At 37.6% G+C, this 253,263-nt stretch overlaps 12 protein-coding genes, 1 long non-coding RNA gene and 2 pseudogenes across 15 annotated transcripts; 6 read left to right on the forward strand and 9 right to left on the reverse strand.

Moving 5' to 3' along the window:
* The first annotated feature begins 1,294 nt into the window (after positions 1 to 1,294).
* On the forward strand, positions 1,295 to 34,697 carry LOC133859495 (transportin MOS14). Of its 2 annotated transcripts, XM_062294911.1 has the most exons (24): positions 1,296 to 1,628; positions 1,745 to 1,843; positions 1,933 to 2,157; positions 2,254 to 2,373; positions 2,664 to 2,747; positions 2,840 to 2,899; positions 6,480 to 6,608; positions 7,042 to 7,103; positions 7,518 to 7,574; positions 11,501 to 11,624; positions 14,070 to 14,204; positions 17,597 to 17,677; positions 23,102 to 23,215; positions 23,380 to 23,459; positions 23,819 to 23,954; positions 24,487 to 24,636; positions 24,784 to 24,869; positions 26,728 to 26,915; positions 27,014 to 27,106; positions 29,750 to 29,937; positions 30,113 to 30,224; positions 31,550 to 31,707; positions 32,746 to 32,862; positions 34,034 to 34,697. In XM_062294911.1, exons 1-24 carry the CDS (start codon positions 1,416 to 1,418, stop codon positions 34,256 to 34,258), a joined length of 3,036 nt encoding a protein of 1,011 aa, XP_062150895.1. In that variant the 5' UTR covers positions 1,296 to 1,415; the 3' UTR covers positions 34,259 to 34,697. The 2 variants fall into 2 exon arrangements, with proteins under 2 accessions (XP_062150894.1, XP_062150895.1); XM_062294910.1 differs by having other exon boundaries at positions 1,295 to 1,628; positions 1,933 to 2,373.
* Positions 34,698 to 35,608: 911 nt separating this feature from the next.
* Positions 35,609 to 43,017, reverse strand: LOC133859490 (uncharacterized). Of its 2 annotated transcripts, XM_062294905.1 has the most exons (10): positions 42,872 to 43,017; positions 42,607 to 42,727; positions 40,298 to 40,879; positions 38,871 to 40,187; positions 38,457 to 38,781; positions 38,095 to 38,350; positions 37,777 to 37,993; positions 37,298 to 37,662; positions 37,071 to 37,211; positions 35,609 to 35,832 (listed from the first exon to the last, which is right to left on the reverse strand). In XM_062294905.1, exons 2-10 carry the CDS (start codon positions 42,706 to 42,708, stop codon positions 35,748 to 35,750), a joined length of 3,390 nt encoding a protein of 1,129 aa, XP_062150889.1. In that variant the 5' UTR covers positions 42,709 to 42,727; positions 42,872 to 43,017; the 3' UTR covers positions 35,609 to 35,747. The 2 variants fall into 2 exon arrangements, with proteins under 2 accessions (XP_062150889.1, XP_062150888.1); XM_062294904.1 differs by lacking the exon at positions 42,872 to 43,017 and having other exon boundaries at positions 42,607 to 42,783.
* Positions 43,018 to 69,192: 26,175 nt separating this feature from the next.
* Positions 69,193 to 71,877, reverse strand: LOC133860509 (receptor-like protein kinase FERONIA). Its single transcript, XM_062296098.1, has one exon. It carries the CDS (start codon positions 71,875 to 71,877, stop codon positions 69,193 to 69,195), a length of 2,685 nt encoding a protein of 894 aa, XP_062152082.1.
* Positions 71,878 to 96,874: 24,997 nt separating this feature from the next.
* Positions 96,875 to 99,579, reverse strand: LOC133860510 (receptor-like protein kinase FERONIA; annotated as a pseudogene).
* Positions 99,580 to 121,411: 21,832 nt separating this feature from the next.
* On the forward strand, positions 121,412 to 127,591 carry LOC133859496 (uncharacterized). Its single transcript, XM_062294912.1, has 5 exons — positions 121,412 to 121,557; positions 121,732 to 121,843; positions 123,171 to 123,328; positions 124,359 to 124,475; positions 126,998 to 127,591. The coding sequence occupies exons 1-5, from the start codon at positions 121,462 to 121,464 to the stop codon at positions 127,220 to 127,222; spliced, it is 708 nt and encodes a 235-aa protein (XP_062150896.1). The 5' UTR covers positions 121,412 to 121,461; the 3' UTR covers positions 127,223 to 127,591.
* A 2,479-nt stretch (positions 127,592 to 130,070) lies between these two features.
* On the reverse strand, positions 130,071 to 135,911 carry LOC133860511 (uncharacterized). Its single transcript, XM_062296100.1, has 9 exons — positions 135,801 to 135,911; positions 133,350 to 133,937; positions 132,659 to 133,227; positions 131,845 to 132,460; positions 131,432 to 131,756; positions 131,090 to 131,345; positions 130,777 to 130,993; positions 130,298 to 130,662; positions 130,071 to 130,215 (listed from the first exon to the last, which is right to left on the reverse strand). Exons 1-9 carry the CDS (start codon positions 135,909 to 135,911, stop codon positions 130,071 to 130,073), a joined length of 3,192 nt encoding a protein of 1,063 aa, XP_062152084.1.
* A 6,931-nt stretch (positions 135,912 to 142,842) lies between these two features.
* Positions 142,843 to 148,621, reverse strand: LOC133861549 (helicase SEN1-like). Its single transcript, XM_062297334.1, has 10 exons — positions 148,466 to 148,621; positions 146,684 to 147,259; positions 145,456 to 146,565; positions 145,043 to 145,367; positions 144,668 to 144,923; positions 144,351 to 144,567; positions 143,808 to 144,172; positions 143,481 to 143,615; positions 143,187 to 143,276; positions 142,843 to 143,059 (listed from the first exon to the last, which is right to left on the reverse strand). The coding sequence occupies exons 1-9, from the start codon at positions 148,577 to 148,579 to the stop codon at positions 143,204 to 143,206; spliced, it is 3,171 nt and encodes a 1,056-aa protein (XP_062153318.1). The 5' UTR covers positions 148,580 to 148,621; the 3' UTR covers positions 142,843 to 143,059; positions 143,187 to 143,203.
* Positions 148,622 to 151,308: 2,687 nt separating this feature from the next.
* On the forward strand, positions 151,309 to 152,313 carry LOC133861434 (uncharacterized). The gene is made up of 2 exons (XR_009899013.1): positions 151,309 to 151,651; positions 152,053 to 152,313. It is a non-coding gene; the product is annotated as an uncharacterized LOC133861434 (long non-coding RNA).
* A 5,635-nt stretch (positions 152,314 to 157,948) lies between these two features.
* On the forward strand, positions 157,949 to 159,052 carry LOC133860512 (uncharacterized). Its single transcript, XM_062296101.1, has 2 exons — positions 157,949 to 158,440; positions 158,615 to 159,052. Exons 1-2 carry the CDS (start codon positions 157,949 to 157,951, stop codon positions 159,050 to 159,052), a joined length of 930 nt encoding a protein of 309 aa, XP_062152085.1.
* Positions 159,053 to 164,284: 5,232 nt separating this feature from the next.
* On the reverse strand, positions 164,285 to 172,124 carry LOC133859944 (uncharacterized; annotated as a pseudogene).
* A 5,283-nt stretch (positions 172,125 to 177,407) lies between these two features.
* LOC133860513 (uncharacterized) lies at positions 177,408 to 182,540 on the forward strand. Its single transcript, XM_062296102.1, has 3 exons — positions 177,408 to 178,545; positions 178,929 to 179,335; positions 182,172 to 182,540. Exons 1-3 carry the CDS (start codon positions 177,408 to 177,410, stop codon positions 182,538 to 182,540), a joined length of 1,914 nt encoding a protein of 637 aa, XP_062152086.1.
* A 1,774-nt stretch (positions 182,541 to 184,314) lies between these two features.
* LOC133860514 (helicase SEN1-like) lies at positions 184,315 to 189,612 on the reverse strand. The gene is made up of 8 exons (XM_062296103.1): positions 189,499 to 189,612; positions 187,656 to 188,231; positions 186,426 to 187,538; positions 186,013 to 186,337; positions 185,639 to 185,894; positions 185,325 to 185,541; positions 184,708 to 185,072; positions 184,315 to 184,477 (listed from the first exon to the last, which is right to left on the reverse strand). Exons 1-8 carry the CDS (start codon positions 189,610 to 189,612, stop codon positions 184,315 to 184,317), a joined length of 3,129 nt encoding a protein of 1,042 aa, XP_062152087.1.
* Positions 189,613 to 197,882: 8,270 nt separating this feature from the next.
* On the reverse strand, positions 197,883 to 212,447 carry LOC133860515 (uncharacterized ATP-dependent helicase C29A10.10c-like). Its single transcript, XM_062296104.1, has 9 exons — positions 212,346 to 212,447; positions 203,226 to 203,807; positions 201,927 to 203,105; positions 201,513 to 201,837; positions 201,140 to 201,395; positions 200,821 to 201,037; positions 200,220 to 200,584; positions 199,874 to 200,008; positions 197,883 to 198,070 (listed from the first exon to the last, which is right to left on the reverse strand). Exons 1-9 carry the CDS (start codon positions 212,445 to 212,447, stop codon positions 198,004 to 198,006), a joined length of 3,228 nt encoding a protein of 1,075 aa, XP_062152088.1. The 3' UTR covers positions 197,883 to 198,003.
* Positions 212,448 to 219,295: 6,848 nt separating this feature from the next.
* On the forward strand, positions 219,296 to 228,590 carry LOC133859212 (uncharacterized). Its single transcript, XM_062294540.1, has 2 exons — positions 219,296 to 219,509; positions 227,518 to 228,590. Exons 1-2 carry the CDS (start codon positions 219,402 to 219,404, stop codon positions 227,740 to 227,742), a joined length of 333 nt encoding a protein of 110 aa, XP_062150524.1. The 5' UTR covers positions 219,296 to 219,401; the 3' UTR covers positions 227,743 to 228,590.
* A 13,902-nt stretch (positions 228,591 to 242,492) lies between these two features.
* On the reverse strand, positions 242,493 to 246,557 carry LOC133860516 (uncharacterized). Its single transcript, XM_062296105.1, has 8 exons — positions 245,922 to 246,557; positions 244,511 to 245,803; positions 244,098 to 244,422; positions 243,756 to 244,011; positions 243,438 to 243,654; positions 242,959 to 243,323; positions 242,748 to 242,888; positions 242,493 to 242,637 (listed from the first exon to the last, which is right to left on the reverse strand). The coding sequence occupies exons 1-8, from the start codon at positions 246,555 to 246,557 to the stop codon at positions 242,592 to 242,594; spliced, it is 3,279 nt and encodes a 1,092-aa protein (XP_062152089.1). The 3' UTR covers positions 242,493 to 242,591.
* Between the last annotated feature and the right edge of the window lie 6,706 nt (positions 246,558 to 253,263).

Consider the following 253,263-nt stretch of genomic DNA (forward strand, 5'->3'; position numbering starts at 1 on the left):
TTGCATATAGGGGTGAACAAACGAAGCGGTTATAACTACTTTAAAGCTGTTAACCACTTATAACTGATAACCGCATAACCGCTTTCAAAAGCGGTTATAAATAATCGATAACCGGCTAGGCGGGGGGCTGTTAACGGTTATAGAGTTTGGGAAAAGCGGTTAATAACCGCTAACCATATATATATAATTAATTAATTAAAAACTTGGGAGAGGGGTGTCGTTTTGGGCATTGTTGAATCCCAAAACGACGCCGGTTTTAGGGTTTCATTTTTCTATGTATATGAGCTCCAACTGAGTGGGTGTTAGTTTTTTTATAGAAATTTTGAATTGATTTTAAGTTGCGTGATCTGTACTGTGGCTACTGATATATAATGTTCTCTGTTTACTGGATGTTGGAAGTATATTATTTATTCACACTTATGACCATGATCATTCAAGAATCAGTGATGAATGTATTTTTGTTATGTTTTGGATTTGTATTTCTATTTGGTATATATATATATATATATTTTATTTATTGTTTTGGATTTTGGATTTAAAACCTGCACTTAAACTGGCATAAAAGTGGCAAAAATAGCCCAAACAGGCTAAAAACGGGCCAAAATCGACCCAAAACATAAATTGAAAAGTGTTTATACAACTGCCGGTTATCTACTTAATAATCGCTAATCGGCGGTTATAAAAATAACTGCTTCCGCCTAAGCGGTTAACAGTTGCGGTTGGTAAAATGCAATAACCGTCTAGGCAGTTAGTGGTTTTAGCTTATAATCGCTGGTTATAACCGTTTGTACACCCCTACTTCGGTTTAGGGGTGGCCGGGCGGTTGGTAGCCACCCCTTTGTTTTTTTGTTTTTTAAAAATTATTTTAATTTTTTTTATTAATATGGACACGTCGCCATCTTATTGGCGCTTATGTGACTTTTAATGAAATTTATCAAAAATTTTAACGGGATTTGACTTCAGGGATTGATTTGTAAATTAAGCCAACCACAAGAATTTCTGAATTCATGTTGATATCACATGGAGTGATTTGTAATTTAGGTCAACAACATGGACCAATAGTGTAATTATCCCTTTAAAAATTTTGTATTTAAGTTAATATTGTTATTTTGGGGAAAAAAAAAACTTACAAAACAATTTTAACAAACGGAACCTGAGGATTCGCGGGCCATACTTCAACAAGCTAATGTGTTGGACCGACGACCGTGGGCTTTGTTAAGGGGACGAAGTTCTTTCTTTTATTTTTGGTGAAAATTATGCATTTGTTAGATAAATGAGAAATTTAGGATCGATTTAAGGATTCGTCTTGGAAATTAGAGAAATTGAAATTATTCATAAAACCTGAAATAAAACTCTCTCTCTCTCTCTCTCTCTCTGACACCTCTGATTCCCCCTCACGGCCACGCAGAGAGAAGATGGAGTTGCAAATGAAGGTGGCGGAGGCGGTGCACGTGCTGAACCACGACAGCCAGTCGTGCAACCGCGTTGCCGCCAATCAATGGCTGGTGCAGTTCCAGCAGACCGACGCTGCTTGGGAGGTGGCCACCTCCATCCTCACCTCCCCCTCTCCCTCCCCTTCCCTCTCCTTCGAGGTCGAGTTCTTCTCCGCCCAGATTCTCAAACGAAAGGTGCTACAATAGTTTTTACCTATTGAACAATCGTGTTGTTCGCATAATCGCAAAAACAATTGTTTGTAATTTCGTCAAAGCTTCTTCATTTTTTCAAGTTTTCCTTGGCATTGCAGATCCAAAATGAAGGCCATTATTTGCAATTCGGAGCTAAGGACGCTTTGCTGAATGCTCTTCTTCTGGCCGCCAAGAGATTCAGTTCGGGCCCTCCTCAGGTGCGTCTTACTCACTTTTTAGAGGGTTTAGGATCTGGGTTTGTTCTATTTGTTTAATTTTTGATGGGTTTGTGTTGTTTTCACGGCAGCTGCTAACGCAAATCTGTCTTGCGCTCTCTGCCCTTATGCTTCGTGCTGTTGAGAATGGGAAACCTATAGAGCAGCTCTTTTACAGTCTCCAGAGTTTGCAGAGCCAGGACGATGGAAATATTGCAGTGTTGGAGATGCTCACAGTTCTGCCAGAAGAAGTTTTCGATAACCAAAATGCTGATAGCAAAATAAGTTCAGCCTGCAGAACCCAGTACTGCCAAGAGGTGAGCTTTACAGACTCTCTTTTTATCTTATTGTTTTTCCTTCTTATTTCTTTTTGGTGGTTCCCTTTGCTTGGCCTTAATTTCTCTTTTGCACAGCTTCTCTCGCGTACCCCGACGGTTCTTGAGTTCCTGCTGCAGCTATCCGAGAAAAGGTTTGATGGAGGTGCACAACTACATGAACCGAACAGAAAGATTCTGCGTTGCTTACTGAGTTGGGTATGAAAATTGTTCAAGTTCTGCTAATGGCTTATTCTGGTTAAACCCCAAATGTATGTTTTTACAGCAATCAAATAATGAGTTGATTGCTGAATCGAACACTGGCTTGTGCTTCATTAGTTTTTACTTAAGTTATGACATAATTTCGTTCTTAGTTTTGGAGTGGTGTTTCCTTTTTTTTTTTTTAAAAAAAAATTTATTTTTTATTCTAACAACAATATGCAAATGCCTCATATTGAGGTTTTCTGTCACCTTTGGTTTACCTATCATAACAACCCTCTTGCTCTCAGGTTCGAGCTGGGTGCTTCTCGGAGATTCCTCAGGGTTCATTGCCAGCACATCCACTTCTAAATTTTGTATTCAGTTCTCTGCAGGTAAGCCTTCTTGACTGTACTGACTGTTGAAATGGAGCGTTAATGTTTATGGCTGTCATGTATGTAACTAATAGCTGCATTGTTGGTTATAGGTTTTATCTTCATTTGATTTAGCCATTGAAGTTCTCACTGAACTTGTTAGTCGACATGAGGTATGTCGTACCCTTTCTCATGAACACTATGCAATCACTTTCAATATGTAGGCAAGTGGACCCACTCATGGGCTCTGCTGGGTCAGCACCATGTGTTTAAGTGAAAACTGCTGTCCTGACTGGATCTCAGGCCTGATTTTGGCAGGCCAAGCATGGCCAGAGAAAGCTGCAGGTGGGCTTTGTTCAAAGCCAGCCCGACATGTTTAATTCTTTTAACATGTAATTTTTTTTTTTTATACCATTAAAATTTTGTAGCCCAAACGGTTAAAGGTTGAATCATAGATAGATATATATTTTTTGATAAGTGATAAAATTTAATAAAAAGCGCAGAGGGGGGCAACCCTAATATACATGAAATATACAAAAGTGCCAATAATTAGAGGAAACAAAAGAACATGAATGTAAAAACTCAGCAAACATAATATGACTCGGCCTATGCGTCGAGACCCAAACATACAACATATTAAGCACATTTCGATACAAGTCCATAACTGGTAATTCTACATCTTCAAATAGCCTTGTATTCTGCTCACGCCAAAGACCTCACATTACACACGAGGGAGCCTGCTTCCAAAGACGCGTAACAGGACCATGACCCAGCAAGGTACCCTAACCACTCAACAAATCTAGCACGCTTCTTAGCATGACCCACTCCACCCCGAACAACCTATAGAAAGAGCACCAAACAACCTGTGCCATGTCACAATGAAGAAGGAGGTGATCAATAGATAGATATTTAAGGTCAGGGGTCCAAATCACATAAAAAGGCAATATTATGACAAAATAGCATTAGAATTAAACATTGGACTAGACCAGCCATTGATTGTCAAACCCAAGCTAGGGCTGAAATCTTATTGGGCCAAGCAAAATCGACCCAGCGTAGTCTTGCGGTTATGGCCTAGGGTTTGAGAATTTGGGTGGGGCTGGCCAAGCAGATTGGGCCATGTTCACATCTAATAGTATATGTTTATGCCGGATGTGATCTACTTTTCCCCTATTGTATGCTATGCATGCCTGGTTTCAAGTTATTCAATACCAAGGGTTGATTGATTCATAAGATGCTCCAATTAACTCAATTTAACTAAGTGTTATCCCAATTTTTTGAGATCAAGTTCATGAATCTTTTCTTAGATCAGAAAATAAAAAAAAGTTAATGAATTTGTTTTTTGAGAAGCAAATCAACCTAAAAAAAGCACAAAGGAGCTTAACTCAAGTACACAAGGAGTATATGAAAATGACCCCAATTAGGGAAAAAAATAAGAACACAAGTCCAAAAATTTCATAAAGCTATAGAAGCAAGGACAATTGTACACTACCATCCAAGCATAAAGTGATTTAAACATAACAACTTTTAACTCTAACACCGATCTCTCACAATCTTCAAAACTCCTCTTATTTCGTTATCTCCAAATGTACCACATTAAGCATAGAGGAGCCTTCCTCCAAGCTTCTAAAATGTAACGATTTTTCAATTGACCTGTAACGACTAAGGTAGAGTGCTAGCTACATTTGTGCTATCAATCCAAAATGACTAGTTAATTTAGAGTTTCTCTAGAATCACTTATAAAACACAATTTCACTTAGTAATTAAGCAATGCGGGATGTAACACCTATGAGTGTCTTTATAAATCACCCATTCTATGTGTGGTACTCATCTTCCCAATATGGGACTAAAGTGTTACAATCTCCCTCCTTTAAACCTCTGGCGTTCTTGTTAGGGCCATGTCACGCAGTGCTCCATTATCACATGACGTTATTAGGGCGCTCTGAGACCATTTATAACGACCTAGGGAAAATGCTAGCCACATGTGTGCTATCAGCTCAAAATGACTAATCAATTTAGAGCTTTCTAGAATCTATCAGCCCAAAATGACTAATCAATTTAAAGCTTTTCTAGAATCTATCAGCCCAAAATGACTAATCAATTTAGAGCTTTTCTAGAATCACTTATAAAGTCCAATTTCACTTAGTAAGTAATGTGTGTCTTTATAAACCACCCATTCTATGTGTGTTATTCATCTTCCCATTATGAGACCAGAGTGTTACATGACCTCTTCAGCTAGCCAACAACTCCACTACCCTTCTTAGCATGACCCACTCAATACTAAAAAGAGGAAGATCGAAACCCACAATTCTCTAGCCACTTCGCAGTTGAGAAGAAGGTGATATGTTTTCCTTACTCCTCTTCCACATGCAACACAAGTCAACCACTATATTGTGTATCTTTCTCAAGTTATCCAAAGTCAATTTTTTTTCCTAATGTTGCCATCCACACAGAACGCGACTCTTGAAAGAGCCTTAATTCTCCATATGCTCTTTCAAAAATGGGGGTCCAACGGGAGTGCAAAGCGCATGATAGAAAGACCAAACCTCAAACTTTCGCCTTTTTGAAGGGATCTAACATATTTTATCTTTGCCACCTTGTCTCAACCTGAGAGAGTACATAAGATCAAAGATCAGAGAACGAAGTGACCAAGTCCACCTCCCAATCATGCACTGGTCTGGTACAAGAACTATTCCACTGAAGATTGCTTTAAAGAACTATACATGATCTGCCACCAGAGCCTCCTTATAGTGGGCAATGCTAAACAATTCCGGAAAAGATGCTTTTAGGGGATGATCACCACACTACAAATCATGCCAAAACCTTATCTTAGACATGTCTCCCACCTCATATTTGACAAATCTAGAAACCCCCCCACCCACTCCTAATGTTTTTCCACAACCCCACCTCGAAAGGTTTGGCAACCTCTTTAGAACACCATCCTCCCCTCATGCTATCATATTTGGTTTCTACCACGGATTTTTACAAAGCCTTTCTATCCGTGGCAATTTCTCCAATAGAGCTCGATTAAACTGAATAAGATTTCTAACCCCCAAACCATTATAGCAAAATAGAGAACAAATCTTTAGACCAACCGGCTAGTTCATGAATCTGTTTTCAACTAAGTCAGAAAATTCTTTGAAGCTCTTTATATAATTTTCAATGAAGATAATTTGGCATGCATGATATCTAACTAATGTAACATTTGGCATGCATGATATAGGTTAGATGTGATGGTATCTAACTAATGCAACATTGGGCATGCATGATATACATGGCAAGTGCATTTAATCTCTTAATCGTCTTGGCATTGCATTGGTCCCACATAAAGATTGGACGTAGTATAAGAATAAATTTTTTTAAACTTCTAAATCAGTTGAAGTCTCATCCCCCAGTAAATTTCTCTCGCGTGTGTGTTAGAGCCTATGCTTAATGCTATCTTCACTCCACGGATGCCACAATGGTTCTCTAATACCATGCTGTGAAAATCGATGACGTTCTAATGATTATATATAAAACTATGACTATGTTACCTATTTCATTTATTAAGAAATACTGACTTAACCCTTGGTTATTTAGATTCCATAACTAATCATTTGCAACCCGAATTGAGCTACATGCCCTTAACCTAATGTCTGTCAAGCAAAATTGAAATAAACTCTGGGGTTGTCATTCTAAGGTTAAAACACTTTGCAATGCCTGTGCTGCCTTTGATTTGAATATCTTATCTACTCTGAGTTGTGTTTTCTTTTGTAGGGGCTACCCCAAGTTTTGTTATGCAGAGTACATTTTCTTAAAGAAGTGCTTCTTCTACCAGCTCTTAGTAAGGGAGATGAGAAAGTTATTGGTGGTCTTGCATGCTTGTTGTCAGAAATTGGGCAGGCTGTACGTGTTACTACTCCCTCCGTTTCAAAATAAATGAATTTTTCCTTTTTGGATTATCTCAAAATATATGAAACTTTCCAAAAGTGGAACTTCTTACTTATTTGATATTCAATATTATTTTCACATTTTTTCAAGAAGCAATCAAGATTCTTATTAAAAGTTGTGTCCCTTCTAATATTAAAGGACATTTCAAGATCACTATATTTGTACATTTTCATTAATAATTTTGCTATTTTGAATCACATCATCAATTGTGAGATAGAGATAGTATTTTATGTTGTTCTTTGTAATTGCGCAACCTAAAATCATTTTTAATGGTTTTTGAATTTAACACGTGTGAACAGTTCTCTCTAAATTGTTTACGTTGTTACTGTTATGACAATTACACAATGACGTAAAAACATTTGATACCAACTTGTTTGATGTACACTAGGCACCATCTCTGATTGTAGAAGCGAGTGCTGAAGCACTTGCTCTGGCGGATGCACTCTTGAGGTGATATCTCAATCTTATAATTTTTAATATATTGGTTTTTGTTCTTTAATGTTTTGGCAGGCAAGGACCTATGAATTTTTAGGTTGAATTGATAAACAATGTGTCATTCAGAAACATATACTCATTCGGTGCTCCTGGGTGTCTCTAATGTGCTGACAGCTCCTTGCATGGGGCTTATTATTTATAAGTTAATCTTGTGGAAATTAAGATTGCTCAGTAATTAAGCATGAAAAAAAGCCTTTACAGAGGATAATACATTAGGGCATGTGATATAGGAAACTTGCATAAGCATGTTTAAGATAAAACTTCATCATGGATTAGCGATTGTGTTCCTCCTTGAAGGTGTTTGTTTAGATCATATATCCATCAAATATTTGTTTTGTGATATGTCTAACCTGCTCAACATACTTGCAGCTGTGTGGCATTTCCAAGTGAAGATTGGGAGATTGCAGACTCAACTTTGCAATTCTGGTACTACTGTCATTGACTTAATTTTTTTTATGGTTAGGGGCGCCTTTCGCTGTTTTCTTAATAAAATTGAAATTACTTATCAAAAAAAAAAAAAAAAAAAAAAAAAAATTTTTTTTGGTGTATTTGTTTTCCATGAAAAAGTTGAACTTCAAATCGTATTGAAGACCTTGATGCATTTATCTTTTTAAATTGATTAAGCTTGTTTACTTTATTTTGTTTTGTTTTATTCATCTTATGTTGTTTTTGAAATTATTAGAAAGATGTTACTGCTGATGTATTCCGAAGTTTGGAGGCTTCTCCATTATGGACTTTCATAAAGAGCATAGCTGTTTCCTGTCAGAGTTTGAATTTGGTTTTTTATTTTTCAGTCACCTTGTACATTTTTGCATGGATTTATTACATCATAAGCCTTCCCTGACTTGCAACCTGCTAGTTGGATTTGGAGGCTTATATGATGCAAGTTAATTTATTACTGAATTGCACTAGAAGTGAGCTCCAAAAAATGATGATACAGTATATGCAAACATTTTGAATCATATGTCTGACGCGTTCCCAACTCTTAGGAAATCAAAATGAAATTTGATGGTAATTTATTACCCTTTTTTTGGGATCAAAGTACTATAAGAAGTTCTTAAATTCACGCATCTTTTAACCATCTCTTTGAACTTATGTACTGGCTAAATTCAATTATTATATTTGCTCATTATGCTTTTCCTGTAAGATATCATATGGATGTATAATTTGTTAATTGACTGCTGTATGTGATGTGATCGTGCTATTGATGCAGCCATGGAATAAGGGACTAAGGGTCATGTTGCTGCCTTTAGAGTAATTTTCAGTTTTGTAAACTTAGAAATTTTCATGTATAGCACCAACATTTGAAGTCCAATTGAAGCAAGAGTCATATTGTTTTAAAAGGTCTGGTAAAATATTCTAGGTTGAAAATGGTTTTATTTCATAAGTTATGATCAATTTTGTAATGTGTGCAGATCTGTAATTTTTTACAACTCTTATGAATTGAGGGTATTTTGGTAATTGAGTGGAGTCTATTATTGAAGAAGTTTCTAGTATGTTGATTTTGTTTTCTTTGGGACCAAGTTAGTCTTTTATTGAATTCTCTTTAGTCTTTTGATTACTAATCAAATTAGGACTCCTAGTCCTAATACGTGTAAGAGTTAGTTATTCTATATAAATATATTTTTCATATATAAAGAATTCAAACTTGATTGAGGAAATATCGAGTGATGAGTTTTTCAATCTCTTGGTCTAGAATTGATGGAGAAGTAATATGGCCATATGATCATAAGTATTATCATTAGAATTTAGATCATGTGTTTTTATGATCATATGATCTAACATTGATCTAACTGTTTTTTTTTTTTGATAAGTAAGAAAATTTTATTAATAAAAGCGTAAGGCGCCCCAAAGTATATAGGGAGTAGACATAGGAACAACCAAAGCTAACCTGCAAAACCCAACAAAACCCGCAAAACCTAAACCCTAGAAACCGGATAAACACCCAAGAGCAAACTATAAAAGGGCCCAACTTAGATTATAGGATCATATGATTGTTAGATTATATAATCATATGGCCATATGATCATAAGTATTATCATTGAATGTACATTATATGATTTAACATTGATCTAAGTATAATACTTAGATTATAGGATCATATGATTATCAGATTATATATATTCATTTGATCATATATGATTATATGGTCATATAATCTGAATCATAGGATCATATGATCATATAATCATTAGATCATATGATCTAAGTATTACCACTAGATACTTAGAAATTAGATCTAAAATCATATAATAATAGTGAGATCATATGATCAAAGTATTATCATTAGATACTTAGGATTGATATAATTCATAATTATCATATGATTCATAATTCATAAATATACATAATTACAAATTAAGTGATAAATATAAATTATAATCACATAATGTTATATAAGTATACAAATTCATACTTATACAATGATTAAATATCTAGATACTTAGACACAATGATTAAGTACGATCTAAGTATCTGACAATTCATAATCATACTTAGATACAATGATTGAGTATATAATTATATAAGTAAAGTATCGTAGTATTTAGATTATGATAAAGTATCTAAGTATCTAGATTATGAATTATTGATTCATAAGTCATAAATAAGTATAATTAAAATTAAGCGATAAGTTTGAGTTCACATAATTACAAATTAAGTTATAAGTAATTATCATATTTATAATATTTTGAACAACAAGGAGTATAGCATATTGTAGTGCAAGGAACTTCGTCAATCAGAAAAACTTAAATGTATAAAGTGGTAAAAAGTAAAATAAAAACCAATTACCTGATTAATAAGTTAAAAGTAAGGCCTTATGTGGGATTTGCTTTTGACAATTGACAATAGCAATAATATTTCATTTCTTTTTCAAAGAGAATTTTGATGTGTGGGCTTTCACAAAGACATGGACAATTGTGTTGCAAGACAAATGGGGCTCATACTAAATATAAATACACAATTTTTAATGTACCACCCACCGTAAAAGTGAAAACACAAAACTAAGGCGAACAGAAGAACAAAACTCCACAAATTGAGAGAAGTTAGAAAAAGAAGAAATATTAAAAGCCATAGCTTGCCACACTCTCATCTTCTTTGCGCTCTACTCTATCCTCATCTTGGCCGTCCATGTCCACATCTACGTGGGCTAAACTGATTGTCTCCTTGGGGGGTGCCAGCCGCTTCTAATACTCGATCTAAGCCGAGTACTAGATAAAGCATTTGGCTTGGCTAATGGGCGAGCTTGAGCTTGGACAAGGTTTTCCCCTTGGTGAGCCGAGCCGAGCTCTGCTTTTGATACTCGTCACGAGCTCGTGGTCGTGAAGACTGTAAACAAGCTGAGCTAGTACATGCACTACTCGCCCAAGCTCAGCTCGTTTACAACCCTATTTGTGATGATCATGATGCCACAAGATTTTTAATATTGCTTCACCTGAGTGAAATTTAGCGATTGAACTCTTGGTGATTTCAGGTGGGCTGGCTGCCATGTGAGTGATGTTTAAAGAGCGTATTTCTGGCAATCCAGGGGACATCTACCTACCCAAAATGCCCGATGTCCCCTGGATTTCCAGAAATACACTCTTCGGCTCTTTCAAAAAGAAAAAAAAGAACTTATATAGATGATTTCATTCTTTATTGTATCTTTTGTGATTACTTTAGTTTCTTTTCTGCACTGAATGTTCGGGTGTGTTCTCTCTATGATTGGACACCGGCTACGAGTTGTTTCTCCTACCCAAATTTCAGAGTTTAACCTTTTTTTTTTCCTTTCATTTATTTATTTTAATTTTAGATGTTAGCTTTTTCCTTTCGGGTGTTTCTCTTGTATACTTCCTGTTACTATGATTGTGGCTCTTTTTATGCTTTTATTTTATGAGTTACTTAGCTATTAAAAAATGTATTTTATTTTCTCCACCCCCCCCCCCCCCCCCCCCCCCCCCCCCCCCCCCCCCCCCCCCCCCCCCCCCCCCCCCCCCCCCCCCCCCCCCCGGGGCTCTTCAACCCACTTAAAAAAAAGAAAAAAAGAAAACAAAGAAAAGCTTATTTATTCTTCTACAGAAGAGCAAGGTGATGATTGGTTTTACGTCAAGCTCTTGTGCCCTTATGTTTGCAAAATGGTATTGTTAACTCCTGTTGGCCGGGCTGTAGGAGAAATGTATTGTAATGCAGTTTTTAATAGTTGCTTCCTGTGTTGTGTACTGAAGTTGTTCCCTTCTCTATTGTTTTGTTTCTAATAAAACTATTAATTTTTTTTTGAAAAAAGTAGTTCTTATGTGCATTTAATTTGAAGCTTCTGTTATGTCTTGCTGCAAATTTAAAGCATGATAATTGTGAGCATAATTTATCTTTCCCAGGTCTAGTTTTGCAAGCTATATTCTTGGCCTTGATGAGGATGGTCCACAAAGTAGAAAACATGTGGAAGACATGTTTTTTTCCGTATTCTCAGCTTTGCTTGATGCGCTTTTATTGCGTGCACAGGTTTATCCTTGTCTATTTCCCTTGGTATATTGTAATTGTAAATTAATGATTTTGTGTTGGTTTGATTGAAATGTCTTCTTTTTTGGTCGGTGATCAATGGATGGTGCTTTTTGTTGTTTTGTGTGTTTAGATTATGTAGAAGTCAAGTACATCCGGTTAATTTCAGGCATTTTCATCACATGTTGCTGCTTTGGCCTTTTGTTCTTAAAGTTTACATTTTTGAACTCTTTTTTTTAAGTAATAATGTAGCATGTTTGATTGTATATTGAGCAGATGCTACATCTGTGGTTCCTTTAAAGATTGATCGTTAGTTTTGTGGCATTCAAATTAAAACATTTGGAAGAAATTGATTTATGTGAATGGATATGTTACATCCTGAAGTAGAAAATGTTATTTGTTATATTTTAGTGAAGAATTTGAATCTCATTGGTATTTTATCTGCCAATCATATTATCTTGCAATTTCTAATTACAATTTTTTTTTTGTTATCTTCATGAATACTGAAAATTGAATTTCATGAATGGGATTTTGTAATTATTTTCTGACATATTCTTAAAAAAAAATTTATTTTTGGACATGCAAAGGTGGTAACTTAGATTGTTGATGTCTTATTTGAAAGTAACATAAATGTGTGTCTTCTCTCTCTCCCTTCCTCTCCCTCTCAGTGGCGCGTGTAGGCACGTCTTGCTAGCTCTTTGGTGCTAGTGTTTGGTATTTCTCTGTTTGTTTAGTTCTTTGTGTTTGGTTTGGTTGGATGTCTCGGGAGGATGCTGTAGTACATGGTTGGCGTGGTTGAAGAGTGGTTTCGTTGCCAGAATAAGTCGGTGTGACGAAGGCCAGCGTGGGGAGGTTTTTCTTCGTTGAATCAAAATTTTTTCAGTTCATTATCGAGCCAGAGGGTAACTCATTCAGGTTGCAAATGGTAGAAAGGGGGAAGGGTTACATTTGGTCAATTTCTTTAGGAAGAGATGGTGTTTTCTGGTTGCTCTTGACGGTTGATGATGTGGCAAAAATAGGAAACAATGTGGGCTTCATTCATAAGCTAAGGGATTCTTAGTGCATTCTCTTGGGTCAGAGATGCAGCAATCATCATGGGTGCTAGATGGCTATTGAACAATTTAGTGGAAGTAGGCGGAGGGGTTTTATTCTCATCCCCGAAGGCAAGAAGAAATGGGGATGGTGTGGGTTTGTGGAGGTGATGTGGTACGTGCTGGCTCCGTATTTCCTGTGTCTCAAGCATCTCCGACAACCATCCTAAAGAAGCCATCTGGAAAGTTATCTTAGTTTTCTGAATGTGGGGCATTTGGAAAGAATGGAATCAGCGTCTCTTTGAGGATTACGAGTCCAACGTGCTATGTTTAAAATTCTCTTTTTTGTTATCTCTCTTGGATTCGGCTATAGTTTATGTTCCTAACTTCTTTTGTTTGAATCTTTTAGATCTTGTTAATTTTTTAGATTGTTGGTGCCGTTAAGGGTATTTGTCTCTCATTTATTTATTTGTGTACGAGGGCTTTGCCATTTTCTTTCAATAAAGAGAAATGCTTGACATCCCAACACTTTTTTTCTAGAATTTGGTTCCAACCTGATGTGTCACAATCCTATGAGATTGTGGCACATTTCTCAAAATGATAGATCTTATGGGATTGTGACACATCAGGTTAGACCCAACTTCTGAAAAACAGTGTTTGGATGTCTAGCATTCCTCTATTGTTTACACTTATGAGGCATGTGCTCCTTAGCTACTTTTGATGTTGCTATATTTTGGTTTAATTATGTTAAGAGTTAGTTTGTGTAAGCTTGATACATTCTTGGCCTACTTCCTGAGAACTTAAGTTTTTGGTACTAATGGTAACTAACATAGAATCAAAGCCCGGTTGTCTGTGAGGTCCTTAGGTCAGTCTTGGTGACGCACATTCTGTTGTTTCAGTGTCTGTTTTGGTGTTTGTTTGCATTTTTTGTTTCCACGTGCAAGACGTGTATTTGGTTCAATGCTATTGTTTAAGCCTGCATGTTGGGGGAGTGTTAGAGCTTGTTTTAATGAGCTTAATATACATTGTTGGCTAACTTACTGAGAGGTTAAGCTTTTGGAACTAATAATAATTACCATTTGATACTCAGAATTGAAGTACTTTAGGGTATGCCAAGGACTAGTTCTTCTGCTTTCTTAGTGTATTATTGCAAGCTTTTGAATACTGGTTGATTTCATGTGTTTCAATGTGTTAGAAGTTTGAACTGGTTGTCAAATAGATTTTTTTTTTTTTTTTTTTTTTTTTAAAAAAAATTAAAAATAAATTCTCGTGTTCACAGAGTTTTTGTTTGCCAAATTTTAAGGTCTGTTTGTGTATCGTAATTGTTGTTTTGTTGTTAGAGTAATTTAGTTATTATTTTTTTCCAAACAGAACTTTTTACAGATAAATGACATGAAGAACATCTTGACTTTCGCAGGTGGATGAATCTACGTTCAATGACGAGAGAGGAAATCCTGAACTGCCTGATGGCCTTGTCAATTTTAGGATGAATCTTGTTGAACTTTTGGTTGATATTTGTCAACTTTTAAGATCAGCTACATTTATACAAAAGGTGCTTGTTTTAGAGTATGATTTACTCCATATATATCTGAAATGGTGCAAAGTTTCATTGTATTATATAACCTATTTTGTTGCTATAGTATAGATGTAGTGAATGATACTGCACTTGACACTAGGGATGAGGAAAAAACTGACCGACCCACCCAATCTGCCTGATCTGTGCTGAACCATGCTGTTTCATCAGTATATTTGGTGTTGGTCAGTTCCATAAAAGCCATAACCCGACTAGTTGGTTTGGCATTTGGTTTTCCCTCTTGCAAACCGATTATACCCTAATTGTGTGTGTGTATGTATATACGCACGTGCGCGCGTGCACACACACATGTTTCATATACTTATTTATTCTTGTAAATGGAACCCCAGCCGGTTTTTTCCATAGTGCTCGTGGGTTGCGACAAGGAGATCCTCTTTCTCCTCTGTTGTTTGTGGTAGTTATGGAAGCATTGAGTCGGATGCTGACTGCTGCATTGGATCAAGGTAATTTGACAGGTTTCTCAGTGGGGTCAAGGGATTCTGAGGCTTTAGTTGTGAATCACCTGCTGTTTGCGGATGACACTCTGATCTTTTGTGGAGCTCAAGAAGAACAGATTCGACATCTGAGATGTATTTTCTTAGGTTTTGAGGCAGCCTCTGGCTTGAGAATCAATTTAGGAAAATCTGAAATTGTTCCTATTGGTGGAGTAGAGAATGTCGGAAGGTTGGCGAATCTTATTGGATGTCGGGTTGCTTCTTTGCCTATGTCTTACTTGGGCTTGCCGTTGGGTGCTTCTTATAAGTCCACCGCTATTTGGAATGTAGTTATTGAGAAAATGGAAAGGAGATTAGCGGGTTGGAAACGGATGTATCTGTCAAAGGGTGCCCGGTTGACTCTTATCAATAGTACACTCTCCAATATTCCCACTTATTACCTATCTTTGTTTCCTATTCCAGTGAGGGTGGCTAATCGTCTTGATATAATTAGGAAGAATTTTCTTTGGGGTGGCATGGGTGAAGAGGCCAAATTTCATCTAGTAAATTGGAACAAAATTTGTTCACCCTTGAATGCTGGTGGGTTGGGAGTTCACAATTTCATTCAATTCAATCGAGCTCTATTGGGTAAGTGGTTATGGAGGTATGGTAGGGAGAGAGAGGCTTTATGGCGGTCGGTGATTCATGCCAAATTTCATAGTCTAAAAGGGGGGTGGTGTTCAAAAGAGGCTTTGGGGTCTTTTGGAGTAGGTGTTTGGAAGCACATTAGGAAGGGGTGGGAGGATTTTCGAAATTTTATTCGATTTGAAGTGGGGAATGGTTCTCACATTAGTTTTTGGCAAGATTTGTGGTGTGGGGATAGATCCTTGAAGCAATGCTTTCCTTCTCTCTTTAGAATTGCAAGGTATAAAGACACGATGGTGGAAGATAACTTGGTGGTTCATAATGGTGTTATCCAGTGGAATGTTCTTTTCACTCGACAAAATCAGGATTGGGAGTTGGATATGGTCTTTTCCTTCTTCGATCGTCTATACTCCACTTCGAATCGACATGGGGAGGATGACAGGTTAGTGTGGAATCCCTCTAAAAAAGGTGTATTTGAGGTGAGATCCTTATACAAAGAGTTAATTAGGAAGGATCGCCCATTGGTTCCGTGCTTCCCTTGGAAGAATATTTGGCGTGTGAAGGCTCCAACAAGGGTGGCCTTCTTCGTTTGGTCAGCTGCATTGGGCAAAATTCTGACACATGATAACTTGCGTAAGAGGAAGGTGATAGTAATTGAGTGGTGTTGTTTATGCCAGAAGAGCGGGGAGTCTATTGATCACCTATTGCTCCACTGTGAGTTCGCCCGGGCTCTATGGAGCTATGTCTTTATGCTTTTTGGGGTTGAGTGGGTTATGCCTCGTACGGTGTTGGAGTTGCTGAATAGTTGGGGGGGGGGGGGGGGGATGATTGAGGTTGGTCATGCTGTAAAGGCTTGGCGGTTAGCTCCTGTGTGCATGCTGTGGTGTATTTGGAAGGAACGGAACGCTCGACTGTTTGAAGATGTGGAGACATCCATGGTAGAGCTACGGAAGCGGTGGCTCTATACTTTATTTTATTGGATAGCGCCCCATTATAGTTCGAGTTCTTTTACTTTTGTAGAATTTTTAAATTTAATTTCTGTTCGTCCTTTTTAGGGGTTCTCTTGTATACTTCCCGTGTATAAGGGTTGCGCCCCTCTGCGCTTTTTATATTTATAAAATTACAATTACTTATCAAAAAAAAAAAAATACTTATTTAAGCAGATGTGGCAATTTTTGACTGACAGGTTCATGTTTATATCCTTAACCTGCACTCACCAGATTGATGCATCAATTAAACCTAATCTGCTACATCCCACTCCCATTTGATGATCAATCTCTCTCTGATCAGTCCTTGTAGCTACTGAGTAATACCCCCTCACCTTCTCACTACAGCACCACTACTGTTGGTTATGCTTTCATTTTCGATTACTCTCTCTCTCTCTCTCTCTCTCTCACACACACACACACGCACATGTTTTAGATCTTAGATCTTCAATACCTTACCTTATCCCCACATTCTTGTTTTGCCCTTCGTTTTATATTCCCGCGTACTAATCTCCCTTTTTTGTCTCCTACATTTATAAGAAATAACAATAATCTTCTGTTTGTTTGTTTTTTATGGATTTAACTTCCTTGGGATTTTAATTGGTTTGCAGCTTGATTTTCCATTTTGTTTTAAAATTCACTAGAGCTCCCCCTCCTGCTTCCTGTCACCTCTCTTCCAAACCACCAGCCATGCCACTTGACCAACCTGACTGATTTAACACGACCCATGTGAAGTTATGGATGCTTCAGTTTGGCGTCAGTTAGGGATTTTGTCAACCTGACAAATTTAGGCTGGTGTAAAGATTCTCCCTAAAACCGACTAACCCGACTTGGAGGCAGTGTTAGTTGAGTGCTTTCTGATTCACTGATGTTTATCTATGTTTCATTATTCTTGTCTGAAGCTATTGATAATTTTTACTGTTTTAACACAATATTGTACTTTTTTGTTTGACTGGTGGTATTGTTGCAGTAATCACTAATTCCGGGAACATCCTGAATCTCTGTTTGTTCCATGTGGATTGTGATCCTATTAATGAAAATTAAATTCTTAGATACATTTTTTTTTCTTTCTTAAATTCTCAATATAAGATATCATGAATATTAAATTCTTAACGTTTGTGGTGCCTTCCCTTTAATCCTTCGCATTTACTTGTGATGTATATTCATTTTACTTTGATATGTTGTTTGGTGCCCAAATCCATATCTTGAACCATTTGAATAACCCTTATGAACCCTAATTGTACTTATGTCTGCTCTTTGGTCTATAATTCTTCGTATTAACTAGTAATATTTAATGTCATTGTAGCTTTTCATTGGCGGTTGGGCCTCAGCAAATGTTCCAATTCCTTGGACGGAGGTGGAGAGCAAGTTATTTGCTCTTAATGTGGTGAGGACAACTTACTATGTCTAACCTTAGTTGATTTTATTTTTAGATGCTGTTAGTTGTTGCATTCACATTATGTTTAATCTGTAGCTAGGTTATTACTGTTAAAGTATTAATTAAATGATTAAATTCACAATTTTCTATCATCTTAAGTTTATTGAATGATTGGTAATTTAATATGGTATCATAGTCACTTTTCTGTGGCCTTTAATAACTCTTGACGTCTCTTTGGAAGAGTGTCAAATTAGAACGTTGGTTGGTATTTTCTTAGCTCACACAACACTCCAACCACCTCCTTGATACTCGTCTTGCCTGCTTTGCCGATCAAAGTTTCTTTGCAAACGCATGCGTCACCAAGCCCCTCCTCCCACCGCTGCCAATTCTTCCCAAGCCTTCACTGAAGCTAATTTTAGTAAAACTAACCAAAATCAGGAAGGCCATGTGCAAGGAGTGCAACAGTGTGGAAAATGATGCCTAGTTGCCTTTTTTGGACTATTTGGAGGGAGAAGAATAATAGGGGCTTTGAGGATTTGGAGAGATCCTTGGAGGATATTATTGCTTCTTTCTTCCATACTTTGAACCTTTGGACTATGGCTTTCGTGTCCCCTTTGACGATTAGTTATAATGATTTCTGGGGAGTTGAGCAAAGCCTTGGCTTTTTTTGGTGCCAAGGTAGGGTCTCCGTCTGCAGGTGGTCCTCCGACGACCTTTAAGATGAGCAAGGAGTCAGGATTTCCGTCGTTTGCGGAAGTGGTTCGCTCGGCAGCTACTGGTGCTTCGGTTTTGGGTTGCCGACCGATGGGTTAGACCCTGGATCCTCGTGGGGGGTCTCACCACGAGGAACCGGATTGTCCGGTTCTGGAGAAACAGGCGCTTGATCCACTGGGTAAGGTCCTCCAGACCGCTGAACGTTCCAGTTCCCGAGATTTCGGCAGTAGGACGGCTTGCGTGTCTAGGGAAGATGTCGTTGAGGCTGATGTTTCTCTGCGGTGGGATAGCACACGTGACGTGTTGAATCAGATCTTGGTACTCCTACGACGCTTCACCAAGTCTACTTCTCGGGTTAATTCAAAAAAGTCTCTCTCTCGGGCTTGTGGGTCTTCAAAGGGTTTGGGCTCTAAGCCCTCTGTTGGGCTTTTTCGAAGGGCTGGTTTTCTGGCGGGCCTAAGACTTAAAAGGTGTAAATTTACTTCAAGACGGGTTGGGGCAAACTCGCGTAAGCCCATAGCTGAGGGGGCTATTGTGAGGTCAAGGCCCGTGCGGTCGCTGGTTCCTTGTGAGGCTTTGAGGCGGGTTTCGAATTTGGGTTCGAGCATGAGGTTGGGTAATGTTCACAACCCTCTCTTTCTTCTGGAGTCGTCGTTTTCAGCGGCCTCGGCGGCGTCTGCTCTTGCATGGTCTCGACACAATGGGAGTCGGCCGAAGCTTACCTTGCTTTCTTCTCAGGCAATGGCGATGGGTTCTCTCTCTCTGTCGCTTGAGCTTTTGCTCTCCTATCAACGCAAGGTTAAGTTCTTTCCTTTCGCTGGGAACTGTTCTGCTCCTTCGCCAGTGGCTTCTCATTTGGTGGCTCCGGTCGCTAAGGAAAAGGTGGTTCTGTGCGGTGGGCTTGCTCCGGAGTTGGCGGTGGGCACTGCCCAGGATTCGGGTCCGGGTCCGGGTTCGTGTTTTAGCGTGGGTCGTGGTCAGGGCCCTCTATTCCTGAATTCGTCGCAGAAGGACTTTTTTGGTGGGTATAATTGGGCTGTGTCTCCTCCAAGACCGTTCTCCTCGGTGGTTGAGTGTTCTCCCTAGTTTCTACTTGGGATGTCTTGGAGGGATCAGCAGTGCAATTTGGGTGAGAATTTGTCGGGGGATGGCCTGGAGGGTGGGGTTGTTCACACCAAGGCAGTGAAAGATGCTAAGTTGTGTCTTAGCATGATGGGGATTTCTTATATGGGGTCTGAGGAGGGTTTTCTAGATTTCTTGACATTAGTGGATGAGGGGCAGAACTCGGTATCTACTCCTAAGAAAAAAATGAATAGAGAGGTCAAGAATTTAGAATGCTCGATCAATTTCGATGCTAGGGGTGTGGGATCTAGCAGGTTTAGAGACAAGAGAATGGGGATTTAGAGTAATTTTTCTTGGGTTTTTCGGGTTTCATTCTTTGCTCTCTTTTTTCTTTTGTTTTGGTGTCCTTTTTGTATACTCCGTGTATGCTATTTCGTTATTTACCTATAAAAAAAGAAGTTATAATGATTTTCTTGTTCACTTTTCTCTTTTTAGTTAGGTGTCTCATCTTGTATACTCCTGATGTATTTAGGAGCGCCTTACGAGTTTATTATTTATAAAACAAAACTTCTCAAAATCAGGGTCTATCGATCTGTAAAAACTTTGACAACGAAGGTCTCCTCGCGCCATCACGCGCCACTATGAGTGCTTGTCAGTGCCTCTAGAGCTATTTCTGGCGAAAGGAAATACTGATTAGTTTGCTAGCCACAAATCGATGGATCTTGGAAGTTCCTCTTTGATGCAGTCACCACACATGCCTCCATGTGTTGTCTAAAGACGATGATATTTTCTTCACGCATTGGCATGTGTTGGCGATTTCGCCTACTAGTCTTTTTCATGTGCTCCCACACCTCACTCACTATCACGTGCTACACATGTTCATTGGACTCAGTTTATCCAATCTAATCCTATGACCTCGTCCACAATTAAAACTGCGGTTTTCAGGCCAATCCAAGCCTAGTCATCGGCCCAAGTCAGCCTAGTTCAGTGGCCCAAGTTGACCTGGTTTACGACCCATCGTGGCCTAGGCTCCAGCCACCCTCAGCCTTTGCTAGTGCTGTCCATCGTCTGGCCGGTCACCGTCGGCCGCTGGCCTCGCTAGCTGCCATCTTCTGACCTAGGCAATGCTTAGTGCCCTTGTCACTGTTGGCCAGCTCGCCCTTGGCATTCGTCTGACCCAGCCATCCTTCATTTGTTATCCATCGCCATCCTCTGTGTCTCATCCATTACTGTTCTCCGGCAACAGTCACTGGCACCTTCTCTAGCGGTGGTACCAGGCCAATCTTCAGCCACCATTTCATGCCAGTAGTTGCGTTCAAGCTGACGTTTGGGTTTTCACTCCTACCACACAGAATCCTAATTTGATTCATCAAGATATCTAAGACTTGAGCTCACGCTCAGATTTCTGTCATTGCCCACCAGATTCGCGTTAGCCCAAGAAAAAATGCCAATTATTTGTGGGTGTTGTTAGGGTGTTCTGCTGTTTTTGGGCTTGTTCTTGGGTTTTGGGTTTGTGAGTGCTCCTTGTATACTCCCTGTGTACTGGGACGCTTTTCGCTTTTTTTTAATAAAATTGCTTACTTATCAAAAAAAAAAATATTTTTCTTTCCAAACTCGAGCTTCCCCAGCTTGAGTTTGAGGGAGGATGTTAGAGTATATGATATTCTCTATATTTGTGTTGATTTCCTTTTTATGTATTTACCATATCTGTCTGTAATTCAATCTCAAGGATTTGATTACTTTTATTAGCTCACTTCATCTACCCTATTTTCCCCTTACATAGAGTCATTCGCAACACAAATAAATCAAGTCAATAAGATCAAGGTAGGCCTTTGGGTCCAAACCACCTCAAAATTCTTGTGTTCTCTTTCTCCCTCTGCTCCCTCTATTCTCCTCTTGTTTTAATTTTTAATTTTAACATGGATCAGAGCAGGGGTTTTGAGTTCGAACGTTGACTCCACAATTTTTTTTTCCATTTCAGTTAAATATTTTACATGTTGAGCCTTACTTGTTGAGGGGTAGTTGAGCCCACATAAAGGAGAGTGTTAAATTATTAATTAAATGATTAAGTTCACCATTTTCTATTAGCTTAAGTTTTTGAGATAATTAGTGATTTGACAATACTTGCATTAGGGTAGTTTTCTTCTAAATACTTGTAGATCAACCTGGCTAAGTTAGAATTGGCCCCTATTGGCAGTGTTTGTAATGTAGAAGGGTTGGCATGCATTTTGGGCTACAGGGTTTCATCCTTGCCTACGAAGTATCTAGGTATTCCGTTGGGAGTTGCTTTTAAGGCCAAATCTATTTGAGATGGCATTGTTGAAAAGATAGAGCGTCGTGGTTGGAAAATGTTGTATTTGTCAAAGGGTGGTAGGATTACTTTGATTAAGAGCACCTTGTCTAATATGCTTACCTATTTCTTGTCTCTCTTTTTTCCATCACTGCTGGCGTTGCTTACCACATTGAGAAGTTGTAGCGGGATTTTTTTTTGGGTGGTATTGGCTAGGAGTTCAAATATTACTTGGTGAGTTGGTCCAAGGTTTGTTCTCCGATTGCTGAGGGAGGGTTGGGGGTGAGAAATTTACTTCTTTTTAACCGAGCTCTCTTGGAAGAATGGTTATGGTGCTATGCTTTTGAGAGAGAGGCTTTATGGAGAGTGGTCGTGGATTGTAAATATGGCAGTTTGTGGAGTGGATGGCCTTTTGGTGAGGTTAATGGGTTGCATGGGGTTGGTTTATGGAAATTTATTGGAGAAGGTTGGGGGGAGTTCTCTAGGCACACTAGTCTTGAAGTGGGGGATGGCTCCAAAGCTAGATTTTAGCATGGTGTGGTGTGGGCAGCAGCCCCTTAATGTAGTGCTTTCGAAGTTATATTTTTAGCTCGTTCCAAAGATGTTGCTGTGGCAAATCATTTACAGCTTACTAGTGATTCTCTTCAATAGAATATTGATTTTTCCAGAGCGGCATAGGACTGGGTGGTGGATTTCTTCACCATGTTTTTTAATATGTTGTATTCCATTAGGCTAAGACGGGATAACGAAGATAAGTTATATTGAGCGCCTTCCAAGAGAGGGTTAATTGATGTCAAATCATTTATAATGTCCTTACTCCCCATGACATTGACTTTTTCCCTTGGAAGAATATTTGGTGGAGAAGTTTCCCTCGAGAGTCGCGTTTTTTGCTTAGTCGGTCACTTTAGGGAAGATCATCACAACAGATAATTTAAGGAAACATCTCATTGTGGTAGATTGGTGTTGTATATGCAAGAAGAGCGGGGAATCTGTAGATGGAATCAAGAGAAGAGAAAGATGGAATACTGCCTACAGCTGACATCTACTCGTACACTAACCTCAAGAAATAAGACTAATGGAAGAGAATGTTCTACACCATAAGCGTGGTTCCTTCTGTCCAACTTGACCACATAAGGCAATGTCGAATAGCATTCCATATTTTACCACTTCTATTATGACCAAAGTTTCTTTTCCAAGAAGCAAGCAATTCAAGCTGTATCTCTCTGCTAGCTACTTAAATGGGTCAACCTGGGTCTGAACTTTTCCAACCATTCAGATCCAACTATAGATTTGAGCTTCACTGAAGTCAGACCATGTCAATTCACACATATTGCCATTGTTATTTATATTTTAATTTTACATTTCAGGTTTCTGAAGTAGTCCTACAGGAGGGCCAAACCTTTGATTTCACTGTGATTATGCAGCTGGTGATAATGTTGTCTGTTAGGCCTACTGATGAGCTCAAGGGCTTCATGTGCATTGTATGTCAGACATTCCCCCTCCCCCTCTTCTTTTTTATATCCAGATTAGTTTCTAAAAGGAGTTTATATTACCAGTGAAAAAATAGTAGGCCTTAAATCTAGGAGAATCCATTTTTGATGTGGTTCATTCTTCTATCTATCTAAGATGCTTATTTCTGTTCTAGGTGTACAGATCTCTGGCTGATGTTGTTGGTTCCTATTCCAAGTGGATAACTGGTTTTCAAACAAATTCTAGACCCTTACTGTACGTACTCTCTTCTTCTATTCATCAGTTCATATGATTTAGATCCATCTATAATGTTCAAACAGTGTCTCTCCGTTTTACTTGGTATTATACATTTTAGGCATCATCTGCCAAGATGTCTTAGGGCTGAATGGAGAATAAGGATTTCTGTACCCACCCCCATATTGTTGGAATGTGGGCTTAGTAGAGTTGAGTATCTACCAATTGATCATATTAATGAATTTATTCTTGATGCATGCTTTCAGCTTCTTTATTTTCTTTTTCCTAGACCTTAAAAACAAATTATCTGTATTAATCGTCTAGCATCACTAGATCTGGCATTGACATTTTCCTTTTTGGTACTAATTTGCTATTTTCAGATTATTTCTTGCTACAGGGATCTCAGAACCTGTGTCCTCAAATGCTTGTGCCTCAGCCCTGCGTAAAGTTTGTGAAGATGCTTCTGCAGTTATTTGTGAATCTGCAAACTTGGAAATTTTGATGTGGATAGGAGAGGTGAACTAGTTTCTGTAACTATAGTTTTTGTTACCTATAAAAAAGAACCGTAGTTTGTGTTGAATTAATGTTTGACGCAGTTGTTTTTCTCAATTGTTTTATGTCTAAGTGATTTCAGCACAATCAACTTTATCATGTCTGCCAGCCAATTCTGTTGACATCAGAATCCTACTTGATTTGCTTGAGAAAGTTGTTGCATTACTGTTTGAGAACTTTTGTGTGTCCTAGCTTTCTGATTAGTATATGTATGCTTCAAGCAAGTGTTTGATCCAAGTCAATGGATCTTTGACTGTTTTTGTTACTTATGCATGACTGAACATACCCAAAAATGGGGCGGTTCTCATACTGATGATACATAATGGTTTGCAATCTTTTGACTGCCAAATCTCATATAACTTTCATAATACTTGCCTTACCATTTAACAATTGTTAATTCATATATGTTCATTCTCTTGGTCTTCTCGTCAAATATTTGATGGAAATACATATTCTGCTGTGATCCTTGCCTTATAAGTAGTGTTTGGTTTCCTAGGCTTTGGAGAAAAGGCATTTACCTTTGGAATACGAGGAAGAAGTTGTCAGTGCGATAAGTCTGATACTTGGTTCTGTTCCCAACAAAGAACTAAAGAGCAACTTGTTGGCTAGATTGCTTTCTTCTAGCTACGAAGCTATTGGAAAACTTGTAAGTCTCTGTTTCATATGTTCGTTCTTGTTATTTATGATGCCTATTTGTTGTTATGGGGTCCTACTTGAGTTAGTGTAACAAAAAAATAGTAACCAAATCAATTTTGGAGTGCAATTAAGATCTGTGAGCTTAATGTTCTTTTAGGTTGATGAAGACAACAAACATTCTCTGAGACAGGACCCGGCTACTTATACACAAATTTTGAACTCTGCGGCAAGAGGGTTGTACAGGTACTGTTATTAAGATTAATGAGTTGGATATCTTAGGTGGAATCTGCAATTTAATTCTTGCGCTATCTTTTTTTGTATTGGAGGGTAGGATTTCAGATGTTATCAGTAAGATTTGAGTCTTGTTAGAAGAACACAAATTATATAATTCATTCTTTCCGTCAATTTAGGTTTTTGGGCACGTAGTAATTTATTAGGGTGTCAGTTACTATCATTTATAAGTTAAAAATATCATGTTTTTGGGAGTATGGAATCTATGTATGAAGGAGTTTTATAACAATATAAATTATTGAGTTCACCCTGTCACATCAATTCGACTTTCAAAATAAGTAGTAATTTATCATGGTATTAGACCAGATGGTTCTGAGTTCGAATTATGTCTCAATTTTATGTCTCCTATTTGAGATAAAAATTGCATGTGTCTGGGAGTCTAGGTCCTTGATGGGATTTGGACGCATTTCTCGACACATGATAGACTTGCTGAATTAGAAAACTTTGCATTTCAATTTGCAATGGTGTTAGAATTCTGCATTTTCTAGTTAAATGTTAGACATCTTTTTTTTTGATAAGTAAAATATATTGAAAAGGCGCAAAGGGGCGCAACCCAAAGTACACATGATGTATACAAGGAACCCCTAATGTAAAGAACATAGAGAACATCTATCTAAAAAATCAAAATAGGAACATTCATGCAATAACTTAATTCTATCTCTCCACATAAACAACATTTGTAGCATCTTTCTCTTCAGATTCGGCAAACCAGTCTCGCAATCTTCAAAACAGCGAGCATTCCGTTCCCTCCAAACGCACCACATCAAACACAACGGGGCCATGCGCCAAATCTGAATCGAAGTCCGATTACCCTTCTGGCCCCTCCAACTCCCCAACATATCTTTCACCGACCTCGGCATTACCCACTCCACCCCAAACAACTGCAGAATCGTCCTCCACAATTTTGTAGCCACCATACAGTGCAGAAACAAATGGTCAATGGATTCTCCAGCGGTCTTACACATAGAGCACCAGTCCATCACGATAATGTTTCTCTTTCGTAAGTTATCCAAAGTTAAAGTTTTCCCTAAAGATACCGTCCAAACAAAGAAAGCCACTCTCGGGGGAACATTAACTTTCCAAATACTTTTTCACGGAAATGAAGACTGAATAGGACTAGACAAAATCTTATAGTAAGACTTTACCTCAAAAGATTTCTTTCGCGCTGGCACCCAACACAACTTATCCTCTCCCTCGCTACTAACTTTGAAGGTGTACAACATCCCAAAAAACCTACTAACCGCTTCGACCTCCCAATCATGAATTGCACGAGAAAACATAATATTCCATAAAATGGTGCCATTTTGTCTCTGCATAATTTCCTCCACCCAAGCATCCTTTCTTCTAGCAATAAGGAACAATTCTGTAAAGAGGTTTTTCAAAGGAATTTCCCCACACCATACATCATGCCAAAACAGAACTTTCGAGCCATTCCCGATCTCATATCTCACATGAGCAGCAAAAGCATCCCATCCCCGCCTAATACTTTTCCACACGCCAAACCCATAAGAACCCCCAACCTCCTTAGAGCACCAACCACCCCTCAAACTACCATATTTGACATCCACCACCTTTCTCCAAAAAGCATCTCTCTCCATAGCATATCTCCATAATCATTTACTACTCTTATGGGAGAGTAGTACTAAAATGATATTTTGATATAGGGTTGATTCTTTTTCCCCCCTTATAGCGCATGCTTATTTGTTCTCAACTGATATGGGGCTCTCTCATGGTTGTATATTTATTACCTTCTCATGAAAGTTATACATGCTCCCTCCTCTGGCTCTCATGTCTGATTGTGTCATTTCAGAATGGGAACTGTATTCAGTCATCTTCCAATGTCTTTGTTGAATGGGCCTTCTGCAGATGATCCTATACTTGCACTTCTGACAATTTTTTGGCCCATGCTGGAGAAACTTTTTATGTCTGGACACATGGAGAATGGTAATTTATCCACTGCAGCTTGCCGGGCTCTTTCACAAGCAATTCAATCTTCAGGTATGACAAAAGATCTGTAATTTTGGTTTTCTCGACAGGTTATGGGATCTTCTCTCCACAGAGTATATATACAGTAACTGATTTTGTTTGACGTGCAGGCCAGCACTTTATGACAGTACTGCCCAGAGTACTTCATTGCCTTTCAACAAATTTTTTGTCATTCCAAAGTCATGAATGCTACATCAGAACAGGTAGGGTATTTGTGATGATCTGCAAGTGATGCAATTCAGTCTTATGGTTTCTTCGGTTTTATAAAATAGATCATCTTTCATAATACTTGCGCATTGCATATTCTAAATGATACATCAGATATAGGTTTATTGTTATCACATATGAATAATGTTGCTGGAAAGGACGAATTTAACTGCTGCCAGATTTTATTGAACTATTTCATTTCATTATCATCTCTCACTATGTTATGAACCTCAACTGTGTCTGAGCAATGAAGCCTTTTCTAGTTATAATGTCGTTTGGCAATTTTATAAATCCCATAGTGTTTGTTCTAATTTTATTTCAAATTGAGGGAATTTTGGGATTTTAGAGCTAGATAGATCGTGGCACCATGACTTTCAATTTATTTATTTATTTTTTTTAAAGTGAAACAAATTTATTAAAAGACGCAAGGGGTGCTACTGAAGTACACAGAAAGTATACAAGAGAAAACACTCAGCAACATCAAGAACAAGGAAAAAGAGCACAAAAATTTACAAAGCTAGAAACATTGAGAAGGGTGTTAACAAAGATCCACTCGAAGATGGATTTAAGGAAACCAAGCTATAGATCCGAGCTTGTCTTTTCACAATCATCAAAACTTCAAACATTTCTTTCTCATTAAATGCACCACATTAAACAAGAAGGGATTGCGTTCCAAACATAATTAAAGTCATTCCGACTAAACCTTCTTTTCCAATACGCCAATAGCTCCACTACCCGTCTAGGTTAACCCGGTCTACTCTAAACATCTTTAAAACCAGATTCCATATCTCTTGTGAAGGAGGCGATCAGGAGTTTCCCTATTCTTTTTGCACATACAACATTAATATATCACTATGATGTGACGCTTATGGAGATTATCGATAGTTAGAATTTTCCCTAAGGATGCTGTCCACGTGTAGAATGCCACCCTTAAAGGAGCCTTAGACCTCCATATGCTCTTTCAAGGGAATAAGTGGTCAACGTTGGGGAGAAGATTGACCTCAAAAGATCGTCTTTTAGAAGGAACCAACAAAACTTATCTTCATTGCCCCCTCATCGTCACAGAGTATAGAACATTGAAAAAGGAAGAAACAAAATCCGCCTCCCAATCATGCACCAATCATATAAGGTTCATGTCCCAATGTACCTCTTCATTGTGAGCAAACATATGGTTAGCCATTAGAGCATCCTTATCCCTTGCAATGCCGAATAAATCCAGAAAGGAATCCTTTAAAGGATGATCCCCACATCAAATGTCACATCGAAACCTGGTCCGAGAGCCATCACCCACCTCGATATTAATGAAACTAGAAAAGTTGTCCCAGCCCCTTCTAATTTGTTTCCTTAAACTCACCCCATAAGCCCCACTGACAGCTTTAGAGCACCACCCAGCCGGCAAACTACCATGTTTTTTATCCACAAGCTGTCGCCAAAAAGTCTCTTTTTGTAGCATACCTCCATAGCCACTTTCCCAATAGTGCCTGATTGAAAGTGAGCAAACTTCTGATCCTATTGACAGAATTAGATGGCTCTCTACCTACCTAAGAGAACAGAGTTGAGGAAGCAGATTCCTGATGATTGTTGGTAGCAGGTGGCAGACTACATGTTTGTGTGTGCAATGCTAGTTGGAAAATATTCTCATATGTGAGGCTATAGGAAGCAGATGCATGTTAAATTTGTATGTGTGTGTATTTTATAAGCGGACTCTTAAATAGGATTAGGTGCTTAAAAATTAGAAATTGAAGCTTATGGCATTCCAAAATATTATTACTATAATTTAAGTATTTTGCCTTTTCAGTATGAGCCACGTTGAGATGCACTCCTCTGTTGGAGTCAAATATCTGACCATAACCGACAGTTTATAATCCAGACAACAAGAAGAACCCAGGTTTAGACTTAAATCCTTACAAATTCCTTTAGGTTTTGCTTGAGAACCATACAAAAAGAAAAAGAAAAAGAGAGACTAGAGTTCCACATTTCCCAGACATCAGTCTAGAGAACCATGATTCCCTAAGCACCCTAACTCCTATTAGAAGCTACTTATAACTATGAACCTTCTAGGCCCCTCCAGTTTTTTTTTGGACTCTAATTAAACCCATAAATAAAACAAGCCCAAGTCTACTTACAAAACCTAAAATCCCTGAAGGCTTCCTGTTCCAGAATTTACTAATTCCCTGATACAATTTACTAAAGATAGAACTCAGAATTATAAATTCCAAAATCAGACTAATAAAGTTTCGTCCCTTTATTGTCCTGCATCAACAGCAGCTAAACATTTTGAATTTGTCCTTATACTTGCCTAGTTGCTTACTTGAAGACCGAATAAATTCTTGTGGTGCTTGAATGAATTTTGATTTATTAGAATTCATTGTCAGTTGGCATATCAAGACTGGAGATTCTCCTTTATAACAATAGGACTTTTTATGTATCATAGAAATTTTGACAAGTAATGATTTTCATAAAGGCAACATATTAAAACATGCAACGTCAGAAGAAACTATTATGATTCCCATATTCATATCCTATTCTATGTCAAAAAAGAATTTGGAACCTAGATCATGTCATGTCAGCCAAGATTGAGGTTTTCTAAGACAGATTATTACTTATTTTTCTTTCTTTTTGGGATACATCATTTTCAGCTTCTGTTGTTGTTGAAGAATTTGGTCATAGAGAGGACTATGGAACTTTATTTGTCACCACTTTTGAAAGATTTACGTATGCACCATCAGTAATGGCTCTTAATTCTTCGTATATATGTGACCAAGAACCTGATCTAGTGGAGGCCTACACAAATTTTGCATCCATGTTCGTTCGGGGCTCTTCTAAGGTTTCATATGCCTTTCTTTCTTTTATTTTCGTTTTTTTATAAATAAATTCAATCTTATTTTCGTTTTTCAAGGGGGAAAAAAAAGTTTTCATTTTTCCACAGAAGTTTAGAAATTGAAAGGATTGTGTTTATGCAATCATTTCATTGAAATTTTCAGTTATTTGATGTGTTGCAGGAAGTACTTACTGCATGTGGTTCCCTTCTTGAAGTGTCCTTCCAAAAGGCAGCTATATGTTCCACTGCTATGCATCGTGGGGCAGCACTAGCAGCCATGTCATATTTGTCTTGTAAGTATAACACATGGCTTTTTTTTTTTTCTTTTCTTTCTTTTTATTATTATTATTATTTCCACCCGCTGATTATCGTATCTGAGAAAAGTCGTTGACATATTAATTGCATTGTAGCTCAACCATGTATTTCCAGCAAACAAAACACACTTTTACATTTTAGCATTTTTAAGGTCTTATCTTCAGTTAAGGCATGACATATGTCAATTTTCTTCACAGCTAATTATGTGTGTCCTCTTGATTTTCTCTTCACTTTCTCACTTCTAGCACTGGCTCAAATTATATGAAACATTAGTTATGTAAGATCCACATGCTTAGGCATTGAAACTGATGGATCCACATTTTCCAAAAGTAACATTTTATTTAATTTTCGGTAAGATTCAAGCTTAAGACCTACCCTGAGTTCACACACTCTTTTACCTCTTTGGCCAAGGCCTCGGGCCAAGACTAATAAACTGCTTGTCAGTTCAATCTGTAAAACTCCTTTAGAAACACATCCAAGTTTCTTAACGGGTGGGTGCTACACTTGCTTGTTGGTTAATCTTAACCCTCAGCATGCTTATCATGCCAGCCATTGTGTAGATTGTAGATCCCTATCTTCTGCTTTGTTTTACAAGCAGGTTTTCTACTTATGTGCCTTAAATACTTCAGCATAATTTTCTTTAGGTGCTTTCTATGGTGTATGTATTTGCTTAAAACCGAGCAGTTTAAAGCACGGAGGAGGTTCATAATCATAGTGTCGACTAATTATGATGGTAGGGGTTTTAGTTCTAGACAGGGCAAAGGCAAACGTGCCCTTGCTGTGATGTAAAGGTCTCTGGGTTTTGTGGGCTGTTCCTGTTGGGGTGTTTGGGTTTCCTTCTGTTTTTGGGTTTTGCGGGTGTTTTTTCTTTTTTATTTCTTTTTCCTATTTTGGTGTCCTTTTTGTATGCTTAGGGACGCCTTTAACACTTTTTATAATTTCTCTACTTACCTATAAAAAAAAAGTATCAACAACTGCTGCGTTTCGTTATGTATCTGTTTAAAATTCTAAGCAATCCACTAAATTAGCAAAACATAGTGTACATTGCAGTTGATTTCTTTTATTCTCCAAGAAGTTAGTGCTCCCAATGCTTATGCAGTTGACCTTTTGTAGACATTAAAAATTTATGTTTCTGTTACCTATTATAAAAACTGTGTAAGCTGTGTTACAAAAGTATGGTCGACAAGTTTCTTGAATAGGTTTGTATCTGTTGAATTTTGAATTTTTATCTTTTTGGATTGCTGGGGTAATTTTAATTTTGTCAAGATGAGGTGTTTCAGATCTAATGTTGTTGAGCCTTTAGGTTTCTTGGATGCGGGCCTGGCCTCTTTGTTGGGGTGCGCAACTTGTATTCCTGAAGGATCATTCAGTGCCATGGCAATTCAGGTCATATCTCATAGTGGCGAGGGACTTGTATCGAATGTGGTGTATGCTTTACTTGGCGTTTCAGCAATGTCACGGGTAAATAAAATGTTCTTAATGTCAGTACATACACATGCACAGAGTAAGTAATATTTATGTGTATGTGTCTATAGCCTAGCTTTATGAAAAACTTTGCATAGTAGGGAGTTCAATCAAAGAAGTAAAATAGCAGACAAAACGAATTAGTGTGGGTAAAGATTGAAGTTCCATTTTTTCATTATCTTCAAGCTAGGGAATTTTTTTTCTTGAACCTTTTTGTTTTATTTGGGCTCTAGTCCATAGTTATCAAAACCTGGATCTCTATATGGTTAGTGTTCTGCATTTGATTGTTTAGAGACCAAAACCTGGATTAACCCTTATGAACTAAACAGTTTACAGTTGAACCGTGGCAATTGGACTTGTTAGAAACCTGTACCAGATTGTGTTAGTTGAAAAATAGATAAGAATTTTTTTTTTTTTTTTTTTTTTTGGGAGGGGGGGTTTGGGACTTAAACCAAGAATCCAGAGGTCCAAGTATACTGCCATTACTATGATTCACCAGAAGGCTGTCAAGCTTGTAATAGGCTAATATTTATACACCTTTTAGCTGTACCTTTACTAATGTGTAAACCCATGATTCTGCTGTTGACCTAGTGACCTGACCTCTTGATTGGATTGATGTTGGGTCAGTTCGCAGTTCTGAAATTTTGTTAGCCACCAACATATTATTACACTGTTTATCATTTTTTTGTTCTTATTTTGAAGCGTTTGTCCTTGTTAACATGTGGTTTGATCTTTCTTGTATTATGAATAATTATGCTGTAATGTGGATACTTTTGTTCCTGGTTTGCTGGAATACCTTCATGTAAATTTCAACTCAATAACATAGCCGTTCATCTCTCGGGCATATTTAGCAAACGATTTGACCAATTTAATGGCGCTCATTAGTATGCATTCCATCCAATTCCTATACAAAATAGAATGGAGTAATTCACTCTAAAGGGGACACCCATTTGCCTTATTGACAATTGATTTGTTAATGCGATTACGTCCATATGGAATACAGCTAAGAAGTTATTTGCTGCTCCCTCTTTATAGGTTCACAAGTGTGCGACAATCTTGCAACAATTGGCAGCAATTTGCAGTATAAGTGAGAGAACAACCTGGAACGCTAATCTTTGTTGGGAATCTTTGCGTGGATGGCTACACTCAGCGGTCTCTTTCTCTCTCTTGCACTATGTGTTTGTGTGTGCGTGTATTCCTGAGCTAGAAAATAGGAAACTTGGCCTATGCATTGCAAATGAGTTGGGGTTGTGTCTTCTGCCAAATTGGAAGGCCTATGCATTGCAAACTAGTTAGGGTTGTGTCTTCTGCCAAATTGGTGGTCTTTGAGTAACTTAAATCCAGCTAAGTTAAATCGGACAGGTTCAGTTTGGAATTCATGCCACTGTACCTAATAGTCCAAAATCACTTTGACTAGTACTTTTAAACTATTGTTTAAATTAATTTTTATGTTTTGAGCAACTTATTTTGCACATATCTTTAACTGTCTTAAGATTTATTTTCCGGAGGTATTGTTTGGGTTTGTTCTACTATATGTTACGCAGTTACAGGTTCATGTTCAGGATAGACTATTTTGAACCCATCCTGCCATGTTATGCATCCAAGTGGCAAGTGGTGTGCCCTACTGGTCCCTCTTTGGAGGTCATGTTTCATGTTAGTGCTTCCTGATGGAAAACGTAAGCAGGCAAACATATTACATGTGGCTAGATGATACAAACCTGTATATCCAAATGAATTTGGAGTATGCCCAATTGGGGCTGCATCTGCAAGCTTAGTGTCAAGAAATTGATGATATATGAAGAATGTATGACAAACCAACCTCCTGAAATTGGAAGTTCAAATTTGTCAAGTTTGATGGGATCTTTGGTTCTCTCAATGATCGAGAACATTCATATATGTAGCATAAATGATACTCAAAAAACCTTCTTAGGCTAAAGAATCTTCCATTGATCTATTTCCTTTAGAAAATGAAAGTGTTCCATATGAATGAAAAAGGTGTAAGGGCATGCTCTCTGTAATAAAAGTTTGTATAACCCAAAACCCATAGGCAACGTACTCACACTTGCACACTAGTGTTTTCAGTTCTGTATATATATAGTCAATCTCATCGCTACATTTGAATATCGTGAAATCTTTAAACTCTGGAGCTTTAATTGTTTGTTAGAGTACAATGCTGCAATTGAAGATGTTTTCAACATGATATTTTTTCTTGTCTGCCAAAACAGAGACCTTTCATGAGTTACTTGTAACCAGCCATCTGCTTACTTTACTTTTGTAAATAGTCCCTTGCATTTCAGATTATTTTACTGCTTGAGTTATACAGGTGCATGGACTTCCAGTTGAATATCTAAACCATGGGGAAGCAGAATCTCTAGTGCCAGTTTGGTTGAAAGCTCTTGCTGGTGCAGCCTCAGACTATCTTGAGAGCAAAAGCTGTGATGGGGGAAGAAGTAGTTATGGGCATATGCAAGGGAAAGGGGGAAGAGTTCTAAAGCGTCTAGTCCGCGAGTTTGCTGATTGTCACCGTAATGTCCCAAATTTGACTTGACTGCAGCAAAACAATTCTGCTATGTTGTATAGAGCTGATCCAGTCAGCTTCAAGAGCTAACCGAGCCTTCTTCCAGTGGCTGACAGCACCTGTAACATTTGTAAATTGATGGCTTGCTCTAAAGGTTGGTCAGTTAATCTTGGGGCCTATTATTTGAGCGATGTCCCCACATATATATATTCTGATTATTCTTCTGTAGTCTTGTACAGTATCATGTCCCCAATTTTGTCATATCCCCGGAGGAGAATAGAATTTATTCTGTTCCATTTTATTTTATTTAATTAATTATTTATTTTCAGCACGGATCAGATCCCTATGTCAAAAGATGAGGATACAGACGGTTGAAAAGTGATGATATTTATTGTTCTAGTTCTGCATTAATGTTACCTAGAAGGCCAGCAAAACGATGATTTTCGCTTGCTGATTTAGCTGTTGAATATATTTCATAAAAAGGCTACTTTTCGTCAACGTTTCTCGGTAAATAATCCTTTCTGAAATTGGAGGTGATGCACTCCTCCCTTTCTTTGCGTGCTAGAATGCATGCGGGAGCTTACTCAACTTATTTACCAATACCATCCGGTATACTTTTGGCATCCTCATACGGATAGGGATCCACTGGAATTAGCTGTTCAAATTGCTAGGGCATCTATTGCTAAGAGTGCCCGTGTGGGCATCAGTTGTCCAATAAATTTTGGACTGTCTGGCCACTTATACGAATAGTTAGGTTTTACGTAAGTTTTCTCACAATAGTTATCCAAATGCACAAATTGCAAACAATTTAGATAGCTAATTGATGTGCATCCCAATCTAGTTATGCGGGCATCTCACCAAAGTGTTTGATAATATATTTGTTAGATATTGATTAATGATTAAATTCATCATTTCTTATAGAGAGAATGATTTTAAACTTTAATTTTAGATCATTTCTCTCATTTAAGTTAAATATTTCACATCTTTGTTCAAATTTATCTAGAAGAAAGAGAGTTTTAAAATATTAATTAAAAGATTAAATTCATTGTTTTCAATAGACTTAAACTCTTGCTATAAATAGTAATTTAAATATATTCAAAGTACATATTTACACACATGGTTGGTTGCTCATTTCACAGATGATTCTAATATTTTTTATTGGAGAAATGATTTTTGAACATAACTTGTACATTTTTTGTACATTACTTTTTTAAATCAACTATTAGATTTATAGGACCCACATGTGAATCCTTGTGGGTTTTATAAATCCAATAGTTGATTTAGAAGAGTGATGTACAAAAGATGTACTAGTGATGTGTATGTAACATGTCTCCTAACGTAATGGGCTACACGAGCTAAGGCTTCCAAGCAGCTCAAAAGTAACTCCAAGCCAACTTAAGTTGATACCAAAATAAGTTACAATAACTCCAAGCCAATTTACATTAAAACCTCGGTCATTCTGCCACTTCTGCCTTTTCAAGTCCAGAATACCAAAAAGAAGGCAATCTTACCTCAATAGTCATTCTGCCGCGCGCCTTTGCCACTTTTGCTTCAAGCCAACATCTTCCGATTCATTCCTAATTCTATACTTTCTGGAATGGTTTCTGATATTCATTTATAAATATTCGTTAGTCTTTCAAACAACCCAGTGTCAAAGGTTTCATACAAGTCAAGGAACAATAAATCGATCATATATAACATCAATCTGGTTGTAACACAAATTCATAGATGTAAGATATATATAGCCTCTGTAGGGTTCTTGTCCACTTTGGACATATGCCCTGAAAGGTTGAACCACCTAAATTCCTTATGTCCCTTATATTTTGTATTTTATCACTGCATAAGTAATTACCTCTAACGTTCCTATTTGACTACAAGCCAAAACAATTCTTTGGTTTTTATTTAAAGTGATTATGCAGAAGAGAAATACCCATGTGTTTATGATACTGGAAGTACGTAGCTAGCTTAGACGCCCGAGTATCTTCTGTTCTCATTGACGGGATTGGGCATGGTCTCCTGCTCGGTCAGATCTCCACAGAGTAGGTTGTTTGCTATTGATATTCCGGTTTAGAAGTCAAAAAAAGGGGGTCTATTCTTGCTCTGAAACTTGGAACTGCCTTAGGACCAAGTTCCCGGAGGTATCTTGGTGTCATGTTGTTTGGTTTCTCTTGGCTATCCCATGACATGCTTTTATCCTGTGGCTTATTTTCAGGGTCACTCTTGTTACAAAGGATCGGATGTGCTGGTGGGGATTTGAGGGTAATACTCTTTGTAGGTTCTGTTATGGGGGACAAGAATTTATAGCCCATCTTTTCTTCCATTACAGTTTTTGTAGGAGAATATGGAGACACTTGATGTCCTTGTTTTTGGTTCAGAAGCCGTGTATCGAATGGGATGATATTGTGCGATGGTCATGTACACTCAAAGGTCATGGTTTGCAGGTTCTACTCTATAAAATTTGTTTGGCGGCTGCTGTTTATCATTTGTGAAGATTCAAAAAATGATTTATATCATGGGAACACTCCACGAACTGAAGAAGCTTTTGTTGCTCAAATTCAGTGGGAAGTTAGGAGTAGACTCATGTTTAGGAGGAAGATTGAGCGGTCGGCTATGTCTGTTCGTCTTGTTCAGATTTGGAAGTTGTAACCTTGCTTGTGCTTTGATGTTCTCTGTTTTAGCCGGGTGTTATTTTCTATTGTAGGTTATGGCTTTCTTGTGTAGTGTTTGTGTTGTTCCCTATTGTCGGGAGTGAATTGTAATTAGAGTGTTTGGTTATAAAAAAAAGAAATACCCATGTGTAAGAATTGACAAAAATTGAAGAGTGTAGAAGTGTTTCACTCACCTAGAAGTTTCAGCTGATGTTTCTGGCTTATCCCTTAAACTTAATGAGGATAGCGGTTTCGAGAGGAACCACACACTGTCACCTTCAGGACACCTAGTGGAGGTGGAGTCCAATGGCCATCTCATCGGGACAATTAAACTCCTGTACCAAAGTCAAATTGATGAGCGGTGGGATCACATATCAGTTAAATGCATTATATTTAAAAACAATTCCAGATAAGCTCATACCCCTCTACACATCTGTGTTCACAGCGATGCATCTTATCCACTGTGTAGTTCCCAAATACCATGTCAAGATCCTTTGCTAGTTTTTTAATATCGGATAATGGCGCAACATCCCAAACCTTCATAACCTGAATGTGACATGAATTCTCCTTTAGAATATCTACTGTCCAAACCAGATTTAGCCGCCCATCGACCTTGCACATCTCTAAAAGTTGAGAAGAAGTGCCATCATGGACAATGAGGTTTCTCTTCTCATGAGGCTGGCGCCAACCACTTGAAAGCTTTGCCAACAGAAAAAGCACTTCACGACGAATCTCTGCTTTGTGAATTCTAGCGATAGATTTCTGGAAGTTGTTGCTGAAGTAAACCTGTATTTAATTAAGGTAATAGTTATCTGATTTTTGTTTTAGGAACTAGTAAATTCATGCCAGTTCAAATCCACTACAAAATCAAAATTCCACCAAAACATTGCATACACCTGCCTTCCATCTAGCCTCTCTGAAAAGTGCAGAGTCATTACTGAGTAAAACGTCAAGCTTTTCAAACTCCACCAATGCAGCAGTAATTGCCCGAGCCAAGCTCTTGTCCTCATTGGCATCATAGAAACACCCACGGTCCTTGGCATCAAGGACTAGTTTCTTCCAAACAGAGTCACTCTTTTGTAGAGTCACCCCATCCCCCAAAATCCAAAGGCAATACCTAAAGAATGAAACAGTGACCAAATTTTAATTTGCAAAACCGACAGTAATTGAAACATTTTTCATGTGAATGCAGCACGATCTGATATATACAAGTAATACCTTGCTCGAGTCAGTGCCACATTTGCTCTTTGTCGGTTGGAAAGGAAACCTACTCTTCCACTCCCATTACATCTTACAGTAGAGATAATTATTACATCATCCTCACCTCCTTGGAACCCATCAACAGAGCGAACATTCACAATGAAGCCACTTCTAGACTCGCTGTATTTTCTGACCCTCTCTTCAATAACAGAAACTTGAGCCTTATACGGTGATATAACTCCTATGCTAACCGTCTTCTTTGTGTCAAGGAATTCTGTCACAAAAACAGGAAATGATGTAAGGAATTCATATCATTTATCTATTCTGAAAGCATTTTTTTTCTTCTGGATAATAATACTCTATTAAACATTTAAACATACGTTTAAAAAGATTCCCAACTATCTCAGAGACTACAGCAGCCTCAACCATATTCTTCCGACTGTACCCGAGACCAAATTCCTCCTTTCCATGAACTACGCTTATAAAAGAGTAGGAGCTGTACATGTTGCCCTGAAGGAAACGCTTCTCATAGTCTCTTCCTTTAACATTTAGAGCATCTGAAATCTGTTTATCATAGAACTCTGTGTTTGGAAATAAGCTGATGGATGGATGCATCCTGTACTGGACATCAAGAAGGTGTTTCTGTCGCCCCAACATGACCAGTCTTTCGAACAAACTTCTTCCAAATTTAGCCGTCTTGGATATCTAAGAAGTGCACATTCAAAAGTTGTTAAACAAAGTGGGAGGTGTTCATAAGTCGTAAAGATAAAAAAAACCCAGGATAAAACTCTAACCTCGCTTATAACCATTGCAGGGAGCTGCTTCTCATCCCCTACGAGAATAACATGGCGGACACCAGATAGCTGTAAAGGAATAGCTGATTCACATTCTTTAAGCTGAGCAGCTTCATCGATAACCAAATATTCCAATGGTATCTTTTTTGTAATACGGTGTAATTTAGCAGAGCTCGAAGCTGTACAGAACAATAGGCTTGCATTTGCCAAGCAAAAGTTTTTTATTAAATCAGGATCAATGAATTTTGGAACAAAGGATGTCAGAGATAATGTCAGATATCTCAGTATCTGAAGGCACTCTTCTCTCATACTCAACTTTGCAAGGCAACCCACTCTGCTTCCAATGTCTTCAAAATTATTGAGCCCTTGTAATAACCCTTCATTTTCAAGAGATTTAAGCAAAGTAAGAGCTCTTCTCATCTTTTTCACTACCTCTAACGGTATTAGAGAAGTTGGTAAGTGCGTATACAAATTAACCATACAAAACTTCAGTTTCTCATGAATTGAACAAAATGTCTTTTTTAAAAACTCCTCAAACGTCAAAAGATCATCATCGTCCTTTTTGAGTTCATCATCCCCCTCATTGTTTTCCTCCTTCCTTTTATATTCCTTTCTTTTTTCCTCCTTCCTTTTATATACCGTTCTTTTTTCCTCTTTCATTTTATATTCCTTCCTTTTTTCCTCCTTTCTTCTTTCCGCCTTTCTTTTTTCCTCCTCCTTTTTTTCTTCTTCTTTTTTTTCCAAGTATATTTCGTACTGCGATTTAGGGTCATCAAGCAAAGATATCATTGATTCTAAGCCATTTCTCCAGCCAGATTTAGGAGCAAAGCACTTCACAAGCACATCAACACGATAGTCGAGAAATACATCAAGAAGATCTTTACGATAAGCAAACTTCTTTCTTTTTTTAGGATGATTGAAACGATCATAAATCTTCATTCGCTTACCATTCCCGAATAAAACTATATCTCCAAGCCCGTATGGATCATACTCTAGCGACTCCCTAACCAACCTCAGTAGCCGTGTTGTAACTTCCAAAACCGCATTGTTAGTTGGAGCACATGTTAATGTTCCGCTCTTCAATTTCAGGAGGGCATGTAATAGGACACCAACGGTCTTCGTTTTCCCGGTTCCTGGAGGGCCCCATATCAGTTTGACAGGATTTTGATGATTGCAGTCTCTCATACCAATGCAGCTTAAAACAGCAGCTTCTTGAGAGCCATTTAGATTATAAGAGCTAATCATGTATTCCAGTAGATCAGAAGGGGCAGGATTGCTTTCTCCTTTAGAAAAGCAAGTCATACAATTTTCATCAACCTGTTTGGAATAAATACATAATGCATCAGGAATGTAAGTCTTAAAAGAGAAGCTAATATGGCCAAAATACTCGAGAATATATAAAGAAGAAAATGTGATAAAATTCTTACTGGTGAATTGGCTTGCAGTACTGTTTTAATGATGTTTGTGTTTCCCCCTTTCGGTGGGTTCAGTGCACACCATATACGAACATTTGTAATCAAATTCATAAGATAAACTGCAAAAAGTGTTTGTTTCTTGTTCACAATAAGTGTTTCATTCTCGTACTCGTGCACGTCTTGATCAATCCAAATGGGTTTTGATGCCAGTATCGGGATCTTACCAGTCAACATGTTTCTTGGCCCACGAACATAAGCTATAAGATAGAATCTTTTGGGCCTGTTCAAATCAGCAATGCATTTTGGTCTAACATCAGTCAAGGCAATAAGATCACCTTTCTCAGGTTCAGTTTTTTCTTCATCGCTCTCCGAGCCACCATCTTCATCTCCCTCCAATGTAATTTCATAAAACAAGTCTTTGGGCGGTTCAAAATTTCTAGATTTCTCAACAGAGTCTATTTCCCAAGTAGGTGCTTGAGACAGTACTGCTGTTATGTTGGAAAACAAATCAGCATATGTTTCCTCAATTAATGAAGGAACGAATGACTTCTTGTAATCTGTCTCTGAAGAGAATGTCTCTGGGATCTTTTTAACCTGCCAGTAAATGATGTCAAGTTATTCATGCATGGAAATTCCATGACTCATATGAGAGAAGATCTACACATATATGCATGTGGGAACAAAATATACATCATTGAATGAAAAATGAAAGTTCACATGTCAAATCTCAAGAATGCAGAGGGAGATAAAATAAATCAATTCTAGTAAAACAGGAAAGAACTTGAACCAAATTCCAATGAATTTATCAATTTAAATATATATACATACATACATACATACATATAGATACCTAAATATTTTCATTATTAGGTATGCGACCTTACATGGCACACATCCTTACCATATTGTTTGGATTATAGTTCACCTTCCCTATCCTATGTGCTTTACACATATGCCTTCTAATTGTAATAAAACATTCTCATGTTATTTTTTTCCTAATTGAATAAGGAAATGGGTTACAAAGGAGGATCTGTCCCACTTCTGATTTGAACAGAAGAGAAAGTGGGTAATCCTAATAATGAAAAAGGGGTGGGCTCTCCAACATTAGACCCAAACCAAACTAAAACAGCGCAGATATATAAACAATAGGTAGAAAATGGGACAAATAAATGACCTAGTCCTTTCAAGGAGCAGGCGGTAAAAAAAGTGAGAGGAAAACAGATCAGGACAAGTCCAACTGCATCCCCACATGAGACTTGCAACGACCACCAAAAGATGACTAGAACAGTAACAATGCTATTAAAGTCCAGAAGTAAGACTGCAGTAAAGAGAGTAACCATTACAAATTCAAACATAGAAGTTTCCCATAAAGAGAAACAAAAACCCAAGTAACTTAAAAAAAAAAAAAAGCAGATAATAAAACAACAGAAAACCGGATGATAGAGGGGATTGGGAGCCACTGGCGCATGGAAACCACTCCTTTTTAAAAATTTTAAGGTATGATTGCAAAAATAATAAAAGATAATTAGGAGTTGTAAGTGCAGTTTTCCCTATATAGTACTATATAAGCATAAATATAAATATATTAAACATTTAAATGAAACAGGATTTCTTTAGTATCCTGATATTAATAGGCAAAGTCTGATTAATGTCTAAACCGAATTGGGAAACAAGTAAGTACGAATTAAATTAAATTGAGGTATCATATATTTATTTGAAAAGAACTATAACAACAATTCACGAAATTCTAAGGCGTGGAATCAAAAGCTCTAATGACGCTCACCTTTAACACGTTTTTTTTTTTTTTTTGAGGATCCTCTCTTGTTCAAGTGAAATGAAAATGAGCTTTATAATATTACCAAAGATGGAATTTCCTATTTCTAAACATAAAATTTAATGAGGAGTATTCTTGGAAACTGGTAAAAAGAAAAAGAAAAAGAGATTCTTGGAATTACCTATTTTACACGTTTTCTCTAATATATATATATATATATATAAAGAAAATAGCAGAAATATGGATTTTTTTTTTTAAAAAAAATATATATGTAGGGGTACAGGAGTTCAATAGCAAGGTGATAAGGACTATTCTTTATGCTTAAGAAATAATAATGATCTTCATAGCGCTTTCAAGCAATGCATTTTATGGCTGTTTTTTTTTTTTTTGTTTTTTTTGTTTAATTAGTGTTGGGGTTTAATTTGATCCATCGATCTAACATACTATCACTATAGGGCAGAACTCAATAAATTATGATGATAAATCCGCACATATATAGCGCTGGTTAATTATACGCTAGTTTAGATAAAAAGAAAAACACACCAACCTGATTTTTGTAAAGATCTTTATTGAGAACATCCCGGAGAGACCAAGAGAACACCAAGTCTATTAAGCTTCTACCATCAAGTTTTTTCTTGTTCTTCTCCATTATTTCTTCTCGGTAATTTCTGCATAACCGGTCCATTTGCTAAAACCCAGAAGTTCATAACGCACGCATGCAATATTTAAAGGAGAGACACTGAGAGAGAGAGAGAGAGAGAACTTTAATTTCCACTGAAGAAAATAGGCTAGAAAAAAAAAATAAAATTTACCAATCTTATGGCTATGGCTAGCTAGTACATGTACATGGCCAGGCCCATACATAAAGATAGCTAATTGAACACCCATTATCATGGTGGATGCTTATCTTTCAAAAATCACATGTATCGCGCGATAATAATGATCGATCATCAAAAGCAGAATGACCTACAACACAAATGCCCAGATCGAGTGAGAAAAAGGTCTAAAGAAGACGACGACGTACTACCAATCAAATTATAGTAATTGTTAGTGCATGAAAAAGTTATGCATGTCTACGTAGGTATGGACCAATATATATTCGACACCCGCCCTGTTCCATCCGTATGACTATATTGCAATGCTAATAAGATGCATGGATGCTTATGATTCGTACTTCAGGATGATGAACATTGTAATTAAATAAAAACAAGTGAAAGTAAAAGAAACGCAAAGACAGAAACAGAGAATATATAGCAAGAAGAAAAGGAAGAGGATCGAAGAGATTCTTGATAAAAAGTTGATCGAATAACATTGTATGTGTATGGTTCGAATAAAAAGTTGAATAAAGTAGGATAATATTCTACTTATTTTATTTTTTAAATAAATTATATTTTATTTAATTTATTTAATTTTCTTTTTAAAATTTTATCTTACAAAGTCAAACATCGTAATTCACACAGTGAATTAGAATAATATTCGGATTCAATACCCACAATAGCTTTCTAACCATTTTCTTTAAATATAGGGAACAAAACTATTTTCTACTTCCCTATCAAAAAACACCCCACAACAGCTTTCTTTCATTTACTTCCCTATCAACTATTTTTTTACTTTTACTTTAATTAAAAGTAGGAAAAAAAAGATAAAGTAGGAGATAAATAATATATTTTTACCTTTATTTTAATTAAAAGTATGAAAGAGAAATAAAATATAATATATTTTGTGAATAAATAATTGAATGGAAAGTTGAGAAGCACTATTCACTTTTCAGGAAAACGAAAATTTTAAAACAGTTACCGTAAAGAATTTTTTATAACTTTCTTAAAATTTTCTCTAAAACTTAAAATGAGAACCTTCTAAAAAAAAAGAGAGAGAGAAAAAGAAAGAAAGAAAGAAAGAAGCTGCTATAAATGCTTTTTAAAACTCGTATAACTTTCTGATAACCTCAGGAACCCAAATTCCTAGATGCCATGAAAATGAAATCATTTCTTGTTACTTTTCGTCGGATCCGGCTTGTGTAAAAATTCTCTGTAAAAATAAGCAACAGTCCAGATGAAATTAAATTATTTAACGGTGTAGATCTAACAAAAGAAAATTTGTTTTTTCTGAAGCCTCACCAATGCAAACGACTCGGTCTTCCTTCGCCGGAGACCATAATCTCCGGCAAAAATCTGGCAGGCGGGGAGGGGTTACATGCAAAACAAAAATTACGACTGTCAGACCACTTTATTTCTTTCTTTCTATTCGCTTTCCCCCACACTCTTCTTCTTCTTCTTCTTATCATTTTCTTGCCGTTAGTTTTTCATATTATGAATGATTTTTTCCTTCTGGGTTCAGAAAAGACAGCCATGGGGATGGGGTTCTTTGTTTTGGACCTATCAGATTCTTTAAGCTCCATCAAGGGTGTTGGAATTTCTAGTCCCAATAAATGCCAAATAAACAAGGATCCAAAATACACAGGAGTTCCATGCTAATGAATTTTTTTTTTCAAACGATTGTCACACAAGATTGGATTAAAAACGATTCTTTAAGCTCCATCACACAAGATTGGGCATCACCATCGCAGATCTGGGCTCGTCGTTGCCCAGATCTGTGCATCCTGAAATCTTGGCCGTGCCAAGACGCGCCACCTCCCATCCCCGGCTTGACGGTAGACGTAAAACGGCATATTCCGGCAGGGAAGAGGGACTTTTTTTGGGTGGTCTGGTTTTTTAGGTCTCTTTTCTTTTTCTTCTTTTTCCTGTTCCGTGCTGGATCCCTTGAGAGCTGCGTTGAGAACAATGTGAAGAAGACAAGATCTGCACTTGTCACTCAAAAGACGTCCCCTATTCTTCTTCTTCTTCGGAGACTCCCCTTGTTCTTGTTTGATCTGGGTGCCAGATCCTCCGCCAGCGACGCATCGAGCGAGTCTATTGAGATCTCGATCAGTTCCGGCTTAGGCTTCAGCTTGGTGATGGGCGCGGAGTCAGGGAGGGGTTCGCCGGAGAGGCCTCCGGCCAGATTTTAGCTGGAGATTCTGGTATCCGACGAGGGAAGACCGAGCTGTTTGCATGACCTCTTCAGCTAGCCAACAACTCCACTACCCTTCTTAGTATGACCCACTCTATACTAAAAAGCGGAAGATCGAAACCCACAATTCTCTAGCCACTTAGCAGTTGAGAAGAAGGTGATAAGTGTTTTTCTTGCTTCTCTTCCACATGCAACACAAGTCAACCATTATATTGTGTATCTTTCTCAAGTTATCCAAAGTCAATTTTTTTTCCTAATGTTGCCATCCACACAGAACGCTACTCTTGAAAGAGCCTTAATTCTCCAAAAAATGGGGAGCCAACGGGAGTGCAAAGCGCATGATAGAAAGACCAAACCTCAAACTTTCGCCTTTTTGAAGGGATCTAACCGATTTTATCTTTGCCACCTTGTCTCAACCTGAGAGAGTATAGAAGATCAAAGATCAGAGAACGAACTGATCCACCTCCCAATCATGCACTGGTCTGGTAAAAGAACTATTCCATTGAAGATTGCTTTAAAGAACTATACATGATCTGCCACCAGAGCCTCCTTATAGTGGGCAATGCTAAACAATTCCGGAAAAGATGCTTTTAGGGGATGATCACTACATTACGAATCATGCCAAAACCTTATCTTAGACATGTCTCCCACCTCATATTTGACAAATCTAGAAACCCCCCCACCCACTCCTAATGTTTTTCCACAACCCCACCTCGAAAGGTTTGGCAACCTCTTTAGAACACCATCCTCCCCTCATGCTATCATATTTGGTTTCTACCGCGGATTTTTACAAAGCCTTTCTATCCGTGGCAATTTCTCCAATAGAGCTCGATTAAACTGAATCAGATTTCTAACCCCCAAACCATTATAGCAAAATAGAGAACAAATCTTTAGACCAACCGGCTAGTTCATGAATCTGTTTTCAACTAAGTCAGAAAATTCTTCGAAGCTCTTTATATAATTTTCAACGAAGAAAATTTGGCATGCATGATATCTAACTAATGTAGCATTTGGCATGCATGATATAGATTAGATGTGATGGTATCTAACTAATGCAACATTGGGCATGCATGATATATTTGGCAAGTGCATTTAATCTCTTAATCGTCTTGGCATTGCATTGGTCCCACATAAAGATTGGACGTAGTATAAGAATAAATTTTTTAACTTCGAAATCAGTTGAAGTCTCATCCCCCAATAAATTTCTCTCGCGTGTGTGTTCGTTAGAGCCTATGCTTAATGCTATCTTCACTCCACGGATGCCACAATGGTTCTCTAATACCATGCTGTGAAAATTGATGACGTTCTAATGATTATATATAAAACTATGACTATGTTACTTTTTTTTTACTATGTTACCTATTTCATTTATTAAGAAATATTGACTTAACCCTTGGTTATTTAGATTCCATAACTAATCATTTGCAACCCGAATTGAGCTACATGCCCTTAACCTAATGTCTGTCAAGCAAAATTGAAATAAACTCTGGGGTTGTCATTCTAAGGTTAAAACACTTTGCAATGCCTGTGCTGCCGTTGATTTGAATATCTTATCTACTCTGAGTTGTGTTTTCTTTTGTAGGGGCTACCCCAAGTTTTGTTATGCAGAGTACATTTTCTTAAAGAAGTGCTTCTTCTACCAGCTCTTAGTAAGGGAGATGAGAAAGTTATTGGTGGTCTTGCATGCTTGTTGTCAGAAATTGGGCAGGCTGTACGTGTTACTACTCCCTCCGTTTCAAAATAAATGAATTTTTCCTTTTTGGATTATCTCAAAATATATGGAACTTTCCAAAAGTGGAACTTCTTACTTATTTGATTTTCTATATTATTTTCACATTTTTTCAAGAAGCAATCAAGATTCTTATTAAAAGTTGTGTCCCTTCTAATATTAAAGGATATTTCAAGATCACTATATCTGTACATTTTCATTAATAATTTTGCTATTTCGAATCACATCATCAATTGTGAGATAGAGATGTTAGAAATAATTAAATAACAATTGTTTCTTTAACCTAACATGCGCAGCGGAAAATTAAATAGAACAGTTTTAGGCTTACCTCCGGCCATTGTTGCTCAAGCACTCCTCTAGAATTTCTAAGAACAAAATTATGAGGTGTCTTCTAACCTATGCCTATTGCTTGATGGCTGTACTGATGGTGTACACAGACACTCTATTTATAGGCTAGGTTAGGGACCCTCAAATGGTAAATACCGTATTGTTTCCTTCCATCAAGGAAACAATATTGTTAATTGATTTTTAAAATCAATTAACCGATTCTATATTTACGGTAATCTAAATTAATAGAAATAATCATAATACCGTATATGTTTATTAAAAAAATAATAAACATAGCAAACACCGTAAATGTGATATAAAGGCCACATAAGGGAATAATATCTTACATTCTCCCACTTGGCCTTTATGACACATGACCTTATGGTATTAGGTTCTTTAGTTTGGCAAATCACTTATGGAATCCTCCCACTCAGATAAGAAATGTTTCACACGAATCATGGCGGTAAAACCATTATAAAATTAGGTCGTCCCTTCCATGTATCACAATGTAAAACACTCCTTACATTAGTACCTTATGGATAATCAAGCTTTATGAATGAACTTCCTATAAGTCATTCGGGTCCAACTTTATTTATCCTCATGGATAAAATAACAAATGTGCACAAAATCTTTATTATCATAACTTTATGTCTATAGACCAAAAAGAGACAAACCAAGTGAAAATGAATTAATGAGTCTCATATATTCCGCATGACTTTATTCTTTCTTTACCGGTAAACTTTAAGTCATGGGATCCGCAATCATTAATTTAGTACTTATATGCTCAATAGACCCTTTATGTCTCTTAATGTTATCTCTCGTACTGAGATACTTGATGTCGATTTACTTCTGCTTCTACTCTTTATTCTTATAAAAGAAGATTATAGTAGAATTACCGCAGAGTATCTTTATGGTCTAACTGTAAAATCGACAATATTGAGACTTTCAACAAAATGTCTCAACTATCATGCATGTGTACTAAATTCATAGCACGCTAGCAACCATAGTCTGCATACTGCATCTTTAAGATATATCTCTCAATAAAAAATATATATACCCTAAATAGACTTTCTACTATCTACACAATCAGCAAAACTCAAATCTGAACAACTAACCACCTTCAAATGGAAAGGTATCCTTAGGTTAAGTTGTACTTTTTGGTTCCTTACATATACCGCAAGACTTTATTTGCAGCACTTTATTGACCCAATATTCTTATTGTCAGTCATATGGTTATGCATAATGCAGACGCTTTAAAAAACTTTTCATCTGCCCTTATTCCAATACCATTTGGGACATTAATCTGTATTTAATTAGTCCCTCTTAATTGCTACTGAAGGTACATAATCCTTCATTCTAAATCTTTCCAAAACTTTTTCAATGTAGGCCTTCCGAGACAATGTTAATATTCTTTATGTCTCTGTGAATCTCTATGTCAAAAGACATAAGAGGTTTCACCCAAATCCTTCATTTCAAAGTTTTGTGAAATAAACCTTATGTAGCAAACCTAAATCACCACTTGCAAAAACAATATCTACATATAGGACTAGAAAGATTACTGTACTCCCACTGACCTTAAGGTATATATACTAATTAACAAGGTTTTCAGTAAACAATAAAACAATTACCTTGTAAAAAATATATCACCAGTGAGAGATCTATCACAGCTCATAAATAGAATTCTTTAATTTGCAAGTATTCTGACTGTTATTTTATAAAACGTTTAGGTTGTGTCATGTAAACCTCATCTTTAAGATCCTCATTCATAAATGTTGTTTTCGCATCAATTTGATGTAGCTCTAGATCAAAATGAGCTACTAATGCCATGATTATCTTGATGAACCATACTTAGACACTGGAGAGAATGTTTCACGATAATCAATGCCTTCCTTATGAGTAAAAACATTGGCTACGAGTTTAGCTTGACTTTTGAGCAATGGATTTATCTCTTACTTCATGGCACTGAATCTCAATGCGGAGTTTTCTCCATTCATAGCATGTGAAAACAAATTTGGATCATCTTTATGTCCAATGTCAACATCAGACTCTGGGAGATATACAACATGATCACTAAGAATTGTTGATCTACTTATTCTATAAGATTTTCTTAATTCTACTTCCTCTGCATTTTGCAATGGGAGAATAGATTTTGAACCTGTTCTGTATGAGTTGGTTGTTCTAGAATTGATTGTGGCTCAGGATAATCAATCTGATTTTTCCTGAATACAATCAATCATCCTCTATGAAGAGGAGATTTGGCCAACTCTAGTGCTTCCTCAAATTCCAATTTATGTGAATGAGCACTCCCACTAGGTTCCGTATCCTCTAGAAATTTTACAATCAACAACTCTAGGCTTATATGAAGGACAATAAAACATTGAAACCCTTTAAAGTTTACTAGATAGCTTATAAAAGATCCGCTGGTTGTCCTTGAATCTAATTTCCTAATGCGAGGATTATAAATCCTCTCTTTAGCAAGGCAACCCCATATGTGTAAATAATTTAAACTAAGCTTCCATCTATTTCATACTTTAAAAGGTGTCTTATAGACAACCTTAGATGGAATACTGTTTAACATATACACAACGGTCTTCAAAGCTTTACTCTATAAGGGTAATAGCAGATTAGAATTACTAATCATTTCCCTTTGTGTGTACTTACCTTAATACTCTATGCCTATATTAGATCTTATGATCTTCAAATTGTTTCTCCTCTTCTTCCTTATAGGTATTAAAAACATTCAATACCCCAGCTTTAATATTTAGAAGATAGAGATACATAAACTTTATATGGTCATCACTAAAAGAGATAAAAATATCTCTGACCATTTAGGCAATGAGTATAGAAAGGTTAACAATTTCAATATACATGATCTCAAGAATTTTAAAAGGCTCTTTTTGGCACCTCTAATGGTCTTGTTGGTATGCTTTCCCTTATGCAGTCCACACAAGTACCAAAGTCAGTAAATTACCGACTTTTATTTTCTGTATAGAGATATATTTCAATCTCCAAAGCATAACAAGAGCATTTTTAAATTTTCAAAGACTCTACTTTACGTCAACATCAGTATGCAGAAACAAACAAATAATTTTGTTTCAAAAATTGGGATGTAGGTCAATTTTAAATAGACTTTAAATAAACCCCAACCAATATTCCACCTAAAATAAGAAAAATTTCAAAAATAAAATTGAAATTTTTAACAAACCAAACTAGAAAATAAATTTCTAAAAGATGATGGAATATAAATCATTTTTTAGGTAAAAAATATAACTGAATCTCAAAATTAACCTATAGATCCCAACAACCTCAAATTATAAACACGTGTTATTCACTTTTAAAAAGACTCTACATTTGTGTTGACAACGTGGATTGTTAAACCATAATCAATCCACAACATATTTGAATGAGTCACTAAAAGAGATTCACGACATACTAGATAAATGAGATTATCTTTATTTTAAGTCATTTCTTATACTTCATGCAATTTTTCTTTATATGCTCTTAATTTTCCTTATTGCATGAGAAATAGGTATCTTGATTGCCATAATACTTTATTGGCACCTTATAATCATGCTTTAAGTGTTGGACATGATTGCATTTATTGGTCCTCTCCTTGACATGAGTAATCATGTGAACACTTTATGAATTCTCTTATATCCTTGAACACACATGGTTAGAAGTTTATTTACTAATCATTTATCTTTACGTGTGTTACAAGATAAAATTCTACACTTAGAAGAGAGAATTCAAAAAATGAAATAGACCAATAATGACTCAAAAAATCTCAATCTTTAGGGACTTAAGCTAAACTACAATATCCTTCATTCCCATAATGAGATTATAAACACTTTAGAAACTGTAAAAGGTTTGTCTTTAAAGCTTTTTTCTATTAGGGTTCTGGCCAAGTTTTGTTTGAGCTTACTAAATGTTCATAAACAACCTTTATAAAACTTTGGCTCTAAAACATTCAGGAATAAATCCCTGATGACTTTAGTGACATGAAATTTCATGAACATCTAACTTAAGTGATTAAATCACTCCCATTGTTCATGCTTAATAATCTCACGTGGCTTACTTAATTCCGCGGGAGAAGGTGGTTTGTCCACACGGAGCACCAAAATTTTTAACACCCCAAATAAAAAAGCATATTAATATTTTTCAGTTAGAAAAAATATTACCTTAAAGTATTGGAATATAAAACTAACAAAAGTAGAGTAATACGAATAGCTGCAATGACCAAGAATATAAAAAATAAAAAATAATTTAATGCTATGAAGTAACTTTATTTTAAATTAGCCGATGCCAATTTAAATAGTAAATTTCAACCTACCTTTGGGCAAAGGTTGCATCACGCATGAAATTTACTCTTTATTGATAAGACTAATAAATTTAAATATTAATAAATAAAATTTTTCGTACCTTTGGGCAACCGAAAGAAATTTTACTTTTAATACTAAATTTGTTATCTCATTCTAATTAAGTCATAAAAATAAAAACTTCCCTTTAGGGATAGGTAATTAAATTTATGAGTTAATTACAATACGATGTTAATTTTTCTATATGAAGTTCATGTGTATGATCCTTATGCAATTATTACAAAATTAGGATGCTTTGGCTCTCCCAAAATCATAATAATCACGCTGTAATTCATGAACATCTAATAAATCTTTATGAGGTTCATGTGTGTGATCTTGATGTAATTATCATACAAAAATGGGATGCTTTGGCTCTCCCATAATTATTATGATAATTACGTGTGTGTAATCTTGATGCAATTGTCATTCAAAATTGGGATGTTGTGGCTCTCCCAAAACTATCATGATAATTGCTACTTCATTAACATCTAACAACTTTATAGATGCCCCCTTAATAGCCCTAGGAATATAACAAACCAATACTTAAATGGGGCAAACAACATTTTCCAAGGTGCAAGCAGATGAGCTCCCAGGAAAGTGAGGGGGGTCACACCGGACACACTTAAATCCCAAGACTTTCCTTGCCAGAACTTTCCCTGACATTGCATTCTTAGATATTACTGTAAACACACCAGTATATATGGTATTGTTAATTATTCTTAGGTCTAGGCATCAAGCAATTTATATTTAAACAATATAAATTCAACAATTAAAAATATATTCTACAATTCATGTATTAAATAAACAATAATTTTAATACACAGTACTGTAAATAATAAAGGGAATAAAACCTTAATGTGAAAGCATAAAACCAGGCTTAGCTCAATGGTTTGAAGCTTGTCACTTTATGGACATGAAGGTCCCAAGTTCGAACCCCATATGAGCTAAATTTTTTATTTTATTTAAATGCTACTGTAATAGGCTACTATATTGAGTTGGGCTTCTGGGTCACAAGACTCCAAATGGGCTACTGTTTGGCAATTAGGTCAACCCACTTAATCGGGTCAGGCCTCTGGGTCTATGTATAGTGCTGGCCCAAACTAGGTCAGCCCACTTAAATGGCCCAAAACTGTATGGGTTTTAAAAAACCCTACCCGAAAAAATATATCCAACTCAAAAACTTTAATGGGTCGAAACCCTACCCAGTCACCAACCAACCCGACCCGTAATGTTCCAGATGGGTTGAAAACCCTAAAAATGGAACCCTAGCCGCCACCCCTTTATGAAAATACCCATATCAAGATTACAACAACTCAAAATTAGGCAGTATATCACAATACACAGAATAGTGATAAAACAAAAAATAGTTATATCAAATTTATGGGTTTTCACAAACAGTACGTGAACAACAAATATTTACAAAATAATCGCTAATGCGTTTCTATCATGTCACAAAAGACGAAATATTGCTCAAACAATATTGACAAACAGAAGTGAACAATACCAAATAGAATATACTTGATTCAATATTGATAACCAATAAAAAATACTTGATTCAATATTGATAACGCATAGTAAAATTATACGCTAAGCAAAATAGCACAGAGGATGGCTCTGATACCACATGTTAGAAATAATTAAATAAAAATTATTTCTTTAACCTAACATGCGCATGCAGCGGAAAATTAAATAGAACAGTTTTAGGCATACCTCCGGCCATTGTTGCTCAAGCACTCCTCCAGAACTTCTAAGAACAAATTATGAGGTGTCTTCTAACCTATGCCTATTGCTTGATGGCTGTACTGATGGTGTACACAGACACTCTATTTATAGGCTAGGTTAGGGACCCTCAAATGGTAAACACCGTATTGTTTCCTTCCATCAAGGAAACAATATTGTTAATTGATTTTTAAAATCAATTAACCGATTCCATATTTACGGCAATCTAAATTAATAAAAATAACCATAATACCGATTTTATATTTACGGTAATCTAAATTAATAGAAATAATCATAATACCGTATATGTTTATTAAAAAAATAATAAACATAGCAAACACCGTAAATGTGATATAAAGGCCACATAAGGGAATAATATCTTACAAGAGATAGTATTTTATGTTGTTCTTTGTAATTGCGCAACCTAAAATCATTTTTAATGGTTTTTGAATTTAACATGTGTGAACAGTTCTCTCTAAATTGTTTACGTTGTTAATGTTATGGCAATTACACAATTACGCAACAACATTTGATGCCAACTTGTTTGATGTACACTAGGCACCATCTCTGATTGTAGAAGCGAGTGCTGAACCACTTGCTCTAGCGGATGCACTCTTAAGGTGATATCTCAATCTTATAATTTTTAATATATTGGTTTTTGTTCTTTAATGTTTTGTCAGGCAAGGACCTATGAATTTATAGGTTGAATTGATAAACAATGTGTCATTCAGAAACATATACTCATTTGGTGCTCCTGGGTGTCTCTAATGTGCTGACAGCTCTTTGCGTGGGGCTTATTATTTATAAGTTAATCTTGTGGAAATTAAGATTGCTTGGTAATTAAGCATGAAAAAAGCCTTTACAGAGGATAATAAATTAGGGCATGTGATATAGGAAACTTGCATAAGCATATTTAAGATAAAACTTCATCATGGATTAGCGATTGTGTTCCTCCATGAAGGTGTTTGTTTAGATCATATATCCATCAGATATTTGTTTTGTGATATGTCTAACCTGCTCAACATACTTGCAGCTGTGTGGCATTTCCAAGTGAAGATTGGGAGATTGCAGACTCAACTTTGCAATTTTGGTACTACTGTCATTGACTTAATATTTTTTTTTTTGGTGTATTTGTTTTCCATGAAAAAGTTGAACTTCAAATCGTATTGAAGACCTTGATGCATTTATCTTTTTAAATTGATTAAGCTTGTTTACTTCATTTTGTTTTGTTTTATTCATCTTATGTTGTTTTTTGAAATTACTAGAAAGATGTTACTGCTGATGTATTCCGAAGTTTGGAGGCTTCTCCATTATGGACTTTCGTAAAGAGCATAGCTGTTTCCTGTCAGAGTTTGAATTTGGTTTTTTATTTTTCAGTCACCTTGTACATTTTTGCATGGATTTATTACATCATAAGCCTTCCCTGACTTGCAACCTGCTAGTTGGATTTGGAGGCTTATATGATACAAGTTAATTTATTACTGAATTGCACTAGAAGTGAGCTCCAAAAAATGATGATACAGTATATGCAAACATTTTGAATCATATGTCTAATGCGTTCCCAACTCTTAGGAAATCAAAATGAAATTTGATGGTAATTTATTACCCTTCTTTTGGGATCAAAGTACTAGAAAAAAAATAAATTCGAGAAAAGTATACTCATCTTTTAACCATCTTTTTGAACTTATGTATTGGCTAAATTCAAGTATTATATTTACTCATTATGCTTTTCCTGTAAGATATCATATGGATGTATAATTTGTTAATTGACTGCTATATGTGATGTGATCGTGCTATTGATGCAGCCATGGAATAAGGGGCTAAAGGTCTTGTTGCTGCCTTTAGAGTAATTTTCAGTTTTGTAAACTTAGAAATTTTCATGTATAGCACCAACATTTGAAGTCCAATTGAAGCAAGAGTAATATTGTTTTAAAAGGTCTGGTCAAATATTCTAGGTTGAAAATGGTTTTATTTCATAAGTTATGATCAATTTTGTAATGGGTGCAGATCTGTAATTTTTTACAACTCTTATGAATTGAGGGTATTTTGGTAATTGACTGAGTATATTATTGAAGAAGTTTCTAGTATGTTGATTTTGTTTTCTTTGGGACCAAGTTAGTCTTTTATTGAATTCTCTTTAGTCTTTTGATTACTAATCAAATTAGGACTCCTAGTCCTAATACGTGTAAGAGTTAGTGATTCTATATAAATATATTTTATCATATACAAAGAATTCAAACTTGATTGAGGAAATATCAAGTGATATGAGTTTCTCAATCTCTAGGTACAGAATTGATGGAGAAGTAATATGGCCATATGATCATAAGTATTATCATTAGAATTTTGATCATGTGTTTATATAATCATATGATCTAACATTGATCTAACTATTTTTTTTTTTTTAGATAAGTAAGAAAATTTTATTAATAAAAGCTTAAGGCGCCCCAAAGTATATAGGAAGTATACATAGGAACAGCCAAAGCTAACCTGTAAAACCCAACAAAACCCACAAAACCGAAACCATAGAAACCGAATAAACACCCAAGAGCAAACTACAAAAGGGCCCAACTTAGATTATAGGATCATATGATTGTTAGATTATATAATCATATGGCCATATGATCATAAGTATTATCATTAGAATGTAGATCATATTATTTAACATTGATCTAACGATAATACTTAGATTATAGGATCATATGATTATTAGATTATATATATTCATTTGATCATATATGATTATATGATCATATTATTTGAATCATAGGATCATATGATCATATGATCATATAATCATTAAATCATATGATCTAAGTATTACTACTAGATACTTAGAAATTAGATCTAAAATCATATAATAATAGTGAGTTCATATGATCGTATGATCATATATCATATGATCTAAGTATTATCATTAGATACTTAGGATTGATATAATTCATAATTATCATATGATTCATAATTCATAAATATACATAATTACAAATTAAGTTATAAATATAAATTATAATCAGATAATGTTATATAAGTATACAAATTCATACTTATATAATGATTAAATATCTAGATACTTAGATACAATGATTAGGTATGATCTAAGTATCTGACAATTCATAATCATACTTAGTTACAATGATTAAGTATATAGTTATATAAGTAAAGTATCGAAGTATTTAGATTATGATCAAGTATCTAAGTATCTAGATTATGAATTATTGATTCATAATTCATAAATAAGTATAATTAAAATTTTCTTACTTATAAAAAAAAAGTATAATTAAAATTAAGCGATAAGTTTGAGTTCACATAATTACAAATTAAGTTATAAGTAATTATCATATTTATAATATTTTGAACAACAAGAACTATAGCATATTGTAGTGCAAGGAACTTCGTTAATGAGAAAAACTTAATGTATAAAGTGGTAAAAAGTAAAACAAAAACCAATTACCTGATTAATAAGTTAAAAGTAAGGCCTTATGTGGGATTTGCTTTTGACAATTGACAATAGCAATAATATTTCAATTCTTTTTCAAAGAGAATTTTGATGCTATGTAGTGTTGCAAGTCTTGGTTTGAAACTCTATCATACGTGGGCTTTCACAAAGACATGGACAATTGTGTTGCCAGACAAATGGGGCTCATACTAAATATAAATACACAGTTTTTAATGTACCACCCACCGTAAAAGTGAAAACACAAAACTAAGATGAACAGAAGAACAAAATTCCACAAATTGAGAGAAGTTAGAAACAGAAGAAATATTAAAAGCCATAGCTTGCCACACTCTCATCTTCTTTGCGCTCTACTCTATCCTCATCTTGGCCGTCCATGTCCACATCTACGTGGGCTAAACTGATTGTCTCATTGGGGGGTGCCAGCCGCTTCTAATACTTGAGCTAAGCCGAGTGCTAGATATAGCATTTGGCTTGGCTAATGGGCGAGCTTTAGCTTGGACAAGGTTTTCCCCTTGGTGAGCCGAGCCGAGCTCTGCTTTTGATACTCGTCACGAGCTCGAGCTCGTGAAGACTGTAAACGAGCTGAGCTAGTACATGCACTATTCGCCCAAGCTCAGCTCGTTTACAACCCTATTTGTGACGATCATGATGCCACAAGATTTTTGATATTGCTTCATCAATGAAATTTAGCGATTGAACTCCTGGTGATTTCAGGTGGGCTGGCTGCCATGTGAGTGATGTTTAAAGAGCGTATTTCTGGCAATCCAGGAGGCGTCTGTCTACCCAAAATGCCCGATGTCCCCTGGATTGCCAGAAATACACTCTTCGACTCTTTCAAAAAGAAAAAAAAAAGAACTTATAGATGATTCCATTCTTTATTGTATCTTTTGTGATTACTTTAGTTTATTTTCTTCACTGAAGGTTCAGTTGTGTTCTCTCTATGATTGGACACTGGCTACGAGTTGTTTCTCCTACCCAAATTTCGGAGTTTAATCTTTTTTTTTTTTTTTTTTTCCCTTTTATTTATTTATTTAAATTTTAGATGTTGGTTTTTCTCTTGTATACTTCCTGTTACTATGAGTGTGGCTCTTTTTATGCTTTTATTTAATGAATTACTTAGCTATTAAAAAATGTATTTTATTTTCTCCACCACCCCCCCCCTCTCAACTCACTTAAAAAAAAGAAAAAAGAAAAACTTATTTATTCTTCTACAGAAGAGCAAGGTGATGATTGGATTTACGTCAAGCTCTTGTACCCTTATGTTTGCAAAATGGTATTGTTAGCTTCTGTTGGCCGGGCTGTAGGAGAAATGTATTGTAATGCCGTTTTTAATAGTTGCTTCCTGTGTTGTGTACTGAAGTTGTTCCCTTCTCTATAGTTTTGTTTCTAATAAAACTATTATTTTTTTTGAAAAAAGTAGTTCTTATGTGCATTTAATTTAAAGCTTCTGTTATGTCTTGCTGCAAATTTAAAGCATGATAATTGTGAGCATAATTTATCTTTCTCAGGTCTAGTTTTGCAAGCTATATTCTTGGCCTTGATGAGGATGGTCCAAAAAGTAGAAAACATGTGGAAGACATGTTTTTTTCCGTATTCTCAGCTTTGCTTGATGCACTTTTATTGCGTGCACAGGTTTATCCTTGTCTATTTCCCTTGTTATATTGTTATTGTATATTGATGATTTTGTGTTGGTTTGATTGAAATATGTCTTCTTTTTTGGTCGGTGATCAATGGATGGTGCTTTTTGTTGTTTTATGTGTTTAGATTATGTAGAAGTCAAGTACATCCGGTTAATTTCAGGCATTTTCATCACATGTTGCCACTTTGGCCTTTTGTTCTTAAAGTTTACATTTTTGAACTCTTTTTTTTAAGTAATAATGTAGCATGTTTGATTGTATATTGAGCAGATGCTACATCTGTGGTTCCTTTAAAGATTGATCGTTAGTTTTGTGGCATTCAAATTAAAACATTTGGAAGAAATTGATTTATGTGAATGGATATGTTACATCCTGAAGTAGAAAATGTTATTTGTTATATTTTAGTGAAGAATTTGAATCTCATTGGTATTTTATCTGCCAATCGTATTATCTTGCAATTTCTAATTACATTTTTTTTTTTGTTATCTTCATGAATACTGAAAATTGAATTTCATGAATGAGATTTTGTAATTATTTTCTGACATATTCTTCAAAAAAAATTTATTTTTGGACAGGCATAGGTGGAAACTTAGATTGTTGATGTCTTATTTGAAAGTAACATAAATGTGTGTCTTCTCTCTCTCCCTTCCTCTCCCTCTCAATGGCGCGTGTAGGCACGTCCTGCTAGCTCTTTTGTGCTAGTGTTTGGTATTTCTCTGTTTGTTTAGTTCTTTGTGTTTGGTTTGGTTGGATGTCTCGGGGGGATGCTGTAGTACATGGTTGGCGTGGTTGAAGAGTGGTTTCGTTGCCAGAATATGTCGGTGTGACGAAGGCCAGCATGGGGAGGTTTTTCTTCGTTGAATCAAAATCTTTTTGAGTTCATTATCGAGCTAGAGGGTAACTCATTCAGGTTGCAAATGGTAGAAAGGGCGAAGGGTTACATTCGGTCAATTTCTTTAGGAAGAGATGGTGTTTTCTGATTGCTCTTGACGGTTGATGATGTGGCAAAAATAGGAAACAATGTGGGCTTCATTCATAAGCTAAGGGATTCTTAGTGCATTCTCTTGGGTCAGAGATGCAGCAATCATCATGGGTGCTATATGGCCATCGAACAATTTAGTGGATGCAGGCGGATGGGTATTATTCTCATCCCCGAAGGCAAGAAGAAATGGGGATGGTGTGGGTTTGTGGAGGTGATGCGGTACGTGCTGGCTCCGTATTTCCTGTGTCTCATGCATCTCCGACAGCCATCCTAAAGAGGCCATCTGGAAAGTTATCTTAGTTTTCTGAATGTGGGGCATTTGGAAAGAATGGAATCGGCGTCTCTTTGAGGATTACGAGTCCAACGTGCTATGTTTAAAATTCTCTTTTTTGTTATCTCTCTTTGATTCGGCTATAGTTTATGTTTTTAACTTATATTTGAATCTTTTAGATCTTGTTAACTTTTTAGATTGTTGGTGCCGTTAAGTGTATTTGTCTCTCATGTATTTATTTGTGTACGAGGGCTTTGCCATTTTCTTTCAATAAAGAGAAATGCTTGACATCCCAACATTTTTTTCTAGAATTTGGTTCCAACCTGATGTGTCACAATCCTATGAGATTGTGGCACATTTCCCAAAATGATAGATTACATGAGATTGTGACACATCAGGTTGGAACCAAATTCTGGAAAAAAGTGTTTGGATGTCTAGCATTCCACTTGTTTTTACACTTATGAGGCACGTGCTCCTTAGCTACTTTTGATGTTGCTATATTTTGGTTTAATTATGTTAAGAGTTAGTTTGTGTAAGCTTGATACATTCTTGGCCTACTTCCTGAGAACTTAAGCTTTTGGTACTAATGGTAACTAGCATAGAATCAAAGCCTGGTTGTCTGTGAGGTCCTTAGGTCAGTCTTGGTGATGCACATTCTGTTGTTTCAGTGTCTGTTTGCATTTTTTGTTTCCACGTGCAAGACATGTATTTGGTTCAATGCTATTGTGTAGGCCTGCATGTTGGGGGAGTGTTAGAGCTTCCCCAGCTTGAGTTTGAGGGAGGATGTTAGAGTATATGATATTCTCTATATTTGTGTTGATTTCCTTTTTATGTATTTACCATATCTGTCTGTAATTAAATCTCAAGGATTTGATTACTTTTATTAGCTCACTTCATCTACCCTATTTTCCCTATACATAGAGTCATTCGGAACACAAATAAATCAAGTCAATAAGATCAAGGTAGGCCTCTGAGGCCAAACCACCCCAAAATTCTTGTGTTCTCTTTCTCCCTCTGCTCCCTCTATTCTCCTCTTATTTTAATTTTTAATTTTAACATGGATTAGAGCAGGGGTTTTGAGTTCGAATGTTAACTCCACAATTTTTTTCCATTTCAGTTAAATATTCTACATGTTGAGCCTTACTTGTTGAGGGGTAGTTGAGCCCACATAAAGGAGAGTGTTAAATTATTAATTAAATGATTAAGTTCACAATTTTCTATTAGCTTAAGTTTTTGGGATAATTAGTGATTTAACAATACTTGCATTCAGGCAGTTTTCTTCTAAATACTTGTAGATCAACCTGGCTAAGTCAGAATTGGCCCCTATTGGCAGTGTCGGTAATGTAGAAGGGTTGGCATGCATTTTGGGCTATAGGGTTTCATCCTTGCCTATGAAGTATCTAGGTCTTCCGTTGGGAGTTGCTTTTAAGGCCAAATCTATTTGAGATGGCATTGTTGAAAAGATAGAGCGTCGTTTGGCTGGTTGGAACATGTTGTATTTGTCAAAGGGTGGTAGGGTTACTTTGATTAAGAGCACCTTGTATAATATGCTTACCTATTTCTTGTTTTTTTTTTGCCATCATTGCTGGCGTTGCTTACCACATTGAGAAGTTGTAGCGGGATTTTTTTTTGGGTGGTATTGGCTAGGAGTTCAAATATTACTTGGTGAGTTGGTCCAAGGTTTGTTCTCTGATTGCTGAGGAAGGGTTGGGGGTGAGAAATTTACTTCTTTTTAACCGAGCTCTCTTGGAAAAATGGTTATGGTGCTATGCTTTCGAGAGAGTGGTCGTGGATTGTAAATATGGCAGTTTGTGATGCGCTCAAATAAATTAAAGACACAAAATAAAGATAGGGGCTACTTCGAGAGAGCCTTGATCTCCAAAACAACCAAAAGGTTTAGGGTTCATAATGTTCAGCATGCCTCTTTATTCCTTAGGGTTACATATATATAAAAGACGGCTAGGTCATGTAACCATTAGGTCTAGCCGTCATACATTGTGTAGAAAATAACTAAGAATGGAAATACATTCCTTATTTAGCTAAGACACTTTAGGGAAAGAAAATATGGAGAGATATCCTACTCCTTATTCAACTAGAGGCTGCTAGGGTTGAATATGGCTAGGGATAGGTTCTGCTGTAGTGTGACGGCTAGGGCTGCAACATGCCACGTCAGCCCTAGTAGGCTGTCCACATCAGTTTGTGGAGTGGATGGCCTTCTGGTGAGGTTAATGGGTTGCATGGGGTTGGTTTATCGAAATTTATCGGAGAAGGTTGGGGGGAGTTCTCTAGGCACACTAGTCTTGAAGTGGGGGATAGCTCCAAGGTTAGATTTTAGCATGGTGTGGTGTGGGCAGCAGCCCCTTAATGTAGTGCTTTCGAAGTTATATTTTTAGCTCGTTCCAAAGATGTTGCTGTGGCAAATCATTTACAGCTTACTAGTGATTCTCTTCAATGGAATAGTGATTTTTCCAGAGCGGCATAGGACTGGGTGGTGGATTTCTTCACCACGTTTTTTAATATGTTGTATTCCATTAGGCTAAGACGGGATAACGAAGATAAGTTATGTTGAGCGCCTTCCAAGAGAGGGTTGCTTGATGTCAAATCATTTTATAATGTCCTTACTCCCCATGACATTGACTTTTTCCCTTGGAAGAGTATTTGGTGGAGTAAGGTTCCCTCAAGAGTCGCGTTTTTTGCTTGGTCGGTCACTTTAGGGAAGATCGTCACAATGGATAATTTAAGGAAACATCTCATAGTGGTAGATTGGTGTTGTATATGCAAGAAGAGCGGGGAATTTGTAGATGGAATCAAGAGAAGAGAAAGATCAAGAGAAGAGAAAGATGGAATACTGCCTACAGCCGACATCCACTCGTACACTAACCTCAAGAAATAAGACTAATGGAAGAGAATGTTCTACACCACAAGTGTGGTTCCTTCTCTCCAAATTGACCACATAAGGCAATGTCGAATGGCATTCCATATTTTACCACTTCTATGATGACCAAAGTTTCTTTTCCAAGAAGCAAGCAATTCAAGCTGTATCTCTCTGCTAGCTACTTAAATGGGTCAACCTGGGTCTGAACTTTTCCAACCATTCAGATCCAACTATAGATTTGAGCTTCACTGAAGTCAGACCATGTCGATTCACATATATTGCCATTGTTATTTATATTTTAATTTTACATTTCAGGTTTCTGAAGTAGTCCTACAGGAGGGCCAAACCTTTGATTTCACTGTGATTATGCAGTTGGTGATAATGTTGTCTGTTAGGCCTACTGATGAGCTCAAGGGCTTCATGTGCATTGTATGTCAGACATTCCCCCTCCCCCTCTTCTTTTTTACATGCAGATTAGTTTCTAAAAGGAGTTTATATTACCAGTGAAAAAAATAGTAGGACTTAAATCTAGGAGAATCCATTTTTGATGTGGTTCATTCTTCTATCTATCTAAGATGCTTATTTCTGTTCTAGGTGTACAGATCTCTGGCTGATGTTGTTGGTTCCTATTCCAAGTGGATAACTGGTTTTCAAACAAATTCTAGGCCCTTACTGTACGTACTCTCTTCTTCTATTCATCAGTTCATATGATTTAGATCCATCTATAATGTTCAAACAGTGTCTCTCCGTTTTACTTGGTATTATACATTTTAGGCATCATCTGCCAAGATGTCTTAGGGCTGAATGGAGAATAAGGATTTTTCTGTACCCAACCCTCTTATTGTTGGAATGTGGGCTTAGTAGAGTTGAGTATCTACCAATTGATCATATTAATGAATTTATTCTTGATGCATGCTTTCAGCTTCTTTATTTTCTTTTTCCTAGACCTTAAAAAAAATTATCTGTATTAATCGTCTAGCATCACTAGATCTGGCATTAACATTTTCCTTTTTGGTACTAATTTGCTATTTTCAGATTATTTCTTGCTACAGGGATCTCAGAACCTGTGTCCTCAAATGCTTGTGCCTCAGCCCTGCGTAAAGTTTGTGAAGATGCTTCTGCAGTTATTTGTGAATCTGCAAACTTGGAAATTTTGATGTGGATAGGAGAGGTGAACTAGTTTCTGTAACTATAGTTTTTGTTACCTATAAAAAAGAACTGTAGTTTGTGTTGAATTAATGTTTCACGCAGTTGTTTATCTCAAATGTTTTATGTCTAAGTGATTTCAGCACAATCAACATGTATGCCAGCCAATTCTGTTGACATCAGAATCCTACTTGATTTGCTTGAGAAAGTTGTTGCATTACTGTTTGAGAACTTTTGTGTGTCCTAGCTTTCTGATTAGTATATGTATGCTTCAAGCAAGTGCTTGATCCAAGTCAATGGATCTTTGACTGTTTTAGTTACTTATGCATGACTGAACATACCCAAAAATGGGGCGGTTCTCATACTGATGATAAATAATGGTTTGCAATCTTTTGACTGCCAAATCTCATATAACTTTCATAATACTTGCCTTACCATTTAACAGTTGTTAATTCATATATGTTCATTCTCTTGGTCTTCTCGTCAAATATTTGATGGAAATACATATTCTGCTGTGATCCTTGCCTTCTAAGTAGTGTTTGGTTTCATACGAGGAAGAAGTTGTCAGTGCGATAAGTCTGATACTTGGTTCTGTTCCCAACAAAGAACTAAAGAGCAACTTGTTGGCTAGATTGCTTTCTTCTAGCTACGAAGCTATTGGAAAACTTGTAAGTCTCTGTTTCATATGTTCGTTCTTGTTATTTATGATGTCTATTTGTTGTTATGGGGTCCTACTATGAGTTACTGTAACAAAAAAATAATAACCAATCAATTTTGGAGTGCCATTAAGATCTGTGAACTTAATGTTCTTTTAGGTTGATGAATACAACAAACATTCTCTGAGACAGGACCCGGCTACTTATACACAAATTTTGAACTCTGCGGCAAGAGGGTTGTACAGGTACTGTTATTAAGATTAATGAGTTGGATATCTTAGGTGGAATCTGCAATTTAATTCTTGCGCTATTTTTTTTTGTCTTGGAGGGTAGGATTTCAGACGTTATCAGTAAGATTTGAGTCTTGTTAGAAGAACACAAATTATATAATTCATTCTTTCCGTCAATTTAGGTTTTTGGGCATGTAGTAATTTATTAGGGTGTCAGTTACTATCATTTATAAGTTAAAAATATCATGTTTTTGGGAGTATGGAACCTTGTATGAAGGAGTTTTATAACAATATAAATTATTGAGTTCACCCTGTCACATCAATTCGACTTTCAGAATAAGTAGTAATTTATCATGGTATTAGACCAGATGGTTCTCCATTTTATGTCTCCCATTTGAGATAAAAATTGCATGTGTCTGGGAGTCTAGGTCCTTGATGGGAAGTGTTAAAATAATATAATTGATTTTCGCTATTTCCCATTACTTTAGACTTTTGGGATATGTAACTTATCATTACCGATTTGGACGCATTTCTCGACACATGATAGACTTGCTGAATTAGAAAACTTTGCATTTCAATTTGCAATGGTGCTAGAATTCTGCATTTTCTAGTTAAATGTTAGATATCTTATGGGAGAGTAGTACTAAAATGATATTTTGATATAGGGTTGATTCTTTTTCCCTCCTTGTAGCGCATGCTTATTTGTTCTCAACTGATATGGGGCTCTCTCATGGTTGTATATTTATTACCTTCTCATGAAAGTTATACATGTTCCCTCCTCTGGCTCTCATGTCTGATTGTGTCATTTCAGAATGGGAACTGTATTCAGTCATCTTCCAATGTCTTTGTCGACTGGGCCTTCTGCAGATGATCCTATACTTGCACTTCTGACAATTTTTTGGCCCATGCTGGAGAAACTTTTTATGTCTGGACACATGGAGAATGGTAATTTATCCACTGCAGCTTGCCGGGCTCTTTCACAAGCAATTCAATCTTCAGGTATGACAAAAGATCTGTAATTTTGGTTTTCTTGACAGGTTATGAGATCTTCTCTCCACAGAGTATATATACAGTACCTGATTTTGTTTGACGTGCAGGCCAGCACTTTATAGTACTGCCCAGAGTACTTCATTGCCTTTCAACAAATTTTTTGTCATTCCAAAGTCATGATTGCTACATCAGAACAGGTAGGGTATTTGTGATGATCTACAAGTGATGCAATTCAGTCTTATGGTTTCTTCGGTTTTATAAAAAAGATCATCTTTCATAATACTTGCGCATTGCATATTCTAAATGATACATCAGATATAGGTTTATTGTTATCACATACGAATAATGTTGCTGGAAAGGACGAATTTAACTGCTGCCAGATTTTATTGAACTATTGGACATTCTTTTGTTTTATCCCCAACAATAGAGTTTTTAGGACTCTTCTCTCTTACGTCTGACTACAAAATAAATAATATAAACAAGGGTATTTCTAGGTCAGGTGTAACACTCCATCCAATAAATGCGTTATTTTAATTTGCATTATCCATACGACGCTATATATTACTATTGCTTTATGCATTAACCTAGTGAAAACTCTCTCACACACACACACACACACACACACACACACACACACACACACACACACATATATATATATATATATATATATATATAATAGAAAAAAAAAATACAAACGCATATTATAAACACCGGAGCACTAACTAAAAGAAGACGGGTAATGCTTGGGTGAAGCAAAACTTCCGGAATTCATCCGGAAGTTTTGCTTCACCATGGCATAATTGTAAATATTAATAATTACAATGAGTAATGCTACACATCATCCCCTTGTCCTCCTTTTGTCCTCCCAAATTTGATGTGGCTCTTAAAATCACCATTGAATTTATGATAGATCATTATTGAATTTTGATCCAATGGTGATTTTAAGAGCCACATCAATTTTGAGAGGATAAAAGGTGGACAAAAGGATGATGTGTAGCATTACTCAATTACAATTATGCCATGGTGAAGCAAAACTTCCGGAAGAATTCCGGAAGCTTTGCTTCATCGTAGCACTGTTTCCCTACAATATACATCATCAAATTAAAGTTTTTATACACACACTGGGCTGACACTACAAAAAAACTTGATATTTAGCTACATGGGTCCCGCGTGATTAATCCAGTGTTGCTAAATGTCACTTAGCAACGTGGTATTTTTATACATGTAGTTACTTAGCCACATGACTTTTAGTCACGTGTAACTCATATGTAGCTAAATGCATTTTTTTTTTATTATTTAAAAAAAGAAAATAAGAAAAAAGAAAAATAGACACTTTTAGCCACATGGAACTAACCTACGTCGCTAACCACTTCATTTTATTTTTATTTTTTCTCACCGGTATTTTCTTTCTAGCCCTCTCCAGAAACTTTTTTTTTTCCCCTTGCCGAAAACTTCTTCAAGGCCGGCGAAATCTTCCCCTTCATTCCCCCATGAAATCCAATTCTCCAAATATCCTCCGTTGACCACATTACCAAAAAATCACCAACAAAACACCAAAAAATCAACAAAAATCACCAACAATCACCAAAAATCACCAACAAAAACCAAGAATCACCACGTCGTCGTTCCTGTTTTACCGGTGGAGATGCATGTTTACCGGAGATGTAGCGAAATGAAACTAAAAAAAAAAAAAAAATCCCAAAAAACGCCGGAAAAACAACCCCTTGGCTTCACCGGCGTTGGGCCGTGACCCTTCGGACTCCGGCAACGTCGTCGACCACGGCTCTCTCTCAGAATCGCTCCAGTTCTCTCTCTCTCGAACTCTCTCAGTCTCCCTCTTCCATCTCCATCTCTATGTGAGGAAAAAAAAAAAAAAAGAAGTTAGGAGAGGGAAAGGCCTGTATGGGAAAAAGGGGAAGAAGAAAGAAAAAATAAGAGGAAAATGAAAAGAAAAGTTAAAGGGGGAGAGGGAAATGAAAAAAAAAAAAAAGGGGAGAAATTAGAAAAAGTAAGAATGAGAGAGATAATTAAAGAGGTGGGAAATTAGAAATGGATTGGAGGGAAGTAATTACTCACATAGTTTATGTGCCACGTGGCCAATAAATCATGTGGCTAAAATTTTAAATTCAAAAAAAAAAAAAATTAAAATAATTTTAATAAATTAAACACGTGGTTTATGTGCCACATGGCTAATTGGCAACGTGGCCAATAAACCACGGGGCTAAAATTTTAAATCTTAAAATAAATTAAAATAATTTTAATAAATTAGCCTCGTGGTTTATGTGCCACATAGCCAATTGGTGACATGGCCAATAAACCACGTGGCTAAAATTTTAAATCTTAAAATAAATCAAAATAATTTTAATAAATTAGTCACGTGGTTTATGTGCCACATGGCCAATTGGCGCGTGGCCAATAAAGCACGTGGCTAAAATTTCAAACCGAAAAAAAATAATAATAATAAAAAAATAAAAAAAATTCAATTTCTATAAAAATTGAAAAAAAAAAAAAAAAAGAATATTTTAACTACGTGGCTTATTTACCACGTGGCTAATTGGCAACGTGACAATAATTCACATGGCTAATTAGCCCTCTAGAGTTATATCTATAAAATTAAACAATTTTACAGGTAAAAATGGTGAATGTACATTAAGCAAAAACATGAAACTATTGTTTATGTAAAATGAACCCCTCCTTACTTTAAAATTTCTATCTCTTTTGTTTATTAGAGTCATTGAACGAATTCGATTCTCATACTATACATTCTTTGAAAACCCCTCTTTAAATCATTTTTCTTTAAAACTTTTCTCCCCTAGCTAGCCGGAGGCGGGTTTTAAATGGGAGGGAGTTTGACGGAATATGAGCCTACTACAACTATCTACAGTATCTTGTTACAGCAATTTACTTATCAGTTGCCAGTACGTTGCCAACGATTATGCAGAGTACATGTACGTAGAAGAAGTCAAGTGAAGAAGGAGTTCCATTCCAACAGAAGAATTTCATCTGTAGGAGGAATCTAGTCCCAGAAGCAGTCTAGCAGTACTTGTCGTTGTCTATCGAGTAGTATAGCAGCAATTAGTTTGCAATTGTAACTATATATTAATTCTTATGTTCTTTATTTTTCTATCTTAGTGAATAAGTGGCTAGTCTATGTTAATATCGATGGACTCCAATTGGCGATTTTTATGAGAATTTGTTCTAAGTAATTAAAATCCTTGAGTTGACACAACTCTGTTCTCTGGTGAGACGCCAACCGTTTGTATGTTTGTTTTGCTTTTTTGCTTGAAGAATTACTTTGTGTTTGTTTTTTTTCTAATTAAACAGCTAATCACTTTTCTTTGATATATATGCAAATATAGCTTCACCACACAGCTGCGGTGAAGCTCGGAGGGATTCTAGCCCTTTCCTGGAGGATTGGATTCCCCCTCTCATTGCTCACTGTCTTGGCCATCAACAAAGGTTATTTGTTCAATGACTAGTTGTGTACTCTAATTATTTTCGATATCCATATCCGCAGCTTCCTTTTTTTTCAAAATGGACTGCTTTCAATATTTTAAGATATGTGTGGCAATATTTTAAGGAATCCCATAATTTATTTTATGCCTTTAGAGTGATTCAATCAGATACGTGCACTACCACTATCATCTTTCTCCACTCCAGAAATAGAATGACTTGCTTACAAACCTTGTCCTGGTCCGCAATATGACTCCCAATAAGACATCATAAAAATTCAGCTACCATCTTCTTTCACCGACTACTAGTGCTAGGGTCCATAATCTCAGAGAACTCTGTCCCAGAGAATATCAGTTTGCCCGAATCATGACTGGTACTTGCAAAACTTTGTTCTCTGTTGCTCATTATGGTCACCCTGCTGTTACTATAATTACTACTTGACACCTGTCCACTGCTGCTACTAGACATGCCATCACTATCATCAAGTGTGGACTTGGGGAAGAGAGCTTTCTCATCACCCAATATTACCTCAACTTGAGCCACATCAAGCCCTACATCTTCGTCTGCACTCTCTTGCAATTGCAATACGAATTCGAGGCCTCCCACCACATCATTCATTGATGGCCGTTCGATTCCGTTGTCAAGCAAACAATTCATCGCGATCTCAACAAATTTCTTCAAGCACCGGGTCCTTATTTCACCCTTCATTGATGGATCAACCATCTCCTCTACCTTTCCATTGCGATAGCTTTCCCGGGCCCACCTTGCTAGGCCCACTGCTGTCTCTGCATTACGCAGTATAGGCGGCCTTCCACACACTACTTCACACAAAACCACACCAAACGAGTACACGTCAGACTTCTCAGTCAACTGTTGACGTCTGCAATACTCCGGGTCCAAATACCTAAAACTACCCTTGACCATAGTGCTGACGTGGGGTTTGGACATGCTAATGGGGCCTACTTTGGATAATCCAAAATCGGACACCTTGGCCACCCATTTCTCATCCAATAAGATATTTGTTGTCTTCACGTCACGATGAATGATCGTTTGCTTCGCGCCCGTATGAAGGTAGTTCAACGCATGCGCAGCACCAATACAAATCTCGAGCCGTTGCTTCCATGGCAGACGAGGATTATCGGTATTGTATAGATGATCACGGAGGGTCCCACGGGCCATATAATCATAGACAAGAATCATCTCATTGCCATCGTTACAATATCCGATCAGAGACACGAGATGGAGGTGGCGAAGCTGGGAGAGCATCTCTATCTCGGTCCAGAATTCGTGGGCCCCTTGATGAGAGCCAGGTGTCAACCGCTTGATCGCTACTGGGTTGACCCCACCGTCAATGTACCCTTTGTACACGTTACCGAACCCCCCAACACCAACAATGAGAACATCGTCAAAGTCGTTAGTGGCTGCTCTAATCTCAGCCAATGAGAAGTAACAACACAAATCGGATGGTAGAGATGAGTTGCGGGTCTCTGTTGAGTCCTTGACATTCTTGCGCCGCCGGAAAATCAAGTAGCCGAGAATTGACAGCACAACAAAGCCGGAAACTCCACCACCAACGAAGGCAAGTATATTTGTTATGTAATTCTTCGACTTCGTCGGTGGTGTTGGTGGCACAACTGTTCGATGGGCAAACGGAAGTGGATCTGGATTGGGTCCGGCGAGACTACCATTAGAGGTGTTTACTTTAAAGATTTCAACACCGTTCAAGATTGCATTATTGTAAGAAGTCTCCCAGTTTTGCCGGTTTGCTTGTAATGCGATAGAGAGGTTCATTTTCTTCACGCCTTCTTTGCCGAACAGCGCAACTGCGTAGTCTCTATATACCGGAACACCATTTCCACCACTCCATACTATCACGTCGGCTGCTTCCTCTGCGGTTTGATTTGCTATGAAAATCAGGAACACTCTGTCGTGTGGCTGAATGATCTCAGGTTGAAACTCGCAAAAGTGTAGCCTAACAAGGTAATAAAACCCAGAGTCTACGGGAAATTCCCAGGTGAGATTGTAGCTCTTGTTGATAGTTTTGTTTGCCCCCATAGTCCGGGCAGTCTGATAGACTTCTTCTGGTGCAGTGTACGCAGGTATCTTGGTAAACTTCAGTTGAATAGTATAGTTAAAAGGTAGAAAAAGTTCTGTATATGGTGTGAAGTAATTGTCGTCTTGACTCCAGCCCCGGAACATGCCAGTGTCTTCACTGGGTGAGATGGAGCGGCCTCCAACATTTACTCTGTATACCATCTCCAGAGTAGTGTCGTTATCGATGTGGTACAGATTCTGCTGGCCAATAAAACAAAGCCCTTCATTGTCAGACGGAGGGTAGTAGAGATTTGGAGGCATCGACAAGATTTCAATTCCGTTGATGAAAACATATGCATTAGCAACGCTCGGGGTGAAGATTATGCTCAACCTCTGATCTTCCTCGATGTTGACACAGTATTCTCTGAATATGGCATCCCCGGGATCACCATCGGCATCTGCTGTGAGTGAAGCGTTAAAGTTACTGAGAAGAGTAAAGCGACCAGCTTTGACAGAGAAGAGGGCTTTAGAGCGATCAAAATTTGGGTACGAAGCCGGGTAGAAGTATAGTCGAATGAATATTTGGCCGGCAGTAACCGGGAACATGTAGGTGAATGCGGAGAGAGAGAGCCGGGCAGTGGCATAGGGTACTTGGACGGCAGAGGGGGATTGTTGAACTGCGCTGGCCGTTAAAGATGCCTGGTTTTGTGACTGTTCAAGGGGGGAGAACTTTGAATGCACGTCTCCAACCCAGGTCCGACCGTCTAAAGCAGTTGAATTTCCGGAGGAGCCACAGTTGAGGAGAATATTATCAACCGCGGTGTAAGGAGACGGCGAGCCACCGGAGACGGTGCTGGTCAGGTGGTACAGAAAGAAGGCTAGGTAGAGTGGTGTAAAACGTGGCAAGTGGGTGGTCCAAAGACGTGTTTTGCTTCGGTTCCACATTTGTAGCAGAGAGAGAGAGAGAGAGAGGGAGAGAGAGGTACTAAATTTAAGAGGAGAATCTGCTTAACCTAACATTGCTCTTGTTTTAAATATCAAAAGTTCACTTTTAGGTCTCCTCAAAAAGTGTGCAATATTCTTAAAAAAAAATTAAAAAAGAAAAGAAAAAAAAAGAAAAAAGAAATAATAAAAAAAAAGAGTGTGTAATAGTGCCAAGACCGTGATTACTCCCGGAGGCATCAAGGGTGGTCGATTTAGACCATTGGAGTTGGTGGGGTTGTTGGACAATGTCCTTGGGGGTAGTAGACCACAACTTTTCAAGGAAGTGTCCAACCATCCATTTACTTTGTTTTTTTTTTTTCAATTTTCTTTTTCATTTTTTTTAAAAGCTTACGTGACAATGTCAAACAGTTTGTTTCAAATAAATGGTCTAAATCTTAAGATTTATAGACACCTTCAAAAGTGGAGACAACCTCCATCAGGTATGCTTACTCACAATTCACACTAAATCAGGCATTCACCTGAATTTCTCCTCTGTTTTCGTGAATAATTGAAATGATTTTTGAAGCTCTCCATTCTGTTACATCCGTGCATGCTATAGCTTGTTATGTTAGAATTATATAATTTAAATGTTTAAAATCAACGTAACTTAATAATCATTTCTCAAATTATATCAAAACATTTGGCATTTTTGCCAGGAAAAAAAATAGAGAGCATTTTTCTTTTTATCTTTTGCCTATTTTTTAGCTGGAGGTCAGGCTCAAATGTTTATTATTTTCCTAGGAAACTCATGCAAGCTTTGTCTCTTTTAATCACTTTTGTTGGTACAGTTTCCGGTATAGTGACGTGTTGCCTGGTGATTCGCTGCTGATCCTGATCTACAACTTCGATCCTGCAAATAGAACAAAGACTCGTCGGGAGTGCCGACTACGCCCACTCTGATGCCTAAGTCAGTTCAAATCAATTTTCTGAAGAGTGTTTTTCAATCTCAAGAGCTCAGAGAATTCGTTATTTCATACCTGGTGTGACGGTCTTATTTATAGGCCGGACTTGCGGTCTTACCAGAATTCTTGACGCCTAGTTGGATTAGGAGTTTGAATCATAGCTTGGTTGAATTTTAACCTTATCTTCAGGGAATTCGAATGAGATTGTAGAGTCCGAAGTTGATTGCGTTTGTACCTCTTTAAACTTGATTCCGTATCAATAACTACCTTATCCCATTAATTATGGAATTGTGGTTTATCCCTGATCTTCTGGGATTCTATCCTTATCGCATTCTAAGACAACTGCGGCATACTTCAGCCAACCTCCGAGGTGATGATATCCGAGATATGTTCGCTCCGACTTGGAGATCTCGGGATATCGCCGCACCATAACGGGGTTGTGTAAGGCCGAGATGTTATTACTCCGAGACATCGTCACACCGACTTGATATCACCCCGAGGCGATATCGCACAGACTCGATATCACCCCGAGGCGTTATTACTCCGAGGCACAAATGTCCGAAATATGTTCGCTCCGATCAAATTAGGAGATCTCGGGATATTTGATACCGTTACCTGGGATGTTAAGACCGAGACGTCTTTATACCTAGATGATCTTTTCTTTGCTGGGTCGGAACGAGTGTCCGAGATGTTTCAGAATCCACGTGTCTCTAGGGTTAATCTTATCCCTAACAGTTACCCCCCTAATTCTCTGATTTCAAAAATAAATGGAAATAAGAGAATTACTTTCCGCCTGCCAACCTGTACCTGCTACTGTGGAGGGCGCGTCTTTTCAACAGTTCAAACATTTAAACCTTGCCGCTTCTTTTTCCAATGACGACGTCAGCTCTGAACCGCCATCCTTTGTCATCATGAAACTGTACTATTGAGGTAGCGCATTTAATTCTTGAATACGGAACGCGCGCCTTTTCAATTTTCGGAGATCTTGAAATGATGGCGCCCTTTGATATTTTGGACACATAGGGGAGGGGGTATTTAAAGTTTTGAACACTTTCACTGTTCATTCTTTGACATTTACTTGTTCTCTCTCTCGATCCTCCATTGTCGCCTTCTTCCTAAACTCTTTTCTTTCTCTGTATCCTCTATTTCTTCTCTTCTTCTTTTTTAATGACTCCTAAGAAGGCTGCTTCAACTGTTCCTGTTACGTCTCGGGCTCGGACAAAGAGGTCCGACGGCTTCGTGGATCTCTCTCCCCTGGAGAGTAGGGTGGAAAACCGCCCTTTTTGCGAAGCATGAGGGTGTGCTTCGCCTGAACTACGACATTCCTCCAACAGTGAGGATGTTTTACCAAGCACCTGAGTCTCGGCTTATCAACGGCGGCGACATTACCTTGTTTGAAAGGATGTTTCTTGCTGGGATGCGGTTACCATTTCCGGAGATTGCTCGGGATTTCGTCCTTTTTCTGATGGTTGCACCCAGTCAGATCATACCTAATGCTTGGAGGTATTTGTTCGCTTCGTACATCCTTTGGAGGCTCGTGCTGAAGAAGGAGATAAAGATCCTGCAATTTTTCAACATCTACAGACCGAGGCAAACTTCAGAGGGGATGATTGAACTGTGTGTTCGTCACCCGCCTGTCTTTATCAAGCTCAAGAGTGGGTTAACAAACAACAAATTTTGGGAAATGCAATTTTTTAGAGTTTCTGGGGAGTGGGAATGCCCTGAGGGTACTCTTCTGCCTGAGAACTGTAAGATGCCTCGGACCTGGCAATTGCTACGACCTGACCGAAGCGACCCCCCTTCACTCAGCGTATCCGACCAGGAGGATGTCAAGAAGATAAGTGGGTGGTCCGCAGTTAGGGTCAAGGCTGAAAAATTTGAGGAAGTTGACTTTGACAATCTTGTCACCGAGGAGAACTTAAGGCAGTTTCTCGGATACGACATCCCGAGAGACAAACAGCTTGTTACCAAGAGAGGGGCTATTAAGAAGAGGAATAATGCCCCTCCATCTCCGAGGCCTGTCACTAAGAAGAGGCCATTTAAAAGTGCCGAAGTTCCCGAGGATGTTCCTTTGCGAAAGAAGCAGAACGTTCCTCTGGCTGCCTTGGGTGCAAGGAGAACTCCCCCTTCGGTACCGTCACCTGGAGTAAACGTTGAAGAGGGATCTGCAAGTTTTCGGGGTTTTGTTCCAGAAGTTTCCCCTACACCAGAAGTTGGTGCTGCTCCTTCCTTTGTTTTAAGGGATGAGTCCGGCTCCGAGGCATCATACCAGGGTGAACAGGGTACATAAACTTCTTTTGAGGAACCTCCTCTCGGAGCTTCTGCAGTGACTGCCCCGGAACCAGAGAGATCTGGAGAAGAAGATGAAGTGGTTCCTGAGGCCCGAGACATACAAGTCACGCGCAGGGTAAAACATCCGGCCAGAAAGCGGAAGTTCATAGCCCAGGACCGAATTGCTGAAAAGATCTCGGAGGCCGAGCGGATGTGGGGCAAGGCGGTTATAAGACCTTCTGATGCCGAGGAGGTGCGTCAAGAGCCAGCTCCTTCAGGTGATGAGTCTCTTGGAGAGAGGGATGAAGATGCTGGCTCCCCCCGAGATGAGCCTTTTATCGAAGAGTTTGAGGCCGAAGGCACTCCTCGGACTCTTTCCTTAGAACGCCCAGGAACTCCACCACCTCTCGAGGACGACTGTGAAATGGGGCATGCCACCCCCCAAGCACCATGTTCTCCACCTGTACAATCTGAAACTCATACTGGAACACCTGAGGTGGAAAAAATTGAAGAGCCTAGAACTTCTCGGGAAGCGGTTGGTCAGGATATGCCGGGCGCCGCTTTTGAAGTACAGGGTGCAAATCAACCCGAAATAACTCCCCATCTCGGAGTGCCTGAAGGGTCTCGGATCGACTCCGAGAACATCATTCCTGAGGCAGGTGTGCTTCCCAAGTCTTCTACTAGGAGCGGGTCTCGTGTTGAGGCTAGCCCTTCTAGATTAAGATCTGATGAGTCCGATGCGGCTCCAAATACAGGGGCTGTACCTCCTGTGGGTCCCAGCTCTTCCTCTAGGGTCTCAGCCGGTTTTGAAGTTTTGGGCAGAGGCCTTCTGGTTCATCCAATGGAGGCCATAAAGAACCTAATTCCCGAGGGGTATCTGGGAAATGCAGGGGCGTCTTCTCCCGAGAAGATTGCTCAAGGCATTCTTATCTCTCATTATCAGGTAAGTTTCTGAAACCAGGATTTTTCATTCTATCCAATTTTTGGTTCTTGACTCTGAATTTGCTTACTTTTCTCTTTATAGCTTCTTGTGAAGATGACAGCTCTTTGGCAGAAGTACGAAAATCGTCCGGCGCCCCCTCCTGTTCCTGGCCCCGAAGTGCAAGCTTGCATCTCAGGCTTGGAGAACGAAGTTGCGGCACTGAAGGCCCTTCTTCAATCTAAGGATGAGGAACTCGCATCTCGGGACTCAACTATATCCGAGATGCGTTCTGCCAATGCTTTTTTGAAGAAAGAAGTACTGGAGGCCAATGAGCGGTACACACGTTCAGTTGTCCCTTCGTTTGTCGGCCGTGCAGAACGAATGCTCCGAAGCGTGCAAAAATGCCATGAATACCGAAGCCGAAAAGGACAAACTGAAAGCTGAAGTTGAAAGACTTGAGGCCGAGAGAAATAAAGCTGTTAAGGTGCAGGACCACTCGGAGAACCTCTTAATTAGGCTCAGGGCCAGATATGACACGGATCGGGCAAAGCTCAAACGTTATCTGAAACAATTGAGCTATGTACCATTCCTTCGGGACCAGAGTTGGGCTCGGGGGTGCAATTGGGGTTTCGAAAATTTTTGAACTCTGGTAACGAATCCCCAATATAAATTCGACCCCAAGACGGTTGGGCCGCTGCTTGTTGGTTTTCCTGAAGAAGCCATCTTAGAGATGGAAGAGTTCGGTAAGGACTTTATGCCCGATGTTCCGAGTTGGGGTGATGACGCGCCAAATCCTCGAGAGGATCCTCTTGACGATGCCGCAAGCTAAAAGCTTCTCGGGCCTGAATTTTTCTTTTCCTTTTTTTTTTTTTAACCTGTAAAGGACTTCAAATATGAAATGAAATCTTTTGAATGAAACTCTTACCTTTTGATTCTCTCTTCTTTGATCTTGAATAATCATAGTATTCGGAGGAGCTTTTTACTTTGATATTCTTTTTGTAGTCTCTTCAAGTCATCTGAGGAAGAGACTATCTTGTATGCTCTTGTCCTTTAGATCTTTCAACTTTGTCGTGGTATCCTTTCCATAACCATTTCGGGTCGTCTGAGGAAAGGATTTGAACGAGTTCTTAATCTTATCCATTCGGAAACCCTCAACCGAGGGGTTTCTTCCCATTGAATCCTTTCCATGACCCTTTCGGGTTGTTCGAGGAAAGGATTCGGGCGAATTCTAATCGGGATATCCATCATCTTATCCTTCGGAAACCTCTAATCGGGAGGTTTCAACCCTTTGTATCCTTTCCCTGACCCTTCCGGGTTGTTCGAGGAAAGGATCCAGGTGGATTCTTCTTTGGATATCCTTAGCCTTATCCTCCGGAAACCCCCAACCGAGGGGTTTCAACCCTTTGTATCCTTTCCATGACCCTTGCAGGTTGTTCGAGGAAAGGAATCGGGCAGATCCTAGTCCTCATCCTTCGGAAACCCCCAACCGAGGGGTTTCAACCCTTTGTATCCTTTCCATGACCCTTTCGGGTTGTTCGAGGAAAGGATTCGGGTGGATTTCTTTCCCGAACATCCCCTCCATAACTCTTTCGAGTCGTTCGAGGTGGGGAGTCAGATGGACGCTGATGTAGCTTGATCATCTTTGGAGAGGAGAAGTGCTTCCAACCTGGCTCTGATACTAGACTCTCTGTTCTTTCCTGTTCTCGGTGTTGGACTAACCGAGAAGCTTCGGACATTCTCGGTCTTTCCATAACCCTTAATCGAGGGATTTCTTTCTACTGCATCCTTTCCATGACCCTCTCGGGTTGTTCGAGGAAAGGATGCAAGTGAATTCTTTTTTAAGTATAACTCAGATTAATTCTCGGATTTCTGCAATTGTTAATATGCGCTGGAAATAAACATTCTTTATTGAATATGAAATTGTTTGGAAAAAGCAAAAAATTACATAAAATATTTCTTCACGTGCTCGGCATTCCATGATCTCGGGAATATCTTCCCTGTCTCGGTCATTAAGCGATAAGCTCCCTTCTGGTGGCATCCTACTACCTTATAGGGACCTTCCCATTCGGGTCCCATTTTGCCTTCCGCTGGATCTTTCGTCATCAAGCTCACCTTCCTAAGTACCCAATCTCCGAGCTGGAACTTTCTGGGTACCACATGTTTGTTAAAGTACCGAGCCGTTCGATTCTGATATGCTGCCCATGTGACTTGAGCGTCGTCTCTTTTCTCCTGCAAAAGATCCAGATGTACCTTAGCTTTTTCGTCGTTGAGTCCTGGATTGTAGTGAGCTACACGGAAGCTTGGAGATCCTACTTCGATTGGTATCACCGCCTCGGTTCCATACGTAAGTGAAAATGGTGTTTCGCCTGTTGGAGTTCTTCTTGTGGTTTGGTACAACCACAACACCTCTGGAACATATTCAACCCATGCTCCTTTCTTTTTATCAAGCTTTTTCTTCAGAGTCTTCACCAGGGTCTTATTCGTCGCCTCTACTTGATCGTTTGCCTTTGGGTATAGTACCGAAGCATATTAGTTTCGGATACGGAGCTCCGAACACCACTTCCGAAATGGTTCATAGTCAAACTGCTTCCCATTATCCGTGACGAAAGCATGAGGAATCCCAAACCGGCACACCACCGACTTCCAGAGGAAAGTTATAATATTCGCTGTGGTTATAGCTGCTAATGCTTCTGCTTCCGCCCATTTAGTAAAATAGTCTACAGCTACAACCAAGAACTTCCGTCCACCTTTCCCTACCGGCATTGGGCCAACTATATCCACCCCACATTTCTCAAATGGCCATGGAGAAGTGAGGGGGGTGAGCTTCTCGGGACTTGCTTTCATAATTCTTGAGAACCTCTGGCACTTGTCACAGGTTTTGACGAGAAGAGCCGAATCTTTTTTGATCGTAGGCCAATAGTAGCCTGCTCGGATGGTTTTTTGCGCCAGCATCCTTCCTCCTGAGTGGTCTCCGCACACACCTTCGTGGATTTCCCTAAGAACATAATTCGACTCGGCCTTGGAGAGGCATTTGAGCAGGGGTTCGGAATATCCTCTTTTGTACAGTATTTCTCCGAGAAGGCAAAACTGTGCCGCTTGCATCTTCACCTTCCGAGCTGCGACCTTGTCTTCGGGTAGCAACCCTCGTCTGAGGAACTAAATTATCTCCCTTGCCCACTCTGGTTCTTCGGGTGTTGAATCTGCTTCCATAACCTTGGTCCTCGGGGCTATAGACGGCTCGGTCAGAACAATAATTTGCCTCCTGGATGCTTCAATCTCCTCTTCTGTTCCCGATGCAATCTTCGAGAACTCATCGGGTCGGATGTTTTCTTCCCGAGGTATCTTTGTGATGACAAACCTTTCGAAATAGGATTGGAATCGCCGTACCTCTTCCAAATACCTGGCCATTCGGTCTTCTTGTGCTTCGAATTGTCCTTGGACTTGGCCTACGACCACCTGAGAGTCACTCCGGATTTCGACATTAGTTGCTCCCATCTCTCGGGATAAAGCCAAACCCGCTATCACCGCTTCGTACTCAGCTTCATTGTTCGTTGTAACGAAGTCCAGTTTTATAGCAAAACCGAACTCTTGTCCTTCGGGATTCCTGAGGAGGACTCCTACTCCGCTTCTGCCCTGTGTGGAAGAGCCATCTACAAAAACAACCCAGGTTGTCTCCTTAGGAAGTTCTTCTGCTTCAGGAATGTTGCAGAATTCTACCAGGAAATCTGCCAGAATCTGTCATTTGATAGCCGTCCGAGGATGAAACTCTATATCAAATTATCCGAGTTCCATCGCCCAGTTGACTAATCTTCCCGAGAGGTCAGGTTTTTGCAAAACCTTTTTCATCGGATACTCGGTTAGAACTCTGATAGCGTGAGCCTGAAAGTATGGCCTCAATCTTCTGGCAGAAATAATCAAAGCAAATGCCAACTTCTCGATCCGAGGATACCTTTCTTCCGTGCCATGCAATGCTTTACTTGTAAAGTAAACTGGTTTCTGAACTCCTGAATCTTCTTGGACTAGCGCCGAGCTTACCGCTGAGGGAGATACTGCCAGATAGAGATAAAGTATCTCCCCTTCGGTTGGGCGGCTCAACAGTGGTGGGTTGGCTAGGTATTCCTTCAACTTCCCGAAAGCCTCTTCACACTCCTCACTCCACATAAATGCTTTTCGCAAAATCTTAAAGAAAGGAAGGCACTTATCTGTTGACCTTGATATGAACCGATTCAGAGCCGCAATCCTTCCTGTCAGCCGTTGGAGTTGCTTTGTTGTTCTTGGGGCTTCCATTTCAAGGACGGCCCTGACCTTCTCTGGATTAGCTTCAATGCCCCTCTGTGACACCATGAACCCCAAAAACTTGCCTGAAGAAACTCCGAAGGCACACTTCGTGGGGTTGAGCTTCATGTTGTATTCTCTTAGAGTCCGAAAAGTCTCTCGGAGGTCTTCTATGTGTCTGTTTGCCCGGATACTTTTAACCAGCAGGTCATCTACGTATACTTCAACGTTTCGGCCAATTTGATTTTGAAACATTCGGTTCACAAGTCGCTGATACGTGGCTCCCGCATTCTTCAGACCGAAGGGCATTATCTTATAACAGTAAAGTCCTCGGTCTGTGATGAAAGCAGTTTTTTCTTGGTCTGCTTCTTCCATGTGGATCTGATTGTATCCCGAGAAGGCATCCATAAAGCTTAAGAGCTCGTGTCCGGCCGTCGAATCAACCAATAAATCTATCCGAGGCAGAGGAAAGCTATCCTTCAGACATGCTTTATTCAAGTTAGTGAAATCTACGCACATCCTCCACTTTCCATTAGACTTCTTTACCAGCACCATATTGGCCAGCCACTCGGGATAATCCACCTCTTGGATGAATCCAGCTTTCAACAACTTCTCTACCTCTTCCGCAACATCCATGTTTCGTTCGGCGGCAAAAGCCCTCCTTCTCTGTTTCACAAGGCGATGATTTGGGTCCACATTTAGCTTATGGACAATAACCGAGGGATCAATCCCCGGCATATCTTCATGGCTCCAGGCAAATACATCATTGTTGCGCCTCAAGAACGCCACCAGATCTTCCTTCATAGGTTGAGGGAGTTGTGAGCCTATATGAACTTTCTTTCCTGAGTCACCTATTTCGAACTCCCTCCAAGGCTTCCACAGGCTCCCCCAATGGTGATTGCTATTTTCCATCTTCCTTAGTTTTCTCCCCCAGACTGTGCTGCCTCGGGGTGTCTTTTAAGGACAGATTGTAGCATCGCCTAGCTTCCCTCTGGTCTCCCTTCACCTCTCCAACTCCTTCTTCTGTTGGAAACTTCATGCTGAGATGCGGTGTTGAAGTCACAGCTTTGAAGTCGTTGAGAGCTGTCCGTCCTATGATGGCATTGTAGGCCGAGACTTTGTCAACTATCAGGAACTTTACCATAATGACTTTTTGCCTCGGATAAGTCCCTGCCGTCACAGGCAGATCAATAGAACCGAGAGGCAGCACTTTTTTTTTCTAGCAAAACCCTGTAACTGGCATGAGATTGGGACCAGCTTTTCTCGTGGGACACCCATGTAATCGAAAGCCGATTTAAACAGAATATCAGCTGAGCTCCCTGTGTCAACGAGGATCCGCCGAGTCTGATAATTCGCTATGGTCAAGGTGACCACAAGGGCGTCTGTGTGCGGAAGCGAGACCCCAGCATAATCATCATCAGAAAACCCTATAACCAGAGGGTTATATTTCTGAGACTTTGGGGGCTTCTGGACCGAATATACTTCAAAATCGTCCAGCTGCCTGGCATACGCCTTCCGAGCCGAGTTGGACTCGCCTCCTCCTTCAAATCCTCCCGAGATAGTGTGGATGATAGGGAGATTACCTTGCTGCGCCACCCGAGGTCTGCTCCTACTTCTCTCCCTTCCTTCATCCCTCCGAGGTCGAGGTGCTGGCTCTCGGCTTCTTCCTCTTCTTCCTTCTTGTCTATGTTGATAATCCCTCCTTTCATTCCGATCCTCCTCCCTCCCTCCTTGGCCGCGGATAATGGTCTCGCTCCTGATGATTCCTCTCATTGACGAGAAATCGGACTAGTTTCCCATTCTCGATGAATTTCTCGATCAATTGCCTCAATGATACACACTGCTCGGTCAGATGACCATATGAATCATGGAAGGCACAGTATTTGTGAGCCAAGCGCAAAGGCGGATCTCCTGGAATGAGTCTCGGTCTCTGGTAATTCGGATCTTTTTTGAGTTCCATAAGCACCTCGGTGAGAGAGGCGTTCAATGGTGTCCACTTGTAATCTCCGAAATTCTTTTTCGCCTTCTTGTATTCTCCGGGACCGACGTCCTGTATGGGTTCAGGATTCTTCTTTTTCTTGGGCTTCTCGGTGGATGGCTGTTGCTGTTGCTGGGAGTTATCGAGAAGGGCTCGGAGCGCTTCTTCCTGATTGATGTACCTGTCCATCTTTACCATAAAGGTATGAAGATCTTTCGGTGGTATCAACACCAGTTCTGCCATCAGAGTTCCATCTTTCTTCAAGCCTTGGAAGATTGCTCCGTAGATGAAATCATCTGGTGCACTCTCTGTGTCTAGCTTTTCTTGGTTGAATCTCCATAGATAGTCTTTTAGAGACTCGTTTGGCCCCTGCCGTACAAAGAGTAGGTACCCTCGGGGTTTTCTTCTAGCTCTCCCGGACACGAATTGGGCCAGGAATTTCCTTCCAAGGGCGTCGAAACAATCAATCGACCTCGGTGGGAGATTCCTGAGCCAGTCTCGGGCCTTTCCTGACAAGGTGAGAGGAAAAGCTCGGCATGCCACAGCATCTGGTGTCTTGTGCAGGGAGACATGGGATCGGAAATTGTCCAAGTGCTCCACCGGATCTTCACTGCCTGAAAAAACAGGGATGTCAGGTACCTTGAATCTTCTGGGTAGATCGAAGTTGGATACTTCTTCGGTGAATATCGACTCCTTGTGCTGAAAGAGGTTGTCAACGAGAGACTCCTTCCCATCACGCTTCTGATCAATTGTTTTCGACAGTGCATCATATTTTGCTCCCATGTCCTGGACCATCTTCTGCAACCTCCTTTCGGGGTCTGTAGGTGGAACCGGATTTACGGGCACCTCCTGGTCCTCGTTCTGCGGCCCAGCTTTCTCTCCTGACCCTTCGGGGTTTCCCTCAGAGTTTGTCCCATCGACTGTATCATGATTGAATGGCGGCGGAGTCTGAGCGGCTAGGAGCACAACATTCTGAGCCAGCAAATCCTCCACATTCTTTTGTGCCTGGGCCAACTGTTGACTTAGTTGGGTTATTCTGGCCTCTGGTCCAGCAGATTCTACCTCTCCACGAACATCGTCTTGATTGGTAGGTCGCTCCTCTTCTCGAGTTTCGTTTTGAACCGGGTTGGAACGTCTCGTAGTCACCATCACGGATTAGTTTTTCGTAAGAACAACTTATCGTTCCCACAGACGGCGCCAAACTCTTGGTACAATTTCCGGTATGGTGACGTGTCGCCTGGTGATTCGCTGCTGATCCTAATCTACAACTTCGATCCTGCAAAAAGAATAAAGACTCGTCGGGGGTGCCGACTACGCCCACTCCGATGCCTAAGTCAGTTCAAATCAATTTTCTGAAGAGTGTTTTTCAATCTCAAGAGCTCAGAGAATTCGTTATTTCATACCTGGTGCGACGGTCTTATTTATAGGCCGGACTTGCGGTCTTATCAGACTTGCAATCTTACCAGAATTCTTGACGCCTAGTTGGATTAGGAGTTTGAATCCTAGCTTGGTTGAACTTTAACCTTATCTTCAGGGAATTCGAATGAGATTGTAGAGTCCGAAGTTGATTGCGTTTGTACCTCTTTAAACTTGATTCCGTATCAATAACTTCCTTATCCCATTAATTATGGAATTGTGGTTTATCCCTGATCTTCTGGGATTCTATCCTTATCGCATTCTAAGACAACCGCGGCATACTTCAGCCAACCTCCGAGGTGATGATATCCGAGATATGTTCACTCCGACTTGGAGATCTCGGGATATCGCCGCACCATAACGGGGTTGTGTAAGGCCGAGATGTTATTACTCCGAGACATCGTCACACCGACTTGATATCACCCCGAGGCGATATCGCACTGACTCGATATCACCCCGAGGCGTTATTACTCCGAGGCACAAATGTCCGAAATATGTTCGCTCCGATCAAATTAGGAGATCTCGGGATATTTGATACCGTTACCTGGGATGTTAAGACCGAGACGTCTTTATACCTAGATGATCTTTTCTTTGCTGGGTCGGAACGAGTGTCCGAGACGTAACTCCGAGATGTTTCAGAATCCACGTGTCTCTAGGGTTAATCTTATCCCTAACAACTTTTCACCGGCCAGAATAGGTGCAGGGAAGCATTTTCCACCAAAAGTTGTGGTTATATCATTATATGTCTGGTCCTATTGGCACAAAAAAGTGGTGTGAATCAAATAATTTATGTTTTGATGGGTGGAGATGAGTAAGAAATGAGAGGGAAAAGGGTAGGGGTAACTGGGGTTTATTGAATTTCCTCTATTCTTGGTCGGCTTCAACTAAGTTTAGTACAAAATTAAGTTGAGGGGCACCTCGGAAAAACCCGAGCCTCAGCACTTTTCCACTTAGCTTCGACTAAGCTAAGTATAAAAGTTGAGGGGCACCTCGAAAAAACCTGAGCCTCAGCACTTTCCCACTTAGCTTCGACTAAGCTAAGTACAAAAGTCAATTAATAGTCTTTCGGGTCTTACTTAGACGAATTAGCAGGAAATTTGAAGGTTACATGCAGTAAAGGCTCAGAAACAGAAAAGGAATCTTTATTGCATGAAATTTGAAGGTTACAATTAAGGCTCAGAAACAGCCTGTTACAATTAAGGCCCGAAACAACCGAGTACAGAATTAAAGACCTAGAAGCTACTTCACCCTCAGAGGGTAGGAGTTTGTATTGATTCCTACGTCGCTTGTTTATGACCTCTGCAACAAATGAAATGGAATCTCAAACACAAGCGCTGCAGAAAACATTACACTTTTGAAGGACCTCAAAAAGATAAAAGTATATATAGATGAGAAAACATTAATGCAGTGTCGATTCACGGAACAATTAATATGCCCACACGTCACACCTACCCAAGAACTGAAGCGACATCCATCAATGCTCTAGAAATCACGCGCGTTCAAATGTGGAATAAGATCATTAAAGCGATGCCTCGAATCCAACGGCCCAAGAATCGAAGCGTCGCCTTGAATCTAACAGCTCGAGAGTAGTCCTTCCAGGTTCGGAATCCCAACCTCAATAAAGTTAAATACTTAATTCTCTTATTAGTCAAGATTCATGATGAGTGTCAAATATTGTATATTTGGACCCCTTAATTTGTATTTGTTAAACCTTTAGTTTTGTTATTTTCTAATATTTTTAGTTAGTTTTGATGTTTTAGTATTTTTGCAAGTTGTTATTGATAGAAAATGGTGATATTATTGTGGAATTGCAATAAAATAAAAAGAAAAGAGACACGTTCTTAGGATTGACAGCGCCATATAGAATTTGTTGTCCAATTGAAAAGAGCAAGTCGTGCGGTTTTTTTTTTCCCTTAAGAGAACTGAAGCATCGAAGAAGCAATACGTACCACGTGGAGCGCCATGCACAAAAGCAAGACACGTTTTATTTTCCAAAAGAAGGGCTGCACCCAAGAGCTGGCAGTGCAGTAAAACAAGGAAAGAATGGAAGGAACACCAGACCTACAACACCGAATTTATGTGTTTTTCTCTCTAGAATTGGAAAGAACCGAGACACATGCAAAGCTGGCAGCGCATCACGGTATTTTGCATGTCTGGGCACTCAAACGCATGATCTCTTTCCATAATGGGCAACAAGTCAGCAACAAAGACAAGTTTTCTTTCTTTAGCTTTTAAGAGGCGCCGAAACTAGGGCCGGAGACATTTCAAACTCTAACATTCTTTTCTCTTATTGGATTTTAAGGGTTAAAGGCACCATTTTGTAAAATTTGGGTTTTAACCTAATTTTCTGCTATAAATACCCCATGCTAGGCACCACTTGGACAATCAACTTTCTTCAGAGCATTGTTTTAGCTCTCGTCTTGTTCTTTCTTTGTAAGTTTAAATTTCTTTTATATTTCCTTTAATTTATTTAAAGTTATTTTGTCTCTTTATGTTCTTTATTTTTTAGTGATTTTACTTTATTTCTTTATGTTTTCATTTCAAGATTGTTCGGTGTTTTTAGTCATGAGAGGCTAAAAATCCTCAACTAAGGTTGATGATGAAACCTCATCAATGATAACACCTACACTCTTGTCATGATGGTCGTAGATTCGATATTTTTATCATTTTATATTCGAGTTCTATTTCAATTTTTTGATTTATTTCTTTAGATTGAGAATGTTATCTTTTAAGTGGATATTTGTTGTGTTTCAACCGATGGATACATCGATTGATTTCTTTGAAATTGAGATATCTTTTGTGATTTTTCTGACAAACAGATATAATGGGTGATTTTTACTTTAAGGGATTATTGTTGTGATTTGTTTTTGAGTTTGATTTATCAAATGGTTCCACGTTTTGTTTAAGAACTTGAATATCAAGCTCCTTTGAATCGAATTTATGAATAGAATGCAAGAGTATGTTGTTTGATTTGGTTTGGTGGATTTCGATACCTTAGTGTTTTTCTTCTTTGTCTTTGTTTTCTCATTTTTATTTCTTTTTTCTAAAAAAAGAATCCAAAATGCGGCTCTAGGTTAAAATAGAATTAATCTAAATAGCTAGAAATTGATTTTTTTTTTTGTTTGCACACATTTTCCTGTGGATACAATCTCCCACTTGCATGCACTATTCTTCATACAACTCGTGCCCTTGTGAGTAAAATTTGCACATCAATTCAAATAAGAGATTTGGGGGGTAACTGTTGGGGAATTATCATCCCTAAAGTCCAAACGGGCCCACTACAGAAGTTTGGGCCCTGCCGTTTTGCCCGGCCTGAATGAACTTGGTTCCACAAGCTTGGAATTCAGGAAACCCCTATCAAAAGGGAAGTGGGCATGAAAGTCTAACTAAGGCCTACCCCTAATCCAAAAAGAAGGCCCGTTGGCCGAGTCCAATGCAGGGCTCAACCAACTGCTTAAGAGGGTGAAGTTATTGGCGGTGATGAAGGAGAAAGGCTGGGATTTATCGAGTCTGGAGTAGGTGGCCGGGAAGAAGTAGAGACGGACGAACTTTAGGCCAGGCAAGATGGGGAAGGAGTAGGTGAACTTGTGGTGAAAGATACATGCAGTCATGTAGGGGACTTGGGTAACATAAGGGTCGTGTTGGGAGGGGTTAGATGCAATTGATATGGTTTGTATATTTGGGGGTGAGAACTTTGAGTTGAAATCGTCATCCCAGTTACGGCCATCCAGCGAGGTTGACTTGGAGGACAAGCCACAATTGAGGAGAAGCCACTTCCCTTTCTCTCTCTCACTAAAGGACTTAGCTAGTTGTCCGAGTTGGATTTCTAGCTTTGCTATAGACTGAGAATGGGAATTCAGAATTTGAGTCTGAGACTCAAATTTACTGAGACTAGTCAACACCTTTTCCTCAAATGCAAAATTTCTAGGAGGTGGAAGGGCTGATTGCTATTGTGGGTTGGGAGGACGACTATTAGGTGGCGGCTGGTAAAATTGATTGTCGGACTGCTGATAAGCTTGGTTTTGCAGTCCATTATATTGTGGAATGTTAGGCCGCCACACACTACTACTGTTTCTCAAGACCGGGTTATAAGAATTACTAAAATGATCACTAACCGGTCTAGAGTAAACTGCGTTCATCTGCTCAAAAGGAGGCTCAGAAGACTGTCCAACAATAGGACAATTTCCGGCCTGATGTGATGGATCGGAACAAAATGAACATGCATCATGTGGTGTGTGTATATGAGATGCAGTCGCAGGAACAAAACCAGATGCAAGTAATTGATCTAACTTTCTAGATAAGGCATCCACTTTGGTATTCAAGTCCAAAGGTTGGGAGACCTCATAAAGAGTTTGGCTCCTAGTGTTTGTCCTACGACCGGATGATGAATGGTGTAAAGAATTTTCAGATAAATTTTCAAAAAGTGTCCATGCAGCATCCTCACTCTTTAACATAAACGTACCCCCACATGAGGCATCTACCATCTGTCTATGTGGCTCAGTCAAGCCATCATAGAAGCACTGTACAAGTTGCCACTTGGGAACAGCATGATGTGGACACTTTCGTAAAAGGTCCTTCATCCTCTCCCAAGTTTCATGAAATGGTTCTCCCTCTATTTGCGAAAAACCAATTATGGCCTTTCGTATTTGATTGGTCTTCCCTATGGTAAAGTACTTCTGAAGGAACTCGTGTTGCATCTGAGCCCAAGAAGTAATGGAGTTAGTCTCTAAGGAAGTCAACCAATACTTAGCTTTTTCTTTTAAGGAGAACGGAAATAAACGCATCCTTAAAGCATCCTCTGTAAAATTCTGCAACTTTATGGTGGAGCAGATTTCTATGAATTCATCTAAATGCTTATAAGGATCCTCAGTACTAAGTCCGTAAAATAAAGGAAGCATTTGAATAAATCCGGACTTAATTTCAAAATGAGCTGCCGTAATGTCCGGCAACTGAAGGCTTGATGTAGGTGTGTATGTTGAGGGAACATAGTGATCCCTTAACAACACAGGCCTTGGTTGTTCAGCCATTGGTGAATTAGATTGGGCTCTTAGACATGAGTTCCGTTTGGATCTACTTCGTCTAGAAATCCGCTCTAAGTTTGGGTCGTATGGAAAAATAGGCAATGACAATGAACGACGACCAAACATACACCAATGTAATGTAATCTATATATACAATGTACAGAAAAGAAATAAAAAGAAAAGAGAAGAAAAACTAACCGATTCCGCAGTGCAGTGGCAGCTGAAGTGCTACTGCCAGAAAATGTCGATCGATCGAATAGTATGTCGATCGATCGAAAGTTAGATCGATCACTTTTTATGTCGATCGATCGATTCTCTGCAGAAGAGAAAAATATAAGAAAAATACAGAAAATAAAATCTAAAACAAAATTAAAGTATAAATATGCACAGAACAATAATAAATTAAGTAGAAATTCGGTCCAGAGACAGCAGAAAAGCAGTGCTGCTCAAAACAAAAGTCGATCGATCCAATGTTATGTCGATCGATCGAAAAGTCGATCGATCGAAATTACAGGTCCAAAAAGTCGATCGAGCGATTTTTATGCAGAAACAGAATTTTGCAGAAAACAGACAGAACCGAATTAAAACATCAAAAACACTAAAAACAGTTTTATACAGAACCAAAAACAGCTTATGGACAAAATTTACAATATGTACTAAATCAAACTAAATACAATCCTAAATATCCCATAAACAACCGTTAATCCCCGGCAACGGTGCCAAAAATTGGTAGCGATCCAACCGATGATTTAAAAATAGGAATTTGGTTTTACACTTAATCGGTTTTCACAACTACGTGGATTTTATTATTTATAAGTTTACCACTCGCAATAGTACGTATCGATTGTACTATAGTAAGGGTGATCGAACCACAGAGATTATTGGATGTTTTGCGTAATGGAATTTCTAAAGAGCGTATCTAACTTAATTTATCAACAAAAGTAAAAACAAAAGTTGTAGAATTGAAGCTACAACGATAAAGTGAAGGAAATGAAAACGGAAATGAAATTAACTTAAAAGAAAACTTAGGGTGTTGATCATATCCAATCCTCAACCTATGCAATGCTTAAAGTCTATATGGATCTTCCTAACATGCTTGATATGAGCGCGTAATGGGCGTCAACCATTACGACGACCTCGACATGAAAATACTTTCGTTAAGACGTAATCATAAAGCACCTAGATTTACGTTAATCAACTCCACGTAAAGATTAAACTATAATTGAAAACATTTTACTCTACCAAAGGTGTGGAGTGATTAACGTGCCCTAGCTTACTACTCTATAACACATCCTAATAAGTATACACAATACACGAAAAACCCTATTTAGGCCACAATGATAAGATATCTAGTTTCACACCAAATCATTCCACATAAAATTAAACTACAATTGAAAGACAATTAGACTACCAAAGGGATGAAATGATTGGTGTTCCCTAGCATACCCTATAAGGTAACTTTAATGAGAAATCATACATCATGTCAAATAGCACCATTGAAAAAGACATCGTTCTTGTTTCCAAGAACGTTGGTTTTACTCAAGACTTCAAGGAAAACTCATAGACAAGTTAAACTCTTTTTCATGAATAAATTTGATTGGAATCTTGATACCAAAACCTTTTAGCATGGGTTTTGATATCCTCTAGCCCTCAACAATCATCAAATATCTAAAGAAAATCCTAAGAACATCAAGAACACTACATGATTTTGGATAGGACTTGGATCAAACCCTAAGGACTAAATTAGCTAGACATGAATTGAATCTAAGTTAAGCATAAATTTAAAGGAAAGCAGTAAAGAAACAAGAAAGAAACGAATTAAAAACAACTATATTAAACTTAAAGAAATTTGGATTACAAGAAAGGAAGAAAATAAAGAACAAGCTAAACTAGAACTTGAAATTAAGGAAAGGGGACAAGCTCTCTGGAACTAAGCCCAGGAAACGTGCACTAAAGGAAACTAAAAACGCAAAGAATTGAAGTGATACATCTGAGCAAATCCGAAATCTCAAAAGATGCATGATCTAACCTACAACCCTAATCTCATATATATAGAGAATTGGATTTACAAAAGATCATAAAGAGTGAATCCTAGCCGCACAAACAGAGCTGGTCGGCATCCATTTCTGTCCACAAAATCCAACTTTAAATTTGGATCGCACAAAGAATACAAAGATCTGAAAATATCTGAACTTTCTGGAAGACACGAATTCGCTCGATCGAAATTATGTCGATCGATCGAATAGTCGATCGATCGAATTATTGCTGTACAAATAATCGATCGATCGAAATGCCTTGGACAATTTTCCATATTCTCAGGATCAGTTTCGAACTCTGGAAATGACTAAAATACCCTTGATGTATTTTCAGGTCTAATTCAAGTATTTTGAATTAGATTTCAACTAAGACCTGAAAATAAGAGAAAACACTAAAACATAACAAAACGTTATATATACAATACGAACTAGGTATAACAAATGCAAATTAAGGGGTCTTGAATTGAATAATTCAAGACTTATCACCATGGCATCTAAAAGATTGTCCAAAGTAAAGCAAGTATATATGGGAAAAGTATCTAAAACTTATTGAATATTAACATGTTATGCTTTCAACTATTTCTCAAGAATCAAATGAAAAATAATGAGATATGATATCTTTACAACTTCTATATAATTTTCGTACAATTTTAATATTTTTTTTTCAAATTAAAAAATAAAAAATAAAAGTTTTTGGAATTGTACAAAAATTATATAGAAATTGTAAACGTATCATATCTCAAAAACAATAGAATTAATAAAAAGGAAAACATACCATCATTTGTGGGCAAAGGAGTGGGAGATTTGACAAGATGAGCCACCTTACTGCAAATAGTTTCTTTCTTTCGTGAAAATGTTGACGTACGTAATCAAATCTTTAATTTGATTTATTTTTCCATTTGCTATATATTAAGTAATAAATTATCTATCTAGGCCATTATATCTAGATTACTTATTTAGATTAATGTATTTATAAATATGTCGATTTTTTTTAATAAATTTTAGGGTCCGTTTGGCCGGGTTTGTGATTTTAAAAAGTTTGATTTAAAATAACGATTTTAAAATGTGTAATTTGAAAAAGTGATTTTTAAAAATGCAGTTAAGCGTTTGGCAAAATCGCAGATTAATCTCTAAAATTTTGAGTTTGTAAAAAAGCACCCTCTTACCTACGATTTGAAAAAACAGATTTTCTATGTTTTCAAATCGTAATTTTTTAAAAGCGCAATTCTCAAACGTTTTATGTTCTACGATTTAATTTAGAATCGCACTTATTGTCTACGAAATCACAATCCCAAACACACCTTTAATTGTATGAAAGCAGAGATATATTTTCGTAGTTGCATATGATTATAGAGAATAATGTTTTGGGCCCATGTGTCAAGTTGGCTAAGTGTAGTGCACTAGTTTAAACTCATTTAGTGAATTATGTGTCTTAATTGGTTAACCTAGTTAGCTAGGAAGAGGTCCAAATATGCCATCTCTGCTTCAAGCCCCTCATAAAATTAATTTTGAGAATTTTGGATGAAAAATGATTTTTTTTTTTTTAAAAGTGAAACTGTATTTGGTTACGTTTCTTATGTCAAGAAAAATATAGTATTTTGAATCTGAAGGCAGTCCTAGGTAATTTGAATCAAACTTCAAGTAGGGTTTATTATTGTAAGGCAGCTAGTAATGAGCAATATTTTCTAGAACAAAAGGAAAACTAAACTGACCCATCTAAAGTACTACCTTTTGTCCACGTTGAATCAAGTAGATCTCAAAAGAGCCTAATGTAACTCAAGAAGTGCTACAAGAAAGATTGAAAGAAAATACATTAGAAGGGAAAGTGAACCTTATTTTGGGACCAAGGCCTAAAAAAAATGTTGAATTTTTGATATTGGCTCATTTCATTGATCAAAACAAAGGTTGTAAATTTTTAAACACCTCAGTGTACATTTGGTGTAAAAATTTACACTTTGAAAATTTGAAGTTTTTACGTTAGAGAGATCGAAGACAATGAGATAGGACCGATAGATAGAAGTCCTGACCTTGCTTGTAAAAAGTGAATTCCAGAACCTATTGTAGACTAAGCCTGTTGTACACTGTGAGAAAGCATTGTCAGTAAGGTTTTTTTTTTTTTTTTTTTTTTTTTTAACAAATAGCATGTGCTATTATATATTTCTAAAAAAAGCCCTAGGGCAAGGACAAATACATAGAAAAAAAGGTACAAGATCCCTACACCCTAAGTCAAAAAAATTTGACTTGAACAGTAACCTAAACGTACAATACAAAAATGTTAAAGAGACAACAATGAGCTGCTCTTTATATTTCAGCACAATCAACAAATAATAGAAGGCAGATCTAGCACCTAAGCCAACAAATAGTCCAGTAACATTTAAGTATCACATAGGCAGACTGTGGAAAGAAAAACAAAAACCTTAAATAGAAAATCAAAATTGGACCGGTGCTGGGAAGCGTTGTCATTGCATCAGAAAACCACTGAAAGACCCCAAAACCACCAAAAAGCCACCCTTCGCACCCTAGGAGACAAGACGTGGCCCACACACGCTGGGCCAAGGAGTGACCTCCTTGGCGCGTGCAGGCCATGCGCCAAGCGTGGAGAGTCGGCGCGGCCGTGGCTGGAAGCTGCTGGACCGGAAGAAGCCGGTGACCCCCGTGGAGAAGCGCGTGCCTTGAAAAAACACGCCAAAGTGAGCATATTTGACTCTAAAGAGAAAACCCAAAACAAGTAAAACCATGTTAGAAAACTCCGCTGGAGACACCAAAAAAGTTGCTCCCCAACCCAAACCTGTGAAGTCTTCTGGCAGGGAACAACAATCACAATTGGATCTAACCCAGGGAAACAAAATTCCACAGCCCTAATGGCTGGAAGACACCTAAGCTCTATTGGATCTAACCAGGGAGGAACAAAAAAACCTCCCCCACCCTAGAAGGGCAAGGAGGAAAGCACCACCAAGGGAGGGAGGCGTAGAACCTCCCTCCCCCCCCTTGGGAAAAAAACACAGCAAAGATTAGACTGTCTCTCTCTAGAAGCTCTCGGGACCCTCTCTCTCTAAAGCAGTCGTCTTCAACAGCATGGTGTTCTAACGCCGTTCGTTTTCCTGCATAATGTAGAGTCGATTTTTGCATGAAAATTGTAGGGTTTTCCATCCTTTGTCTTTATAAGGATGTTGATTGTCTATTGTAGACTAAGGGTGCGTTTAGGATTGCGATTTCGTAGACAATAAGTGCGATTTTAAACCAAATCGCAGAACATGGATCGCTTGGGAACTGCGTTTTTAAAAATTGCGATTTGAAAACGCAGAAAATATGCCTTTTCAAATTGCAGATAAGATGGTACTTTTTTGAAAACGCATAATTTTAACGGTAAATTCGCGATTTTAAAGGCTAAACTACGATTTTGCCAAACGCTTAACTGCGTTTTTAAAAATCACTTTTTTCAAATTGCACATTTTAAAATCGTTATTTTAAATCGCACTTTTTGAAATCGCAAACCTAAACGGACCCTAAGCCTAAGCCTCCATAAAGTTTCAATACGCGTGTTGCTTAGCTTCACTTAGCTTTGTTGTGTTCCAAGAGAGCCTCGTGTTAAAGAGCTTCCTTTGTGAGATCTCTCTTAGAGTGTTTCTACAAACCACAAACTACAAACCTTAACCATATATAGTTTCAACCCCTTCCAGTCTATCAGTGGGTCAAAAAAGAAATTATATAAAGAAAATTAGCTAGTGAAGAGCTAGAACTATTGTGGGCAGGGAGGTAAGATCGAGAGGAGTTTGTCTGCGTATAGATGGTCTTAGTATTTTACAAGGAGGTTTGTATGCATGTTTACCATGCATGTACTCTAAATCTTTTTTAGTTGTTGATTTTCTAGATTTGACGGTCCCAAAGTGGTTTTAGCTTTGAAACTTTCGAAGGATTTCCACTTCGTCACAAAAAATCAATGTGTTGATTGCATGTGATGAATTTTCTTTGGGGTTGAATTGTCTATTAACTGCTGCAAAAATAAAAAAAAATGGGTATTTTTGAAATTTTAACAGGATTTAACGAAAAATTCTAACAGAGTGTTGAAATTGAAAAAAATTGATAGAATGATACTCTAAATTATAAGTGAAGTTCTCTCTATTATTTATATTTGAAGAGGGAAGGGGAAAGGGAGTAAGCCAACACTTTCATTCTAACTATTTAGATGTAGTGTTGAGCTCTTAAAACAATTCTCAACAAAAATAAATTAGATGTTTTGTTATATATACTATGTGCATATGATTAAATAACTTGTCCTTTAAGCAGGAGAAAAATCCTAAAGCTTAAGGAGATAGCTAAGAATTTCATCCACTTCAGTATAGGGTGATGGTTCCCGGACTTTCTGGCATCCTAGGGCGTTACAAAAAGTTAATTTCGATCATCAAGTGCAGCTTCTGGATCCCAGTGCTTAAGACACATGCAAAGCGTGACCCTTGATATTTCACGGGATTATGGAGAGGATGCGGTCTTGTTCTTGAGGGCTGGGTGTCCCTAATTGCACTGAAAAGACGCTCCTACGTACCAAAAGTGTGACTAGCTACAAGTCTTCGGCTGAACCTAAAAGTCTTTTCCCATATAATAGAAATGGACCTCCGGCCTCGTTGTCATTTTCAGAAGTCCTAGTCAGGTTGTCGTTTTCCTAAGAAAAGTCGTAAAGTGAACAAGTGATGTCTTATAAATTTCCAGATAAAAATAATAATAATAATCACAAGTGATGTCTTGTATATGCCTATTTATATTGTTTGTTAATTTCTCTATAGAAAAATATTCCTCGACGCTGAATGTTATAAAAGATCTATGTACGTACGTATATGTGACCAGTTTCATTTGATTGCTTATTTATCTTTCATTTATTGTCTCTTTCTCTATGAAAAATTATTCCCCGGAAATGATTGCTCAACTTATAAAAGATATGTACTTTGGACTTGTTCATCAGCCTTGTATTTGGGGTTATTATTCAATTTATTTGTCTGACCCTGGCTGCACGCTCCTCACCAAATTGGCGAGGCCAATGGAGTCATTAAAAATTTGACAAACAAAAATTTGTAAATTGGGTGCATATATAGTATTAATTAAGTTAAATGATCAGAGAAGTATAATTTACCGGCCATTAAAGAATATATAGTAGTACTCTAAATTACCCTCTGGACGAAAGCTAGTCCACAAACAGCTAATTAATTATCTAGCTAGCTAGCTAGAATCTGATTTCCTAAATCTTAATACTATTAATATTAACATTTAATTTTTTTTTATAAGCGATAATATATTGAAAAAGGTTATATACGTACAAAAATGCCTATATATATATATATATATATATATATATATATATATATATCCTTTTGTGCGTGTAATAATATCCTACGTGAGACTCTTCCACAAAGAAAAACAAGTCAAGAAAAGGACGTATGAAAGGCAAGTCGCCCTATAGTATTACGCTACAAAATAAAGCTACAACTTTATGCCAAAGACATTAGAATCTTAGACTATTCTGCTTAAGAAATTTCAAGTTCAGCCGAAGACCTTTACAAGTCATCTATGGCCCATTTCTCAGGCGTCCACTGCACAACCAAAAGAGCACAAGAACCATGCACCCATCAACCATGACCCATGTCAACACCGGCCACCAACAAAAGAAAAGCAGCAAATTACATATAATTTCTTCTCTAAAGTTATCCCATTTGAAATTACCTGGAAAACTAAACCTACCATATAATCTTCAAGAAAACATTCAAAGGCATTTATTTAAGAGACTTTAACTTGAAATTACCAATACGTTTTGTTTTGTTTTAACTACGTACGTACCATTGTAAACAATCCATATTTGTTTCAATTTATCTAAGAAGAGTCAATTGCATAGAAAATAAAAATAAAAATCTAAGAAGCCTTAATTTCAACTCATAAGAGCATAACAACTTGATATATATACAACGTACGATTTGCAAGTGGACATGCAGCTTCCCCATGCCACTAATAAAAGTCTATAAGTAATTTATTTATTTTGTTGCTAGCAATTTTCTTTTCTGAGGTTATTTTTACTAGCAATTACAGAAACCTAAAAGTAGTGTTATTTATTTGTTTACTTATTTTTGCTAGCAATTACAACATTTTTAATTTCATCGCCCTCTCGCATCCTTCTGTTCAGAGAACACGGTCCCTGCACTACTACATACATGTAAACACGTCGATACGCCTTCACTACTACATGTAAACACGTTGTCACTGTCACCTTTCGCACTCTCCTGCATTTGTAATGCCAGCTCAAGGCCCCACGCTACCTCGTTCATGGATGGCCGTTTGATTCCATCATCAAGCAAACAATACACCGTCATCTCACCAAATTTATTTAGACACTCCGGCGTGATCTCACCCTTCAAAAACGGATCAACAATCTGATCAAGCATTTTGTTGCGATAGTTCTCCGGGACCCACTGTGCCAGGCTCACTTGGTTCTTCTCAACTGTACGAAGCAACGGTGGTCTTGCGCACACAATACTTCACACAACACTACACCGAAAGAGTACACGTCTGACTTTTCAGTTAGCTGTTGAAGCTGATAATATTTCGGGGCCATATACCCGATGCTACCTTTGACCACTGTGCTTTCGTGAGTCTTGGACAAGCTGTTCGGCCTGATTTTAGACAGACCAAAATCTGAAACCTTGGCCATCCATTTTTCATCCAAAAGAATTTTCGTCGTCTTCATGTCACAGTGAATGATCATGTGCTTCACATCAGTGTGCAGGTATTGCAACCCACGGGTCGCACCGATGCAAACCTCGAGCCGTTGCTTCCACGATAGAGGAGGATTATCGGTGTCATATAGATGATCACATAGGCTCCCACGGGACATGTAATCGTATACAAGTATCATCTTGCGGTCATCATTGCAATAACCAATCAAAGACACAAGATGGCGGTGTCGTAGCTGGGAGAGCATCGCAACCTCGGTGTTGAACTCGTGAGCCCCTTGTTGTGACCTAGATTTCAGCCATTTGATTGCAACTGGGGTGGTCCCCTCATCAATGTACACTTTATACACGTTGCCAAACTCTCCAGACCCTATGATTAAAGCATTATTGAAAGGGAAATGATAGAAAAACTCTCGATGCATAACATGTGCACTCCCACAAGACACATTGGGGTGGGGCCCAGTGTGTAGGCTCCACCCCAATGTGTCTTGTGGGAGTGCCCATGTTGTGCAAAGAGAGTGCAAGAATCACTCCCCTTATCGAAATCGTTCGTGGCAGCTTTGATTTCAGCAAACGAAAAGTTACGACATAATTCAGACGGTAGAGACGAGCCCTGCGTCTTTGTTGACTTGGTATTAGTGAAAGCAAATAGACCCCACCCTGAAGCTACACCGGTGGAGTCCAAGTCCTTGGTTCTCTTACTCAGCCGGAAAGTCACTAAACCAAGAATAGAGAGTAGAGTAACGCCAGAAATTGCACCACCGATGATAATGGCTATCAATGGCAACGACCTCTTTGCCCTCTCCGTTTGTTTTGTTTTGGGTGTCAGGGGTGTGGAAACTAGAACCGGGTCCGAGTTTAGGCCAGCAAGACAAACCGTCTGATCGGTTCAACTTAAATATTTCCACACCATTCAAGATGGCACTGGCGAATGAGAGAGGTGGTGACATATCAAAGTCAAGGTGTAGAGCGAGCCATAAATCTTGTTTGCCACTGTTTCCACTGGGGACCAACACAACATACTCTCTGTATACAGGAATTTCGGTACAGCCACTCCATTCAATCACATCATCTCCTACCTCTGCCGTCTGATTATTGATGAATATGTAAAAAACCCGTTGGTTCGTTTCCACTACCTCCTCCTGAGTCTCACAGAAGTGAAGCTTAAAAAGATAGATAATCCCGCCATCAACCTTGAAGATCCCCGTGAGGTTTGAATTCAAGTTAACCGTAGGATTCAGATCCATTGTACGAGAAGTTTTATACACAATGTTTGGCGTTGTGTAGGCCGGTGTGTCCGTCGTATACTCTATCATGGCTTTAGAATGGTAAGCCATCTGCCTAATCATCTGGCCAAACAAATACTACGAGTCCTGACTACAAGTCCGGAACATCCCAGTATCCTTTACACGTGAGACATCCTTGCCCCCCACGTTTAGTCTATACATAGTCTCAAGAGCAGTGGTGTCGTCGAAATAGAAGGGTCGACTGTCGTGATCTACGGTATCTACCACGGTGGTTACATAATCCCTATTGTGCATATAGAGATTATTTGGATGCCAAATAATCTCTATTCCATTAATGAAGGCGTAAGAGGTCGGAGATGGAATAAAGGTTATGTTGAGACACTGAGTGTGCAACACTGGGATTATTCATTCTTTGATAAAGGAGGTTACGGGAGGTTCTAACGAAGAGACAGTAAGGAAGGCACTGAAGTTGCTTAAGAGGGTGAAGTTATTGGCAGTGACGAAAGAGAAAGACTTGGATTGGTCGAGTTCGGAGTAGGCGGCCGGGAAGAAGTAGAGACGGACAAACTTCAGGCCAGGCGAGACGGGGAAGGAATAGGTGAACTTGTGGTGAAAGATGCATGCAGTCATGTACGGGACTTGGGTAACAGAAGGGTCGTGTTGGGAGTGGGTAGATGCAATTGATTTGGTTTCTATATTTGAGGGTGAGAACTTTGAGTTGAAATCGCCGTCCTAATTATGGCCATCGAGCGAGGTTGACTTGGAGGACGAGCCACAATCGAGGAGTAAATAGTCGGTGGCAGCATAGGGTGGCGGAGTTTCTGTGATAGCTTGGGTGAGGAGGAGATGGAGGAAGGATAGGTAGAGGGCACGCGAGTGCATGGTATCGAAGACGAATTCTCTTAGGGCTGCGTGCTATATATACATAGGAAATTATTGGCCAATTTAAGTAGGTTTGACTCTTTGGCAATTATATTATTCCCTAGTTGCTTTATTTTTTAAGAGTAACATACACCAAATTATTGAACTTTCTTAGAATCAATAAATGATTGAGTTATTCAAGTAACATCGTACAGCAAAATAACTCCAAAAGCTTTTTCTATGTCTTGCAAAGGGTGGGAGCAGTTCTGTATCTCCAAAGGCCTTTTCCCCATGTTTTTCCACGATAGCTAACAATGGGAGGGAGCAATTGACCAGGTTGCTATTCCTGGGCTGAATATTAGAAAGGTTGTGGTCCGGTGGTCTCTATATATACTGAGTGATTGGCCAAAACTAAAGCAATATCTAGAAAAGATGAAAATGAAAGGGAATAAAGGAGAACTGGAGAAGTGAAAAGCGAAACGACATGAAAGATAACAAAGTGATAAAGCAAAAGTATTATTGAGAGGACAGAAGAAAAGATGTCATCACTTGGCTTGGCCCTCGCCTACCACTTTGCTTTACGTGATTATCACGAGAGTAATAGTATGAAGGCATCAAAGACGACAAAGGTGAATTATTGTACGTCTTGGCCACCTCCCAAATAAGTTATTGGGGAAACTTCACAAAAGGTTATCAAACTAACGCGCTTTTTCAATTAAGGGTACTAATGTTGCAAAACGTTCAATTGAGTATATGAATTTATCAAAACTGTTCAATGTAGGGTATTCCGTCACCCTCCATTCTAAATCGATGACGGAACCCAAAACACGTGCATTTCACGTGATTTACTTAAGCATTTCTTCCCTTTATGCCCCTCAGAGGTCTCAAAAAAATTAACTAAAAACAAAGACCATGCCACCTTCAAAACGCCTCGTTTAAATAAAAAATCACACTCTACGTCGTCGTCGTCTTCTTCCCGCGTTTTCTCACATAGTCAGCCCAGTTAAAGATCAAGGCCATTGTGGATCTTGTTGGACATTCAACACCACTAGAGCTATTGAGGCAGCCTACTCTCAGGCATTTGGGAAGGGAATCTCTCTCTCAGAGCAGCAGCTTGTGAACTGTGCGATGGAAGGAGTGCTTAGCTGAATCAGTTGCCTGGGATTCCCTTTCGTGGTTTACTACCCTCATTGCAATGGCTGGGTATCTCAACAAATATGGTCTTTGTTTTTTTTTTTTTTTTTTTTTTTTTTTTTTTTTTTTAAAAAAAAAAAAGGTTAGTGATACTAGCCTAGCTACCACACGTATCACCAAGGCAATTCCCAAAGAACATGCAGCCTCTCAACCTGACATATATGCTGCATATCATGCACACTCAGCCAAAGACACCTATGCAATCACCACAAATTGTGATGTATAATCCAGTGCCACTAATGCTCAGATCATCACAGAAATGCTTCATCGTTGTGGACTCTGTCACTGCCTTTCAGTATGAAGTTCATGAAAACAAGATCTTAAACCACGACATTCATTGTTATATCTCTTCTTCATTCACACAAAAAGTCTTTCACTCTCTTTCATGTACAAAAAAAAAAAATTCATACCGTCATCACATCTCTCTTTAAGATGAACTCCTCTAGTACCAGCCAGCAAAAAACCAGTCTCACATTTCCTTCTCCAAATCGACAGCGTCTGTTCCCCCATCACCCCTGTCCTCATCCTCGTCTTCACCACCACTCAGCCTCTTCATCTCTGCCTCCAACTCCTCACACGTGGGCCCAACAACGGCACTCCCGGGCCAGTACGGCAACAGGCCCGTCGTCATATGCTTATGATTCTTCTTTGTTAGTATTTTGGCCTTATTCTGTATTTGGACAAAATCACTTGTGTAAAGATGCTGTAAAAACAGGGATTCCACTTTTCAGAGTGATGTCAAGTTAGAAGAAATTCAAGTTCCCTATCAGCCGTCCGGACGATGTGTCTCCCATCCGGACACCCATCTGTCTACTGTTCCATCTGTCCGGACGACGTGTCATCCTGTCCGGACTCTAGACAGACAAGCTCCATCCGTCCGGACGACGTGCTCCTTCCGTCCGGACCTCTTCACTGTATCGAGAAGCTTCTGTTCCAGCTTGCATTCGTCCGAAGGTTTCAGCAGCACGTCCGGACGCTTATTAGTTCTCGAACTATTCACTGATTCTTTCCAAGTTCCAAGAAAGGGAAGATCAATCAACCGTTCGAACGATGTGGTATCCCGTCCGGACACGGGTATCCGTAAGGTAAGAATCGCAGTTCAAAATTGACCGTCCGGACGTCTGACAGCTGTGGTCCGGACGCTGGTGCATCGTATATGGTAACTGTCGATTTGACTTCAACCGTCCGGACATTTGCCCCTCATGGTCCGGACGCACGCGCATCAAATATGGAAATTGCGTGTTGAAGTTTAGCCGTCCGGACGCTCCTGCATCATGGTCCGGACGCGCGAAGCCTGTTATGGAAATTACTTGCAGCGGACGTGCAACCGTCAGGACGATGAGCCATCCCGTCCGGACAATGTTCTTATACAGGAAAGATTTCTCGGCAGAAATTTTGAAAAATCCTGTCGCACAGTTGTCCGTCCAGACGGCCATGGTTCACCGTCCGGACGGCTCCTAGGCATATTTTGCCTGACGACCATTCTGACCCCCAGCCTATAAATAGGGGCCCCTGGGCACTTAGAGCTGCATGAATTCGGTATTGAATTCCTCAACTGCTCAGAGGCGTGATATTTCCTCTGAAGCCCTCTCCAAAGTGTGTTGTTGATGTGCTACAACTGAAGCCTATCTTAGAGGTCGGCTCTAAAGTAAGGAGTTCCATTGAAGACCCCTTCAAGTAGGTGAACCTGGTTGGGAAGAATTCGTGTTGGGTTACACGTCAGAGATCAAGGTACGACCACTGCATTAGTACATGTGAGTGTTACTGTCTTGTATCTAGCTATGTCTTCTGAATAGTGGAATTCCTGGGTTTGGCTGCCCCGGTGTGGTTTTTCTCTTAATTGAGTTTCCACTTCGTCAACAAAAATTTTGTGTCATTTATTTTCCGTTGTGCTTTAATTTTTGTTGACACTTGTTGCACACACTTTATCTTTGAAGTCAAATTTCAATTTTCATTCTTCTTGATCAAACAATGACGTTTTCTCTATTTCCAAGCCTTTCTGCACAGGCCTGTCGGGACCTTGTAGACGGCCAGGATGAGGAGGTTCATGACGCTGCACGGACAACACCAGCATACCGCAGCGCACTTCGTCGCCATCCCTCCGGCCATCTCCCCCAGCTGCCTCCTATCATTCCCCATCTCCGCCTGTGCTGGCTGCTACCTATTCGCCGACGTAGATCGCAGCAGAACCTCCAGGCTCATTCCAATTTCCAACACACGAAAAATATTATATCTTAGTCAATGAAAAGATTTTTGATAATTTGTCGAGTAATGATTGGACGGCCGACGAAACTAAAGGGAAAGAAGTGCTAGTATTTTGGCCTCATTCTGTGTTTCGACAAAATCACTTATGTGTAAAGATGCTGTAAACAGGGATTCCACTTGTCAGAGCATTTTCAGAAGACTCTGTACTGCGAAAAAGATAAAAGATTTCAGATTCCCTGTCAGCTGTCCGGACGAAGTGTTATCCCGTCCGGACGCCCATCTGTCCACTGTTCCATCCATCTTTACGATGTGTCATCCCGTCTGGACGCCAGATAGACCAGCATCATCTGTCCGGACGATGTATTCTTTTCGTCCGGACCCTACACTGTATTGAGAAGCTTCTGTCCAGCTTGCATCAGTCCAGACATCTCAGCAGCCCGTCCAGACGTCCATCAGTGATCGACTAGCTTCAGATTCTTTCCAAGTTCAGAATATGGGAAGATTGATACACTGTCCGGACAATGTGGTTTCCCGTCCAGACGTGCTCATAAATAAGGCAAGAATCGCAATTCAAATATCACCGTTTGGACGTCAGGCAGCATTGGTTTGGACGCGCGTTCATCAGTTAAGGAAATTGTCGATTCGACTTCAACCGTCCGGACGTCTGCCTCTCATGGTCCTGACGCACGCATAGCAGATATGGAAATTGCGTGTTGAAGAATTGCCGTTCGGACGTTCAACTCCCTTTGGTTCGGACGGGCGAAGCCTTATATGGAAATTACTTATAGTGGAGGTGCGACCGTCCGGACGTCAGTGTCTCACCGTCCGGACGCGGCTCTTAAACAGGAAAGATTTTTAGCGAAATTTTTGGAAAATTCTATCGCACAGTTGTTCGTCCGGACGGCGTCCGTACATATTACAGCAGTCACCCATTCTGCACCTCGGCCTATAAATTGAGGCCCCTGGGCATTGAGAACTGTAAGAATTCGGTATTGAATTCCACAAGAGCTCAGAGAAGTTCAAGATCCCTCTAAACCCGTTACAAGTGTGCTGCACTATATCTAAAGTCTATTTTAGAGGTCGAATCTAAGGTAAAGGATTCCATTGAAGACCCCTTCAGGTAGGAGACCTGGTTGGGAAGCGTTCGTGTTGGGTTACACGTCAGAGAGCAAGGTACGACCACTGTATCGGGTTAATGTGAGTGTTACTATCTTGTATCTAGCTTTGTCTTTTGAATAGTGGAATTCCTGGGTTTGGTTGGCCCGGAGTGGTTTTTCTCTTAATTGAGTTTCCACTTCGTCAACAAAAATCTGTGTGTCTTTTATTTTCCGCTGTGCTTAATTTTTGTTAACACTTGTGCACACACTTTATTTTTAGAAGTCAATTTCAATTTTCAATTGGTATCAGAGCCTGGTACACTCTGAGAAGATTAAATTCTTAAGTGTCATTTATTTTTTACTTCTATTTGCTACTATGTCTCAAACTCTTAATTCTGTTCCTACCTTCGATGGTACGAACTATGGCTTTTGGAAAACTCCGATGCGGTTCTTTTTAAAATCTATTGACTGCTAGAATATTGTTGAAACTGGTTGGACTAAACCAGAGGATACAACCCTCGAGACAGTCCCTCTGAAAAACGCCGACTTTCCAATGATAAAGCCCTCCATGCTCTATGCCAAGCACTTTCTCCTTCTGAATTCGCCAAAATTTGAAACTGCGAATCAGAGAAAGAAGCATGGGAAATCTTGGAAACAACATATGAAGGCACGAAACTTGTTAAATTTGCCAAACTTCAAATGTTGATTTCAAGATTTGAAGAAATTAAGATGTTGGAAGAAGAGACCTTTGGAGAGTTTTACTCCAAGATGAGTGACCTGAGGATCTCCATGGTGAGTCTTGGGAAACCTATCTCGGATGTAAAACTCATCCGAAAGATTCTAAGATCTTTGCCTGAGCGTTTCAGAATCAAGGTGACCACCATTGAAGAAAGCAAGGATCTTGAATAGATGAAGATTGAAGAGCTGATGGGATCTCTTCAAACATATGAGCTCTCTCTGCCCCCGGTCAAGAAGTTGAAGACCATTGCTCTAAAGGCTTCCAAGAAGAAGGTAGAAGCATCATTTGAAGATGACTTTGAGGATGAAAAGGTTGTGGCTTGGCCAAAAATTTCAGAAGACTGATGAAAGATGATCGGTTCAAGAAGAAGTTTTCTGAAAGAGTAAAGAAATCTCCCAGAGAAGCTGAACTTGAGGAAGAAGATAAGAAAGATCCCAGAGGACCCCGATGTTTTGAATGCTCAGGCTTTGGGCATATCCAGGCCGATTGCGGGAATCTTAAAAAGGGCAAGGGGAAAGCATACAATGTGACTCTTAGTGATGAGTCAGAAGAAGAAGCTCCAGAGTCTGAAAAATTTCTGGCCTTTGTAGCCCCACATGTTGAAGAAGAAAACTCGTATTATTCGGAGCATAGCGATAATGAGGAAGAGCTCAAGGAGGCCTACAAGACACTCTACATAGAGTATGAGAAGCTGAAGGAAGGCCGAAAATAGCACCTTAATGATCTGAACAGTTTGCAGACCGAGAAGAGTTCATTGCTGCTCAAAGTACAAGAACTCGAGGAAAAGCTACTAGAGACGCAGCTCCAGCTAGAAAGAGTTACCGATGAAAAGCTGACTCGTATGCTATCCATCCAGAAGAGCCCAACTGACAAGACTAGTCTCGGGTATGAAGCTCCCTCTTCTGATGCTCCCTCATCCTCAAAGATTGTGTTTGTGAAGCCTACAGTCTCAGAGCCTCCTCTCACTGCTGAAGACAAAGGGAAGGCCAAGGTCAATGATGATGTCCCAGGCACTCAGAAGCCTCATTCCATTAGAAGACCTACTATATGCCATCACTGCGGTCTAAGTGGGCATGTTCGACCCTAGTGCTTTCTCTTGAAAGCACAGAAAGCCAAAGCCAAGAAAGAAGTGCCCAGACAAGCTCATTATGGCACTAGACCTGCGGCTCAGCATCAGAATCCATGGCATTAGGCACCTCACCAAGCACCAAGGTATCAGTATCAAGCCCCTTGGCTCATCAGCGGCCTCAGCAGCGGTTTGTACCAGCCCATCACAGTGGCACCTACAAGAACAAACCCAAGCAGTTTAGAAGGCCTCAAGAGGAGCAATACTATAGTGAGCCTCCCATCTAGATGTAAAACATGATGGAGTGGATGATGGAGTCCTGCTAGCAACCACCCAATGGAAGGCAGGCTTGGGTCGAGAAGGACAGTTACCCCATGAGGGGGAACAGGAGCACCTAGAAGATTCGGGTGTTCATGCCTAGGATTCAGTTCCTAATCCTATGGCATCAAGTTTGATTGCTCATTTTACTTGACATATTGTTATATGCAATCTAGGAACCAGTTGTGTTTGCCCCCTATTTTTCTTGAGAGAACTATGCAGGTACTTTTTGGGGAAGACAGAAAAAGCAGGTCGAGCAACTGTTTTTCTGTAGTGGTATAATTGAGCGTACACAGGTTTGATCTTGCCTTTGCATATGATGTCATTTCCATATTGCTTGTTGTTTTTGTTTTTTAAAAAAAAAATGGGGAGAATTTGCCGGATATTTTTTTCTCTTGGCTTATTAGATATTGCATGTATTTTTGCCTGATATCTCAAATCTGTAAGCATTAATCTACTCTGCTTAGATATAATTGAGAGTTTATGACTATATTGGCCAAGTGTTTTTCCTGTTTATGCAAAAGTAGGATAGCTTCTTTCCTCACGCGATGAAAAAGTGCATTATCCCAGGCTCCCCTAAAGGTACATCTTTCCTTCTCTGACCTTTTGCTTTTAGAAATTTTGGATAAGAGAAGAAGTCCTTGATAAGATGACCAAATTGACCTCATGCTAGTTGAACCTAGAGCCTAAAAACTCTGGCTCTCCCTACAGTTTGCAGCACCATAAGAAACACGCAGTTAATCGTATGAAATCTATGCTTTAAAGTATATATTCACTGCTTATGTGCTACATTTGCTTTATGCCTTGCCCTCTATGTGCAAGTAAAACATTTACGTTGTCCTTCATGGTACAAGTAAATGACATAGGTGCTGCATCTCAGGGGGAGTGTATCAGATGAGGGTGGCTAGGCCCTAGCAAGTTATAAGGTTTAACTTTTGGCTAATCTGTCACTGATTTTATCTCCTGTCTAGAAAATCTAGTTGCTCTATGTCATGTCATCCAAAGCCATAACTTGTGGGAAAAGAGTCTTCACACACACACACATGCATTGAGTGAGTTGAGTTGTCTATTTGAATTTTCTATGACCAGGAAAAATATTTGTGCTAATTGAAATCTCAACTCTATTTTATATCTCTGTTTAGTTTTGAGATGCTCTCTGATTGTGTTATCCGTTGATTATACAAGCATGTTTAGACACTGACTTGAGAAAATTTGATCTCTGTAAAATTTTCCTCAGTTTTTCTGGTGTTTCACTGTGTAGCGTCCGGACGGTCTCTCTTGGCGTCCAGACGGGTGGAGTTCAGTAGTTCGAACGGTTCCCCTTTTGGAGTCCAAACGGACGGCGTTTTGTTGTCCGGCATTCTGGCAGATGGGTAATTTAATTCGTCCGGACGCGCGTAACCGTTTTACTCATTTCTGAGGCAGCGCGCGTTCGGACTTCATCAAAACAACATCCGAACGGGTACCCCACAGAGGCTATAAATAGCCCAGATCACCGCTCTCACTCCTCCATACCCCACACAATCCCTTCTTTTGACACTTTGTGAGTAATTTCATGAGTTTTTGGAGTTATCTCCAAGTGTCTTCTTGTGCATTCTCATTCCATTCCAGGTATTTTTTTCTAGTCTCTTTCTTTTTTAGTTCATTTATTTCAAACTGTTAGAGAGTTAATTTTGGACTGAGGTTGAACTTATGTGATGCATATTGGGATTATTTGTGATGATGTTTTTAGGACTAAAATTGTGATAAATTCTGTCTTTATTTTTACGAAAGTCCTTTTTACTGCTGTTATTCTGCCAAATTTTTGTTACCCTAACAAGAATATTTTTTTGTGGATTATTTTTTAAAAAAATAAAAAATAAAAAATTCTTGTTGGTTCTTTTGCAGAATCATGTCTGCCATCAGCTCCCAGCGCCGGATCCGCCAGAGTACAGAGGAAGAGCAGAGTGCTTTCCAAGCAAAAATCATGGACCGCAATGTCCTCGCTGAGCGGAACGTGGTCCGTGCCGACATCATGGTGCCTCCATTGGATAGCATTTATGAGACTATCCAGACATATCATTGGGGGTATCTCTACTCATGTGCCTGCATCGTCCTCACCAGGCTAGTCAGGCTCTTCTATGCCAACCTTGAGGTGGCCCAGGATGATGAGCGTGGGATTGTACTGCAGTCCACTGTTGACGGACACATCATCACTGTCGATCCCCAAATCATCAGTCGATTCCTTGGAGTACCAATCCTTGATATGCCTGCTAGTCCTTACAATGAGGTGGTACTTCCTCCATCTATGGACAATCTCCGAGAGTTCTTCCATGCAGTTCCACAGGGTGAGGGGCGTCCGACTAACATTAGGATTGGTGCACTAGCTCCGGCTCATCATATGTTGGCCAAAATTGTTCAGCACAATCTCTAGCCAGTTGCCAGGTGCAATGATCTGATACTGAAGAGAGCACAGTTTGTTTATGCTGTTCATTTTCGCTTGCCTTTCTGTCTTTGCAAGCATATTCTGGGAGTCGTGCTCGAGACTCGTGATGAGAGCAATACCGGTCTCCCCTTCGGCTGCCTAATCACTCAGATCATCCTTCAGTCTGGTATCAATGTTAATGGAGAGCCTAGGATGAAGATCCAGCAGCCCCTCAGCAAACAGACATTGATGAAGTCGAATGCGAGGATTCTGATGACGACATGCCTGTTGCTATGCATGTTGCTTTTCCAGACGTGGCTTCATCCTCTCATACCGTCCCGCCATCTGAGCCAGAGGCAAATTATTCTCAGATCATGGAGGCCTTAGCTGCCATTCAGGGAGGCATGACCACCATGCAGCAATCCATCTCCTCCTTGCAGCTCGAAGTGAGGTCTATCAACAAGCGGGTGGAGCAGACCCATTTGGACCTTCAGGAGTGCTTTCAAGTCCATCATCCAGACAACAGTGATGATGAGGATGCTGCAGCTCAGACTGTACACATGCCAGAGGATGTTTGACTTTCCCTCTGTTTTGATTGTCTCTTTTTGTGTTATTTTGAGACTTTTTGTTATTTTCTGTTATTTTGTTAAACACTTAAACTAAGATTACTCTGTTTACCCGGGTCCTTTTGAGACCGTTAGGGGGAGTAATTTCTATGACAACTAGTTTTTATTACTCTGTTTTACCCTTTGTCCCTTTGTGACAAAAAGGGGGAGTAATTTTTATTTCTGGACTGGGAATGTATTTTCAAACCGGTCAAGTGATTTTTTTCCCAGAATGGGCAAAGGAAGAGTTAGTTTTTTGGCCTCATTTTGTGTTTGGACAAAATCATTTATGTGTAAAGATGCTGTAAATAGGGATTCCACTTGTCAGAGCATTTTCAGAAGACTCAGCACTCCGAAAAAGATAGAAGATTTCAGATTCCTTGTCAGCCGTCCGGACAACGTGTTATCCTGTCCGGATGCCCATCTGTCCACTGTTCCATTCGTCCGAACGATGTGTCATCCCGTTCGGACGCCAGACAGACCAGCATCATCTGTCCGGAAGACGTATTTTTTCCGTCCGGACCCTACACTGTATCGAGAAGCTTCTGTCCAGCTTGCATCAGTCCGGACATCTCAGCAGCCCGTCCGGACGTCCATCAGTGATCGACCAGCATCAGATTCTTTCCAAGTTTAGAATATGGGAAGATTGATACACCGTTCGGACGATGTGGTTTCACGTCCGGACGTGCTCATAAATAAGAAAAGAATCGCAATTTAAATATCACCGTCCGGACATCAGTCAGCATTGGTCCGGACACGCGCTCATCAGTTAAGGAAATTGCCGATTTGACTTCAACCGTCCGGACGTCTGCCTCTCATGGTCTGGACGCACGCATAGCAGATATGGAAATTGTGTGTTGAAGAATTGTTGTCCGGACGTTCATCCCCCCTTGGTTCGGACGCGCGAAGCCTTATATGGAAATTACTTGCAGCAATCGTGCAACCGTCCAGACGTCAGTATCTCACCATCCGGACGCGGCTCTTGAACAGGAAAGATTTTCAGTGAAATTTTCAGAAAATCCTGTCGCACAGTTGTCCGTCCGGACGGCCCAGTTTCACCATCCGAACGTACCAGTTTCACCGTCCGGACGGCGTCCGTACATATTACAGCAGTCGCCCATTCTGCACCTCAACCTATAAATTGAGGCCCCTGGGCATTGAGAACTGTAAGAATTCGATATTGAATTCCACAAGAGCTTAGAGAAATTCAAGATCCCTCCGAAGCCGTTACAAGTGTGCTGTGCTATATCTGAAGTCTATCTTAGAGGTTGGCTCTAAGGTAAAGGATTCCATTGAAGACCCCTTCAGGTAGGAGACCTGGTTGGGAAGCGTTCGTGTTGGGTTACACGTCAGAGAGCAAGGTACGACCACTGCATCGGGTTAATGTGAGTGTTACTATCTTGTATCTAGCTTTGTCTTCTGAATAGTGGAATTCCAGGGTTTGGCTACCCCGGAGTGGTTTTTCTCTTAATTGAGTTTCCACTTCGTCAACAAAAATCTGTGTGTCTTTTATTTTTCCCTGTGCTTAATTTTTGTTGACACTTGTGCACACATTTTATTTTTAGAAGTCAATTTCAATTTTTAAGAAGGATCGGATTTTCTCCAGAGAAGAAAGACTGAGAATACGATTGTGATCGTCGGCGAATTATAGTTGGTTCTCAGTCAATGGAACCATATGTTGGTTCTACTTACTTTTAGAATTTTAGTGTCCCTGTAGGAGCTATTGTTGAAATCATGTTTTGTTAGGAAATCCTTATGGCTCTGTTCACCTCTGTTTTAGAACATGAAAACAGAGGTGAACAGAGGAGCTTCTCCTTGGAGGCCTTTTCCTTCACGTTCGTGTTTTAGAACCAAACCGGGAAAGCCATGATGAACACTGCTAATTTTAGAATTTTACTTATGTACGTATATAGTACCATGACACGTGAAGACTGAAGAGAGGAACAAAAAGTTAGGCCTGCATGCGTATTTTGCTTCAACGTGAAGATAGAAGGCCAGTGGAAGAGCTTATGAGAGGGAAGACCATGGATCATGCTGCTGGACAAAATCACTTCTATGTAATGTTGTTGTTTTCTCAGGGATGCTGATTTATCCAAAGTCTACTATTCAGCTAAGTTCTTCGAGAAGATTCTGTGAAGTTTTCAAGGATTTATTTCGGTTCCCTGTCAGCCATCCGAACGACATGGTATTCCGTCCGGACGCTCATCAGTTAGTAACATCCATCCGAACGACTAGATCTTTCCGTCCGGACGCCCATCAGTGTCTAGATGCTTCAAACAGTTCAAGGTTTCATCCGTCCAGAAGTAATGGCAAATCGTCCGGACGCTCTTCAGAGTTTGAGAAGACCCCAGTGTTTCAGCGCATCCGTCCAGACGACGTGGTTATACCGTCTGGATGCCATTCAGTGTTTGACAAGCATTAGGGTTTCTACCTCAAGACAGTTATGGAAAGACGGCTGCTACCGTCCGGACGATGTGTGATCCCGTCCGGACGATGTTCTCTATAAGGCAAGACGTGCATACAAAGTTCATGGTCCGGACGGCAGTCTTCATGGTCCGGATGAAAAGCTTCATATATGAAAATTGCGTGCACCAGTTCAACCGTCCGGACGTCAGCCTTCAAGGTCTAGACGCTCCAAGCCTAATTGTGGTAATTTCGTGCAACCAAAGTGCAACCGTCTTGACGCTAGGGCAAGACCGTCCAGACGCGGCCTTGTTTTGGAAGCTTTCAGTGCTACTTTGGAAAGACGGTTGCAGTTTACCGTCTGGACACTCGGTCAAGCCGTTTGCACTCCCTCCGGTATTTTGATCATAACTTTTTACACAAATATCAGATTGGGACGAAATTGGCGTCGTTGGAAAGCTGAAAAAAAAAATGCTTTCAACTGACTATCTGGATGGCCACTAGAAGCATCCGGACGGACCCTGTACGGATGGAAAGGTTTGCCGTCCGGACGCGCATGCCTCAGAATCCATTTTTGACTCGATTTTGGGTTTCCAAAGCCTATAAATAAAAGGCTTGAGGCATGCTTTCAACACAGAATTCGGTGGTGAATTCTCTACAGCTTAGAGATGGTGTTTAGGGAGATATTAAAGATCTGCTAGCTCTCTAGCTTTGCCAGTGTGTGATTTGATCAACTGTGAAGTCTATCTTAGGGGTTGGCCCTAAGGTAAAGGATTCCATTGAAGACCCCTTCAGGTAGGAGACCTGGTTGGGAGGCGTTCGTGTTGGGTTACACGTTAGAGTTCAAGGTATGACCGCTGTATCAGGGGTATGTGAGTGCTACTACTTTGTAACTAGCTTTGTCTTCTAAATAGTAGATATCCTGGGTTTGGCTTGCCCGGAGTGGTTTTTCTCTTAATTGAGTTTCCACTTTGTCAACAAAATATTTGTCTCCTTTAATTCCTTATTTAATATTTTGTTGCACACTGTTCACACACTGTTAAATTAAAAGTCAATTTTATTGTTCAATTGGTATCAGAGCAGGCACACTTCGTTGAAAGGATTTATTTCCTGAGTGTGATCCTCATCTCTTGTGACTTCTATTTTTTTTTTTTACACCTTTTATCATGGATTTCTCTCAGTTATCTGAAGAAAATCATGATATTGAGCTCTCTAAAGTTTTTGCTAAAATAGATAAAATTGTTTCTCCAAAAGAGCTCAAAAAGGCGAAGCAAGAAAACGAGTTGTTGATTGTTCAGTTATCTGAATCACATGCCTTGATTGACTCTTTAAGATCTGAGAATACCATGCTATTTAACATTATTGATACACTTGAGAATAAATTAAAAGAATCTGAGAATCTCTTGAAAAAATTCTCAAGTGATAATTTGAAAAGGATGCTTTGTATTCATTCAGATATTTCTAACAAGCCTGCTTCAATTGTTGATGATATGAGTACTTCTACTTCACATGCTTCTGGTTCTGAAATAGATTCTATTGATATTAAGCCTGTGATAGTAGATACAGCTTGTTTAGAAAATTCTTGCTTAACTAATCATGTGATGCCAAAATCCAAAGATACAGGTACACAACCTCATGGTAAGTTTGTCCCTACTTGTCATAATTGTGGGAAGATTGGTCATATTAGGCCAAATTATTATTTGTTGAAATCCCACAGGCCTTGGATTAAGCAGGATGCTCTGAGGAAAAGTGAAGTTGAAGATTCTTCCTCAGCAAAATATGTCCCTCCGCATAGGAGACATATAAAAGGTAAAGGCAATGTTATTTGTAAGAATGCTAATCATAATTTTGCAAAGAATACAAAGAAGCATTCAAACAAAAGAAGCTTGCCTACCTGTCATCACTGCGGCATCACCGGTCACATCCGATCCAAATGCCCACAACTCTAGAAGTTGAAGGTTCAGAGGAAGCTTCCAACTAGAGCTACATCAGGCACTCTACCTCCTACGGCGCTTCAGGCTCCACGGCATCAGTAGCAGTTTGTCCCTGCCTATCATAGTGGCAAATCAAAGAAGAACAAATCAAGGCGCTACAAGAGAAAGCCGAAGAAGCCCATTAGCTACCATGACTATGAAGGGTTTCTGAGCCTGATGCAAGGTATGCTAAGGAGAATGGACAACATGGGCAAGACCTGCAAGCTACCGCCACGAGTCAAGCATGTATGGGTCAAGAAGGATGAGACCATTCACCCCTTGAAGGGGAGTGGACTCACCTAGTAAAGGTGAACTCTTCCCATGCCTAGGATTTTGGTTCCTAAATCCTAGTGCATGTCAGGTATGTTTGCATTGCATCGTTTATCATGTCATATCTTATTCATGCCTTGCATTCTATTTAAGGAACCTTTTTATTCTATCGCCATATTTTCTCTGGTTTTCTTGAGAAATATCTGCAGATATTTTTTTTGGGGATGACAGTTAAAGCACGTCGGGCGGCTACTTTTCTGTCTTGGTATTTCTAAACCTCTCTCCATGAGGACAGGTTTGGTTTTACCTTACATGCTGGGATTAGATGTCATTTCCTTTTCCATAAGCATGTCTTTATTGTTTTTTTTTTTTTTTTTTTTTTTTTTTTTTTTTTTTTTCTGTCTCATTTTTCAACAAAAAAAAAAATTGGGGAAAAGATGCGGAACTTTATTTCTTTCTTTTGATAGCTTTTCAGATATTGCATGTGTTTTTTCCTGATATCTCAGTTCATTGTGCATTGATTAAATATGCTTATATATGATTGAGAGTTTATGCATAATATCTGCTAAGTTTTCCTGTTGCATCTTAAAGATAGATAGTTACTTTCCTCATGCGATGAAAATGTGCACTATCTAAGACTCCCCTAAGGTACATCTTTTCCTTCTCTGACTTTTTGCTTCTAGAAATTCTAGATAAGAGAAGAGGTCTTTGATTAAGATGGTCAAATTGACCACATGCTAGTTGAACCTAGAGCCTAAAAATTCTGGCACTCTTTAGGTTGCAGCACCATAAGAATCAAACAGTAAATCATATGCATTATGCGCTTTTAAATTGTATATTCACTGCTTATGTGCTGAATTTGCTATATGCCTTACCCTCTACGTGCAAGTAAAAATTTTTTTTACTTTGTCCTTCATGGTACAAGTAAAACAATTAGGTGCTGCATCTTAGGGGGAGTGTATCAGATGAGGGTGGCTAGGCCCTAGTAAGATAAGGATTGACTTTTGGCTGACCTTTCATTGATTTTCTCTCTTGTTTGGAAAATCTTGTTGTTTTTTTGTCATATCAGTGAATTTCATACCTTATTGAGAAAGTCTTCACACACACACGCATTGCATGAGTTGAGTAATCTATTTAAAATTTCTATTTGCAGGTAAATTTGTGCTTATTCAATACTTAACTCTCATTTATATCTTTGCATATTTTTGCAATGCTATTTGACTGCTTTATCAGTTGATTATACATGCGTGTTCTGAAGCTAACTTTTGGAAAAAATATCTTTTTGCATATTTTTCTCAAGTTTCAGTTTTTCAAGTGTGAAGCTTTCGGACAGACCTATTTTTCGTCCGGACAAGCGCATTCTTACCATATGCTGACCTAGCAGTTGCCATTCGGATGGTTTAGTGACACATCCGGACAGGATCTCTACAGGTTTAACACTTGCGTCTCTTTCTCTGCCATACACACATCTTTGCATTTTTATTGATTTATCATGGCATCTTGTGTGTTTTTCTCGTGGATTTCTCCCGAGATTTTGGCATTTTTTACACATCTCTTTTCATCCCATGATCTTCATTGTGTCTTCAGTTATTCTTTTAAGTCTTTGTGCTTTTAGAATATTGGAATATTTTTTGGGATATTTTCTTGAGATAGTGTGCATGAAAATCTTTCTCTGTCTGTGTGTTGGGCTGATCTTGATATATTTATGCCTTATGAGTAGCTGCATTGCTTATATTTCTCTTTGGCATCCATTTGACAGCCGTCTTAAATACCACATTATTTTTGGAACTAATAGGATCTAATGGTATTTTTGGAAGTATTTCTGGTTGGTTTTGATTCAGGAATATGACATCCAGCGGCTCCCAGCACAATGTTTGACAGATGGATCCTTTGGAAAACTGACTGTTGTTGAAGTTGGATGTTCAAATTCCAAAGATCTCAGGATTAAGATGAGCTTTTTCCCCCAAGCTCATGCAGAGCCTTCCATAGTATTCCCTTAGATCTGCATCAGTTTGAGGTTCAGTGGTGACTCTCCTCAGTTATCTTGCAAACCAGTTGCTTAGAGGATGTCAATCTGCGGATAACCAGTTTCAGGCTTTGCAAAATCAAGAGATTGAAGGATTTTCAGTTCGTGGTTCCCGGCTTCCTGAGCTAGAAGCCGAAGTAGTAAAAATCCAGCTTTTACGGATTTCTCTCCGTTACTTGATTTCAGTGGATCAGCAGGATTTAGTACATGGAGGATTTCTGTTCCTCTCTTTTGAGCCTCTTGCTGACTTTTATCTATTTTCCTATTGTTTTGCTTTTTAGAAATTTTTCTGTTTGTGGATACTATTACTCTGTTTACCCTTATACTTTTGAGACTTTGAGGGGGAGTACTTTTTGTGTGGTTCTTCTCATTACTTTGAGGGCGAGATCTTTCCGTCCGGACGCCCATCAGTGTCTAGATGCTTCAAACAGTTCAAGGTTTCATCCGTCCAGACGTAATGGCAAATCGTCCGGACGCTCTTCACAGTTTGAGAAGACCCCAGTGTTCCAGCGCATCCGTCCAGACGACGTAGTTATACCGTCCGGATGCCATTCAGTGTTTGACAAGCATTAGGGTTTCTACCTCAAGACAGTTATGAAAAGACGGCTGCTAACGTCCGGACGATGTGTGATCCCGTCCGGACGATGTTCTCTATAAGGCAAGACGTGCATACAAAGTTCAACCGTCCGGACGGCAGTCTTCATGGTCCGGACGATCAAGCTTCATATATGGAAATTGGGTGCACCAGTTCAACCGTCAGGACGTTAGCCTGCAAGGTCCGGACGCTCCAAGCCTTATTATGGTAATTTCGTGCAGCCAAAGTGCAACCGTCCGGACACTAGGGCAACACCGTCCGGACGCGGCCTTGTTATGGAAGCTTTCAGTGCTGCTTTGGAAAGGCAGTTGCAGTTTACCGTCCGGACGCTCGGTCAAGCCGTCCGGACTCTCTCCGGTATTTTGATCATAATTTTTTACTCAAATATCGGATTGGGACGAAATCGGCATCGTTGGAAAGCTGACAAAAAATTCTGTCAATGACCGTCTGGATGGCCACTAGAAGCATCCGGACTGAAAGCTTTACCCATCCGGAAGGCCCTGTAGAAAATTCCAGAATACTTTTCGGACAAGAAAAACTTGGCCCTTTCGGACGGCCCAAGGCTCCCGTCCGGACGCGCGTGCCTTAGAATCCATTTTCGACTCGATTTTGGGTTTCCAAAGCCTATAAATAAGAGGCTTGAGGCATGCTTTCAACACAGAATTCGGTGGTGAATTCTCTACAGCTTAGAGAGGGTGTTTAGGGAGATATTAAAGATCTACTAGCTCTCTAGCTTTGCCAGTGTGTGATTTGATCAACTGTGAAGTCTATCTTAGGGGTTGGCCCTAAGGTAAAGGATTCCATTGAAGACCCCTTCAGGTAGGAGACCTGGTTGGGAGGCGTTCGTGTTGGGTTACACGTTAGAGTTCAAGGTACGACCACTGCATCAGGGGTATATGAGTGCTACTACTTTGTAACTAGCTTTGTCTTCTGAATAATGGATATCCTAGGTTTGGCTGCCCCGGAGTGGTTTTTCTCTTAATTGAGTTTCCACTTCGTCAACAAAATATTTGTCTCCTTTAATTCCGCATTTAATATTTTGTTGCATACTGTTCACACACTATTAAATTAGAAGTCCATTTTATTTTTCATGTCTGATGGAGCAGTTTGAGTTTGCAATCAAGAAACATGATAGTTTTCCTATATGCTGTGGTTTGGTTTCGTTGTGAGTCAGGTACATAAACAGAGCAGGAGAGAGAAAATGCAGGAAGAAGACGACGACGACGAAGAGTGTGATTTTTTATTCAAACGGGGCGTTTTCAAGGTGGCATGGTTTTTGTTTTTAGTTAATTTTTTTTTAGAGCTCTGAGAGGCATAAAGGGAAGAAATGCTTAAGTAAATCATGTGAAACGCACGTGTTTTGGGTTCCGTCATCGATTTAGAACGGAGGGTGACGGAATACCCTAAATTGAACAGTTTTGTTAAATTCATACACTCAATTGAACGTTTTGCAACATTAGTACCCTTAATTGAAAAAGCGTGTTAGTTTGATACTCTTTTGTAAAGTTTCCCCTAAGTTCTTCTACTTTCATATTCCCAAAATTATTCTAGTTTTATATGCATTATTATTCTATATCTATTTCACAGAGGATGCATGTTCGCACCGAGAAAAATGTGGAATAATAATAAATAAATAAATAATATATGTTCGTTATTCATGAATTCAAAACAAGTATCGTTAATTTCTAAAAAAATTAGGGTTTTTTTTTTCACAAATTACTTGAGAATCATAGTTTCGAGAAATATCGATCCCAATTGTCATGAGATATAAGAATTGTTTGGTACTGATTCGAGCAGCAAACTCAGATTAGGCAAGAATCTTACTTTCTGGTAGGACAAATTAAGAGGGAATTGGCCCATAAATTGGATAAGGGTTGTTGAAGTTTGTGAGGAATAAGAAAATATGGGAAATTGCGGAATAATAGCTAAAGTAAAAAGAGAGAAATAAACACAAGAATAGCCTCTAGGGCTACGTATATTGTGTAGTTCTGATTCACTTAATTGTTTATAATACATAGATATCTATTTATAGTTGAATGAATGGACTTATACAAGTAAACCTAAATTGACTAATACACGAAAACATAATTAAACCTATATTAAAAAGTATAAATCATTTAAATATTTGAATATATTCATTTCATTATCATCTCTCACTATGTTGAGGAACCTCAACTGTGTCCGAGCAATGAAGCCTTTTCTAGTTATAATGTCGTTTGGCAATTTTATAAATCCCATGGTATTTGTTCTAATTTTATTTCAAATTGAGGGAATTTTGGGATTTTAGAGCTAGATAGATTGTGGCACCAAGATTTTCAATTTATTTATTTTTTTTTTTAAAGTAAAGCAAATTTATTAATAGACGGGGGTGCTACTGAAGTACACAAAAAGTATACAAGAGAAAACACTCAGCAACATCAAGAACAAGGAAAAAGAGCACAAAAATTTACAAAGCTAGAAACATTGAGAAGGTTGTTAACAAAGATCCACCCGAAAGAGGGATTTAAGGAAACCAAGCTATAGATCCGAGCTTGTCTTTTCACAATCATCAAAACTTCGAACATTTCTTTCTCATTAAATGCACCACATTAAACAAGAAGGGATTGCGTTCCAATCATGATTAAAGTCATTCCGACTAAACCTTCTTTTCCAATATGCCAATAGCTCCACCACCCGTCTAGGTTAACCCGGTCTACTCTAAACATCTTTAAAACCAGATTCCATATCTTTCGTGAAGGAGGCGATCAGGAGTTTCCCTACTCTTTTTGCACATACAACATTAATATATCACTATGATGTGACGCTTATGGAGATTATCGATAGTTAGAATTTTCCCTAAGGATGCTGTCCACGTGTAGAATGCCACCCTCAAAGGAGCCTTAGACCTCCATATGCTCTTTCAAGGGAATAAGTGGTCAACGTTGGGGAGAAGATTGACCTCAAAAGATCGTCTTTTAGAAGGAACCAACAAAACTTATCTTCATCGCCCCCTCATCCTCACGGAGTATACAACATTGAAAAAGGAAGAAACCCCAATCATGCACCAATCATATAAGGTTCATGTCCCAATGTACCTCTTCATTGTGAGCAAACATATGGTTAGCCATTAGAGCATCCTTATCCCTTGCAATGCCAAATAAATCCAGAAAGGATGATCCCCGCATCAAATGTCACATCGAAACCTGGTCCGAGAGCCATCACCCACCTCGATATTAACGAAACTAGAAAGGGTGTCCCAGCCCCTCCTAATATGTTTCCTTAAACTCACCCCATGAGGCCCATTGACAACTTTAGAGCACCACCCAGCCGGCAAAATACCATGTTTTTTATCCACAACCTGTCGCCAAAAAGTCTCTTTTTGTAGCATACCTCCATAGCCACTTTCCCAATAGTGCCTGATTGAAAGTGAGCAAACTTCTGATCCTATTGACAGAATTAGATGGCTCTCTACCTACCTAAGAGAACAGAGTTGAGGAAGCAGATTCCTGACGATTGTTGGTAGCAGGTGGCAGACTACATGTTTGTGTGTGCAATGCTAGTTGGAAAATATTCTCATATGTGAGGCTATAGGAAGCAGATGCATGCTAAATTTGTATGTGTGTGTATTTTATAAGCAGACTCTAAAATAGGATTAGGTGCTTAAAAATTAGAAATTGAAGCTTATGGCATTCCAAAATATTATTACTATAATTTAAGTATTTTGCCTTTTCAGTATGAGCCATGTTGAGATGCACTCCTCTGTTGGAGTCAAATATCTGACCATAACCGACAGTTTATAATCCAGACAACAAGAACCCAGGTTTAGACTTAAATCCTTACAAATTCCTTTAGGTTTTGCTTGAGAACCATACAAAAAGAAAAAGAGAGACTAGAGTTCCACATTTCCCAGACATCAGTCTAGAGAACCATGATTCCCTAAGGACCCTAACTCCTATTAGAAGCTACTTATAACTATGAACCTTCTAGGCCCCTCCAGTTTTTTTTTGGACTCTAATTAAACCCATAAATAAAACAAGCCCAAGTCTACTTACAAAACCTAAAATCCCTGAAGGCTTCCTGTTCCAGAATTTACTAATTCCCTGATACAATTTACTAAGGGTTAAATATATTTTAGCCCCCCAAACTACCTTTCTCCGGATGGCCCCCCAAACTACCATTGCTTAGATTCTGGCCCCCCGAATTACCACTTTTTGATTTTTTGGCCCCATCCGTCTATTTATGCCGTTAATTCTAATAGAAATTGACCAAAAACTCGAAAATACCCCTCCTTTAACCGTGGGAATCTCAAAGTGTAAGAGGGGTATTTTCGGATTTATGTTTAAAATTGACGGCATAAATGGATGGATGGGGCCAAAAAATCAGAAAGTGGTAGTTTGGGGGGCCAGAATCTAAGCATTGGTAGTTTGGGGGGGCATCCGGAGAAAGGGTGGTAGTTTGGAGGGCTAAAATATATTTAACCCATTTACTAAAGATAAAAACTCAGAATTATAAATTCCAAAATCAGACTAATAAAGTTTCGTCTCTTTATTGTCCTGCATCAACAGCAGCTAAACATTTTGAATTTGTCCTTATACTTGCCAAGTTGCTTACTTGAAGACCGAATAAATTCTTGTGGTGCTAGAATGAATTTTGATTTATTAGAATTCATTGTCAGTTGGCATATCAAGACTGTGGAGATTCTCCTTTATAACAATAGGACTTTTTATGTATCATAGAAATTTTGACAAGTAATGATTTTCATAATTTCAACATATTTAAACATGCAACGTCAGAAGAAACTATTATGATTCCCATATTCATATCCTATTCTATGTCAAAAAAGAATTTGGAACCTATATCATGTCATGTCAGCCAAGATTGAGGTTTTCTAAGACAGATGATTACTTATTTTTCTTTCTTTTCGGGATGCATCATTTTCAGCTTCTGTTGTTGAAGAATTTGGTCATAGAGAGGACTATGGAACTTTATTTGTCACCACTTTTGAAAGATTTACGATGCACCATCAGTAATGGCTCTTAATTCTTCGTATATATGTGACCAAGAGCCTGATCTAGTGGAGGCCTACACAAATTTTGCATCCATGTTGGTTCGGGGCTCTTCTAAGGTTTCGTATGCCTTTCTTTCTTTTATTTTCGTTTTTTTATAAGTAAATTCAATCTTATTTTCGTTTTTCAAGGGGGAAAAAAAGTTCTCATTTTTCCACAGAAGTTTAGAAATTGAAAGGATTGTGTTTATGCAATCATTTCATTGAAATTTTCAGTTATTTGATGTGTTGCAGGAAGTACTTACTGCATGTGGTTCCCTTCTTGAAGTGTCCTTCCAAAAGGCAGCTATATGTTCCACTGCTATGCATCGTGGGGCAGCACTAGCAGCCATGTCATATTTGTCTTGTAAGTATAACAAATGGCTTTTTTTTTTTTCTTTTTTTATTATTATTATTATTTCCACCCGCTGATTATCGTATCTGAGAAAAGCCATTGACATATTAATTGCATTGTAGCTCAACCATGTATTTCCAGAAAACAAAACACACTTTTACATTTTAGCATTTTTAAAGTCTTATCTTCAGTTAAGGCATGACATATGTCAATTTTCCTCACAGCTAATTATATGTGTCCTCTTGATTTTCTCTTCACTTTCTCACTTCTAGTACTGGCTCAAATTATATGAAACACTAGTTATGTAAGATCCACGTGCTTAGGCGTTGAAACTGATGGATCCACATTTTCCAAAATTAACATTTTATTTAATTTTCGGTAAGATTCAAGCTTAAGACCTACCCTGAGTTCACCCACTCTTTTACCTCTTTGGCCAAGGCCTCCGGCCAAGACTAATAAACTGCTTTTCAGTTCAATCTGTAAAACTCCTTTAGAAACACATGCAAGTTTCTTAACGGGTGGGTGCTACACTTGCTTGTTGGTTAATCTTACCCTCAGCATGCTTATCATGCCAGCCATTGTGTAGATTGTAGATCCCTATCTTCTATCTGCTCTGCTTTACAAGCAGGTTTTCTACTTATGTGCCTTAAATACTTCAGCATAATTTTCTTTAGGTGCTTTCTATGGTGTATGTATATGCTTAAAACCCAGCAGTTTAAAGCACGGAGGAGGTTCATAATCATAGTATCGACTAATTATAATGGTAGGGGTTTTAGTTCTAGATAGGGCAAAGGCAAAAGTGCCCTTGCTGTGATGCAAAGGTCTCTGGGTTTTGTGGGCTGTTCCTGTTGGGGTGTTTGAGTTTCCTTCTGTTTTTGGGTTTTGCGGGTGTTTTTTCTTTTTTATTTCTTTTTCCTATTTTGGTGTCCTTTTTGTATACTTTTTGTATGCTTAGGGGTGCCTTTACACTTTTTATAATTTCTCTACTTATAAAAAAAAAGTATCAACAACTGCTGCGTTTTGTTATGTATCTGTTTAAAATTCTAAGCAATCCACTAAATTAGCAAAACGTAGTGTACATTGCAGTTGATTTCTTTTATTCTCCAAGAAGTTAGTGCTCCCAATGCTTATGCAGTTGACCTTTTGTAGACATTAAAAATTGATGTTTCTGTTACCTATTATAAAAACTGTGTAAGCTGTGTTACAAAAGTATGGTCGACAAGTTTCTTGAATAGGTTTGTATCTGTTGAATTTTGAATTTTTATCTTTTTGGATTGCTGGAGTAATTTTAATTTTGTCAAGAAGAGGTGTTTCAGATCTAATGTTGTTGAGCTTTTAGGTTTCTTGGATGCGGGCCTGGCCTCTTTGTTGGGGCGTGCAACTTGTATTCCTGAAGGATCATTCAGTGCCATGGCAATTCAGGTAATATCTCATAGTGGCGAGGGACTTGTATCGAATGTGGTGTATGCTTTACTTGGCGTTTCAGCAATGTCACAGGTAAATAAAATGTTCTTAATGTCAGTACATTCACATGCACAGAGTAAGTAATATTTATGTGTATGTGTCTATAGCCTAGCTTTATGAAAAACTTTGCATAGTAGGGAGTTCAATCAAAGAAGTAAAATAGCAGACAAAACGAATTAGTGTGGGTAAAGATTGAAGTTCCATTTTTTCATTATCTTCAAGCTAAGGAATTTTTTTTCTTGGACCTTTTTGTTTTATTTGGGCTCTAGTCCGTAGTTATCAGAACCTGGATCTCTATATGGTTAGTGTTCTGCATTTGATTGTTTAGAGACCAAAACCTGGATTAACCCTTATGAACTAAACAGTTTACAGTTGAACCGTGGCAATTGGACTAGTTAGAAACCTGTACCAGTTTGTGTTAATTGAAAAATAGATAAGAATTTTTTTTCTTTTTTGGGAGGTGGGGTTTGGGACTTGAACCAAGAATCCAGAGGTCCAAGTATACTGCCATTACTATGATTCACCAGAAGGCTGTCAAGCTTGTAATAGGCTAATATTTATACACCTTTTAGCTGTACCTTTACTAATGTGTAAACCCATGATTCAGCTGTTGACCGAGTGACCTCACCTCTTGATTGGATTGATGTTGGGTCAGTACGCAGTTCTGAAATTTTGTTAGCCACCAACATATTATTACACTGTTTATCATTTTTTTGTTCTTATTTTGAAGCGTTTGTCCTTGTTAACACGTGGTTTGATCTTTCTTGTATTATGAATAATTATGCTGTAATGTGGATACTTTTGTTCCTGGTTTGCTGGAATACCTTCATGTAAATTTCAACTCAATAACATAGCCGTTCGTCTATCGGGCATATTTGGCAAACGATTTGACCAATTTAATGGCGCTCATTAGTATGCATTCCATCCAATTCCTATACAAAATAGAATGGAGTAATTCACTCTAAAGGGGACACCCATTTGCCTTATTGACAATTGATTTGTTAATGCGATTACATCCATATGGAATACAGCTAAGAAGTTATTTGCTGCTCCCTCTTTATAGGTTCACAAATGTACGACAATCTTGCAACAATTGGCAGCAATTTGCAGTATAAGTGAGAGAATAACCTGGAACGCTAATCTTTGTTGGGAATCTTTGCGTGGATGGCTACACTCAGCGGTCTCTTTCTCTCTCTTGCACTATGTGTTTGTGTGTGTGTGTGTATTCCTGAGCTAGAAAATAGGAAACTTGGCCTATGCATTGCAAATGAGTTGGGGTTGTGTCTTCTGCCAAATTGGAAGGCCTATGCATTGCAAACTAGTTAGGGTTGTGTCTTCTGCCAAATTGGTGGTCTTTGAGTAACTTAAATCCAGCTAAGTTAAATCGGGCAGGTTCAGTTTGGAATTCATGCCACTGTACCTAATAGTCCAAAATCACTTTGACTAGTACTTTTATACTATAGTTTAAATTAATTTTTATGTTTTTAGCAACTTATTTTGCACATATCTTTAACTGTTTTAAGATTTAGGGATAACTTCACAAAAGGGTACCCAACTATAGCACTTTTTCACTTAAGTGTACCAATGTAGCAAAACGTTCGATCGAGTGTATGAATTTATCAAAACCGTTCAATGTAGGGTATTCCGTCACCCTCCGTTCTAAATCGATGACGGAGCCCAAAACACGTGCATTTCACGTGATATTTTAACCTCAAACTACCACTTTTGCCCCTCATCTAAACGATCAAATGGGCATAAGCAAATATGGTACCAAATTTTGTAGCATCTTTGGCCACATTTTGAATATTATTTCCAAATCATTTTCAATTTTCAAATATCCAAGATAATTAAGCTGGAGCTCATGAAGCTTAATCTCTCACCTGTAGAGATGAGAAGGTCAACGGTCTTGTCATCAGGATTTTCACCGGTGACTGTAAAGTACCTCCGGCCGTTGTACGGTTTCCCGGTACTGTGAGAAAATCTGCTGCCTCAGGCCATTGAAGCTGTCCATGGAGTCCTTGAGCTTCTTCCGGAGCTCGTTCACGACGGAGGTCCGAGTCCGGTCCGACGAAGAACCGGGTCCGCAGCCGGGGAGGCTCCGGTTGGCGGCGTTGGAGCGGTCGAAGGCCTCGAGCTTGACCCTGACGACCCTGACGAGCTTGGCCTTCTTGAGGGTGAGGGCGACGTCGGCGTCCATGCGGGAGCGGAGGTCCTTGACGGCCTTGGCGTTGTGTTGGGTGAGGCTCTGCCCGTGGGAGCTCTGGAGGGCCTCGTAGAGGCTGTCCATCTCCTTGAGCTTGTCCTTGACGGCCTCCACGTCCTCGAAGAACTCGTCGAGGTAGACGCCGGTGGAGGACATCTCGATTACATGGTAGTCCCGGGAGGTTTGCTCGCCTCGGAAGCGAGAGAAGCCAGGGTAGGAGCCGGCAGAGAAGAGGTCGTTCATCTTTCTTCTTCTTCTTCTTCTTCTTCGCTGGTACCTGGAAAAAGCGTTGGGAATGGAGGAGTACTGGAACACCTCTTATAATTGTGGAGTCGTGGTCTTCATTGATGGCAGGCCTTGCACTCAAGTCATCGCATTAATATTCTCTCTCTGACATTTCAAAGCTTAATCCACGTGGAGTCGTCGTCTTTTGATCGTTTAGATGAGGGGCAAAAGTGGTAGTTCGAGGCTAAAATATCACGTGAAACGCACGTGTTTTGGGCTCCGTCATCGATTTAGAACGGAGGGTGACGGAATACCCTACATTGAACGGTTTTGATAAATTCATACACTCGATTGAACGTTTTGCTACATTAGTACCCTTAAGTGAAAAAGCGTTATAGTTGGGTACCATTTTGTGAAGTTATCCCTAAGATTTATTATCAGGAGGTATTGTTTGGGTTTGTTCTACTATATGTTACGCAGTTACAGGTTCATGTTCAGGATAGACTGACTATTTTGAACCCATCCTGCCATGTTATGCATCCAAGTGGCAAGTGGTGTGCCCTACTGGTCCCTCTTTGGAGGTCATGTTTCATGTTAGTGCTTCCTGATGGAAAACGTAAGCAGGCAAACATATTACTTGTGGCTAGATGGTACAAACCTGTATATCCAAATGAATTTGGAGTATTCCCAATTGGGGCTGCTGCATCTGCAAGCTTAGTGGCAAGAAATTGATGATATATGAAGAATGTATGACAAACCAACCTTCTGAAATTGGAAGTTCAAATTTGTCAAGTTTGATGGGATCTTTGGTTCTCTCAATGATCGAGAACATTCATATATGTAGCATAAATGATACTCAAAACCTTCTTAGGCTAAAGAATCTTCCATTGATCTATTTCCTTTAGAAAATGAAAGTGTTCCATGTGAATGAAAAAGGTGTAAGGACATGCTCTCTGTAATAAAAGTTTGTATAACCCAAAACCCATAGGCAACGTACTCACACTTACACACTAGTGTTTTCAGTTCTGTATATATATATATATATATAGTCAATCTCATCGCTACATTTGAATATCATGAAATCTTTAAACTCTGGAGCTTTAATTATTTGTTAGTGTACAATGCTGCAATTGAAGATGTTTTCAACATGATATTTTTTCTTGTCTGCCAAAACAGAGACCTTTCATGAGTTACCTGTAACCAGCCATCTGCTTACTTTGCTTTTGTAAATGGTCTCTTGCATTTCAGATTATTTGACTGCTTGAGTTATACAGGTGCATGGACTTCCAGTTGAATATCTAAACCATGGGGAAGCAGAATCTCTAGTGCCGGTTTGGTTGAAAGCTCTTGCTGGTGCAGCCTCAGACTATCTTGAGAGCAAAAGCTGTGATGGGGGAAGAAGTAGTTATGGGCATATGCAAGGGATAGGGGGAAGAGTTCTAAAGCGTCTAGTCCGCGAGTTTGCTGATTGTCACCGTAATGTCCCAAATTTGACTTGACTGCAGCAAAACAATTCTGCTATGTTGTATAGAGCTGATCCAGTCAGCTTCAAGAGCTAACCGAGCCTTCTTCCAGTGGCTGACAGCACCTGTAACATTTGTAAATTGATGGCTTGCTCTAAAGGTTGGTCAGTTAATCTTGGGCCTATTATTTGAGCGATGTCCCCACATATATATATTCTGATGATTCTTCTGTAGTCTTGTACAGTATCATGTCCCCAATTTTGTCATATCCCCGGAGGAGAATAGAATTTATTCTGTTCCATTTTATTTTATTTAATTATTTATTTATTTTCAGCACGGATCAGATCCCTATGTCAAAAGATGAGGATACAGACGGTTGAAAAGTGATGATATTTATTGTTCTAATTCTGCATTAATGTTACGTAGAAGGCCAGCAAAACATGATTTTCGCTTGCTGATTTAGCTGTTGAATATATTTCATAAAAAGGCTACTTTTCGTCAACGTTTCTTGGTAAATAATCCTTTCTGAAATTGGAGGTGATGCAATCCTCCCTTTCTTTGCGTGCTAGAATGCATGCGGGAGCTTACTCAACTTATTTACCAATACCATCCAGTATACTTTCGGCATCCTCATACGGATAGGGATCCACCGGAATTAGTTGTTCAAATTGCTAGGGCATCTATTGCTAAGAGTGCCCGTGTGGGCATCAGTTGTCCAAAAAAATTTGGACTGTCTGGCCACTTATATGAATAGTTAAGTCTTACATAAGTTTTCTCAGAATAGTTATCCAAATGCACCAAATTGCTAACAATTTAGATAGCTAATTGATTTGCATCCCAATCCGGTTATGCGGGCATCTCCCCAAAGTGTTGGATAATATATTTGTTAGATATTAATTAATGATTAAATTCATCATTTCTTATAGAGAGTGATTTTAAACTTTAATTTTAGATCATTTCTCTCATTTAAGTTAAATATTTCACATATTTGTTCAAATTTATCTAGAAGAAAGAGAGTTTTAAAATATTAATTAAAAGATTAAATTCATTATTTTCAATAAACTTAAACTTTTGCTATAAATAGTAATTTAAATATATTCAAAGTACATATTTACACGCATGGTTGGTTGCTCATTTCACAGATGATTCTAATATTTTTTATTGGAGAAATGATTTTTGAACATAACTTAGTACATCTTTCGTACATCACTTTTTTAAATCAACTATTAGATTTATAGGACCCACATGTGAATCCTTGTGGGTCCTATAAATCCAATAGTTGATTTAGAAGAGTGATGTACAAAAGATGTACTAGTGATGTGCATGTAACATGTCTCCTAACGTAATGGGCTACACGAGCTAAGGCTTCCATAAGCATCTCAAAAGTAACTCCAAGCCAACTTAAGTTGATACCAAAATAAGTTACAATAACTCCAAGCCAATTTACATTAAAACCTCGGTCATTCTGCCACTTCTGCTTTTTCAAGTCCAGAATACCAAAAAGAAGGCAATCTTACCTCAACAATCATTCTGCCGCGCGCCTTTGCCACTTTTGCTTCAAGCCAACATCTTCCGATTTATTCTTAATTCTATACTTTCTGGAATGGTTTCTGATATTCATTTATAAATATTCGTTAGTCTTTCAAACAACCCAGTGTCAAAGGTTTCATAACAAGTCAAGGAACAATAAATCGATCATATATAACATCGATCTGGTTGTAACACAAATTCAAAGATGTAAGATATATGTAGCCACTGCATGTAGGGTTTTTGTCCACTTGGACATATGCCCTGAAAGGTTGAACCACCTAAATTCCTTATGTCCCTTCTATTTTATATTATCACTGCATAAGTAATTACCTCTAACGTTCCTATTTGACTACAAGCCAAAACAATTCTTTGGTTTTTATTTAAAGCGATTATGCAAAAGAGAAATACCCATGTGTTTATGATACTGGAAGTAGCTAGCCTAGACCCCCGAGTATCTTCTGTTCTCATTGATGGACATTGGGCATGGCCTCCTGCTTGGTTAGATCTCCTTGTGGAGATCTAGAGTAGCTTGTTTGCTGTTGATATTGGTGATAGGGATACTCCAGTTTGGAAGTCAAAAAAAGGGGGTCTATTCTTGCTTTGAAACTTGGAACTGCCTTAGGACCAAGTTCCCAAAGGTATCTTGCTGTCATGTTGTCTGGTTTCCCTTGGCTATCCCACGACATGCTTTTATCCTGTGGCTTATTTTCAGGGCCGCTCTTGTTACAAAGGATCAGATGTGCTGGTGGGGATTTGAGGGTAATACTCTTTGCAGGTTTTGTTATGGGGAACAAGAAGCTATAGCTCATCTTTTCTTCCACTGCAGTTTTTGTAGGAGAATATGGAGACACTTGATGTACTTGTGTTTGGTTCAGAAGCCGTGTATTGAATGAGATGATATTGTGCGATGGTCATGTACACTCAAAGGTCATGGTTTGCAGGCTCTACTCTGTAAACTTTGTTTGGCGGCTGCTGTTTATCATTTGTGGAGATTGAGAAATGATTTATGTCATAGGAACACTCCACGGACGAAAGAAGCTCTTGTTGCTCAAATTCAGTGGGAAGTTAGGAGTAGACTCATGTTTAGGAGGAAGATTGAGCGGTCGGCTATGTCTGTTCGTCTTGTTCAGATTTGGAAGTTGTAACCTTGTGCTTTGATGTTCTCTGTTTTAGCCGGGTGTTATTTTCTATTGTAGGTTATGGATTTCCTGTGTAGTGTTTGTGTTGTTCCCCGTTGTTGGGAGAGTTTCCAGTTTTGACTGGAATGAATTGTAATTGAAGTGTGTGGTTATAAAAAAAAGAAATACCCATGTGTAAGAATTGTCAAAAATTGAAGAGTTTGGAAGTGTTTCCCTCACCTAGAAGTTGTGGCTGATGTTTCAGGCTTATCCCTTAAACTTAGTGAGGATAGCGATCTCGAGAGGAACTGCACACTATCACCTTTAGGACACCTAGTGGAGGTGGAGTCCAATGGCCATCTCATCGGGACAACTAAACTCCTGTACCAAATTCAAACTAATGAGTGGTGGGATCATAAGTTAAATGTATTATATTTAAAAGCAAATCCAGATAAGCTCATACCCCTCTACGCATCTGTGTTCACAACGATGCATCTTATCCACTGTGTAGTTCCCAAATACCATGTCAAGATCCTTTGCTAGTTTTTTTATATCAGATAATGGTGCAACATCCCAAAACTTCATAACCTGAATGTGACATGAATACTCCTTGAGAATATCTACAGTCCAAACCAGATTCAGCCGCCCATCGACCTTGCATGTCTCTAAAAGTTGAGAAGAAGTACCATCATGGACAATGAGGTTTCTCTTCTCATGAGGCTGGCGCCAACCACTTGAAAGCTTTTCCAACAGAAAAAGTACTTCACTACGAATCTCTACATTGCGAATTCTAGCCATAGATTTCTGGAAATTTATGCCGAAGTAAACCTGTATTTAATTAAGATAATAGTTATCTGATTTTTGTTTTAGGAACTAGTAAATTCATGCGAGTACAAATCCAGTACAAAATCAAAATTCCACCAAAACATTGCATGCACCTACCTTCCATCTAGCCTCTCTGAAGAGTGCAGAGTCATTACTGAGTAAAACGTCAAGCTTTTCAAACTCCACCAATGTAGCAGTAATTGCCCGAGCCAAGCTCTTGTCCTCATTGGCATCATAGAAACACCCACGTTCCTTGGCATTAAGGACTAGATTCTTCCAAACAGAGTCACTCTTGAGTAAAGTGACCTCATTCCCCAAAATCCAAAGGCAATACCTAAAGAATGAAACAGTGATCAAATTTTAATTTGCAAAACCGACAGAAACTGAAACGTTTTTCATGTGCATGCAGCACAAGCACAACAAGTAATACCTTGCTCGAGTCAGTGCCACATTTGCTCTTTGTCGGTTGGAAAGGAAACCGACTCTTCCACTCCCATTACATCTTACAGTAGAGATAATTATCACATCATCCTCACCTCCTTGGAACCCATCAACAGATCGAACATTCAAAGTGAAGCCACTAACAGACTTGTTGTATTTTCTGACCCTCTCTTCAATGGCAGAAACTTGAGCCTTATATGGTGATATGACTCCTATACTAACCTTCTTTTTTGTGACCAAGAATTCTGTCACAAAAACAGGAAATGGTAAGAGGAATTCATATCATTTGTCTATTCTGGATGATAATAAGCAATAAAACATTTAAACATACGTTTAAAAAGATTGTCAACTATCTCAGAGACCACAGCAGCCTCAACCATATTCTTCCGACTGTAACCGAGACCGAATTCCTCCCTTCCATGAACTACACTTATAAAAGAGTAGGAGCTGTACATGTTGCCCTGAAGGAAACGCTTCTCGTAGTCTCTTCCTTTAACATTTAGAGCATCTGAAATCTGTTTGTCATAGAACTCTGTGTTTGGAAATAAGCTGATGGATGGATGCATCCTGTACTGGACATCAAGAAGGTGCTTCTGGCGCCCCAACATGACCAGTCTTTCGAACAAACTTCTTCCAAATTCAGCCGTCTTGGATATCTAAGAAGTGCACATTCAAAAGTTGTTAAACAAAGTGGTAGATGTTCATAATTTGCAAAGATAAAAGAACCAAGGATAAAACTCTAACCTCGCTTTTAACCATTGCAGGGAGCTGCCTCTCATCCCCTATGAGAATAGCATGGCGGACGCCAGATAGCTGTAAAGGAATAGCTGATTCACATTCTTTAAGCTGAGCAGCTTCATCGATAACCAAAAATTCCATGCTTCCTTCAGTACTGTATAATTTAGCAGAGCTTGATGCAGTAGAGAACACTAGGCATGCATTTGCCAAGCAAAAGTTTTTTATCGATTCGTAAGAAGTTAAATCTGGAACTAAGGATTTCAGAGATAAGGTCAAATATCTCAGTATCTGAAGGCACTCTTGTCTCATACTCAACTTTGCAAGGCAACCCAAACTGCTTCCTAAGTCTTCAAAATTATTGAAAACTTGTAATAACCCTTCATTTGCTACACTAACACCTCGCAACAAAGTTTCAAGAGATTTAAGCAATGTCAGAGCTCTTCTCATCTTTTTCACTTCCTCTAACGGTAGTAGAGAAGTTGGTAAGTGCGTATACAAATTAACCATACAAAACTTCAGTTGCTCATGAATTAAACAAAATGTCTTCTTTAAAAACTCCTCAAACGTCAAAGGATCATCATCATCGTCCTTTTTGAGCTCATCATCCCCCTTATTGTTTTCCTCCTTCCTTTTATATTCCTTATTGTTTTCATCCTTCATTTTATATTCCTTTCTTTTTTCCTCCTTTCTTTTGTTCTCCTTCATTTTTTCCTCCTTTCTTTTTTCCTGCTCACTTTTTTCTTCCTTTCTTTTGTCCCCCTTCCTTTTCTCTTCCTTTCTTTTTTCCTCCTTCCTTTTTTCATCTTCTTGTTTTCTTTCCAAGTATTCTTCGTACTGGGATTTTGAGTCATCAAGCAAAGATACCATTGATTCTAAGCCATTTCTCCAGCCAGAGAGAGGAGCAAAGCACTTCACAAGCACATCAACACGATAGTCGAGAAATACATCAAGAAGATCTTTACGTTCACCAAACTTCAATCTTTCATTTGGCTGAAAACGATCATAAATCTTCATTCTCTTACCATTCCCGAATAAAACTATATCTCCAAGCCCGTATGGGTCATACTCTGGTGATTCCCTGACCAACCTCAACAGCCGTGTTGTAACTTCCAAAACCGCAATGTTAGTTGGAGCACATGTTAATGTTCTTCCCTTCATTTGAAGGAGGGCATGTAATAAGACACCAACAGTCTTTGTTTTCCCGGTCCCTGGAGGGCCCCATATCAGTTTGACAGGATTCTGATGATTGCAGTCTCTCATACCAATGCAGCTTAAAACCGCAGCTTCTTGAGAGCCATTTAGATTATAAGAGCCGATCATGTCCTGTAGATTAGAAGGGGTAGGACTGTTTTTTCCTTTAGAAAAGCAAGTCAAACAATTTTCATCATCCTGTTAGGATTAAATATACAATGTATCAGCAATGTCAGTCTTCAAAGAGAAGGTTACTAATACTTGAGAATTAATGTATGATGTGTGTGACATTGAAGAGCAAAATGAGTTAAAATTCTTACAGTTGAATTGGCTTGCAGTACTGTTTTAATAATGTTTCTGTTCCCCCCTTCCGAATCTGGGTGCAGTGCTTTCCATATACGAACATTTGTAGTCATATTCATAAGATGAACTGCAAAAAGTGTTCCTTTCTTGTATTTGTGCATGTATTCCTCATAAGTTAAAATGGGCTTTGATGCCAGTATCGATACCATACTAAACTCATCTGTCTCTAAGTCTCTTGGCCGAAGAACATAAGCTATAAGATAGAATCTTTTGGGCATGTTCAAATCATCAATGCATTTTGGTTTAACATATGTTAAGGCAATAAGATCACCAGACTCGGGTTCATATTTTCCTTCATCTTTCTCAGTATCTTTCGCTTTCTTCAACTCAGAATCTTTTATGTTCTCTAATTTAATTTCATAAAACAAGCCTTTGGGAGGTTTAAATGTTTTAGATGTTTCAACATATTCTATTTCACAAGTGGGTGCTTGAGACAGCGCTGTTATGTTGGAAAACAAATCAGCATGTGTTTCCTCAATTAATGAAGGAACGAATGACTTCTTGTAATCTGTCACTGACGAGAATGTTTCTGGGATCTTTTTAACCTGTCAATAAATGATGTCACAGTTATGAATGGAAATGCCATGACTCATATATATATGAGAGAAGATCTACATGGAGGCTTGTGGGAGCAAAATGTACGTCTTTGAATGAAAAATTACACATAAATTAAGAAATATAAAAAGCAATTAAATTCCCATCAATCTTTTTTGTAAAATCTCAAGAATGCAGAGGGAGATGCAATAAATCAATTCTAATTAAATAGGAAAGCACTCGAACCAAATTCCAATTAATCGATCAATATTTTTAAAAAATAAAAATAAATTGTTAATATAATACATCAATATTTTCAATATTAGGTATGACATTACATGGCACACATCCTTAATTAGCATGGTAGACCACTTAAATCTGTATGTTTTCTCTTTCCCCCTTCTCCGATTTATTCTTCTGTTATTTTATTTTTATTTTTATATTTTATATTGCAATAATTAAATGAGCAATCTTAATTTCTTTAAAAGTACCTATAACCTATTAGATGGAGGGCTTACCATTCCTTGAAGATGATTAAGTTGCAATATATATATAATTTAGATTTAGGAAATATGTGAAGTACGTACAAGTACGATGTTAATTGTTAGAAACCATCACTAGCTACCAATGGATTTTCACCTTGCTTTCCAATTGGTACTGTTAGGAAAAGATTGACACATTCAAAAGTATTTTAATAAGATCGTATTGTAATATATTGGGACACATCTCAATCCAGATCGAAATTTAAGCTTAATTATGAGTTTATGTCTAACTGTGTTATATTAACCATTTACACATGCAACATCTTTTCAATGCGAGACTAAACCTGGCATCCTTCTTGCAGGAGCTCATACTTTAGTTTGAGCCTTAGAAGGAAGCAAGCTCAGGGATTCACTTGATCGGATGGGGCCAGCTATCATTTGTAGTAGTATCAGGATTTGGAAAGGATGATAGGGATTTTCCGACTATCCGAACTTGATGTCTACACTCGCATGTATATACTCAACAATCTTCTCTTGCTCATATATGTTCATCGACATCTAACTAAACTCCCCCTCACTTAAATCATGTGGGAGCTAGATGTCTTTTTATATCAAATCATTCACGTGGGACTAGGAATACATACACTCTACACTCCCCCTCAACCATTTGCCTTTTGTTGGTGAATGTTAAAGCATTTATTAAATTATTAAATTTACTTATTAGCTTAAGTTTTTAGGATAAGTGATAATTTAACATGGTATCAAAGTTAAAGGTCCTAAGTACATTGGAATTTTTCTTCAATCATTCACCTACATTTCAATTATATATATATATAATACACACACACACGTGTCGAGTCTCACTTATTCAAAATAAGTTTGAACCCACACGTTAAATTTATCCCAATTGGACTTCGGTGGAGGACGTACAAGACAAAATTCAGCAACCGCCGCATAAGATTTTTAGCCGGCTTCACACAAAGCTCTCATTCAGCAACCACCACACAAGCAAAATACGTAAATTTTGGTGTTTTATGTAATTAGTAAATCTTATTATGTTCTTTTCTATTTGTTTGTGATCCAAAATTTCAATTTGTCACAAGGTACATGGAAATTGGCGTATATTCCTCATCTAATTGTTTGCCATGCCTAGAACCCCCTTCTTGATGATTATGAATAGACAGACTAGCTATCAACTTTACCTCAACAAATAACAATGCCACACATAAGATTAGAATCGGCATTTAGAAAGACTTGAATTTCCATTGTTGAAATCATTTGAATAGATATGCTAAGATCAATTCATGGCTCTTAATTTAACATGATGAAACTAATTAACTGCGATAACATGATTTATAGGCTAGTTCAGATAAAAAAGAAAAACACACCAACCTGATTTTTGTAAAGATCTTCATTGAGAACATCCCCAAGGGACCAAGAGAACACCAAGTCTATAAAGCTTCTACGAACATGGTCTTCCCTGTTGGCACTAATCTCCTCCATTTCTTCTCAGTGATTTCTGCATAACCGGTCAATTTGCTAAAACCCAGAAGTTCATAATGCACGCAAGCCAATTAAAGGGGAGAGAGAGAACTTTCCACTGAAGAAAATAGGCTACAAAAAATTTACCAATCGTATGGCTATGGCTAGCTAGTACATGGACATGGCCATAAATAAAGATAGCTAATTAAACACCCATTATCATGCTGGACATATGCTTTTCTTCCAAAAATCCCATGTGTCGCTAATAATGATCGATCATCAAAAGCAGAATGACCTACAACACAAATGACCAGAGTGAGAAAAAGGTCTAAAGAAGACGACGACCACAAATCAAATTAAAGTAATTGTTAGTGCATGAAAAAGTTATGCTTGTCTTCATCCAAAAAAAAAAAAGTTATGCATGTCTTCGTAGGTATGCACCATTCAACACCCTGTTCCATCCGTACGACTAACATGCAATGCTAATAAGATGCATGGATTCTTATGTTTCGTACTTTAGGATGATGAACATTGTAATTAAATAAAAACAAGTGTGAAGAAAAGAAAGGAAAAGACAGAAACAGAGAATATATAGTAAGAAGAAAAGGAAGAAGATCGAAGAGATTCTTATACCGGCCTTCGATGCTTTTTTTCTATGTATTGGGTTTTAAGACTCGTATAACGTACTTTCTGATAACCTCAGGGACCAAAATTCCTAGATACCATGAATGAAATCATTTCTTGTTACTTTTCGTCACACTAATGTACGGAACATAGGGAAAGGTAAAGCCCTTTTTTTTTCCCCCACTTTTTCTTTTTTCTATCTTTCTTCCCTCAATCAAAGCAGAAATCCTGCCACTTTACGACACATGACAGTAAGGCTTTTCAGAAGAGCCCACAAAACCGACCTCGTGGAGTCGTGGGTGGAACCCATGATCAACAGATAGAAGAGACCACGTATGATACTTAGCAGTTAACGATGGATTTAGTTAGGAAGACAGTTTTGTAGAAAAATAAAGAAGGGTTGCTTTTCCCAGTGGGATTAAGCAAACTGAATAAGCTAGAGAGTCAAGGGTCACAAGCAACTTTTCTAGTTTTCTTTATTTCTTAAAACATTTAACTAGAATTTCTATAAATTTCTCCACATGAAATTATCTAAAATTTCATGTGCTTGAGATATGAGAAGCTCCTAGCTAGAGAACACAATCTTTAAATAGAATACTGCAAGGCATCCACACACGATAAGTCAGTGTTCAGACACAACTAAAGTTTTGTAACCCTAATTGTCTACTTGTTTGGACATATAGTCGTTTCGTCTAAACATGCCTCAACCAGATATACGCCATCTGTAATTTAGGTGGGTCTTTTTCATATTTAAATATTTATTTTTTTTCCGAACGACTTGTAAAATTCATCTTTGTTAGGAGACATTTAATTTCAACAGATGTCATATTTTGTGTTGAACTACATATAATTCTTTTTAAGTAAAATTTAATTTATTTCATTCTAAAAAATATTTTAATGGACAACTTAGTCTTAATTTTAAGTTTAAGTAAAATTATGAGTTTATAAATTAGTATCTGTTTTAGAAGTATAATTAATGTAACATTCCATCTTTCTTTCTTTTCCTCTTTAATATATATCTTCAAATTCAATTCTTTATATTTATTTTTTACAGTAATTGATGCCTTAATTAAAGGGTGCTGACTAACATTTTTGTCATAATATTATTTTCTATCATAATTGTGGGCTTAATTAAAGAGCATTGACTAACTTTTTTGTCATAATTGGGGCTTTAATTTTTTTGTTTTTTATAAAAGGAAATTTAATTATACTATCACCATTTGGAACCTTATTTAATTGGGGCCTTAGGCTATTGACTAATTTGCCTAGCCTATCAGCTGGCCATAACTTTGCACGGCCGTCTAGAATGAGCTACACGTACGGCCCGTTATACTCAAAACAAAAAATAAAGTTTTGTACACAAAATGAACCAATTTATAAAACCTAACCGTACGTGCTTCTCACTTTAGCATGATGAAACAATAATACTAAACAAAAAGATGAAGTCTGGACGACGATGTTAGTATGATTTATATTTTTAGATAGAAAACTAAACAACAAAGGAAACAGATAGAAAAAAGTTACACAATCGTAAGTCTAACTAGTGCATGTCCCCAACCCCATATATATATAACTAAAGAAAGGTACACACCTATTACTATTAATCTATTATCATGCTCGATGTATGCTTGATAAAGATCATCTAAAGAAGGCCAGGACCTACAAACAGAATTAAGCACAAGCTGACTGCAAATCAAATAAGGAAAGGTAGTCAGACATGTAACTGAAAGACAAACATATAATAAACTTAGGTTGGAAGTAAAAAGAAAAGGAGGAAGAAGAAGAAGAAGAAATTCTTAAACCTTGGGCGTTGCTTTGCAATGCTTGAGGTTTCTGGACTCTTACCACTTTCTATACATACTACTTTGAAACTCCGGCTTTATGTGGGAAATGGGAAGGACAGATACATCATTCATGGAAGATCTTAACTCTTAAGGAAGACCAAAAGACCCGCGCCTATTGGAAGCTCTTGGGAAGAAGAAGAGATTCTTTAAATTAAAGTTTAAAATCTTCCCACTTTTTGTACATACTAGTACTACTTTGAAACTCACACTTTCAATTCTGGGGAATGAAAGAGGACAGACATGGAAGCTCCTAGGTAGTCCAGAAGACGCCTATTAATTGGTTTCCTGGTTCGTGTATTTATTTGTACTCTCCCCCCTCTCTAACATGAAAGAAAACGTAAACCTATAATAAATTAAAAACAAATACGGAATAATAAAATAGATACGAGATTTTACGTAGTTATTACCATCAAATCTGATTTTTAGGTAATTACAATAGATTTCTAAAATCAAATCCCCTAATATTCTCTAACATAACCATGTTTTCTTGATCAATTTGAAATGGATATAATCCATTTATGATAAGGTATATATGATTTTTAAATTATTTAAAATAGAAAAATGTTAAATTTACAACACCAACACAACAACCACACAACAACCCCTCACATGAGGGTAGACCCCACACACTGGGGCCCACACTCATGTGAGAAGTTGTTGTGTGATTGTTGTGATGGTGTTGTGTATGAATCAAATCCCAGATCTATAAGCGCGGGTGTTTTTTCATTGGGATTTCATTCATACACAACACTATCACAACAACCACACAACAACCCCTCACATGACAGTGGGACCCACCCTCATATGAAGAGTTGTTGTGTGGTTGTTGTGATGATGTTGTAAATTTAACATTTTCTTTTTTCATTATATTATTAAGAGAAATGATCCATGAGAAATGATCCCTACACTCATTTCTCACAACAGCTCCACAACAAGCTGACGTGGCTGGTAATATTTTATTATATTTTTACAAAAAGAAAAGCAAACAAAATAAAAATAATAATAAAATATTACTAACCACGTCAGCTTGTTGTGGGGCTGTTGTGAAAAATGAGTGTAGGAATCATTTCTCATGATCCATACACTCATTTCTCACAACAGCCCCACAACAAGCTGACGTGGCTGGTAATATTTTATTATTTTCTTACAAAAAGAAATGAAAACAAAACAAAAAAATAATAAAATATTACCAGCCACGTCAGCTTGTTGTGGACCTGTTGTGAGAAATGAGTGTAGGGATCATTTCTCTATTATTAATATATGAGTAATGTTTTTTGCACAACTCTTACACAATTTTTGCACAATTCTAACAATCTTTTTTTTAAGATCAACCATTGAATATTTATGTTAGAGTTGTGCAAAAATTGTGTAAGAGTTGTGCAAGAATCATTACTATTAATATATTAACATCTAACTTGCTATTTTATATTTGATATTTACACAAAAGCATGTGTAAATAATAATATATAATCCACAAAATAGATAAAAGAATAGGTTGTTCGATCAAAATGCTACATATAATTTACCATAGTTTGTACGCATGATGTTTTTGAACCTAATTGTTTGATTCCAATTAAAAAATTTTAAAAAAAAAAACAAAAAAAAAAAAATCCTCTAAGGGGTAGCTTAATCGGCTGGGGATCACGTCTCATAAAGTAGAGGTCACTAGTTCGAATCCTCCCACCCAATCTTACGTGGACATATCAAAAAAAAAAAAAAAAAAAAAAAAACTTGAACCATTTCAATCAACATTAAGAAATTAATGCTACAAAATAAAGTAAAGAAACTAAATAAAAATTTAAAAAGAATAATGAAAATACCTCGCACGTAGTGCAAATTATTAATTTCCAAATGAAATAAAAGTGAGGAGTGAAAGAATTGAGATTGTTTTAACAACGTATGATAGCAGCAAGTTGATTCCAAAATAATACAGACATGCCTTTATATAAGCAAAGTTTGAGTATTTTTCAAACAGAATACTTGAAAAAAAAAAAAAGAAATAAACAAAAATACAAAACATAACCGTAAACTCGGAAATAGTAAAATTCTTATATAGAAAGTAAAATATGTTATTCTAAAATAATCTTCAAATATTTTGTACGATTCTTTTCATTCTCGGGTTAATCTTATTCAATAAATAATCTTCAAATATTATGCCTGATTTTCTCTTGCATCAAAAAAGCAACCGCATGTATTCAATAATTACAAACATTTGCAAATATTGCATTTTCTATTTTGTTTCTATTAATAATTATGACACTTCAAGTTATGAATTAAAATATTTATCTAACAAGCAAATCTATTGAGAAAATAGTACACTCGCAACGTTAAGAAATTATTGCTACATACAAAACGAAGTAAAGAAACAAAATAAAAATTTAAGAGAAAATACATTTTACCCTCTTGAAAGTTGGACATCTTTTTAAATTTGGACTCAAATGTTTAAAAAGTGGTAATGGTCCAATAGACCCCTCCCCCGCACATAAATTTTTGTCTTTTGTAATGTTGCCCATCTGTTAGTAGTTTCCGTCTTAGACGGAAACTAACCCCACATGCGTCGCATGTAGGGTTTTAGGGGAAAATGTCTCCTAATACACCTAATTTGATAGACATTTATAATTTGATGACACAATTTAAGCATAAACATAATTTTGAAATCATATTTATTAAACAATGATATCGATCACATGCTATCCACAAGCTAGGAGAGGTTCTCCAGGGCTTTCAAAGTTGGAGAATTTGTCATATAAACGTAGAGCAAACAAGGCCGCGCATACTCTGGCTAAAGGAGTTCACTGGACAACAGATCGGATTTTATTTTATTTTTTAGTTTTTGACGAATGAAAACTTTTATAGCTATCCCAAACAACCAAAATTACACCAGTAAAACTGATTCAAATTTCAAACATCACAAAGGGCAAAATGAACTAAAACTCAAAAGCCCTACAAACAAATCAAACAGAGACAAACCTCTGTAAACACCTTACAACCCAATGAACCAAAAACACATGAAACAAACAACAGCAACTATCAAACTAATTGAAGATCTTTAATTTGGTCCTTTTGATGCTTTAGTTTGCATGTAATCAAGTTATGAATGAAATCAGTATCTTTTTTTCAAAAAAAAAATTACCTTATTTTTTTTTTTCGACCTATATATGAACTGCCGCCACGCCCTAGTTAGTAGTGACTAGTCGGCTAGTCCTTGTGAATGGGTGCTGACACACGCATACCGTACCGGTTGACCGGTGAAACGTTTGCTTCCTCTGCGCGTGTGATCAAGAAACGGTTATTCACCGACACAAACCAAATAGTTTTTGCTTGCAGATAATAATGAGTCTATAACCAACACATTTATACAAATTAATGCTTTCAAAACCATTAACGTGAAGTATGCGCCTTAACACCTAACAATAATACGTACGGGATCGGTAACCTATTTTTTGCTCTGTTCTCTCTCTTCAACTTCTCAAAACATCTTTGTGCAAACGGACTTGGGAGGGAAGCCCCGTAACTTCCCACCCCTTTCCTATAACTTTCGCTTCTTATGAGGTAGAGGAATGATCCACACACAATTAATAAAAATGTGCATAATTTGTACACAACCACACACATGAGTGAAATTTATGCATGTGAAACTTACATACAACATGATATTAGAGGGTTTCACAACATGATATTAGAGGGTTAGAGTTTGGAATAAACGGGTCAACCCACTTGACTCACGGCTTGACCCGTTTATGAAATTATATATGTTTTTTTATATAATAAATGCAAGTTAAAACGGGTCTAACGTGTCTTGTTTGGGTTGAAAATGAATATTGTCGAGTTAGGTCAAACGGGTCAACTTGTTTGTGACCCGCCAGTTTAATAAACAGATTAAGCAGGTCGTGTCGAGTCACACTCAAGCCGTATTAGGGTTAAAGCAAGTTGTTTTCAGGTGGACCTTAACGGATTGACGAGTCAAGCGAGTTGACCCGAACCCGCCCTGAATTGCCAAACCTACTTATTTAATTCCTTATGTAGACAATTGCTTGCTTGTTATTCTAATTTTCATATTAAGCTTTATTTATCTTTATAAATAAGATGTAGGTGCGCGCTATGGGCCTATGGCAAATCAACAAATGAAAACATCATTTGCTTTATGCAACAATATATTGAAGGTCGATTTCCTCAAAATAGTCAATTTATCTCATTTTCTTTTTATTTTCTGATTTTTAATCGATAGAAAACCCTTTGATTCCTATGATATAATTCTTATGTTGACTTTTTTTTTAGGAAATTTGTTGAATTGATACTTGTTGTTTGACCTTGTAATAAATAAATTCATGTTGTTTCAAAATAAACTTATAAATCCCCCTATGTAACAAAATAATCTCTCCATTCAAATTCCGACAATTTTTCAAATATAGTCCTTATAAAATTACAAATTTACCTTCAAATAAAGAATTACAAAAAGAAAAAGAGGGATATACCTCAAGTTACAAGGCTAAGATAAACTATATATAGCTCTTATATATCGTCCTATATAAAGAGTGATATACCTCGAGTTACAATGCCATGAGATAAATCATGCTGACAATGTCAAACGAGGACCAAAAGAAGCTCCTGGAATTTATCATGTGCTTCTAGCTAGACTCTTCTCAAAACCGCTCCAAAGATCCCCAAATTAGTAGACTTGCAAAACCCCTCACTGATCATCTGGAGAAGAAAATGATAACAAACATATCTAAAAAATATGGTTACTAGTAATTAAAGATGGCTTGGAAATATATGCAAATCCATTAATTATAATTAAAAATAAATAAATAAATGAAAGCAATCTTACCTCGATCATCAGTCATTCTACCACCTTTCCGACTTTTTCTTCAAGTCAACATCTTCCCATTTATTCTTCATTCTAGACTTGAAAAGATTTCTGACATTCATATGTATGATCTTAAGTCTTTTGAACGACCCAACGTCAAGGGACAGAAAATGGATCATGATATATATACTGCTTGACTAAAGCAAGGAAAAGCAGTTTTTGTTCTTATTTAAAGTGATTCTGCAGAAGAGAAATTCCCTTGCTTGATGATTGTTTAAAATTTAAATTTAAGAGCAGTGGATGTGTTTCACGCACCTAGGAGTTGCAGTTGATGTTTCTGGCTCATCCCTCAGACTGAGTGAGGATAGCGGTTTTGTGAGGTGCCACACACTATCAGGTTCTAAACAACTACTTGAGTCTACCGGCCATGTCATTGGAACAACTAAGTTCCTGTAGCAAACTCAAACAAATGAACAGTAGTATCGTATATACATATTCAGGCCCTTTTCAGTTAATAAGCAAATTTAGATTCCGCCTACTGTTGAACACAACTTGATGACAACTTAACTAGAACAACATATATGCATATTAACTGGAAAAAATTTAAAAAAAAAAAAAAAAATCAGATAATTAAGCTCATACCCCTCATCACATCTGTGTTTGCAGCGATGCATCTTATTCACTGTATAGCTCCCAAATAAGATGTCAAGATGCTTTGCTAGTCTTGGTATATCAGAAAACGGCACAACATCCCAAACCCTCATAACCTGAATGTGATATGAATCCTCCTTGAGAATATCTACAGTCCAGACCAGATTCAGCTGCCCATCGACCTTGTACGTCTCTAAAAGTTGAGAACAAGTCCCATCATGGACAATGATTTTTCTCTCCTCATTGGGCTCACGCCAACCACTTGAAAGCTTTGCCAAAAGAGAAATCACTTCCTTACGAATCTCTACATTGTTAGTCCTCGCTATAGATTTCTGAAAATCAATGTTGAAGAAAACCTGCATTTTAATTAAAGTAATTGTAATGTCATCATGGATAAAAATTCAGATCAGTTCAAACCCATTACAGTTCTACTATCTAAATTACTTTATACTAAATCTTTATATAAAATCAGAGACAAATAGGCAGGCTTATACAATGCTAATAAGCATAGAGCAACCAAAACATTGCATGTACCTTCCATTTAGCCTCTTTGAACAGTAGAGAGTCATTATTGAGTAAAATATCAAGTTGTTCAAGCTCCACCAAGGCATCACTAATTGCCTGAGTCAATCTCTTGTCCTCATTGGCCTCATAGAAACACCCACGTTCCTTGGCATTAAGAACTAGTTTTTTCCAAACAGAGTCACTCTTTTGCAGAGTCACCCCATCCCCCAAAATCCAAAGGCAATACCTGAAGAATGAAATAGTGACCAAATTTTAATTTGCAAAACCGATAGAAATTGAAACTTTTTTAGGTGCATGCAGCACAATCTGGTATATACAAGTAATACCTTGCTCGAGTCAGTGCCACATTTGCTCTTTGTCGGTTGGAAAGGAAACCTACTGATCCATTCCCATTACATCTTACAGTAGAGATAATTATTACATCATCCTCACCTCCTTGGAACCCATCAACAGAGCGAACACTCACACTGAAGCCACTACCAGACTTGCTGTATTTTCTGACCCTCTCTTCAATTACAGAAACTTGAGCCTTATACGGTGATATCACTCCTATACTGACTTTCTTCTTTGTGTCAAGGAATTCTGTCACAAAAAATAGGAAATGGTCAAAGGAATTCATATAATTTGTCTATTACTTTTCTGAAAGCATTTTATTTTTTCTTCAGGATAATAACTTAAGACTAATAAGCAATAAAACATACGTTTAAAAAGATTGTCAACTATCTCAGAGACCACAGCAGCCTCAACCATATTCTTAGGACTGTGCCCGAGACCAAATTCCTCATTTCCATGAACTACGCTTATAAAGGAGTAGGAGCTGTACATGTTTCCCTGAAGGAAACGCTTCTCATAGTCTATTTCTTTAACATTTGGAGCATCTGAAATCTGTTTGTCATAGAACTCTCTGTTTGGAAATAAGCTGATGGATGGATGCATCCTGTACTGGACATCAAGAAGGTGCTTCTTGTGCCCCAACATGACTAATCTTTCGAACAAACTTCTTCCAAATTCAGCCTTCTCGGATATCTAAAAAATGTACATTCCAAGCATGTTAAACAAAGTGGAAGATGTTCATAATTTGCAAAGATAAAAGAACCAAGGATAAAACTCTAACCTCGCTTTTAACCATAGCAGGGAGCTGCCTTTCATCGCCTATGAGAGCAACATGGCGGAGACCAGGTAGTTGTAAAGGAACAGTTGATTCACATTCTTTAAGTTGAGCAGCTTCATCTATAACTAGGAATTCCAATGGCATAATTCCTTCTGCATGTAATTTAGAAGAGCTTGATGCAGTACAAAACACTAGACATGCATTTGCCAAGCAAAAGTTTTTTATTGAATAATTATCCATTAAATTTGGAACATAGGATGTCAAAGATGATGCCAGATGTCTTAGTATATGAAGGCACTCTTCTCTCAAACTCGACTTTGTAAACCAACCCACACCAACACCTTGCAACACAGTTTCAAGAGATTTGAGCAGACCCAAAGCTCTAATCATTTTCTTCACTACCTCTAACTGTATTAGAGAAGTTGGTAAGTGTGTATACAAATTAACCATACAAAACTTCAGTTGCTCATGAATTGAACAGAATGTCTTCTTTAAAAACTCCTCAAACGTCAAAGGATCATCATCATCGTCCTTTTTGAGCTCATCATCCCCTTTATTGTTTTCCTCCTTTCTTTTTTCCAAGTATATTTCGTACTGCAATTTCGGGTCATCAAGCAAAGAAATCATTGATTCTAAGCCATTTCTCCAGCCAGATAGAGGAGCAAAGCACTTCCCAAGCACATGAGTACGATAGTCAAGAAATACATCAAGAAGACCATCACGATGATCAATCTTCATCCGCTCACCATTCCCAAATAAAACTATATCTCCAAGCCCGTATGTGTCATACTCTAGCGACTCCCTGACCAACCTTAGCAACCGTGTTGTTACTTCCAAAACCGCAATGTTAGTTGGAGCACATGTTAATGTTCTGCACTTCACTTTAAGGAGGGCATGTAATAAGACACCAACGGCCTTTGTTTTCCCAGTCCCTGGAGGGCCCCATATCAGTTTGACAGGATTCTGATGATTGCAGTCTCTCATACCAATGCAGCTTAAAACTGCAGCTTCTTGAGAGCCATTTAGATTGTAAGAGCTTATTATGTTCTGTAGATCAGAAGGGGCAGGACTGTCTTTTCCTTTAGAAAAGCAAGTCAAACAATTTTCATCATCCTGTTAGGATTAAATATATAATGCATCAGTAATGTCAATCTTCAAAGAGAAGGTTAATAATACTGGAGAATGTGTGATGCGTGTGACATTGAAGAGCAAAAAGAGTTAAAATTCTTACAGCTGAATTGGCTTGCAGTACTGTTTTAATAATGTTTGTGTTCCCCCGTTCCGGATTTGGGTTCAGCGCTTTCCATATACGAACATTTGTAGTCATATTCATAAGATAAACTGCAAAAAATGTTTCTTTCTTGTCTGCAAAAGGTGTGTCTTTCTTGAACTTGTACATGTCTTGTTCAATCAAAATGTGCTTCGATGCCAGTATCGGGATCTTTTCAGAAGTTTCATTTTTTGCCCCATGAACATAAGCTATAAGATAGAATCTTCTCGGCCTGTTCAAATCATCAATGCATTTTGGTCTAACATTTGTCAAGGCAATAAGATCACCAACCTCAGGTTCATATTTTTCTACATCTTTTCTTGCATCTGCAGTCGGCTTCAATGTAATTTCATAGAACAAGTCTTTGGGTGGTTTAAATTCTTTAGATTTCTCAACAGAATATATCATACAAGTAGGTGCTCGAGACAGTCCTTTCACATTTGAAAGCAAATCAAAATGTGCTTCCGCAATTAAGGGAGGAACGAATGACTTCATGTAATGTGTCATTGAAAAGAATGTCTCTGGAATCTTGTTCACCTGTCAGTGAATGATGCCCCAGTTATGAGTGAAAATGTCATGACTCATGGGAGAAAATTTACACGTGCTTGTCACGATTAATAAGAGCACTAGCAGCAACTTCTCTTAAATTTTTCTTAAATTTAGGGAACCGAGCTACTTTTTGATTTCATATTCACATAAACTTCACAATACCTTCCCCTATCATTTCCCTATACCATTTTAAACATTCTTTCAAATAAATGATAGAAAAAGAAAGAGGAAATAAAGGAAAGATAAAACTTTTTTTTTTTAATAAAATAATTGATAGGCCTAGGGAAGCAAATGTATTACCCCATATTTAAGGCAACACTTTTAGTTTCATTTGGTTTTCCTTATTTGGTAATGAAATTTAGGAAGTCTGTTGCTGATGCAAAGCAACTTGTACATCATTGAATGAAAAATTAAACGTAAGAACTCTGTGACATGTATGAAAAATAAATAAATTGATTAACAAATAATTAAAGCACTAAATTTCCTATAAATCTTATGTCAGATCTAAACAATGACAATGGAGAAATTACAACAAACAAACTCTGTATGTAAGAGGTGTAGAGTAAAACATAAAGCACTTCAACCGAACAAGTATAGATTCTAAAAACATTAGCTAGCAGCAGACACCAAATGATATTCCCTAAATTTAGGGAATCACACAACTTTTTACTTATCTATTCAATTACACCACACAATAGATTTCCATAATATTTTTCTATATCATTAAAATATTATTTTTACTTTTTCTTTTGGTTTTTTATTCATTCATTTATTTTAATTTCTTATCTCTCACTCTCACTCTCTCTCTCCCTCAAACACAACAGCAGTTCATTTGAATTGAATCGATCAAACATTTATTAAAAAACCAATTAAAGGATCACATGAGACTATAGTGATAATTACGTACATAACCACTCTTAATTAATTTCTTTAATCCCACCATTAGATGGACTATGGAGGGCTCACCATCTCGTGATGATGTTCCCACGCGCGGATGGATTTTTACATTGCTTTCCAACAGGTACTTCGTTCAACAATGTACAAGAAAATATGTGTTATCTAATAATTGAAAAAAAAAAAAAAAAAAAAAAAGCAGTCAAGAAGACGTGATCCATCTGTTATATATATAATAAAGCAGTCAAGTATTCTAACAATGTAAAATAGCTGTTCAGATGAAAGAAAGAAACAAAAAACCTGGTTTTTGTGAAGATCTTTATTGAGAACATCCCGGAGAGACCAAGAGAACACCATGTCTATTAAGCTTCTACCATCCAGTTCTTCCTTCTTGCCATTGCTCTTCTGATCCATTCTTCTGGACGGTGATTTAGAGAGAGAGAGAAGTTCACTGTTCACAATCAAAATAGAGATGTATCCTTAAATAATAAAGACCATCAAAAGCATAAAAAAGGACGTACAAACAGAAGCTCAGAGTGAGAAGAAGTTGACTACAAGTCAAGTTATGTGCAGCGTTCAACACCCTGTTCCCTCAGTACGGCTAACATTACCTAGATTTGTAGTAGATATATAATTTACGTACGTAGTTTCCAAATAATCTAAACTTGCCTACTATATAGGATTACAATTACAAACATTGCAATAATTAAACGGAAGGAAGTGTAAAAGAAAGGAAAAGGTACGTAGTCGGGCATGTAACGGAAAGACACAAACAGAGAATAAACTTAGGTAGGAAGTAAGTAAGGAGAAAAGGAAGAAGATCGAAGAAGAAGAGATTCTCAAACCTTGGAGGTTGCTTTGGACTGTTTGAGGTTTTGGGACTCTTTGCCACTTTTTATGCATATAACATATGTTATATACTACGTACTTTGAAACTCACACTTCATGGGAAACGAAAAGGACAGATGCATCTACATGGTCTTAGGGAGACCAAAAGACTTTCGCCTATTGGTTGTTCTACAACCGACATAGTTTCCATTATATTGGTTCATAAGATACCATATATACATATAAATATATGGTGCCCAATAATAAACGTGGCCAAAACAAGATTAATGACTGTTGAAACAAATTTTCAACAGTCAATGACCAAATCTTTACGACATCAAATAGGCATAGAACAACCAAAACATTGCATGTACCTTCCATTTAGCCTCTTAGAAAAGTAGAGAGTCATTATAGAGTAAAATATCAAGCTCTCCAAGCTCCACCAAGACAGTAGTAATTGCCTGAGCTTTAATGTCCAAGAAAAAATTTAATGGGTTAATTAGGATTAAATAAAAATAAGTCTATTTAGTGTGGTAAAATAAAACAAAGTGTTTTATTTTTATCTTATGGACTTGTAAATGGTAGCCATGAAAAAAAAATATAATTAATATTTTTAAAGTCCAAATAAAAGAACAGAAAAGAATATAGGTGAATAAAATGAAATAAGAAATACAAATATAGAAAATAGAAATGCTAGAAAAGATAAATGAAATAATAAGAAACTAAATAAAAGATTGATTAAAAGGAAAAGAGAATATGATAAAATAGAACAAAACTAAGCCAAATGATAGTTGTCGGCCAATGTGGGAAAGAAGGGAAGAGTTAGGTGTAGAATAATCATGCTGAAAGACAAAAGAGAAAAGAAAAGTCAAAGAATAGAAAAGAATAGAAAAGAAATTAGAAAAAAAAAAAAAAAAAAAGAGAATTTAATAGAAAATTAAATTAAAACTAAAATAAGAAAATAAAATAAAGTAATATATATATATATATATATATATATATATATATATATATATATATATATATATATATATATATATATATATATTGGCACATGGGGCGCAGACCTGCGCCCCACGTCCAAAATATCAAGTGAAGGGCATTACCCCTTGAGAAATGCTATTTTGTACACCAGCATCCCACTGCCATCCCACTCAATCTACGTGGATTTTAATTTTAATTTTTAATTTTTTTGTTTCTTTCTTTAGAATCCCAAACGTGCCTCTCCCTCTACTAGGAGTGAGCAAATACCCGCAGAACCTGCACCGCCCTGCAAAGCCTAAAACCCGCACCCATGGTGCGGGTTTAGGGGCATTTTTTGGCCCCCCCCGTGCGGTGCGGGGCCGGGGGGGGGGCCCTTGAAATTTTGCGGGTCCCCGTCCCGCCCCGCAGATTTTGAAAAAAAAAGGAAAAAGGGGGGGGGGGGGGCAGAAAAGGCTAAAGGCCTAAAGCACTGGGCCACTGGCCCTTTCACCTCTCTAACCTAACCCTAACTTCACTTTCTCTAAGTTTCTAACTCCCTAACTCTAAGCGCCGCAGCAGCCAGCAGTCACTCCCTCACCAGCCCGCACGCATGGTCGCCTGTCGTCGTCGCCTCACGCCCTCACCAGCCCGCTTGTCGTCGCCGCCTCACGCCCTCACCAGCCCACCTGTCGTCGCCGCCTCAGTCCGTACATGCTCCCTCCCTCCCTCTCAGAGTTTGTTATTTTTAGAGTTACTGCCAATTTTTGCTTTTTCTATTTTTCTTGATCTTTATATAAATTTATAGTATGTTTGTGCTTTTGGTCGTGATTTGGATCCTAATGTTTTGAAAAGAAGATGCGTTTGAGTACCTTCCAATTCATGGCCGTGAGATTCTTCCTTATGATTCTGTTGATAATAAGACCGATGTGGATAGTTTAATCTCTCACCCAAGGGCCAATGCTATGAATGAGAGTGAACAGTAGCACTGCAACTGCAGTATTGACAAACAGAGCAGAATTTGGTAATGTAGCAAGAGGAATAGGACGAGTTCTCTCTAATTACTCCACCCTAAAAATGCATCTTGTTCTATTATTCTCGTTGCAATTTTTGGTTCTATTTTTTTTTTGTCCAATTTTTTTAGGCATAACCCGCGGGGATCCTCGCATACCCGCAGGGATCCCCGCCCTGCAACCCCGCCCCATCCCCACCCTCCCCGTGCGGGTGCATGGGGAAATTTGCGGGGTGCGAGTTCTCTTTGGGGAACCCGCACCTCTACGGGGCGGGAGCAAAAAACCCCCATCCCCGCCCCCGCCCCCGCCCCATGCTCAGCCCTACCCTCTACCCCCTCTCTCTCTTCTCAGTTCTCTCTCTCTTTGTTTTCTTCATCGGCAAATCTCTCTCTCCGGCGGCCGGCAGTCCTTCTCTCGACGGAATCTCTGCCAGATTTCGCCGGAAAATCTCTCTCTCTCTCTCTCTCCGGAATCCATCTCTAGCCAAAAAATATCTCTGGATGGAATCTCTCTGCCGGATCTCGCCGAAACTTGACGGACACGCTCTCTCTCATAGGATCTCGACGGAAACGCTCTCTCTCGACGGATATTGCCGAAGCTCACCGAAAATCTCTCTCTGGACGAAATCTCTCTATGCCAGATCTCGCCAAAAACAGTTTCTCTCGCCGGATCTATCTCGCCGGAAGTACTTTAAAGTGTTTTGTTCTTTAATTTCTGTATTAAAAAAAAAATGCAAAGCATAAAATCTCTCAGATTTCGTTTCTCTGTCAGTTAGATCGATGCTTGCGTTTGTTTGCATATTTTTATTTCAATGATTCGGGAGAAGTGAACAAAAAAATATTTGTGGGTTGATTTTTTACGTATTTTTTGGGTGTTGATCGTAGCCGATAAGGGGAAAGAAACTGATTTCTAAGTTGTTTTATTTGAAAATTTTCGGGGAAGTTCAAATGGGTGTAGAAAGTATGGAACTTCTTATTGCAGCATTTCAATACTTTGACAAGGTTGAATACGGTTATATGGGTGTAATTTTTTACCTCTGCCAAGTATGTGTATAATTTGTTGTGTGTATTTTTGTTGTTGTTGCAGCTACAAATAGTGAAATGATGGTGATAGAAGAGAATAGCAAGCATGGGAATGGAAGTTGCTCAAGGTGGAGTACAATTGGCGATTGAAAAAGAAAAACAACCGACGGATGAAAAAAAACTATCAGATTACATTAGCGAGTTCGTTGGGTTTTTTTTTACTGTTTCTAGCAATTTTATACTATTAGGATATGGAGGACTTTGATATCTTTATGTTGTAATGATGTATTGGTATGGAAATACATTTTCGCTGTTGTTGGAATCATTGCTATTATTGCAACTTTTGTTACAGCAAGTGGGAATAATTGTTTGGAGTCATGCCACACATAATTGATGTGTTAATTTGTAATATGTTAATCATCATTACCAAGCCAGCTGAAGTGTAAGAGCAAAACACATCCATACATTGCAAATGAAAGAAATATTGGTGCTCTTCTATAATGCAAATTTCACAATAATGGTGCCCTTCTATACAAGGAACTGGTTGCACGATGCTTTGCTGAATTGGTGCCCTTCTATCAAATGGCTCTATCTATTATTCCAACATCATACCCCAGTAGGCACCAAACTCTACTATCATACAATCATTTATATCAGTTGATGCAGCCAAAGGGAAATACAGAATACATAGCACATTAGAAACAAAAAAAAAAAAAAAAACAAAAAAACAAAAAAAAAATTCCTTGATATTATCCTGTACAACCATGAGTAGCATTACATTTTTCATTTCTACAATAACCTAAACAATCACAAAATTACATAACCATGATAGAAGTACAAATATAATAAATTTAAAACTATTTAAAGGTCATGATCATGGAATTGATGACATTGATAAAAAAATGAATATTTGTTAGCTCAACACCAGCTTGTGTGAGCAAGGTACTTTGATGGTTGAGAATGTTATAGACTTGAAATAAGATGGGTTGCACATGCACTGCAATTGCTGGGTCTGTTCGAATTATTGTTTTGGTCACGACAGTCATCAAGAAAGTTTTTGGGATGGGTTGTTATTGATATCACAAGCTAAATGCCACAGAAGGTTGAGCAGTACTCCTTTCCTTGGCTTAGAGGGAGAGGAACTACAGACAATATCCATCCTATATCAACCTGAAAAGAAAGCTTTCGTTGCATTAGTATAATTTTATCTAATTTTAGCATTAAACAAAATTACAAAAACATTTAGATTTAAGAGAAAATGCAGTGTCACAAAATTACAAGAGCATTTTCTCTCTACCCTTGAACTGAATTTCAAAACTAAGCTTAACTGTATCATCAAGTGAACGCATCATCTCTTCCTATGAAAAAAAATAAATAAAACCAAAAAAAATTGAAAAAATAGATTTTCTGAACTGGCCCAGGATAATATATATATATATATATATATATATATATATATAAAACAAACTAGTCCTGCGCCTTCAAAAGTCCAAGGTCCTGCGCTTGAAGCGCTGGACTTTTCCTGCGCCTTGAAGCGCAAGAGTTTTCCTGCGCTGAGCTTCAAGCTCAAAACCAGAGCAACGAAAAAAAAAAAAACCAGAAAAAAAAAAAAAAAAAAAAAAAAAAAAAAACAAAGCAAAACAAAACTTCAGAAAAATCTAACCTTTGTTCCGTCGAATCTAGTTCCATCTCAGTCGCCGGTGGAGATGGCGCCGGTGAAGAACGTCGGACAGCCGGCTGGAGAGATAGAGATAGAGAGAAAGATGAAGATGCAGAACTTTAAAAAAAAACCAGAAAAAAAAAACTAAAGTAAACTTTAGAAAAATCTAACCTTCGTTCCGTCGGATCTAGTTCCGTCTCAGTCGCCGGTGGAGACGACGCCGGTGAAGAACGTCGGACGGCCGGCTGGAGAGAGAAAGAGAAAGAGAAAGATGAAGATGCGTTGGGAGGGGAAATCGTCGGACGGCTGGCTGGAAAGAGAGAAAGAGAAAGATGAAGATGCGTTGGGAGGGGAAATTAAATTTCCCCTCCAAACTCGTTTTTCATTAAAATGACAGAAAAAAAAAATAAAAAATAAAAATGAAAAGCCACGTAGGACAGGTGGGATGGGGGTGGGATAGCAGTGTACAATGTAGCATATCTCTTAGCCCTTCACTCAAATGGCCCCCTGGCCAATTTAATGATGAGGCCGAGTGGCCTCATCAAGAAAAGGCACTGCATTAGTTTCATTTTTAGGAGCCATGGAGAGGCTACTCTTCATTTTTCCTCTTTCGAATTTTTATAGAAAAATTACAATCTACGAAGATCTAATGGTCCAATCTTAGATCTGATTTTGGTAACGTAAACTTTAAAGCCCGATCTACATTTTGACCGAACGATTTCAAGTAAATCGCTAAATTCGCATTTTTGGAGATTTTTATAAATCTTGTAGAAATGAGTTTAACTTGGTGTTTTCTCTAAGTTTTGTGTGGTTTGGAGTTGCTAGGAGCTTCCCGAGCATTTGGTCTTTGCTTGACGAATTTTTGGTAAGTTTTCATAGACATTAGTTTTTGGGTATTTTGTTCAATTGCTATTTATTGTGATTAACCCTAAGTAATGCTTATGGGTTAGCAATATTAGGTTTAATAAAGTGAATAGAAATTTTAGATAAATGTTTAGGAATTTTAGAGTTTTATGGGTAAATTAGCAATGTGACTTTTTGAGTAATTCAAAATGCCACCTAGTGTGATTATTAGTTAGAATGCTAATTAACACAATGTATTGTATTTTTAGCGGCACTTTACGGTTGAGCTTAGAGTCGTTTGGATATTGGGAGTACAAACAATCTGATGTGAGTATTCTACTCACTGAGAAATTATATTTTTATGTATTATGGATTTGTAAAATGTATATTGTTTTATGAATTTGAACCGACCATATGATGAATTATATGTTTAAACTATATCAATGATGTTTAAGAAATGGTGTAAGAGTGAAATGTGTTGAATTGATTTGAAGTGTTCGAATATATTCTGCAGTTGAGATTTAAATTATGTCAATTGTTTGAGAGCATGTCATGTTGAAACAGTTTATGTTTTATGAAGAAACTATGATTTTAATGATTTCAAAGTGTTTGATAAAATATTGGATTAATTAGTTTTAAGGGAACATGACTTAGTAACAGCATGATTTTATAGCATGATACAGTAGTGAAATATATACTGGTCAGACACAGAGCATAGAGCATGTAGTATAGAGCATACATCAACAGCAGTACAACAGTAAAGCAGCAGTATACACAGTTAAACAGCAGTTATCAACATCGTGGGGGACCGAAGTCCCAGTAGACTCAGTTTCATGCATATCATGTATAACATTATTTTATGAGTGATGTTTTTATGTTATTAGTAGCTTTTACTAGATGTGTTGATATTTGTAAGTGTCTTAAATGAAAAGCGCTTATGTATATTCCTATCGGATGGTTGCATGTGTTAAGATGTCATTCATTGAACTTGAATGTTCATGGATACATGACTGCCCAGGTGCGAGTAATGGCATGTCTAAGAGTAAGGAGGTTAACTGTTATTGTTCTTCAGGAAAGACGTGTTAGCATGATTGAGTTTAACTCTAGTGCTCTCATGATCTACTGACGTTCAAGGCACGAAACTGAAATACGATTAGAGATGGTGTTGCAAGTGTTTTGTTGAAGGATGTTATCCTAGTATGGAAGAGTAAGATGCCATGTTTCTTGCTTAAGACCTATGTGTATGCGTGATATATGTGATGGAGTGATCGTGTACACATATGTCTGAGCCACCGTTGAAAAGTATTATTATAGAGGGGTCTATATGTAGAAACTTCCAAATAGGGATGGCTGAAACTTCTACATATTTTCACAGTTATATAGTATGTTTTAAATGTTTTATGGATAGTCGGTGTTTGCTGCATTAGCTATTGGTAAATTGTGGCTAATATAGTGCCCGAGTGACTAAAAATAAAAGAAAGGTTGGTTCTATATGAAAACTCAGTTAGTTTTATATCACTGCGGTCTTAGTATGAGGTATATTGAGGCGATGAACTCATTCTTTCACCTACGCGGATGTGGATACCACCACAACCATGTAGATGAGGTTTCTTGGTTGCAGGTACCGCGGATGGAGATGATGACCAGTTTGCTTAGCGTATGGGATGCTATGATTGGAGCATATCACAACAGTAATATGCCGAACTCATGGGTAGTTCGCATTTTTGGGTATTTTTTTATGACTCGTGTCCTATGGGGCATGTATTTGCAGAGCCTGTATTTTTGGGTATGTAATCATAGTAACATGTTTTATAAGCTTTAACCAGTTAGACATGTAATTGGCTCTTGTTGTAATTAATTGTTATGTATTAGATGTATTTCCACTTATGATATGTGTTCCGCTGTACATTGATTATTATATTCCGCTGTTAGATGTAACTCTGATGATCTGGTGCATGTTATGGGGCATGTGCCATATGTTGGCTGAATGATACGTAGTCGTGCCACTGCGATGACTCGTTTTACGTTTTGTATAAAAAAAAATAAAAAAAAAATAAAAAAAAAAAAAGCCGGGTCATCACATGAGCCAAGCTCTTGTCCTCATTGGCCTCATAGAAACACCCACGTTTCTTGGCATCAAGGACTAGTTTCTTCCAAAAAGAGCCACTCTTTAGTAAAGTCACCCCATCCCCCAAAATCCAAAGGCAATACTTGAAGAATGAAATAGTGACCAAATTTTAATTTGCAAAACCGAAAGAAACAAAAACGTTTATCAGCTAAAGCATAATCTGGTATATACAAGTAATACCTTGCTCGAGTCAGTGCGACATTTGCTCTTTGTCGGTTGGAAAGGAAACCTACTGATCCATTCCCATTACATCTTACAGTAGAGATAATTATTACATCATCCTCACCTCCTTGGAACCCACCAACAGAGCGAACACTCACACTGAAGCCACTACCAGACTTGCTGTATTTTCTAACCCCCACTTCAATTGCAGAAACTTGAGCCTTATATGGTGATATCACTCCTATACTGACTTTCTTCTTTGTGTCAAGAAATTCTGTCACAAAAAACAGGAAATGGTCAAAGGATTCATATAGTTTGTCTATTACTTTTGTTCCTAGTTTGCTGGAATACCTTCTTGTAAATTTCAACTCAATAACATAGCCGTTCGACTCTCGGGCATATTTAGCAAACGATTTGACCAATTTAATGGCGCTCATTTGTATGCATTCTATCCAATTCCTATACAAAATAGAATGGAGTAATTCACTCTAAAGGGGACACCCATTTGCCTTATTGACAATTGATTTGTTAATGCGATTACATCCATGTGGAATACAGCTAAGAAGTTATTTGCTGCTCCCTCTTTATAGGTTCACAAATGTGCGACAATCTTGCAACAATTGGCAGCAATATGCAGTATAAGTGAGAGAACAACCTGGAACGCTAATCTTTGTTGGGAATCTTTGTGTGGATGGCTACACTCAGCGGTCTCTTTCTCTCTCTTGCACTATGTGTTTGTGTGTGTGTGTATTCCTGAGCTAGAAAATAGGAAACTTGGCCTATGCATTGCAAATGAGTTGGGACATGCTCTCTGTAATAAAAGTTTGTATAACCCAAAACCCATAGGAAACGTACTCACACTTGCACACTAGTGTTTTCAGTTCTGTATATATATATATAGTTATTAGAGTTAAAGAAAAGAATTTTTCTTTCCTTTGTATAGTTACTCTGTTTTAGTCTCTGTTAGTTCAGTTATTTTGTTAGTTCAATTATTTTGTTAGTTCAGTTTTTAGGCTTGTATTTTTCAGCCTATATATATATTTGTAAAGGTTGACTCTTGACCACGACTATTCAGATAATAAGAATTCATTTTCTTCATTTCTCTGTTTTCCGCACTCTTTCTCTCTGTTCTTTCTAGAATTTGATGTGGTATCAGAGCAAACATCAATGGCGTCTGAGATTCCGTCTTCATCTTCTCCACTCCCTGATAATCCACCAAACACTGATAATCAACCGTTTCAATTCTCCATTTCTCCTTCCATTTTCACAAATCCGGCAAGTCCGTTTTATCTCCCTCATGGAGAATCTTCGGGAACAATTCTTGTTTCTCAGCCCTTAATCGGCGAAAATTACAACACTTGGAGCCACTCAATGATCATGGCGCTCACCGCCAAAAACAAATTGGCTTTCGTCGATGGTTCCCTTCTTCAACCTGTTGTTGAATCCGGCGTTGAGTATCAAACTTGGATACGCTGCAACAATATGGTCTTGTCATGGATCCTTAATTTCGTGTCCAAAGAAATTGCCGCGAGCGTGATTTACATCGATACATGCCATGGCATGTGGCTCGATTTGAAGGAACGTTTCTCTCAGAAGAATGGACCTAGGGTTTTTCAGTTGCAAAAATCCATTTCGGCACTTACGCAAGATAATTTTTCTGTGAGCTGCTATTTCACTCAGCTCAAATCCCTATGGGATGAGCTGAGCAATTATCGATCTATTCCTTCGTGTTCTTGTGGAGGAATGAAAGTCGTCGTAGCACACTATCCCCAAGAATATGTTTATCAATTTCTCATGGGACTCAATGAGTCTTTCATTGCGATTTGAGGTCAGATACTTCTCATGGAGCCTTTGCCTTCAATCAACAAGGTTTTCTCCATGATCACTCAAGAGGAAAAGCAGCAAGAAATCTCTGTCAAGAATCCTTCTTTCAATCTGGAATCTGCTGCTCTTATGACTGCACCAGTGGCTTGGTTCGTCAAGCAGCCTTATCGGAAAGATAAACCTGTTTGTACTCATTGTAAAGTACCCGGGCATATTGCCGACAAGTGTTATCGGCTTCATGGTTTCCCCCCAGGGTTCAAGTTCACCAAGAACCTTAATAAGCCTTCTTCTTCACATTCTGCAAATAATGTGCAAGAATCTGATTTGGTTTTGGTCACTCAACCTCAGCAGCATGATCCTCCACAAGCTCTTCCTCAACTGACTATTACGCCTATTCAATGTCAACAGCTTCTCTCCCTGTTACAGCAACAATCCCTCGTTCAATAGCCTTTTGCAAACATGGCAGGTAGTATTCCTACTACTCCATCTGCTCCGGCTTCCAGTTCTTCTTCAGTAACAGGTTCTTTTTCTCATTTCTTCTCTATCAATCCTAAATATTCAGTTTTTTCTTCTATTTCTATTCCAAAATTTCCACCTTCTACTTCAAAATCCACTCCCTGGATTATTGATACAGGGGCAACTGATCATATGATCAATTGTCCATCTCTTTTCACTACTATCACTGCAGTAGTTTCCACTTATGTCAAACTTCTAAACGGTTCTGTAGTTCCTGTCACACACATAGGAACTGTTGTTATTTCAGCCAATCTTACATTGACTGAAGTCTTGTGTGTTCCTTCATTCACCTTTAATCTCATTTCGGCTAGCAAGATTATTAAATTTTTGAAAGCATGTCCTATCTTTCTTGCTAGTTTTTGTTTTATACAGAATTTGTGCCCTTGGAGCAAGATTGGAGTGGGTAGGGAAGAAGGTGGCCTATTCTACTTGCTGCAGGATCTGAAGGTTTCTTCCGAATCATCTTCATCATACAATACTTGTTTCAATTCAATAAAAACCTCTTTGAATGATGTATGGTACTATAGGTTAGGCCATCCATCCTTCACCCGAATGCACTTGTTGCATAATAAATTTCCAGAGATATCTTGTAATTCTCATGACATTTGCACTGTTTGTCCCTTAGCTAGACAACATCGACTTCCTTTCCCTGTACATACAAGTGTGAGTTGTATGCCTTTTGAAATAATTCATTGTGACATTTGGGGGCCAATGGCCACTTCTTCAATAAATGGTTCACGTTACTTTCTTACTATTGTTGATGATCATACCCGGTTTACTTGGGTTCACTTGATGAAATCCAAAGCACAAACTCGTTCTTTAATACAATCTTTTTTTAATCTTGTTCAAACACAATTTAACTTCAAAATCAAATGTTTGCGTTCAGATAATGGTTCGGAATTTAAGATGGATGATTTTTTTTCTTCACATGGCACCATTCATCAATTAAGTTGTGTTGAAACTCCACAACAAAATGTTGTTGTGGAGTGCAAACATCAACACTTGTTAAATGTTGCTAGGGCTTTGAGATTTCAATCTCAAGTTCCTCTTTCTTTTTGGGGTGACTGTATTTTAATAGCAGTTCATCTTATTAACCGGATTCCAACTCCTGTTTTGTCAAATAAAACTCCCCATGAATTGCTTTTTTCTACTTCACCGTCTTATTCCCATCTAAAAGTTTTTGGTTGTTTAGCTTATATTTCCACTCTATCTAGGAATAGAATCAAATTTGATTCACGAGCCACTCCTTGTGTTTTTATTGGATACCCTTTTGGCACAAAAGGATACAAATTTTTCAATTTGCATACACAATCTATTGTTGTTTCCCGAGATGCTGTCTTTCATGAACAAATATTTCCTTTTGCCATTAATCTCACACAATCTTCCCGTGATGGTTGTTTTCTTTCTTTTAAATCATCCAATTCGCATATTTCTTTACCTATTTCTATTGATACCTCTTATGAATTTCCTGTTTTCCTACCATCTTATTACTCAAATTTTAAATCTACATCACAACCATCTGCCTCTTATCAACCAGAAACACATGCTTCTCCTCAACCAGAACAAATTCATCAACCAGATTCTTTTTATCCACAAGAATCTCACTCACAATCCCATCCTATAAATATTTTGCCTCAGCAGTCTTTAGACATCTCTCTTCCATCATTATCTCAACCTTCTACTCTTCGACAATCAACAAGAATTAAAACCAAGCCTCGATACCTGCAGAATTATCATTGTCAATTGGCTTCTTCTTTCCCATCTCTAGTTTCCTCCACAGCACAACATTTAGGTATTCCTTACTCTTTATCTCATTATGTTTCTTATGATCGTTTGTCTTCTGCATATAGACATTTCTGTTTTTCAATTTCTGCTCAATCTGAACCTAGTTTTTATCATGAGGCTGTTAAATTTGATCATTGGCGTGATGCTATGTCAGCTGAGACTTCAGCTTTGGAGGCTAATAAAACTTGGGTTGTTTGTGATCTCCCACCTCATAAACACCAATCGGGTGTAAGTGGGTTTATAAAATCAAACATAAGGCCAACGGTAGGATTGAAAGGTATAAGGCTCGGCTATTAGCTAAGGGGTATACTCAATGTGAGGGTTTGGACTATCATGACACTTTTTCCCCTGTAGCAAAAATGACCACTGTTAGGTGTTTTTTAGCCCTAGCTGCTACCAAGAATTGGTTTCTACACCAATTGGATGTTAACAATGCTTTTTTGCATGGTGATTTACATGAGGAGGTTTACATGAAAATGCCTCCGGGATTTGGTGTTAAGGGGGAGACTAAGGTGTGTCGGCTCACCAAGTCTCTCTATGGCTTGAAGCAAGCCTCAAGGCAATGGTTTTCTAAATTTTCTTCAACTCTTATTAATCTTGGTTTTGTCCAATCAAAGGCAGATTACTCCTTGTTCACTCGGGTACAAGGTTCTTCTTTCATTGCTTTACTTATTTATGTTGATGATGTGGCCATTGCAAGCAATGATTCTGTTGCTATTTCTTCCTTCATTACTATGCTGAATGACAAATTTAAACTCAAGGATTTGGGTTCTTTGAAATACTTTCTTGGCCTAGAGATTGCCCGGTCCTCTAGTGGAATTTCTGTTAGCCAAAGGAAGTATGCTTTAGAGATCTTAGAAGATTCAAGCTTGTTGGCATCAAAACCTGCTCAATTCCCTATGGAGCAGAATTTAAAATTGTCTAGAGATGATGGTGTTCTCATTTCGGATCCTACTGTTTTTAGAAGATTGATTGGCCGACTCCTTTATTTGACTATTACTCGGCCTGACCTGGCTTATTCAGTTCAAACTTTAAGTCAGTTTATGGATAAACCGAGACAACCCCATCTTGATGCAGGTCACCGGGTTCTTAGATATATCAAGTCTGCTCCAGCTCAAGGTCTTTTCTGTCTTGCAAAATCAAATATGCATATCAAGGCTTTTTGTGATGCTGATTGGGCAGGGTGTTTGGATACCCGTAAGTCCATCACAGGTTATTGTGTTTTTCTTGGTGACTCTCTCATCTCCTGGAAATCTAAGAAGCAACAAACTGTTTTACGTTCTTCTGCTGAATCTGAATATAGGTCTATGGCCTCAACATGTTGTGAACTTATGTGGCTTCGTTCCTTGCTTAAGGATTTGTTGGTTCCTCATCCACAAGCTGCTTTCTTATATTGTGACAGCCAAGCAGCTCTTCACATTGCTGCAAATCCCGTGTATCATGAACGAACGAAGCATATAGAAATAGACTGTCATCTTATTCGGGAAAAGATTCAGCTTGGCTTCAACAAGACTTTTCATGTCTCCTCTAAACATTAGCTTGCAGATATTCTGATTAAACCACTTGGATGTACTCTTTTTCACCAGTTGATGTCCAAGATGTCTGTCAAGGACATATGTCATCCATCTTGAGGGGGAGTGTTAGAGTTAAAGAAAAGAATTTTTCTTTCCTTTGTATGGTTACTCTGTTTTAGTCTCTGTTAGTTCAGTTATTTTGTTAGTTCAGTTTTTAGGCTTGTATTTTTCAGCCTATATATATATTTGTAAAGGTTGACTCTTGACCACGACTATTCAGATAATAAGAATTTATTTTCTTCATTTATCTGTTTTTCGTACTCTTTCTCTCTGTTCTTTCTAGAATTTGATAATAGTCAATCTCATCGCTACATTTGAATATCATGAAATCTTTAAACTCTGGAGCTTTAATTATTTGTTAGTGTACAATGCTGCAATTGAAGATGTTTTCAACATGATATTTTTTCTTGTCTGCCAAAACAGAGACCTTTCATGAGTTACCTGTAACCAGCCATCTGCTTACTTTACTTCTGTAAATAGTCTCTTGCATTTCAGATTATTTGACTGCTTGAGTTATACAGGTGCATGGACTTCCAATTGAATATCTAAACCATGGGGAAGCAGAATCTCTAGTGCCGGTTTGGTTGAAAGCTCTTGCTGGTGCAGCCTCAGACTATCTTGAGAGCAAAAGCTGTGATGGGGGAAGAAGTAGTTATGGGCATATGCAAGGGATAGGGGGAAGAGTTCTAAAGCGTCTAGTCCCCGAGTTTGCCGATAGTCACCGTAATGTCCCAAATTTGACTTGACTGCAGCAAAACAATTCCGTTATGTTGTATAGAGCTGATCCAGTCAGCTTCAAGAGCTAACCGAGCCTTCTTCCAGTGGCTGACAGCACCTGTAACATTTGTAAATTGATGGCTTGCTCTAAAGGTTGGTCAATTAATCTTGGGGCCTATAATTTGAGCGATGTCCCCACATATATATATATATATTTTGATTATTCTTCTGTAGTCTTGTACAGTATCATGTCCCCAATTTTGTCATATCCCCGGAGGAGATTAGAATTTATTCTGTTTCATTTTATTTTATTTAATTAATTATTTATTTTCAGCACGGATCAGATCGATCCCTATGTCAAAAGATGAGGATACAGACAGTTGAAAAGTGATGATATTTATTGTTATAATTCTGCATTGATGTTACGTAGAAGGCCAGTAAAACATGATTTTCGCTTGCTGATTTAGCTGTTGAATATATTTCATAAAAAGGTTACTTTTCGTCAACGTTTCTTGGTAAATAAACCTTTGTAAAATTAGAGGTGATGCACTCCTCCCCATTTCTTTGCGTGCTAGAATGCATGCAGGAGATTACTCAACTTATTTATTAATACCATCCGGTGTACTTTTGGCATCCTCATACGGATACGGATCCACTGGAATTAGTTGTTCAAATTGCTAGGGCATCTATTGCTAAGAGTGCCCGTGTGGGCATCAGCTGTCCAATAAATTTTGGACAGTCTGGCCACTTAAACGAATTGTTAGGTCTTACATAAGTTTTCTCACTATAGTTATCCAAATGCACAAATTGCTAACAATTTAGATAGCTAATTGATGTGCATTCCAATCCGGTTATGCAGGCATCTCCCCAAAGTGTTGGATAACATATTTGTTAGATAGTAATTAAATGATTAAATTCATCATTTCTTATAGAGATAATGATTTTGAACTTTAATTTTAGATCATTCCTCTCATTTAAGTTAAATATTTCACATCTTTGTTCAAATTTGTCTAGAAGAAAGAGAGTTTTAAAATATTAATTAAAAGATTAAATTCATTATTTTCAATAAACCTAAACTCTTGCTATAAATAGTAATTTAAATATATTCAAAGTACATATTTACACACATGGTTGCCCATTTCACAGATGATTCTAATATTTTTTATTGGAGAAATATCACTTGTACATCTTTTGTACATCACTTTTGTAAATCAACTATTGGATTTGTTGGACCCGCAAGAATTCTTGGATCTATAGGACCTACATGTGAATCTTTGTAGGTTCTACAAATCTAATGGTTGATTTAGAATAGTGATGTACAAAAGATGTACAAGTGATATGCATGTAACATGTCTCCAACGTAATGGGCTACACGAGCTAAGGCTTCCATAAGTGGCTCAAAAGTAACTCCAAGCCAACTTAAGTTGATACCAAAATAAGTTACAATAAGCCAATTTACATTAATCCCCCAAATTTTAAGGCTTGCAAAACCTCGGTCATTTTGCCACTTCTGCTTTTTCCAGTCCAGAATACCAAAAAGAAGGCAATCTTACCTCATCAGTCATTCTGCCGCGCGCCTTTGCCACTTCTGCTTCAAGCCAACATCTTTCGATTTATTCATAATTCTATACTTTTTGGAATGATTTCTGATATTCATTTGTAAATATTCGTTAGTCTTTCAAACAACCCAGTGTCAAAGGTTTCATAACAAGTCAAGGAACAATAAATCGATCATATATAACATCGATCTGGTTGTAACACAAATTCAAAGATGTAAGATATATGTAGCCTTTGTAGGGTTTTTGTCCACTTGGACATATGCCCTGAAAGGTTGAACCACCTAAATTCCTTATGTCCCTTCTATTTTATATTTTATCACTGCATAAGTAATTACGTCTAACGTTCCTATTTGACTGCAAGCCAAAACAATTCTTTGGTTTTTATTTAAAGCGATTATGCAAAAGAGAAATACCCATGTGTTTATGATACTGGAAGTAGCTAGCCTAGACGCCCGAGTATCTTTTGTCCTCATTGACGGGCATTGGGCATGGCCTCCTGCTTGGTCAGATCTCCACAGAGTAGGTTGTTTGCTGTTGATAATATTGGTGATAAGGATACTCCGGTTTGGAAGTCAAAAAAAGGGGGTCTATTCTTGCTCTGAAAACGTGGGACTGCCTTAGGACCAAGTTCCTGGAGGTATCGTGGTGTCATGTTGTCTGGTTTCCCTTGGCTATCCCACAACATGCTTTTATCTTGTGGCTTATTTTCAGGGGCGCTCTTGTTGCAAAGGATCAGATGTGCTGGTGGGGATTTGAGGGTAATACTCTTTGCAGGTTCTGTTATGGGGGACAAGAATGTATAGCTCATCTTTTCTTCCACTGCAGTTTCTGCAAGAGGATATGGAGACACTTGATGTCCTTGTGTTTGGTTCAGAAGTTGTGTATCGAATGGGATGATATTGCGCGATGGTCATGTACACTCAAAGGTCGTGGTTTGCAGGTTCTACTCTGTAAACTTTGTTTGGCGGTTGCTGTTAATCATTTGTGGAGATTGAGAAATGATTTATGTCATGGGAACACTCCATGGATGGAAGAAGCTTTTGTTGCTCAAATTTAATGGGAAGTTAGGAGGAGACTCATATTTAGGAGGAAGATTGAGCGGTCGGCTATGTCTGTTCATCTTGTTCAGTTTTGGAAGTTGTAACCTTGTGCTTTAATTTGATGTTCTTTGTTTTAGCCAGGTGTTATTTTCTATTCTAGGTTATGGCTTTCCTGTGTAGTGTTTGTCTTGTTCCCTGTTATTGGGAGAGTTTTCAGTTTTCATTGGAGTGAATTGTAATTGAAGTGTTTCGTTATAAAATGGTTTAGTTCATCAAAAAGAAAAAAGAAAAAAAGAAATATCCATGTGTAAGAATTGTCAAAAATTGAAGAGTTTGGAAGTGTTTCACTCACCTAGAAGTTGCGGCAGATGTTTCTGGCTTATCCCTTAAACTTAGTGAGGATAGCGATCCCGAAAGGAACCGCATACTATCACCTTTAGGACACCTAGTAGAGGTGGAGTCCAATGGCCATCTCATCGGGACAACTAAACTCCTGTACCAAATTCAAATTGATGAGAGGTGGGATCATCAGTTAAATGTATTATATTTAAACGCAAATCCAGATAATTAGCTTATACCCCTTTACGCATCTGTGTTGACAGCGATGCATCGTATCCACTGTGTAGTTCCCAAATACCATGTCAAGATCCTTTGCTAGTTTTTTTATATCAGATAATGGCGCAACATCCCAAAACTTCATGACCTAAATGTGACATGAATACTCCTTGAGAATATCTACAGTCCAAACCAGAATCAGCCGCCCATCGACCTTGCACGTCTCTAAAAGTTGAGAAGAAGTACCATCATGGACAATGAGGTTTCTCTTCTCATGAGGCTGGCGCCAACCACTTGAAAGCTTTTCCAACAGAAAAAGCACTTCATTACGAATCTCTACATTGTGAATTCTAGCAATAGATTTTTGGAAATTTATGCCGAAGTAAACCTGTATTTAGTTGAGGTAATAGTTACATCGTAAATTCATACAAGCTCAAATCCAATACAAAATCAAAATTCCACCAAAACATATATTGCATGCATCTACGCACCTTCCATCTAGCCTCTCTGAACAGTATAGAGTCATTACTGAGTAAAATGCGAAGCTTTTCAGACTCCACCAATGCAACAGTAATTGCCCGAGCCAAGCTCTTGTCCTCATTGGCATCATAGAAACACCCACGTTCCTTGGCATCAATGACTAGTTTCTTCCAAATAGAGTCACTCTTGAGTAAAGTAACCCCATCCCCCAAAATCCAAAGGCAATACCTAAAGAATGAAACAGTGACCAAATTTTAATTTTGCGAAACCGACAGAAACTGAAACGTCTTTCATGTGAATGCAGCAAATCTGATATATACAAGTAATACCTTGCTCGAGTCAGTGCCACATTTGCTCTTTGTCGGTTGGAAAGGAAACCTACTCTTCCACTCCCATTACATCTTACAGTAGAGATAATTATTACATCATCCTCACCTCCTTGGAACCCATCAACAGAGCGAACATTCACAATGAAGCCACTTCCAGACTTGCTGTATTTTCTGACCCTCTCTTCAATAGTAGAAACTTGAGCCTTATACGGTGATATAACTCCTATGCTAACCTTCTTCTTTGTGTCAAGGAATTCTGTCACAAAAATTCATATCATTTATCTATTCCAAAAGCATTTTTTTTTCTGGATAATAATACTCTATTAAACATTTAAACATACGTTTAAAAAGATTCCCAACTATCTCAGAGACTACAGCAGCCTCAACCATATTCTTCTTACTGTACCCGAGACCAAATTCCTCCTTCCCATGAACTACGCTTATAAAAGAGTAGGAGCTGTACATGTTGCCCTGAAGGAAACGCTTATCGTAGTCTCTTCCTTTAACATTTAGAGCATCTGAAATCTGTTTGTTATAGAACTGTGTGTTTGGAAATAAGCTGATGGATGGATGCATCCTGTACTGGACATCAAGAAGGTGCTTCTGGCGCCCCAACATGACCAGTCTTTCGAACAAACTTCTTCCAAATTCAGCCGTCTTGGATATCTAAGAAGTGCACATTCAAAAGTTGTTAAACAAAGTGGGAGGTGTTCATAATTTGCAAAGATAAAAAAAACCGAGGATAAAACTCTAACCTCGCTTTTAACCATTGCAGGCAGCTGCTTTTCATCCCCTACGAGAATAGCATGGCGGACACCGGATAGCTGTAAAGGAATAGCTGATTCACATTCTTTAAGCTGAGCAGCTTCATCAATAACCAAATATTCCAATGGTTTCTTTTCTTCAATACGGTGTAATTTAGCAGAGCTTGAAGCAGTACAGAACACTAGGCTTGCATTTGCCAAGCAAAAGTTGTTTATTAAATAATGATCAGTTAAATTTGGAACAAAGGATGCCAGAGATAGTGTCAGATATCTCAGTATCTGAAGGCACTCTTCTCTCATACTCAACTTTGCAAGGCAACCCACTCTGCTTCCAATGCCTTCAAAATTATTGAGCACTTGTAATAACACTTCATTTTCAAGAGATTTAAGCAAAGTAAGTGCTCTAAACATCTTTTTCACTACCTCTAACGGTAGTAGAGAAGTTGGTAAGTGCGTATACAAATTAACCATACAAAACTTCAGTTGCTCATGAATTGAACAGAATGTCTTTTTTAAAAACTCCTCAAACGTCAAAAGATCATCATCATCCTTTTTGGGCTCATCATCGTCCTTTTTGAGTTTATCATCCCCCTCATTGTTTTCCTCCTTCCTTTTATATTCCTTTCTTTTTTCCTCCTTCCTTTTATATACCGTTCTTTTTTCCTCCTTTCTTTTTTCCTCCTTCATTTTATATTCCTTCCTTTTTTCCTCCTTTCTTTTTTCCTCCTTTCTTCTTTCCGCCTTTCTTTTTTCCTCCTCCTTTTTTTCTTCTTCTTTTTTTTCCAAGTATATTTCATACTGCGATTTAGGGTCATCAAGCAAAGATACCATTGATTCTAAGCCATTTCTCCAGCCAGATTTAGGAGCAAAGCACTTCACAAGCACATCAACACGATAGTCGAGAAATACATCAAGAAGATCTTTACGATAAGCAAACTTCTTTCTTTTTTTAGGATGATTGAAACGATCATAAATCTTCATTCGCTTACCATTCCCGAATAAAACTATATCTCCAAGCCCGTATGGATCATACTCTAGCGACTCCCTGACCAACCTCAGCAGCCGTGTTGTAACTTCCAAAACCGCAATGTTAGTTGGAGCACATGTTAATGTTCTGCTCTTCATTTTAAGGAGAGCATGTAATAAGACACCAACCGTCTTCGTTTTCCCGGTCCCTGGAGGCCCCCATATCAGCTTGACAGGGTTTTGATGATTGCAGTCTCTCATACCAATGCAGCTTAAAACAGCAGCTTCTTGAGAGCCATTTAGATTATAAGAGCTAATCATTTATTCCAGTAGATCAGAAGGGGCAGGACTGCTTTCTCCTTTAGAAAAGCAAGTCATACAATTTTCATCAACCTGTTTGGAATAAATACATTATGCATCAGGAATTTAAGTCTTAAAAGAGAAACTAATATGGCCAAAATACTTGAGAATGTAAAAGAAGAAAATATGATCAAATTCTTACTGGTGAATTGGCTTGCAGTATTGTTTTAATGATGTTTGTGTTTCCCCCTTCCGGTGGGTTCAGTGCACACCATATACGAACATTTGTTATCAAATTCATAAGATAAACTGCAAAAAGTGTTTGTTTCTTGTTCACAATAAGTGTTTCATTCTCGTACTCGTGCACATCTTGATCAATCCAAATGGGTTTTGATGCCAGTATCGGGATCTTACCAGTCAACATGCTTCTTGGCCCACGAACATAAGCTATAAGATAGAATCTTTTGGGCCTGTTCAAATCAGCAATGCATTTTGGTCTAACATCAGTCAAGGCAATAAGATCACCTTTCTCAGGTTCAGTTTTTTCTTCATCGCTCTCCGAGTCACTATCTTCATCTCTCTCCAATGTAATTTCATAAAACAAGTCTTTAGGAGGTTCAAAATTTCTAGATTTCTCAACAGAGTGTATTTCCCAAGTAGGTGCTTGAGAAAGTACTGTTGTTAAGTTGGAAAACAAATCAGCATATGTTTCCTCAATTAATGAAGGAACAAATGACTTCTTGTAATCTGTCTCTGAGGAGAATGTCTCTGGGATCTTTTTAACCTGCCAGTAAATGATGTCAAGTTATTTATGCATGGAAATGCCATGACTCATATGAGAGAAGATCTACACATATATGCTTGTGGGAGCAAAATATACATCATTGAATGAAAAATGAAAGTTCACATGTCAAATCTCAAGAATGCAGAGGGAGATAAAATAAATCAATTCTAGTAAAACAGGAAAGAACTTGAACCAAATTCCAATGAATTTATCAATTTAACATACATACATATAGATACATAAATATATGGCACACATCCTTACCATATTGTTTGGATTATAGTTCACCTTCCCTATCCTATGTGCTTTACGCGTACGCCTTATAATTGTAACAAAACATTCTCATGTTATTTTTTTCCTAATTGAGTAAGGAAAATGGTTATAAGGGAGGATCCGTCCCACTTCTGATCCGAATAGAAGAGAAAATGGGTAATCCTAATAATGAAAAAGGGGTGGACCTCCAACATTAGACCCAAATCAAACTAAAACAGCGCAGATATATATACAATAGGTAGAAAATTGGACAAATAAATGACCCGATCCTTTCAATGAGTCGCTCAAGGCGGTAAAAAAAGTGAGAGGAAAACAGATCAGGATAAGCCCAACTGCATCCCCACATGAGACCTGCAACAATCACCAAAAGATGGCCAGAACAGTAACAACGCTATTGAAGTCCAGAAATAGGACTGCAGTAAAGAGAGTAACCAACACAAAATCAAACATAGAAGTTTCCCATAAAAAGAAACAAAAACCCAAGTAACTTAAAAAAAAACATAAGATAATAAAACAATAGAAAACCGGATGATAGAGGGGACTGGGAGCCACCGGTGCGTGGAAACCCACCCCTTTTAAAAATTTTAAGGTATGATTGCAAAAATAATAAAAGATTAAGAGTTGTAAGTGCAGTTTTTCCTATATAATATATACGCATAAATATAAATATATTAAACATCTAAATGAAATAGGATTTCTTTAGTATATATCCTCATATTAATAGGCAAAGTCTTATTAATGTCCAAACCGAATTGGGAAACAAATAAATATGAATTAAATTAAATTGAGGTATCATATATTTATTTGAAAAGAACTATAACAACAATTCACGAAATTCTAAGGCATGGAATCAAAGGCTCTAATGACGCTCACCTTTAACACGTTTTTTTTTAGAGGATCCTTTCTTGTTCAAGTGAAGTGGAAATGAGCCGGTTAGTAGAAAAAGGAAGATAAAATTGTCATTTCATTTTATTTTTTTACAATTTTACCCTCCCATTTAGACTAACTGGCTCCTCTCCAATTCAAGTGAACTGGAGAGGATCCAAATTTTATACCCTGTTTATAGATGTTTTTCTTCCATAAATATGTTTGAAGCACAATAATAACTGCGAAAGTTAGAAAAATGAGCGTTATAATATTACCTACGATGGAATTTCCTATTTCTAAATATAAAATTTAATGAGGAATATTCTTGGAAACTGGTAAAAAAGAAAAAGAAAAAGAAAAAGAAGAGATTCTTGGAATTACCTATTTTACACGTATTCTCTAAAAAAAAATATAAAGAAAATAGCAGAAATATGGATTTTTTTTAAAAAAAAATATATATGTAGGGGTACAGGAGTTCATTAGCAAGGTGATAAGGACTATTCTTTATGCTTAAGATAATGATCTTCAAAGCGCGTTCAAGCAATGCATTTTATGGCTGTTTTTTTTTTTTTTTGGTTTAATTAGTGTTGGGTTTTAATTTGATCCATCTAATGTACTATCACTATAGGGCAGAACTCATTAAATTATGATGATAAATCCGCACATAGCGCAGGTTAATTATACGCTAGTTTAGATAAAAAGAAAAACACACCAACCTGATTTTTGTAAAGATCTTTATTGAGAACATCCCGGAGAGACCAAGAGAACACCAAGTCTATTAAGCTTCTACCATCAAGTTCTTCCTTCTTCTTCTCCATTATTTCTGCTCGTTGATTTCTGCATAACCGGTCCATTTGCTAAAATCCAGAAGTTCATAATGCACGCATGCAATCAAAGGAGAGAGAGAGAGAGAACTTTCCACCGAAGAAAATAGGCTAGAAAAAAAAATTACCAATCGTATGGCTATGGCTAGCTAGTACATGTACATGGCCATACATAAAGATAGCTAAACACTCATTATCATGGTGGATGCTTATCTTTCAAGAATCCGATGCATGTATCGCTAATAATGATCATCAAAAGCAGAATGACGTACAACGCAAATACCCAAAGTGGGAAAAAGGACTAAAGAAGATGATGAGTACAAAATAAATTAAAGTAGTTCTTAGTGCATGTAAAAGTTATGCATGTCTACGTAGGTATGCACCATTCAACACTCTGTTCCATCCGTACAACTAACATGCAATGTTAATAAGATGCATGGATGCTTATGTTTTGTACTTTAGGATGATGAACATTGTAATTAAATAAAAACAAGTGAAAATAAAAGAAAGGAAAAGACAGAAACAGATCGAGAATATATAGTAATAAGAAGAGGAAGAAGATCGAAGAGATTTTAAACCTTCGATGTTGTTTTTCTATGTATTGGGTTTTAAGACTCGTATAACTTTCTGATAACCTCAGGAGCCCAAATTCCTAGATACCATGAAAATGAAATCATATCTTTCTTACTTTTCGTCACACATAATGTACGGAGCATAGGGAAAGGTAAGGCCTTTTTTTTCCACTTTCTTTTTTCTATCTTTCTTTCCTCAATCAATGCAGAAATCCTGCCACTTTACGACACATGACAGTAAGGCTTTTCAGAAGAGCCCACAAAACCGACCTCTTGGAGTCGTGGGTGGACCCCATGATCAACAGATAGAGAGAGCACATATGATACTTTAACAGTTTGTTAAGGAACCTCATTATTTTAAGGTAAATAATTTGAAAATAAAGATAGATTTTGACGCTTAAGGGGCTTAAAGGGGTCCAGCCTTCTCCTTCACTCAAACACACGGTCAAAAAAGAAATATTCAAAGATAATATTCTGGATAGATGATCCCAATCAACAGTTGTGCTTAAATACAAATTATCTGGTAGCTCATGACTTGGCTACTGACTTAATAATAAAACACTGATAACTGACCCACTAATATGTGATAACTGATCCACTACTACTTCGTAAGAGCATTTTAAGTAGCTTCATCAAAATAAATTTTTAGTTATTTTAGTGAGCTAATTTGATGAAAACACTAAAAAATCACTCCCAGCAGCCTCACCATTTTAACCAAAGAGTTTTGATGAGTGAATATTACTCAACAATTCACCAAATTTTGTTTCACCTTTCTCTCTTACATGATCAACACACTTTTTTCCTTTTTTTCTTCTCATTTTCTTCTCCCATCTCCCATCTCTCATCTCTCTCACACGATAATGTCTTTATTTCATGAATATGAATGATTCTTTGTAAAAAGATTAAATAGAGAAAAAATAAAGATATATGAAAAAAAAATATTATTTAAATAGAATAATAATAATAAATAGTTAAAATGGTGAAGTTTCTTAGAGAATTTTTAAAAAGTGGCTCATCAGAATAGAGAAAAATAATTTTTAGCTACTTTGGTGAGTAAAATTTGACAAGACTACTAAGAATGCTCTAAATATAGATACAAGGCTCATGACTATAGCCCATGTTCACACACTAACTCCTAAACATCTATAAACAGTTAAGGATGGATTTGGTTTAGAAGACAGTCTTGTAGAGAAATAAAGAAGAGTTGCTTTTCCCAATGGGATTAAGTAGACTGATCAATAAGAGAGTCAAGGGTCACAAGGAACTTTTCTCTATTTCTTAATTATTAAGACATTTCTCTAAAATTTCTCCACATGAAATTTGTCTTAAATTTTGTGTGCTTGAGGTATAAGAAGCCCTGGAGTGAAAATAATCTTTAGATAGAAAATTGCAGTCACGCAGCGAAGGCATATATCCAGACGTGATATGTCAGCGTCCGGGCGCAACTAGGGTTTCGTAATCCTGAGGTTGTTTGTCAAGGAACAATACATTATAGTACTGTTCATGTACTTTTTTTTTTTCATTTTTTTATACTTTTCACTACTAATCAACGTCAAAACATTCCCACTTTTTTCACTTTTTTATTTCACATCAATAATTTTTTATTACTGTTAAAATAAAAAAAATTCACTACAATACAAATTTTTTTTTCACTTTTTTATACAAATTCTTTTTATTTTATATCACATCATCATTTTTTACTAATTTCAAAAACTAACAACTCACTACTCTGTTCTGTTCTGTTCTATAATGTCACTTGCCAAACAAGCCCCCTATATAATTGCTCTACTTGTTCGGACACGTAACCGTTTTGTCCAAACATGCCTCTTCCAAATCTACCATATTTATAATTTTATAGTGCCGGCCAAACATCCCCTTCCAACGGGATGTTTCTGGAACCCATCGGTCCAGATATGCATGTCCCCTGCCCGTCCGCACAATATTAAACCAGAGAAAGTCTTTTTGCACAGCCGTCCAGAACGAGCTACCCCGTTATACCCAACACATAAGATAAAGTTTTGTACACGTACGGAATGAGCCAATTCATATATAGTACTTAATTAACCGTGCTTCTCACTTTAGCATGATGAAACAATAAATATTACTAAACAAAAAGATGTAGTCTGGACGAAGATGTTAGCATGATTTATATGTTTAGATAGAAAACTAAACAACGAAGGAAATAGATAGACACAATCGTAAGTCTAACTAGTGCATGTCCATAACTAAAGAAAGGTACACGCGTATTATCATGCTCGATGTATGCTTGATAAAGATCATCTAAAGCAGGTCCTACAAACAGAAGCACAAGCTGACTGCAAATCAAATAAGGAATTGAAAGGTAGTCAGACATGTAACTGAAAGACAGAAACAGATAATAAACTCATATAGGTTGTAAGTAAAAAGAAAAGGAAGAAGAAGAAGAAGAAATTCTTAAACCTGGGACGTTGCTTTGCAATGCTTGAGGTTTCTGGACTCTCAACGCTTTCTAAACACGCTACTTTGAAACTCCCGCTTTATGTGGGAAATGGAAAGGACAGATACATCATTCATGGAAGGTCTTTAAGGAATTAAGGTAGATCAAAAGACATGCGCTGATAGGATTCGCGAATCCTCCCAAACTTTCTCCTTCGCGTGGTCCTCATGCTTGGCTTGGTCCCCAACCTTCTCCTTGGCGTGGTTCTCACGCTTGGCTTGATCACTACATAATTTCCTTCTAGGAATTATTTTCTTGCGAATTAGGTTTGTGTGATTTCCTGATTTCCTATTTCCATATTTAAGGTGTTTTCTAGCCTATAAAAAGATGTAGATGCGGTATAACTAAATAATGAAAGAAAAATATTACATTTGCTTGAAGCAAATATTGGAAGCCGATCCCCTTGAAGCGATGATATTGGAGGCTAATCCCCTCGAAGCAATTGTTATCTATTCTATTTTTTTTATTTTCTCATCTATTCTCTGATTTCTCTCGATAGAATTCCTGGGATCCTATCATCTGAACCTGGCTCTGATACCAGATGAAACTCACACTTTCAATTCTAAGGAATGAAAAAGGACAGACATGGAAGCTCTTAGGTAGTCCAGAAGGGATCCGGCTTCTATGCGGTAGCGTAATTAGTCTAAATTGTTGATACGTTAGAATAAATTCATGAATTTCTTTATGGAAAAACGTGTGAGAAATATTTTGTTTTGACACGTTAACTTAAAAGCCATAATTCACAAAATCTTGGCTACCAATTTAATCGGAATCACAAAAGGCATTATTGCATAAAATCCCAAGAATTTATATACTTTTCCTTTTTGAATAAGCAGACAAAAATCCCAAAAATATGTTGCAAAAAAAAAAAAAAAAAAGCCCAAAAATATTAGCCTGATTATCCTCTATTTCCTTCTTTGTTTAATCTTTTTTTTTTTTTTTAGTACAATTATGACAAGAAATAGGAACAGTTAACTAGTTTATTTATCTTTTTTGCTTTTTCGTAAACTTGAGAAAAGAGAAAAGTGGACGACATTATTAAGTATTACTGAAAAAAGCAAAATCATACTATTACTGAAAAAAGCAAAATCATATCAGTCGAGGACTTTTTATATTACAAGAAGTGATTTGTAAATTAAACTAATTAATCACATTAACTGATTTTGCTTTTTTCAGTTATATTTAATAATGTTGTCCACTTTATTCTTTTCTCAAGTTTACTAAAAAGCAAAAAAAATTAAATAAACTGGTTAGTTGTTCCTATTTCTTGTCATAATTGTACTAAAAAGCATAAAAAATAATAAAAAATAATAATAATAAAAAATAATAAAAATTAAATTAACAAAGAAGGAAACAGAGGATAATAGGCTAATATTTTTGGGATTTTTTTTCCTGCTTATTCAAAAAGGAAAGTATATAAATTCTTGGGATATTATGCCTTTTGTGATTCTCATTTAATTGGTACGTAGCCAAAATTTTGTGAATTATGGCTTTAAGTTAACGCATCAAAACAAAATATTTCTCATATGTTTTTTAATAAAGAAGATTCATGAATTTCTTCTAACGTATCACCAATTTAGACGAACAACGTCTCTGCGGTAGTTTACACTATTGCATAAAAGTCGGATCCGTCCTGAAGACACGTGCCTATTAATTGGTTTCTTGATTCATTTATTTATTTGTACTCTATCCCTTCTCTAACCATGTTTTCTTGATCAATTTGAAATGAATACAATTCATTTATGATAACGTATGCATGATTTTTAAAATATTTAAAATAATCTATAAGCGCAGGTGTTTTTTTATTATATTATTAATATATTAACATCTAACTTGCTATTTTATATTTGATATTTACACAAAAGCATATGTGTAAATAATAATATATAACCCACAAAGTAGATAAAAGAATAGGTTAAGTTGTTAGATCAAAATGCTACATATAATTTACCAAAGTTCGTACGCATGATGTTTTTGAACCTAAAAAGATAAACTGACTAAAAAGATAAACTGATAGTTGTTTGATTCCAATTAAAAAAAAAAAAAAAAAAAAAAAAAAAAAAAAACTTGAACCATTTCAATCAACATTAAGAAATTAATACTACAAAACAAAGTAAAGAAACTAAATAAAAATTTAAGAAAAATAATGAAAATACCTCCACACGTGTGCAAATTATTAATTTCCAAATGAAGTAAAAGCAAACGTGGGGTGGAGTGGGATTTTTTGGACTCAGTAATGCAACGTATGGGTTTTGCACCAAAATGGAGGGGGTTGATTCGACAATGTATATGCTCAGTTTGGTTCTCCATTCTCATTAACGGACAACAAACTAATCGCTTTCAGTCGAACAGAGGCATTCGACAAGGGGATCCCCTATCTCCGTACCTGTTTTTATCATTTGTGTGGAGGCCCTAAGTACCATGTTATTCCAAGCTGAAGCTTCAGGATGGTTAACAGGGGTCCCGTCCTCCCCGAGGGGACCTCGTCTAAACCATCTCTTTTTTGCGGATGACAGTTTATTGTTTTGCAGGGCTACTTCTAGGGATTGGCAGAGATTGTCCTTATTGTTAGAGCGTTATGAAAAGGCATCGGGACAACAGTTGAATAAAGAAAAAACTTATATTTTCTTTAGTCGCAATTCAAGTCAAGTGGCTAGGGATTGTATCTTGCAGCTGTCGGGAGTTCCTAGTACGCAGAGGTTTGACAAATACTTGGGTTTACCAGCTCTCGTGGGCAAATCCAGGGTTGGTGAATTTAAGTGTATTAAGGATAGGATCTGGAAGAGATTGCAGGATTGGAAGACAAAATTCCTTTCACAAGTTGGGAAGGAAATTATGTTGAAGGCGGTGATACAGGCTATTCCAACATACAGTATGAGTATTTTCCTGTTTCCAGTGGGGCTTAGTTCAGAAATTAATTCACTGATGCAGAATTTCTGGTGGGGGCATAAGGATAACTCTTCGAAGATCCATTGGATGAGTTGGAAGAAGTTGGGGTTTTCTAATAATAATTTTTTGGAGGCTAATCTTGGGCGACGACCTTCTTTTGCTTGGCGAAGTATTATCTCCTCTCAGGCTCTTCTTAAAGAGGGGTTGTGCTGGCGCCTTGGGGATGGGAGATCGGTGCAGATTTGGGGGGATAAGTGGCTTACTTCTCCATCGACTTTCGCGGTCCAATCTCCTTTGAGTATCCTTCCTGGAGATGCCACGGGAAGTGCACTTATTGATCCGGTTTCGAAGAGGTGGAACGTGGCCCTTGTAAATTCTATTTTTTGGAAGGAGGAGGCGGAATGTATTATTGCCATTCCTCTCAACAAATATGGACAGCAGCATTTGAGAATTTGGAGGGGTACTAGTTCAAGTGATTTTTCGGTCCGTAGTGCTTATTACATGGCGAAAGAGATGCATGAGATTCAGCGGGGTGAGAGTTCCAATTATTCAGAAGTTAACAAGTTGTGGAAAATTATTTGGGGTTTGCAAGTCCCTAATCTGGTGAAGATGTTCCTTTGGCGCTCTTGTCATAATATTCTCCCTACAAAAGCTAATTTGCTAAAGAAAGGTATTTCCCTTGATCCCATATGTTTGTTTTGTAAGTCTTCTCAGGAGACTATTCGTCATATTTTATGGGATTGTCCCTCAGCCATGGATGTCTGGGGAACTTGTGATGGTAAAATCCAAAAAAAAGTGTGGTGGCTGGGAATTCATTTGTGGAGGTGATTGAGTATCTGGTGGAACGATGCAATTCTGAGGAGCTAGCCATGCTTTGAGAGATAGCTCGACGAATTTGGTTTAGGAGGAATACCGTTGTTCATGGGGGTGATTTTGTGCACCCGAATGAAGTGATAAGATCAGCCACCAGTTTTATAATCAATTACAGAGAAGCTATGGAGAAAGACCGGTTGGGGGTTGATAGTGATCTAATTTTGAATTCTCATGTTATAGTTCGTTGGAGGCCGCCTCTCCCAGGTTGTCTAAAAATAAATTGGGATGTTGCTAGGGATTCTTTATCGCGTTCGGTGGGGATCGGTTTTATAGTTCGGGACTCAAATGGATTGCCTTATGCGGCGGGGAGTTTCTCTTTGAAGACTCTTTTGGATCCTATCGTCGCAGAAGCTCTTGCTGCCTTACGAGCTTTGGAATTCTGTAGAAGCAGAGGTTATTCGAATATCATGTTGGAAGGTGACTCTTTGGAGGTGGTTAATTCAATTAATGATTCGGGTTTGAATTGGTCCCGGATTGGGCCAATTGTGTCTGATATAAAAGAAGTTCTGAGGTCGTTTCAGGTTTGGCAGATTGGACATACTAAAAGAGGAGGCAATGTTGTTGCTCATAAGCTTGCTAAAATTGGGGTACATCATGGTTTTGATAGAATTTGGTTGGGTTGCCTTCTAGAGTGTATTAGGGAGGTTGTATTCCCAGAGTTTTCTACTCTGTCTATGTAGAGCTTTGATGCTCTTGGTGGTTTTTTATCATTCATGAATGAAATCAGATATATTTTTTCAAAAAAAAAAAAAAAAGCAAACGCGTGATTCAATAATTACAAACACGTGTATTTTTTTTTTCTTCTCAAAAAATAATAATAATAATAATTACAAACATTTGCAAATATTGCATTTTCTATTTTGTTTTTATTAATATTATATGACAAATTCAATTTATGAATTAAATATTTATGTAGCAGGGAAATCTATTGAGAAAATAAGAATGTTATAGCATCTTCTTGTGTTTTTCTAGTATTCTCTTGGAATGGCATAGATGTAATTTTTTTAATTAAAAAATTGCAACTATGCTATCTAAAAGGACATAGATGTAATTTTTTAATTACATTTATGCTATTCCAAGAGAATACGAAAAGAACACTAGAAGATGCTTTATCATTTCTCATTAAGAAAATAGTACACTCACAACATTAAGAAATTATTGCTACATACAAAACGAAGTAAAGAAACAAAATAAAAATTTAGGAGAAAAATACATTTTTACCCTTTTGGAAGTTGGACCTCTTTTTAAATATTGCCTTAAATGTTTAAAAAGTGATAATAATCCCCTCCATGCACCGAAGTTTTAGACTTTTACAATGTTGCTCATCCGTTAACAGTTTTCGTCTAAGACAAAAACTAAAGCACGTTAGGGTTTTAAGAGAAAATGTCTCCATAATACCCTTAATTTGATAAACATTTATAAATTGATGACACAATTAAAGTATAAACATAATTCTGAAATCATATTTATTGAACAATAAGGAGAGAATTCAATTTTTTGTTCATTGGCCATTTTTCCATTTTAAACGGAATATGATTCTCTCCATTTAATTATAAAGTAGAGATGTAATTATCTTTTTACATTCTATAAAATAGAGAGAATTATTTCAATTTAATTATAAAGTAAGAGCATAATTATTTTTTTATATTTTTTATAAAATATAAAAAGACAATTGTATTCTTATTTTATAATTAAATGGAGAGCCTACGATTCATTTTAAACTTGTGTATTATTAATTATCCCTCAATTTTTTTTTTATTAAAAAAAAAAAAATACCTATGAAGTGCCGCCACGCCCTAGTGACTAGTCGGGCTACTCCTTGTGAATGGGTACTGACACACGCATACTGATTGACCGGTGAGACGCTTGCTTTATCGGGCTTTATTTTCAGTCTGTTGACACGCGCACAAACATTTATTCACCGACACAAACCAACGGACATTGTATAAATTAATAGTTTCAAAACAATTAACGTGGAAAAGTAATTAAATAGTAATTAAACTTAATTTTATGGTCCATACTTCACAAATTCACAAGATACTTTATTGTTTACGCCATTCTTCACTAAAACAATTAAATAAATAGCAAATTAATTTTTTTTTTTAAATTATTTTTTAGTGTTTGACTTGTGCGAAAAAATTATTTATTACGAAAAATAACTGGCGACGAGATCTCGGCGACAGATTCGGACTACCAACAAACTCTAATGACCAATGATGACAGATTTCAACAAACGTACGTGTAAGAATGAGAAGTTTAGATTTAAAAAATGATTTACAGTTTTAAAAACTGTAAACTATTTTCAAAAAATTAAATAAATTTTTTCAATCAAATTAAAAATCATCGATCATTTTTTTTGTTACACTAAATACTAAAAAATATAGAAAATAAAAATATTTTACGGCCAAACAAACAAATAAAAGTACATGTTGTCCTATCAAAACTCTTCCCTAAATGGTGAACAACTGAAAAATAGATGTCTAACGGAATCGTCCAAAAAAAAAAAAAAAATTGTGTTCCCTTCTCTCAGCTTCAACTATTTTCTCATATTTTACATTTTATTAAAGCTTTACAAACTTACAAAACCTAAAATCATTACAAGCCTCATGTTCCAGAATTTACTAATTCCCTGAGAATAATAAATTAAAAAATCATACTAATAAAAGCTTCTTCTTTATTTATTTTTCCATGCATCAACAACCCATGTAATATGATAGGATACCCAAAACCCCAAATCTTCCTTATTTTCTTTTGCTTTGGCGACACACTTATTTTTAGGGTCGATAATTTTTGATATGAACCCAACATGACATTAGAAGGTTAGAGTTTAGCATAAACGAATCAACCTACTTGACTCTCGACTTAACTCGTTTATGAAATTATATATATTCTTTATATAATAAATACAAGTTAAAACATGTCTAACATGTCTTGTTTAAGTTGAAAATGGATATTGTCAGATTAGGTCAAACAGGTCAACTTGTTTGTAATCCGTTTAATAAATGAATTAAGCAGGTCGTGTCGTGTCACACTTAGGCCGTATCATGGTTAAAGTGAGTCATATTTAGGGGAACCTTAACGGGTCGGCGAATTGTCATACCTACTTATTTCCTTCTGTAGACAATTGCTTGGTTGTTACGCTAATTTTCATATTAAGCTTTATTTATCTATATAAAAATAAGATGTAGATGCCGTTAGGGTTGGCAATTCGGGTCAGCGGGTCGGGTTCGTGTTGACCCGACTACATATTCGGGTTCAACACGAACCCGACCTGATTATTAATCGGGTTGAATATTCAAACCTGAACACGACCCGGGTAACCCGTTGTGACTTGTGACTTCGTCTTCTTCCTCATCTCAACACTGTTGCTCCTCCTCCTCTGTCTCTGTCCTGTACACGCGCCTCTCTCACGCCCCATCTCAGCCTCACCACCACCACTACTTCAACTCACGAATAGGCGTGGACTCTAACCCCCTCCTCTCCGATGCCCAAGACGACGACGTTTCCACTTCCGAAGACAAAATCGATGAGCTCAACATCATCAAAGTAGATCCACAACAACAAAACGAATCAAAGAAAAGAGATGCAGAAGGCGACCGTTCGGATTGGACTCAGGTTTCGGGCAACTTCTTCAACCATCTCAGCGAGGCCATCAGGAGGGCGTTCCGGTTCAACCAGCGCTCGATCGACGACGACGACGAGTGGGTCGACGATCGCTTAGGGAATCAGGGACCAAGGGTCTGGGGATCGGAGCTTCGGAGGAGGCATGATTATGAAACCAGTGAAAGTTGAAACAGCTGATTCGGACCGAAGGAGAGGAGGCGTGAAACTAAGTGAAAGAAAGTGAAAAGGAAAACCAAAAAGAAAAGATGCGGACCTGCGGCTGCTAGGTTTGTTCTTTGTTTCAGTTTTTTTTTTTTTTTTTTTACAAACGGGTTGTAGTCGTGTCTGGCGGGTCAACCCGCGGGTTGACCCGCCAGACACGAATATAATCATGTCATAATCGGGTTGACCTGATTATGACCCGAACCCGATTACTATAAACCCAAACCCGAAATTTTCGTGTCATGTTTGTACTGAGTTCGCGGGTCGTGTCAAAAATTGCCAACCCTAGATGCCGTATGCCAAATCAATCAATAAAAACATCAATTGCTTTATGCAAAAATTGAAGGTTGATCTCTTCAAAGTGGTCGATTTTTTTTCTCAATTTCTTTTTATTTTCTAATTTTCAGTTGATAGAAAACCCTTTGATTCTTATCATAATTCTTATGTTGTGCCTTTTCTTTTTTAATGGAAAATTTGTTGAATTGATACTTTGGTTTGACCTTGTAATAAATAAATCCTCCTATGTAAGAAAATAATCTCTTTGAACAAATTCTGACCATTTTTCGAATAGAGTCCTTATAAAATTATAAATTTACCCTTAAATAAAGAATTACAAAAAGAAAGAGCGATATACCTCAAGTTACAAGGCCAAGATAAACTATATATAGCTCTTATATACCGTCCTATATAAAGAGTGATATACCTCAAGTTACAATGCCAAGATAAATCATGGCATTTCTCCTTCTCAAAACCGTTCCAAAGATCCCCAAACTAGTAGACTTGCAAAACCTCACAGTCCTCACTGATCATCTGGAGAAGAAAATGTTAACAAACATATCCAAAAATATGGTTACTAGTAAAGATGGCTTGGAAATGCATGCAAATCCATTAATTCTAATTATAAATAAATAAATAAAAGAAAGCAATCTTACCTCATCAGTCATTCTACCACCTTTCCGACTTTTTCTTCAAGTCAACATCCTCCCATTTATTCTTCATTCTAGACTTGAAAAGATTTCTGACATTCATATATATGATGTTAAGTCTTTCGAACGACCCAACGCCAAGGGACAGAAAATGGATCATAAATAATTTTTTATTTTTTTTTGTTGTTGGAGGATAAGTTATTAATTAACCTCAAGATCAAGAGAGGGAAGGGAATTATATTTATTATATGGTAATTTTAATTAATCGTTTAAAATTATCGGTTTCAGTATGACAATTTATAGAATTGCTTTCTTAAGAATATTTATTATGTGGTAATTTTATACTTTTAGATTATTATTTTTGGCTAAAGATTAAATATGCAATTTTAGACCATTAATTAACTTTGCAATATTACACTTAGGAAAAAAAAATTGCAACTTTACTCTAGTTTAGGCTTCCAAATATTCAACCCCTTTCAAACCACTATTTAACGATATTCGAGAAACAATCATTCCTTTACTATTATTATTTTTTTAATTATATCTTCTGAGAACTTGTTTGGTTATTGCCTCCACTCACAAACTCCTAGCTCCACCACAGGTTGTATCTCTTGGGGTAATTTTCACAAATTTCAGTAGTTATTATTATTTCTTTTTTACAAATTTCCTTAGTCAATAAACTTAGTAAGTGGCAGAGACCTTAGACATTTAGGATACAGCTTGAATAAAGGAAAGGAAAAGCAGTTTTTGTTCTTATTTAAAGTGATTCTGCAGAAGAGAAATTCCCTTGCTTGATGATTGTTTAAAATTTAAATTTAAGAGTAGTAGATGTGTTTCATGCACCTAGGAGTTGCAGTTGATGTTTCTGGCTCATCTCTCAGACTGAGTGAGGATAGCGGTTTTGTGAGGTGCAACACACTATCAAGTTCTGGACAACTACTTGAGTCCACTGGCCATCTCATTGGAACAACTAAATTCCTGTAGCAAACTCAAACAGATGAGCAGTCATATATATATATATATATATATATTCAGGCCCTTTTCAGTTAATAAATAAAATCAGATTCCTCCTACTGTTTACTTGCTAACATACTTTTCATTTATCAGATTCAGAGTTTAAGTTTAACTAGAACAACATATATGCATATTAGCTTATACTAGATAATTGTATTGTATTTGAAAGCAAATTCAGATAATTAAGCTCATACCCCTCAACACATCTTTGTTTGTACCGATGCAACTTATCCGCTGTATATCTCCCAAATATGATGTCAAGATGCTTTGCTAATCTTGGTATATCAGAAAACGGCACAACATCCCAAACCCTCATAACCTGAATGTGATATGAATCCTCCTTGAGAATATCTACAGTCCAAACCAGATTCAGCTGCCCATCAACCTTGTATGTCTCTAAAAGTTGAGAACAAGTCCCATCATGGACAATGATTTTTCTCTCCTCATTGGGCTCACGCCAACCACTTGAAAGCTTTGCCAAAAGAGAAATCACTTCCTTACGAATCTCTGCATTGCTAGTCCTCGCTATAGATTTCTGGAAATCAATGTCGAAGAAAACCTGCATTTTAATTAAGGTAATAGTAATGTCATCATGGATAAAAATTCAAATCAGTTCAAACCCATTACAGTTCTACTAGCTATCTAAATCACTTTATACTTAATCTTTATATAAAGTCATATTTCTAGTTTTTGTCTTTGATTCACTTGAATCGATATGAGAATTTCATCTATCAACGATGAAAAAAATATCAGAGACAAATAGGCTTATATAATGCTAAGAAGCATAGAACAACGAAAACATTGCATGTACCTTCCATTTAGCCTTTGTGAAAAGTAGAGAGTCATTATTGATTAAAATATCAAGCTCTCCAAGCTCCACCAAGGCAGCAGTAATTGCCTGAGACAAGCTCTTGTCCTCATTAGCCTCATAGAAACACCCACGTTCCTTGGCATCAAGGACTAGTTTCTTCCAAACAGAGCCACTCTTTTGTAGAGTCATCCCATCCCCCAAAATCCAAAGGCAATACCTAAAGAATGAAACAGTGAACAAATTTTAATTTGCAAAACCGAAAGAAACAAAAACGTTTATCAGCTGCAGCATAATTTGGTATATTCAAGGAATACCTTGCTCGAGTCAGTGCCACATTTGCTCTTTGTCGGTTGGAAAGGAAACCTATTGATCCATTCCCATTACATCTTACAGTAGAGATAATTATTACATCATCCTCACCTCCTTGGAACCCATCAACAGAACGAACACTCACACTGAAGCCACTACCAGACTTGCTGTATTTTCTGACCCTCTCTTCAATTGCAGAAACTTGAGCCTTATACGGTGATATCACTCCTATACTAACTTTCTTCTTTGTGTTAAGGAATTCTGTCACAAGAAACAGGAAATGGTCAAAGGAATTCATATAATTTGTCTATTACTTTTCTGAAAGCATTTTTTTTTTCTTCGGGATAATAGCTTAAGACTAATAAACAATAAAACATACGTTTAAATAGATTGTCAATTATCTCAGAGACCACAGCAGCCTCAACCATATTCTTGGGACTGTGCCCGAGACCAAATTCCTCCTTTCCATGAACTACGCTTATAAAGGAGTAAGAGCTGTACATGTTTCCATGAAGGAAACGCTTCGCATAGTCTCTTTCTTTAACATTTGGAGCATCTGAAATCTGTTTGTCATAGAACTCTGTGTTTGGAAATAAGCTGATAGATGGATGCATCCTGTACTGGACATCAAGAAGGTGTTTCTTGTGCCCCAACATGACTAATCTTTCGAACAAACTTCTTCCAAATTCAGCCTTCTCAGATATCTAAAAATTGCACATTCCAAGCATGTTAAACAAAGTGGAAGATGTTCATAATTTGCAAAGATAAAAGAACCAAGGATAAAACTCTAACCTCGCTTTTAACCATAGCAGGGAGCTGCCTTTCATCGCCTATGAGAATAGCATGGCGGAGACCAGGTAGTTGTAAAGGAACAGTTGATTCACATTCTTTAAGTTGAGCAGCTTCATCTATAACTAGGAATTCCAATGGCATAATTCCTTCTGCATGTAATTTAGCAGAGCTTGATGCAGTACAGAACACTAGGCATGCATTTGCCAAGGAAAAGTTTTTTATTGAATAATTATCCATTAATTTTGGAACAGAGGATTTCAAAGATGATACCAGATGTCTCAGTATATGAAGGCACTCTTCTCTCAAACTCGACTTTGTATACCAACCCACACCGACACCTTGCAACACTGCAGTTTCAAGAGATTTGAGCAGATCCAAAGCTCTAATCATTTTCTTCACTACCTCTAACTGTATTAGAGAAGTTGGTAAGTGTGTATACAAATTAACCATACAAAACTTCAGTTGCTCATGAATTGAACAGAATGACTTCTTTAAAAACTCCTCAAACGTCAAAGGATTATCATCATCGTCCTTTTTGAGCTCATCATCCCCTTTATTGTTTTCCTTCTTTCTTTTTTCCAAGTATATTTCGTACTGCAATTTCGGGTCATCAAGCAAAGATATCATTGATTCTAAGCCATTTCTCCAACCAGATAGAGGAGCAAAGCACTTCCCAAGCACATGAGTACGATAGTCAAGAAATACATCAAGAAGACCATCACGATGATCAATCTTCATCCGCTCACCATTCCCAAATAAAACTATATCTCCAAGCCCGTATGTGTCATACTCTAGCGACTCCCTGACCAACCCCAGCAGCCGTGTTGTAACTTCCAAAACCGCAATGTTAGTTGGAGCACATGTTAATGTTCTACACTTCACTTTAAGGAGGGCATGTAATAAGACACCAACGGTCTTTGTTTTCCCGGTCCCTGGAGGGCCCCATATCAGTTTGACAGGATTCTGATGATTGCAGTCTCTCATACCAATGCAGCTTAAAACTGCAACTTCTTGAGAGCCATTTAGATTATAAGAGTTCATCATGTCCTGTAGATCAGAAGGGGCATGATTGTTTTTTCCTTTAGAAAAGCAAGTCAAACAATTTTCATCATCCTGTTAGGATTAAAAATATAATGCATCAGTAATGTCAGTCTTCAAAAAAAAGGTTACTAATATCGGAGAATGTAGATATGTGTGACATTGAAGAGCAAAATGAGTTAAAATTCTTACAGATGAATTGGCTTGCAATACTGATTTAATAATGTTTGTGTTCCCCCCTTCCGGATCTGGGTGCAGTGCTTTCCATATACGAACATTTGTAGTCATATTCATAAGATAAACTGCAAAAAGTGTTTCTTTCTTGTTTGCAAAAGGTGTGTCTTTCTTGAACTTGTACATGTCTTGTTCAATCAAAATGTGCTTCGATGCCAATATCGAGATCTTTTCAGAAGTTTCATTTTTTGCCCCATGAACATAAGCTATAAGATAGAATCTTTTCGGCCTGTTCAAATCATCAATGCATTTTGGTCTAACATTTGTCAAGGCAATAAGATCACCAACCTCAGGTTCATATTTTTCTACATCTTTTCCTGTATCTGCAGTCGGCTTCAATGTAATTTCATAGAACAAGTCTTTGGGAGGTTTAAATTCTTTAGATTTCTCAACAGAATATATTATACAAGTAGGTGCTCGAGACAGTCCTTTCACATTTGAAAGCAAATCAGAATGTGTTTCCGCAATTAAGGGAGGAATGAATGACTTCATGTAATGTGTGATTGAAAAGGATGTCTCTGGAATCTTGTTCACCTGTCAGTGAATGATGCCCCAGTTATGAGTGAAAAAGTCTTGACTCATGAGAGAAAATGATAAGAGTACTAGCCGCGATTTTCTTTAAATTTTTCTTAAATTTAAGAAATCGAGCTACTTTTTAATTCCATATTTAAATAAACTTCATAATACATTTTCCTATCATTTCCTTAATTTTTATACCAATTTAATATTCTTTCAAATAAATGATAGAAAAAGAAAGAGGAAAGAGAGGAAAGATAAAACTTTTTTTTTTAATAAAATAATTGATATATAGGGAAGCAAATATTTAAGGTAGCATGCACTTTTAGTTTCACTTGCTTTTCCTTATTTGGTAATGAAATTTAGGAAGTCTCTTGCTAGTGCTAAGCAACTTGTACATCACTGACTGAAAAATTAAACATAAGAACTCTGTGACATGTATGAAAAATAAATAAATTGATTAACAAATAATTAAAGCACTAAATTTCCTATAAATCTTATGTTAGATCTAAACAATGACGATGGAGAAATTACAACAAACGAACTCTGTTTGTAAGAGGTGTAGAGTAAAACATAAAGCATTTCAACCGAACAAGTGTAGATTCTAAAAACACTAGCTAGCAGTAGACACCAAAAAATATTCCTTAAATTTAGGAAAATCACAGTACTTTTTACTTCTCTATCCAATTACACCACACAATAGATTTCCTTAATATTTTCCTATATTATTAAAATATTTTTTTTAATATTTTCTTTTGGTTTTTTATTCATTCATTTATTTTAATTTCTTATCTCTCACTCTCCCCCTCAAACACAACAGCAGTTCGATCATTTAAATTGAATCGATCAAATATTTATTAAAAAACAATTAAAGGATCACATGATCAATCTATATATACTGTGATAATTACATAACCACTCTTAATTTCTTTAAGCCCACCATTAGATAATTTAGATGGACTATGGAGAGGCTCACCATTAATTTCGTGATGATCGATGTTCGTATATAAATCTAACGGTTGGAGACTAACAATGCATGTATTCCCACGGATGGATTTTCACATTGCTTTCCAACAGGTACTTCGTTCAACAATGTACAAGACAAACCTATGTGTTATCTAACTGAAAAAAAAAAAAGAAAAAAAAGAAGAAGAAAAAAGTTGTTCGCATTATTTATATGTTTAGATTCTTCTTATGTCATGTACGATGAATGAATGTGTCAGTCAGTAGTAGTCTAACAATGTAAAATAGCTATTCAGATCGATGAAAGAAAGAAACAAAAAACCTGGTTTTTGTGAAGATCTTTATTGAGAACGTCCCGGAGAGACCAAGAGAACACCATGTCTATTAATCTTCTACCATCGAGTTCTTCCTTCTTGCCATTGCTCTTCTGATCCATTCTTCGATCTAGACGGTGATTGAGAGAGAGAGAGAAGTTCACTGTTCACAATCAAAATAGAGATGTATCCTTAAATAATAAAGACCATCAAAAGCAAGAAGGACGTACAAACAGAAGCTCAGAGTGAGAAGAAGTTGACTACAAGTCAAGTTATGTGCAGCGTTCAACACCCTGTTCCCTCAGTACGGCTAACATTACCTAGATTTGTGGTAGATATATAATTTACGTACGGAGTTTCCAAATAATCTAAACTTGCCTACCATATAGGATTACAAACATTGCAATAATTAAACGGAAGGAAGTGTAAAAGAAAGGAAAAGGTAGTCGGGCATGTAACGGAATTGAAAGACACAAACAGAGAATAAACTTAGCTAAGAAGTAAGGAGAAAAGGAAAAAGATCGAAGATTATATCGAAGAAGAAGAGATTCTCAAACCTTGGAGGTTGTTTTCCAATGTTCGAGGTTTTGGGACTCTTTACCACTTTTTATGCATATAACGTACGTATGTTATATACTACTTTGAAACTCGCACTTCATGGGAAACGAAAAGGACAGATACATCTACATGCTCTTAGGGAGACCAAAAGACTTTCGCCTATTGGTTAAGTCTACAACCGACATAATTTCCATTAATTATATTGGTTCATAAGATACCATACATATAAATATATGGTGCCCAATAATAAACATGGCCAAAACAAGATTATATTAATGACTGTCGAAACAAATTTTCAACAGTCAATGACCAAATCTTTACAAGGCCATACTTGACAATTTAACGCGAAGAGAGAGAGAGATTACTATGAATTATTGTTTACTTGCTAAAATGTGCCCCATTTGGAGCCTCATCTCAATCGTCCACATTATCTAAGGGCGAAAATTTTCCCCATCTTTTTCTTTTTCTTTTTCCTTTTCCCTTTATCAATCTTTTTTCTTTCCTATCTCAAACTCAAAGTAGCAAATCTTGCCTCTTTCCAAGACATATATACCGTAACCGAGAAGCTTTTCTCAAAGGTGCCCACAAAACCAATCGACCTCATGGGTGGACCCCATGATCATCAGAGAGACCACATATGATACTTGCACTTGACGATGTATTTAATTTGGTTAATAAGAAGATAATTTTGTAAAAAATACAATAAAGTTTATTTTATGATTAACCATTTGATTTATTTTTTAACATGTGGACTCTAAATATTCAATGATTAATCTTAAAAAAAAAAAAAAAAGTTGTTAGAATTGTGTAAGAGTTGTGCAAGAGTTAAAAATTGTACAAGAAACATTATTTTTTATTATAACCATATTCGTAATTGACTTGTTTACAGGAAAAGTTCTTATTGGGCAATAGTATAGAATTTCTCTTGAAGTATATAATCTTATAGAAAAGGTAAAATGATATTTAATTTCATGATATAAAGAAAAATTCCTCCAGAAAAGCAGTTATTAACAGAATCTGGAGCTTTTTTTTGTTGTTGCGGAAATGAAATAATTATTTTTACATTTTTCTTTTCTGTTAATCAGACAAAGAATATTAGTGTACGAACCATTAAATCCTTGGAACGTAAGAAAGTAAGAATATAGCTAGGCTGGGGGTGGCTCGTGAGCCATGATGCAGTGGCGGTCGGCCACCCCCCTTCCTAAAGGTGGCAGCCATCTTTCTTAAGTCCTAAATTCTTTTTTTCTTTTTCAAAAGAATAATAATAATATTTAAAGTTTTAATTAAATTTTTAATTTTTAATTTTTTTTATTAAGAGTGACACGTGTTGCATTTTTTTTTTTTCGATTGACGTGATAACCAGGGGCGGAGGCACGTACAAGCTTAGGGTCCATGGCCCCCCAAAAAATTTCAAACCCTTTTAAATTTTTTTTTTAGGTTAGGCACCTATGACGGCGGCAAAAATAGAATTCAGCCCCCCCAAAAAATTTAATCTACCCTACTACTATAATATTTTTTTCTTTTCCTAAAAAAAAAAAAAAAAAAAAACCAGACGCAGCAGATAATAAATAAATAAATAATAATCAGTAGCAAATCTTCTTCAACACAGCAACCCAATGTTCAATAAAAAAATCACACTGCACAAGAAAAAAAAGAGACAAAATTTACTTTACAATACCTCTTAAACTTCCCTCAAACCTCAATCTCACATTCAACCCTAAGAAAAAAGAAAAAAAAAAAATGCAGAGCTTGAAAATACTGAGGCAAGAAAACTGAGTCTGAGAGACTGAGATCTGGCTGTGCATCCACCGTCAGCCCTCTGTCCATCGGCTCAAGCACCACCAGTAGCAATAAACACTCATCACAATGAGTTATTTACTCTTATTTTTCTGCATGCTCTAAATCTTTAATATGATTTTCCTTTGAAATTTGGGCTTTTCTAAAAGAAAAATCTGAGTGTTTACTGTGCAGTCTGTTGATTATGTGATTTCTTTGAGATGGGTTGAAGATAAATAGACAATGAAGATTGATGAGAGAATTGAAGCACTGAAAGAGGGAGGGAGGCGTGAGTTTGAAGAGAGAAATAAAAAGATAAGGACAAGAAATAAGGAGGACCACCGAACGGCTTTATTCTTTTAAAAAAAAAAAAAATGAAAAGATGAGAGGGCTAGGGCATAAGGGCGTGGGACCATGGGTGGGAGAAGGAATTGACTCAATAGGCAATAGTTTCAATTGAAGCATTGAGTGGAATCTAGAGGCTTCGAGTAATTGGGTGAGTGGATTTTTTTTTTTTTTTTAATAGATGTAATTGAGTGGATTGTCTCCCATCTTCTCATAAATTCAGAATATCAAGGAGTCAAGACTCTTGACTCTTTCTTGAGATTAGAAGATTGCATATGAAACTGAATGGGGGATGGAGTGGGACTTGGGAGTGGGCAAGAGTGTGGGACCATGGCTGATGAGGGAGAGAAATGAGATTTGAGGGTACTGAAATATGAAAATTGAAATGAAAGACTACCTCAAATATGATTAATAGAATTTTTTATATTTATATTTATTATTTAATTTTTTTCAGTATTTAGTTCAGATAGAATTCTCAAAAAACTTACAAAATAAATACATAAAAAAATGAAACTAGGTATGTCTTTTTCGGTAGAATTACTAATTAAAATGAAACATTTTGATTTTAGATAGAAAAACCTCATCCAAATTAGATTGGACTTCTTTTTTTTTTTTAAAAAAAATTATTCTATTAAATTAATATTTGTCTTTAAAATAAGTAATCAATTTAGAAGACAATTTGGAAGATAACTTTTTTTTTTTTTTTTTTTTTAATTGTGTTCATCGTTACTTCTTCTAATTTATTATTTGTTTTTATTGGTTTGCAGGATTCATCTAGCACATTATTGTCTGTGGTTTGTTTTCAAGAAATTCTTCAAGTTCAAGATAACGTTGATTCATTGAAAGGTACTCATTTTTCATAGTTCCTATTAACTGTGCATAATTTATTTGTTAAGTAGTCTATATTTTTCTATGTTTGCTATTTTTGCTAGATTAAGATTTTTAATAGATATTAACTTACTTTGATTATTGGAATTTTTTTTTTCCTAATTTGATGGGTTTGATTTGGTTAATTATTTGTTGTTTTTTTGCTTGTCAATGTTAATAAAAACTATTATAAGTTTAAGATTTGTTTTCTTTATTTTACAAGCGGACGCACATATAAAGGGACTATATATATATATATATATTATTTAAGTCCGGCCCTCCCTCCAGGAATTTCTTGGCTCCGCCCCTGGTGATAACCTAAAAGACTTTGTACAGTTTGTGGACGAAAAACGATTTTATGGAGTAATTTATAATTTTTGCCTACTATAAAAACTTTACAATTATTTTTTACACCACAAGAAATGATTTGTAACTTAGGCCAACCATAGGAACCAATGGTGCAATTTTCCCCTAGATTAACAATTAGCACATGTGTGGTCCAACTATATTATTTTAACCATTTACAACTATGACATGGTTTCAATGCGAGACTCAACCTTTCTACACTCGCATTTCACTACACTCCCCCTCACCCATTAAGTCATGTGGCAGCTAGATATCTATTTATATCAAGTCATTCACACGGGACTAGGAATACACTCACTACATTCCCTCTCACCCATTTGGCTTCTGATTGTGAATGTTAAAGTATTAATTAAATGATTAAATTTAACTCCTCATATGAACTTGATCTTTTAAGATAGATAAGTGGTAATTTAATATGGTATCAGTCTATCAGAGCTGAAGGTCTTAAGTTCGAATCTTGCCTCAGTCATTCACCCCATTTTAATTAAGAGTAATGATTCATTACCACCTAAATATACAACTTTTCACCACCTTGCCTATGTAGAAAGGTTGTCCCTCACCTTAATTTATTTTTAAAAAATAAAAAAACTCAAAAGATAGTGGGGGACTACATTGTCATATAAGCAAGGTGGTGAAAAGTTGTATATTTGGGTGGCATTGAATCATTACTCTTTAATTAAATATACTGTTAATGTGTTGATTAAATAATAAAATTTACATCTTCTATCAGCTTAATCTTTTGAGATAAATGGTGAATTAACATGATATCAGAGCCAAAGGTTTTGAGTTCGAACATTGACTCCATTATTTAATTACCCTCAATTTCAATTAAATATTCCACATGTTGGGCCTCACCTATTAAAAGCCTAAAATGTAGTTTGAGCATACACATGAGGGGTAGCGTTAAAATGTTGATTAAATGATTAAATTTACATATTCCTATCAACTTAAGTTTTTTAGATAAGTGTTGATTTAACACAAAACACGTGTTGTGCCTCATCTATTAAAGCAGATCGAGTTTGAGCCCACACATAAGGGGAGTATGAAATTATTGGTTAAATAATTAAATTTATTCCCAATTCAGTAACCACCACATAAGCAAACTACGTAAATTTTGGTATTTTATGTAATTAGCTTATTTTATTGAAAAATGATTATTGTACAACTTTTGTACAACTCCAACAATTTTTTTTTTCAAACTAACAATTTGATCTGTTTTCCTCTATGTAGATCCTAAATGAGAAATGATCCCTACACTCATTTCTTACAACAGCCCCACAACAAGCTGACGTGGCTGGTAATATTTTATTAATTTTTTACAAAAAAAATGAAAACAAAACAAAAAAATAATAAAATATTACCAGTCACGTCAGCTTGTTGTGGGGCTGTTGTAAGAAATGAGTGTAAGGATCATTTCTCATCCTAAATATCCAATGGTTTATCTTAAAAAAAGTTGTTAGAGTTGTACAAAAGTTGTGCGAAAATTGTAAACATATCATATTTCTATTTTATTATGTTCTTTTCTACTTTTGTAACACCTTGATCCCACAACGGGTATAAAAAACAGATATTTCTATATATAACATTTACATAAATAGATGCTTTATGTACCCGTGGTGGGATTGGGGTGTTACAAGTTTGGTATCAGAGCTTATGTTATGATTCTGTAGACTCTTCTAGTTAGGAAACGATATTGGTCTTAGCCAGGGCAGTAGGTTTTCAATTTAAGTGTAAATCTTAGCAGATTTCTTTTGTAGTGCTACATTTGTTTGATGTGGTCAACTAACTAGAAATTGTGAAATCTAAGTGTCGACTCCTATAGGGGATTGTATTGGAATGGACTTGGTGCTTATATCTAATGCTATAAATGTAATGTCCAAGAAATTATTTAATAAATTTATTAGGAATTAAATAACATTAAGCTCATTTAGTGTGGTAAAATTTCACTTTAGGATTTAATTAAGAAAAGTGAAGAAACAAAGGTAGAATATTATTAATGGGTTTGTTATTGTTAAGTAAAATATTATGGGTTAGTGTGGTAAGATTATGCAAATGGACCTTATCATTTTACTATGGGCTTGTAAGAATTAGAAATTGGTTGAAGAAATGAGACGAGAATGGCATCTTTGGGCCCAAACCATGAAATTCCACTAAAGCCCACTAATACCCATGTTTTCACTTAAGTTTGGGGGGTATTTTTGAAAATTCTGCATAAACTCCTTATTCTCTCCCCTTGGCTCACGACCACTCACTCTCCCCATTCAGATTTTCTATTCTTTTTCACCTAAAACTCACACAAAAAAACACAGCCCTTGGTTCTCCCTCTCCATTACGCCAATTCCTTTCTATTTTCTCTTTTCTCTTGCAATCTTCTCATGGTTTAAATGTGACTTGGCAAGCTTCAACTATTGAGGGCTTTTCCTACCAACTAAAACCATTTGACTTGGGCTTTGCTTCAAATCAAGTCCTCCATCGTTTTTGAGCTTTGGGTAATGATTTTCGAGTGTAAGGACCCCCAATCTACCGATTATGTTGAGTGGTTCTTCGCAAGAGGTGGTCTAGGAATCTATAGTTGAGCTTGTTATTTACATAGCCAAGGTGAGTATTCTACTCACTGAGAAACTATTATTTTTATGTATTATGGAGGTGCAAAATATATGTTGTTTTATAAATATGAACTAATTGTATGTTGAATATATCTGTTTTGAATGATTTGAGTATATTGAAATTATAATGATATTTTGAAGTATGTATATGATATGTGGAGTTGAAGTAAATGGTGTGACTGTAGGATATAGTTGGGGGATTTTTGTAGACTAAGGTTGCATTGTAAATAATTGAGATATTTAGTGTGAGTTATAAAATTGGGAACATGATGCTTATGAAATTGACGCATGAATGAAAAAGTGTTTGAATTGATTTAAGGGTTATGAATGTGTGCTGTGGTTGGGATTTAAATTATGCAAATATTGACTGATGAATTGATGTGTTAAGCTGTTTATGGAATCTTATCGAAAACATGTGTTAAAGCATGATCATGGAATTGGAAAATATATGTATTGTTTTAAGGCATGAAGCATGAGCATATAAACGCTGAACATGGAAGGAAGTGAGGTTTATAACCCACGGGAAACTGTAATCTCAAAGGGACAAATCCCAGGGGCAAGCCCCATATACGGTAATCTCAAAGGGACAAGTCCCAGGGGCAAGCCCCATACACGGTAATCACAAAGGGACAAGTCCTAGGGGCAAGCCACATACACGGTAATCTCAAAGGGACAAGTCCCAGGGGCAAGCCCCATACATGGTAATCTCAAAGGGACAAGTCCTAGGGGCAAGCCCCATACGGTTCACTATCTCGGGGCAAGCCCCATACAGGAAAACTTGTATGAGCATGTATAGCACCGTTTTGATGAGTGTGATGTTTTCATGATTTGATATATAATGTATGCTTCTACAGGCCTCCTATAGTTGTTTCATGATAATTTGCATAGTTGATTTAAAAGCATTGAGTCATCAATTATAAAAGTATTATAGTAGGTGAGGATATATTTAATTGTTTCCAACAATGGAACTTCTACGTATAAGTCTCAGCTGCATAGTATGCTTAAAATATTTTCTACTAGTTAGTGTTTGATGTATCAGCTATGGGGTTTTTCCCAAATAAAAGTTTATAAAATTGGTAGCTGTTATAATGTACGCATGACTAAAAAGGAAAGTGTTGGTTCTTTGTGAAAACTCAGTGAATAGTATACCTCTGAGGTCTTAGCGTATTTACTTATGTTAAGGCGGTGGGCTCATAATTCCACCTGTACGGATGTGGTTAACCCCACAACCGTACAGACACTGATGTTGTGGCTGCAGGTACTCCTGAGGTAGACGATGACCTTGTAGCTTTATATTTGGGATATTACGACTAGAGCTTGATGCGATAGTTGTAATGTAATGGACCACGCGTTGTCCATTCTTTTGGGTATTTTGTATATGGCTCGTGACATATGTGTCACTTAATCTTTTGTCTAGCCATTCTTTTGTATTAGTTGTAATGATGTTAAGCTTTAAACAGATAGACATGTGTATGGCTCTTTTGTGTAAACAACAGGTTTATTTTTAGTTGTCTTTCCACTGAGTTAATGATTTGTATCATTATGTTTTCTGCTGCATAGATATAACTCTATTTATCAAGTACATATTATGGGGCATGTGCCATATGTTGGCTGAGCGATACATAGTTGTGCCACTGTGATGATCCGTTTGTATGATTTTTCTAAAAAAAAAAAAAAAAAAAAGGGTCATCACAATAAATATTGATGGTATAGAGTTATGTGTGAATTTGATTCTATTAGATATATTTAGTTTTGATGTTATTCTGGGAAAAGATTGGTTAGAAGTATACTTTATATTTCTAATATCCTCACATGGATCTGTCACAATAATTTCCACATGTTAATCAGGGCATCTATCATAATAACGTAGCTATAAACCATTGCATAGATACTTACAAGATTAAAGTGTGGGAGGAACCCAAAAGGGGAACCTAAGCATCAATACTTTTGATTTATCTCCAGTTGTGGCTTTTGTTCAAACATCAACTTGGGTTCCTACCACCAACTGTAATTTCTCTGCATCCCCTCACTGCTGGAATTGCCAAACCTTGCTGCTGAAAATCTGTGCTGAAAACCGTTAGTTCTTTTTTACAAATTGCCTTTGTCAATAAACTGAGTAAGTGGCAGAAACCTTAGACATGCAGGATGCAGCATAATTAAGCAATTAAATCTAACACACACACACACACACACACACACACACACACACACACATATATATATATATACAACTTGAATAAAGCAAAGGAAAACGGCTTAACATCTGTTGCGGTTTCCACATTACTGCATGAGCTGGCTCTTGCATCTCTCTTGCTGTCCAAACCATGCGACACCATAACATTTGCCTCATGGCCCTCATCCCTGAGACTGAGTGAGGAAAACGGCTTTGAGAGGTTGCCACACTAGTGACACTATCAGGTTCAGGACAATTTCTTGAGTCCACTGGCCATCTCATTGGAATCAGGGCTGGCTCTATATATTTTGGGGCATGATTTAGACGATAATTTTAATTGACTGGCCATCTCATTGGAATCAGGGCTGGCTCTATATATTTTGGGGCATGATTGAGACGATAATTTTAATTGGGACCTTTTTATATAAATACAAATATAATTTATTTTAATTTTTATATTATATTTTTATTTAAAAATTATTTTTATAGCTTTTAAAATTTAATATTATATTGCTAGTATCAAATCTATATAATTTATTTTTAGTTTCAGTTAATTTGTTTATTCTTCTATTTTTTACAGTTTTTTATATATTCAAATGCATATTTCTAGCAAACCGTTATAACAAAAATTATTTATAAATAATAAAAAAAAACTATCCATAATATAAAATTAAAATAAAAGAAGAATAGAACCTTTATAAAAGATCTTTTTCAACTTCACTTTATGTTAAGATCATCTAATTTCCTCAACCTAAAAAAGCAAAAAAAAAATTATTATTTTTTTGTTAAACAATTTTATTATTCAAAATAAATTTATAGTATTTTCTATTGATGATTGAGAATTTTTTTCAAACTTATCTTGCATTGAGAGGGACAACAAAAATTTTATTTTTTTGTCTAAAATGAAATCTGAAATAAGAGAGGAAAACATAAAAAGTAAAGCCTAAATTTCACATTCACACTCTCAACTCTCTCTCTCTCTCTTATATATATATATATATATATATATATATATATATATATATTCTATTTCATCTCAGTACTGTTTCTCTTCTTCTTCAAGAGAAGAAGTGGTGGAAGAGAAGAAAGGATAAGATGGAGAAGGGGTTCTGTGAAGGGACCATGCAACCACATCTGGGGCCTAATTTTTTATTTATTCTTCTTTCTACAATTTATGGGGTCTTTTTTTTCTTTTGTGAAAATAGTTGCAGAGGTCTTATTTAATATTTTTTGGGCCATATTCTTTTTTTGTGAAGATGGTTGTAGAGGCCTTATTTAATTTTTTTTTTGGGGGGGCTTTATTCTTTCTTTTGTGAAGATAGTTGAGAGACTTTATTTATTTATTTATTTATTTTGGCCATATTCATTCTTTTGTGAAGAAAGTTGCAAAGGCCTTATTTAATTTTTTTTTTTTTCTTACAAACCTATTTTTTGGGAGCCTTCTTCCACTAGGGGCCCTTAAGCGGCCGCCTAAGCTGCCTAGTGGAAGAGCCGGCCCTGATTGGACCAACTAAGCTCCTGTAGCAAACTCAAACAGATGAGCAGTGGTATCATATATATTCAAACCCTTTTTAGATGTTAAGCAAATTCAGATTCCTCCTACTGTTAAACACTACTTGATAACATACTTTCCATTCATCAGATTCAGAGTTTAAGTCTAACTAGAACGGTAGATGTGTTTCACGCACGTACCTAGGAGTTGCAGTTGATGTTTTTGGCTCATCCCTCAGACTGAGTGAGGATAGCGGTTTTGTGAGGTGCCACACACTATCAGGATCTGGACAACTACTTGAGTCCACTGGCCATCTCATTGGAACAACTAAGTTCCTGTAGCAAACTCAAACAGATGAGCAGTAGTATCATATATATATTCAGGCCCTTTTCAGTTAATAAGCAAAATCAGATTCCTCCTACTGTTTACTTGATGACATACTTTTCATTAATCAGATTCAGAGTTTAAGTTTAACTAGAACAACATATATGCATATTAACTGATACTAGATAATTGTGTTATATTTGAAAGCAAATAAGCTCATACCCCTCATTACATCTGTGTTTGCAGCGACGCATCTTATTCACTGTACAGCTCCCAAATAAGATGTCAAGATGCTTTGCTAGTCTTGGTATATCAGAAAACGGCACAACATCCCAAACCCTTATAACCTGAATGTGATATGAATCCTCCTTGAGAATATCTACAGTCCAAACTAGATACAGCTGCCCATCGACCTTGTATGTCTCTAAAAGTTGAGAACAAGTCTCATCATGGACAATGATTTTTCTCTCCTCATTGGGCTCGCGCCAACCACTTGAAAGCTTTTCCAAAAGAGAAATCACTTCCTTACGAATCTTTGCATTGCTAGTCCTCGCTATAGATTTCTGGAAATCAATGTCGAAGAAAACCTGCATTTTAATTAAGGCATCATGGATAAAAATTTAAATCAGTTCAAACCCATTACAGTTCTACTATCTAAATCACTTTATACTTAATCTTTATATAAAGTCATATTTCTAGTTTTTGTCTTTGATTCACTTGAATCGATATGAGAATTTCATCTGTCAACGATGAAAAAAATATCAGAGACAAATAGGCTTATATAATGCTAAGAAGCATAGAACAACCAAAACATTGCATGTACCTTCCATTTAGCCTCTTTGAAAAGTAGAGAGTCATTATTAAGTAAAATATCAAGCTCTCCAAGCTCCACCAAGGCAGCAATAATTGCCTGAGCCAAGCTCTTGTCCTCATTGGACTCATAGAAACACCCACGTTCCTTGGCATCGAGGACTAGTTTCTTCCAAACAGAGCCACTCTTTTGTAGAGTCACCCCATCCCCCAAAATCCAAAGGCAATACCTAAAGAATGAAACAGCAACCAAATTTTAATTTGCAAAACTGACAGAAATTGAAACTTTTTCAGGTGCATGCAGCACAATCAGATATATATACAAGTAATACCTTGCTCGGGTTAGTGCCACATTTGCTCTTTTTCGGTTGGAAAGGAAACCTACTGATCCATTCCCATTACATCTTACAGTAGAGATAATTATTACATCATCCTCACCTCCTTGGAACCCATCAACAGAGCGAACACTCACACTGAAGCCACTACCAGACTTGCTGTATTTTTTGACCCTCTCTTCAATTGCAAAAACTTGAGCCTTATACGGTGATATCACTCCTATACTAACATTCTTCTTTGTGTTAAGGAATTCTGTCACAAAAAACAGGAAATGGTAAAAGGAATTCACATCATTTGTCTATTACTTTTCTGAAAGCATTTTTTTTTTCTTCGGGATAATAACTTAGACTAATAAGCAATAAAACATACGTTTAAAAAGATTGTCAACTATCTCAGAGACCACAGCAACCTCAACCATATTCTTGGGACTGTGCCCGAGACCAAATTCCTCCTTTCCATGAACTACGTTTATAAAGGAGTAGGAGCTGTACATGTTGCCCTGAAGGAAACGCTTCTCATAGTCTCTTTCTTTAACCTTTGGAGCATCTAAAATCTGTTTGTCATAGAACTCTCTGTTTGGAAATAAGCTGATGGATGGATGCATCCTGTACTGGACATCAAGAAGGTGCTTCTGGCTCCCCAACATGACCAGTCTTTCGAACAAACTTCTTCCAAATTCAGCCTTCTCGGATATCTTAAAAGTGCACATTCGAAACATGTTAAACAAAGTGGAAGATGTTCAAAATTTGCAAAAGACCAAAGAACCAAGGATAAAACTTTAACCTCGCTTTTAACCATTGCAGGGAGCTGCCTCTCATCCCCTATGAGAATAGCATGGCGGACGCCAGATAGCTGTAAAGGAATAGCTGATTCACATTCTTTAAGCTGAGCAGCTTCATCGATAACCAAAAATTCCATGCTTCCTTCAGTACTGTATAATTTAGCAGAGCTTGATGTAGTAGAGAACAATAGGCATGCATTTGCCAAGCAAAAGTTTTTTATCGATTCGTCAAAAGTTAAATCTGGAATAGAAGATTCAAGAGATAAGGTCAAATATCTCAGTATCTGAAGGGATTCATTTCTCATACTCAACTTTGCAAGGCAACCCAAACTGCTTCCTAAGTCTTCAAAATTATTGAAAACTTGTAATAACCCTTCATTTGCTACACTAACACCATGCAACAAAGTTTCAAGAGATTTAAGCAAAGTCAGAGCTCTTCTCATCATTTTCACTACCTCTAAGGGTAATAGAGAAGTTGGTAAGTGAGTATACAAATTAACCATACAAAACTTCAGTTGCTCATGAATTGAACAAAATCTCTTCTTTAAAAACTTCTCAAACGTCAAAGGATCATCATCATCGTCCTGTCTTTTTTCATCTTCTTTTTTTTCCAAGTATATTTCGTACTGCGATTTCGGGTCATCAAGCAAAGAAACCATTGATTCTAAGCCATTTCTCCAGCCAGATAGAGGAGCAAAGCACTTCAAAAGCACATCAACACGATAGTCGAGAAATACATCCAGAAGATCTTTACGTTCACCAAACTTCATTCTTTTATTTGGATGAAAACGATCATAAATCTTCATTCGCTTACCATTCCCAAATAAAACTATATCTCCAAGCCTGTATGGGTCATACTCTTGCGAAGCCCTAGCCAAGCTCAGCAGCCGCGTTGCAACTTCCAAAACCGCAATGTTAGTTGGAGCACATGTTAATGTTCTGCACCTCACTTTAAGGAGGGCATGTAATAAGACACCAACGGTCTTTGTTTTCCCGGTCCCTGGAGGGCCCCATATCAGTTTGATAGGATTCTGATGATTGCAATATCTCATACCAATGCAGCTTAAAACCGCAGCTTCTTGAGAGCCATTTAGATTATAAGAGCTGATCCTATCCCGTAGATTAGAAGGGGCAAGACAGTTTTTTCCTTTAGAAAAGCAAGTCAAACAATTTTCATCATCCTGTTAGGATTAAATATATAATGCATCAGTAATGTGAGTCTTTAAAGAGAAGGTTACTAATACTGGAGAATTAATGTATGATGTGTGACATTGAAGAGCAAAATGAGTTAAAATACTTACAGCTGAATTGGCTTGCAGTACTGTTTTAATAATGTTTGTGTTCCCCCTTTCTGGGTGTAGTGCTTTCCATATACGAACATTTGTAATCATATTCATAAGATAAACTGCAAAAAGTTTTCCTTTCTCGTAATTATGCATGTATTCCTCACCAGTTAAAATGGGCTTTGATGCCAGTATCGATACCGTACTAAACTCATCTGTCTCTAAGTCTCTTGGCCGAAGAACATAGGCTATAAGATAGAATCTTTTGGGCCTGTTCAAATCATCAATGCATTTTGGTTTAACATATGTTAAGGCAATAAGATCACCAGCCTCGGGTTCATATTTTCCTTCATCTTTCTCAGTATCTTTTGCTTTCTTCAACTCAGAATCTTTTATGCTCTCTAATGTAATTTCATAAAACAAGCCTTTGGGAGGTTTAAATGCTTTAGATGTTTCAACATATTCTATTTCACAAGTGGGTGCTTGAGACAGCGCTGTTATGTTCGAAAACAAATCAGCATGTGTTTCCTCAATTAATGAAGGAACGAATGACTTCTTGTAATCTGTCACTGACGAGAATGTTTCTGGGATCCTTTTAACCTGTCAGTAAATGATGTCACAATTATGAATGGAAATGCCATGACTCATTAAATTACACATAAATTAAGAAATATAAAAAGCAATTAAATTCCCATCAATCTTTTTTGTCAAATCTCAAGAATGCAGAGGGAGATGCAAATTCCAATTAATCGATCAATTTTTTTTTTTTTAAAAAAAAATTGTTAATATAATACATAAATATTTTCATTATTAGGTATTACTACATTACGTACATGGCACACATCCTTAATTACCATGGCAAACCACTTAGATCTGTATGTTTTCTCTTTCCCTCTTCAATTTATTCTTCTGTTATTTTATTTTTATATTTATATTTTATATTGCAATAATTAAATGAGCACGCTTAATTTCTTTAACAGTACCTATAACCTATTAGATGGAGGGCTTACCATTCCTTGAAGATGATTAAGTTGCAATACATATATGTAGTTTAGATTTAGGAAATATGCGAATTAAGTACAGGTATGATGTTAATCATTAGAAATCATCACTAGCTACCAATGGATTTTCACCTTGCTTTCCAATTGGTACCGTTAGGAAGATTGACACATTCAAAAGTAATTTAATAAGATCATAATGTAATATATTGGGACACATCTCAACCGAAAAACTTAAGCTTAATTATGAGTTTAGGTCTAACTGTGTTATATCAACCATTTACACATGCAACATTTTTTCAATGCGAGACCCAACCTGGCATCCTTCTTACAGGAGCTCAGACTTTAGTACTAGCCTTAGAAGGAAGAAAGCGCAGGGATTCACTTGATCGGATGGAGCCGGCTATCAATTGCAGCAATATGGGATTCAGAAAGGATGATAGGGATTCTCTGACTATCCGAACTTGTTGTCTACACTCGCATGTGTATACTGATCAACAATCTTCCCTCCCTCATATATGTTCATCGACATCTAACTCAACTCCCTCTCACTTAAATCATGTGGGAGTTAGATGTCTTTTTATATCAAAACATTCACGTGGGACTAGGAATACGTATACACTACACTCCCCCTCACCCATTTGGCTTTTGTTGGTGAATATTAAAGCATTTATTAAATTATTAAGGGTTAAATACCTTATTGGTACCTGAGTTATATATATATATATATATATATATATAAAATCTTTAAAAATTAATAAATTTAAAAAATTTTAAAAAAAAATTGTAAAAAAAAGAAAAAGAAAAAGAAAAAGAGAAGTGGGGTGTGGCCCTTTGGCCAAAATGGGGGTGGCCATTTTGGCCAAGGGAGCCACCATTTTGGCCGGTCAGGGATAGCTCAACCACCTCATGGCAAAAAAAAAAACAAATGATGGGTTTTGGCCCTTGAGGTGGCTGGACCACCCCCACGGGCCATGGGGGTGGTTCGGCCACCCCAAGCTGGCCGTTTTGGGGGTGGCCTAACCACCCTCATTGTGAAGTCCCGAATATTATTTAGCATTTTAAGAATAAAATTTAATGGATAAAAGACTAAGATTAATTTGACGACTAGAAAATACAATAGGACGCGCAGAGAATATTTTATGGTCCAAAGAAATAAATTATATAAGAAGAAAAAAAAAAGAAAAAAAAGAAAATGAATTTGAATGGAAATAGAAAGTAAAATAAATACCAGAAAATATATATAGTTGATGGCGCGTTTGGAAGCTGGTTAGTGCGTCCGGATAGCCTTTCATTTCACGCGTTGTCCAGTGATGAGCGTGTCCGAATGGCACTTAATGCCCGTCTGGATGGGGTCTTCTTTGTTATGTGGCCAAGAGTTTTCTTTTCGGCCATTTCCGGATCTCTTCCACTTTCTCTCGATTTTTCTTAGCTTCTTCACCTAGAAATCACGATCTAGGGAGATCTAACCACCCAAACTTAATTCCGACTTCGGAAACGTGATCTACGAAGCCCAATCTATGTTTCTACCGATTGGTTTAAGGTATTTTCATTAAACTCATGTTTTGGAGATTTTAGATAAATCTTGTAAATGTGAGTTTAATTTAGTGTTTTCTTAAGGTAATAGGTTACTTGGAATTTTCTTGAGGCTACCCAAACCATGAGTTTTGGTTTGGTAAATTTTTGGTGAGTTTCTTCAAACCCTAACTTTTAGGTATTTAATTTTAATTGAATTTTTATGTTATTAACCCTTAGTAAATGCCATTGGGTTAACAATATTGTGTTTGGGTTAGTGTTTAAAGTAAATCGTTAAATCATATTAATAAGTTAGTAATTATTGTAAAAAGATTAGTGAACGTGATTTTAGGGTTAATGTTATTTTAAATACGGTAGTATTTTATGCGACTTGGTTAATGAAAATAAGTTATAGATTAGTAAATACGATTTGGGATTAATATTTGATGTTATAAGTAATTATTTTTTAGGTTGATTTTAATGCTTAACCCCAAGTAAATACTTTGGGTTAGTGTTAATTGAGTTTAGTTAGTGTCTAGGTTTATGGGTGTGTAATTCGGACCCGTAAAATATTATGGGTTTTCCAATAGTTAGCCTTGAGCGATTCAAGTGCTAATTTGTGTGTTAAATTATTTAGAGTGCTAAATGAAGAAATGTGTTATTCTACAGTGACGCATTGCATGGTGATGTTTAGGAAACCTAGTGCTTAAATCCGCACAGCCAATGTGAGTATTCTACTCACTGAGAAAATATATTTTTATATATTATGGATTTGTAAAATATATATTGTTTTATAATTCCAAATCGACCATATGATGAATTATATATTTTGGATAATTTGAATAGGTTTGATTATGTTCAAATTATATCAATGATGTTTAAGAAACGATGTATGAGTGAAGAGTGTTGAATTGATTTAAAGTGTTTGAATGTCTGCTGCGGTTAAGATTTAAATTATGCAAATTGTTTGAGAACATGTCATGTTGAAACTGTTTATGTTTTATGAAGAAACTATGATTTGAATGATTTCAAAGTGTTTGATGAAATGTTGGATGGTTTAGTTTTAAGAGAACACGATTTAGCAAAAGCATGATTGAATAGCATGATACAGTAGTAAAACATCTACTGGTCAAGCACAAAGCATAGATCATGTAGTATAGAGCATACATACAATAGTAGTACAACAGCAACAGAACGTAGTAAACACAGTTAAACAGCAGTTATCAGCATCGTGGGGGACTTAAGCCCCAGTAAACCCAGTTTCATGCATAACATATATAGCATTCTTTCAAGAGTGTGATGTTTTTATGTTATGAGTAGTTTTTACTAGACGTATTGGTATGCATAAGTGTTTTAAATGAAAAGATCTTACGTATATTTCTATCGAATAGTTGCATGTGTTTAAGAAACATTGAACTTGAATGTACAAGGATTCATAATTGCTCAGGTGCGAGTAATGGCATATCTATAAGTAAGAAGGTTGACCATTATTGTTCTTCAGGAAAGACATGCTAACATAATAGAGTTTCACTCTGGTGCTCACATGATCTACTGACGTTCAAGGCATGAAGCTGAAATACAATTAGAGATGGTGTTGCGAATATTATGTTGAAGGATGATATCCTAATATGGAAGAGTAAGATGCCATGTTTTCTTGCTTAAGACCTATGTGTAGGCGTGATATCTGTAATGGAGTGATCGCGTGTACATATTTTTGAGCCACCGTTGAAAAGTATTATTATAGAGGGGTCTATATGTAGAAACTTTCAAGCGGTAGATTGAAACTTTTACATATGTTCATAGCTATGTAGTATGTTTTAAATGTTTTCTGGATAGTTGGTGTTTACTGTATTAGCTATTGGTAAATTGTGGCTGATATAGTGCTCGCATGACTAAAAATAAAAGAAAGGTTGGTTCTTTGTGAAAACTCAGTTAGTTTAATATCACTGAGGTCTTAGTATGTTTTATACTAAGACGGTGGACTCATTCTTTCACCTATGCTGATGTGAATACCACCACAACTGTGTAGATGATATTCCTATGATTGCAGGTACTACTGATGCGGATGATGATCCGGTAGCGTTCTATTTAGGTTACTACGATTGAAGCCCGTAGCGACAGTCATAGTGGGATGGACTATCACTACAAAAAAAATCATCTTTTCTTGACGGTTTTTTTCTAGACAGTTTTCTAGAATTATAGTTTTATAGACAGTTTTATAAAACCGTCTGGAATTTAATTTCCAGACGGTTTTTTAAAAACCGTCTGTATATTTTAATTTTCAGATGATTTTATTATAACCGTCTATAAATTTACAGACGGTTTTAATAAAATTGTCTAGAAATTAATATTCAGATAAATTTAGAGACCTTTTTTTTTTGAAACCGTCTGTATATTTTAATTTCAGAACGGTTTTATTATAACCGTTTGTAAATTACAGATGGTTTCAAAAAAAAAAATCGTCTGTAACATTCTTCTTCTTCTTTTCTTTTCTTTTTTTGAAGCATGCTGCCTTTTTGAATCCTTTCCCGTTTCTTTCTTTTTAATTCAAAACCTTCGTTCTTCTTCCTCTCCGAAAAAAACCATCTCTCTCTCACGTTCTTTTTCCTCTCTCCGGCCAGGATCTGGACGGTTGGCGGAAACGGGACGCGCGACTGGAGAGAATTGGTTTTCGGCCAGATCCGGCCAAATCTAGCCGAAACCCACGCTCGGCCGAATCTGTGGCCGGAATACAGAGAGAGATCCGGCTGGAAGACATGGATTTCCGGTCGGTTCTCTCTTCCTTTCTCTTTGTTTGTTTGTTTGTTTTTTTTTTTTTTTGGATTGTGTTTGTTTTGGGTTTGAAATTAATGTTTGATGGGTAGTGTGAGAGCATGGGTGTGGTGGAGAAGAAGCTAATGGAACGATGGCGGCTGTGCGTTCCATGGTTGGCGGCTGAAGGAACAGTGGCCTTCTGTGGTTCGTTGGCAATAGTAGTAGGGTGGGGGATTTCTATTTGGGATTTTTTTTTGTTGCCCAGTGATGGTGAACAACAATGGTTGCAGATTTGGGGAGGGTGTTTGGATGGCCTTTGTGGCACAGTGGGGGTGATGGTTTTGCCCATCACGTCAAGAGTGGCGCAGGCGACCTCGTCACGTTACTCCACTGGCCATCGATGCCGTCCTCTCCATCGTCGACCCGGGCAAGCCCGATCTCGTGGACCTCCGGCGACATGGGTTTGTTTAGATTTCATATCCAAAAGCAAATGAAACGAAACAAAAAAAAAATAAAATAAAATTATGGACGGTTTGACCAAACCGTCCAGAATTTTGGCCCAAACCGTCCAGAATTAATTCCAGACGGTTTGGGCCAAACCGTTTGAAATTGTAGACGGTTTGGCCTAAACCGTCCACAACCCAGATAAGCGACAGATTATCCTAGGTGGTTTAAAACCGTCTAGAAAAAACAGTCTGGACTTTTTTCCATACAGGTTTTTGCAATTTCTGGACGGTTTGAAACCGTCCAGAATTCCAAAAATTTTTGTAGTGTATGGTGTCCTTATTTTGAGCAATTTTGTATATGGCTTGTAACGTATGTGTCACATATTCTTTTGTAATACTTATATGATGTATTATAATGTATTCCGCAGTAGATATAACTTTGTTTATCAAGTGCATGTTATGGGGTATGTGCTATATGTTGATTGAGCGACACGTAGTCGTGCCACTGTGATGACTTGTTTTACGTTTGTATAAAATAAAAATAAAAAATAAAAAAGGTCATCACAGTACCCATGGCCCATGGAACCACCATGGGCAAACCCTCAAATTTTAATGGCTTTTGGCCTTTAGGGTTGGTCGAACCATCCATTGGGGCCACTGGGGTGATTTGGCCACCCCCAACGGCCAAAACCCATCAATTTTTTTTTTCCTGCTATGGGGTGGCTAAGCCACCTCTTTTTTTTTTTTTAAAAAAAAAAAAAAATAAATAAAATAAAATAAAATATTATTATTTTTAATTAATTTTTTAATATAGTACCACATGTCAACCTCAGCTGTTGACACATGGCGAACCATTAATATTTGGACGGAAGATGTAACAGGGGTACCAAACAGGTTTTTACTCCTAACTCAAGTACCACTTATGAAACAAATAAAAATTCAGGTATCAATAGGGTATTTAACCCAATTATTAAATTTACCTATTAGTTTAAGCTTTTAAGATAAATGGTAATTTAACATAGTATCAGAGTTAAAGATCCTAAGTACGTTCCAATTTTTCCTCAACCATTCACTTACATTTCAATTATATATACCACGTGTCGAGCTTCACTGATTCAAAATAAGTTTGAGCCCACACTTTAAATTTATCCCAATTGGACTTCGATGGAGGACGTACAAGACAAAATTCAGCAACCGCCGCATACGATTTTTGGCCAGCTTCACACAAAGCTCTCATTCAGCAACCATCACACAAACAAAATACGTAAAATTTTGATGTTTTATGTAATTAGTAAATCTTATTATGTTCTTTTTTACTTGTTTGTGAACCTAAATTTCAATTTTTCACAACAAGGTACATGGAAATTGGCGTATATTCCTTGTCTAATTGTTTGCCATGCCTAGAACCCCCTTCTTGATGATTATGAATAGGTAGACTAGCTATCAACTTTGAGCAGCGATTGGCAAGGGACAGTCTCTTCGCCCCTTTTCATTAAAAGGGGATTTTATTTTATTTTTTTTATCAAAAAGAAACTTCTAATGTCACATCAGAAGTTACTTTTTTATAAAAAAATTATTTTTTTATTAGAAAAGCCGGTTGGGGGACGGTAAACTGTCCCCCAAAAATCATTTCCCATCAGCTTTACCATAATCTCGACAAATAACAATGCCACATAAGATCAGAGCCGGCTCTATATGTTTTGGAGCCTAAGGCGATAATTATAAATAAAGCCTTTTTATATAAATATAAATATAATTAATTTTAATTTTTATATTATATTTTTATAGCTTTGAAATTGAATATTATATTGCTAGTATTAAATCTATATAATTTATTTTGAGTTTCAGTTAATTTGTTAATTTTTTTTTCTTTTTTAGAGTGTTTTATATATTTAAATGCATATTTCTAACAAATATTTATAAAAAAAAATTATAAATTAAAAAAAAAAATCATAATGACCTAGGCACATAAAAAAAAAAAAAAATGGAAAAAGACTACTAGGCGAGTTTGGCTACCATCTCAGGCTCTCAGCTCATTTTGCTTTGGCTTTTGTCGCATCACGTAACTGTAGCCAAGGGTGATGCGACAAAAGCTCAGAGTTTAGTAAAAAAAACTCTGACGTTGGGCAGGTGCGGCAGATAAATCGTGCAAAAATCTAAATAAATCGCTTCGCAAAACTAAGGGATTCTCACAATCCATTACCAAACAACTCCTAAGGGATTTTCAGCTTAAAAAAAGAAAAATCAATAGAGAGGTAGAAAAACAAAACCTGCCCGGCCTGAGTTCTTTTTTATTAAACACCCTCAGCTACAGTGACGTGATGCGACAAAGCCGAAGGAAACTGAGCCACACACCTCGCCTTATCTCTTGGTGCAGTGCTCCCTTCAAGGTAAGTGAATAGCACTAGAAGAAAAGGGCCGTTTATGACTATCTCTTGACGCGGTGCACACCCAAAAAAGAAAGAAACAGATTTGGTAGCCTGATGGTCAAGCTGTGAGAAATTACAGGAAGGAGATCTAGAAGTCGGACGCAAGGTCTGGTAGGCAGCATAGGCTGATGGTCAAGTTGTGTGGTCCTAGCAGCGGTTTTGGGCTCCTACCGCTTGATTGCCGAGGATTGTAGAGCATTTCAAAAAGTGATTTTGGTACTTTTCTGGAGAGATTGTTTAGAGATCGAATAAGATTTGTGGCTTTTTTTTTTAAAAAAAAAGTAAAATGTCTTTATTTGGCATTAATGTTGTGTTCTTAAGCCCCTAAAACTCTTGATTTTTCTATGGAAGTTTAAGAGTTTCCACGTAGAGATAATGAACATTTCTTTTGTCAAAATCGTTGTAGAGGCCTTAAATTTTTATTTATTTTTCTTTTTTTACAAACTTTTTTATGGGGCCTTAATTTTTTATTTTTTCTTTCTTTCTCACAAGCCTATTTTATCTTAGTGGAAGAGCCGGCCCTGCAGTGATTGAATGACCAAAAGAATGAATGGGAGCGCTCCCTAAGTTGAAGAACGAAGTAAATCTTTTCCTTTCTTCGTTCTTGATTTGTTTTTTTTTTTTTTTTTTTTTTTTCTTTTACATTTCTTTTCTGAGCTCCTTCTGGAAAGTGGAAAGACTTGAAGACGATTGAAATTTCTTCCTTCTATATTCTATTGTTCATCAAAGTTTTAATTTACTTAAGGCTCTAAAGAGTGAAGATTGAAATGTCAAGCAACAATTCACTGGTTCGGCAACAGCTGCAAGAGGAGCCTAGGAGGGGTTCTACGTCTACCGGGGGTTGCCCCCCTTAATGAGTGACCGAGAGTTTGAGGGTGGGCAAATCAGGGCCCCACTGTATGTATATTTCTTATTTAAAAACCCATAGATATTAGATGGGGTGTATATATATGATTAATAATATATTTAGATAAGAAGAAAAACAGATCGACCAACCTGATTTTTGTAAAGATCTTTATTGAGAACATCCCCAAGAGACCAAGAGAACACCAAGTCTATTAAGCTTCTACCATCAAGCTCTTCCTTGTTCTTCTCCATTTCTTCTGGGTGATTTCTGCAAAACCAGACGTCAATTTGTCAAAACCCAGAAGTTCATAATGAACGCATGCCAATTAAAGGGGAGGAGAGGGAGGGAGAGAGAGATCAGAGAGAACTTTCCGTACTGAAGAAAATAGCTAGGCTAGAAAAAATTTACGCAATCGCATGGCTAGCTACTACGTACGTACATGGCCATAAATAAAGATAGGTACTTAAACACCCAATTATCATGCAAATAATGATCATCAAAAGCAACACAAATGCCGAAAGTGAGAAAAAGGTCTAAGGGTAATGCTTGGGAGATTCTTCCGGAAAAAATGCTTCTCCTTGGCACACTTGTAATTATTAGAGAAGCACAATTTCAAGAATTTCTCCGTAGCACTACCCAATGGTCTAAAAAGGACGATGAGTCCAAATCAAAGTAAAATAATTGTTAGTGCACAAAAAAGTTATGTCTACGTCGCCACGTAGGTATTTAACATTCAACATCATTTTCCGTCCCGTCCGTACGACTAACATGCTGCAATGCTAATAATTAATTAACATGGTTAAGTGTTGTACGTAGACGTACATCTGCGCACCTTCCATTAATTATTGATCTAATTTTCGTACTATAGGATGATGAACATTGTAATTAAATAAAAGCAAGTGTAAAAGAAAGGAAAAAGGTAGTGATCAGGAATGTAACTAATTAAAAGACAGAAACATGCAAAGATAGAATTTATAAAGTAAGAAGAAAAGGAAGAAAAAGAGATTCTTAAACCTTCGATGTTGTTTTTCTATGTACTAGGTTTCGACACTACTTTTTATACATAGACGCCTGACGCCTGCCTTGCTTAATTTCTAAGCTAAGCCCCTCCGATCCCCACTCTCTCACCTTGCTTAATTTCTAAGCTAAGTCGCCCCTCGGCCCTCGCCCTACAAATAATTTTGATTCAGTGCTTGAGAAAAGAGGATATATACCTGCTTTTAAATATGCTTTCACATCTTGTACCGAAACACATTTGGTTTTGGTTTCCTTCTATTTTTTACACTATAGCTAGTAAAAGAAAGTTCTCATTGCTCCATCATCCATGACTGAAAATGTTTTCATTGATTCGTAAGTGTATCATATATGTCGAGTATAAAATATTTGATGCCTAATAACAAAGGTCATAAACATGATTAAGGACAATCTTTAAAGCACCACACATGACAATATATATAGCGTGTCCTTGAGAGAGAGAGAGAGAGAGAGAGAGAGAGAGAGAGTTGGTTTTGTTGCAAGAGCACTCGATCACAAAAATGGAACAATTAAGTGTATTATTGTGTTGAGAATAAGACTTATATATATATATATATATATATATATATATATATATATATATATATATAGTTAGTTAGTTAGCTAGCTAGCTAGTTTATTGGTTACATTCTATTGAAAAAATCACTACCATATTAGGGTACTGCTGAAACAGGAACGTCGTAATTCAGAGAATTTTCAAGAGTTAATTCAGAATATTTTCTCCAGTATGGAAATCGCCTAATATGACTAGTTCAGTATTACAAGTATCAAGAAAGGCAATTTTCGAAAGTCAAGAAAGATTCTGACGCACTTACAGCTCAGTAAAGGCAGTTTCCATTGTGACCGTCTGGACGGCTTGAGGAAGTGTCTGGATGCCCACCAGTGTACGAACAAGTGTCCGAACACCTCAGCAGACACCAATCACAAAGAACACATGTTCGCACAGATGTCCGGACAGCCCAGTAGACACCTAGACTCGAAAGCTCATGTTCGATGATGAGTCCGAACAGCAAACTGAAGGCTGCGAATAGTGAAAACAGCATGCAACTGTCTGGACCCTAGGGCTATGTCGTCCAAACGCACTACTGAAGACTTCTGAAGAAAAGTGTGTTATTGGAAGTCGGTTGTTGCTTGACGTCCAGACATCCTTTGTCCAAGTCCGGACGCCTCCTAGTGAAATCCGTATCAGTGTTGATTTAGGGTTTCTGAAGTCTATTTAAAGGGGCTTCTAAGCTATTGTTTTGTAAGGATTCGGTACTTAATTCATTGTGTTAAGAGATGGTGTTTAGGCAAAGATTGTGAGATCAGCTATGTAAAGGCCAAGAAAAATAAATAGGACATTTAGCAATTAATAAATTATATTTATTAAATAGATGTGACAAATAATAAGTTCTAAGTAGATAAATTTAAATGATTGGAATAAAAATGAGTTTAAGATAAAATAACGGAAATTTGAATAATAAAATACTACTAACAAGCCTTTAGGAAATACTAAATAGCTAATTGTATAGTAAGTGTAATTAAATTAAATGTGGGATTGGATGTTAATTATTAAATGATAAAATAAAATAACATGAGGTACTGCAGTAATTTGTAGAAAGTGTAGGGTTTAAAATAAAAATGGAGATCCCTTGAGCCGCATGTCAGCCTGTGATTGGCCTAAAGAGATATCCTTATCTCTACCCTCATCTTAGAAAAGAAAAAAAAAGAAAAGAAAAGAAAAGAAAAAGAACAAAAGGGCTAAGCCCTTTGACCGAATGCCCCCCCTCCCCCCCCCCCCCTTCCTCTTTTCTTTTCTTTCTTCTTTTTCCCTCCCGGTTGTAGCTCCCTTTCCCCTTCTCTCTTTCTGTTTTCTTCTTCCTTTCTTCTCTCTATTCCACACACTAACGCCCGAAAGAAGACAACAGACTGAGTGAGAGGGAGATGAGATCGAGAGAGTAAGACGGAGAGTGAGGGATCGAGATCGAGAGATTGAGAGGGAGATCAGAGAGAGACGGATTCTGGAGCCCGATCCTCCGGTGGGTGATGCCGACGAGACCAGAGAACGCCGGCGATGCGATCTCCGGTGAGGCCGTGAACCAGAGATGACCTGTAACCCGAAGTCCCAGAGACCCGATCCTCCATGGGCGTTCTCCGGCGAGTTTTCCGGCTGTCCAGTGAGGCGATTTCCGGCGGATTTTCTAGGAAAATCCTCTAGGTAATTTCTTGTTAATTTCTAGTTACTATTTTGTTGATTATGTGTTGATTAAAAAGTGGGTTAGTCTTGATTAGATTATTGATAAATTATACATGCTGTTTTAGGGATGATTTTATGATTTGGGAGTTGATTGATTGTGATTTTGATGAGTTGGAAGTTGATACCGGTTGGGGGTTTTGATTTTCTTTATTGGTGACCGAATGGGTATTGAGGTTTTGGATTGATTTTTAGTATGAATTCTAGGTTGTCATTGGCTGAGTTTGAAGCTTGAACTTAATGATGAGTTTTGGTTGCCTAGAAATTTAGTTTCGAATGGGTATGTAATTAAATGATTTTTGGTAGTTGCGATATGTAAATTAGTGTTGATGATAATTGAAGTTGGAATTAGGTGCTATAGATCTCGGCTGTAATAGTATTTATTAATGTTATTTTAGTCCTTTGATTTTCCATTAACGTTTGAGTTATTTGGATTGGGAAAGTTTTGGAATTATTGGTGATATGGAAGGGTATATTGATGGTGATCCAAATCTGAATTTGGGAATTATAAATTGAGTATTATGCATAAATGGAAGGGAGTTAAGGCTTTGATTGGTGTGCCTTTTCTAGTTAAGTTGTGATTCTTTGATGAAAGCTTAGCTCTTGGTGGCAATTTATCTTAATGAATTATGTTAGATTTTGTAATACAATTCTAGTCTTCATGTAAGTTATTGAGAATTGGTCTTGGTATGTAAATGAGGATTTTGATGATATGTTGGATAAGGTTGATTCAATTAAGTTAGATTCTTTATTTTGGTTTAATTGGATGCTTTAAGGACAATGGATTGTCAATTAGTAATTAAAGTCCTCATCTTGGTACTAAGTGGGGAATGAGAAATAAGATAAGGAAATTGGTTAGGTTGGTTTGTTGAGAAGAGCTTGGAGTTAATGTTTTAGATCATTTGGTGTAAATGGCAAATGTGGTTGAAATAAGGAATGAAAAATGTTATGTACGTATGGTTATGTGGTTTTGTGTACTAATAGATGTATTTGGTTATGTTTATGAGCTTTGGATGGTTTGGATTTTAGGTAAGGTATGAGAAGAATTAATGCATAAGGACACTAAGACAAATATGATAAATAGGTAAGTGTTGGGCGTTGGGTTCTATGAGCCGATTGATAGAACATATACTTAACTAGAAATAAATTAAGGAATGAGTAAATAGTGGGGGTGAATGGGTATAATAAATAAATGGAATACATAAGGATTATATAGCGTTGGAGCAATAGCCTATATACAAGGAATCACTAAGCGGCATCTTTATTCGTATTTGGATTAGGTTTTAGATTAGTGAGCATTTTATACGTGTATACACACACAAATGTATATACATGTACATATACAAGTATGTAAGTTAGATGTATATTACTAACTTAGTAAATAAATAAAATGTTATAAAAGCGGGGGTTAGCAATGATAATGTAATGCATCAACAATTGGTAACCTAATAAAATAATAAACCCACCTTAGTGTTAATAAACATGACATAATAGGAACCTAAACCTAAGCATTAATTTAATAATAGTTAAGATACTTGGCTAGACTTAGAAGTGGGTAATGCGATGCGTGAGCACGCGGGTAGCTTGTGTGTCATTAGGTCTAGAGTTCAATAGCATAGTCTAACGTCATAAATGTTTACAGGCTTGTGTCATCATTGGAGACTTTAATTGGTTCTCCAATGTTGTGTCCAAGTGACGAGAACCCAGTGGGATGTTCGAGTCCAGAGTCCAATGCAACCCAGGTGAGTATTCTACTCACTGAGAAAAGATATTTTTTCGTATTTTATAGAAATGCAAATGATATATGATTTTCTCACTGAACCGACGATATGTTAACATGTATGTTCTGGATGTTTTAAGTAGTTTCAATTATGTTGAAATATCAAGGATGTTACGAAATGATGCATGAATGAAATGTTTTGAACAGATTTAAAGTATCTGAAAGTGTGCTGGAGTTGGGATTTAATTATGCAAAGAAGGATGATAAAATTTTATGTTGATTGGTTTATCGTATTTGAAGAAAGCATAATTTGCAAAGAATAGGAATATAGTGTTAGAAAGCATGATTTGCAAAGAATAGGAGTATAGAGTTTGAATTGTAAAGCATAAAGCATGAACACATAATAATGGAAGAGAGCGTAAGGCTCATAATAATGAAGAGAGCGTAAGGCTCATAATAATCGAAGAGAGCGTAAGGCTCATAATAATCGAAGAGAGCGTAAGGCTCATAATAACGAAGAGAGCGTAAGATTCATAATAACAAAGAGAGCGTAAGGCTCACAATGAATAAGAAGACTATCATGAGCATGCATATCATTGTTTAAATTGTGTGATGTTTTCATGATAAGTATATTGTAGTTTTGCTAGACGTGTTAGTATGCATAAGAGTCTTGATAGAAAAAGAACTTATGTATATTGGTATCGGATGGTTGCATGATTTAAATGCCATTGTTTTTTATAATGAATCTTCTACGAATAATATTAGCTGCCTAGTATGTTAAAATGCCTTCTATTTGTTAGTGTATGCTATATCAGCTATGGGGATTTTCAAAACAGAAGTTTATAAAATTAGTAGCTGTTATAGTGTACGCATGACTAAAAAGGAAAAGTTGGTTCTTTGCGAAAACTCAGTGACTAGTATACCTCTGAGGTCTTAGTGTAATTATTTATGCTAAGGCGGTGGGCTCATAATTCCACCTATACGGATGTAGCAAACCCCCACAACCGTATAGATGATGTTTCTTTGGCTGCAGGTATTCCAGTCGTAGTATATGGTGTTGTAGAAGTATACTGAGGATATTATGATTGAAGCTCAACGCGACGGTTGTAATGTGTTAGACCGCGGGATGTCTATTCCTTTAGGTATTTTGATTATGGCTTGTGATGCTTGTGCCACATGATCTTTGTTAAGCCATTTATGTTATGTATTTAATTCGAGGAAAGATTTAATCATATAGTTATTTATTGGCTCTTTGTTGTAATTATTTGTGATAGGTGTATAAGATGTGACTTCCGCTATTAGGTTATGTTTTCCGCTGCATAGTTGATAGATGTTATACTCTGATTTGCCAGGTACATATTATGGGGTATGTACATATGTTGGCTTTGCGACATATCGTCGTGCCACTGTGAAGATCCGTTTATATTTTAAGGGATTAATGATTATGTGGATGTTTTGTATAAAAAAAAAAAAGAAAAAAAAAAAGGGTCATCACAAGCTAGCTCTCTTAGAGTTTTATTTGTGTGATTTGATCAACCCATTGAAGTTTAGTTTAGGGAGGAGTCCTAAGCTAAAGGAGTCCATTGAAGACCCCTTTAGATAAGAGGTCTGGTTGGGAAGCGTTCACATATAGGTACATGTCAGAGTTAGAGGTACGATTACTACATCGGGTTATGTGAGTACTGCTGCCTTGTAATTAGCTTTGTCTTTTGAATAGTGAATTTCCTAGGTTTGGCTGCCCCGGAGTGGTCTTTCTCTTTGTTGGTAAAGAGTTTCCACTTCGCTAACAAAATATTTGTCCTTTTCAAATTCCTCATTTAAATATTTTGTTGCATTATTGATCACACACATATAGGAGTTACATATTATATTTTTCATATATATAGGCTAATAATACAGATACACATATAAGTAACCAATGTGGACATACAATAACTATAAATCTAACAGCTTCCCTTAAACTCAAGATGGAGTGCAAGAGACCAACTTGAGTTTGGAGACAAGATAACGAAACAGTCCTAAAGGATGTGACTTTGTAAAGAGGTCCATGAGCTGATCATGAGACGTAATGGAATGAAGCTATAGTGAGCCCTAAAGAAGATGATGACAGACAAATTAAGTGATAATCAATCTCAATATATTTGGTCTATTCATGAAAACTATCATTATGGACAATCTGAATACTACTTTTGTTGTCACAGTATACAGGAGTAGCAGATGAGAGAGACACATCTTGCAATAGTCATCACAACAAAAGAAGCTAGCTCTGGAATGGTGTCAACTAGAGCACAATATTCTGCCACAATGCTAGATCGAACAACAATGGTATGTTTCTTAATTCGCCAAGAAATAAGAGAGGTGCCAAGTAGAAAACAGTAATTAGTGGTAGAGCGAAGATCTGTAAGATCACCTCCCCACTCGAAATTTTGTGCCTTGGTCAAATAAGCGATTCACAGTCAAAGTCACTCGTTGTCCAACGATCAACCTCAATCGATGCTTCCAGGGCTTGCTTAGAAACCTTCTCGACCTAACAGTGAGGGAATAAAGAAAGGAGTGCTTCTTGATACATCCCTTGTAAATTTAGCTTGAAGTTATGGAGTGCTTGTCATATATATATATATATATATATATATGACTTGCGTTCCATTAGAAACCGCTCCATTACTAGACGTCTATTCAGTTTTTATACCCACCTAAATGTAAACAAGATATGTTAGTTGCACAACAATGCTGATGTGTCCAGCATTTTCAATTTTTTTTTGGGATTTGATTCTTACACTACACCATCACAACAACCCCTCACATGAAGGTGGGCCCCAGTGTGTGGGGTCCACCCTCATGTGAGAGGTTATTGTGCAGTTGTTGTATTGATGTTGTAAATCTAACATTTTCCTTTTTTTTTTTTTAAAAAAAAAAATGCTTAACACATCAGCATTGTTGTACAATTGTTGTGTAAGAATTATGCAGCTAACATATCTCAATGTAAACATTGCATTCATAAAAAATTGATATAGATTTTTACCATTTGTTCAACCCTCTGGTGGTGTGATTTGGTTTCCGTGTTCTTATTGCTTTATTCATATTCAGTACTGATGCAAACAATCATTCTCTTCCCAAAAACTCTCAGTTTCAAACTTAGAATAGAACACGGAAAAGACATTTATTTTTGGGTTAAATACAATTCACCCCCTCAAAGTTGTCACCAATTTTCAATTTGGCTACCAAAGTTTGAAAATTTGCAATGTACCCCCTCAAAGTTTCAAAAATTGTCAATGCAGGCACTCCGTCACCCTCACTTGTTAAACCTGACAGAAAAGTGAACATGTGCGTGTCACATGACTTTTTTTTATGCAATTTTATCCATTTTACCCTCACTCCAAAACGACATTGTTTTGGAGTCCCCATTGGTATACACATCTTCCCTAAAACGTCGTCGTTTTCCTCATGTGCATCACGACAAACCAAACCATGCTGGAGACACCAGGCCACGCCGACGACAACCAAACAACGTCGAAAAACCAAACCACACTAGATCCAAAACCTCAACCAAGCAACGCCGGCAAACCAAACAACACCAGATCGAAGCTCCTAGATCTTAAGAGGACCCAGGCTTTCTTCACATCAAGATCATGAACTGGGATTCATCACTAGCTAGGGCTTTCAAATCAAAGCATGGGCATCTGGAACTAAGAGGAAGCCCAGAATTCTGAATCGTTAAAGAAGAAGAAGAAAAGATGGGTTCAGAGCTGCTCTTCAAAGGGCACGAGAACCAACCCGTGTCAGACGCGTAATCGCCCAAGCAACCGAAGCTGTGGCTCTCAGCGACCCACCCGATTCGCTACCTACTCCAAGAGCAACGCCTCGTCTTCTTCCTTGTAACGACCCACCCCCAACGACACAATATTGTCCGCTTTTAGCTTCCCCAAACCAGACTTTTCAGAAAGTCACCCATCCTGGTACTACTCTCGCAAAAGCTCGCTTAACTGCAGAGTTCTGATAGATTTATGTTCATCACAGCTTTAAAATGCGTTGTGTCAATAATAGTGTGTTTATATATATAAGCACATTTTCATTCCTAAGCGATGTGGGATGTCACAATCACCCCCTTGGGACCCAGTGTCCCTACTGGCGACCCTCATGGGATCACCCCATTCTTGGTGTCCCAACGAGTGCCCACTAGCGACCCCCATGGGCTTGTGCGCACTCCCCCATCTCAGGCTAGGCAATTGCTCTGATAGCATTTGTTACGACCCACCTTCAATGATACATTATTGTCAACTTTTGGCTCCCCAAAACCAGACTTTTCAGGAGGTCACCCATCCTGGTGCTACTCTAGCAAAAGCACGCTTAACTGCGGAGTTCTGATAGGTTCATGGCCATCACAGCTTTAAAACGCATTGTGTCAAGAAGGGTGTGTTTATTCATATAAGCACATTCTCATTCCCAAGCGATGTGGGACGTCACAGTCCTTGTCGGCATTGCCATAGCCACCCTCCTCCCCCACTCTCCCTTAACTCATTTCTCCTACGGGCACGGATCATACAACCTAATCCACGCCACAGACTTCATATCTAACCCGAACTGGGAGACCCAGCACCACAGGCCTGCCCTGTACGAGCACCGGTCCGCGTTCCATCATCGGGGCCACCGGCACCATCCCCACCGTCTCCGTATCCATCGGCGGCACCCTACCTCCAACACAATTACAATCCCCTCCAACACAATCACAATCTCATAAACCCTTTCATGAAATTAGATTTGAAATCTTGGATTTATAAAATTGTTTCCAAACTTTTTGAATGTTCCAACTGCAAATACAGAATCTGAAAAAAAACAGAAGAAAAAATTGGTGCACTTAATTGGGGAAGTTACCCAGCTTTTACCACCGAGTGTGCATGGGTTTTCTTTTTTCAAACAGACAAAAGAGATGGTGACGAGTTCTTTGCCTAGTTTTGAATCGGTGCATTTCCTGCAAAATGCGTTGAAATCTTTGCTAGAGCGTTCGAGTTCTTGGTGATCAGTCTATGATGATGACTGTAATTGCTTTTGCTTTTTTTTTTTTTTTTTCAATGCAAATTTGTCTAAAACACGAGTATTTTTTTTCAAGAGAAAAAGGGTAATTTAATAAGCTAAAATAAGGTTATAAAGGAGACATTATGACCAAACAATGCACATGACATGCATGTGTTCACTTTTCTGTCGGGCTTAACGGGTGAGGGTGACGGAATGCCTACATTGACAATTTTTTAAACTTTCAGGGGGTATATTGCAAATTTTTAAACTTTGGTAGCCAAATTGAAAATGGGTGACAACTTTGGGAGGGGAGTGATTTGTATTTAACCCTTTATTTTTTATTATATTACTATTTTTCATTTTTCCCTTTTTGTCTTTATTTTATGTGGTTCTGTTCTTCTGTTTTTTATTATTGTCCTTATTTTTTGTTCTAATTTATAAATTATTTTTTCTTCAATTATTTTTTTGGTAAATTTAACATTGAATTCAGAAAATGATGGTGAGAAAGAGATTTTGATATATTCTTTTGTTTTAGTCCTTATTTTTTGTTATAATTTGTATTATTATTATTATTTGTTTTTTTTTTTTTTTAAATTGCAAACACAATTTTCAAAACCCAATCAAAATTAATACTAATATAATATAAATTAACTTTCTTTTCCGTACACTTTTTATGTTCCAATGAAATTCATAGATATAAAAAGAAGTCATGTCAAATAGATAATAATAATAACTTTGATTGGGTTTTGGAAAATGTGTTTGTAGGGGTCGTATTCAAGGAGAATGGTAAATAATCTATTTGTTTGTCTTTATTCTCTATGGTTCTGTTCTTCAGATTCCATTTCTTGCCTTTTTCTTCTAATTCCTAAATTATTTTTAACTTTTGTTCTAAAAGTAGTTTATTTTATGTTGAAAAAATATCTATTTGATAGGACTTTTTCCTATACTATGAATTTCATTGGAACCAGAAAAAGTATACGGAAAAGGCATTTCTTTTCTATATATATTAGTATTTTTCATTTATTTTTGGCTTTTTATTGTTTGTGGTTCTATTCTTTTGTAATTTGACAATAAATTCAAGGAAATGATGGTGAGCGAGAGAGCTTACTACGTTATTTTTGGCACAGTGTATTAACCATATTAATATTATTATTAATTTTCGTGAGACTAAAGTATTTTGTAATGGAGAGGAAGTGGTATTATGGTTGGGATATGATGAATTGTTTTGTTGGTTGGGTTTTGTTTATGCTGTTGAGTAAAGATATAGGGACATGTTAAGCATTTATCCTCTAACCATCTCTTACCCATTTGCATACAATTTATGTTTTTTGTTTTTTATTTTCTGTTCTAATTTATATATTATTTTGTATTGAGATTGATTGTTTTTCCTTTTGAAAATTTTACACTCAATTCATGAAAATGATGGTGAGATAGGAGAGTTTCCTATCGTTATTTTTGATACCAGGTATGACAATCTTTTAGTCTACGAAGTTATTTATTGAATTTTTTTTTCTCTTTTTTTTTTTTTTTTTTTTTTTTTTTTTTTTTTTTTTTTTTTTTTACTTAATTGATGGACAACATTGGTTTTTAAGGTTTTTTAAATGGATTATGATTTTTTTTCCTTATAATTTTTATTGAGATTTTGGTAGACAATTAGTTAATTGAGTGAGGGGAAAGAAACGTCCTCGGGACATCCGATAAAAAAATTGGAACGATACAGAGTGAGGGGAAAGAAACTTGTTACTCATAATCTCTTTAAGACCTTTCAAGTAAATTACAATGAATAAAAATACCGCGTATAGCGCGGGTTATAAACTAGTTGCTCTAGAAGTTCAATCTGAGCACTCACAATAGCTTTCTTATAACCTATTACATTCCCTAAATATAGAAAAAAATCTATAAAAAGAAATACAAAAAGTAAGTTAAGTAACATGCTGCAGCTTCTTTAAACATTGGGTATGTTACTGTGCTACCCAATGCATTGGGTACTTTAGCTTCCCTAGAGCTTTCCTATCAATTATTTTAACATACAATATTTCTTTCTCCTATTTTTGCCTTTTATTGGGGACTTAATTGGGATTTTGTAAAAAATGTGAAAGTATGCAGGGAACTTGTATTTTGTGTGTGTGTGTGTGTGTATATATATTAATGGCATAGGGAAAGATAAATGAAGATATTGTGAAATGTATTTGGATAGGAAAGAAAAAAATAGTTTTGTTTACTAAATTTAGAAAAAATAAAAAAGAAAGCTGTTGTGAGTGCTCTAAGCACTTGACAATGTATTTAATTTGGTTAATAAGATAATTTTGTAAAAAAAAAAAATCTTAAGAAAATAAAATAAAATAAAGTTATTTGTTATAACTATATTCGTAATCGACTTGTCACTTGTTTACAGGAAAAGTTCGTATAATTGGGAAATAGTTTAGAATTTCTCCTGAAGTGTATAATCTTATATTAGAAAAGGTAAAATGATATTTCATGAGAAAAAGAAAAATTCCTCCAGGAAAGCAGTTAGTAACGGAGTCTATAGCTTCTTTTTTTCTTTGCGGGAAATGAAAGAATTATTTTTACAGTTTCTTTTCTTTTCTGTTAATCAGACATTCTTTTCAAGAATATTAGTGTACAGACCATTAAATCCTTGGAATGTGAGAAAGGAATTAAGTTTAAGTTTTTGGTCATACCAATCCTTTTGGATGTGAAGGCTCAACACCCACAAGCTTGTGGCAACAAAATTGGGAGGTGGATATAGTGGTGGCCACAGTATTGAAAGTTATTGAAATTGTATTATATTTTTTGGACATTCCAAAAATGGATTAGGGAACTAACAATACAGGGATATGAAAGACATAATAAATAATAGATAAGGAAAAAAAAAAGTGCAACAAGTTCTAGATTGCAGAATTCATCACTCCTATTCCAAATATTCACAGGAAATCAAGTTCATCGATCAAGACACCAATTAAGTTGATCTTTAAACAAAACAATGTAAGTCACTCAAAGTGAGAGTGTTTGAAGTTATATGTAGGGGTGAGCATTAGTCCCTTGAGTTCGTATTAACTAGGTTCTGAGGATTGAACTGGCGTGGCAAGAGCTACACCACATATTTTATTTTATTTTTTCTAGAACAGGACGCAAGGGCAGAGAAAAAAGCGGAAAAAAAAAAAAGAAAAAAAAAAGAAAAGAGAAAACAAGAGGGGATCGGAAACCACACACACCGGCCGACCACCCCACGCCGGAAACCCGCCCACGCGGCCGTCCCGAGCGTATATCCGGCCGTCTAATGAGTAGATCTGGTAGATCCGGGCGTCCAACGAGTAGATCCGGCTCTCCACCTCCCTCCCTCTTGTTCTCTTAACCATCTCCGGCAGATTCACCGGCCGAAAACCCGCCCACACAGCCGTCTCGGCCGTCCAACAAGTAGATCCGGCTCTCCTCCTCCCTCCCACTTGTTCTCTTCACCATCTTCGGCAGATTCAACGGCCGGAAACCCGCCCACACAGCCGTCCCGAGCATAGATCCGACCGTCCAACGAGTAAATACGAGCATAGATCCGGCCGTCCAACGCGTAGATCCGGCACTCTCTTCTCCGGCCGTCCCAAGCGCTAGCGATACCCTCTTGTTTTTTTTTCTGCTTTTTTCTTCCTTAAGGTTAAACGTGCCTCGTTTCTAAAAAAAAATAAAAAAATATGTGATGCACCTGTTGCCACGTCAGGGTGTAAAAATTGGATGTAAGTGTAGTATTTTTCTAAAAATTAGAGTTAAATACTCTATTGGTACCTGAATTTCAAACTTTTTTAAATTTAGTACTCTGATTTTTATTTGTTTTATACGAAGACCTGACTTTAGGGATAAAAACCACTTTGGTACTTTTGTTACATTTGTCGTCCAAATATAAACGGCCTGTTACGTGTCAACTGCTTAGAAGTTGACACAGGGCATTATATAAAAGATTAAACCCAATCTCTATAGTATTTTTCCCATAAAATTTTAAGGGTAAACTACTTTTACTCATCTCAATCTATTATCCAGCTTGCAACGTCCCCATAACCCTTTAATATGATTAATGTGTTCCGTAACTCAAAATGAAAAAAATACCTCGCGTATGGTTAAAAATTCTGAAAAAAATGAAAAAAGAATATAGAAAAAGAGTAATGTTTCTTACACAACTCTCACACAATTTTTGCACAACTCTAACTACTTTTTGTTATGATCAACCATTGGATTTGTTTTCCAACATGTGGGTCCTAAATATTCAATGGCTGATTTTAAAAGAAAGTTGTTAGAGTTGTGTAAAAGTTGTACAAAAATTGTGTAAGAAACATTACTCATAGAAAAAAGGCATTACCTCGGTCTACTCTGTATATTTATATTCCTTTTTTATGCATGGTGTTTTTGTTATTTTAGGGGCAGAAAGAGAACTTTGTAACCCCATGGTAAAAATTGGTATGCCAAATCAAAGATTGGGAACATTGTAAATTGTGTGATAGAGTATTGGAGGGTAAGTGCAATTTTCCCAAATTTTAATGTTTGTTTCTCTCATCTGTGTGTGTCAGATTTAAAAATCTTGTGGACTTAAGTTGTTCATAGATTTAGTTCCAATCTTCCACTATCAATTCGACGCTGCGTCCAGTGCTCCAGTGAAACTTTTCAAGTCAATAATTTCTTTTTCATTTTTCCTGAACACCAAAGGATGACCGTTAAGCAGCTGAATGGAGGCGTGCACGTGCACATGCACACACTCTTGTTTTGCAGGGCTGCATCTGCAAGCTTAGTGGCAAGAAATTGATGATATATGAAGAATGTATGACAAACCAACCTCCTGAAATTGGAAGTTCAAATTTGTCGAGTTTGAAGGGATCTTTGGTTCTCTCGACGATCGAGAACATTCATATATGTAGCATAGATGATACTCAAAAGCTTCTTAGGCTAAAGAATCTTCCATTGATCTATTTCCTTTAGAAAATGAAAGTGTTCCATATGAATGAAAAAGGTGCAAGGACATGCTCTCTGTAATAAAAGTTTGTACAACCCAAAACCCATAGGCAACGTACTCACACTTGCACACTAGTGTTTTCAGTTCTGTATATATATATAGTCAATCTCATCGCTACATTTGAGTATCATGAAATCTTTAAACTCTGGAGCTTTAATTATTTGTTAGTGTACAATGCTGCAATTGAAGATGTTTTCAACATGATATTTTTTCTTGTCTGCCAAAACAGAGACCTTTCATGAGTTACTTGTAACCAGCCATCTGCTTACTTTGCTTTTGTAAATAATCTCTTGCATTTCAGATTATTTGACTGCTTGAGTTGTACAGGTGCATGGACTTCCAGTTGAATATCTAAACCATGGGGAAGCAGAATCTCTAGTGCCAGTTTGGTTGAAAGCTATTGCTGGTGCAGCCTCAGACTATCTTGAGAGCAAAAGCTGTGATGGGGGAAGAAGTAGTTATGGGCACATGCAAGGGAAAGGGGGAAGAGTTCTAAAGCGCCTAGTCCGCGAGTTTGCCGATAGTCACCGTAATGTCCCAAATTTGACTTGACTGCAGCAAAACAATTCTGTTATGTTGTATAGAGCTGATCCAGTCAGCTTCAAGAGCTAACCGAGCCTTCTTCCAGTGGCTGACAGCACCTGTAACATTTGTAAATTGATTGCTTGCTCTAAAGGTTGGTCAATTAATCTTGGATTGAGATTCCCGGCAATCTCTCAAAAATTGCCCAGCCACAATTTCTCCAATCTAAGCCGTCCATTTAAATCCATTTAAAATAACGGCTATTAAGACGCCACCTCATCTATCCGCGTCAAACCTCAGAAAAAACATCTTCTTCCTCTTCAAATACGGTCTGCGTCTCGCTCTCTCTCTCTCTCTCTCTCTCTCATTCTTCTCCTCCTGATTCCTTTCTTTTTTTCTTACCCATTCTCCTTTCTCCTTTGTCCTTTCTCCTAAGTCCTGACCCATTCTTCATTTTCCTTTCTCCAGAAAAAATCACTTGATGCGATGGAGGTAAGGTTTTAGGCAAAATTTTTTGGGATGATACCTATACCTTTGCCGGAAAAAGTCGTCTGATACCTGTACCTTTGCCCGGCGATTTCCTCAACCTCCTGGGATCGCGATTTTCGCGAGGCTCCGGAGCCCCCAGTTCCAGATCTGGACTCGCCTGGAGCGGTGTGAGTGGTGGACATGAAGCGGCTAGATCTGGACTCACCTGGACGTTCTTCCCCCCTCCAACTCGACCTATATTTTTTTTGTTGATTTTTGTTTTGGAGGTAGTTCATGGGTTGTTTGTCTGATTTGTGGGTTGTTCTGGGTTTGCTTTTCTCCCATACCCTTTGTTTGGTTACCGAGAAAGTGGAAGGAAACCAGAAGATTTAAAATTGCTTCTCTCTGTTGGTTTGTAATCCTCACCTCTTTCCCTTTTTCTTTTTTTTTTTTTTTTTTAAAAAAAAAAGTTTAATGTTATTTACTTATTTTTTTTGGAGAAATATCATTGTTTAGGTTTTGTGATGATGGTTGCGATAGACGCCATTGATTATTATGCTTTTGCACAAGTGGCATGTGTAGGCATCTCTGATTCATTGTTTATTGAGTCAAGGGTGTTTTGGTGCAAGGAGCTTGGGCAGGGGAAGCAATCAAGATAGTGGTGACTACAACAGCGTGTTTCACGATGAGACAAAAACACTAAGAGCACTCACATTGGATTGTGTATATTTCAATCTAAAATAGCTAATCATAACTCACTTTATATAGTTTAGCTAATGAATTTTAAAAGGTACATTCCATCCGATTATCTATTCTTAACTCTATATTCTTATTTTACTCTTATTTTATTCTTTTTATCTCTTTTCTACTTTTTGTCATTTTACTTTTTTCACTTTTTTGTATGTAGAAACAATAAAATAATAGATAGATTGGTGAATAGTGCAACTCCACATGTAGAGTTGCACTATTCACAAATCTACCAAAACTTTACTTTAGATTTAGGATAGATAATCTAATGGAGGGTGATTTTAGAAGTTTTGTTATGTATTCTAGCTAAAAGTGACTTTTAGATAACCCAATGGGATTGCTCTAAGGCAATCAAGCATCTACAGATAGGTAGAAATATTAATGGGTCATAACTTAGGTTTTTTATCTGAGGGTCATTTGAGCCATTTAGGCTCTTTAGTTTTGCCAATCAACTTTTTTTCCTTGTTATGGTTTCAGGAAAGTATGTACTTTTTGAGGTGTCATTTTACACAACTGGCATTGGTGAGACTTGTTTGTGTTGTTTCTTGTTTGGGTATAGCCATGTTGCTTTTTCCCCTTGAATGAGTTTTATTATGCAATTTCAATATTGTTCTTTATGCTGGTCGTATTCTTTCTTCCTTGACAAATACGACACAATAAAATGATCAGAAACCAAACTTAAAAAAAAAAAAAAAATGAAACCAGGAAGTTGAGAGAACGATACACTAGGGGGGTTTTAAGATCACTAATAGGAACTACTACTACAACCACATATGTAAGATGGAGGTAAAGCCGAAAAACAGAAAATATGGAGAACGATACTCCGTTATTATCTGAAGTTCTCATTTACGAGTTAAATTTGCAGCGGTAGGATAATCCTTATTTCTCGAGCGTTCACAATCTACCAGCTTGATATTTATGCCAAAAGGCTATAAATTAGCAAACTAGCTAAAATAACATAAAGATGCAAAGTCTTCCGTTCATCTACAATCGATCAACCTCTTATCTTGATCAAACAGTTCTGAATCATAGCATTGCATAGGCAGTTGTGGCTCCTTATCTTATGTTATATAGACAAGTTACACAAAATGAGAAAGACACTAAAATTACACAAAATGATCTTTTAAACTTGACAATATTAGATCCTCCTCCAAACAATGCCAACCCACCAAAAATCTTAATCTATGCCACTATTCAAACTTCACCACCATATCGAGCCTTTTGAAATGCTTTCAAGTGACGATAAAAAATTCAATGTCCTGAATATATTTTCAAAATTAAAGTTAATTTTCAAATCAATAAGTGCTAAAAAATTTCTTCCCATTCATAAGTTTGTTACTAAAAAAATTCTTGAGATTCATATATATATATATATATATATATTTGTTGTATTAGTAAGAGGTGTTGTAAAATTGAACCCATCAATTACCTTAAAAAAAAAAAAACAGTTGTCCACATAACTTTATAAATAAAACATATATGTTGGCAGTTCAGACACTTCGATGAAGCAGCTGGTCAAACTGATAATTATGTTAAGCAGTTTCTCAATTTCAGTCCTATTCAAATGTGCCAGAACATTCACAAACTGGAGGAGGGTACAGACTAACTGGAGACCTTTAAAAACATAATTATAATAAAAAGGATTAAAGGAACCAGCAACTTTAAAGGTTAAATTGACAAGCAAAGTCCATGCTATGTCTGCAATTTTGGCCACGTTAAAACACAGCAAAACAAGTGCACATCAAATACATCTCCCTCTTAGTCCAGTATTTCATTTTCCAATAGAACTTTTTGGTTGATCTCTTAAAAAACAAGGGCATGAAAAAAAAAAATAAAAAAATCACTTGTTTATGTTGGGAAAGAGTAGAGAACACCCAAACAAAAATCAACAAAAAAGAAAAAGAAAAAAAGAAAACTGCGGGTTTGTGGTTGATTGAGCAGAGGCTGAAGCAGCCATGGAGAGAGGTCGAGTTGGAAGGGAGAAGAATGTCCAGGCGAGTCCAGATCTGGTCGCATCATGTCCCCCACCCACACCGCTCCAGGCAAGTCCAGATCTGGAACTGGGGGCTCTGGCGCCTCGCGAAAAACGCCGAAAATCACGGTCCCAGGAGGTTGAGGAAATCGCCGGGCAAAGGTACAAGTATCAGGCGACTTTTTCTGAAATTTTCTAGCAAAGGTACAGGTATCATTCCAAAATTTTCTGCCTAAAACCTTACCTCCATGGCATCAAGCGATTTTTTCTGGAGAAAGAAGAATGGAGAATGGGTCAGGAGAAAGGACAAAGGAAAAAAGAGAAAGGAGGATGGAAAATAGGTAAGAAAAAAAGAAGAGAAAAGAATCAGGAGAAGAATGAGAGAGAGAGACGGAGAGACGCATACCGTAGTTGGGGGAGTGAGAAAATGTTTTTTTTTTTTAGATTTGACGCGGATCGATGAGGTGGCGTCTTAATAACCGTTATTTTAAATGAATTTAAATGAACGGCTTAGATCAAAGAAATTGTGATTGGGCAAGTTTTGAGGGATCGCCGGGGATCACCATCCATTAATCTTGGGGCCTATTATTTGAGCGATGTCCCTACGTATATATTTTGATTATTCTTCTGTAGTCTTGTACTACATGTCCCCAATTTTGTCCTATCCCCGGAGGAGATTAGAATTTATTCTGTTTCATTTTATTTTATTTTATTAATTATTCATTTTCAGCACGGATCAGATCCCTATGTCAAAAGATGAGGATACAGACAGTTGAAAAGTGATGATATTTATTGTTCTAATTCTGCATTGATGTTACGTAGAAGGCCAGTAAAACATGATTTTCGCTTGCTGACTTAGCTGTGGAATATATTTCATAAAAAGGTTTGGAGGTGACGCACTCCTCCCCATTTCTTTGCGTGCTAGAATGCATGCGGGAGCTTACTCAACTTATTTACCAATACCATCCGGTGTACTTTTGGCATCATCATACGGATAGGGATCCACTGGTATTAGCTGTTCAAATTGCTAGGGCATCTATTGCTAAGAGTGCCCGTGTGGGCATTAGCTGACCAATAAATTTTAGACTGTATATATGACCACTTATACGAATAGTTAGGTCTTACATAAGGCTTCTCACAATAGTTATCCAAACGCACAAATTGCTATCAATTTAAGTAGTTAATTGATGTGCATCCCAATCTGGATATGCAGGCATCTCCTCAAAGTGTTGGATAACATATTTGTTACATATTAGGGGAAAGTACATTTTACCCCTCCTGATATATCTACGTATTGGCAATTTGACACCCAATGTTTAAAAATTGGTAGATGACCCCCCTAATATAACAAATTTTAGCACTTTAAACCTTCTGTCAACTTAATCTGTCCAAAGAGACAGAAAAGATGTCACGTGCGTTGTACATGACCACTTAAAGCTCAGCTTTTCAAAAATACCCTTGTTCAAAACGGTTTTCACACTTGGGACCATCTTCAAGCTCTCCTCTCCCAAGCTCTAGCTTTGCCATTCTCCTGGAACATTCCAATCAGTCTCCTGTGTTTGGGTCCTCGAGAGGCTCCATCCTTTGACTCGGTTTCTGCAGCGTGCCTACGACCCCGACTCAGGCTGCCCCTCCCCGTCTTGGAATCGGGTACCTTGCTATCTGGGAGCCAAGTTGCCATCAGCGAGCTCTCCAACTTCGCCAATGACTTACCGGTGAGGCTCATCATCGGCACCAACAACTTCAATATTCACTGTATTCGCAATATGTATCACATTTTCACTGAGATAGCCTTCACCTTCACCGCCGCATATTCGATCTCTTTGACAAGAACAATGATGGCATCATCACCATCGATGAACTTTGCCGAGCCCTGAACCTTCTTGGCTTGGAAACCGACCTCTCCATTTTTCATGTTCAACAACAGACGTGTATAGAAAGTCCCAAGAAGTGAAAACGCAGCGTTTGTATTATTTCCCTCCCTGATTTCCTACAAGCCTGGTTTTGTTCAGTTCTGCTACGTAGTGCAGTACAAGAATCTGTTCGAAGAAAAATAGGGATAACAAATAACCTGAGAACCTGTTGTACGTGACCAACACTTGATCTCAACCATCCATGATCAGCTCAGTGTAGTTCTTCACCCCTTTTGCTGCCCCGGAATCCTCTAAGCATATGCACTTCCTTAGACTTTGGAAGGCCTTCCAATCAATCCAAAGAGCGTAGTAATCCTCTGGTTGGCCAAGGGATCCTGACATCAAATGGAGCAAAATGTGCTCACCAGAGGAAAATCATTGCTCCCGAACTATACATGGAGAAGGTTAAGGTATATATGCTTCATATTTAACGTACATGACTACACTTTTCTGAAAAATATAAAGTTAATGCTAATGAATGTGATTCCAATATGTAGGGCATGATGAACATAATGGTGCGGTCGTCAATGACAGTAGTGAACTCATGGAGGGCAGAAAGTGAGGGTGGAGTTGCAGATATTCACATTGATGAATATATGAGAAGGCTTTTCGGAGATGTGATTTCAAGAGCCTGCTTTGGGAGTTAAAGATTTAGGATAAGAACTAATTTGGTTAACTTACGAAAGTCAGATAAAAGCTGTTATTTATAGAGTTACATGTATACTAGTTTGGGAAGCTAGTACAAGGTTTTTACAACAACAGAAAATGAGTGAACATGAGATGTTATAAAAGAGGAAAAATGTGTCTGCTGAGTTTGAGGAGCAGAGATGAATCCAGGAAACATGGAGACCATATTGGGCAGCAGGATTTCAGGAGGAAATTGTGCTAAAGTCTGCTGCTATGCTATTGTTCACAGGCCGGCTGGTCAACATGAAATGTAGGGTCCTTTTGCTGATTTTGAGGCTGGTCTTGAGAAGAAGTGAGCTGCTGCTTTTATCCTTTAACTGGGAGCAGCTATTCCAAAGGGGAAGAGGTATTTTTAAAGCTTAGAGTACTTCAAGAGCACATGTCTAAAAAGGTTGCAAAGGGCATTCCTGTAGTGAGGTTTAATCTTTTCCAACCCAAGCACTTGCAGAATCTTCCAACTAAGAGTAACAGAGAAACACGGAGGCTAGAAAAAAAGGTCCGAACTTTGATTCTCAAGGCAGTGAAGGAAGGAAAGGAAGCGGCAACAGGGAACAATCATCAAGATGGAGCATTACTTGAACTGGGCACAAGCTTTAGGCTCAGCATGGGCCTTCATGTTGCTTGTGGGTCTCATTTGTTGCTGCCTCGCCACCAACAAGGCAGCACATGTGGTCATTTTCATCATCTGTTCTCCCCTGTTTTATAGTGTGCGAATAGATGATCTATTTTTGCAATTGGAGCTCATTTTCATCATCTCTTTCTCTGTTTTTGCAATTCTCATGCAACTTCTAGACTACCTTGACTGAATTAAGCCAGCCATAACTAGAACTAGGCTTGACAATTCGGGTTGCCATGTCAACCCATTTGGTTGGCGTGTCAACCTATCGGGTTAGCGTGTCAACCCATTTAACTAATTTGGTAAAAAATGTATAATTATCGCGTCATAAATATGTTATAAATGGGTTGATGGTGATAAACTGGTCATAAACGTGTCATAAACAGGTTGGTGGGTCATAAACGTGTCATAAACGAGTTGACGGATCATAAACGAGTTATAGCCTAAACACAAACCTTATATATTCGTGTCGTGTTCGTGTCGGATTCGCAGGTCATGTCAAAATTGCCGAGCCTAACTAGAACATGCACAGTATTAAGAGTCCAAGTTAAGCATTTCTAAACAAAGACACGAGAACATGCACAACTCATAACCTTCTTTAAGGGTGAGAAGGAGAGGAGAATGAGCAACAAGTCCAAATATGAAGAGGCCCAGGGTGCTAGGAGAGGGAGAGGGCGTCTCGGGGTCACTTTCTAGATCGTATCCGAGGTTGTCTCCGAGGTCCGGGGGCCGAGGGCCACAGTTATTACAACACTCTTAGGACCTGGATCAGATCGGTAATTTTGTATGACACCGTCTGGATGTGGCTTTTACGAAATTGGCCTTCACTCAGTGCACAAACATGTAGTTGCAAATTTTTGGTTTCTGATTCACCATCACTGTGTTGGGAATCATCTCTACGAAAATGAAAGATGAGTTCATCCGGCGAGATAAGTCCTCATATTCAGTTTTATCAAGAAATAAAAGAAGAAGTAGTCACGTTTTAACCTGCAGAAAGGCCATGAGATTGTTTTTCGGGAAACACTCTTTCAAAATGTCATCTAACATTGTCTCGAAGATACTGAAAGTCTCGCATCCCTTCCGAACAGAGAAGACAATTCCGGGGTCAACCCCGACCAATTTTATGAGGAGTCTGTTATGACTGAATCTCATACAAGTCTCGACATCAGGGATTTTATTCTTGCTTGAGCTTTGAGGGACCTCGGAATTCAACGGAGGTTGGCGTTTCGATGAATATGAATGACGGCCTCCCTGTGGTTGAACAGAGGATTTTCTGTTTAGGGGTGTGTTTGCTGAGATATTTTCAGCGATAGATTAAGCCCTCCGGACTGTGGCTCATTGGGGCAATTTCAAGTGCAACCTATTGTTTGGCTGGTTTGCATATCACTATAATGCGGGAAAAATTTGTGGCTGGGTCCGGGGAGTAGCGAGAGTTGCAAGGATAAAGGGCTGAGGCTCACCTTCCACCCAGACCACGGACTTCCAAGTCAAGAGTCAAAACTGGTGCTCGATCTAGTCGCCTCTCCACCGAGGGGCCAGATTAAGAGGCATTGCAATAGAGTTCAAGAGGGTATATCATTCATAAAAGAAAAATTAAGTAGAAAGAGAATTCTAGATGGTTCGAGATCTTGTCCGAGGGCAGTTCCGGGGTCATTTCTGAAGACCTGTTCGAGATGTGTACAATTATCATAAGCATCTCCTCAACAGTCTATGTAAGGACAATAATTATGAGTACGGGAGACACGCCTGAAGCTTGGACTTCTGTCCCCCAACAAAATAGTTATCGGTATTGGAGCTTCCGGAAAGCCAAAAAAGAAGAAGAAGGGGGGCAGAGGGGTCATAAAGTCGCATTTCACTGACCGAAATTATTAAGGAAGGGTTCGGAAGTTCTAGTTGCTGTGCACTTCCTTTGAAGAACAGGCATAATTATGAGGTCGCATGTCATCCCGGACACTCTCTATAGCGAGATGGCAACCTTTCGAAGTTAAAGCTTAAAGATCCAAGTGGATGGGAGACTATGCACGCTCTTAAAAAACCGGAAGGGTTGAGATAAGTTCCCTTTTCTATTTTTATTTCATTTTATTAAAATTTGGAAATCAAACATTGGTGGCATAGATATTTGCTGACTCTTAACAAATATTGGAGCTCATAATGCAGAGACAGGAATTGATCCTATCTTGATAGTCTCCCTTTGGATTTATTGATCTTTTTCCGCAGCATTTTTGCAGGGGCTTCGTTTTTATTGCACAAACAAATAAAGTGAAAAGGAAAGCTCCTGAAGACCCATTCCGGGAGTATTGTTAAATTTCGAGGAGGTGACCTCGTTAAAAAACTATGGAAGAGGAGTAAGAACCTCGGTAAAAAATCAGGAACCCGCCCTTAACAGGGGATTACCGAGGGAATCGAGGAGGTGACCTCGTTAAAAAACTATGGAAGAGGAGTAAGAACCTCGGTAAAAAATCAGGAACCCGCCCTTAACAGGGGATTACCGGGGGAATCGAGGAGGTGACCTCGTTAAAAAACTATGGAAGAGGAGTAAGAACCTCCGTAAAAAATCAGGAACCCGCCCTTAACAGGGGATTACCGGGGGAATCGAGGAGGTGACCTCGTTAAAAAACTATGGAAGAGGAGTAAGAACCTCGGTAAAAAATCAGGAACCCGCCCTTAACAGGGGATTACCGGGGGAATCGAGGAGGTGACCTCGTTAAAAAACTATGGAAGAGGAGTAAGAACCTCGGTAAAAAATCAGGAACCCGCCCTTAACAGGGGATTACCGAGGGAATCGAGGAGGTGACCTCGTTAACAAAATATGGAAGAGGAGTAAGAACCTCGGTAAAAAATCAGGAACCCGCCCTTAACAGGGGATTACTGGGGGAATCGAGGAGGTGACCTCGTTAAAAAACTATGGAAGAGGAGTAAGAACCTCGTTAAAAAATCAGGAACCCGCCCTTAACAGGGGATTTCCGGGGGAATCGAGGACGTGACCTCGTTAAAAAACAAAGGATTAATTTTTACAGGCTCTTGTTGCCACACAAGCTGTTCGGGTCTATGTTCCCAAGACAAATCACTGGACAGGGGGGTGATGAAAAAAGTCCGATCTCGGACAAAGGATCTCTCCTCCTGGTAGAGGACCAGGGAGGTGAGGAGAAAAGTCCAATTTTGGACAAAGAACCACCCCTCTTGGTAGACCAGAGTGCTTTGGGGGGGTAAGAGCTTGGAAGATTGATTTGAAGATTGGTTGTCAAATATTTGATATGTAAAATCCCGTTAACATTTCTGATGACATTTTCGATAACTTCCGGATTAGATTAAAGGAAGAGGAGTAATAACCTCGTTAAAAAATCGGGAGAGGAGTAATAACCTCGTTAAAAAATAGGGAGAGGAGTAATAACCTCGTAAAAAGTCCGATTTCGGACAATGGACCACCCCTCTCAGTAGAGGACAGGGGGGTGATGAAAAAAGTCCGATCTCGGACAAAGGATCTCCCCTCCTGGTAGAGGACCAGGGAGGTGAGGAGAAAAGTCCAATTTTGGACAAAGAACCACCCCTCTTGGTAGAGGACAGGGGGGTGATGAGGAAAGTCCGATCTCGAACAAAGAACCACCCCTCTTGGTAGAGGACAGGGGGGTGATGAGGAAAGTCCGATCTCGGACAATGGACCACCCCTCTCGGTAGAGGACAGGGGGGTGATGAAAAAAGTCCGATCTCGGACAAAGGATCTCCCCTCCTGGTAGAGGACCAGAGAGGTGAGGAGAAAAGTCCAATTTTGGACAAAGAACCACCCCTCTTGGTAGAGGACAGGGGGGTGATGAGGAAAGTCCGATCTCGGACAATGGACCACCCCTCTCAGTAGAGGACAGGGGGGTGATGAAAAAAGTCCGATCTCGGACAAAGGATCTCCCCTCCTGGTAGAGGACTAGGGAGGTGAGGATAAAAGTCCAATTTTGGACAAAGAACCACCCCTCTTGGTATAGGACAGGGGGGTGATGAGGAAAGTCTGATCTCGGACAATGGACCACCACTCTCGGTAGAGGATAGGGGGGTGATGAAAAAAGTCTGATCTCGGACAAAGGATCTCCCCTCCTGGTAGAGGACCAGGGAGGTGAGGAGAAAAGTTCAATTTTGGACAAAGAACCACCCCTCTTGGTAGAGGACAGGGGGGTGATGAGGAAAGTCCGATCTCGGACAATGGACCACCCCTCTCGGTAGAGGACAGGGGGGTGATGAAAAAAGTCCGATCTCGGACAAAGGATCTCCCCTCCTGGTAGAGAGAGGACCAGGGAGGTGAGGAGAAAAGTCCAATTTTGGACAAAGAACCACCCCTCTTGGTAGAGGACAGGGGGGTGATGAAAAAAGTCCGATCTCGGACAAAGGATCTCCCCTTCTGGTAGAGGACCAGGGAGGTGAGGAGAAAAGTCCAATTTTAGACAAAGAACCACCCCTCTTGGTAGAGGACAGGGGGTGATGAGGAAAGTCCGATCTCGGACAATGCACCACCCCTCTTGGTAGAGGACAAGGGGGTGATGAAAAAAGTCCGATCTCGGACAAAGGATCTCCCCTCCTGGTAGAGGACCAGGGAGGTGAGGAGAAAAGTCCAATTTTGGACAAAGAACCACCCCTCTTGGTAGAGGACAGGGGGGTGATGAAAAAAGTCCGATCTCGGACAAAGGATCTCCCCTCCTGGTAGAGGACCAGGGAGGTGAGGAGAAAAGTCCAATATCTTGGACAGGGGGGTGATGGCAGCCGGAGATGACACTAGTTAATTTGCCGATATTAAAGACAGAAATAATTATGGCAGCTCGTCTGTCATCGGGAGCTATCTATGCTTGGGGTTATATCAAGGACGAGAAATTTCCTGTCTAACGACCCAAAAGCCGAATAGGGAAATTGGGGTGATTACCTCTTCTTTGAAGAAATGGAAAGGGCAACTGCGCCTCTAGCAGTCCCCGAACTTCAGGCGTGCCGGTTAACGGGCATCCATCTACCAAAAGAAATTAATGGTCCTACGAAAGGTTTCCGACTATTGGGAACAGTGGATATGTTAAAATGCCATCGGAATCATTGTCCGGGGAAGCATAATGCTAATGCTTGGCATGATGTTGTGCGGGCGTAATTTTACGATTTATGAGACATCCATTTCGGTCGTAATCCGAAGAAATTATTAGAGATTAATTTGGAATTCACGTCGTAAGGGCGTAACTTTCGTCAAAGAAGAAGATTTTATTAGAGTTACTTAGAGGGCACACGTACATGAAGACGAAGAGAACAGACAACCCCGAAGGAATACTATGCATGGCAGTCATCTGATTGCAAATAATCCTGACACTGCCAAGAGGAATTGCCTGGAAACCTTGAAGGGATCGTCCGCGTAAATTCCAAGCGCGGCTCGAACAACTGGGCTCCCACGAGCCGTTGGGGCAAAATTTGGGTGCTGTACAGTTCCTGTAGGCTGGACAGGAACAGGTTGGTGTGAAGCCAGAAGACACGCACCCCTGTACGCCTAAAGCCGGAGATCGCACATTCGATAGAACCACCATGGAGAGCCGATGCTTCATGGCGGAGAACTTCTAAACCAAAACCATCCTTAATGGATTTGTGAATATGCTCGGTCATGAAGACCACACCGGGAATGAAGAACATTGTGAGAAAGTTTGAAGAGTTCAAATAGGATAAAAGGAAAAGATCCGATCTCCAGAAAGGGAATAAGAAGAGAGGAAAATCTACTCAAATGAGCAATCTGGAGACCAATGACCTTCTTGCAAAGGAAATGGCGAATAAATAGGAAAATAATGATGATCAAGGCACGCATGATTTATGGGGTGTTAGGTGAGCCTAACTAATGGTGAATTTATGATGGAAATAAATTCCTGATTGCTTGCCATAAATGGCTTGGAGCCGCGTGGAACGGCAGTCAAAGAAACGTTCAAGTTTTCATGGGATCAAAGGAGGGCATTATGCAAGTTGGATGAGGAGTGGTCAATGAGCCAGTCAAATAACCGAGATTTCATTAGGTAAATTCTCCGTACCTTTACACCAAAGATAGGAGAATTGGGGGGTAATTGTTAGGGAATATTCGTCCCCTATCAATGTGGGGCCAGATTTGCCTTTATAATGGAATCACGGATTTCGGACTTCGGTTTGGTCTTTGGATCTTGAGCTTCGGTCATGAGCAGCCTTTAGTATTTATTAGGCCAGTCAAATCAAGTCAGAGAAGATATAAAACGTCTACATGGAGCCCTACGCTTGACAGGGGTAAAAGAGACATATAGCACATAGGGATATAAAAAGGGAGTATAAAAATTATTAAAGGTAATCCTTCATTATTATCTGATTTTTCTCTCTCTCTCCTCTTCTTAAAAACACTGGACTGACTTGATCGTCGGAGGAGGCTCCGCCGGCCAACCCCCGGCGGGTCTTTCCTGTTTTGCAGGCCGGCATGGGAAGGAAGGACGTCTCTGATCATGCCACGTCACCGGCCCAAAAAATCATCAACATAAGTAGTAGAGTGCCAACAGTAACAAAGTTGCTTTAAGGCAATGTTTCTGCAATTGCCACGTATGTAGTTGCATACGATCTATGTACGCTGTAGCGTCCATGGTCGTCTCTTCCTCTCCTTCATGTCCAAGCTCAAACTGTCCAAGCTGCAAGTTTTACAAAGGAAAAGCTCCGGATCCGGTCCAAGTCTACCGCCCCCTGATCGGCCTCTCGGACATCCGGTCCCCTGTTCCACCCGGCTCTACCGACAGCAATGCCGTCTTCCTCGTCCAGTGTTCATCACGTCCTATTCTTTTTTTTCCAACGCCAGCGATGCTTAAGGACAAAAACATCCAACTCATCTTCATACCAGTACAGACACACAAGGAAACTCAAAAAATGAATTGAGGCCTCCAAAATTTCAGCCCTATCTTGCGCTTGCTTCACCACTGCATAATCTGAAAAATGTGTGTGAAGACTTCCATCGAACAACTGGTATGTGGTATCATCCAGCTTAATCTCTTCAGTTAGATCAGTTTTGTTGTCTTCAACAGGATCAACTGGAGCCTTGAAGTTGAAGAACAAATCCATCTTCTTGAATAACAAATCCATCTTCTTGAATTGCTCTTCATATAATCTACGCGTTTCCACCTGAATCCGTTGAAAATAGTCCTCCGTTGATCGACACATGTCCACCTCCATAAGGCGAAGATCTTCCTGGACTCTCTCATACTCCGATTGATTTAGCAACATTGTAATCAAACAAAACAAAGCAGAAGCAGTGGAAATCTATGGATCAGGCTCTGATACCACTTGTAACGGTACTGATTACCGTTACTAAATTCCTAGGATTTAATTGATGAATTTGGGATGGAAATGGAAGAAATGATACTGAAATGATAAAAGGAATGAAAGATTTGTAGATTGATTGAATGTAATAACAGAAATTACACTACATTGGATAGAAATGGAAAATTCGAGATTGCCGATCTCCTTAGCAACATTTGAGAGTGTTAATCTCCTCTTGTTCCAAGAACAATGATCCAAGATACTCTACCATCGTAATATTGGGCTTTATATAGGCATAGTCCTAAACTAAAACTATTAATTGGAATGGGCCTGCTAATAACCCAGCCCATTACTTATATGGAGTACCATTAAGGGGACCTCATAAGAGGTAGGATAGATTTCGGGAGTTTATGACTTAACTCCCAAGGCCGTAAAAGCTGTGAAGGAAGTGGTTGGATGGGTAGGTAGAAAACGGAAGGTGGGAAATTGGGTGAGGAGACCTCATAAGGGGGGGGGGGGGGGGGGGAAGCACTTCCCTCCCATGTCGGTATACACAGGAGAAGGTTCGGGGGTTAGAGGAGAGAGAACGTAGAAAACGAGCAGATAATTACAACTTATTTTTATGGCCAATTTTAGCTATTGTTGTAGAATTTTCATTAGATTAGTTTCACTTTCAGGGTTTCATAGTAAATTCATACTTTCATTTCGTTTTTTTTTTTTAATTGAGCTGACGTGGCAGACTGACTTAACATTGCCACGTCAGCCTCATCGTAGCCCAGTTGTAACCGAGTCTACAGAATAGCAATCCTCCTTTGTAAGTTCTCAAAGTATCTACAAGCCAATTTACATTAATGCTTTTAATTGTTAAGACTAGGCTCTTCTCAGAATGGCTCCAAAATACCAAAAAGAAGGCAATCTTAATTACCTCATCAATCATTCTGCCGCCTTCGCCACTTTTGCTTCAAGCCAACATCTTCCGATTTATTCTTAATTCTATACTTGGCAATGATTTCTAATATTCATTTATATATATTCGTTAGTCTTTCAAACAACCCAATGTCAAAGGTTTCATAACAAGTCAAGGAACAATAAATCGATCATACATAACATCCGGTTGTAACACAAATTGAAAGAGGTATGTAGGCCCTGTGGGGGGTTTTTGTCCACTTGGACATCTGCCTTGGAAGGTTGAACCACTTAAATTCCTTCAATTTTATATTTTATCACTGCATAAGTAATTACATCCAACTCCTATTTGACTGCAAGACAAAACAATTCATTGGTTTTTATTTAAAGCGATTATACAGAAGAGAAATACCCATGTGTAAGAATTGTGGAAAATTGAAGAGTTTGGAAGTGTTTCACTCACCTAGAAGTTGTAGCTGATGTTTCTAGCTTATCCCTTAAACTTAGTGAGGATAGCGGTTCCAAGGAGAACCACACATTATCACCTTCAGGACACCTAGTGGAGGTGGAGTACAATGGCCATCTCATTGGGACAACTAAACTCCTGTACCAAATTCAAACTGATGAGCGGTGGGATCATCATTTAAATGTATTAAATTCAGATAAGCTCATACCCCTCTACGCATCTGTGCTCACAGCGATGCATCTTATCTACTGTGTAGTTCCCAAATACCACGTCAAGATCCTTTGCTAGTTTTTTTATATCGGATAATGGCGCAACATCCCAAAGCTTCATGACCTGAATGTGACATGAATACTCCTTGAGAATATCTACTGTCCAAACCAGATTCAGCCCCCCATCGACCTTGCACATCTCTAAAAGTTGAGAAGAAGTACCATCATGGACAATGAGGTTTCTCTTCTCATGAGGCTGGCGCCAACCACTTGAAAGCTTTTCCAACAGCAAAAGCACTTCATTACGAATCTCTGCATTGTGAATTCTAGCAATAGATTTCTGGAAGTTGTTGCTGAAGTAAACCTGTATTTAATTAAGGTAATAGTCAACTGAATTTTGTTTTAGGAACTAGTAAATTCATGCAAGTTCAAATCCACTACAAAATCAAAATTCCACCAAAACATTGCATGCACCTACCTTCCATCTAGCCTCTCTGAAGAGTGGAGAGTCATTACTGAGTAAAACGTCAAGCCTTTCAAACTGCACCGATGCGGCAGTAATTGCCCGAGCCAAGCTCTTGTCCTCATTGGCATCATAGAAACACCCACGTTCCTTAGCATCAAGGACTAGTTTCTTCCAAACAGAGTCACTCTTGAGTAAAGTAACCGCATTCCCCAAAATCCAAAGGCAATACCTAAAGAATGAAACAGTAGTGACAAAATTTTAATTTGCAAAACCGACAGAAACTGAAACGTTTTTCATGTGTGCATGCAGCACAAGCACAATAAGAAATACCTTGCTCGAGTTAGTGCCACATTTGCTCTTTGTCGGTTGGAAAGGAAACCTATTGATCCATTCCCATTACATCTTACTGTAGAGATAATTATTACATCATCCTCACCTCCTTGGAACCCATCAACAGAGCGAACATTCACAATGAAGCCACTAACAGACTTGCTGTATTTTCTGACCCTCTCTTCAATGGCAGAAACTTGAGCCTTATACGGTGATATGACTCCTATACTAACCTTCCTCTTTGTGTCCAGGAATTCTGTCAAAAAAACAGGAAATGGTAAAAGGAATTCATATCATTTGTCTATTCTGGATAATAATAAGCAATAAAACATTTAAACATACGTTTAAAAAGATTTTCAACTATCTCAGAGACCACAGCAGCCTCAACCATATTCTTTCGACTGTACCCGAGACCAAATTCCTCCTTTCCATGAACTACACTTATAAAAGAGTAGGAGCTGTACATCTTGCCCTGAAGGAAACGCTTCTCGTAGTCTCTTCCTTTAACATTTGGAGCATCTGAAATCTGTTTGTCATAGAACTCTGTGTTTGGAAATAAGCTGATGGATGGATGCATCCTGTACTGGACATCAAGAAGGTGCTTCTGCCGCCCCAACATGACCAGTCTTTCGAATAAACTTCTTCCAAATTCAGCCGTCTTGGATATCTGAGAAGTGCACATTCAAAAGTTGTTAAACAAAGTGGGAGATGTTCATAATTTGCAAAGATAAAAGAACCAAGGATAAAACTCTAACCTCGCTTTTAACCATTGCAGGGAGCTGCCTCTCATCCCCTATGAGAATAGCATTGCGGACGCCAGATAGCTGTAAAGGAATTGCTGATTCACATTCTTTAAGCTGAGCAGCTTCATCGATAACCAAAAATTCCATGCTTCCTTCAGTACTGTATAATTTAGCAGAGCTTGATGCAGTAGAAAACAATAGGCATGCATTTGCCAAGCAAAAGTTTTTTATTGATTTGTCAGAAGTTAAATCTGGAACAGAAGATTTCAAAGATAAGGTCAGATCTCCCAGTATCTGAAGGCACTCTTGTCTCATACTCATCTTTGCAAGGCAACCCATACTGCTTCCTAAGTTTTCAAAATTATTGAAAACTTGTAATAACCCTTCATTTGCTACACTAACACCACGCAACAAAGTTTCAAGAGATTTAAGCAAAGTCAGAGCTCTTCTCATCTTTTTCATTACCTCTAAAGGTAGTAGAAAAGTGGGTAAGTGCGTATACAAATTAACCAGACAAAACTTCAGTTGCTCATGAATTGAACCGAATGTCTTCTTTAAAAACTCCTCAAACGTCAAAGGATCATCATCATCGTCCTTTTTGAGCTCATCATCATCCCCCTTATTGTTTTCCTCCTTCCTTTCATATTCCTTTCTTTTGTCCTGCTTCCTTTTTTCTTCCTTTCTTTTGTCCTCCTTTCTTTTTTCCTCTTCTCTTTTTTCATCCTCTTTTTTTTCCAAGTATATTTTGTACTGCGATTTCGGGTCATCAAGCAAAGAAACCATTGATTCTAAGCCATTTCTCCAGCCAGATAGAGGAGCAAAGCACTCCACAAGCACATCAACACGATAGTCGAGAAATACATCAAGAAGATCTTTACGTTCACCAAACTTCATTCTTTTATTTGGATGAAAACGATCATAAATCTTCATTCGCTTACCATTCCCGAATAAAACTATATCTCCAAGCCCGTATGGGTCATACTCTAGTGATTCCCTGACCAACCTCAACAGCCGTGTTGTAACTTCCAAAACCGCAATGTTAGTTGGTGCACATGTTAATGTTCTTCCCTTCATTTGAAGGAGGGCATGTAATAAGACACCAACAGTCTTTGTTTTCCCGGTCCCTGGAGGGCCCCATATCAGTTTGACAGGATTCTGATGATTGCATTCTCTCATACCAATGCAGCTTAAAACTGCAGCTTCTTGAGAGCCATTTAGATTATAAGAGCCGATCATGTCCTGGAGATCAGAAGGGGCAGGACTGTTTTTTCCTTTAGAAAAGCAAGTCAAACAATTTCCATCATCCTGTTAGGATTAAATATATAATGCATCAGTAATGTCAGCCTTCAAAGAGAAGGTTACTAATACTAGAGAATGTATGATGTGTGTGACATTGAAGAGCAAAATGAAATAAAATTCTTACAGATGAATTGGCTTGCAGTACTGTTCTAATAATGTTTGTGTTCCCCCCTTCCGAACTTGGGTGCAGTGCTTTCCATATACGGACATTTGTAGTCATATTCATAAGATAAACTGCAAAAAGTGTTCCTTTCTTGTATTTGTGCATGTATTCCTCATCAGTTAAAATGGGCTTTGATGCCAGTATCGATACCGTACTGAACTCATCTATCCTTAAGTCTCTTGGCCGAAGAACATAAGCTATTAGATAGAATCTTTTGGGCTTATTCAAATCGTCAATGCATTTTGGTTTAACATATGTTAAGGCAATAAGATCACCAGACTCGGGTTCATATTTTCCTTCATCTTTCTCAGTATCTTTCGCTTTCTTCAACTTAGAATCTTTTATGCTCTCTAATGTTAGTTCATAAAACAAGCCTTTAGGAGGTTTAAATGTTTTAGATGTCTCAACATATTCTATTCCACAAGTGGGTGCTTGAGACAACGCTGTTATGTTGGAAAACAAATCAGCATGTGTTTCCTCGATTAATGAAGGAAAGAATGACTTCTTGTAATCTGTCACTGACGAGAATGTTTTTGGAATCTTTTTAACCTGCCAGTAAATGATGTCACAGTTATGAATGGAAATGCCATGACTCATATATGAGAGAAGATCTACACGGAGGCTTGTGGGAGCAAAATGCACATCTTTGAATGAAAAATTAAAGTATACATAAATTAAGAAATATAAAAAGCATTAAATTCCCATCAATCGTTTTTGTCAAATCTCAAGAATGCAGAGGGAGATGCAAATTCCAATTTATCGATCAATATTTTTTTTACAAAAAAATCTTAATATAACACACAAATTTTTCATTATTAGTTATTACTACGTACATTACATGGCACGCGTCCTATATTACCATGGCAAACCACTTAAATCTGTATGTTTTCTCTTTCCCCCTTCTCCGATTTATTCTTCGATCTGTTCTTTTGTTTTTATATTTATATTTTATACTGCAATAATTAAATGAGCACGCTTAATTTCTTTAATAGTACCTATAACCTATTAGATGGGGGGCTTACCATTCCTTGAAGATGATTAAGTTGCAATACATATATGTAATTTAGATTTAGGAAATATGTGAAGTACAGGTATGATGTTAATTGTTAAAAACCATCACTAGCTACCAATGGATTTTCACCTTGCTTTCCAATTGGTACTGTTAGAAAGATTGACACATTCAAAAGTATTTTAATAAGATATATCGTATTGCAATATATTGGGCACATCTTAACGTACCTAGAAACTTAAGCTTCATTATGAGTTTAGGTTTAACTGTGTTATATTAACCATTTAGACATGCATGTGACATATTTTCAATGCGAGACTCAACCTTTCTACACTCGCATGTGTATATTCAACAATCTTCCCTTGCTCATATTTGTTCATTGACATCTCACTAAACTCCCCCCACTTGAATCATGTGGGAGCTAGATGTCTTTTTATTTCAAATCATTCACGTGGGACTAGGAATATGTACACTCTACGCTCCCCCTCACCCATTTGGCTTTTGTTGATGAATGTTAAAGTATTCATTAAATTATTAAATTTACCGATTAGTTTAAGCTTTTAGGATAAATGATAATTTAACATAGAGGTCTTAAGTTCAAATCTTTCCTCAGTCATTCATCAACATTTTAATTAAATATATCACGTGTTGAACCTCACCTATTCAAAGTAAGTTGGAGCCCACATGTTAAATTTATCCCAATTGGACTTTGGTGGAGGACGTACAAGACAAAATTCAGGAACCGCGCGCCGCATAAGATTTTTAGCCGGCTTCACACAAAGCTCTCATTCAGCAACCACCACACAAGCAAAATACGTAAATTTTGGTGTTTTATGTAATTAGTAAATCTTATTATGTTCTTTTCTATTTGTTTGTGATCCTAAATTTCAATTTGTCACAACAAGGTACATGGAAATTGGAGCATATTCCTCATCTAATTGTTTGCCATGCCTAGAACCCCCTTCTTTATGATTATGAATAGACAGACTAGCTATCAGCTTTACCATAATCTCGACAAATAACAATGCCACACATAGGATTAGAATCCTCATTTAGAAAGACTTGAATTTCCATTGTTGAAATCATTTGAATAGATATGCTAAGATCAATTCATGCCTCTTAATTCAACATGATGAAACTATATAACTGCGATAGCATGATTTATAGGCTAGTTTAGATAAAAAAAGAAAAACACGCCAACCTTATTTTTGTAAAGATCTTTGTTAAGAACATCCCCAAGAGACCAAGAGAACACCAAGTCTATGAAGCTTCTACGAACATGGTCTTCGCTGTTGTCACTAGTCTCCTCCATTTCTTCTCGGTGATTTCTGCATAACCGGTCAATTTGCTAAAACCCAGAAGTTCATAATGCACGCATGCCACTCAAAGGGGAGAGAGAGAACTTTCCACTGAAGAAAATATGCTACAAAAAATTTACCAATCGTATGGCTATGGCTAGCTAGTGAATGGACATGGCCATAAATAAAGATAGCTAATTAAACACCCATTATCATGCAGGATGCTTATCTTCCAAAAATCCCATGTATCGCTAATAATGATCGATCATCAAAAGCAGAATGACCTACAACGCAAATGCCAGAGTGAGAAAAAGGTCTAAAGAAGACGACGACCACAAATCAAATTAAAGTAATTGTTAGTGCATGAAAAAGTTACGCATGTCTACGTAGGTATGCACCATTCAACACCCTGTTCCATCCGTACGACTAACATGCAATGTTAATAAGATGCATGGATGCTTATGTTTCGTACTTTAGGATGATGAACATTGTAATTAAATAAAAACAAGTGTAAATAAAAGAAAGGAAAAGACAGAAACAGAGAATATATAGTAAGAAGAAAAGGAAGAAGATCGAAGAGATTCTTAAACCTTCGATGTCGCTTTTCTATGTATTGGGTTTTAAGACTCGTATAACTTTCTGATATCCTCATGGACCCAAATTCCTAGATACCATGAATGAAATCAATTCTTGTTACTTTTCGTCACACTTTTTTTTTTCTCCCCCACTTTTTCTTTTTTCTATCTTTCTTCCCTCAATCAAAGCAGAAATCCTGCCACGTACTTTACGACACATGACTGATGACAGTAAGGCTTTTCAGAAGAGCCCACAAAACGGACCTCGTGGAGCCGTGGGTGGACCCCATGATCAACAGATAGAAGAGAGACCACGTATGATACTTAATTAGCAGTTAACGATGGATTTAGTTAGGAAGACAGTTTTGTAGAAAAATAAAGAATAGTTGCTTTTCCCAGTGGGATTAAGCAAACTGAATAAGCTAGAGAGTCAAGGGTCACAAAAAGCAACTTTTCTTTATTTCTTAAAATATTTCACTAGAATTTCTATAAATTTCTCCACATGAAATTATCTAAAATTTTGTGTGCTTGAGATATGAGAAGCTCCTAGAGAACGCAATCTTTAAATAGAAAATTGCAAGGCATCTATACACGATAAGTTGGTTTTCGGACACAACTAGAGATTTGTAACCCTAATTGTCTTACTTGTTCGGATATATAGTCGTTTTGTCTAGACATGCATGTCTCATCTAGATCTACGCCATCCGTAATTTAGGTGGGGCCTTTTTCATATTTAAATATTTAATTTTTTCCTAACGACTTGCAAAATTCATCTTTGTTAAGAAATGTTTAATTTCAACAGATGTCATATTTTGTGTTGAACTACATATAATTTTTTTTTTATGTAAAATTTAATTTATTTCATTCTAAAAAATATTTTAATAGACAACTTAGTTTTAATTTTAAGTTCAAGTAAAATTATGAATTTAGTAACTATTTTAGAAGTATAATTAATGTAACATTCCTTCTTTCTTTCTTTTCTTCTTTAATATCTTGGAATTCAATTCTTTATATTTATTTTTTACACTAGTTGATTCCTTAATTAAAGAGCACCGACTAACTTTTTTGTCTTAATATTATTTTTTACCATAATTGTGGCCTTAATTATAAAGAGCATTGACTAACCTTTTTTGTCATAATTGGGGCTTTAATTTTTTATTTTTTATTTTTTATAAAAAAAAATAATAATAATTATACTATCACTGTTGAGACCTTATTTAATTAGAGGCGTTAGGCAATTGACAAATTTGACTAGCCTATCAGCCAGCCCTAACTTTGCACATCCGTCTAGAACGAGCTATCCCGTCCCGTTATACTCAAAACATAAAATAAAGTTTTGTACACAAAATGAACCAATTTATAAAACCTAACCGTATGTACGTGCTTCTCACTTTAGCACGATGAAACAATAATACTAAACAAAAAGATGAAGTCTGGACGACGATGTTAGCGTGATTTATATGTTTAGATGGAAAACTAAACAACGAAGAAAACAGATAGAAAAAAGTTACACAATCGTAAGTCTAACTAGTAACTAAAGAAAGGTACACACCTATTACTATTATCATGCTCGATGTATGCTTGATAAAGATCATCTAAAGCAGGCCAGGACCTACAAACAGAAGCACATGCAAGCTGACTGCAAATCAAATTAGGAAAGGTAGTCAGACGTGTAACTGAAAGACAGAAACAGATAATAAACTTAGGTTGTAAGGAAAAAGAAAAGGAGGAAGAAGAAGAAGAAGAAATTCTTAAACCACTTTCTAAGATACATCATTCATGGAAGATCTTAACTCTTAAGGAAGACCAAAAGACGCGCCTATTGGAAGCTCTTGGGAAGAAGAAGAGATTCTTTAAATTAAAGTTTAAAATCTTCCCACTTTTTGGGATTCGGATTCCCTCATATTTTTAGAAATCTGAGGAACTCAGATTCTCAAATATGAGTTCGTCCCTTAGATCCAAGGGACCAAATAGCAGCCACCTCACCCTGCCTTTTTAAACTAAAAAATAGAATAAAAATCTATTGGGTTAAACACCTTTTTAGTCCCTGAGTTTTGACAACTTTATTTTTTAGTCCCTGAGTTTCAATTCGCATCACAGATGATACATCAATTTTAGAAAATGACCAAATTAGTACCTCGGTTAACTTCTCCGTCCAAAAACTAACGGTCCGCCACGTGTCAACCTCAGAAGTTGACACGTGGCACTATATAAAAAAATAAAAAATAAAAAATAAAAAATCTTTAAAAATCAATTAAAAAATTAAAAAAAAAAATTTGAAAAAACTAAAAAAAAAAAGGCCACCATGGGGGTGACTGGCCACCCCCATTTTGGCCAGGGAGGTGGCCGGCCGGTCTGGGGTGGCCGAACCACCCCCATGCGGTGGTTCGGCCACCCCCTGGACAGAAAGAAAAAAAAAAAAAAAAAAAAAAAAAATCGGGTTTTTTGTTTTGCCCTTGGGGGTGTCCGAACCACCCCCGTGCCCCTTGGGGGTGGTTCGGCCATCCCAAGGGCAAAACGGAAAAATTCTTTTTAGGGTTTATTTTTCCCGTTTTGCCCTTGGGGGTGGTTCGGCCACCCCAAAGGGAAAAACAGAAAACTCAAATTTTTTTTTTTTTTTCTTTCTGTCCAGGGGGTGGCCGAACCACCGCATGGGGGTGGTTCGGCCACCCCAGACCGGCCGGCCACCTCCCTGGCCAAAATGGGGGTGGCCAGCCAGCCCCATGGTGGCCAAGGGGGTGGCTGAGAGCCACCCCCTTTTTTTTTTTAGTTTTTTCAATTTTTTTTTTAAATTTTTTAATTGATTTTTAAAGATTTTTAATTTTTAATTTTTAATTTTTAATTTTTTTATATAGTGTCACGTGTCAACTTCTGAGGTTGACACGTGGATGACCGTTAGTTTTTGGACGGAGAAGTTAACCGAGGTACTAATTTGGTCATTTTCCAAAATTGATGTATCATCTGTGATGCGAAATGAAACTCAGGGACTAAAAAATAAAGTTGTCAAAACTCAAAGACTAAAAATGTGTTTAACCCTAAAAAAAAATTCAAAACTACCGTACAAAATTCGTCTAAACTCTAAAGCAAAACGAAATTCAAATCGCAAGGTCTCTCTCTGTGGGCTTGGGCTCCCATTCTGAACCAAGAGCGCTCTCATTCTTGATGCTTCTAGGTATATAAGGTTTTCTCATACTTTGGGTTTTGGTTTCAGTATTTATCATTTCAGATCTGCTGATTTCTTTCATGTTCATTACTTTTTCTACCTGCTTTCCGGGTATTCTAATCAGGTTTCTGATAGATGAGACAATGGAAGAGCCTTTTTTGTTATTTGATGATAACTTGGGCTAGAGTTGCAACTGTTGCAGGGGCTATATATTTTCATTCCGCTCTTTCTTACTAGTTTTTGCCATGAATGTTGAAGCTGTATTGCATTTCTGTACTAGTGATTCTTTAGATCTCTCTCTTAAGTCTTTCTTTGAAAACCTTATCAGTTGGCATACTCCTGCTTTTTTCTTTCACTTTTCTGTGCATTACAATTTTAATAGCATATTGTTCATATGTGATAGCCTGTAAAAGTGACGAGATTGATAAAGATTGCTTTAAAGGTCTGTAAAGTGATATCAATTGAGTGGAATTATGAAACTTGGATAGTGATACTAGATTTGCTCACTAGGTGTTAAAGAGTCAACAACATAGACTTTTAGTGATATCATGTTCTTCCTCTGTTTTCATGGAAATTTGTTCAATACTCTTTTCTCACATTCACATACAACTATTGCAAGAATGTTCACCTTTATTTTTTTCATCAGATTAAAATTTCGCTCCCTTGCCATTATGGGGATAAACTATTATCATTACTACATGACTTGTTTTCCTCGTATTTTATTTCAGGTATCATTTGTATAGAGATGAAGATATCTCGAGACTTCTTTTCCTCTTTTAGGAGGGTTTAATAATGCCTACAGTGGAGCTCCGTTCACCTTAAATGCTCTGCGTGCAACACTTCCATAGCTGGTGGTGGGCATGCAGATTTGAGCTTGTAGATGATTCTTTCACCTTAGAGGGTTGTGTTCTGTTTCTTGTGAACTGTTTGAATCCATTAGCATGTCATAGGCAGTTTTATATGAAGGCAGCAGCGAGAACATAAGCCTAAGCAGCGCAGAATTGATCCTACATTCACTATGAGTACTTAAGAAGAACATAATTGATAAGGATGAGCCTTCGTCTTACTTATGTGATGTAACATAATAGAAGTCATATATTGTGATGTAAGTTGTGACTTGCTGATTTGGTTGGTTGGTTCTGGAACTCATCAAGCTGTAATGAATGATATGTTTATTGATTTATCAAATTATATTTTTAATGGTATTTAGGTTGGTTCAACAGATTATGTCAAACTCTACCTACTACTAGATCATAGC

Source organism: Alnus glutinosa, chromosome 2 (genome assembly GCF_958979055.1).
Source record: "Alnus glutinosa chromosome 2, dhAlnGlut1.1, whole genome shotgun sequence".
In the NCBI taxonomy this organism is placed as follows: domain Eukaryota; kingdom Viridiplantae; phylum Streptophyta; class Magnoliopsida; order Fagales; family Betulaceae; genus Alnus; species Alnus glutinosa.

Bases quoted from the DNA above. Each gene is read 5' to 3' on its own strand.
- LOC133859495 (XM_062294910.1), top strand. From the start codon at position 1,416: ATGGAGTTGCAAATGAAGGTGGCGGAGGCGGTGCACGTGCTGAACCAC. The intron at 2,748-2,839 runs GTAAGCCTTCTT...TGTTGGTTATAG, and splicing joins TTGTATTCAGTTCTCTGCAG to GTTTTATCTTCATTTGATTT. The intron at 31,708-32,745 runs GTAAATAAAATG...CCCTCTTTATAG, and splicing joins GCGTTTCAGCAATGTCACGG to GTTCACAAGTGTGCGACAAT.
- LOC133859490 (XM_062294904.1), bottom strand. From the start codon at position 42,744: ATGGACCGGTTATGCAGAAATTACCGAGAAGAAATAATGGAGAAGAAC. The intron at 37,663-37,776 runs GCAGGTGTATGC...AATTAAATACAG, and splicing joins TCAGAGAGGCTAGATGGAAG to GTTTACTTCAGCAACAACTT. The intron at 37,212-37,297 runs GTATGAGCTTAT...ACTTTGGTACAG, and splicing joins GAACACAGATGTGTAGAGGG to GAGTTTAATTGTCCCGATGA.
- LOC133860509 (XM_062296098.1), bottom strand. From the start codon at position 71,877: ATGTGGAACCGAAGCAAAACACGTCTTTGGACCACCCACTTGCCACGT.
- LOC133859496 (XM_062294912.1), top strand. From the start codon at position 121,462: ATGGCTCTTAATTCTTCGTATATATGTGACCAAGAGCCTGATCTAGTG. The intron at 121,844-123,170 runs GTAAGTATAACA...TTGAGCTTTTAG, and splicing joins AGCCATGTCATATTTGTCTT to GTTTCTTGGATGCGGGCCTG. The intron at 124,476-126,997 runs GTCTCTTTCTCT...TGAGTTATACAG, and splicing joins GTGGATGGCTACACTCAGCG to GTGCATGGACTTCCAGTTGA.
- LOC133860511 (XM_062296100.1), bottom strand. From the start codon at position 135,911: ATGGAGGAGATTAGTGCCAACAGGGAAGACCATGTTCGTAGAAGCTTT. The intron at 133,228-133,349 runs GTAAGAATTTTA...TAATCCTAACAG, and splicing joins TACTGCAAGCCAATTCAACT to GATGATGAAAATTGTTTGAC. The intron at 130,216-130,297 runs GTATGAGCTTAT...AATTTGGTACAG, and splicing joins GAACACAGATGCGTAGAGGG to GAGTTTAGTTGTCCCGATGA.
- LOC133861549 (XM_062297334.1), bottom strand. From the start codon at position 148,579: ATGGATCAGAAGAGCAATGGCAAGAAGGAAGAACTGGATGGTAGAAGC. The intron at 144,924-145,042 runs GTATGTTTTATT...TTTTTGTGACAG, and splicing joins AGTTGACAATCTTTTTAAAC to AATTCCTTGACACAAAGAAG. The intron at 143,616-143,807 runs GTATGAGCTTAA...AGTTTGCTACAG, and splicing joins AAACACAGATGTGATGAGGG to GAACTTAGTTGTTCCAATGA.
- LOC133860512 (XM_062296101.1), top strand. From the start codon at position 157,949: ATGGCGTCTGAGATTCCGTCTTCATCTTCTCCACTCCCTGATAATCCA. The intron at 158,441-158,614 runs GTGAGCTGCTAT...ATTTGAGGTCAG, and splicing joins TTACGCAAGATAATTTTTCT to ATACTTCTCATGGAGCCTTT.
- LOC133860513 (XM_062296102.1), top strand. From the start codon at position 177,408: ATGTTATTCCAAGCTGAAGCTTCAGGATGGTTAACAGGGGTCCCGTCC. The intron at 178,546-178,928 runs GTATTTCCCTTG...CTCATGTTATAG, and splicing joins AGCTAATTTGCTAAAGAAAG to TTCGTTGGAGGCCGCCTCTC. The intron at 179,336-182,171 runs GTACATCATGGT...GCCCCATCTCAG, and splicing joins ATAAGCTTGCTAAAATTGGG to CCTCACCACCACCACTACTT.
- LOC133860514 (XM_062296103.1), bottom strand. From the start codon at position 189,612: ATGGATCAGAAGAGCAATGGCAAGAAGGAAGAACTCGATGGTAGAAGA. The intron at 185,895-186,012 runs GTATGTTTTATT...TTCTTGTGACAG, and splicing joins AATTGACAATCTATTTAAAC to AATTCCTTAACACAAAGAAG. The intron at 184,478-184,707 runs GTATGAGCTTAA...AGTTTGCTACAG, and splicing joins AAACAAAGATGTGTTGAGGG to GAATTTAGTTGTTCCAATGA.
- LOC133860515 (XM_062296104.1), bottom strand. From the start codon at position 212,447: ATGGAGAAGAACAAGGAAGAGCTTGATGGTAGAAGCTTAATAGACTTG. The intron at 201,838-201,926 runs GTTAAAGTTTTA...TGCACTTTTAAG, and splicing joins CTGCAATGGTTAAAAGCGAG to ATATCCGAGAAGGCTGAATT. The intron at 198,071-199,873 runs GTACGTGCGTGA...TTTTCAGCACAG, and splicing joins ACATCAACTGCAACTCCTAG to ATTTTCAGCAGCAAGGTTTG.
- LOC133859212 (XM_062294540.1), top strand. From the start codon at position 219,402: ATGAGAGAGACACATCTTGCAATAGTCATCACAACAAAAGAAGCTAGC. The intron at 219,510-227,517 runs GTATGTTTCTTA...TGAGTTGTACAG, and splicing joins TGCTAGATCGAACAACAATG to GTGCATGGACTTCCAGTTGA.
- LOC133860516 (XM_062296105.1), bottom strand. From the start codon at position 246,557: ATGAGTCATGGCATTTCCATTCATAACTGTGACATCATTTACTGGCAG. The intron at 245,804-245,921 runs GTAAGAATTTTA...TAATCCTAACAG, and splicing joins TACTGCAAGCCAATTCATCT to GATGATGGAAATTGTTTGAC. The intron at 242,638-242,747 runs GTGAGTGAAACA...TTTGTCTTGCAG, and splicing joins ACATCAGCTACAACTTCTAG to TCAAATAGGAGTTGGATGTA.